Source organism: Gopherus flavomarginatus, chromosome 8, assembly GCF_025201925.1.
Source record: "Gopherus flavomarginatus isolate rGopFla2 chromosome 8, rGopFla2.mat.asm, whole genome shotgun sequence".
NCBI classification, from domain to species: Eukaryota; Metazoa; Chordata; order Testudines; family Testudinidae; genus Gopherus; species Gopherus flavomarginatus.
The window spans coordinates 78,317,534-78,605,891 of NC_066624.1; the positions used below are offsets into that span (position 1 = coordinate 78,317,534).

The 288,358-nt window shown below is 41.0% G+C and overlaps 1 protein-coding gene across 2 annotated transcripts; it reads left to right on the forward strand.

The window, feature by feature from the left end:
* Positions 1 to 2,289: 2,289 nt before the first annotated feature.
* On the forward strand, positions 2,290 to 192,469 carry NYAP2 (neuronal tyrosine-phosphorylated phosphoinositide-3-kinase adaptor 2). 2 transcript variants are annotated; one of them, XM_050964030.1, is made up of 7 exons: positions 2,290 to 2,527; positions 91,001 to 91,299; positions 118,088 to 119,185; positions 139,383 to 139,595; positions 148,431 to 148,534; positions 163,839 to 163,965; positions 188,385 to 188,413. In XM_050964030.1, the coding sequence occupies exons 1-6, from the start codon at positions 2,322 to 2,324 to the stop codon at positions 163,950 to 163,952; spliced, it is 2,034 nt and encodes a 677-aa protein (XP_050819987.1). In that variant the 5' UTR covers positions 2,290 to 2,321; the 3' UTR covers positions 163,953 to 163,965; positions 188,385 to 188,413. The 2 variants fall into 2 exon arrangements, with proteins under 2 accessions (XP_050819987.1, XP_050819986.1); XM_050964029.1 differs by lacking the exon at positions 163,839 to 163,965 and having other exon boundaries at positions 188,385 to 192,469.
* The last annotated feature ends 95,889 nt before the right edge of the window (positions 192,470 to 288,358 follow it).

Sequence of the window (288,358 nt, forward strand, 5' to 3'; positions counted from 1 at the left end):
TACCTTACCTTAAAGGAACTCTGTCACTACCACACGTGTTACCGTTTTATGTACACTGAAAGGATACATGTATGCAGCATTTTGGACCAAATGGGAGAAAGCCTTCCAGCCCAGGTCAACAGACTCAGCCTAGGGGAGCTTGTGTTAGAGCTCTAAGAATAGCTGTGTAGCCAGCGCTTCGAAGTTGCAGTCTGGGCTGGAGTTTGGGCTCTGAAGTCCATCCCCTGTCCTACGCTTCAGAACTTGAATTGCAGCTTCAAAGCACTCTCTATACAGCTATAGTTAGAGCGCTGGCATGAGCCCAGCTACCTCAAGTCTGTTGACCCAGGCTGGGAGGCTTTCTCCCACTTGTTCCAAAATGCTGTGTAGACATACTCAGAAAGTGTTTAAGTCTCTATGTAAATGACCTTTAAATAAGGGAAGGGACTAGATTCTAAATCTCTAGTTAAAAGAAAACAAACTCTGGAGACAGAATGATTCTGAATCTAGTCCGGTATTCCATAATCAGGCAGAATTTAAACTGAAGGCAAAAGGAGGTTTGTCCAAGTAAGGGCTGCCATCTCAGGCCCTATAGTTCCATAACTAACAATATTAGAGAGGTAGCCACCTTGATCCAAATTCACTTCTGTTGAAATGCCAGTGAAATTACACAAAGAACAAGGTTGCCAGCTTGACTCTGCTCTTAGATCCTTAAGATAGGTGCAGAGCCTGCATATTGTTCTATGCAGAGAGACTCCTGTGCCCATACAGAGCCCCAGTGGATTTAAAAGGGGGACTTCTGCATGGGTGCAGAGGGCTTGCCTGGAGGTAATAAGGTTGGATGATTGGGGCCTTAGTCCTTTCTGACTTTTAAGATTTTAACTGCCCAACTTTAATGTTACTCTAAAGTCATTTTTGTAAAAAAAGAAAAGTAAAGGCAATGAAATTGTCTGTATTTAATGGAACACCAAAAATATTTCCATCTGAAATCTGACTTACTTTTGCTACCAGTAACAGCTAAAATTACTAAACAGAAAAGAAGATTTTTTTTGGTCATTGGGGAGGGGAGGACCTCTGCCTTTCCCAGTTTGGTTTCCTTTCTGCATTTAAAAGCACTGTGGTCCCATGGTGTGGGCTGTGCTCACAGGTGCACAGTGATTATTGGAATCTATTAGAGATTTTCATTTTGCGTTTTAAACTAATAACTGTCCACATCAGAATTTTACTTATCCAGCATCACGAAAGAATGCTGAAATGGGCCTGGAAACATAACACTATATAACAAAGAGAGGAAATATTTTGATGCTAGTTAAACAGTGGCTCCTATGCTACAGTCTACATGCAGACAGAACTCCCATTGCCTGCTCAGTAAAATCAGTTAAGGTATTCTCACTGTCCTGGCATTGTTCTTATGCTGTATTATGGTTACATAGACTCAGTACTTGTCTGAGAAATGATACCATCCTTTCTTCCTCATTCTACCCAGACCCTGCATGACTTCGGACAAGTTACTGTAGTCTCTCTGTGGCTCAAATCTCTCTCTGTGAAATGGGGATAACAGTACTTCTTTCATAGGGGCATTATGAAGACAGCTACATTAAAAGAGTGTGAGGTGATGGACACCATATAAGAACTTAAGACAGAAAAAATGTTCACACTTCATATGAAGATTCTATTTATAAAGGATTGACAAATGGTTAATATATATTAATAAATAACCAGTTGTTATAGAGTCCAATAAATTGCTTGAAACTATGACTTACAACTATGCATAACCCCTATGTTTATAGCAATATATAATGCATACAACTTATGATTAATATGTTACAATCATTTATTAACTCTTTATAAATGGCACTTCAAGGTGTGATTTAAAAATATTAGTAAATAATATGAACCTAGGACCTGAGTTAGGATACTGACTCCACTGTGCTGAACACTGTACAAACACAAAGGGATCCAGGGTCCTTGCCTTGAAGAGTTTACAATCAACTCAAGGGCAAGATGCAATTTAGTGAATGTAATAAACAATTGGAAGGGGAGGAGGGAAAGGGGAACAGAGAAACAGTATTTAGATCACATGATAACACAAGCTTACAATGTCCATAACCTGATGGTTCTGGGCAACTTAAATGAAAAGGGGGTTGTTTTGTTTTGCCTTGTTTGCTATAAATTTAAGTAGGAGTCTGGCCTCAAAAATATTTCCTGCCAAGCACTGCAAATTGCTACTGACAACATATGATCTGTAATAAACTGCAAGCTATTTGCTCACTGATTAAGGTATCATGTGTCTTTCAACCTGCAGGAAGTGTTGCTTTCCTTCATCCATTATCTCCTGCAAAATGATGAATTCTAATCAGGAGGAGGTCACGTTGGGCACTTTTCTCCAGTATATTGAAGATATGGGGATGAAGGCCTATGATGGCTTGGTTATACAGAATGCATCAGACATTGCTCGAGAGAATGATCGCATGAGGAATGAAACAAACCTGGCTTACTTGAAAGAAAAGAATGAAAAACGCCGTAAACAAGAAGAAGCAATAAAACGGTAAATATATCAATAAAAAGAACATTGTTTGCCAGGAAGTGACCATGAGAAAACAATCCTATTGACTATTGGCTTCAGATGTATGGTCTGTAAAACTGATTGATTGAAAAGTAAAGGGCCAGACCTTCAGCTGGTACAAATCAGCATAGTCTCTTAACATCTTTGTAGCTAATACTGATTTACACCAGCTGAGGATCTGGTCCCACACTGAGCTGTTCATGTCATATGTTTTTCACTAAGCATGAATGACAGAGTGAGTCTGTCCTCAGAAATGTGAGAAAGACGATACTCGTAACTAACAGAATATATCTCTAACCAAATGTATGAGTTTGGGGCCCTCACCAGTGTGATTTCTAAATAAAAGTTAGGTTGATGTGAATTAAATTGCATTTCTTGGGAGAGTTAGGAAATGATCCTGCAAACACTTTAAAATGTGTAACTTGTACATCTGAGTAATCCCTCCAATGGAACATCTCATGTGTAAAGTTAAATACATTCCTATGTGTTTGTAGGATTGGGACATTAGGGAATATTCCTTGTGGATCAAAATAGATGATTCTTGATTTGATGCTTTTATATAAAAATACTTTAATAATATCAGAGAATTCACAGAACTTAGTTGCAATTTATGGGATCTCTTCATCATCCTGCTCTCTCTGAAGCCATCGGAAACTTTATCATTCATTTCAATGGAAATGGAATAGATCCCATATATGCACAAAAGGTTAGATTCTGTAAATGTTCTATGTACAGAACTCCCATAGATTTTAATGAGCAGCTTAAGAATAGAGTGCTTACTGGATCTAGCCTCAAATTCCCAGGGATGTCAATGAGAACTATGCACTTTCATGGACAGGAAAAAAAGGATGAGCAAAAGACATATTTACATATTCAAATCTTACATTGCTTTGAGGGAAAGGACAAATTTTATAATACAAACCGGGTAACCACCCATCTAAGTACCAAACTTGCATATACAAATGAAAGATTTGAACACACAGAGATAGGAGGCTCTTTGAATATTTCCCCCAGTGTGAATCTTCAGCATAGTAATATAAGTGATTAAATGTTGCAAAATGTACCTTGTACTGTGCAGGTAAAACAGACCTGTTGTGCTGCTGAATATTCCAGGGACATCTTAATAGCCCATTAATTCTGATGGAATGTTAATAGAGCACTAGAAGTAGATCTGACGCTCTGGGTGGAAAAGCAACAAAAGCTGAAATTGTGACTGCCATGTTTGCTGATGTCTTTGGATTTTCTGTTTGAATGCTACTTTTGTGTTTGGGGAAGGGGGAAAAGACAGTATGACATAGTAGGGGAACAGCGATAAGTAATCAAATGTGCATTTTGGAATCTTCTGAGGGTAGGATACCCTGACAGGGATTTGTGGGACATACTATATTTACAGTGCTTCAGAATGTTTGGGAGTGGAGAATGTAGGGTTTTTTTGGTGGTTCAGTTGTAATACATATGAAGTGATAAGGTTATATTAACTGATCATAAGGAAAACAGGTTAGTTTTCTGTTTTGGTTTATGCTGGTTGTGCTTTTGTTTAATCTGTGCCATCTTTGTTTCCTTTCTGTTTTCTCTATGTAAGTGAATTAGCTATATAATGTATATGTTTGTTCTTCCCCTCTCTTGTACACACATACACAAACACACACAACTTACCTACTGTTGGGTTTTAACAGGTGAATGTCTGTACAACACACTGACACAGAGAGTTCCACAGACCTCACACTTGGGAAGGAAGAAAAGACACAGAAGCCCCATCTGCCCTAGAGGAATATTGCTGAAAATGGCCTGTTGCTGCTAATGCTGGCTCTGGTGTAGATGAGTTATTAGTTACTAGCATCACTATTCACTGTCACCTACATGCCATTGCAGGAGTCAGCCTGTCTAGAGTAAGATGCCCCAGGTGGAGCTGAACTGATTCTAGCAATAGGAGAAATTTGTTGATAAACTTCCTTAGTGTAGACAAGGAAACCAGAAAGGTGTTAATGTGTTTGGTTTTGTTTTTAGTTGGTGGATGGCAAATAGAACATTTGGCAACTTGTTTCAGCTGGGGAAAAAAGATTTTTTTTTTTTATGTCAAAGTCATTCAAACCATTTGGACACTTTGTTTCGGTGATAAAAACAAACTAAAAAAAATCAGTGGGTCAAAATAAACCAACTGTTGGGGTTGTTTTAATTATTATTATTTTTCAATTCAGCCACCAAGGGCTGAGGAAACAGGCCAACCACCCACAGCCAGGCCATGCTTCCCAGATTTGTGTGGCAGGCAGGGGTCGGTGGGGTAATAATCTCTCCTTTCTCAGGAAGAAAGGAGTCAGGGGTGTGCGGGATGGAAGTAGATCTGGGGATGGATTTGCATCATGCCACCCAGTGGCCTTTCAGGAAGGATAATAAAACCTGAGGCCATATTACCATTCTGATAAAGCCCCCCTTAACAGCAGGGATCCTCCTGGGGGCTGTTGCTGGCTGCAGAAGCGCTTGCAATGGGGAGTCACAGCCAGGGAGTTGGTATGTCTGAAGGGCACCACGGCTGCATGGAGGCACAAAAACTCTTCGAAAATGGCCCTGGCCTCTTGCTGAATGTTCCATGGACTGGGAAACAAGTTTCCTTTCCCTTTAGCTCTCTCCCACAGGCTTCCCTGCACACAGTCTGGGGTGGGAAAGGGGGAGGGGCTTTTCTCCCCTTTTATTAGGAGAACTGAAAACTGTGATAACCTAGAAGAAATCTGACTTGTCTAAAAGAGCAATGACATCAAAAGCCATTTAAGTTGATTGCAAGCAAGTCTGCTCTCTGTGGAGACCTCAAGGGATTTATCCAATGCCATGTTCCCTGTTGACAAGTGGCAGGCATAAAATATGGCATGGGATTATTACTTCCCCTCTTTGTTTCATTCAACTATCCTTAAGTATGTGCACTATTAACTTTGGTCTTTTAGGTTACTTTTGGTTCCTGCACATGTGATCTAGAGAGAGACAGTAGTTGCTAGGGAACACACGCAGGCATAAAATCATGAAAACACCAGAGACCACCTGATGAAGTGTGCTGAGGTAAAAAAACTCAAAACAAATATTGTTGTCTGAGTTAGAAGTGTTCCTGACTGAGGATATAATTTTCAAAATATTCCCTGGCATTAATAATACCATTTTTGGGAGCCATTCATTTTGAGTATAAAATGATTCTTTTTAGAAGAATGTTGATCACGGTTGTTAACAAAATAGCATGGAGTACTTTATTTATTTTCTCAGTTACATGGGTAGAAACTTTTAAGGAAGATAAAATAGTTCAGGTAAATGTATTAGATAGTGCCAGTGTTCTGTAAATACAATGTGAAAAAGGACCTACAAAAATTAAAATGCCCTTGTATTAGGGTTGGGAGTGCTACATCAGATTGTATTTGTGCACTAACAGTGGCATTGATGTACCTTTTGGTATGATTGTTAATTCAACACATGTTGATAGGTTAATTATGGAAGAAATATTGTATGGATCATTTATAAGTTACAAGAAATAAAACATGCCTCATATTGGACTCAACAAAAATTTAGTCTCTCTCTCTCTCATCTTGCTGGACTGAGTCAGCTGATCTGATCTGAATTTTGACCTAATTTTAGCCCAGTATTTAGTGATTATGTAAAGAAAACAAGGATAATGTGCTGAGAAAGGGCTGAGATTAAATAGTAAATATGTTTTCATACATAGTTAGCACTTAATTTCTGGACATATTGATTTTTTTGTATCTTATTTTTCTTACTATTTTATCGCAGAGGCAACGTGAGAGAGGTAATATCATTTGTTGGACCAAATTCTGTTGGTGAGAGAGACAAGCTTTTGAGCTTACACTGAGCTATTCTGTAAGGCCATGGCTACACTTACAGTTCTGCAGCACTGGTAGTTACAGCTGTGTTCATACAGCTGCGTAGGGCCAGCGCTGCAGTGTGGCCACACTGACAGCTACCAGCGCTGCAGTGTGGCCACATTTGCAGCATTTGCAGCGCTGTTGGGAGTGGTGCATTGTGGGCAGCTATCCCAGCATTCAAGTGGCTGCAACGTGCTTTTCAAAAGAGGGGGGTGGGTGGAATGTGACAGGGAGCGTGGAGGAGACAGAGAGAATGGATTTTTGGAGTTGACACTGTTCTCAGCTCCCTGCCTTGCAAGTTCTAAGGACTGCAAGACACTGAACAGTGCCTACCTTCAATCATTTTAAAAGTTCTGACCCCCTTCTCCCACCCCTCTCTCATTCACTAAATGCAAATTATGCACTCCTAAATAGCCACCAGATAAGCATCTGCTCAACACGGACTTCCCCCTCCCCTCTGCCGTGTGAGCGTGCTGTTTCTCTCTTCAAGCAAACAGCTGTGAACATTCCAAAGTAATTCCCCTGCCTGCCTCCGCTCGCTCAGCAAACAGGAGCTGTGTTTGTTTTTTAAATAAGCAGTTTGGCTGAACTCCGAGCTCTCCCTTTCTTCCAGTTTGTTGTGGACAGGAATTCTGGGATACCTCCTTATACCCCGGAGGTCAATAAAAGCGCTGGTGGGGTCCAGCACTTGCTGACCAGCGCTGGATCACCAGCGCTGGAATCGCTACACCCGAGGCTCGACCGGGTGTACAGCCAGCGCTGCAACCAGGGAGTTGCAGCGCTGGCCGTGCTTTGCAAGTGTGGCCACATCCTAAGTTGCAGCGCTGTAACCCCCTCACCAGCGCTGCAACTCTCTAGTGTAGCCATGGCCTAAGTTTGAAGGCTGGTCTCTCCAGCATGACAGGACACTATTATCGGAACATTGCCATATTGCCTACAGAGTTTATGGGTATGGCTACATTTGGAATTTCAAAGCGCTGCCCCGGCAGCGCTGCAGGAGCGCTGCCGCAGCAGCGCTTTGAAGTGTGAGTGTAGTCGGAGCGGCAGCGCTGGGAGAGAGCTCTCCCAGCACTGCATGTAAACCACATCCCTTACGGGTGTAGCGTGCAGCGCTGGGAGCCGCGCTCCCAGCGCTGCCGCCCTGATTACACTGATGCTTTACAGCGCTGTATCTTGCAGCGCTCAGGGGGGTGTTTTTTCACACCCCTGAGCGCGAAAGTTGCAGCGCTGTAAAGTGTGAGTGTAGCCATGGCCTATGTGTTATAAATACAAAGCTAAGAAGCATTATAGCTTTCATTAGGAATCTAGTTGCAATGCTGGAAGATGCATCTTAGGCCATGGCTACACTCACACTTTACAGCGCTGCAACTTTCGCGCTCAGGGATGTGAAAAAACACCCCCCTGAGCGCTGCAAGATACAGCGCTGTAAAGCGTCAGTGTAATCAGGGCGGCAGCGCTGGGAGCGCGGCTCCGAGCGCTGCACGCTACACCCATAAAGGATGTGGTTTACATGCAGCGCTGGGAGAGCTCTCTCCCAGCGCTGCCGCTCCGACTACACTCACACTTCAAAGCGCTGCCCCGGCAGCGCTCCCGCAGCGCTGCCGGGGCAGCGCTTTGAAATTCCAAATGTAGCCATACCCTTAGCCACTTTTGATAGAAAACAGTGCACCACCTTCTGGAGGCAGCATTTCTAGGAATAAAATGCCTGGTTGCCTCATCAGTTCAGGATGCCCAGGGGAAGGTTGAGTATTTTGGGTTTATCCTCAGGAACCCATGATAATAGGCGTTTGCCTGCTAGCTCAACCATAGTTGAACCATAAATTCAAAAGGCTTTAAGCCTATTAAACTTCCTTACACTTTTCTATGCTATCTTGCCCTATATAAAACTCAACTGGAAAACATTTTTTTTGAATGCATGAATTTAAATTCTCATGGGAGAACTGAAATAACAGTCACATCAACCATATGAAGTCACTGGGGTTGCATGGCATATACATTAGTGTAAAAATGGTGCCTGTACATTCAACAGTTTTGTCCTACAGTCTTCCACTCCTCAGCTGCCAATTCTATAGAGAATATTTTTATCTTGATGCACATGTAAAAATGTAACTCCCCTCATACTAAATTGATGGCGTGAGTGACTACGAATCTCCGCCCACCGAGATTTGGACATAGCTGTAAGAGTATTTCTTCCTGTTTCAAGCGGTTAACCTTGCTCACAGCCCATTTTTAGGACTGTGAAATGGCATTGTGGAAAGCTTTGTTTTTGCTTGTTATTGAGAGTAAATAGACAGATGCCAGCATGGAGGAGGAGCTTTTAGTAGTGCTGTTCTGTGGTAGAGCTAGCAGATATGGGCCAGCCAGCCAAAAGCAGAATTAAGCTCTTCTAATAAAGAAGGACTTGTAATGAACAGCTGTCATCCTAACCTCTCCTCCCCATGGCAGATCACATATTGAAGACTAACCCATCGGCAAAATGTAAGATAATATTTTTTCTTTCTATCTCTGAATATGTATTTTTTAGGGTTTGGAGGCAATTGAGTGGAGGCACTGTCTGTAGTTTTCAATGGTTATATCCTTAGGTTCCTTTCTAAATAGGACATAGGACATCCTTCAGCTAAAAGCTAGGCATTTATAAATGTATGCAACAGCAAACAAGGATTACATTTTTTTTTTTGGTCCTTGGCTTTATTTAAAAGCTAAAAGCTCTATTTAGCAGAGAAAGTGTGTAATCTTAGAGTAACAAAATAGTGTGCATGGACATGTTAAAGTGCTTCTACCAAAATGTTTATATTAGAATAAAAATAGCCTAAGGAATGTCTTTTCATTACCAACTTGTAGTGCACAATGAACTTAATTTCAATAATATGTTGATATCAAGAAAATACTTCAGGCAACAGAATGCATACATTTGTTTTTTTTTAAATAGTAAAAATATTTGCCAGTGGTTGAAAGTGTGCTCAGTCAACTACACATTTCAAAATATATGGTAGAATATTCATGCTCAGCAAATAATGTTTTCAGCCAGACCTCAAGGAAAAACACAAAAGTGGAATAAATGCAGCCATTGTGGGTGATAGGCTCAGTGAAAACACCTGCAAGTGCAGATATGGGGTTTTGTTGAGAGATTGTTAATTATGAACTCATCAGTTTATTGCTTTACAATACAAGGTTTACCATTCAGTGACAAAGAGATTTTCTGACATCACCTGATGTTTTAATCAAGAGGCATGTGCTGTTGAGGAACTTAATGATGGCACCAATACACATTCTGATTTTTTCATGATTCTCCATTACATGATATATAGTAACTCTTTGGAATGTATACTGAGATACAAGTCATATTATGGTGGAGCTGGTCACAACACTGTAGTTAAGGTTCTGTTAAAGATTTCAGCTTAACACAGGAGTTTCAAATCTTTATTTTTGTGAAACTCTCAAAACATCTTATGATCACATATAGTTCAGTTAGTGTAGCAACATATTTTCTATCCATAGCAAGTAAAATAGTTGTCCTGTTGACCTCCGCATGTATTTTCTTACCTTTATAAGTAAACAGATGAGATGATACAGCTGACAAATCCTCCTTCCCAAATGCTCAGACCCATATAGCTACCCATATTAGTGCAATACAAAATGAACAAATCCCAAAGCAAATGTATTACTATTGTCATTTCTGGAAATGTTACTTTAAGGAAGTCTTGCAAAACAAGTCAATATTTACCAGCCGAGGCAAACAACTACTTGTCATCCAATACTGTGACAGTACTGCCAAGTGATCAAAATCAGAGAAAAATAATCATGAGATTGGTGTAAAAATCATGAGGGTCATTTCAAGTAAATCTTATTCAGTTTTGAGTGTCTCTTTTCAGGGATATTTAACTTGTAATGTGAAAAGGTGAGCTCCTCCAATGCTCATCACCCCACATAAAGATTAGCTAAGTCATTTTGACTTGGCTTCCATTAGCCAGATTTAAACGGACAGTAGAGCTGAGGAATGGACATAGATGGCTCAGAGGACTGGTAATGGGATACCGAGCCCTTCCCCTTGAAGTCACCAGTTAAAATACATCCCAAGTCAATAGTGGTTGAAAGTTATTGCTACCTGTTTGCTGTGTACTAACTGGTGTGAAATGGACTGCTGGCCTCATTCCAGTTTCTAGTGGCTAGATGTTCACATTATAACTTACAGCCTGGCTAGCATTCTTGGCAGACTGAATTATCATGGAGACTGCCTGGCTCCATCACTCTTTGTGGTACCCTACACATCATAACTGAGGCATATTGGTGAGTGTCTCAAGAATTTTTCACTGCCACTTTTAATCCCTTGTTCTTCTGCTCCTCTCTTTCTTTCTACATTTCCTTGCTATCTCTTGCTTACATTTTAAAAAAATAGCCAGGGTATTTCTAATCTAATGTAGAAGATGGGGAATTTTTTTAAACAAGTGGAGAGGGCTATAGAACTTAATAGAAATGAAACCACTACAGAACAATATAAATGTTATAGGGTTGTATAAAAATTATTCTGAACAGATGCAGAATTTATTGGAAAATTAATGAATTTTTAACCATCGTACAGAATTTTACAGGAAGGGAGATTATAAAGTGAAGAAATTAGTGGGTCAAAAATAAGGTAGAAATATTGTCATTATCTACTAAATTCCATAGGACTTTTCCAAAAGGGGATTTAATGTTATCAAATAGAGACTGGGCAGGAAAAGAAGGAAGGACAGTGTATTTTCAAGGCTACTCACTTATAGCCTTTTTAGTGAATTCAGAATGGATCTCATTAATAAAGAAATACCTTCAGTAAAACAGCAGAATCACATATATTAGCAATTAGTCCAATTCAGCTGAAAAAATTGCTTTAAGTGTTGATCTGCTCCCTTTCAAAAAAAAATCACAATTTCAGTAATATATTCTATGGTCAAGTTCCACTGACTCCTGATAAACAGAGTCATTCCATGTGGTTTGAACTATTATGGTTACGGGAAAGGATGACTCTGCCCAAGGAAGTAATAGTTATGGAAGAGAGGCCAAAAAGAACTCTCTGAATTCATAAGCAGTAAAATGCAGTCAGTAGTGAAACACACAAACACACACTTCTGAGCTGCTGACAAACCGGTCGCTCGTACATACAACTGGGAAAGTGCCGCTCAACACAGGGTGGGGGAAGAAACAGAACCAAAGATGTATGATAATAAGGATAATATGAGTGGATTGTTTTTATGCCTTATGAAAATCCATCATTTATAAATACCTAGATATAAGCCTGAACAAAAGTGAAGCAGGCAAATTATTTTTGAAAGACATTTCAGGTCATTCCCTTTTCCAGGCTATAAATTCCGGCTGTACTTTACACTCATTAATAATAGAGGGGATTATGTCACATTCCACCCTACTGGCTGATAACTGTGCTTGCCCCTCTCTCTAGACATTAGAACCCCTCAGCTATTTCAGGTTACAAATATTTTCATTACAATTTATTTTTGTGAGAAATTGACTTGAGCACACACTATGGTGCCTTGATAATCTAATCAGTGAGTTCATTTACATATGACAAGGAGAAGGGGACCCTGTTTGGATATGCATCAGAAAAGAAATTATTGTAGCACATGCCTGCTCTGCAACAAAAGCCAAAATATGTTGATGGGCATTACTTGTATACTGTGTACTAGGTGGATGACTGAAATTATATGAAAACATTAAGGTAGAGGACGGTTTATTTTTTGTTGTGCAGATTAGATTTGTATGTGATTGGATTAAAATGTGAGAAATGAGAGATTAAAGCAGAAGCAGATTTTGGGGTGGACGGGAGTGCATGGCTTAGTAGCTAACCTTTTCTTCCTCTAAGGTTTTCCATTCCAATTTGGCTTGAAGTCCTAAATAAACTCAGTTTAAAGGTGTCAACAGAATTCCCTGTTGAAAATTTTCCTTGGCACAAAACCTTCATTCATAATTTAGTGCCAATGACAGTCTCCTCTCCAGAGAGCCACAACTCAGTTAACATGAAAACAGGATGACCTCTCACCTCCGCAGAGTCAGAGAGTTCAGTACAGGGTTGAAAGTGCTGGTGGACTGTTGTAGGAGAGCTAAAACTGCAACTCCCTACCAAGGGTGCTGCATAGAATGTGAAATGAATAAATAAAAGGACTTCAGCTTCCATAGCAGAAGTCCAGTCAAAAGTAGAGTGTTGCTATTTATTTCTGTTGCAGCAGTGCCTAAAGACCCCAAATAGGAATTAGGGGCCCATTATACTAGGCACTGTATAAACTTATAATGCAAAGACAGTCCTGGCCAGAGACTGCTCACAATTTAACATTTAGACAATACACAACAGGTAAAAAAACCCTTATGATTTAGGGGTTAAACGAGTGCTCATTTCCAGTTGTATTGTAGTACAGGACTGGATAAGTTAAAACAGTTCCCTAGCTGATGGGATATACTGAGAAGTTCCATCTAACAGCTATTGTTTGAATAGCTTGAAATCTTAATAAAAAGAGTTAACAGGCATGTCTAGAATGTGTCCATAGTTAAAGAGCTAATACCAATACCACAATTCTTGGCTGGAAATGAGTTAAATTAGGCAATGATAATTTTAAAAGATTGAAAATATGAACAATTGTATGGCTTGCTACTAATTAATAAAATTTACCTACATTTAATCCATTCCCTCTTCTGGTGGATTATGCAGGACATATCTCACCAGTAGATTCTCTGCTAACTGAGGGCACTTCAGTTATTAAGTTTAGATCACGTGTGCTATTAAGTGAATTGCTTGGTACAGCCTTTCCCTGCTAGAGCAAATGCAGTATTTCATACTTTGGCTAATTTTATATTATAATTTAATTTCTGAAACATGCTTTTAATTGAATTTTTAAAGACAAAAGGAAATGAAGGTGCAGTCTCTCTTACTATTGGAGTAGGGTCGTTTTAAAATGCAGTTCATCAAGAGGACAATCTTCTATACTAAACGTAAAGATTATTGTGCTTCTCTGCATGCTGTTGAGGGATAGAAAATTCTTCAAAAAGCTCACGGCTGAAACTGAGGTGTTGGTATACATCAGAAGTTATTTTTCTCACACTCAGCATTATAACACCAGCAGGGACAATATCGCAGCAATCCCAGATTATGTACATCAGAAAAATCAGTAAACAAAAAGACTAATTTAAATTCATCTGCTGATACCAAAATCATATTAGTGCAAACTAACTAGCGATTTAATTTTCCCAACTTTTGGAAGTGAAATAAACTAAGCTAAAAGTTACTGTTTTGCAGAGGAAAATTTGCTATTTGCTTCCAGAAACTTTTCTCTGTACTTTAGAGATGAAGATGAATATCAAGGCCTAAATACTATATGGTTTGAAGTTTATCTTTGTTTCAGCTGAAATCCACACAATCAGTTCTTAGTTTCATGATCACAGAGTCATCTAGATGAGAAAAGTGACGGTGGTGTCAGTTGGGTGGACATCAGATTTTTAAAAAACAAACAAAGCAAAAACCAGAAGACACTAAAATTCACTGTGAATAAAATGCTATATTGTGCATCTATAGTGTGCTGTATTTTAGTGTTGTGATCCTTTTAAATCAGGACACTGAATGTAATGATTATTTTCCCTTTTACTGCTATTGGAGAGAAAGTAGCACGCATTGGAAAGGAAACAGAAAATATGAAAGGTAGGAAGAGCATAATTTATCCTTTTTTAACACTAATTGAGAAAAAGGAAGGAGGCTAGAAGTACCCAAACTCTTAAAGTATCTCTAATAAAAGGGGAAAAAACAGTAGCAGCCTCTCATTTCCTTCCTGTGTTGGGGAGGCCTCTGCTCTTTCTTTTGCCTCATTGAGTCAGTAATGTGCTCACCTCAGCTCAATGCAGTGAGTTCTTGTGCAGCTGGCCAGAAGAAAATGGTTGTTGCCTCTTCAAGGGCTCCCCTTACAACAAGTGTTAGAGGAGGACAAGTGGGAACAGTTTACAGAGACAGAGTGAAGAAGGGCAGGAAGTAGCTGGCCAGATAGGATGGGGATTGTGCCTTTCCTGCTGACCAGCAGTAGGGGTATTTCTATCCCCATGGAGGCCTGGAGAAGCCCTTCTTCACCTGGATTGGACTGGCGGCATCCACCCATACACACATGAAATTTGCAAAAGGACCAGGTTTCCTCAGGACCTGCTGTGACATTATGCTAATCACCCTTACACACGTCTGCTCAGGAACAAACATTTTACCACTTTTGAAGGGGCCTGAACCCCGCCCCCATGACCAGAGGGGCTCACTCTCCTCCTGCAACCGAAGGAGCTGTCATCTCCCATCCTGGCCCCAAGGCCGGATGAGTTCTATGCCCCTGCTTGCCCCCTCTTGTGCACTCTCCTGCACCATTTTTTCCTTGGGGGGGGTGGGTAGGAAGGAATTTTTCCCTCATTACCAGAATGGCTGAAGCAGGGTGATGGCTTTATTTTTTGTTTTGCATTCCTTGACAGCAGGTCTAGGACCCAGTAGGGTGGGACAGGGGGTTAAGTTATAATTAAGCAACTTAGTACATAAACCTCATGGTAGATGTTCAGTTCAGGTACCTCATGATCACTGAATAAAATAAATTAGAAAAGGATTTGAAGGAAAGCATCCCTTTAATGGATCTGAGAAAGAGTGTTGTGGGCTCCTATATCTGATACAGTGAGGAGACCCCACTCCTGTTGCTGAAATACTGTGTCCAGTTGTAGTATCCACCATTCAAGAAGGATATGGATAAATTGGAGGGTTCAGAGAAGAGCCCTGAGAATGAATTAGGATTAGAAAATATGCCTTGAACTCCTTGAGTCTAACAAAGAAAAGGTTAAGGGGTGACTTGAGCACAGTCAATAAGTACCTTCATGGGGAACATATTTGATAATGAGCTCTTTAATCTGTCAGAGAAAGATATATAATATGATCGAATGGCTTGAAATAGAAGCTAGACAAATTTAGACTGGAAATAAGGCATATGTTTGGTTTTTTTTAAAAGTGAGGTTTATTAACCATTGGAAAAATTTACTGGAGTCACCGTCTATTCTCCATCACTGAGAATTTTTAAATCAAGATTGGATGTTTTTCTAAAAGATCTGCTCTAGGAATTATTTGGGGGAAGTTCTATGGTCCGTGTTTCACAGGAGGTCAGATTAGAAAATCACAATGGTCCCTTTTAGCCTTGGGATCTATGAATCTCTCCCTTTGGAGCTGGACTAAGACCGTCAACTCATTTTACACAGATAGCTGGACATAAATTAGATGGTAAAGCTTTTGGGGCCAGATTTACAGAGGTATATAGGTGCATATAGATATAAATGGGCACCTAACTCCTATTGAAAGTTCAGTTCAATATGAGTTAAGCATGTAACTCAGGATTTTCAGAAATGATAAAGTTTCCATTTGCATCTTTAGATGCCTAAGTACCTTTGTAATCTGGCCCTCTGTTATTAATGATTTAGGCCATGTTCAGCCAGTTAGCTAGAAGTGAAAGGCTATGTAGTCCATTATCAACCAAGTTAGCCAGTCTCCTAACTTTAGCATCAGATATTAATGAAATTCCATGATGTCTCTTAGCTACATTTCACACAAGTTTCTCAAAGCTGACAAGCAATCTGTGGATTACAATGGTTAAAAAAGCTCCTATTGAACTCTAATTTTTAGATACATTTTGGTCTTGTTATAGTAGTGAAAAAAATGCATTTTCTCCCAGTACTGATTAGAACCATATTTTGGTAACTAGAATATTATATTTTAGTGTTCACTTGAAATGGGAAAACACATTGATATTCATGTATTGCAATGTGTATGTGTCAAAATTACATTATTTTTGATCATACTGGTAACCTGTAATTTAAATGGCTTCTTTTGGAGATTAAAAACTGGCTTTATCTGTATTACACTGATTACTACTGAACAGATATTTTACTTAAAATTCTGTCAGATTCATATCCAAACTTAAGCCCAGCCTAGAAATGCTTTTTCGTACAATAATATCCTTGCAATGTTAATTTGAATTCTGAGGCATCTGTGATGGAGCAGATCAGAAAATTGCATATGTATTTACCATGGCAACCCTTGCATCACATGATACACATGCTAGTTCAGAGCCAAAGAACAGAGTAGCTTCTTAAACAAATACACAGTTGCCTTTTTGTCATGTGATCTTTGCTACACTTGGCAGATTTTTTAAAGGGGAAAAATGTCAGTAAACTGACAGACCACCAAGATTTTTCTTTAATTTCATGCTTTTTTACCTGGAAATCTCAGTAAAGCAATATTTTGTCCAGTTCACTCCCCATCCCCCGCACACTCCACTTTATTTCTTAAATTAAAATCAGGAGGACAGAGATGGAGACCAGGAGCAGCGCCAAGGTTTTTGGTGCCCTAGGTGGAGGTCCTTCCGTGCTCCCGGTCGGCAGCAATTCTGCGGCGGGAGGGTCCTTCTGCGGCTCCCGGTCTTCAGGGCACTTTGGCTTCCGGTCCCGGAGTGAGTGAAGGACCCGCCGCAGAATTGCCGCTGAAGACCCGGAGCACGGAAGGACCCCCTGCTGCCGAATTGCCGCAGAGGGTGGCAAAATGCCGCCCCCCAAAATCCTAGCGCCCTAGGCGACCGCCTAGCACCTAAATGGAAGTGCCGGCCCTGATGGAGACCCCTCTTTTGGCGTTTTCTTCATTTCTATTTCACTAATACAGTGCTATTTCAGCAACATTTATTCAATAGGATAAAACACTGACCATACAAAGGTTTATAGAGTTCATAAAATAGGCAATATTGTGCCATTGCTTTTTAAGTAGAAAGGCCCTTTGATTTCAATGAGGCATTAATGGCACTGGAAAGGGCTTCACTCACCACAGAAGCACCCCATATGCCCAGGCATGGTATAGCAGCTGTCTTTCAGTGTGGCGCCCCCTGCTGATTGTCACTCTGGTGGTCTCTCTTCCCATAACTCAGCCTTCTGGCCAGGTCATGATCCAATGTAATAGAAATCCCAACATAAAATAGTCTAATATCCTCACAAAAGAGGGTTTTTGAACTCAACTCCAGGTCCTTGGTCCTCATACCCTTGTCCCTTCCTCCAAAGTCAAGCCACCTTGCCAATGGCAGTTGGGGAATCCAAGCCATCCCACTATAATAGGTTCCAGCCCAGGGACCCTATAACCAGCAGCAGGAGCGGCACCAGAGTTTCCGACGCCTTAGGCAGAATTTTGGGGGTGACATTTTGTGCTCTCCGCACGGGGTACGCGGGAACTTCGAGTTCCACTCCCATCATGCCACCAAAGAAGGACCCGCTGCTGCAATGCCGCAGTCGACAGTGGCAGTCATTGAGCTGCTCAATTGCCTGCCGCTGTTTTCCACTGCATGTCGGCAGAAGGTCCTTCTTCAGCAGCGCGACGGGAGTGGAACCAGAAGCTCCCGTGCGCCTCGTGGGGAGCACACAAAATGCCGCCCCCTACATCCTGGCACCCTAGGCAACCCAGCCTGACCAGCAGTCGAAGTCTGTGCCGTCCCACTCCTTGCTGCTGTTTCACTGGAGTCCTTCCTATAAAGCCTTTCTCAGGCCTTTTTCCCTCCAACTTTTCTAGGCTGACCCTTCTTTCAGGGCCCTCCCCTCAAATCCCATAACAAAATCCCATTATAAAAGTATACATATATATAAACAACTTCAGCCCTCCTCAGGCTTGCCCTTTCAAAATTCTTAAGTTCCCCTTACTCTGTTCCTCCACAGAACTCCTCCTAAGGTTCTCTCTGTCTTGCAGTTCAAATCCTGCCCTTCTTTCAAGGTGTGCCACTAGAGCCTACTCCATCCCAGTAGCTGCTTTATGCCTCCCCAACTGCTTGCCAGCCTTCTCTACTCCAGCTAGAATCTATGGGCTTATTCTTTCCCTGTGGGTTTCTTCTTCTCCACCTCTGTATTCGCAGAGAGTGACTGCAGACTCTCTTCCCTGAGAGTCCCTTCTGCTCCCAACTATTTACCACCAGTCTCTCCCCATCTGGGCTTCATCATCAATGAAGCCTGGCTTTCTCTCTTTGGAAGGTGCTCTCAAGTATGTTAATTGGCCTCTCGGGCCCACATTAACTGAATCAGGGTCTGTGTCGGGTACACCCCATCACAAGCACTTATATTGCACAACAATTTTCAGGCCAATTTTATGCCTTCAGTTTCACATGTTAAACCCTATAGATTTCAAGAGTGTAAATGAGGTCAGAACTTCGGCCTTTATTTAAGAGCACTTTAGGAATATTAAGCAGTCATTATCACTGCCAGGTCATGTGCTAACCTGCCAAGACAAACTGCAGAACTCCCCACAGGCTTATGCTCAGAGTATCTGCATATTTCCCTTAAAATATCTGGGAGGACAGCAGAGAGTGACCTCGCAAGTCCCAAGCCATCCTTATGGAGCATTTGAACCTCCATGGTGCTCCTGTCCTTGCCCTTCTTTAGAAGTTCTGCTGCTGTTGTTGTTTACCTCCACTTCCCCATCTGCAGCTATGCTTACCCATCAGAAAGAGCAGGCTGGCAGATTCAGAGGGGGAGTTACTGCTGGTCTGATCCCTGGTAACTTATGAAGGGATCAAGCTGCGAAGACAGTCTGCTCTTCAGCACTGTCTCTGCTCCCCTAACGGCCCTGAGCATGTATACACGAGGGCCTTTGTGATGTGTAAAAGGCCAGCAGGTGATATGCTGTTGAGCTGCTAGTCTCCTGCCTCCGCAGGGACTGAGTTTTTACTGCTGCATTTGTCATTCTACACGTTGCATAGTGGAAAGGTGCACATGGCCTATAATTGGTATTTATGGCCACTTAAAACCTGCCCCCAGTTTGACACAGATTTTTTCTGTACTGCCTATACAATCTACATGGGGAAAAAGTCAGTGAAGAGAATGAGATCTGACTGAAATAGTGTGCATTTTTTATTCACGGTTTAATGAGGACCTTAATTTGCTTGGCCAACACTTTGTTAGAATAAAAATATACCTTGAAGTGTGTACACTTGACTAAAATGGAGAAGTGGGACTTAGATCAGACATGCATATGCACATGAAGCAGTTTATTATTAAACAGTAGAATACGAGTAAAAGCAAAGCAGTTGCCTGCCTTTGGTTTTATCAGTTGAGTGCATTATAAACAAAACAATAGAGTTTCTGATTATCCTTTTTGATTAAAGTTACAGTCACTACACATGACCCCATAGTTACAGTGGAGGAGTTATGTGGAGCAATGTGCTGCATCAACAAAATGAGGGAGGAAATTTGGCAGAGTGACAAGAAGGTATAAAGAGTATGTTAGTTTAATTAATAAAAAAATCAATAATTTGGCCTTTTGTTTCAGCTATGCAGCTATCATTTAGCTCCAGTTATATAAAGGCAACCCATTTTACAAAGAGGACACCTTTCAAGTCCCTATATGCTGGAATTAATGATTCCGATGATTTGTAGTGTAGCTTTTGAACTTGAGGAAAGCCTGTGCTCGATTTTCAATTCAAGTCAATCACACTTTCATCTTTACGTCCCAAGCAGTCACATTTATGTGGAAATGTTTTTAGTTAACACTAGTGCATAAAAAGCTGCCTAAACCCTGGTTTCCGTTTTTGTTTTTCGGTAATCATTTTGAAAGTGATCCACAATGCAATAGCATTAGCTTAGTCTGGGAATTAATTTGCAAGCGGACTTGTACGTTAGCATGGTCACTTAAAGGGTAAGCAAATGTTGTATTCATTATCATGGAAAACTTGAATATTCTGACCCTGACACACATTTTTGCAAGGGCTCAGAAGCAAAACCAACATTTCACTAAGGAAACATTTTTAAGATACACCAGAATAAGAAGTGTCTTGTTATTGAGTAGGGTGATATACTTTCGAATGCTGCTTTCAAAATACCATGTGGTGATTATGTCTCTATTTTTTGTTTCCTTCAGGTGTTTCTCTGTTAATATCAACGTTGTAGGGACAGTTTGCAGGATCATTTCTTGATTTGAAGCATTATATAAAGCCAAGGGCCATTCACTGCCCAGATTGTCATTAGCAGAAAATCAGCAAAGATTTTGGGCAAGCCAATTCTATCAGTAAAGACACCACTAAAGTTGAATAGTTGTATTATTAGCTGAATTAGCACAGTGAAGAGATATTGACTCCCCCCCCAACTTTGTTTATCTTGATTCTGCTATCTACATATTTCTTTTAGCTGTTGTGATGGGATAAGTTTATTGGTAGTATGCCTAGTGGTGAGGTACCTGAGTTACAACACTCACCCAGTCTCTAGTTCACACAACCAGTGGTCATGCCAGTGTGGCAGTCTCCTTCCTAGTAAATAGTACTCAGCCCTCCAGCCAGGTTACCAGTTGAGTCCATCCCCTTTCTCCATAACAGAATCCAACCAAATATTTAAGTCCAACATCCCTTACGAAGGAAGAGAATTTTCAACCCATGCCTATATTCCCCTATGGGCTGTGACCCCTTGCCTCATGTTTTACAATGCCTCTATCACCCACTCACCCACCCACCCACATCTCCAGGTGGGAAAGGTTTTATGCCCCCTTCTTAAGAAGCCCAGGTCCTCTCTCTCCATTAGGCTCTGGCCCAGGGCCCTGCAAGAGGTAGTGGTATCAAACAGACACAAGTGCTTAATTCCTACCACTGACCCACATGGTCAGAAAGCCTCAGGAGTCACAAATAATTCACCAGATGATGGAGTGAAGTGTTCCCTATGACTAGGGGAGAGTTAGTCCCTGGGGTAGTTGCTAATGCTGCTATACAGATTTCTCCCCTGCAGCCAGGTGTGTCCTTATTCAAGAGCTCCCAACGTAGCTCTCTCCTCTTATCATATCTGCCCCTTTCTGACCAGTCTGGCTCTCTTTTACGCTCTTCCATCAACTGCACCCAGAACTGCTCCCTAACCCCTTCTATCGCACTATGGGGTTTATATACCCCATCACAGATGTACTCTGGTAAATATAATTTAATGCCATTCATGGATTGTGGAATGCTTTGGTAAAGTACTTATAGTTGCTCTTTCCTCAGAATAACGTATTCTTAGTTTGAGTAATAGTGTGTAATATTCTTGTGTTATGAAAATATTACTGATGTCTGTAGAGTTCCATTTAAGCCTGATCACCATGAGTCATTGCTGTGTGTGTATATATAACATCTGTTTCTTTCTCCAAAGGATGTGGTGTTGAGTTCATACTTTGAAACTACCACTGATATTTATTCTGAGTCAGAATTAAGATTGTATTGTAATGAAATATACATTGCTCAGTAAAAAAAAATGTGCTTGTGGTTATTATTTAGGTAGTGTAAGATTTATGCTATCCTAAACTATTCATTTTCTTGGATTTAGGTGCATACATTTTGTAAAAGAGGTAACTTTTTGTTTCTTTTTGAAACCTCTTTTAACATTTTTCATTCTTTTTTCTTTTGTGGAGATAAAATAAGATGCATCTTTAAAACACATCAAATGCACAGGATTGAGGCGTTCACCAGATTATTAAAGGAAAAAGTGGCTCTGGACAACTTAATGATGTCTTGAAATCGGGTAACCATATGTCCCATTTTGGCTGGAACAATCCCTTTTTTAAGCCCTGTCCTAGTTGGCAAGAGCAAATGGGACAAATGCCCTCTTTTGCCAAAAAATTAGAGGGCAACCCTGAGCAGGGCACAGAGAAACGTGTGGGGGGGAGCGTAGGGGGAGAGGGATGAGCAGCAACATCAACCGTGCATGGGAGGGAGGGCTTGGGAGAGTGGCTGGGGCCTGGCCAGCCCTGTGTTGGCAGGTGGCATGGGGTTTTGGGCCAGCCCCGTGTGCAGGAATTAGAGTGGGGTCTCAGGCCAGCCCCATGCATGCAGGTTGGGGGAGTGGGGGCTCAGGTGGCTGGGGCCCTGGAGCTAGCCCCATGCAAGGAGGGGAACGGTACTCAGGCCAGCCCACATGCAAGGGAGAGAGGGGAGACCTTGGGCCGGCCCCGCATGGAGTGGAGGGAGATGACGGGGAGGGGAGAAGGGGGGCTTGGGCCAGCCCTGGGCAGTGTTCCATTTTCAACTTTGTGAAAATATGGTCACCCTATCTTGAAACTAATATTCATATTCCCTTAGCAGTTTTGGAATTGTTGTGGCAAGCATCTGTCAGTGACCATGCAGTACATCATTCCAGAATCTTTGTAAGGGTCTTAGAAAGCACTCAGTGAGGACAGAGTACTGTGTAACAGTAGCATATTGCCCAGTATCTTTGATTTTGCCATAGAAAGAATCTACTTAGAACAGAATATATTCTCTGTTAGCCTTTACTTTCCACTTGTTGGTCCAATGTATTGTCTAGAGCAGGCCAGAAAATGGAAAACATTTTCATGAAAACCTTGTCTTTGGTTTTCATTGAAAACTTTCAAATTTAGATATTTTTCAGCCAGCTCCTCTATTTCCAAGCCACTTAGGACAGATCCTTTGTGAAAGCAATCTGCTCTGCTTTTAGGAGGATCCAATGTGTATCCAAGTAACATCTGCCCTCCCTGCTCCCTTGGAGGAGTCATCCTCATCTCCTTTCAATATCAAACTTGTTTTCTGATTCTTTTGCTGCAGGAGGCAGCTAGGTTAAATTCTAATTAAATCCATCTTTTGAAATCTGCATCACAAATGAGAAAGCTGCAGCCACAATGGTCCATTTCACATGTAATCATTTTTTAACTTACACTGATAGCAGCCCCAAGGCAGCGCTCAGCATAAATAGCCAAAGGATTAAGTCCCAGTAGTCGTATAAGGAATGATATCCACCAAGCGTCATGTGGCAAACTGTCTGCTAGATCACAGGAGCTCAAAGGGGACTTCCTGGTGGCTGGTTACATTCTCCTTTGGGACTGTTTTCACTTGCTCCTGTGTGTGAGCCAGCCCACAGACAAAACTGCCTGCTTCAGTAAAGGAAGGAGAATGTCAGCTAATGAAGGCTAAGGAAAAGGGTGGCAAGTTTGATTGCTTTGAAAAACACACATGTTGTGTTTGAACACAAAAAAAGGTGAAACTAGGGAGACTGAACTTTATAGTTATTTTCTTCATGGTTTTTTTTATATTGTAGTTTACCTGTGCTGTAAACTATTACGTTCCTTCTCGCTACACTGTCAGGGAAAACTCACAGCTTCGGGGAAATCATGTCCCCTTCCCTGCTTTGAACTAGATGTGCAGTTATTCAAAAGAAATAGGAACCTGCTTGGAACTTAACTCTAAATTTGAACAGCCATGAGCCTATCCTGCTTCTACTGACTTGTTTGATACAATCGTTTTCATTTTGTGAGTGCCTCTACAGATCTAGCAATCCATTCAGCTCGCATTTGGCTCTTGAAGAGTATTTGCAATGCAAAATGCTTATTTCACAGAATTTCCATGGGAAATAGCCATTTTCAATTATGGGGTGGGAGCAGGGGAGAAAGGAAGGAGTTGTTGAAAAGTCAGAAACTTGAAAATCAGTTGTTTCTCAAGATTTGCTCATTGCTGGAAACTGATAAAAAAGCATTTGGGGGTTTTCTATTTTTTAATGAAAAAATGTTGTTGAACAAGAATTTTTGTTTTTCATTATCATCAGCTGTTCATGTGGGGTGGTGGAAAAAAGCACTTCTCAGATAGCTCTTTTCTCAAGTGCATCAAGAGCACACCTATCATTTTAGACAGTAAACATACAAACTCCTTTGTTAAAGAAAAATGTACACACTGAATATCGATTTTGTAGATGCTATATATAAGCAAATGTTGTATATATGTAAAATTACAGTTCTTTGAGCATGCAGTACTTCCAAGACAATTCTTACTGTATAACCACCAGCTGCTTTCCCACAGCATATAACATAAAAAGAACACAAACAAAATCCAGATGATGACGTAACAATGAGTGATTCAAAGGTTGTCTTTCTTTTTGCACATATTCTCTGTTTTGAGATATTTGGGATATTTCTGTCTCCCATTGTTTATTATGAGGTCCAGCCGTTTTACATGGTGTTTATCTGCAACAGAGAACCGATAAACTTTGATGGGATCTGTGGCTCCAGGAGGCTGTTTATGTTTTTATTGAATTCAGAGAGGCTAAATCACCATTCCATACACACACAGGGAATTAGCAGTGTGCTGAGCATACAGGTTTGCTGCAATAGGCTATTTGATTAGATCTTGCACAACTTGAATAGCATTTTCTTATGATATGTCCCCTAATGTTATCTACACTCTGTTTTTCTTCTCTGTCCACACTGTAAGCCTCTGACTGCATGATGGATTCCACATTTAAACACCATAGAATAAACCCTTTTATGGTTTGAAATAACAATTCATACACTTAGTTTTCTACACCTTTTTTAAACCACTTTCATCCTTTTACACATGTGGTTAGATCATGGTCCATTGCACTTAGATGGAAAAAGAGGCTTTTACTTCAATTGCCAGGTGAAATCGATTACTAGGAATCAATACTACTGTACCTGATGCTTTTAAACATATAGTTAATTTTTTGTTGTTGTTTTTGGTACTTTTGTCATTTCTGCTGCGCTGAATGGAACTGCATTAACTTAGGTTACACATTTCTTAGTATTATGTTCATATTCCACGTGACAAGTAGACAAGCTTTCCAGAGTTTGAGCCCTTATTTTTACTATGTTTTTCTTAGATCCTTTTGTAAATTAAGTATTGCAGCCCTAAATTCCGTGGTGCTGCATAACAGCGGCTAACTCTCTGTAGGAAAACTTGGGGTTGAAATCACCCCGGTACTGTGGCTATTTTATGCCAACCTAGATGGCTAGCTCTGTGAGCTCCCTTAGGATGCATGTAATAAGTAAAAGGAGGCATGGCCAGGCCAAATTTACACTTCAGTTTTTCCCCAGCTGCTGCAAACCCCATAGGGATATGGCAGCCAATGCAGGATAGGGCTGCCCTAATCACTGCTGCTGCCGCCAGGCTAGCCCCTGGCAGCTCAAGGACCAGGGATGTGCAAGTTGCCTGCACTCCATTCTTTTGCCAGGCATCAATGCAGGAATGATTTCAGACATAATCTTTTTATCTTGTGTTTCTTTCAGAGGGGAGAAAAGAAAGGAAGGCATTTCCTTTGATTCCTTTCAAAAGATTCTTCCTTTGGAGGCAAACCAGAAATAACTCCATACTTGCCCTCTAGAGACAGACTGATAATGGTAGAAACAACTCTCTGCTTCCCTTCTAGAGGCATGGCGCTAATGACAGTACATCCAGCAGCAGTAGTATAACAGAGAAACCCCAGTAGCAATAAAACATCATTTTGTCCCTGTAAGTCAGTGGAGGCATTTTTGGGAGCAGTAAAGAACCTGCATGCCTTTAGCCAAAAGAGAATTGTATTTCATTTATTTGCACAAAAATGCAATGTATCATATATCATATACAATACACTTGCAACTACACATAGCGTCATTACAAAAAGCTAATATCTAATAATGTAGGGCTTGTAACACGGTAGCCTGCCCATTAAATGAAACTGGGCTCAGCACTCTTGTTCTAGTCCACGTGCTTCCAGCTGGGCCAATTAAGAGGGCGGGCAGCATCTGGGGGCTATAAGAGGCCTGGTGAGAAAACAAGTGGGGGAGTTTGAGTGGACTGATTCAGTGAGAAAGGGCAGGAGATGAGGGCTGTAGAGAAAGTGGTCCCTGGGAAATGTTACAGGCAGGAGAGCAGCAAGAGGGGTTTGCTGGCTGGCATCTTCAAGCCAAAGAGCCAGGAGCGGAAGGTAGGAGAAGCAGCAGAGGGAGATGCCTGCTGGCTCTGACCTGGAGCCAAAGGCAAGAGAGGATGAACAGTCGATGGGTTTACCTGCTGATGTCTGCTTGCCGGAGAATTGGACCCTAGGGAATGGTGAAAGGGCCAGAGAGAGTGAGGGATGCTCCCAGCAAAGGCTGTGGGAGTTCTTGATTGGAAGAGTGGGATTCACTGCAGAAGACAGGCTGGAGTGGCTGTCCTGCCAGAGAGACAGAGGACGACTGAAAAAGAGTCTGGGTGTGGGAGAAGACACCACAATATGGTATGTCTTATGTCAGTGGCCAACAGGTTCTATGATTTTAAAGACTACTTGCGCTGGAGCGCTCGGGTGATTATGCTTTGGGACTTTTACACTATATTTTATTAATAAACTATGTATGAATAGAAGATAAGCATCATTGGAGTTTCTGGGGACTCAAAAGGGAAACTGAAGTGAGGGACCACTTGCAAGGCTGTCACAAAGTTGTGTTTGGGAGGAGGCCACTTGTTTACAGGGTTGTAGGCTCTACAGCAGTGGAATCTATTCTAAATGACTATATTATTTTGAATGTGAACTCTTGGAGATGGGGCTTATCTCCTGTGTGTATTTAAATCACCTACTACAACGGGATCCTGATATCAGTTGGATCCTCAAGGGTCTTCAAACAAACAGTATCTTTGGCTCTTGAAGAGTATTTGCAATGCAAAATGCTTATTTCACAGAATTTCCATGGGAAATAGCCATTTTCAATTATGGGGTGGGAGCAGGGGAGAAAGGAAGGAGTTGTTGAAAAGTCAGAAACTTGAAAATCAGTTGTTTCTCAAGATTTGCTCATTGCTCATTGCTCAAACAAACAGTATCTGTTACAAGAATTGACTTTTTTGGTATGGAATAATACATAGCTCTTCAGCAGTTTAGAATGGTGTTGTCATTAACAGATAGCTAAGGGTTAATGTCTCTTGCACTTATAAAGGGTTAACAAACAGTGACCTGCAAACACCTGACCAGAGGACCAATCAGGAGACAAGATATTTTCAAATCTCGTGGAGGTAAGCCTTTGTTTGTGGGTTTTGGGTTTGGCTTTGTTTTCTCTGGGTCCTGGATGGGACTAGAGGTGCAACCAGGTTTCTGCCAATCTCCCTGCTACAGTCTTTTATCTATTCAGAATTGTGAGTAAGAAAAAAGGCGGTTATAGTCTTTTAATCTGTTTTCTTATTTGCATATGTGTACTTGCTGGAAGTAGCTTAAATTGTGTTTCTGCTGGAGAAAGTTTCTTTCTATTGTTTATAAGTTGAAAGACCTTGTAACTGTTTACCATCTAAAGTGTAGAGATAAACCTTTTACTTTCTTTCTTTCTTTTTTATTAAAAGTTTTGCTTTTAAGACCTGTTGATTTTTCTCTCCTAATTAAGGCTCAAAGAAATTGAGTCTGTATATACCAGGGAATTGGTGGGAAGCAAGGAGGGAAAGGTAAATTTGTATTGCCTGTGGGTGAGGGGGAGAGAGAAACTTGATCTCTCTGTGTTGTGTTTCAAGGAATTGATTCACGGTATCTCCTAGTGTACCCAGGCAGGAAAGATCTGGGAGGAGGTAAAGAGGTGGGAGGGAATGGTTTATTTCCGTTTGTTGTGAGACTCAAGGAATCTGGGTCTTGGGGTCCGCTGGGAAGGTTTTGGGGGGACCAGAGGGTAACAGACCCTAAAAATTCCTGATTGGTGGCAGCGCTACAGAATCTACGCTGGTAATTAAGCTTAGAGGACTTTATGTTAGTACCCATATCCTGGACGGTAAGGTCCAGAGTTGGGAATTATACTTGACAGGTGTCTAATAAACGTGCATGTTGCTTACCATAGTTTTTGCATTACATCAGTGACTTCTTGTGTCATAGCAGAAATATTGTAGTATATTAGACAGCCCATTAAAACATCGGAGAAACCAGCTCTTGTGTGAAAAGAAGAAAAATCCAGACACGGCTGCTGCATAAGAACTTGCCAAAATACTACCTCAAGCAAAAGGTTGCAACTTATTAAAATTCTACTCATTTTATGCTTGAAGGAACAACAGAAAGCTGAATGCAAGAATGTGAGGGAGGGTAAATATCTCTAATCTCCACCTACTGGAACGCTGCAGCCAGTGGCCCCTTATCAATACCCGTGCTGCTTGCTTGAATAAGACTGACTAGAACTTGAAGTCAAAAGAGATATTGCTGCAGACTTTTGAAAAATAGACTAATCTTTTGGGTTTGAAATTTTGGTTTCTCCAAATACACTGGGGTAACTGGAGACCTGGAGGAAATGGATTGTCTTTCTGTTTCGCTACTTGGAGTCATATTTCCCCCCACTTCTCTCTGAAACTATTATTTCTGGAAACAATCCTTCTGGCATTGACTTTACGGTATCTGATTTGCTTAATTGACTTTACAATATCTGGATAGTTTTATGTCAAGGTGTGATGTCACTCTTGATTGTAATGCCATTTAAAAACTGACACTTTCCAGAAGTAACACATTAAGCAAGGTAGTAAAGTATCTGATCTACTTGAGTAGTAGCAGAGCATACCCCTCCAGGCTCCCTCTGAAACAAGTCACAGTTTCTTGCCATGACTCCAATCCCACAATCCTTTTCAGCTGCAACAGACTTGGGGATCAGAGCAGAGCAAGAAAATGTGGGTGATTTCAGAGGTGAATAGAGAATATTTGCACTCCTGGTCTAGCACGCATGCATACGCAAGCTACACACACACATTATGTGTCATAAAATATACAAATATTTTTATATTCATTAGGAAAGTAGCATATTCTACATTGCATATGCGAAACAGATTGTTTACACATAAGCAGGGGCAAGAATTAAACAGGCACTTTATAAGCCATGTATGAGGCTGCCATTAATCCATACATGGATCGCCTATCATCATGGATGGAATTATACATATGATTGAGAAAAGGAATTATTACTTATGTATATCCCTTTGACTGACACCTTCTTTATCATTAAGAGTTCACTATTGTGAAGGTTGGCCAAGTTATCACCTGGTAGTATAAGATACCAGAGTTTTTTAAAAAAAGAAAAATATATGCCAAAAACATGGTTGATGAATATTAACTTTTTAATGGTTGTAAACAGAATGACATTTTCTCTTTTTACTTTCAAAACAATAGAATTCTACAGCCCACATTGCAGAAAACGGTATATACTGCAAGGAACACCTACAAATGCTAATGTTACCATTTCCTCTAATAGTTAGGACGAGGGAGGAAAAAGATCCTACAACTAAGACATCCATTTAATTTGTCACTCTCATTTCCTTGTTTTGTCTGAAAAATATCTATAGTGAAATCTGGCCATGTCAGCATTTTTGCTATTTGTTTATCAGGCATAAAAGTGGACTTCACTATTTGTTTATCAGGCATAAAAATGGCCCAGGGGCGATTTTTGCCAGTTCTGTGAAAAGCATCAGGCAGAGGCTTGTTTCTTCGCAACTAGCAAAGAACTGCTTTCACTGCTTTTCACTACCTCAAGCAATCTAATTCTAATCTGAGTGATGGTGGGGCTAACAGACAGGAGATTGGAATACAGTTCATTGCATGACTTGGGTTTAGCTTGAAAGCTACAAATATGATCATCAGACTTTTCTGTTCACAATGGTGAGGCATAACAGGGTGGCTTGCCCCTTAAGGGCTGGAGCTAATGAACCCTGATTACGGAATGAGCCACACCTGAGAGATATCAGGGTGATTGACCTACAAAGAGCATCAGGAGGCTATGACAAATGGGGAATAACATTCCATTCTAACGTGAAGATATGGAGTATTTCAATCAAAACAATCAGAATTGATATGTTCCCACAAAGTTTTGTAAAATTTTCGGATGGAACACTTTTCTTCTACCAGCTCTAGTATTAATATTAGGACAGTAATTAAGGAAGCATTGTGGAAGTAATCATGATATTTATGCAGCTTTGTTACAATCCACCATTCTGTCCTTTTGATTTCTTCTCCCTGGATGAGGAGCTTTATATTTATTAGCCCCCAACTGCTGTAATCACTCCAGGATGCTTTGATGTTTTCATCTGCCTTGTGTGTTTTGTTATGCTTCCTGAGTTGTTGACAACAAGAAAATTTTGATCATGGCTGAATTTTGACCAAAGACACGAAGCAGCAATGAATAAAGGCATTTGGTTTGTTTAGGCCATGTCTACATCTAAAATTTTGCAGCGCTGGTTGTTACAGCTGTATTAGTACAGCTGTATAGGGCCAGCGCTGCAGAGTGGCCACACTTACAGCAACCAGCGCTGCAAGTGGTGTTAGATGTGGCCACACTGCAGCGCTGTTGGGCGGCTTCAAGGGGGTTCGGGGAACGCGAGAGCAAACCGGGAAAGGAGACCAGCTTCGCCGCGGTTTGCTCTCGCGTTCCCCGAACCCCCCTGCAAACCGCAGGGAAGGAGACCTGCTTGCTCGGGGTTCGGGGAACGCGAGAACAAGCCGGGGAAGGAGACCAGCTTGATTACCAGAGGCTTCCTCAGGTATGCTGGGATACCTGCTTATTCCACGGAGGTCAAGAAAAGCGCTGGTAAGTGTCTATACTTGATTACCAGCGCAGGATCACCAGCGCTGGATCCTCTACACCCGAGACAAAACGGGAGTACGGCCAGCGCTGCAAACAGGGAGTTGCAGCGCTGGTGGTGCCCTGCAGATGTGTACACCTCCTAAGTTGCAGCGCTGTAACTCCCTCACCAGCGCTGCAACTTTCTGATGTAGACAAGCCCTCAGATTAGCTGGTCCTAAAAATCTCTAAGGGCTTGGCTACATTGGAGAGTTGCAGCGCTGGTGATGTGGTTACAGCGCTGCAACTCACTCTGTGTCCACACTTGCAAAGCACGGCCAGCGCTGCAACTCCCTGGCTGCAGCGCTGGCTGTACAACTGGTCTGCTTGGGGTGTAGCAATTCCAGCTCTGGAGATGCAGCGCTGGTCATCAAGTGTGGCCACCAAAAGAGCTTTTATTGGCCTCCAGGGTATTAGGAGGTATCCCAGCATACCTTTTCAGCCACTCTGCTCATCGTTTCACACTCCACTGCCCTGGGCTCAGGTGACCCACCCTTTAAGTGCCCCGGGAATTTTAAAAATCCCCTTCCTGTTTGCTCAGCCAGGTGTGGAGTGCAATCAATCAATCTATCAGTGACCGTACCTCCACACCCCAAACGAGCCCCAGCATGGAACACTTCCGAGCTGCAGGACCTCATCAGTGTTTGGGGTGAGGAAGCTGTGCAATCACAGCTGCGCTCCAGCCGGAGAAATTATGATACCTATGGGCAGATATCAAAGTCCTTGCTGCTAAGGGGCCATGAACGGGACGCATTGCAGTGCAGGGTTAAAGTAAAGGAGCTGTGGAGTGCCTATTGCAAAGCCCGTGAGGGAAACCGCCACTCAGGAGCTACCCCCACGACCTGCCGTTTTTACAAGGAGCTGGAAACCATACTTGGGTGTGACCCCACTGCCAATCCGAGGAGCACGATGGAGAGTTCAGAGCAGGGAGAAGTGGGGGAGGGTGTAGATGAAGCAGAGAGTGAGGCTACTGAGGTGGAGGGAGACACCCCGGAGTCCCAGGAGGCATGCAGCCAGGAACTCTTCTCAAGCCAGGAGAAAGCTAGCCAGTCGCAGCAGCTGGAACTTGTTGGTGAAGAGGAAGCAGAGGAGCGGGTTCCCGGTAAGATTTTATTTTTAGGATGGAACTGTTTTGGGAGAGGAGGGTGGGGGTTATGGCTGCCTGCCTGCATGCCTGGATGTGGAAAAGCCCATTGATTTGGTCTATCACATCTCTGTAATTGGCCTCCGTAATCTCTTCAAAAGTTTCAGCCAGAGCGTGGGCAATGTGCTTGCGCAAGTTTATAGGGAGAGCCACCGTGGTCCTTGTCCCAGTCAGGCTAACTCGTCCGCGCCACTGTGCTGCAAGGGTTGGGGGGACCAATGCTGCACACAGGCAAGCTGCATAGGGACCAGGGCAGAATCCACATTGCTGTAGAAGACCCTCCCTCTCTTCCCAGGTAACACGCAGCAGTGATATATCTGGCAGTAGAAAATCCTGTTGAAAATGTAGGGATAGTGTTCAGTGCAGGTCCCTCCCAGCTGCTCTCTGCTTTCCCCAATGCACAGAAACCCCAGTGAGCCCTGACTCAAGCAGTTCCCCTTCACAGAGGAGTAACTGCTGTGGCAATTGTGGGGGTGGTGTTCGGTGCTGGTCCCCCCCAGCTGCTCTCTGCTTTCCCCAATGCACAGAAACCCCAGTGAGCCCTGACTCAAGCAGTTCCCCTTCCCAGAGGAGTAACTGCTGTGGCAATTGTGGGGGTGGTGTTCAGTGCAGTTCCCCCCCAGCTGCTCTCTGCTTTCCCCGGTGCACAGAAACCCCAGTGAGCCCTGACTCAAGCAGTTCCCCTTCCCAGGTGAGTCGCGGCAGAAACACTCACCCCAGTACTCGCCATGTCTTCGCTGCTGTGGCCTCAGTGCTATGTTTGCTATGTGTAAATGATGCTACAAATAGTCTACACCTTCACTGTGATAATAAACAACGTAGCCTCTGTATTAAATGTTTCTATTTCTGTTTTTTTCAGTGTCCTTGAATCCTCCAGCCCTATCACAGCCTGCTCAAAGACTACAGAACTTGAGGAAGAAGCCAAGGAAAAACAAGGAAGATTTGGTCAAAGCAGTTATGAATCAGTATGCCAGAGAGAGTAAGAGGCTGCAGGACTGGAGAGAGAAAATGCATGAGTGGAGGGAAACACAGAGCAGGAGAAAGGAATTGGCTACCAAGAAAAGCACAAAGCAGCTGATAAGCCTCCTGTCGCGCCAAACGGACTGTATGCAGTCTCTCGTAGCCATGCCGGCAGATCAGTACCGTGCTAACCCCCCTCGCCAAAGCTCTCTCCCTTGTTCCCCAGTGTTAGCTCAAAACACCTTTCTCCAGCAGCCTGGTTCTTACCACCACCAGCTGCCCCCAACACCTGTACATTCACCTACCAGCCCTGAGAACTACAACTCTTACCCTATGCACTCAACCTCCATCACCATGCAGCATATTAATTCTGAAGTGCAGCAGGCATTGAACAGCAATCCAAGCAGGACATATTCAAACCTCTGAATGTACAGTCCACCACCCTACCCCCCTGCCCTTTTATGTACTGTATTTTGAATAAATGATTTCTTAGCTTTTAAAACATTTTTTATTATTGCAGAAAGTGAGAAATACTGTACCCCAAGGGAAAAACAGGCACAGCAAATCATTGTAACCACTGCACTTCACACCCGTGCAAGGCACCAAACATTACTGTTGGCTTTCAGCCTCAAATTGCTCCCTTAAGGCATCCCTAATCCTTGAAGCCCTCTGCTGGGCCTCTCTAGTAGCCCTGCTCTCTGGCTGTGCAAATTCAGCCTCTAGGCGTCGAACCTCGGAGGTCCATTCCTCACTGAATCTTTCACCCTTCCCTTCACAAATATTATGGAGGGTACAGCACGCGGATATAACAGCAGGGATGCTGCTTTCCCCCAAATCTAGCTTCCCATAAAGACACCTCCAGGGTCCCTTTAAACGGCCGAAAGCACACTCCACAGTCATTCTGCAGCCTGTAGTTGAACCGGTCCTTGCTCCTGTCAAGCTTCCCTGTATATGGTTTCATGAGCCATGGCATTAAGGGGTAAGCGGGGTCTCCAAGGATCACAGTGGGCATTTCGACGTCCCCTACTGTGATCTTGCGGTCTGGGAAAAAAGTCCCGGCCTGCAGCTTCCTGAAGAGGGCACTGTTCCGAAAGATGCGTGCATCACGCACCTTTCCAGGCCATCCTGAGTAAATGTCAGTGAAACGCCCACGGTGATCCACAAGCGCTTGGAGAACCACAGAGAAATACCCCTTGCGATTAATGTACTCTGATGCCAGGTGGGATGGTGCCAGAATAGGAACATGCGTCCCATCTATCGCCCCTCCACAGTTAGGGAAACTCATTTGTGCAAAGCCATCCAGAATGTCCTGCACGTTCCCCATAGTCACAGTTCTTCTTAGCAGGGTGCGATTAATGGCTGTGCAAACTTGCATCAACACTATTCCAACGGTCGACTTTCCCACTCCAAACTGGTTCGCGACCGATCGGTAGCCGTCTGGAGTTGCCAGCTTCCAGATTGCAATAGCCACCCGCTTCTCCACTGGCAGGGCAGCTCTCAATCTAGTGTCCTTGCACCGCAGGGTAGGGGCGAGCTCAGCACACAGTGACATGAAAGTGGCTTTTCTCATCCGAAAGTTCTGCAGCCACTGCTCGTCATCCCAGGCTTGCAGGACGATGTGATCCCACCACTCAGTGCTTGTTTCCCGAGCCCAAAGGCGGCATTCCACGGTGCTGAGCACGTCCGTTACTGCCAAAAGCAAGTTAGTGTCTTGCGCGTCAGGTGAATCAATATCATCGTCTGACTCCTCACTGTTACTTTGGAGCTGAAGGAATAGCTCAACTGCCAAACGTGATGTGCTGGCAACATTCATCAGCAAGGTCCTCAGCAGCTCGGGCTCCATTTGTAACAGAAATCACGCTGCAGACTCACAATGGCGCCAAACTGCTTGGAATGTGTAGCGATGTACCACGGGGCGTTGGGACAGGAAGCGGAATGACCCGCACCCTTCCCACAAGCCACAGCGCCAAAATGGGACAAGGTGCTCTGTGGGATAGCTGCCCACAATGCACCACTCCCAACAGCGCTGCAAATGCTGCAAATGTGGCCACACTGCAGCGCTGGTAGCTGTCAGTGTGGCCACACTGCAGCGCTGTCCCTACACAGCTGTACGAACACAGCTGTAACTCCCAGCGCTGCACAAATGTAAGTGTAGCCATACCCTAAGAATTCTAAAAGAGGCCTGAATTGTCCTACAACTAGCAGTAAGAACAATTGTTTGCAGACTGCCGGAAATAGCTCCATAGGCCACCTTGACATACTATGTGGACCATTCATGGTCAATATATACCTAGGTTTAAAACTGGAGCTCTCTTTTCACCAGTCTCTATGGGACACAGATTTTTTTTTTTTACCCTTGATGAACGTTTTTATTTGAAGCCATTATATGAGACTGAACAAGTATTTAATAACTTCACTGATGATAAAGAATTTATCACAAAAACATGGAGCTATTAATACATTCACTGCACTCTCCAAAAAGTATTAAACTTTTGAAGTCTATGAAACCTCAGCTCTACGCAGTTTTAAAACCACAACAAAATTCTGGCTTGCTGAATTCAGACATACTAGCAAGAGTTTGCACATCCTGTTTTATAATTCAGTGTTAGGTTCTCCTGGAGAACTAAACTTACTCTGAACAGATTGAATGAAATGGGAAACTTGCTATCAGACTAGGACTGCAGAGGTTGTAATATAATGAGCAGCTTTTCTGACATGTGGCAAGAATGCCCCAAAGTTAAATTTTTGAGGGGATTAAGTAGCCAAATACTGAATAGAAATACCATAGCTTGAGAGCAATTTGTATTATCTCCTCCATATGACCTGCTGGGATTTGAAGAAAGCTCTGCTGGACTTAAATCATGATTGTAATACAATAACTAGAGCTGGCTGCCTGAATTGTTGTTATGGCAGAGTGGTGTTAACCCTAATACACAGCCACTAGCTAGATGGATTTCAAAAGTCTGGTTCGTGTGTGGTGATGCGGATGGGGTTCAGAGTGGAAGAGTTGATTAACTATACTATTGACTTGAATGTAGTTCCTTGCTGTACTCTGTAACCTATCTCACTTGGCACTGTGAGGCCTCAGCTGGAGTATTGTGGCTAGTTTGGGGCACCATGCTTTAAGAAAGAGGTGGACAAAATGGAGAGAGTCCAGAGGAGAGCAACAACGTTAAAAGTTTAGAAAACCTGACCTATGAGAAAAGGTTAGAAAGTCTGGGTATGTTTAGTCTGGAGAAAAGAAGCCTGAGGTCTTACTGGACGAGCCTTCAAATATGTTAAGGGGCTGTTGCAAACAAGACAATGATGAATTGCTCTCCTTGTCCACTGACAAAAGGTAACTGGCTTAATCTGCAGCAAGGGAACTTCAAATTAGATATTAGCAAAAAATTTCTATTTAACCCTGGAACAAGTTACCAAGGGAGATTATGGAATCTCTATCATTGGTGGCTTTTCAGAACAGGTTAGACCAGGGGCAGGCAAACTTTTTGGCCTGAGGACCACATCTGGGTGAGGAAATTCTATGCAGGGCCATGAATGTAGGGCTGGGGCAGGGGATTGGGGTGTGAGAGGGAGGGAGTGTAGAGTGTGGGCGGGGTGCAGTGCGCAGGAAGGGGCTCAGGGCATGGGTTGGGTGCAGGAGGGTGTGGAGTGCAGGTGGAGGCTCAGGGCAGGGGGTTGGGTGCAGGACGGGTGTGGCATGCGGGAGGGGGCTCAGGGCAGGGGGTTGGGATGTTTGAGGGGGTGTGGAGTGCGGGAGAAGGCTCAGGACAGGGGGTTGGGGTGTGGGTGCAGGAGGGGTTGGGTTGCAGGCTCCAGCCTGCTGCCACTTATCTGGCTCCAGGGTGGCAGTGGTGTACAATGGGGCTAAGGCAAGCTCCATGCCTGCCTTGGCCCCGCGCCGCTTCCAGAAGTGGCCAGCATGTCCAGCAGTAGCTCCTGGGGGTGGGGTGGGGCAGGTGGCTACATTGTGCGCTGCCCGGGCCTGTGGGTACAACCCCCAAAGCTCCCATTGGCCACGGTTCCCCATTCCCAGCCAATGGGAGCTGTGGGGGGTTGTCCCTGCAGACAATGGCAGTGCACGGAGCCCTCTGCCCCCCCACCCCCCACCCCTAGTGACCACAGGAATGTTGTGCCAGCCACTTCCGGGAGGGGCATAGGGCCAGAGGAGGCAGGGAGACAGCCTTAGCCACTCTGTGCCACTTAGCTGGCAATCCTATGGGCCAGATTGAAAGCTCTGACAGGCTGGATCCAGCCCACAGGCCATAGTTTGCCCTTGCCTGGGTTAGACAGGCATCTGTGGGGAATGGTTTGGGTGAACTTAATATATTGGTGCATATGTTCTGACTGCTGCTTTTTCATTTTCTGCTTTGCTGCTGCTGTTTCTCTTTTGGAGCCCGGGGGGGTACAGTGCACGTACATTTCCCACCAAAGCAGTGCATCAGAGGGGGGTTCTCAATAAGAACATAAGACAGGAAAGGTAATTGACTAATATGCAAAGTGTTGTCAAATGTGCAAAGTAAACCAATCATAATATTTTCTCTGATCTTCCAGTCACAGTGACCTTAAGTGTTACTACAGTAGGAACAAAATCTTTGGAGAAAAATGTGATTCTCAGGTGTCCCTTTTCTAAGCACTAACCCTCAGCTAAAGTTGAGGTAGTCTTAAGATTTTTGCAGTGACATAAATACAATCCGACAAAGTGGGTATTCACCCACGAAAGCCCATGCACCAATACGTCTGTTAGTCTATAAGGTGCCACAGGACTCTTTGCTGCTTTTATAAATACAATGTTAAGCAATTCATATAACAAGCTGCAGTTAGAGAAACACATCTTTTTCAACAGAGTAGGGCATATATATGCTACGGAGCAGTTTTGGATCTACTTTGACTTTATTGCTGTTGCACAGATGACAAGCACAGATAAATTGATCCCACAACTTTACAAGAAATGTTACTACAAAATCACAATTTATCCTGAAATATTTAGGGCTGTCATCAGCCCTGGTGCAACTTTATTTACTTAATGGGATTACACCAGGGATAAATTTGGTCCTGCGTGTTATCTGTAAGAAAACAAACAACTATTTTTCATTTCCTGGTCTGATTTGTTTACAAATTGCCCACTCTACTAGGATGCTGTTGTAATAAAAGTACCAAAGATCCCTATTCAGTCCTTACTCATGCAAACTTCCATTAATCTGAGCTCTATTTGAATAGTATTTGACTAGCTAATGGCTAACCAAGAACCTACATGCTATCACACTGCTGCCAATAGCAGGACTTACAACAAGTGAGACAAAAATGTCACAGACAGCACATATCTCATAACAATACTTTAGCTTTCCTTAGGACTTTATAAACAAGTAACAAATATACCATGCAAACCAAAGTCCCTTTCTCAGGACCTATATTTTGCATTGCAAAATTATTAATGGTTTTTCATTGTACAGAGTCGTTCAACCACAGGGAAGGTGAAATTCCATCTGGAGAAAACCTCCTGCTTGATCTGATGCAAGTACCAGCTGTCATGCATCTCTTCTCCCTCAAGGTGTGGAGTGACTGAAGTGACTGCTCACATTGCGTGCAATGGCAGGCATGTTTTATGCATGCTTATGTTCAGTCAGGAAATCATGAATGTCAAATTAAGGCGGTGTGCAACACATGCCATTGGACAGTAATCCTGTGCTCAATCAGCTGCCACTTGTACATGAATATACCATAGAGGGACCTCTCACATGAGCAAAGCATTTTTTTGAACAGCAGGTTTCGTGCTCCACACAGGCTGGATTGTGTCAGAGCCCAGTGGGGATGCTCAGGGAATGAGGGCAACACAGAAGATTTCTCTACACATAAAGCGCGGCAGCTGCACTGAAGCAGCTGCGCCACTGTAGTGCTTAGTGAAGACACTATGTATGCCTATGGGCAGGGCCGTCCTTAGGCATAGGCAACATAGGCAGCTGCGTAGGGCACCTGAAAATTTGGGGCACCACTGGGTCTTAGTGTCCACCCTCTTCTTTTCCTATCCCTGTTCTGACCCTTCCTGCAGGCTCCCACAGATGGCTGCTCTAGCCTGGTGAGTCTTCCTTGGGAGGGAATCTAGTAGTTAAAAGTGAAAAAACCTCCAGCCTGCCAGACCTATTAGCACAACATTGAAACTGTTAAAGAGACATTCAAGGGGTAATAAAGCCACTTAACAGGCATTTGCCAACCCCAAGGTATATACTGACAGGTTTCAGAGTGGTAGTCCTGTTAGTCTATATCAGCAAAAACAAGGACGAGTCCTTGTGTCACCTCGAAGACTAACAAATTATTTGGGCATAAGCTTTTGTGGACTAGAACCCATTTCATCAGATGTCCACGAAAGCTTATGCCCAAATAAATTTTTATACTGTCAGTTTCTGACTTTACTGACAAAAACAGTTGTGCATTAATGTAATATTTACACAGAACATGTCGGTCTACAGGACCTTAGTTTAAAATTTGCTTTAAAAATATTTCATTAGTGAGCTGGTGAAGATTATAAAATCACATTTCTAAAAAATGCTTGCATAGAGTTTTAGATGCACAATCATCTTTAGCCTTAAATGCGTGGATCTTCAGACATAGTTTTTTAAATAAATCCTTCAAAAGACCTCCCTTATCTAAAATACACATTTTAATTACCATAGTTAAAAAAAAATTGCTTCCAAGTCTTCCTGTCCTTTCTGTCCATCCCTTCACCACCTCTCCCCCCACTCCCCACTGAAGAGAGCCCTTAAAGGGACAACAGTCCTTCCCTTCCAGATAGCTGGACAAAGAGTTCCCTTTCTTTACTTCTGACTATCCAACAAATTAGTTTTAAAAGAACCCTCCAGCAAAATCAGTACCTTAGTAAGACAAAATCCTTGTTATACCTAAAATCTTTGGAAACATATTTTTTTTAAAGTTGGTGAAATTTCATAACCATGTCTCTTGTTATGGAGATCACACAAAGTAAATTACTGTTCCCTTTTTCTAAAAGCAATGAACATTGTTATGAACACACTAAACCTCTCTGATTAATTTAAAAGAATGTCTTTGTTTCAGTGAGTTAAATATGTAGTAATCTGGAATGCTGGCTTAAGATTTGAGTACATTTAAAATATAAATTCAACTTAGAAATACTGATGAAGAAAATGTAAAACAGAGAAGAGCTGTATCATGTATTCCATTATATGTAATGTTGTATTCAGCAGGACAGCTGACTCACCCTTACTATGAAGTTTTTGCAAATAAATCTCTGACAAACTTCAGGGCATATCAAAAAACCTGTGATTGACATTTTTTATTCCCAAATTTTAGTGCTTTTAATTAGGTACTTTCTTCATGTCCATTCTGCATGAGGGAGAGGGCATGGAAGTCTCTGTGGGGAACTGTGACTCTCCGCCACCATGAGGCAGGCTGGGCATCTCATTATCCTTTACTGTCAAGTCCCTCCTCCCCCTCCCCCACCAGGCTGTGAGCTTGGACTGCCATCCGGCATAGGGGCACCAGTTTAATAATACTGCGTAGGGCCCCATAAATCCTAAGGACGGCCCTGCCTATGGGAGAGCTTCTCCCATCAGTGTAGGGACTCCACCTCCCTGTTGACATAATGCTATCTAAATGAGGAGTTTGGTCAGTATAACTGCGTCTATACCCCTAAGCGATGTCTTACTGACATAAGTCTGTAGTGCAGACCAAGCCAAAGAGTCCTTTCTCCCATCGTGATCATCATGAAAGGGGTAGACAATAGTACCTGCAGTTTGGAGGAATACAGGAACTCCATCTATCCTGAAAAGATTGGGATTGTTTACCTTAGAAAGAAAAGTAATAAGAGGAGACATGATAAAAGTATATAAAATAATGAGAGACGGTAGAGGAAGAATGTATGTTCTCCCTGTCTCATAACACAAAAACAAGGGGCCATTCCATGAAACTAAAAGGTGGGAAATTCAAAACTGAGAAAAAGACCTACTTTTTCACACAAAGTGTAATTAAACTGTGGGACTCACTGTCACTGGAAGTTGTTGATGCCAAGAACTTAACAAGATTCAAAAAGAGATTGGATGTGTATATGGATATCAAGAATATCCATGGTTATAATTAATATAATTTGCACAAGGGACATTAGGTCTCGTGCTTCCGGGATTGAGCCTATTTCTAAACAATGTGGGGGGCAGTTTATTCCATATCTGCCTACAATGGGGTTCTTACACATTCCCCTGAAGCATTTGGCACTGGTCACTGTCAGAAACAGAATATCAGAGTGGATAGGTCTCAGGTCTGATCCATTACAGCAATTCCTATGTTTCTGTATCCTACACGGTCTGCCAAGCCTACCAGAAAAAACAGCATATGGCTGGATACATCCCTTCTATTGACTGATTGATTAATTATATTCAGACTACTTGGCTAAACTGGCCACAGAATGAAATCCTCTAAAAATGCAGCTACAGTATAAGTGCATAACTGAATTATTAATCCATAGATAGAATCCACTTAATAAGCATTTTCTAGTGACTTTCTGTTGTAACTTAAAGAAGAGCTTTAAAGTTACTGGCAGTGCTCACTCATAGTCTCTCTGTCTTTCCTGGCCAACTCACTTTTAAATCATTTCCTTTAATCTCTGTCAGGGCTATTTCCAGTCTATGAAGGATTCTCTTGACAGATCAGCTTTATCCATATTCACTCTTCAGGGTCAGAGTTGGTAGAGTGAATTCCAAACTGTCAAGTTATAGCCTTTGGTAATTTAGCCTACTGTGTGGTATTAGAATTGGTTCTGGAAGGAGTTAATAAATTGCTTTTCTGTGCACAGCTTTGACAGACAATCCCATAGAAGGACTTAGGGCTTGGCTACACTACAGAGTGGCAGCGCTGGTGTGGGGGTTACAGCGCTGCAATTTAGGATGTGGCCACACTTGCAAAGCACGGCCAGTGCTGCAACTCCCTGGTTGCAGCGCTGGCTGTACACCTGGTTGAGCCTCGGGTGTAGGGATTCCAGCACTGGTGATCCAGCGCTGGTCAGCAAGTGTGGACACCCACCAGCGCTTTTATTGACCGCCGTGGTATAAGGAGGTATCCTAGCATACCTTAGAGGCCTCTCTGGTAATCATGCACACTCCACTGCCCTGGGCTCAGCTGACTCCTCCTTTTAATGCCCCGGGAACTTTAAAAATCCCCTTCCTGTTTGCTCAGCCAGGTGTGGAGTGCAATCAATCATTCAATCAATCAGCGACCATGCCTCCACGCCCCAAACGAGCCCCAGCATGGAACAATTCCGAGCTGCAGGACCTCATCAGTGTTTGGGGTGAGGAGGCTGTGCAATCACAGCTGCGCTCCAGAAGGAGAAATTATGATACCTATGGGCAGATATCGCAGTCCTTGCTGAGAAGGGGCCATGAATGGGACGCGTTGCAGTGCAGGGTCAAAATAAAAGAGCTGAGGAGTGCTTACTGCAAAGCCCGTGAGGGAAATCGCCGCTCAGGAGCTGCCCCCACAACCTGCCGTTTTTACAAGGAGCTGGATGCCATACTTGGGTGTGACCCCACTGCCAATCCGAGGAGCATGATGGAGAGTTCAGAGCAGGGAGAAGTGGGGGAGGGTGTAGAGGAAGCTGACAGTGAGGCTACTGGCATGGAGGGAGACACCCCGGAGTCCCAGGAGGCATGCAGCCAGGAGCTCTTCTCAAGCCAGGAGGAGGCTAGCCAGTCGCAGCAGCTGGAAGTTGCTGGTGAGGAAGAAACTGAGGAGCGTGCTCGGGGTAAGCAGATTTTTATGTTTTGGGAGAGGAGGGTTTGGGTTATGGCTGCCTGCATGCATGCCTAAACGTGGAATAGCCCATTGATTTGCTCTGTCACGTCTCTGTAATCTGCCTCGGTAATCTCTTGAAAAGTTGCAGCCAGAGCGTGCGCAATGTGCTTTCTCAAGTTTATCGGGAGAGCCACCATGGTCCTTGTCCCGGTCAGGCTAATTCGTCCGATCCACTGTGCAGCGAGGGGTGGGGGGACCATGGCTGCACACAGGCAAGCTGCATAGGGGCCAGGGCGGAATCCACATTGCTGTAGAAGACCCTCCCTCTCTTCCCAGGTAACACGCAGCAGTGATATATCTGGCAGTAGGAAACCCTGTTGAGAATTTAGGGATACTTGAGTGCAGGGCGCCAGGTTCGCGGTCCCCCCCCAGCCCCGCGGTGCGTTCCGGTCTCCCCACTCCCCTTCCAGCAGGCATCCAGCCCCGTGGTGCGCTCCGGTCTCCCCTCCCCCTTCCCAGCAGGCATCCAGCCCCGCGGTGCACTCCGGTCTTCCCCGCCCCCTTCCCAGCACGTAGCTAGCTCCGTGGTGCGCTCCGGTCTCCCCTCCCCCTTCTCAGCAGGCATCCAGCCCCGCGGTGCGCTCTGGTCTTCCCCCCCACTCCCAGCACGTAGCTAGCCCCGCGGTGAGCTCCGGTCTTCCCCCACCGCCCTCCCAGCAGGCCTCCAGCCCCGCGGTGCGCTCCGGTCTTCCCCCACCCTTCCCAGCAGGCAGCCAGCACAGCTGTGCGTTTCCCCCCCTCACCAGCAGGCCGGCAGTTACGTGGACCCCCCCCACCCCCCGCCAGCAGCTCGCCACCTTCCTGTTCACTACTGTCCCCTGTGCAGGACACCAGCTACCTCCTGTACCCAGTGCAGATAAACCCCAGTGACCCATCGGTCAATTCCCCCTCCCAGGTGCACTTGGGGCAGAAACACTCACCCCATGGCTCGCCATTACTTAGCTTCCCTGGCCTCTCTGTGTTATGTGAGGTATGTGGGAAGGATGCTACAAAAAGTCTAAAAACTCCTTCACTGTGTGATAATAAACAATGTAGCCTCTGTGTATTACATGGTTCTATCTTTGTTTTTTCTAGTGACCTTGACTAATGCAGCCGGATCACCGGCCTCACGTCGCTTGCAGAACTTGAGAAGAAATCCCAGAAAATCAAAAGAAGAATTGATCAAAGCAGTTATGAATCACTACAACAGAGAAAGTAGGAAGACGCAGGAATGGAGAGAGAAAATGTATGAATGGAGAGAGAAAATGTATGACTGGAAGCAAACAGAAAGCAGGAGAAAGGAATTGGCTATCAAAAAAACCTCAAAGCAGATAATAAGCCTCCTGGCTCGCCAAACTGAGTCTTTCGAGTCTCTCGTAGCCATGCAGGCAGATATGTACCGTGGTAACCCACACCCCTCCCAAAGCTCTCTTTCTTGTTCCCCAGTATTTGCACAAAACACCTTTCTTCAACAGCCAGTTTCTTATTACCCCCAGATGCCCCCAACACCTGTACGATCACCTACCAGCCCTGATAACTATAATTCTTACCCTGTGCACTCCACCTCCATTACCCTGCAGCACAGTAATCCTGAAGTGCAGCAGACATTGAACAGTAATCAAAACAGGACATATTCAAACCTCTGAATGTACAGTCCACCACCCTAACCCCCCTGGCCTTTTATGTACTGTACTTTGAATAAAGGATTTTTATGGCTTTTACAATACGTTTTATTATTGCAGGAAGTGGTAAATATTGTACCCCAAGGTAGAACAAAGCACAGCAAAGGCACCAAACATTACTGTTGGCTCTCAGCATCAAATTGCTCCCTTAAAGCATCCCTAATCCTTGAAGCCCTTTCCTGGGCCTCCCTAGTAGCCCTGCTCTCTGGCTGTGCAAATTCATCCTCTAGGCGTCGAACCTCGGAGGTCCATTCCTCACTGAATCTTTCACCCTTCCCTTCACAAATATTATGGAGGGTACAGCACGCGGATATAACAGCGGAGATGCTGCTTTCCCCCAAATCTAGCTTCCCATAAAGACACCTCCGGTGGGCTTTCAAATGGCCAAAAGCACACTCCACAGTCATTCTGCAGCGGCTCAGCCTGTAGTTGAACCGGTCCTTGCTCCTGTCAAGCTTCCCTGTATATGGTTTCATGAGCCATGGCATTAAGGGGTAAGCGGGGTCTCCAAGGATCACAGTGGGCATTTCGACGTCCCCTACTGTGATCTTGCGGTCTGGGAAAAAAGTCCCAGCCCTCAGCCTCCTGAACAGGGAACTGTTCCGAAAGATGCGTGCATCATGCACCTTTCCAGGCCATCCTGAGTAAATGTCAGTGAAACGCCCACAGTGATCCACAAGTGCTTGCAGAACCACAGAGATATACCCCTTGCGATTAACGTACTCTGATGCCAGGTGGGATGGTGACAGAATAGGAATATGCGTCCCATCTATTGCCCCTCCACAGTTAGGGAAACCCATTTCTGCAAAGCCATCCAGAATGTCCTGCACGTTCCCCAGAGTCACAGTTCTTCTTAACAGGGTGCAATTAATGGCTGTGCAAACTTGCATCAGCACCATTCCAACGGTGGACTTTCTCACTCCAAACTGGTTCGCCACCGATCGGTAGCTGTCTGGAGTTGCCAGCTTCCAGATTGCAATAGCCACCCGCTTCTCCACTGGCAGGGCAGCTCTCAATCTCATGTACCTGCGCCTCAGGGTAGGGGCGAGCTCAGCACACAGTGACATGAAAGTGGCTTTTCTCATCCGAAAGTTCTGCAGCCACTGCTCGTCATCCCAGGCTTGCAGGACGATGTGATCCCACCACTAAGTGCCGGTTTCACGAGCCCAAAGGCGCCGTTCCACGGTGCTGAGCACGTCTGTTACTGCCACAAGCAATTGAGTGTCTTCAGCGTCAGGCTTTTCAATATCATCGTCTGACTCCTCACTGTCACTTTGCAGCTGAAGGAATAGCTCAACTGCCAAACGTGATGTGCTGGCAACATTCATCAGCAAGGTCCTCAGCAGCTCAGGCTCCATTTGTAACAGAAATCTCAGAAATCGCGCTGCAGACTCACAATGCCGCCAAACTGCTCGGAATGTGTAGCAAAGCACCACGGGGCATTGGAACAGGAAGCGGAAAGACCCGCACACTTCCTTCCCCTTCCCACAAGCCACAGCGCCAAAATGGGACGAGGTGCTCTGTGGGATAGCTGCCCACAATGCACCACTCCCAACAGCGATGCAAGTGCTGTAAATGTGGCCACATTGCAGCGCCAGTAGCTGTCAGTGTGGCCACACTGCAGCGCTGGCCCTACACAGCTGTACGAACACAGCTGTAACTACCAGCACTGCAAAACTGTAAGTGTAGCCATACCCTTACTCTAGTATTTGGGGAAAAAATAGCTCATCTCATGTCACAGAAAGAAGAGATCATATTTTGCATGTGTGGCTATATGAAAGCCCGTTTGTTTCATTTAAGGTAGAGATAGTTGAAATTATTTGTGGAGAATAAGGTATTTGACAAATTCAGTCTATTTTTCTGTTCATTGATCCTGATGTCTACAAATGTATTTGTTTATTCATACGGATTCACAGAGTAGCTTATACAAGTAAATTTCAGTCTGTAGGGTACCAGTGAGTTGTTTGTTTTCTCTTTGCTATTCCTAGTATGTGACCAGTCACCTAAGTCACATGTATTGGTGCTGCTCCTGATTGGATGACTGAAACTTTTAAATAGATTAACAGATAACATTGAATAAATGTGAAAGAATAGTGAATATTCTTGCTCATATAAAGCTAAGAAGATTCATACGGCCATTAGCCAATCATTAGTGCATTAAAAGTTTATTCATGAACAGCGACAAAAAAGGGAAATGAATATGGCGGAACCAAATAGCTGTTCAGAATTTTGAGCAAAAATCCATGAACTCTTGCAATATATGACCATCTGTGTTTGAGTCACAGACTACTAACTGTTCGGTCTTATCAACCTGGGCTTTAATTTCACACCCCATAATCCTGCTAAGGCATCTGTTTTCATGACATGTCCCTGCCTTTTTCCATCCAGATTGACACAAGTGCAATTTTTGGCATGCTCAGTCAGAGGCAGCTTTTTGAAAATATGATCCATCTCTTATTCAAAGAGGGAAAGCAGTAAAATACAGAAATAAAAAATAACTCATACATGAAAGGCTTTTGAAAATAATGTATATTTTGCATGAGTCTTTGACACAAATACTGAATAGGTGTCACTGTAACTATGTAGGTAGTACAATACATGAGGTTATGTCTGTAGTCACTATTGGATTTCAACTGCCAGAACTAGAATTTTGGGGAACTTTCCTTTAATCTGATCTCCTAAAGTGGTGAACGGGGTATTGAAGTTGGAATCGGGAGACCTGCATTCTGTTCCTGACTCTGTGACCTCAGGAAAGGGACTTTGCCTTTGTTTCCCCTCCCACCTTTGCCTGCATTGTCTACTTAGACTGTAAGCTCACTGCGGGAGGGACTGTATCTTACAATGATTGTACAGTGCCTAGCATAATGGTTGAGGTGTGTAGTAGGCGATGAGTCAGAGGTAGCCACACCTAGCAAGTCTTAAATCAGCTTCACCTTGCTATATCCTGGGCTTCCTCCCAGCCATCCCTTTTGGGGTGAGTTTCGTTCACCTCTCCTTTCACAATCTGAAGATACAGTCCAAACAGCCTAGTTTCATTCTCCCTGCTCCATCATATGCATCTGATGGAGTTGTATAGTCTCATATGTATGTGTGTGCATCTTTGAAGATGATAGAGTCCTTGTCGAGGCTAGCAGCCAGACCTGTGCCAAACAGCAACACTCCCTCTATGAAGGAAGAGGCAGGTTCTATGCTAATTTCCTTCCTGGAACCTGCCTTCATTCTCTGAGAGAGAGGGGAACCGTGCCCAGTGCCATATGAAGTCTCCTAGTCCAAGTCTTGAACAACCCAATAGCTTGGAGTCTTTCTGGACATTGACTGCTACCCCAGGACTACCTCCTTTCTCTCAACAGCTGCCTCTGTTCCCTGGGTCTCTGTGTGGAGCAGAACTCCTGCAGTGGGGTAACCTGGTCTCCAAGTTTCCCCCCGCTCTTCCCAGCCTTAAAGGGCTAATATACCTCATTACAGGCTGCTAGGGACTACTATAATACTACAATAAGAAGTAATAATGGGATTCTTCCTTTGAACACCTGAAGTTCTGTCCCAGTGTAATTCCAGCTGTCTGCAATAAAAGATTGAAAACAATTTCTTAGGTTTTCTCTTCATTATGGAGTTGTCAAAAAGAGCAGATAAAGTCTTCCTTCACAACTGTTGTTGAGGTGTAAATTTTAAGGTTAGACCACTTTCTAGCTGATCTGTGTCACTGAAAAATTCCGTATCAAAGTGCATTTTGTGGAAAAAATAGATAATTATTCAGGGTAAGCTGCAGTTTGCCAGAATAAACCTCACTGTGAATTGAGATTTCAGAATTTTAGATTGCAGAATTCTGACATCTAATGAAAATTTTAAGAACAGTGAATTTAGAAGTGTAATGAGAAATCTTTCCAAATAGTATTCCCACCAAATATCGATCAATGCATCCATATGTTTTCAGTGACGAATGAGAGGAATGACTGGATGGCTCAGAGGAATTGTGATGAGAGTTAGAGCTTTTCTCTCTAATACACTGGCTCAGCTTGGTAGGGACCAATAGCCTGTCCCATTTTTTTAATATCGTCAGATGACAGATTTGAGGTCAATGTGAAATTAATTGACTTAATTGGTACAGTTCCTCATGGAAAAAAGTCCACTGTCATTACTCAGTATTAGTGAGAGCCCTGAACTAGATCTTCATCCCCTAAAATGGTGGATTGGAAACTGAACTTTTGGTTTTGGCCTGAACCAAAACTCTTCCAAATTCATACAGCCCTGAACTCGGGGAAAACTCAGCTGAGGAACTAACTTTGGATTTAAATTTTGTAACCTTCTTGACACCCTCATTGGCAGTGCCAGTTACTGAGCCACATAAACAAAGTTATGCTCGTCAAATGAAATCTGACCAATAGTTCTGGAAGAGCAGGATTGAACAGCTGTGGAGAATACTTTCTCACACCTACAAATCATTTCTTCTGCAGGGTGTTTAATTAGGAAAAACTTCTGCTTGTTCTGTCCATGTTGTATGTGTGGTGTGGGTAGAAGGTGTCATTCTCAGGGTATGTCTAGGCTGAAATCATGGGATATGATTGCTGACATACCAAGCTAGCTTTAATCTAGCAGCAAAGCTGCAGCAGCCCACGAGTTATTACCCATTGTTCCTGGTAGGCTTGAATAGCAGTACTTAAGTATGCTCTGCTGCAGCTTTACTGTTGGTTCCAGTGGATTAAAACAACTCAAGTATGTCTACACTCCCTGATTACAGTGTAGGCATGTCAGTGTTGCCAATCTGCCACCTTTCATGAGTACTAGATTCAGGTAAAACAAAATATAAAACCAAAAAAAAAAAAAAAGTCTAAACTAACAGGCCATAGCAGTTTTACAGGCCCTCAGTTCACCTTCAGTATAGTATATTTAATATGTACCATAATAATGATTACAATTGAACAGATGACTCCATTATGCCACATGCCTTTTTACTGGTCTCCAGGGAGTGTTTGTAAGTACCCAGAGATAAATGTGATTTATTGCTCTCATGATCAAGCCATGTGTGTCATATGGCAAGTATAAATAATACACTTAAAAAAAAAACCCTTTTCCTTCATTAAGCAACATCAAAACAGCTCATAGGCCTTTTTGTTGTTCTAAATTATATATATGTAAATATAAATATGTGCAGCAAAGGATCAACATTCCATAAATGATAGTTTGTTTATTTTATCAAATGTGGAAATCCCAGAAGAAGTATCAGTGTTTGTCCTTTGACATACTGTGCTTAAATGATAATCTTTCCCTTCTTCTCCTGCTTTAGTGGGGACTAATCATCTGTGTAATTGAATTGGCAACGCTTTCATTGCTAAAGCTATCACTCAATATCTTTTAGTAAATGTTGCCATCATGATGTCTGAAAAATATATGGGCTGGGGGTTGGGGAACCTCACAGCTGGGGATTCTAAGATGAGAGATCTCCATTATTCAATAAAAATCTGAGACAACAGATCTTAGTTCATCTCATGTTGATATTCTTGCTTCAGGTTTTCTTTTCTGGTATTAAGCACATTGTAGAGTTTGTAGGTTGCATGCTTGAAATGCATGTATAAAGGTATTTAAGTGGCAGAAAAATATTTCAATACATTTTGCAAGTGGAAAAATATTTTTTTTGTTATTTTACAATCAGGCAAATAAAGACACCATAGTGGTGGGCATAGATAAACCCTAAGACTAGCTGTTCCCAACTTCTAAAATTGGTGCTAAGAAAATCATACTATGAATTTCATAAAAGGGACACATGTCCAATGTTTAAAACCCTTGTTTATGTGAGGAATTCCGAAGAAGCACTGAGTTCTTCCAGAGCTTGATCCTGCACCGTTCACGTCAATGGGACTTTTCTCGTTGACTTAAATGGGAGATGGATGAAGCTACCAATGAGGACAGAGAAATCATCACATGGTGGAAGCTAAACATTTTTATGCATAAACTGAATGAAGCCAATGAAGAAGAAAGTGACCCTGAAACAAAGAATGAATAATTACTGTAAAGTCTGTCCAGGGCCTTGTTACTGTTGCAATTGAAGTTGATGGCAAAACTCCCTTGGGCTCAAATGGGGCCAGCATCAGGCCCCAAATATGTTTTCAGCATTTTAAAATTAAATGTAAATACCTTAGCCATTACTGACAACCCATCTTTTAGGAAACTGACCCACTATTTACATTTTATTAATCAATCGGAAAATATATCTGACTTCCTTTCTATACACAGATCTAAGCTGATTGTATTCAAAGTGATGTGTACCTTCCTTTGCCTATGTAATTTCACTTGAGAAAGTAGCAGAGAAGTTAAAACACTTCAAAGAGACTGAGTATAATTAAACAAAAATGTATTTATGTAGGTTCTCCTAGATGTTTAAATATGAAAACAAAACAAAAAAGGCACATTCTATATTCATCTCATCTAAAAGAGGAGCATTACCTTTTTGCTGAAAATTGGATCAGTTTGGTATGAAAAGAGAGCCACAGCTACGACAGGAAAATTCACGTGCAGCTACAGGAGGGCACTAATATAATCTGCATTCCAATTGATTAAATTGTGTGGATGTTTGATTAACAGTTACTTGGCCAGATGTGACCTTTAAATATAGAACAGAAGACGTGTGCAATGACTGGCAAGATGTAGTGTGGTGTTTTAAGTTGCAGACAAGGAGACACCTTGCTTGTTCCTCTTGCTCAGCATGTTTCAAATAGGTTTTAGCTGTAGCAAATTAGGTATAGCTGCGTGAAATGAAAACCACCACCACCTGAGTTTGCCAGCTTAAACAAACAGATTCAGCATGTTATTTTTAGATATCATATGAATTTAAATATTCCAGCTTCATGGTGGGAGAAATGAAGTTAATCTTCCTTTAAAGAGACTTGTAAAGTTTCCACATGGAGTCTATTCTAGAAGGATATGGCGTTTCTCTTTTCCTTATGATAGAATTTGTTTGTTTGTTTGTTTGTTTGTTTTTTAAAAAGCAAATTGATATTTAGGGCCAGATTTTGCTACAGTGAGTAGATCCTTGCTCCAGAAGGAGCCAGATCCCCAGCTGTTTTAAATTGGCATAGTCCCACAGACTTCATTTGAGCTATGATGATTTATACCACCTGAGGATCTGGCTTTTTGACTGCAGTGGGACCGCCCAATATGAGAGTGGAGGGGCATGATCACCTGGTAAGATACCATCAGCATAAAGGCTAGGATGTAGAGAAGAATAGATTGTGTATGAAATAGCATATGTTATGTAAGCTACAATAGACTGACTCTTATATAGGGCCATAGAAAGTCAAATCAAACCCTAAAAGAGATTTTTGTATATAGCATTTTGTTTAGTTTTGAACTTACAAGATAGCATGTTAGAGACGTAATTCACTGTATAGAATATCTTACTACACTGTTAGTGTTGCTGAGTTATAGGTAAAGCATTGAATTGGAATGAAAAGCATTTCATAGAGTCTGGATATTATTATTATTAGGTGTAGAGCAACAATATATTTTAGTGTGGTCCAGCCCAACTCCTACAAATTATCTCCATGGGTTGGTTAAATGTCAGAATGACATGTATATGGATATCAGTGCCATTTTCTGAGTTAAATCCTGCCCTGTGCTCTTGATCCCTGTGCCCTCCATATAGGTTGCAGGCATCCCATAATGTAAAAATCTCTTTTCACACAAAGAACCTGTCCAAGGAAACTAATGATCTTAGATGGGTTTTCTCTAAGGAAAATGTCATTAAATCTTTTCAGCTTTAATTAGGCAAAATTCCTGCATTTCTGTCTGCAGAACCATAATTATTAGCATATTCGTGGGGAAACAGATGAGGGTGCTGGCATGGCAGCCTTGGAAAACTGCAAGCAAGCACAATCTGGAATTCAGGCCAATTTGATTTTAATGACTGGCTGACTTAGTGACTTTTATGAAAACTCACTTAATATTTTGTGCAAGGAGAATGCTTCAGATATGCCCATTTCAGAACTGGAAATAACCTCTCATTCTTGCCATTATGAATTAGATTGTACCATGAAGGCACATGGAAGGATTGTGCTTCAGGAAGGGATTACACCTTTCAGGTAGTGTGGCCTCCTTCTCCCTCCAACCCCACCGATATGTCCAGCTTGTATGGATGGATATGATTCCATCTCCACCTCCACCTCACTCCTCCTGAGGCAATGAATGCTCCAGGCACCTTCTATATACCAGATAGAGTGAAGGTCTTCTTATACCATGGTTCCAAATCTGATTCCTAGCAGAATGGCAAAAGCTCTTTCTTTCTTCTGTTTGATCACTTCTTCTAGGTGAAGAGACTTACATGATTATTTCTATGGAGGAATGTGTATGTGTGAGGCATGTACATGTATATCTTCAAAAAATAACTACCTAGCTTTCTAGGTGCTAAAGCAGTTTTTAGAGTGGGGGTGCTGGGCTGTGCCCCTTCCCCCCGCTTACTCCTGTCTACTCCCTTCACTGCCCCCTAGAGCTGGGGCCAGGAGCAGGGCCATGGCTTCAGGAGGCGGGGACGTGGATGGAGTAAGGGGGCTGAGGCTGGGGCCACAGCTGGCGATGGTTGTGGAACACCAGGCCAGGTACGGGAGTGGAGCCCCGGCCATAGAGCTGGCAGCCTGGACCCTGGGTGTGGGGCTGGCAGCTTGGACCCCAGGCCAGCAGCCAGGACCAGGTCAGCAGTGTAGCCTCAGGCATGGGGCCGGCAGCTGGGATCCCGGCTGGCAGCTGGGACCCCATGCAAAACCTGGGAGTTCTGCAGCACCCCCTGCACTCCTAGTTCCTACGCCTATGCTCTCAGCCCAGCAGCGGCTCCAGACACCGCTGCCCCAAGCACGTGCCTGGGACAGCAAGCCACAGGGGGCACCCTGCCAGTCCCTATGAGGGCGGCAGTCGGGCAGCCTTCAGCGGCTTGCCTGCAGGAGGTACGCCGGTCCTGCGGATCAGGCGGTAATTCAGCGGCGGGTACGACGAAGCTGTGGGACTGGCGGACTTCCTGCAGGCATGCTGCCTAAGGCAGTGGAGTGCGTGTTTAGAGCTGCCCCTGTCTCAGCCTGATTCTCATCTCACTTACACGAGGTTGTAAACCAAGGTATACCGTCACTGACTTAAATGGAGTTATGCTATTTGTCATTGCTGTGTAAAACTGATGTGAAATCAGACTGTGTTGGCACCAGGGAGTGAACAATTAGGTGAAGACTTTCATTCAACATCAGGATTCACTGTACGTTACTCTGACATGTGCCATGGCTGACACTTCCGGAAGGACCCTTGTTGCTCATAGACAGCAGGCCTACTAGATGAGATAAAAGAAAGATCCCACTGCTAGTACATCACACTAGCTTTTTACTTACTATTTACCATGGAATTTATTATTACAGTTTGTTACCGTAGCTCATTATTAAGAAATTAATTAATAGAGTTTAATTTTTACTTTTAGTTTACAATTCATTATCCTCCATAATAAAAATAAAGGATTTAATCAATTGATTGATTCTACTTTTCTGACAGTCCTGTTTCATCCCAGGCTCATACCCAGAAGGGTAAAATAAAAATGAGCCATAATAACAGGAAACAGAATGACTAAACACAGGGTCATTAAAGTTATGATGATAAACATATGATGTTTCAACAAATGGAAAATACAATTATTTGACTCCAAACCATCCTGATCCATTTACTGATTTATTTATTTTTAAAGTGTTTTTCCTGTTATTTATTCGAGGAAGGGGAAATAGTCATGATTTTATTTCATAACTTTTACTGCTCCTTCTAAATAACAGATAAACTGCTAAAGCTTTTCATTTCTCATAAAATTGTAATTTGCCTTTGAAAGTAGTTATTTTCCTCCTTTGTACCCGCCCCCCCCAACACACACACACATTACAAGAGATACAGGCCAGATCCTCAGCTGGTGTAAACTGGCATAGTTCTTTTGACTTCAGTGGAGCGAGGGTGATTTTCACCAGATGAGAAGGGATAAGATGGGGGAAGAGAGGTATCTCTAACAACATACTCAGTACTGCCCGACAGATACTAATGGGATGCCCATGCTCTCATTGAAGTCCATGGGATCTTTGCTGTTTACTTCTATGGCAGCTGGATACAACTCTAAAAATATTATATTCATTTGGACATTGATATACAAATTGATAGAGGTTTATCAATTTGATTAAAAGGATTTTTGTTGTTGCTGTTGCTAATTTTCTGTACCCTGCATTAAACTGGTTTTATTAACCTATTAAATGAATGACATTTTCAATGTACTGTATCTCTGTAATTTGCTATGACAACCCCCGGGACACCTGTTCCAACGTTTCCTAATTTTTTACCATTTCTGATAGTACTTGCACTTAAGGCTTTTAAATCACTTTGTGGGTAACTTTATTGCCTATAAAAGAGAAGGAACAGGGGTTCTGAAAGCTTCTCCGTATACCTCTGCCAATGCATCTCAGTTTGTACCTGTAAAATACCCTCTGAATTTCTTCCAAGTGGCTAAAATACTTTCCAAATAAATCTTCTCCGGAGGGCTACATTCTATCAAATGTGTGGCTTGGATCCCGCACTATGACCTGGCAGAGTTAAGTACCTGTGTGGATCAGAAGCAGGATCAGGGCCTAAGCAATTGCACATATAGACATTACATGATGTACATGAGAAAGCCCATATATACATGTCGTTATCCAACTTCATGATCTAAAGTCGATTTTTGTGGATGCAGATTTGGTTACACACACATGCGGCATTTCTAGCATATAATTTTGTGCTGACCATTTGCCCTGTAGAAGAGGTTGACAAAAGCCCCAGGCCTATTAGTCCTGGAGCCCAACTGCCACTCTTAGACCCACAGATGCTATAGTGATGTTGAGCATGTTAAATAGACTCCACAGCATGTGTTGGGGAAGGATTCTTTCCTTCTCCCCACCTTGGGCCCCATGCAATTCCCCAGCACAGTGCCTGGGTTGTTCCACGTGAGCTCTGGGAAAGAGATTTCACCCTTAGATACCATTTAGTGGCATTATTTTAGCTATCAGTATGATTCCCCACTTTGTATACAGAGAACCATAGTTGCCATTCTACAGAGGGAACTGTGTCTTTACATCTGAGGGCAGAAATTAGTCCCTAAGTCTTAGTTGCTAAGAAAACTGCCCAAATGGCTGATCATTTTGGTACTCTAGGATAGTTCCTCTGATTGGCTGTGAAGAGCACTTACTCTAGGCCCAAACTGTAAGAATGTCTGATGATTAATCTTTTTATTATTATTATTATTTATTTTAAATGTTAGGTTTTGGCAGCACTGTAAATAAGAAAAAGCATCTCTCATTTGTGTATCTTTTTTGTTGAATAATTTATTTGAGTCAAGATATGAATCATTCTTTGTTGTGGAATCCAAAAGCAATCATAACCTTGTAATAGAATATCGACACTAATTAGCTGAAAATAAAAATTTCAAAGACACTTGATTCTAATTAGGAATGTATTAGTGTTGATATGATGTTAACCTGACTCTCCTTTCAGTTACATTGTAAATCTGGAGTAACTCCAATGAAGTCACAGGAATTGAAGCAGTGTAAATGAGAAGTGAATCATGCCTTGTATCTCTGGCTGCAGTTTGGAGCTAGCTCCATAGATTAAATTTAAACTGCTTTATTTTTCTGCTAACATCTTCAGTTCATTTATTTCACAGTGGGTATCTAAAGCATGTAAATTTTAGCAACTATCTAATTCAAGTAGTGGATCTGGATTTGCTAAGAAACATTCACATCTGTTTTGGGACTTATATACAAAAAACAATGTGTATATAGACAATATGAAAAGTGGTCATAAAATATGTAATATTCATAAATTTGTAAGTCCAATAAAATTTTTGTTGATGTACTTGGCAAATGCCTTCCAGATTCCAGATCTTCACAATGTCCAGTTTGAAGTTATCCAAACTCTTTGAGTCTCTTTTCCTTCCATGTTTTCTTTCTCCATTTCTTCTCATTCCTGCCTTCAAAATCAATCAATCATCTGTTCCTGTGTCTTTCATTCCAAACCCTAAAACCTTCTCTTCCTGATCCTGAACATGTCCTCAGTGTCCTTCAACTCCTCCTCTAGCCCCAACTCTCTCCACTTCTAGACAGGCCACCTAGCTCCCAACTAATGCTCCCAATTCTGTAGTCAATGGCAGGATTAGGGACTCATTATTTTAACACGTGTGGGGGACCACTGGAATGCAACAATGTTACCTTTTATTTTTCTGCAGTAAACTAGAATTAGAAAAATAACAACTGATTTTATTAAGAGCTAAATTCAACTGCAAGAACAAAACTGGAAATTTTTGGTTTATTCCAAATCTACCTTCCTCCGCACCCCCATAATATTGAGTTGAGAAAATAATTCATAGCAAATCATAACTGACAGATTTTGCTTTTTCTCCTTGCTGTGAATTGCCTGACAGCAACTTACAAATGTATTCATTATACTTTTATTCATTATATAAATTATGTTTTGGTTAAATTCTACAAATAATGCTTGGTCTGTTAAGAGTTTATGAGCAATTTGTTCTGAATATTTTATATTCAAGATTTCAGCCTTTGTGGACTGTGAGCTCTTGGAGACTGGAACTGTAGATAATATTTATTTGACAGAGCCTAGTACAATGAGTCCCTGATCCCTGTTTGGGGTCTGTAAGTGTTTTACAATAGAAATTATTTAATAATAATTGTGACTGGAATCAGGTTACATGGTTGATCTATTTTCTCCTTGCCTGGATGAGCATGACTCTTGGTGCTAGGTTTCCAGTGTAAATATTCCTATTTAGGAGTTCAACATTTGCTGTCCATGAACATTCACCAATATTCCACCCTAAAGCTGCTTGAACCAGAACCAACCCCAGAATCAAGGTAAGTGTGCATGCAAAGAGCACCCTTTGGTGATTGCCCTCCCCCCAATACACTGAGTACCAATGAGCCGCAGTTTGAGATTTGGCCTTATGACTTGCCCAAAGTCACCCAGGAAGACTCTGGTAGAGCAGTAGTGTAACACGAAACTCCTTACTCTTGACCAGGAGCTTTAACAAGATGACCATCCTGGACAAATATGTGCTTTCCTTTCCATCTGGGTCTAGAGTGAACGTCTAAACACTGTTCACCTATCGTAGTCTCTTTTACCATCTTGATTCTTCTGGTTTGGGGAAATATAAGTCTGGTCACATTACTCAGGCCCGACTTCAGGTTTTCTGCCACCCCAAGCAGAAAAAAAAAAGCGCGATAGCACAATCGCGCAGCTCTACTCCTCGTCAGCGGGTCCTTCACTCCCACTCTTCCTCTTTGGTGGCATAGGAAGAGAGGGAGGGACCGAGGGACTCGCCGCCGAAGACCTGGACGTGCTGCCCCAATAGCATTGGCCGCCCCAAGCACCTGCTTCTTTAGCTGGTACCTGGAGCCAGCCATGACATTACCCTTCAGTATTGCCTACTCATTAGCACAATTTGAAGAGGCTTATTCAAGAAGCACACAAATTCATAGTGGCATGCCCTCTGTTTGTTCATTTATTTTATTGTTGTTGCTAAAAGCATCCTATATAAGCAAAGAGTACATTCAGCACTTTTCTGAAGAAATCAAGTGCAAAAACCCATCCAGTAAAGGGGGAGAACTATTAAAACCTTCAGCATGTTTTGGGTTTTGTCTTGTTTCTGATCTGGAAATTCTAAATCTAGTCACTTTGTCATGGTGACTCTCTCCCCTCTCCCTCCCCCCCCCACCCCCGCTTGCCTGTTTGCTGGTATATTCTCTATCATTGTGCTATTTCAGCATGCTTACTCTTTCTGTGTTCTCTGTAGGCTTTTAGCAGTAATCTTACATGAAAATCTGCTGTCAGAATGTCATTAACATGCATGTTTGTGACTTCTGAATCAAAATTTAAATTTTAAAATTGGTTTAAAAAACCTTAAGGTCTGTAGTGCAGTATGCAGGGATTGAATCACATATCTTATTTGAGTGGGGATCAAGCAGCTGAATCTCCACCTCTTAAGCTGAAAAAATTTCAAATGTTCTGTGCATGTTATTTTACCCTTAGGATAAAGGCTAATCTGTAAGTATTTAAAACCTGTGAGTCTAGTCAATTAATTGAGGCTACTGCTAGGCCACTAGTTATAATAGGAACTACTATGTTACAGAGAAGGGAAGTTTTCTGGTTGCTGGAATGTGGGGCAAGTCAGTACCTTTGGGAAGGAGCAGTCTTGGCTTTTCCACTTTCTCATGGAAAAGTCCATTTCCCCTGGACTGCTTTTCTGCTGTGACCACTTTTCCCTACTGCCAGGACTTCACAACTTCTCCCTCAGAGAGAGAGTGGGCTATATCTGGACCTTTAGGTTCCCCCCTCCCCACCACCCAAAAATGATTACTGCATAGGTGGGACTTGATGAGTCTGTTGGAGGGATAGTAGAGGGGAGGCAGAGTATTGGGATGCTACAGGGTCTACTTGCACTCGTGTGTGTTGTGCTCCCTCATAAAAAAAATGAGAATATACACTTACATTTCAAACTACATTTATTTTAGCTTAAGAAAAATACTGCAACAGTATTGCTACCCCCCATGCATCAAAAATCATGAGTTAGGCCCCCCAAAATGATTGTCTTAAAATGATATTTTTAAAAGCAATACAAATCTTTGGGCTCACTCTTTGCCTCCTGTTTTTCAGAACTTTTAGGGTGCACTTAGGACACACTTTCAAACTTTCTTCCATCAGCATGAGAAATAGAAATTTCCTTCTCTAAAAAATGAAAGCTGAGATTCTCAGGAAATAATGTGAATGTAGAAGCTGGGGCTTTAAGAAAAACACTGAATATCATGAGACATGATAAAATCATTAGCTTTGGAAACAGCGTAGCAAGACAGAATAAAAGTAAAGTCACAAAGAGAGAGCACAGTGTGTCTCCCCTCTTGTACAGGTTGTAGTCACACTAAACAAAATGGCTACTGTCTTGGCATATGGGCAGAATTCTTAGATATTTAAGAAATATTCAGAAAATAATGGCAGAAAAGTGTAAAGCTACAGAAACCTCACCAACGGTAGCCAACAAAGAATAATCTCAGCTTTTCTGTCTGAGTGCCAACTTGACCTTCTCTCTTATCTTGCCTACATATCTATAATATGAATGCTCTGAAGTTCTTTGGATAATGCCTTTGCTTAACAAGACTAAACAGTGTTACCATATCAATTCTCATACCCAATTTCTTTTCCACTGGTGAGGAAGACCATGTTGTTGGCAAGAGTTTGGCCTAAATTGACAGACATAAAGGAAGCCCTGACTGGAAACCAACATTATCCTTTAATTCAAGGAGTGACATCCCGGCCTCACTGAAGTCAAAGGCAAAGCTCCCATTGACTTCAGTGGTGCCAGGATTTCAGTCAGGGAGAGTTTACCTCAGGGAGGAAAAGGAAAGTGAGCTTCATAGTACAAGTTTTGGAAAGGAGCCTTAGCCTGAATTTACAGGTTTGCAAGGTTGGCATTGTTTAGTAATAAATATGTAACAAATTACTGAATATTTTTTTTTTTTACTTTCCAGGGAAGATTTTTAAGTTATAAAATGTGCAAAATATGTGTTACTTAAGAGACTGGAATGGATTCTTTCCAGTTTGATCTATAGAGTAAAGACGTACACCTTTATCTCGATATAACGCCACCTGATATAACACGAATTCGGATATAACATGGTAAAGCAGCGCTCCAAGGGGGTGGGGCTGCACACTCTAGTGGATCAAATCAAGTTCAATATAATGTGGTTTCACCTATAATGCGTAAGATTTTTTGGCTCCCGAGGACAGCATTATATCAAGGTAGACATGTATTTAGTAAGTATTTTAAATCATTTATTGAACTACCCAAAAGAGCTATTTTTTTCTAGACATTACATCAATATTTAGGTAGTTTTAAAACCATTTATTATTCATTCGAGATGTCAAAATGGCTTATTGTGCCTAAATTTATTTCTGTAAGCAGATATTTAGAAAGTGCTATGCAGTTCATTGGAAGAATAGTTAAGACAATTTGTTGACAGCCATGTATGGGGAAACTAAAATGACAAGGACTATTTAGTTTAGAAAGAAGAGTAAAAGGAAATATAATAGGGGAACAATCATATTCCCTGTGACTCTTCTCCTTTCCAAGCAAATATGATTAATGGGATACAGGAAGCTTTCTGGGTTGTCCTGTTTGCCCTTCTCTATAATATAAACCAGCACATTTAAAACAGATATATTAAAAATAGTATCTAGTTGTAGCATAGTTAATCTGTGGAATTCACTGCCATGTGATATTGTTATGGTAAACAGCCAAGGGCATTGTTAAACCTATAAGATACATGGTCCTCTGAGAGCATAAGCAGCTAAGTAACATTTTACATGCACATTAAGGAAGTAACTTTGCCCTCAGTACAGGCAGCAGCAATAGCTCATATTAGTAACGTTTTGTTAAGAAAATAGTAGTGTTTAAATATGGCTCTTTTATGTTCTCAGACTTTCCCCCTCAAAATGCTAAATGTATATTCAAACCCAATGACTTGTCAGATTGACTTCTCTAAATATCTTATTCACTTTGAGATGTATGAGCACGCACATGCATGGTAAGGGCCCAATTCTGAAAACACTTTGCTCAAGTGCATAAGCACTTGCAGGATCAGCCCTTTCATCATTAGCTTCTTTTACAAAGATTTAAAACTGATGAAAGCAAAGTTTTGGGAAAATTTTCTTTTATAATTAAATACACTTATATGGAGAACATAAGACAAAAGTAAATGTCAACTTCATCCAGGATTTTCTATGACATTGTTTATATGAATGAACTCACATTGGGGAATATACTAGAGATATTGATACCCCTATCAATTTATATTTGTCCTTAGCAATTCTATTAACATAACTTGCCCCCCACACATTCTGAGGAAAAAACACAGCCTTCCGACTTAATGATCAGACATTTACTCCTGCCATAGATGGTAATGATTTATCTGACTTGGACCACCTTGTAAACATTACAGTGCACAGGAATCAGAGAAATACATAAAACACATCTTTATTGATTTATATGTACAATGACATTTACAGTATGTGGTTGCCCACAATAACCACCTGCAATTTGATCTGAGCAGGGATACAAGTTCTCAGGCTTTGTCTCAAAAATAAATAAGAACTGCAAATTGGAATCTGGGGAAATAACAATAATTGAAATATTCTAAAGCAGGCATTGTTCTAGTTTACATGTGTTGGACTCAACTCACCAGATCAGCTCAGTACTTTAAAATAGTGGAGGGGGAGGTTTCTGCTTTTCAAAGCCATCTACTGTACATAAGAGTAATATGGAGGACTGAAGTATGCCACTTAAAAGTCAACTGTTACCACATCAAGGTATCTGTCATACTAGCATTATTTCCCTGTTCTAAACAAAGGGATATTATATATGATATCTCAGATATCATGACATCCTATCAGTTGATAAGAGCCAACTCTTTTGAATCACAGCCATTTTGGCAGATCTTGTTCTAAATCTAACTCCACTTTAGTTCGTGGGAGTTTTTATGTATTTATCAGATCATTAATAGAGATAGACTTGTGTCACCAAAACACAGGATACATGCATATGTGAACTCTAGGACATCTTTGATCCAGATGTGGATCAAACTGCATGCTGGCCATTATCTCTGTAATGTGCCTAACCAAAATCCTAGATTCAAATGTATCCTAACCAGAACTTTGTGGCTGTTTCCTACATCTAGTCACTATAGCAATCCTGTCCTACGAAATGTATAATCATGTCAGTATTCCAGGTACACATACGGAGAAGCAAGCATAGGTAGTTTGGTATTTATATACATATCAAAGCTGGAGAAAGTTCTGGTCTGTTTAAACACTGAGATTGCCATCAAGTCCACAGGGAGGACAAACATTTTCCTGCCTACACTGTTGCTAATTTGTAGCCTGATGAAAAGAGTCCCATTGACTCCAGTGGGGTTTGGATCCAAGCCTTAGAAAATACCGTTTCTCTTGCCATGCTGTAACAACATTCCCAGAAGCATGGGCTTAACTGTAGAACTGCATAATAGCATAGTGGGGGGTACAAGCAGAGAAAAGCAGATGGCATTGGAAAATAGCTTTTTATTCCCAGGTGTTTAACATAGTTGCATACTCATAGCAAAGTATTCATGGTCTCAAAACACCCATTTGCACTGAACACCCATTTCCTTTAGCAACTCTGTCATCAGATTGCATCCCATTTCCTCCACAATTCACTTGAGCTGCTTTTTTAGAACACAGTTTTAAAAACAAGCTTTATGGTGGTGATTTTTGTAACATTTTTACTCTGCCTGGTTGCATGAGTTTAATTCCAAGGCCAGTGTGCTTCAGGGGCTTACAGCTCTTTCTTGCAGTATTTTAATAGGTAACATTCTTATTTATGTCAATGTGCGCTTTGCCTTTGAAAGGACCATAAGATTGGACCCTTAGGATCCTGTTCTCTGCTGCAGCCAAGCTGTATTGGGGAGATGGGGGACATGAGAGAGCTGCTTCCAGCTCCCTGATCTTGACAGAAGGTCTGCATCAGCCCATGTCCCAGTCTCACTGCAGTGTAAACCCAGTGTTCAAACTCAGGCTCAAGCCTAATCCCCCTTCCATCTATCCACAAATAATGCTAATCCAGAGTTCAGACCAAGGGTCCAAGGACCCCCTGGGAGTGGGTCCAAGCTGGGACCCAGGATTCAAGCTGTATTGCTTTGCAGTGGAGATGTAGCCCCACTGGACTCGTGCTCTTGGAGTTTGCCAATAGTATCCCACAATCCCATGGAATAACTTTCTTTGTCCCCTGGATGGTCAAGATTGGTGGACAGTCAAGTTTTCCAACATTGCCCCATGAATGAAGGGCTACAACAGTCACATTTTGGGAGGCCACTAGGAAGGCTGGGATATGAATGGTTGGACTCACGTCCACATAATATAGTGTAGACACCAGAACTCAAGTTTGGGACCCAGGGTTCAACAATTCCTAATGTAACCCTTCTGCCCCTCTGAGTTGGCAGCAACAAGGGCCGGGTTCAGTATCCAGGGGTTCTGTTTTAATAACACCATGCATAACCGGCTTGAACCTCCACCCCGTGACCTGGGACACTTACATACCACACCCTCCTGGGCACCTCTAGGAGGCAATACTTCCCCTCTCACAAGCACGGAGTCTGAATATAGCAAAATCATTTTAATAAAGGAAGGAAACAATGCAGCATCCCATTGGAGAAACACCACAAACAGGATTATAACACAAACCATAAACAAAACCCACCTCCAAGTACATTTGGCAATGTCCTTTTCCCCTTAGGGTCTTAAGTCCAATTACCCTAAAGTCCAACAACCCAAAAGTCTCTGGTCAGTGCCACCCCAGAATTCAAGAGTTTATCTGCAGAGTTTTACCCCCTCCCCCAGCCTGGGTGGAAATGGGGGGGAGCATCCACACAGGATGTTAAGGGGCACCATACGTGGGCCAGGGCCAACTGCTCCGCCTCTCCGTGGAGTTCTGCTGCAGCCTTCACCACAACCCGCTCCACCACACCAGCTGTGCCACTACTCCAGCTGTCCCTGCAAACCACTTCACTCCGCTCACTGTTCCATAGGCTGCTCCAACACGCTGCAAACTGCTCCACTCTGCCAGCTGCTTAACAATAGGTCTTCAGGCTCCCCCACTGGTTAACACAGCACTCAGTGATTTCAGCTCTTAGTAGGGGAGCCCTGGTGCTGGTGCACCATTGGCCCAACATGAATTCAGCTCAGCAGTCTCTAGATGGACTCCTAATGGAATCAAAATTAGCTCTACTCTTTAACATTGGAGAGAGAAGGATGTGCAATTGGTGTTCCAGGCCCTCAAAAGGGACCCATCCCATCAGCTACACACACCAGTCCCCAACCTCTCTCAATTGATGGGGTTTTGGAACCCATGTCCCATGTTTAGCAAATACCACCCAACTGAGGTTGAGTCATCTCTGTCACAAAGCAGTCCCACAGCTCCCCATTCACACAATCAGGGTGACAAACTTTTTTTTTCTTCCCGGCCCAATAACAAAGAAATTGGGGATCCCAGAGCTGTTAAAATAACCATCCCAGTCTGCTGTGGGCTTATGCTAAGTGGGGGGGGTGGATGCCAATGCAAATATTCGAAATCTCTTTCCACACTCTTTGAAATTCTCCACCAGATGTCAGGGTAGCACTCATCCTGACTCTGCTTACACTAACCTAAGATTACAAATGAGTGTAGATGCTCAAGCCAGGACCCAGGGTCTGGCTAACTTGAGTTCTACAAACCCAGGGCATTGCACTGTAGACATACACTAATGGACTGTATGCCAGTAGAGGATAGGCACATGCTTCTTCAGCTAGAGGTGGGCAGCTGGGACAGGTACTGCCTCTGTCAGCACAGAATTCCCCCATACTAAGGGAATTTCTTGCTGGCTGCTTATGGACAGATTTAGGCCCATTTGTGATGTAAAGGGGCCAGGTCCCAGTAAAGAATCTGGCCCCCATAGTCCTCAGTGTGGAATGAAACCTTTTAACATGTTTAATGTTTGAAAATCAGCTTCCACGGGCACACAATAAGAGTCTTTAGTCAAGTTTTTTATTCAGTTATACCCAAACTAGGCTGAAAAAATCTCACAATACAGTAACAGTTTTTCTTTATTGTGGGTAGGACATGTCTAAGATTAAACTAGAAGCATAAAGAATAATTAGTCAGAAATGCATTATTGTAAATATAGCTTTTTTTAGAAGTATCTAACACTCATTTCCACTTCCAGACTTTGTTAGAACCAGTAAGTGCAGAAATGAGTACAAATGAAAAGTGATGGGGCAGAGGAAAGGATGATCAGCAGTTAAGGTGCCAACCTGAGACCCTTTTTCCATTCCCTGGTTTGAGGATAAATATTTCAAGATTTTGAGGCACTCAGATACGATAGTAAAGGAGGCCATAAAAGTACTTAAGATAAATAGGGAATTATCCTAAATTTCTCAAACTTCAGAAAGGGCTTAGCTGGAGTTTTCAGAGATTGATACTTTATGAAAAATCAGTTCATTCATCTCCACTTTCTAATTCCTCCATGAATGATGGTGATACTAATGTTAGACTGATATTAGGCCCAAAGTTTCATACCAAGAGCTTAGCCTTCTCTCCCTGTAAATTTACAGGTGAACTCTTCTCTACTGAAATGTAATGGGCTCATTGAAATAATAGTCACTGTAATTTCAATGAAAGAGTCTTATCACAAGATAGTCAGAGCACCAAAATCTGGACTGTTATGCATTGCTGTAATACAGAACATCAGACTGTCTGCATTAAAATGTACTGTCGATACTATCATTAACTGTGCATTGACAAACTAGATTGTGTCAGTGATCCAGTTTTAATAGGGTCACATTTTCAGCCAACACAATACTCCATAATTGCTTTTTTGGACCAGTTTCAAGCTGGATGTAAATATTTAGTAGTAGTAGTGTGTGCAGGTTCCTCTGTTTCAGTTCATCTGCAGTGCAGCAAGTATGGTTTTATCCAGGCAGCACCTTAGCATGCTTACCATATTCCCCATCCCTGACTCTGCAAAACCAAGTAAGCCTCAGCCTCCTGCTTTGGTTCCCCCCACCCCCACCCCCACCCCTTAACAGCCCCTCTCCCAATTTGGGCACATATTTGTGTAATTACGATGAAAAGTGTACCAGTTCAGTCACAATGTCCTTGTCCATCCTTTACCATACGTTTCTCTCATCATGACAAAAGTACCAAACACTCCAACATTGTCATTACATACTAGATTTTACTGTGCTTGGGTTATGTCACTTTGAGGAGTGTGTACATGTGTATGTTTATCATTAGAGTATATGTCTCACTGCCCTCTTTCTGCCTGATTTGGCATGTGCTGGAGAACCTAGAAAGATGAAAAGGGATGGGATGACTAGATAGCTGCAGATAAGCCAAAAGCACATTCTGCCCTTGCACTTCAATGTGAGACCTCATTGCAGGCCCCCTTTATGCTCTTAGGCTTGGCCTTTCCTGAGAGATTGCCATTGTCAATCATGTCAAATGGTAGTGAATTCTATTTTGGCTTTGTAATGTCAACAGCATTCTGCTAAATTAAACGGGCTTATCATGGCTTGAGAGGCAAGTGTTCAGATACATAGCTGAATTATAAGGGTGAAATCCTGGCCTAGCTGAATTTAACAGGAACTTTGCCAGAGAGGAAGACTGACCCTATGGGCAGGGTGATACCCAAGTTGTTGGGAAACCTGAGTCCAACCCCTGCTCTGCTGTAGACTTCCTGTGTGACTTAGGTCACTTAAAAGCAGCAAAGAATCCTGTGGCACCTTATAGACTAACAGACGTTTTGGAGCATGAGCTTTCGTGGGTGAATACCCACTTCCTCAGATGCACTCAGAGGTCACTTGGCGTCTCAGTGCCTCAGGTCCCATTCTGTAAAATGGGGATAATAGCACTTCCCTTATTCACAGGGTTGTTGGGAAGATAAATATATTAGTGTGGGAAGTGTTCTGATACTATGGTCATGTGGGCTGTAGAAATACCTTAGATCAGTGGCTTCCAACCAGAGGTACATGTACCCCTGGGGTACACAAAGATCTTCCAGGGGTACATCAACTCATCTGGATCAATGTTTCTCAAGGTCACAGGATGGATTTAGGGGGGTCACAAGTGCAGAGCTGGCATTATGAGGGGGCAAGCAGGGCAGTTGCCCGGGGCCCCATGCCACAAGGGGCCCCGAGAAACGAAGTCACATGCTTCAGCCCCAAGTGAACGTTTCGGGCTTTCACTCTGAGTGATGGGGCTCAGGCTTGTGGGGCCTGGGTAGTGGGCTCAGCTTCATACTCCTGAAAGGGGTACAGTAGTTGGGAAAAGTGAAGAACCGTTGCTTTAGATAGACCTCAGTGGGGCCAGGATTCACCATGAATTTTTTCTGTTCCATCCTCTTTTCTCCATTCCTTCCTTTCCCCAAACTGATCCATCCTCTAATTCCTTGGACCCAACTCCAGTACATTCAACCAAGTACAAACAGTGCCCTAGCTGCATCTCCCTCTAGGCCCAGCGATTCCCTCTACTTCCCCTGAGGCGCCTCTTTCCCATCCCTTCTTCCTAAAGTGATAAACTCAGGTGAACAAATGTGAAACACTATTTGAAAAGAACAGAGGGGAGTCAAAAAAAAGGACAACAGAAGAGATGAGAATAAAATCAAAGCTAGAAACAAGAAAGAGCAGTGGACTATTCTCTCTGGGACGTCCCTGTGATATTTAAGCCTCCTGCTGCATGCAAACATTTCATTAATATACTGAACAGATGATGACTTGATATTTTCCTAAGCCAAACAAATTGCTGCAGTACGTTCTTGAAAATTGGCTAGGCATGTAGTTAAAAAATACAGTAAATGCCAGTTGAATTTCCCCTTCACTGTAATCGGAGATTTTTTACTGAAACACCTAGTTTTAGTGTTCTTGGAGTGTGAGGTAGGCTGGTTTTCTGGCTAAAGCCCAGGACTGCGAAGGGAAATTGCATGCAGGGCCATGAATGTAGGGCTGGGGCAGGAGGTTGGGGTTCAGGAGCAGCGTGGGGTGCAGCAGGGGGTTGGGGTGCAGCAGGTGGACAGGGGGTTGGGATGCGGGGTGCAGGAGGGTTGCGGGGTGCAGCAGAGGGCTCAGGGCAGAGGGTTGGGGTGCAGGGAAGGGTGCAGAGTGTGGGAGGGGGTTCAGGGCGAGGGGCTAGGGGCTAGGGTCCAGGGTGCAGGAGAGGTTTGGGGTGTAGGCTCCAGCTCGGCTCCACTTACCTGGAGCAGCTCCAGGTTGGCAGCAGTGCGCACTGGGGCCAGGCACCTTGCCCTGACCCCACACTGAGCAGCTCCCAGAAGCAGCCAGCACCATGTCCCTGTGGCCCCTGAGGAAGAGAGGCAGAGGGCTCCGCACACTGCCCTTGCCTGCAGGTACCTCCCCTGAAGCTCCCATTGGCCGCGGTTCCCCATGCCTGGCCAATGGGAGCTGCAGGTGACGTTGCTTGCAGGCGAGGGTAGCGCACGGAGCCCTCTTCTTGCAGCCACAGGGATGTGATTCCAGCCACTTCTGAGAGCCGCCTGCTTTGCCACAGGGGTGGCAATCCCATGGGCCGGATCTAAAGCCCTGATAGGCTGGATCCGGCCCACGGGCTGTAGTTTGCTCACCCCTGCTCTAAGCACTTGCAATCTAAGTAGACAAGGCAGACAAAGAGTGGGTGGAGGAAAAGCTAAAGTGGTTAGCTCGTGCCTCATGGTCAGTGACAGAGTCCAGTTCTTCCAATTCCCAATCCACTGCCTTTTCCTATTGTTCTCAAGTTTGGCCCGCAAAATGAGTGGACACTTTTGAGAATGTAGTGTAGCTTCTCCATGCTGCTTCTGTATCTTGAAAATGTGATTAATAGTTACTAACCTACTTCATAAGATTAGTCATAAGGCATAAGTCATTAAAATTTATAAATAGGTTTGGCAGAATTTGATTTTTATTTTTTATATGTATGACAGATAATATCAATGTTTATTTGAAAACACTTTTTTGAAGTTTTATCAACTTAAATTTTTACAGTTGCAGGAAATTATGGGGGAGGGTCATACAATTGTTTAACTTTAAATCTCAGCATATACGGTCTTTAAAGTTTTAGAAGCCATTAAAACACAAATTGTCACCATCACATGTCAAAACTTACAAAGTAAATATCCTTTCACTAGTTCCTTTGTAACCAGCCTAATTCATTAGTCTCAACCACTGGACTTCTACTCTAAATTCTTAAAGTGCATTTTTCTTTCTTTGCCAATCTGTAAATTTTGAGTATTGATGACAACATTTTTTCATAGATTTGTGTGTGTACAGTGAAATCAACATTTACCAATTTAAATCGTTCAAGCCTATTTACCAAGCTCTTGGAGATCTTTGCACTTCTATAATGGCCTCCTGCCAAAGTTTTCTATTACAGGCTGAGTGCTTATTTTCTGATGTCTTTCCCACAGTAACTCTTTCTATTTTAAAACCTAAAACTCACTTGCTATAAATTGATGGGTTGAAACGACAGGCGAGACAATGCTTTATATCTAACCTGTTTCTTCTGTGACTGAGTTCAGCAGTCTTTCCCCTTTGCTGTGTGCTTTTGCAGGACTCACTCTTCATTACTGATTGCATTAGCAATAAACGGATAAAATGTGCATGATGTAAATTCATTAGCCATGATTTATTTTAGCTCCCAGAGTATTTGTATAAAGATTAAATGATACAAAAAAATTTTTTAAATGTTTTATTAATATGAGTAAATTATGCAAAGACAAGAAACAAGGTCAGACTTGAATAGTTTTAGGGCATAACTGATTGATGATAAAAGTCCTGTCTCATACCTGCTTGTGCCTTGCTTATACTTATTTATTTTTAATAGACCCAGCTACACTGAAACAGGAACTTCAGAATTATGTAGTAAGGGCCTGGTCCTGGAAAAATCCAAGGTAGAATTGGCTAGGAATGGTGAAACACGGCCATTAGAAACTGCGGGTGGCCATGCCTGCAGACAGTCAACATAAACAAAATGCCTCGCGGCCTGCCAGTGGATACCTTGATGGGCCATGTGCTCAAGGTTGCCAACCCCTGAGCTAGCCTAAAAGTAGAAAATGTAGCAAATGCAGGAAGATAAACAGTCTTAATACAGAAGAACCTCAGAGTTACAAACATCAAAATTATGAACTGACTGGTCAACCACACACCTCATTTGGAAACAGAATTACGCAATAAGGCAGCAGAGGGGAAAAAAAACAAGCAAACACTGTACCGTACAGTACTGCATTATATGTAAACTACTAAAAGAGAGAAAGTTTAAAAAAAATTCACAGTGTAAGAAAACTATTTCTGTGATTTTTTCATTTCAATTAGGATGGTTAAAACAGCATTTTTCTTCTGCACAGTAAAGTTTCAAAGCTGTATTAAGTCAATGTTCAGTTGTAAACTTTTGAACGAACAACCATAACATTTTATTCAGAGTTATGAACAAACTCCATTCCCAATGTGTTCATACTCTGAGGTTCTTCTGTATCTTGAAAAGGTGGGTGGAGCAGGCTGAAACAGATTCCTTTTGTAAAATGGTGTTTCATTGAAACGGAAGTGTTCTGTGAGAACTTGTTCATTTCAACAAAATTTCATACAGGGAGAAGTTTGCAAAGTAAAAGCATCTATTTAAGCTGGAAGTGTTGTGTTCTAAAAATGTCATAACAGAACAGATCGGTTTTTCATATCAAAACTTTTTGAAACATACTTTACATTTTTTAAAAAAGTCAATTCAAATTAAATGTTTTATTGAAAATGTGTTGATTTGATCTGAAATGACATTGTTTTTAAAAATTCATATAATGAAAAATCATTCTTTTTTTCCCATTCTGATCCAGAAATGGAAATTCTGGTTCCCACACAACTCTAATTATGTGACCCTGGATGGAAAGAAACACAGCTATTAGAACTGAACTAGGGTGTTTCTGGGAAGTAGGAGTTCCAAGCTTTGTTGGTACGGGGATCAAATAGAGATGTCTATAGACGGTGCATTCAGTGGGGACTGAGAGCATCACAAAAAGGACAAAGGTGAATGTGGTGATGAATTATACAAGTCCATTAAGCTGGACTTGACCTCTGGTTCCAAAAGCAAAATGCTAATGACTTTATCCACTTTGACATATGGGAAACAAATGTCTGTCTCTTCCATAGCCTCTGATATTATGTTCTAACACTACCTATCTGAATTCTCTCTGTTAAAGATGTAATGACTGACTTAAACCTTATATGAAAGTCATGTATGGATTTTTAAAAAGTATCTTTAACTGCTGTCATAACTATGTCCCATCATTAATAAACAGGGACTTTGGTCTTCTCTCCAGTATTTTCTACTTTGAATAAAAGTAAAAAGTATTCATAGACTATTTTTTTTCTTTTTTTGACTTCTGCGTCAGTTCATCATTTTTGAGGCCCAAAACAATTTTATTGTACCTCTGTCATATGCCATGTATTTCTTACACACAAGTATATTTCTAGCTGTCACTTTGTACTATTTGCAATATATAAGTGGGAAATTCTAATAACGGGCTCTAGTATCTGTCTGCTTCCCTTTTTTTCTGTTGTGCACCGCATGATTCCATGAAGACATTGCCATGTTTTTCTCCTGGAGTTAATCATTAAAGCCAGTGCTATTCACTTTTACTACATTTTAAGGTAGTATATCTGCTCTTAGCATAGATTTCAGGTGGTCTGATATTCCTGCTGTATTTGCTGAATGAAGAAAACACCCAGTTCAGGTCTGAAAAAGAAACAACTCCAATACAGCTATCACAAATCTTTTTGTTGATGTGGGTCTTCTCTGACACATATTGATTGCCTGTCACATTCTGTATATCAGAATTACGTGTGTGTGTGTGTTCCATAATAGTGCTGCTAAAAAAGAATCGAATTGTTTTTCCACTCAGCTTGAAGGGGAATAAACACACACTAATGAGCATAAGCCTAAAGGACTCATAAGTACTATAAAAATATAATTCATATTTATTTTTATCAGCAACTCGGGAATTATAGTTGTAGACATGGAAAAGTGTCATTAGACCACCCAGTTTCTCACCCTAGCAATGCAGAATGCTATTTCCTTGGTGATATTTTCCAGCATATTATGTTTTCATGAAATAGGGATCCAATTGCTTCAGTTAATTTTAGGTTTAAATCAAAAGTGTTTTGAAGAAATTGACAGGTACAGTGATAGTAAACTACCTGTCCACACTGGTAGCTGTGTGTACCTACAGCTGTAATACGAGTCCAAAATGTTGTGGGTTTGGTTTCAACAAGATTTGCAAGCAAACCTTTTCTTTGAGTTTCCTCTTCTTCCCTGAGGTAACACTTGGGTTCTGAATTCAGGGCAAGTTCAGATTTTGCCTTCAGCATTACTGTCCCTGCATTATGGCTTCCTATGGCTTGCTGGTAGGTCCCTTTGGTTTACCTCACAGCATAGGATGGACCTGACTGAATAATGGCCTAGGTGGCAGGGAAGGAAGCTCACAAACTGGAAGGCTAAAAGCACTTACAATTTAGTATTTTTAAAAAAATATGATTTTAAGCCAATCTCATGATTTGTTGTGTTGCTCCATTTTATTTTTTGAGACATAACACAGGATTATTTAATGTTTGGGACTGGCAATACTTTAGTGGTCCCTCTTCCCTGTACCTCTGATCTTCCTGCTCCTGCCAAACAAAGCATTCATTATGCATTGAGCCATAAAGTATCCATTTGCTTTTATTTAACAAAATGGCTAGCCTTTATTTAGTATACGATAGAAAGGAAAATCCTGTCTACAGAACAATGCACTAGTCTAGCCACATACAGAAACTTACTGTAACAGGTTTCTATGTATAACCTTGCTATCTTCAGACCTCTTCAGTTCAGGAGATAACACACACTATTCTACAGATGCATACAGGTCCAGCACTAGTGTGTAGACTAGGACATTACTTATATTTTGACTCTCCAGTATTCCCAGGAGTACAGCTGTTCACATGGACTCCAGCTTAGCCCATGTATTGTCCAGAACTCATTAATCTTTTATTTACTATATTTGATTATTATGCAAAGTTCATGTGTAAAACTGGACTAAAATATATTTGCTTGGAAGCTGTTTTTAGCCTCCATGTACACAGAATATGAACAGAGCAACCATGGAAGGAACAGGACATGTATATGCATAGGCCTCTCTAGCCTAAGAAATTTCTATCTAACTCTTAAAATGCTTTGCTTTTGGGTCATCCTACCAAAAAGTAAACGTTCTGCTGCCTGTGCAAGAAAGAGCACAGTAATAGGTGTGCAATATTACAGTAATTATTGTCTATCTGTTCACTGAGGAGGGGGTGGGAAGAAGTGTTTAGTGGTCTTCCTCTAAACAGAGAAGCTATATGACTCCGCTATAAAGAATGCAAAGCTGAGGCCATGTCTACATCTAAAATTTTGCAGCGCTGGTTGTTACAGCTGTATAGAGCCAGCGCTGCAGAGTGGCCACACTTACAGCAACCAGCGCTGCAAGTGGTGTTAGATGTGGCCACACTGCAGCGCTGTTGGGCGGCTTCAAGGGGTTTTCGGGGAACGCGAGAGCAAACCGGGGAAGGAGACCAGCTTCGCCGCGGTTTGCTCTCGCGTTCCGCGAACCACCCTGCAAACCGCAGGGAAGGAGACCTGCTTGCTCGGGTTCGGGGAACGCGAGAGCAAACCGGGAAAGGAGACCAGCTTCGCCGCGGTTTGCTCTCGCGTTCCGCGAACCACCGTGCAAACCGCAGGGAAGGAGACCTGCTTGTTCGGGGAACGCGAGAGCAAACCACGGCGAAGCTGGTCTCCTTCCCCGGTTTGCTCTCTCGCGTTCCCCGAACCGCCGAGCAAGCAGGTCTCCTTCCCTGCGGTTTGCAGGGTGGTTCGCGGAACGCGAGAGCAAACCGCGGCGAAGCTGGTCTCCTTCCCCGGTTTGCTCTCGCGTTCCCGGAACCACCCTGCAAACCGCAGGGAAGGAGACCTGCTTGCTCGGGGTTCGGGGAACGCGAGAGCAAGCCGGGGAAGGAGACCAGCTTGATTACCAGAGGCTTCCTCAGGTATGCTGGGATACCTGCTTATTCCACGGAGGTCAAGAAAAGCGCTGGTAAGTGTCTATACTTGATTACCAGCGCTGGATCACCAGCGCTGGATCCTCTACACCCGAGACAAAACGGGAGTACGGCCAGCGCTGCAAACAGGGAGTTGCAGCGCTGGTGGTGCCCTGCAGATCTGTACACCTCCTAAGTTGCAGCCCTGTAACTCCCTCACCAGCGCTGCAACTTTCTGATGTAGACAAGCCCTGATGAGTCTGTGTTGAAGCTACTGGATGTGCAGCTGTCCTTTAATACTTCCTAGTTCCCAGACTGACTGACCTGGCCTGTTATACCTAGTGTATTCACACAGGGCCTCCTTAAATTCTGGCCTGGATTAAGACATCATTGAATAGAATATATTGCTGTAGGGTAAAATTTTCAAAAAGGCCTAAATCCCTGAAAGTTTTGCCAGCAATCTTGCAAAATTAGTAATAAAAATAATTCTTAACTCAACAAAAAGAACAAACCAATGTTGTGCTCTTTGACACCGTTTTTGTAAAATGCAGCTCAGACTTCATTTAACTACAGCATCCCACTCTGTTTTGGATGCAATGTCACACCATCACAACACACAGCAAACATTATTTTGGAAAATTCAAATGTGGAGCATACATAGGTATAATTCAACTAATGCCATGGCTTACCTCCCCTTACAGTGGGTTTTTTTTTTCTGGAATACTTGAAAAAACCAGAGCCTCATACAGACTTTCACAGCATGGAAGACAACACTTTTTGCTGAATTGGGCATGGATTTCATTTCACTGCAGCTTTGCAAGCTGTACTGAAAATCCTTCAGGTTATATAAGAAGGATGCCAGTCAGCTACAGTAGCTCCACTTTCTTTCCATTTGCAGGGGCAATTTCTGAGCGACAGAAATTCAACACATACTGATTTTTTTCAAGGTAATCTGTTTACCTGCAATTATTATAGCTGTAGCTGGTATTTCATTTCTGACCATGAAACTCTGTGTTTAAGGCCCTATAGGATTTACTTCAGTGGACTTTGGTTCATGCTTCTGATACTTAAGAGAATAAGCATCCCTTTTTCTTAGTCTTTGCGAATACATAGGGGAAGAAAATTTAAAATCAAATGTTGCCTTGTGCACATGCACAACTCTCATTGATTTCAGTGGGAGATGCATGCACATGTCAGCAGGCAGAATTTGCTTCTTAATATGAATTTTATGCTGGAGCATTATGGTAAGTACATGTAAATGACATACAGTCCTTTGCTGGCTAGTTTCTTTCAGTGAGCTAATTTAAATCAATGAGTCTTAACCATATTCTCACACTGTGCCATGCAATTTTAAATCAACTTTGTTTATAAAAATACAATTTCCGTTTTCCCCCATTTTCTCTCAGTATAGGTGGTTAGTTTATTATAACCGTCCATCTGACAAAACTGGCTTAGTAACTGGCATCCATCAAGGCAGGGAAAGATTTCTTTTTATTTTCAAATGTAGGCATAAAGTATGTAATATTATCTTGTGGTGATAACTATCATTTTGTTATGAATAGATGTGCCATGAAGAGAGCCACAGAGAGCTGTTCATTGGGAAATTTGAATGTTACTGAACAAGCCCCTGCCGCCCTTTAGGCTTGGATGCAAAGCGACTCTGAAAGCTGCCAATATTGATGTACAGTATTTGATTCGGTTGTTTTATCAGCTTGAGACCAGTCAGGGGGTGGGGAGGGGAGAGTGAGAAAACAGACTCTATTTTCAAAACCATATGAGATGCATTGCACATTGTGCATTGCATTCTGTATAATGTCCATTTACAGTCACACCTCTGAAAAATGTGCTTAATTTTCAGAGGTTGCAGTAATTTTGCAAGGTACAAGAAGCAGGCAGAGCTGAGATACGATACATTTATTTCATGTGGTGGCTATCAACGAATGAGTGGGTATTTTGCTTCCAAAATATAATGGGCTAGATTGTGGATGGTGCCGCCATTTTGCACCATGCTGCTAACATATTCTGGCTATAAAGCCAAGATAATGGGCTCCGGGAGGAATGTTCCAGTGGAAAGGGGATTCTCTAGTAATGTAGAGACACTACATTTTCCTCCTAAGGGTGGATGGGATGTGGCCAGGGTGCAGCCAGGAGGTGTCTATGCTGGGGACAGTTAGCAGCTGTAGTAAATCAGAGCAGCTATGATGCTGTTCTGACTGCCTGCAGATCAGCCCTATATGCAGGGGTCCCATGACCCGGGAAGTACCAAGGTGGGCTTTATGCTACCTTTGCAGCTCCTTCAGACTCATACTGTGCCTTCCTCAGTTATAGATGAAAATCTGGCCCCAAATTTTGAATCACATAAATTACTACTAAAACACAGCACATCAGCAACTTTTCATTTTAAAGTTGAATGGGATACCTATGTATTAAGGGTCAGTTTTCAATGCAGCATCTAAAAATGCACCTGAAGTATTTGAGAACACATCTGTTTGTGTAGGTAAAACCCTGTATTCTTCTGTTTACACAGGCATTTGCACACAATGACCTGATTTTCATGCAACAAACCTGGGGGGGGGGGGGGGCTTGCTTGTAAGGGTGAGGGACTGCCTAAAGGGTACAGCTGGCAGAGTAGCTGCAGAAAGCAATTCAAGCATTTACAGCTGCCCTGGAAGGAGGTAGTGACATCAAAACCAGCAGGGCTCTCCTTCCTTCTCCTCATCCCCTTCACCCAGAACTGCAGGTAAGAAACCCTCTGGGGGCACTAGGACCCAGGTAGCATTCCACTCACATGGCTTCAGAGAGAAGCCAGCAATTCAAGCAGGGAGTGGAGCGTATGGATACTGATGTGTCAGGCTATTCTCTGCAGTTTTCACTCTGAACATTCTGCCACTGGCTATTTGCTCCAACCTACTACCTTAGCAAGACAAAACGAAAGAAACCTCAGAATTAATATGCTCTTTGCAGTTAGCATGCAGATCCCTCTGTTTTTATGTTCTAGCCCTTTCCCTACCCTTTCTCTGTCATGTCTGGGTAGCTTGAATCTCTTCACGGCACAGTTTCTTTTTCTTTAGCTGTACAGCACAGGTGGGGCCCAATTTTCAGTTGACCTCCTAGGCATTACCATGATAAGCATCGTTATTATTTTAAGTAGTAGAAGTAGCAGTAGTAGTGTACAAATATTATAAGTCTGATTATGTTTTCATATGGGTTTCACACTGATTCAATTGACTTCAGTGGTGTTTCCCCTGCTTTACAGACCAGGATTAGGCTGCACGGGCCCACTTTGTTGGCCTTCTGGAAATCTCAACCTACACCTTCTGCTGTGGGAACTGACATGCTATTTAAAACCCTTAATGTTTCCATTTGTGCTTGCTATTTGAGCTGTATATTTAAAAGCAGAGTAGACTGATATTGATTAGATGGCATTAGAAAAGTGTCTGTAAATCATTGCTGGAAATAAGCCTGCTGCTGGAAAGACTAGAGACCAGGTAATACTTTGGCATGCAAAGCAAAGCTCCTCTGTGCTTGACTTCCAAATCCCACTTCCGAGAGCTCCAACATGTTTCATTTGTTTGTGCCAAGTCTAAACTTTTTCCAGTATCTGAGTCAAAAGGAAGTCTTTATTCCTTTCTATAAATTTCCTCTCATGAGAAATTGTCTTATCTATCTAAGAATCCTCTGTCTACTGATTCAAGCCATAGAAACATTGTAGCAGCTAAAATTCACAACTAGAGGCTTTCATATGTTAATTAATTTACATATTTCGTTTCAATAATTACTTAGTCAGTCATCCACATGCACCCAGGCATCATGGATGCTGCCCCCCACATGATTTTCCATTGAAAACGACAAGTGTACAACTTTGTCATAGCTCCACCCATTTCTGATAAGGTGCATTCAAGTGAACACAAATTTGCACTCAGTTTAAATATTGCATAGGGCAGGTTTCTAATCTGAAGTCACTCACAGACTCTGAGGAAGTATATGAGCTTTCATTTCTTGGCTTTTAGCTGCACATCTCCCTTGCAAAAATTTTAAAACGTAGCCAATCAGAATCCACTTCACTGATGTTCATTAACCTTCCCCTATGTTCAAAAACTAGGAACATTTTTAGGCAGTTTTTTAACTGTCTCTAGATTGTGACACTGAAGCATCATCATCCAGCCCTGAGGGCAGAGCACTGGAGATACTCCAGCTCAGCGAGATTTCACACAATGCTACATTCCTGTAAGGGGAGCAAGATAGTAGTCACTTGTGTTGCCAGCAAGCCATGGCAATCCATGGCTCTACCTACTCAGTCTCTTTCCGTCCCTTTAGGGGCATATTGCATTTCCTGAGGAGTAGTCGGTGAGCAATTCTGCCCAGTCCCTAGGATAGCTGCATATCTTTATACGATCTCTTTATATGATTTGCTGTAAACATAATATACCATAGTTCTATTTTAAGACTCTTTTTAAAGTACCTTCTCTAAATTCCAATTATTGGTAGGTTTCCAGTGCTTTTATTATGAAAAATAGATATCAGTAGGGGCATGGTAAGCCTTTCTTTTGAGAGAAAATATTAGACCCTTTATTCAACCCTGCTGTGAACTGTCTCGATTAGTAGCTTAAAAATTTCTGCTTTTGTAACCTATCGTCCAGTGTGTGTGTTACGTATCTCCCTTCATGCCCAGTGAATCTATTTCAACATGCAATTGCAGGGCATGGTCCTTTAGGTCAAGCTGTATAGGATAACACTGCTAGTGCCAAAGTTCTCAATTCAATCCCAGTGGTGGCCAGGATGGTGAATGTCTGGTGCGGGAGTGGGAGGCCCTGAGAGGGCACTGAGAGCTAGTCGGGGGAGCTGGCAGGAACACAAGGGTACCGGGGAGCTAGGGGTAGCCCTGGGGAGCAGGGAGTGATTCTCCACAGAGTCTGTGCCTGGCTCCTGCTTCCAACGGGGAGGGAGGGGGGAATCAGCTAACTGGGTGGCCCTGCTGCCTGACTCTACCCCAGGTTCTCAGCTGTTTCAGATCTCATGTGCCCTGCCAGGTCACAGCTGCAGCGATCCCAGCTCCCTCCATGCTGACCCACCGCCAAACATGTGTGGCACTGGTACCTGCCAGCTTGTAGGATGCTCTGCAGCTAGGGAGGGAAATGAGCTGCCTGGCCCAGGGCTGGCAGAAGAACCGGGACTCCTTGACTTCCCCACCATCCCCAAAAAATCTGCTGGAATGCCGTGGCTGTCACACTTTCACAAGAGCAACGTGTATAATTCTGCTAGGATTCTTGTGGCAATGCAATCACAGCTAGCAGTGCTGGCATGTGATATCTAAGAAATCAGCATTGATGTTGTAAGTAGAGATGGACCCAGCTACAATCTGGGATCACCCCCAAACTTTGTGCCTGTGGGGAGGGAAGATGCTCGTACACATGTTAAACCTCATGCTTTGGGCTTAAATTCTTATGGAGTATTTCCTGGAGCCCTCTATTCTCCATGGTGTGTGGGTGTGGCGGGGGGGGTTCCAGGGATCAGGACTTCTGCCCCAATGGGGGATGAGTGTGCACCAGAGGTCAGGTCTTTAGCTGCCGGGGGGGGGGGCTTGGGGCTTTAGCCCCATGGGGCTAAAATATTTACCCGAGCTCCACTCTGGACAGCTCTGGCTGAATTTAAGCCCTGCTTATGCTACAGGGCTTTAGTTTATCTCTAACTATTACAGGTCAGGGTGAGACCTAATGTGGAAACCAGATTATCCCACATCTGCCTACTGAGAGGTTCTGACAATGAGGGATCCTATCTGGTATGGATATTGCTATGTCCTATGACTTGAAGCTAAACTCCTCTGAATTGGGTGGCTGCCCCATCTCTGTAAAGGGAAGAGCCATAACCCCTGATTCAAAATCAATTTCTGGCTCTGGATCCAAATATTCTGAGCTCAGACCCATCTCTTAATTTTAAGATGTTTTCTATGTTAATGGAGAAACAACTAGTAGAATTACATGCTAGTCTGTTGGGAAATGATTTTGCTGGATGTATAGTATAGTATCAGAAAGAGCTTCAGGCTACATGAATCTTCTCTTGCAAATGGTATAGATAATAGCACAAACCAAAGGAAACTCCTGTGAATCAGCTCAGTGATTTCAGCAGGACTACACATGTGGGTAAGGGAGATAACTTGCATATGTAATGTTTACAAGATCAAACCCTATGTTTATAGACTTGACTTCAGTAAAAAAGGAGCCAAGCCTAGCAGTTCACAGCAGTACTTAGTGCTGCATCATAAGAGAGCTGACTTCTTGAGCAGCATCTGATCTCTTGTCACTAAAGAGGAGGCATATGGCAGAAGTAAAATATTTCATCTGCATGGAAGTATATGTTGCTTGCTCACTGCATCAGCTGCTCCTGGTGGCCAGTACAGCAAGTGACATTGGAGTTGATCTTTGTGGCTCTTTACTTACACTTTAGGCCTATGTTTCAATGTTACAGGTTTTATTATCTTCTGGATCCTGATAAGATACTGATGTGGGATCACCATGAGCCATTAGGACCTTTGGTTTGATCGGGCTGTAGCATGATGCAGAAATTCTATGCTTGGGAGAGGATGGGAAAAAATACAAGCAGAATCCTTTTAATTTTGAAAGCTCCTGTTGTTCATGTGTGCAGTTCCCAGAATCCATAGTTGTGATCCTACCTTTCCTGCCCCCTTGCATCTATCACTATTATATCTCATGAACTCATGAAATCAGGTTTGAGGATAAAAATTGTGGATGCCAAAAAACTGAAGATACTAGTTCCAATTTACAAATATAATTTTATGCTAATCTTGAAAGGGCTTTTCTGATACAAAGTTAAATGTGTCATCCTAATATATACATACGTAATTTATTCTAAAGGGGAATAGACATTTCAAAGCCACTTTAATCCTTTATCTTCAGAATGCTTGAAATGAACAGAGAATGTGCATATTAATTGGCATAAGAGTAAACAAGGGGTTAAAACATCCTAAAATAAGTTACTGTTTGCTTAACTGTGACAATACTAATTGCTTTGAGTAATAAATTGCTATTTATTCAGCCAAGAGACTACCTGTAGCCAGAACGCACACAGTTCTTGAGTCAGATATTAGCACTGTATATACAATAGGTCATTTTGTTGTCTTTCAGCATAGTTCATTTCTGTAATATCTTCTTTTTTCCCCTGCCTCTGAATTAACGTATCCCATTGGACTAGACTGACCTACTATGGAAGTTATATCAGCTGGGTCTATAGGCTTCCTATGCCAGCAGGTTTTGCAATGATTTGTGGTATATTACTCCACAGATACACGCTCCTGTGCATTTTACCATTGCTGGGGGCCCACAGCCTGGATTTTGCTAGCTAACCCAAGAGATGAATCAGGCCAGCAACTGCAAGTGTCTCTCCTTGCTCAGAATAAGGAGCAGTCACTACTATAACTTCCTTTGGGTTCCCATAGCCAGAACAAGAAGCCTCTTTGTATAGAGGCAAAGCACAGCTCTGGATGGCTTGTGAATGACAAAGGTACATGCAAAGGTTCTGTGCGAATAATATAATACCTTGCAATTCCATGACATCTTCTAGCTACGAACCTCAAAAATAATGTTACAATATCATACACAGGAGCACCGAAGGAGAAAAATAGATATCTTGCAGTGGATATGAAGTACCTAAAATGAATGCTTATGCCTGAGGCATGAAACCAGTAGATTATAGGTCTGAACTGGTAAGAAGGGCTCAGGGACGATGTGACTCTACAGTATTTGAACATCATGGGATTTAAGCAACCACAATAATTCTGAATCCCTCAAGCTTTACTCAGAACTGTGATATTATAAGGTATTTGCAGTTTCTAAAATTAATATATAAATGATATAATTGTGTTAGTTTGCTGTACAGCATTTTACTTACATTTCTGCAAGTAACTAGTGAAGTAACTTCCATAGAGCAAAGTAACAGAATAACTTTCAACCCATTATTTGTAACACACAGGGAAAAAAAAGTGAGGTAGAAAGACTCCACTGTCTGACAAGCAATCTCCAAATATTAAGCAAATGCCACCATTTCTGTTTGGCCACGATTTCTTAATTAATGTAAATTCTCTCCCTTCAGTATACAACTTCAGAGTTAAGAAGCTTTTTATTATGACTGAGTAGTAAAGCAAAATGGAATTTAAAAAATAACCAGTACTCTGTAGGTTTTTATTATTTGTTCAGGATGTTGACCCCTTTATGTAATCTTTTCTTTATTGTTGTTTGTAATAAAATAAGTCATGATAACCATATCAAAGCCCTTCAGTTGCCCCTTTCATCTGTCCAAGCACCTAAATATTAACTACATTAGACTCAGAGAGAGAGAAAGATCATTTCACCCACCAAGGAAATGCAGCTTCTTCTAGGGTAGAATGTGGCACCTTTTCAACAACTCTATATCACAGTTTGAGTTAGAAAGTGAAGACTGACATATTCAGTTGACAGTATAACACTGGCACTCAATCTTTCTAAACTATTGTACCCTTTCAGGAGTCTGATTTGTCTTGCATACCTCCAAGTTTCACCCCACTTAAAAACTACTTGCTTACAAAATCAGACATAAAATACAAATGTCACAGCACACTATTACTAAAAAATTGCTTACTTTCTCATTTTTACCAAATAATTATAAAATAAATCAATTGGAATATAAATATTATGCTTACATTTCAGTGTATAGTATATCGAGCAGTATAAACAAGTCATTGTATGAAACTTTAGTTTGTACTGACTTCATTAGTGTTTTTTTATGTAGCCTGTTGTAAAACTAGGCAAATAACTAGATGAGTTGATGTACCCCCTGGAGGACCTCTGCGTACCCCCAGTGGTATGTGTACCCTTGGTTGAGAACCACTGCACTGTAATACATGGGTAGAACTTAAATAGGCTGAATATGATTAGCTGAATAGTTATTTGGACAGGACTATCAACCTAGAGATGGGCAAACTATTGTTATTAATAGCATTTGCTACAAATTTAGTCTGTCTTTTAGGTTAGTGAATTCTAACCCTGCCTTGTCCAATTCTGACCTCAAAAAGGACTCACTTGAGATGGCAACCCTGAATCTGAGGCCACAACTTGGCCCACCAGGTTCTGAGTTCAGTTGTGTTCAGAGTTCTTGTGAACTGGGGTTCCCTCCTTTCCCTGTTGTCAGATCAGCTTTGTTCATCATCTTTTGTTCCTCAATCCAGGTGAAATCCTGGCCACATCAAAGTCAATTGTAAAGCTCCGATATCATAGCATTTAAGGCCAGAAGGAATCATCAGATCAACTAATTTGACCTGTGGATCGCATCACCCAACCAATACTGCATCAAGCCCAACAACTAGTATTAGACCAAAGTGTTTTTGCCATCTGAAGACTAAACTATTATGTGCCACAAACAGACAACAGGAAGCACTGAGGTGCACCAACACCTAAGGCCCCTGAAATGGTAGGGAATTTATTTAGTGAGATATACCCAGCTGATCCTAGCATTGACTTCAGTGGGGAAAGGATTATAGCCTATGTATTTAAAAAAGACAAAAACCTAGCTTGAAGAATAATGACTTTGCATGTTTTGGATACTGCAGTTTTCCTCTTAATTTAAGGTAAATCCTGTCTTATATGAGTGTTGGAATTGGACCCTATGTGTCAAATTGTAGTTGTTTTTAGGGGAGTAAGAGGAAGCAGGAAGCTCTGTTGACCCCTAATTCATCAAAGAAGGTAGCTAGTGTTCTGGCAATGTTCAGTGGGCCAAAAGAGGCATGATTGAGTGAGCTGTATGAAGCACACATTACATACTTAGCCAGTATATGTCATATCAGTGTCCCACAGGGCATCTCCAGCTCCAAGAACCATCACTTTACTCTGTCTATAACATGAGTGCTTTACATGATTAAATGTTATCACTGTGAAATTCACCCCTTATCTTAGTTATTGCTGACAAATGTCCAGTTTTATTTTTGTTTTGTTTTTTAACGTTACTTGGGCACATTTTTTTCTCTGTCATAGAAGCCGTAGAACCTAACCAGTTCAAACTGAAATTTTCCAAGGGAATAATCCAAATCTGCATTTCCATATATATTAATAAACGGTAACATTTTCAGCAACTCATATAATACACATTTGAAATGAGAGAGAACCTGTTACCAGTACAAAGGAGAGCACAGGCTCTTTCCTATCAAAAGTAATGGAGTGAGATCATCTACACAATTATTTCTAGTAGCTGGTCTCAATAGTCCTCTATGCAGCAAAGTATATATAAATCTTTCTCAGTTTGCTTTACTGTAGCAGGACATTCTAGCTCCAGCTAGCTCCTACTTACAAGTTGGAGGAGTACAGAAATAAATCCTTTAATTCTCTCAGTAGCTCAAGGCATTGTAATGTTGAAGACTCCAGTCCAAAATGACTTCAGCAAGTTTGTTTGTTTGGGGGGAAGACAAAGGAAAATGACAGATCCAGGTCATTTTGATTTCATTTATACTGGTATAACTCTGGAGTGACTCTGTTCACTTGGACTGAATTACTCTGGATTTTAGCTTGTGTATCTGAGATCAGGATTTGGCTCACTGGCTCTAGTGAATGGGAGAAAAGTGCCAGACATGCTTCTAAAGAGCTTCCACTGCTGTGCAACTAACAATTGCATCAATAGCATGAGACGGGTATTAACCTTTTGTAACCACGTCATGTAACAGGGACCAGGAACAGCAGGCTAATCTTTTACTAGCATTCGTGTCACATCTTTGATACAGGTGGTAGCTTTAGAAGAAGCTGTTCCTTATTTTGTCCTTTGGGGAACTCCAGAGATGAATTTGGCTTGTGTGTCTGCCCTATTAATAAAGGCCATTATGGTGGTTACTAGTGTACATGTGTAAGAATTAGACACAAAATGAAAAAAATGTCCTTTGGATACTTGCTTGGGACACATCAGGTTTGTTCTGGCTATTTGTGTTCATACTTCTGTCTTGTTATAGGTGCAGACACTGCACACCTCTTGGAGGGGCAGGTCTCAGGAAATCTTCAGTAGTTAGTATCATGAAGCAGCAAAGAATCCTGTGGCACCTTATGGACTAACAGACGTTTTGGAGCATGAGCTTTCGTGGGTGAATACCCACTTCGTCAGATGCATGCAGTGGAAAGTTCCAGGGGCAGGTATATATATGCAGGCAAGCTAGAGATAATGAGGCAGTTCAATCAGGGAGGATGAGGCCCTGTTCTAGCAGTAGAGGTGTGAAAACCAAGGGAGGAGAAACTGGTTTTGTAATTGGCAAGCCATTCACAGTCTTTGTTTAGTCCTGAGCTGATGGTGTCAAATTTGCAGATGAACTGAAGCTCAGCAGTTTCTCTTTGAAGTCTGGTCCTGAAGTTTTTTTGCTGCAGTATGGCCACCTTAAGGTCTGCTATAGTGTGGCCAGGGAGGTTGAAGTGTTCTCCTACAGGTTTTTGTATATTGCCATTCCTAATATCTGATTTGTGTCCGTTTATCCTTTTCCGTAGTGACTGTCCAGTTTGGCCGATGTACATAGCAGAGGGGCATTGCTGGCATATGATGGCGTATATTACATTGGTGGATGTGCAGGTGAATGAACCTGTGATGGTGTGGCTGATCTGGTTAGGTCCTGTGATGGTGTCGCCGGTGTAGATATGTGGGCAGAGCTGGCATCGAGGTTTGTTGCATGGATTGGTTCCTGAGCTAAAGTTACTATGGTGCAGTGTGCGGTTACCGGTGAGAATATGTTTCAGGTTGGCAGGTTGCCTGTGAGCGAAGACTGGCCTGCCACCCAAGGCCTGTGAAAGTGTGGGATCATTGTCCAGGATGGGTTGTAGATCCCTGATGATGCGTTGGAGAGGTTTTAGCTGGGGACTGTATGTGATGGTCAATGGAGTCCTGTTGGTTTCTTTCTTGGGTTTGTCTTGCAGTAGGAGGCTTCTGGGTACACGTCTGGCTCTGTGATCTGTTTCCTTATTTCCTCATGCGGGTATTGTAGTTTTGAGAATGCTTGGTGGAGATTTTGTAGGTGTTGGTCTCTGTCTGAGGGGTTAGAGCAGATGCGGTTGTACCTCAGTGCTTGGCTGTAGACAATGGATCGTGTGATGTGCCCGGGATGGAAGCTGGAGGCATGAAGGTAGGCATAGCGGTCAATCGGTATAGGGTGGTGGTAATGTGACCATCACTTATTTGCACCATGGTGTCTAGGAAGTGGACCTCCCATGTAGATTGGTCCAGGCTGAGGTTGATGGTGGGGTGGAAGCTGTTGAAATCATGGTGGAATTTTTCCAGAGACTCCTTCCCATGGGTCCAGATGATGAAGATGTCATCAATGTAGAGTAGGTAGAGAAGGGGCGTGAGTGGACAAGAGCTGAGGAAGCGTTGTTCCAGGTCGGCCATAAAAATATTGGCATATTGTGGGGCCATGCGGGTGCCCATAGTGGTGCCACTGATCTGGAGATATATATTGTCATCAAATTTGAAATAGTTGTGTGTGAGGATAAAAGCATAGAGCTCAGCAGCCAGTTGTGCTGTAGCATCATCAGGGATACTGTTCCTGACAGCTTGTATCCCATCTGTGTGTGGGATGTTTGTGTAGAGAGCGTCTACATCCATGGTGGCTAGGATGGTGTTTTCTGGAAGGTCACCAATGCATTGTAGTTTCCTCTACAACCAACCACTGAGGTACAACCACATCTGCTCTAACCCCTCAGACAGAGACCAACAGATGCCACAGGATTCTTAGCTGCTTTTACAGATCCAGACTAACACGGCTACCCCTCTGATACTAGTATCATGAAAACTGTTGGAGGGCAAATGTAGTAGACGTGTAAAGTTTACTATTTAACTGGCATGCAATTTATTGTATTGGTGCACTTTGAGCCAACTGAAAGCACCACCATTCCCTGGCAGGTGTGTGGGTAGTTTAATATGTCAATGTAATTTATGGCACTGGCATACTCTTAGCCGTGGGGGTGTGTGCGGGAGTAGTAGTAAGCATCTCTTTCAAGAGCAGGCACTGATTGCTAGACATTTCAAAGTGACCTCCAAATGCCCACTTCTCTGCCAAATAGGAGACTTTCCATGATTTACTATACAATAGGAGTACCACAACTTTTAAAGATGGGAAAAAGCCCAAGACAAATCAAAATCTTTTGGAATGTCAGCCTATGATGACTTGTGGATAATTTAGAAATAAATTTGGCATATAACATAAAGATTTGCAATTCTAGAGGAAACAGAATTTTTATTGGGGAGTGTAAGACCATTTAAAGGGATGATAAAATTCCCCTTCCTTTTTTCTGGTCCTACATTTTCTTAGACAAAGGGGAAAACCACCACCACAATGAAAGTTGTGTACATGAATTTCTAAGGACAGAATTTGGCCTATGGTATACAATCTAAACATCTCTATATGGAAGTGAAATCATTACTTTTGATTAGTGTATTCTATTCACATCATTGTATACATACAAATGTGCCTATATATATATATATGTAAATACAGTAGAATTGGAGGGGAGGGATAGCTCAGTGGTTTGAGCATTGGCCTGCTAAACCCAGGGTTGTGAGTTTAATCCTTGAGGGGGCCACTTAGGGAGCTGGGGCAAAAATCAGTATTTGATCCTGCTAGTGAAGGCAGAGGGCTGGACTCAATGACCTTTCAAGGTCCCTTCCAGTTCTAGGAGATTGGTATATCTCCAGTTGTTGTTATTATTATTTAAAGGATTAAAGTGGATCTCTTACCTGCTTCCTTCAATATGTTTAAATGGTAATACTCTTTAAATGATGTGATAGGCATTTTTTGTTGTGGAGAATCAGCAGATTATAATATCAGAACAATTTATGGAAAGATTAGCAGAGACATAGTTGATCATTTAAATCAGCCACTGGTTGGTTGATTGGTTGGTAGTTTTTAATTATTAATCTTCAAATTGTGGAGGAAAACAAGTTCTACCTTTGATTTTTTTTTTTGCTTGAAAATCCCTCTGGTATTGATGCCTATTATGATTCAATCATAAGTTGGTTGTAAACATGTACTAGTTTATATATAATTGCACCACTGCCTCTAATGGATAAAATGTGTCAGACACGTTCAATATCTAGTCTTTTGTAGTAGACTTGCTTTCTACTGTCTGGAAGTTAGAAAAGAGAACATACATGGAAATAGGATTGTGAACCAATAAAGAGTCTCCCTGGGGTCATGTGATGGAGAACTGCTTTTGGAGCATATAATCATGAATGTGCTATTATCTCATCTGGTACACAGTGAGTATTTGATATAAGCTGTAGCTTATCATCTCAAAAAGTATGTAATTAAACCAAAAAAGATGGGTTCTTATGATTCCCCAGAGATCAAAGGAAGGGAGGGCAGCATAATGTGATCCACAGGGCTTGCTCTTGCTCAAGTGAGCTGTAGAAAAATGGCCTTAGCTTTTGGAAACAGAGGTGTATTTATTGCCAGATCCCTTACTCAGTATTACCCTAGTGAAGGGTCACTTCAAACAGGGTATTAAAATGGGAGCAAGTTAAACATTTTACCCATTGACAATAAGTATTGAGTGGAAGTTGTATGTATTGTGACAAAAACCATGAGGTTCTGGTGTCCATAACTGAGTATGTATGTAACTAGCTGTCTGAAAGGTTTGGATAGCTGTCACAGATATAATCCCCATTCATTTTACTGTGTTGAGGAAGGTTTTTTAACTGAAACACACTCTGTTTGCATTCCAGAAATATAAGCATCAGTAAGCACAGCATTCCAGAACTGATAAGTACCGCAGGAACAATACTGTGTGCAGAACTGTCATCCCCAGTACATTTTGGTACCTGTCTCTGTACATTCAGATCCAAGTCAGCTGAGATTCCCTTCATGATTTACTTAAATTGTTCCAGGCTATTTTGTCTCTTGAGAATCTGAACTGCATTCCCATTATCCACTCATGTTCCACACTTGCACCTCACTACCTTGTTGCTGCTCACATTGCAGATTCATGTGGATTTGCATTTCTTTTTATTCCAAAGGGTTGATTAGACCCCATGATTTTTATTTCCTGAGATGTATGTATGTCTACAGTCATCGATGAGTACCTGGAAGTACAGATCAATCCATAGTGCTACATTTCTAAACTAATACTCTTTTTCGCAAGACCAATTTTCTCTCTTCTTCCAAAAGATTCAGTTTGAACTTTTGATGTTTGGGATTTGTCCTGTGGGCAGGTACTTGTCACACTGCTATAAAATCTGAGCTGAGTCTAAGTACTACTTTTAAAGTTTCAAGCATACAATATATCAAAGACTAGATATAGACAGACTGATAAAATGCACTAATTATATCTAGCCAGATGTTGTTCTCACTACATACAAAATTTAGAAGTAAACTGCTTGTTACCCTAAAATAACATGGGATGAGCATTTTTTAATGTTTTATTATTTTATTGTTGTTTATTATTTGTACTATGGTAGCACCTGGGAAGCCCTGGACACAGGTCAGGACCCCACTGTGCTTGGAGGTGTACAAACCCAGAACAAAAAGATGATCCCTGGTTCAAAGAGCTTACCATTTTGTAGAGTCTTCAGCTTTTCACGTGGGATCAGTAATAGAAAGTGCTTGGGATATGGCAGTAAATATAGATTTTATATTGTAACTGGATTTTTTACTTGAAAATGATTTCGGTGAACATCCCTATGAAATTTTATAAACCAGAGATAAGAAAAAAGCCATGCAGGAAACCATTTAAAAAGAAAAGTCAGAGTGGGAAACAGAAAAATATATTTAAAATAAAAAAGTCAAATTAACAACTTAAAGTAGTGTTATCTTAGGGGGTTTCAGCTGTTTAATAAAAATATAAAAGCAGTGTTTGTAGAACTGCAGTAGCTATTTCATAGTTAAAACTGAAGCTGATTTCCGATTATTTCTGATTTTTAAACCTCGCCCTCTAACTACTTCAGAGAGAGAAAGAGAGATTCTTCCTGAACATTTGCCTACTGCATCTCATCCCGGAGGTGGCTATTACCTGAAAAGTTTGGTAAAAATCAGAAGAGAAGTTTTAATGCTGTGATGATTTGAAAATTTTACCCCACATTCACTTCTGAAGACTTTTCTGTGTTAGCTTATAATAGCTACAGAATGGTTTTGCCTGGTTTGATTTTTAGCCTTGCTGAAGAAAAAAAATTTACATATTGCTGAAGAGCTAGACAGGAAATTAAAAAGTTTTAAACAGCTTGTGATACTCCACACTGCTGTAGGATATACGGGTTCATTAAAGCAGGAATAAAGTAAAGCCAGTGAGTAAGTAGGTCCCTGAGGAAAAAGAAGATCTGGCCCAAATCAGCCATGACACACCAACAAGTCTGGAACACAAGAAGGAATTGTGACAGTGAAGGACCGGTATACTATCTAAAAGAGGTTTTGCAAGTTAAGAACATGGGCTTTCTCCATCTTGTCACTGACAGTTTAGGCCCATTTCTCTTAGAACTGGTCAGTATTTTTGGAATGTCAGAAAAAAATCATGTTTCAAAATGTTGAAAAATAAATAAGAAAAAGCATTGACATTTTTGGCAACAGTTCCTTCTCATGCACCCAATGGACTCTTTACAGAGCTGGTTAAAATGTGTCAAATTAAAAAAGGAGGAAAAAATTAAAATTCTTAATGTTTATCCCTTTTCGTTGACCATCTCAAATCTCTACCCTTTAATTCCTAAGGCCAGATCCATATCTCAGTTATATTATTTTAGATTTGGACAAACTGTGGATTTACACCATTATAACTGACCTCACAATCGGTTTTTATTTTCATTGTCGCTGATTAAGTTAGCTAAGTGCACAGATTTAAAAAAAAAAAGACTAAAAAATATCCACACATCCCCATACCATTGAAATTTATATCACGGAAACTTTTTTTATATAAAAGCTTTTATGATGATGTTGATTATTAAATATTAATGTCCAGAGGCCCCATTTTTAGGTGCTGTTCAAACGCAGGTAGATCCCTTACCTGTATCTGTATGTCTTTTCTCTTATAGCATAGGTGGAGAAGTCACGAGAGGAAATGAAGGAAGCTATGTGGGCAAACATTTCCGCATGGGATTTATGACAATGCCTGCTCCTCAGGACAGACTGCCGCATCCTTGCTCTAGTGGCTTTACCGTGAGATCTCAGTCTCTTCATTCGGTTGGGGGTACCGATGATGAAAGCAGTAGTTGCTCTCGTAAACAGCCTCCACCAAAACCTAAACGAGATCCCAACACCAAACTGAGCACCTCATCTGAAACGGTCAACTCTGGAACAAGTAAGAGTGGGAAACTACCGGACAAGACTGAAGGTAAGCAATACAATTATTTGAAACATGGTGTTAGAGAGACCCAATGTTAAGGTCAACCTATTTATAATGTTTTCCTGAAACACTGCAAACATGTTACCTGTAGTTTATGTAACCATGCCAGTACTGTTTTCCTAGACGAAGTTACATTACAAGGGTACTTACAAAAGTAAAGTCTCTCTCTCAGAGCTATAGCAGTAAAATATTGCCAAAGGTAAAAATAGTTGCAGAGGTGGTATATATTGCCCAGAGGCAATATTGGCTTTTGTAAGAAATGCTACAACAACCATTATTAGATGAATCAACCTAGGAGAATTCTTGCCTTTCTCCTGATCTTCCCAGTTTAGGGCAAAGCGTGTACCCTCTCTTTCGACCCCAACCCCTCAGCAGTAACAGTGAAAAGGAGGCAGGGTACGAGGTCCTTCCTTCTCCACCACAAACTGTTTAGGAGGCGACAACTTATTAGGATCTTTCCTTCCTCCCCTCCATGCTAGAATTCTTTACTGGAGCAGGAGGACTAGCTGTGCTCCCTACTGGGAGACATCAAGCTAGTTCTGCTTCCTAGTCTGATATGTAAATAGGAGTCCTTAGGGTCAGAATGACTCAGATTATTTTTGATCAGTGCTGGCCTACTCTCATTCCCCACATTAAATATCAGTTATGACACTTGATGTGGTGTATTGCTCACCAGGTGTGTGTCCATGGGTGCTGGGTTGTGGTCAGAAATACTTGTTAGCTTTGTTCATGCTATAACCCTTCTTTAACCAATCAGATTTTAAAAAGGCAATAAAAAAATCTCAAAACTTCTATCTCAACTGGCTATTTATAGACAGAGATTAAATTAGATCATAGTTTTATATCTCACATATGTTGGTAGGTAAAACAATCTAAAAATGGAATTTATCATGCTTATTTCATTGTGTCACTCTGCCCACAGATTCAGATCCAACTTCTAACGCTCCAAACCCAAGCTTTAAACTGCTGCCATTTAAAAAACTAAGCTGTTTGTCATAATTTTCCTTCATTTCCTCCAGAATTTATCCCCACAATATTTCACTGGCTCAAGGCCCAAAAGAGACAATAGTAAGCCTTGTATCACTGACAGGTCTGATATCAAGTGACCTTTTGGCTGTCTGCTTTGGATTGGGGAGATTCAACTATGGAAAATTACGAAACAATGCTGTTTTCTGTAAACAAATACAGGATGTTTTGCAAAGATGTTTGCACAAAAATGGTGCGGGTATACTTTAATGGCAACTCGTGATAATTCCAACTCTGGTGTCTATAATCTGGCCCACTGGCTAATTTGGAAGAAAATTAATTTAACTTCCCAGGCAAGAGAGATTTGTCAACATCATCTTTAATATAATGCATGTTTTCTTTTTCTTCTATTCTATAATGATCCATTTTGGAAAAAAATGTTAGGGCTTCTGTCTTGTGACCCACTTTCTCTTCCTCTTCCTGATGCTGGTAAAGTCAAAATATTGAATCTGTCACATCACAATAATTCCATAGCAATAGATGTTTTAAATATGACTCTGACAGTAGATAGGAGAAACTTGACTGGGAGTTAGCAAGTCCTTCCTTGTTTAAAACATAAGAATACCATAAGAAACAGAAAGGTAGTGGCTCCTTAAATTGTTTTTGGTGTAAGAATTCTTGTTTCCAAATTTGCTATAGTGTGAAAATCTTTTTAACTTGTGCTGACACACATTAGCCCAACTTCATTATGCAGCAATGTGATAATGCTCCAGTGTGTGTTTTATCACAGCATATTCAGGTTGCCTGTGATTTAAGGAGCAATTTCTAAGACAGGGAAATGCCCTGTGACCTCTCTTTAATTTGATCAATATGTTTCTATATCTCTGTGTACACTATCAGGCTATATTATTCTTTCTTCTCTCTGCCCCTCTCCTTCCCCTTACTAATTAAAGGGCCTTCATCAGGTGACATTTGTTCCATATTTTTGGATTTATAATACTGAGCCTTTACAGAATCTAAGGCTGTCTTTCCATGGAGATTTAAACTTCCAATAGAAACAGTTGTTTTGCAACCCATATCATGTCTTTGCCCTAGTGCTTGGCAACCTGAAAGAGATATTTTAGAAAGTAAGCTCCTTCTGGGTGGGGACATTATCATGCTCTTTGTCTTGTATAGCGCATAACAAATATAAAGAGGAGTGAAACTGACTGACATATTTTCACCGCCCAGACTTAAAGAAATACAGAAGGGAACAGAACAAAATAAGGAGTGACTGTGTAAGCTCTTAGGGACAGGAACCCTCTCTTTTTTCTGTGTTTGTCCATGGCTGTGGGTCCTTGGCACTGCTGCAATATAAATAATTAAATAATAAAAACCAGTAAAAAGAAAATTAGATTTTAAAAGTTGATTTTGTTTTAATCCTTTAAAGTGTGTTTAGTAAAAAGGGTGAGGAATGCACAGGAGACATTTTTTTTTCCTCAGAAGCTGTGATTTTCAAAAATGCTGAGCTTTGGTCTAACTCTGTCCCTGCTGAAGTCAAGGGTTGTTTTACCATTGACCTTAATGGATGCAGAGTCAAGTCACTCTTGAAAATCCTCACTTATAGTGTGTGTGTGTGTGTGAGAGAGAGAGAGAGTGTGTTACCTGAATGTGAGGCATTTACCCCACTGCTCTGTAATTCTGTCTGATAAAAGCATTTCTTCTGCTCAGTAACCTCTACAAGTAGTCAACTTGTGGAGGATATTTAGCTTTGGAGAAAGGCAATTACTAATACTATGATTGGAGTTGTTCAAAAGGCAGTGCCTCTCATAAATTCCCAGTTACCTACCCACCCAAGCTGCTAACCACCTGCAGTGAGCTTGAACTGTTGCCACATGAGCTAAACAGAAGTTGGACTGAAATGGATTTAGAGCTTTCAGTAGCTTTATGCAGTTCTCAATTCCTTTTGTTTCTTACATTGTCTAATAATTTGTTTAAAGAATGATGTTTCCTGGCTTATAACCAGCTTTTTCCATCCTAGCTGTGTGCCTGTTAATGGAAGAAATATGTCAGAAGATCCTCATTATGCAATACATTTTTTCCCATTCGCTGGCTGTTGCTTCATATTTCAAGAGCAGTGTTTTTCCTTGACAACTCCTTGTGTGACCCTATAGAGTCTTGTTGTATGGATATGAATCAGGGCAGCATTTGGCCCTCAATAAGTATTTACCCCAAATACATAAGTAGCTTTTTCTGATATTATTTTGCCAGGATCCTCACCCTGCTACTAAGCTGAACTACCCTTAAACTACTTATAGCTAAATTACAGCTCTTCCCAAGCAACAGCTGTGCTGTGGGGTTGCGAAGGTGTAGTACCTAAGTAGGGCCTGGTCTACACTACGCGTTTAAACCGATTTTAGCAGTGTTAAATCGATTTAACGCTGTACCCGTCCACACTACGAGGCCCTTTATATCGATATAAAGCGCTCTTTAGATCGGTTTCTGTACTCCTCCCCGACGAGAGGAGTAGCGCTAAAATCGGTATTACCATATTGGATTAGGGTTAGTGTGGCCGCAAATCAACGGTAGTGGCCTCTGGGCGGTATCCCACAGTGCACCACTGTGACCGTTCTGGACAGCAATCTGAACTCGGATGCAGTGGCTCGGTAAACAGGAAAAGCCCCGCGAAATTTTGAATTTCATTTCCTATTTGCCCAGCGTGGAGCTCTGATCAACCCGGGTGGCAATGCAGTCCCAAATCCAAAAAGAGCTCCAGCATGGGCCGTACAGGAGATACTGGATCTAATCGCTGTATGGGGAAACAAATCTGTTCTATCAAAGCTCCGTTACAGAAAACGAAGTGCCAAAGCGTTTGAAAAAAAAATCTACAGGCTACACAGTGCTGCGTGACAAGCGTAATGAGAAGCCAGAGACTCAAATGGACGCTCATGGAGGGAGGGAGGAGGTACTGAAGACTCCAGCTATCCGACAGTCCCCAGCAGTCTCCAAAAAGTATTTGCATTCTTGGCTGAGCTCCCAATGCCTGTAGGTTCAAACACATTGTCTGGCGTGGTTCAGGGAATAGCTCGTCAATTTACTCGCCCGCCCCCATGTGAAAGAAAAGGGAAAGAAATCGTTTCTTGACTTCTTTCAATGTCACCCTATGTCTACCGAATGCTGGTGGTAGACGCGATGCTGCAGCAGTGAAGAGCAGTATCCACTCCTCTTCCCTGCCCAGTGGCAGAGGGTGCAGTAGGACTGGTAGCCATCCTTGTTATCAACCCGTGAGTGCTCCTGGCTGGCTTTAGGTGAGGCTGGTTGGGAGCGGCTGGGTGAAAATAAGAATGATTCTTGGTCATTCCCAGTAGATGGTACAGAATGGCTGGTAACTGTTCTCATCATAGCAACTGGGGGCTGAGCTCCATCAGCCCCCTCCCTTTCCTGTGTAAAGAAAAGATTCTGTCCTGTCTGGACTGTCATAGCAGCGGCATGCTGGGCTTCTCTCCCGCGCACCGCTTAATGTCCTGCCTGGACTGTCATAGCACTGGGAGGCTGCCTCCCCTCATTTTATCTCACTAACAAGTCACTGTTTCTTATTCCTGCATTCTTTATAACTTCATGACACAAATGGGGGGGACACTGCCACGGTAGCCCAGGAAGATTGGGGGAGGAGGAAAGCAATGGGTGGGGTTGTTGCAGGGGCACCCCGCGTGAATGGCATGTAGCTCATCATTTCTGCGGGATCTGACACGGAGCAGCTGTGCTCTCTGATACACTGATTGTCTAGTACACTTGCCCCATATTCTAGGCAGGACTGACTCTATTTTTAGAAACCATAAAGGAGGGATTGACTCGGGGAGTCATTCCCAGTTTTGCCTTTGCATCCCCGGCCACTCTCAGCCATGGGTACCCATGATAGCAGCAGACAGTACAGGACAGATAACTGTCATCTTATTGCCGATTTACACCAGCGGCAGACGGTACAGAGCAACTGATAACCGTCTCTGCTATCATGCAAAAGCAAATGAATGCTGCTGTGTAATGCTGGAGTATCACCTCTGTCCGCGGCATCCAGTACACATATGGTGACTGTAAAAAAATAAAGTTGAATGGGCTCCATGGTTGCCGTGCTATGGCGTCTGCCAGGGCAATCCAGGGAAAAAGAGTGCGAAATGATTGTCCGCCGTTGCTTTCCCAGACGAAGGAATGACTGATGACATTTAACCAGAACCACTCGCGACAATGATTTTTGCCCCATCAGCCACTGGGCTCTCAACCCAGAATTCTAAGGGGCGGGGGAGACTGCGGGAACTATGGGATAGCTACAGAATAGCTACCCACAGTGCAACACTCTGGAAATCAACGTTAGCCTCGGACCATGGACGCACACTGCCGAATTAATGTGCTTAGTGTGGCCGCATGCACTCGACTTTATACAATCTGTTTTATAAAACCAGTTTATGTAAAATCGGAATAATCCCGTAGTGTAGACGTACCCTAGGAGTGACTGCAGACAAAGGAGATTTTCCAGATGGCAGTTAAGTGCCCAACTCCTGCTGAAAATTAATGGGAGTTGATTCCCTAACTAACATCTCTGCCATTGAAAATCTTCCCCAATATGCCTAAATAGGGCAGAGGTAGACACAGTGCCTTCAGTGGTGCTAGAAAAATGCAGTCATCGCTTTAAAAAATAAAAACAAAATGCAGCATGCATTTCCCCCTAGCTCCAGCCTTCAGGCCAGAAAGCCACATTACCCTTTCATTCAGGGATTGCAATCAGCAGGATCAGGTCCTGCCTGATTTTGCTGGTGGGGACAAGGAACATCTCCCTGTAACTATGGGTGTACTTGCCCATGCAGAAGATAGCCCCAGTTTGGCCCTTGAGCTGCAACAGTTGCTTGTTCCCAGTTGCCTGGATTCTAACAGAAACTAACAGCAAAGAGCTCAGTCTAGCCACTCTGTTAGCGCTAAGATATGCTGTTACTAATGGTTGTCTCCTTTGCTTATTTTTAGCTGAGGTTCACACTGCAGGTTTGGATCTGCAGTTTCAATAACCATGTTTCTGCTGCAACCCCCCTCTCCTCTGGCAGACTCCCACAGCTGAATTATTTTTCTCAGCATTCCACGCCACCTTCTGTCTGCTTTGGTATATGTTTTGGTTCCTCCGATCAGAAAAAAGTGGAACAAAAGCAGAGGTTCCAATGAAGCTGTAATAGCTTTCTGCCAAGAACAATGAGCACAATGTGATTTTTCTGAGGAATTTGTAAACAAGTTTTGAATCCACACAGGAGTATCTTCTACCACTCGAGGCACATATGCATACTCATTGATGTTAATGGAAGTTACAAGCACTGAACAGAGAATAGATCATGCAGCATTAAAAGACAGGACCATCTAGTTACCAGGTTGAGAATTATTCCATGCTGGAGAACTGATTGTTCGTACTGTAAGCTATGACATATGAGCCTGCACTAGGATTTGTGTGCTTAATGGCTTTTTTAAATTTGATGAAGTCACTTGGTACATAATACATTTCACATTTCTATTTTGTGTGTGGACATTGATCGTTCACTTGGGGTGACATTCCACATGGAAAAAGAGCACAAGATGAGAAATACAGCCTGCCTGCAGTATCTATAAATGTATTTATTACACTTAAGTTACATTATGTTTAACCTAGTGTATAGGTACACACAGCTGATACCTTTTCATTGTGTTGTTTGCACAGGGAGACATAATAATGGGCCTTCTCATGGTATTTCTACTAGCCATGAGCTGAAGTTCTGTGAGAAGACCAGATCATGGATGAGTTTAGTCTACTGGATGTCTCCCTAAAGCATTAAAAGTCACTGGAAAAACAAAGTTTGGGTTTCCATTGCCTCATTGCTAGAGCTGACCTGAAAATGTTGAATGCAAAGGCACTACTTGAGTAAGGGTTTGTGGGATCAGATCCAAATATTAAATCCCACACACATCCTTAGCGCTTATCCATTGTAATACCTATGTCCTGTAAAACTCATGTGGAGCTACAGGAAAGAGAACAGAACACACTTGAACTCATTATTCCATAGAAAACAAATTAGATTTCTATCCTCGTACCTTTTCCCTTACCTTCTTGTTCATTTAGGCTCTAATTTTACTCCCATTAAAGCTAATGGCGAAACTCTCATTGAATTGAATGGAGCAGGAACTTTAAAAGCATTTCCTTCCTGAGGAGTTGTTCAGGCAAATTGCTGAGCACCTCAACTCACACTGACTTCAGTGGAAGTTGAGGAAGCTCAGCCAAAATGAGCTCTAAGAGATTTTTTGCCTGGTTCCTAGTAAACCTATTGACCATTCTCCAGTTTGTCACTACTTTGTATCCAATCACTGTTTGAATATAATCCTCTTGGTTGGTACACAAAGTTGCCTCTTTCATATCATTCACATAGATTAATGCTGGGTGACATCAAGTAACATATGCCTGACATGCTGCAACTGTGTTTGTCACTTCATGCTTTTCAGTTTATAAGCATGCTGTAAATACAGCAAACAGTGCTATGTTAGGATAACATGCACACTATGGTCAGCTAAACAGAACACATCCTCCTCTCCACGAGGTCACAATGGGCCAGAATGGGTATTTAAAAAATGCAGGGGCAAAACCAAAAATAATTGGTGTTTGGTTTACTGATTCTTCTCCTTATGTCCTCAAACTGCTTCCAACCATGTCTGTGCACATGTGATTGCCTGATCATTGCACTCTGACAGATCACTGGAAGAGCATTCATGCTCAAGCAACAGTTATTGCAGGAGATGCTTCGAGTTTCTGCTGCAGTCACAGATCCTGGGGCCAGTGATGTAGCCACACTTGATCAGTGCATCTCTAGATGAGCTAGCTCCACTATGGCATTGATTAGGGGCATGTAATCCAGGGCTGATCTGCACCAGGTAGGTGCTCGACTGCTGGGAGCTGGAGCAAAGGGGCTCACAAGGTCATTCTCCACTTTTGTTTGCCATAACTGAACACTTGTCTGTTTGGGTGACAATGTTAGGGTTTTAACAATCGCAAGACAGCTTTGTTGTGACTTCAGTTGACTTGGAGCCAGGGTCATATAGTGGATATCTTAGATGTGCACATTAGCTTTGTGTGCTCAACTCTACTGTAACTTCCTGGAGTACCTCCGGAGGAGCAATACCTCTGAGGATGTAGAGGCTGTTGATGTGAATAGGCTTACGGCTTCCTGTAATATAGCAGCAGGCAGTATTATATGCAGGGTCTAGCTTCTTTGCATGAGGCGATTGTGCCCATGCTGCATTAGTGTGTTCACCAAAGGAGTAGCAATGTGCCAGTTGATCACACAGTGGACAGGTCTGCACCTCACTTTGGTGCGCTTGCTGAGAATATTGTTTTGTATGCTAATTTTGGCTTTCGTTTTCTCGATATGGGTTCTAAAGGACAGTGTGTGTTCGAGAGTAACACCAAGGTATATAGGATTTATGGAATGAGTAAGTTTCGTTCCAAGCCATCTGATGTTGAGTTCACATTTGGCCTCTTGGTTTTTGAGATGGAATGCACTGATGGGTTGCTGCAGGGTACTTATATAAGGTGTTAAGTACATTCACCTACTCGCTACTATGCCACATTCCTTGTGTAGATAAATAAACCATCTTGTGCCAGAGCAGCTTGGCTGGTCATTTATGTAGAAGTTGAATAATGCAGGTGTTGCGACATTACTTTGTGGGAGGCCATTCTTCTGTTGTCACCAGTGGCTCCATTTGCCACAAAAGTTCACAAAGAATCTCCATCATTGTCTGTATTAGCTTCATGCGGTGGTGGTTCTTCATTATCGTTCTTACCATGGCAATTGTAATGGTCACTGCTTTGAACTACAGGCATCTCAGCTGGAATACACAAGTTCAGAGTCACGTTCTGTGGAGTTACACTGGTTTCAGTGGGCTTGCACAGGATTGTAAGAGTGGCCAAAATGTGGATGACAGTACATTTGACCTCTTTGTTGTCAACAAAAGAACTAAAGACCCTAATTTTGTGTCCACTCCTTGATGCAATGTTATAATTCTTGACACAGCTTTATTTTTAACACCTTTCGGAGATGATCAAGAATAACATTTTTTCAGTAAATATTACTGAACTGGTTAGCATGTAAATTACACTTGTGTAATTCCAGCTTTTCAGAGGGATAATAGAAAAATAAAAACAAACCTGCATGCACCTAACACTAGGCTTAAGTGTGCCACTAATGTATGGCTCTGTGTTTAGGGAGTGTGTGGGAGGGAGAGGGGGGAGACTTGGTGGAGCTCAGAGAGGAATTCTGTTATGTAGAATGCCTCCAGCTCTCCAAAGGGTACAGGTGGAACACCAGGTTCAGCTGACACTCCACACCAGTACCAAGCCAGTGCCACACCAGTACCAAGCCAGTGCCACTTTGTGTGCTAGTGCAGAGTGGGGAGCAATACCATTCCCCAGACTTATTCCCTCTCCCCCCCCAACACCAACACACACACACACACACACACACACACACACACACACACACACACACACACACACCAAGGGAGTAGAGAGGGAACAGTTCCTGTGCTTCTTTGGTTATGGCTATACTAGGCATGATATCCCTGCTCATGTGCACATACTTGCACTTGCATACTCATTGAGCCAGCATGAGCATAAATAGCCACAGTAGCACAGGTAGCAGGAGCATAAGCGCTGAATACAAACTTGCCAGAAACATCTCGGTCTGTACTCTGCTTGGCTCAGCAGTGCCTCTGCTGCTACTACCTGTGCTACTCCAACTACAGTGCTAGCTATACTTGTGCTAGTGTGGGTATGCGTACACGAGCTGGGGAATCCCACCCCAGCTCACAGTGTACATGTAGCCTTTGAATGCAGTTGAACCTGGCCCCTTATCATTTATTTATTTATGTTACTATTTGTTTTCCAATAGCATCTAGAGGCCCAAGCTGAGACCAGGGCTCCATTATGCTAAGTACTGTATAGCAAAAGACACAGTCCCTGCCTTGGAGAGATTATCACCTAAATAGACAGGGCAGACTAAGCAGAAGAGAAGGAAATAGCCATCACTGCTTTACAGGATTAACTATCTCCTCCATAGGGACAGTTTTGACTGAATTAAATTTGTGTTTTATAACAATGGACGTTTTTAAATGTTTGTGTTTTATTACTTAGGGTGAATAAATACTACAACAGCAGCAACAAAACACCTCTCAGTCAGGTAATCACGGGCCCTAAGAAAACTCTGAAACAACAATGAAGTTTACTTTAAAGCTGCCAGTAATGACAATACCCCAAGCCTGAGCACCCTTATGGAACCAGTTTATATTCTTACATGTGAGCTTTTAAAAACAAAAACACAGAAGGCCCAAATATTGGTCCATTGCTCTGAATTATTTATTAGTTTGTCTTCAAAGCTGAGATGAGTGATCTTGACAGAAATTATAGAATGCTATTTACATTCAAACCTTTACTCCATGCAAATAGTTAGTCCTGTTGTAGTTAATGGCCTAGTGGTTAAAGCACTAGAGTAGGACTTAGGAGACCTGGGTTCAATTTCTGGCTCTGCCACTGTCCCACTGGTTGCTCTTGGTCAAATAATGTCATCATTCTATGCCCCATTTTCCCTATCTGTAAAATGAGGATAACGATACTGCATTCCTTTGTAAAGCAGTTTAACATCTACTAATGAGAAGTGCTACATAAGGAGATAAATGTTATTGTTATATATTACTCAAGTAAATTAGGAGTAATCACCAGATCAAAGCTGTGCAGGATCAGGTGCTAGCTGACGCACTGGTGACAGGTGGTATAGTGACCTCTGGAACTGCAGCAGTAAATAAATGAAGAAAGACATTCTGAAAAGAAAAAAGGCACAGAAAACCTCCTGGATTTCCCCAATATTTGGAGTCTCTCACTGCTGGCAATAATGTACTATAAGGAAGACTTTGAGGGTTTTTTTGCTTTGATTTGTTTTTTAAAAACTCTCTCAATTACTATGGAAACAGAAGTCTATAGTAACATAACAAAAGAGGGAGATTTGTTTCAAAAATCTCCTTACCAGTATTCTTGTTGATGTCAGTGATGCTACCCAATGCAAATAAGGTGGCAAAGTCTGGCCTGCAATCAGTCTGATCCTGCAAGATACTTAGCATCTCAAGCAAGGTGTTGAGCTCCATTAATTCACAGTGAAATCAATCACAGGAGGTGTTAGGAGACCTGAGTTTCCCTCAGCAGTGGGGCTGCTCTGTACCATCCTTCACTATTGACTATGCCTAAATGGCATAGTGGAGTTCTTATTAAGTAAGAGCTTCATTTTTCAGCAGCAGCAGAACGAGCCAGCTTATAAATACTGTGCAATAGTTAGTTTCCGCTTTCCTCTCACAGCCTTAGGACTCAAATGCGTGAAGCAGTTCCTGAAGTGAGCTGATTGAATTCAGTGGAAGCTGAGGGCACTTGGTGCTTCGCAGTAAGTGCTCAGCACCTTACAGGGCAAAGCTTCTTAATCTGTGGAATCTTGCTTGTCAGAAGAGAAGCTGGATCATTGCTGTAGCTGTCATTGCAAAGCCTTCATATTTGGTATCTGCTAATGCACCATAAGTGGCATCCCTTTAATGGGGGCAAGGCATTATTATGACTTGAAGCACAAGAAGATGCATCTTCAGATAATGTAAATTGTCATCGCTCCATTGTCTTCGGTGGATCTGTCCCAGATGTCATATGCAGGGTTGTTCCTATACAAGGCCATGCCAATGGCTTCAGTGTGAGCAGTTACGTGAAACACACCAACTCTATCTATTTGCCACTTTTTCTCCACATTATTTCCTTCATGTCTGTTCTAAGTGAATAACGTTAGCGTCTGAGGGTTCAATTTTTAGTGGGTTTTACGTAGGTATGGAGAAAAAAATCTAGTTCCTTTCTAAATGAATTTGTGCTATGCAACCAATTTCAAGAAGGATGTGCCAACAGCAATGATAGGTGAAAGATAAAGGGAAAAATAACAAAGAACTTTGTTTCTGTAATAAGCACTTGGGGTCAAATTCTCCTTTCATGTATATCCAGGCTACCCCACTGACTTCAATCAAATAAACTGAAATCAGTGGGGTTGCCTGGCAGTAATTCAGAGAAGTCCGTTTACAGTGTTTTGCTTTCTCCTTTGACTGTGATCATCTCAGATTCATATGAAGGAGGCTCAGACTTTAATAAAAAGCCCTGCTTTCACCATTTTGGTGCAAAGAACAGCTTTAAAAGACAATACTATGGTCCTGAGTAGGATTACTAGATAGCAACTATGAAAAATCAGAACAGGGGGTAGGGGGTAATAGGCGCCTATATAAGAAAAAGTCCCAAAAATTGAGACTGTCCCTTTAAAAATGGGATATCTGGTCACCCTAGTTCTGAGTCTCATGTACACTAGAGCCCCTGTGCACCTTTCAGCAATACACAGGGGCCTTAGAATGAATGTGAATGTAATTTATGTCCCCTTTATGGTGTCACTATAGTGTCAGAGCAGAGATTGGGGAATATATTTCACTTCAGAAACACCAAAATATTCTTGATGTTGGAAAGTTTTGGTGTTTCTGAAATGAAATATTGAGGAATTTCAGTTCTGTGGAAACTTTTGAGTTTTTGGCTTTTAGACACAGTTCAGGACAAAAACTTATGAATGGTCAATTTTTTTTGTGGAACTGAAATTCCATTTCCCAGCCACCTCTCCTCAGCAGGCTTTTAAGCCAGGCATTTTGTCTTGCTATGAATTCAAACTGAAAGGGAAAAACTACATGATATGCAGTTATGCATTCCTGTCAGGGAGAACATAGGGAGACCTTTCACTTCTACTTCTAGAGCCTCTGTTTCCTTTATCTGGGGGCTGCATTTTACTGTAAGATTGGGATGCAGTAACCACTGGGGAGCAGCCACAGGGAAGGGAAAGGAGGAGGAACCTTGTACCCAAATGAAAGTCACTTTCAACACATTCTTTTCAACTGCAGGCTACTTTCTTCTCCCTTCCTCCACCTGCTGTGGAGATAAAGATAGGGAACTTTCCCTCAGTGGGGCTCTGTCCCTCTTCCAGTTGAGCACTGTCTTAAAGTGTACCACAGGGATTTTCAAACTAGGCGTCGGGACCCCTCAGGGGGTTGCGAGGTTATTATATGGGGGGTCGTGAGCTGTCAGCCACTACCCCAAATCCTGCTTTGCCTCCAGCATTTATAATGGTGTTAAATATATAAAAACGTGTTTTAATTTATGAGAGGGGATCACACTCAGAGCTTGCTATGTGAAAGGGGTCACCAGTACAAAAGTTTGAGAACCACTGGTGTATCACCAGCTAAAGAGCCCTGATTTACACCAATGTATCATCAGTGAGGTCCAAATCCATAGTAGTTGGGTTGAACCTTAGTAGTAACTGAACCTTAAAGTGAAGGAAAGCAATTACTTACAGAATGGTGAGTGCAAGCTTCAGAGATAATTAAGCTTATCTGAGGAAAAACTCACACTTGGCCACTCTTAATTCATGGCGATGATTTAATCTGTCATGGGAAGGAGGAGGAAGGCGGAGCCACCACTGTGGAGATGGAACTGAAATATGGAATTGCTTTGAGGCTCTTTTCTTAAATCTGATTGCTCTGAGCATTTAAGAGCTGCTCAGCCTCTGACCGCAGAGATATTGTATCTGCAGGCTGGATATCCCTGTGAAGTGCAGCTGAACTGTTCTAACAATGCTTTGTTCACTCCAGCTACCATTATAATCACCCCAGAAAATGTTCAGTGACAACCTGCAGAATCTGTTGCTGTGGGGTTATCCTATGTCCTTTTGACAGAGACGGGATAGCTCCTTTAAATGAACTCCTGGTCAGTAGGTATAATTCTCCTTCCTGATGCTTCTGGTGTTGCAACTCAGCTGGCCCTTTTGATTGGCATTGTGCTCCTCTCATTGTGATCCTGCCTTTCTGAAGTGTAAGTGTCAACACAGAAGCCTGCCAGAGGTGTCATTCATCCTCAGCAAAGGGCTCAAGAGAAAGGATTGTACAAAGGGCACAGAACTTCTGTCTGGGGTTCCTGGAAGCTGCTTGTTCTTTGACACCAGCTGAAAGCATTTAGGAAGTGAAGAAACATTTCTAAGGACTGCCATACCCATGCAATAGCCAGAAGTGATTTATTGCCATCTACAATCCATAATCTGCCAATCTGGCAGCCTCCTTTAATGGGCTGAAATTATTTTGGAAGCTTGGCAAGCACATCATGAACAGTATAAACAAATGGTAGATTTGACATCAGCCATGGCATCAGCAGATGGAAGATGAGTGGATATAAACAACTGGTAGAGTTCCCCATCTGGTGGATGAATTCTCCACGCCTGTGTCCCCTTCCACATAATCATCACTGAGTCCCTGGCCAACTGCCAGGTGAGCTGAAAGGGAGCATTTTCCTGGCCAAGTCAAATAAGTGAATTAAATTTACTGTCCTTCAGATGGAATTTACTCTTTGTATATCCTGTATTTTTCTCTCACTCCAGTAGCTGCACACAAGGGTGGCCTGTCATCTTCGCCCACTGCTGAGGCTATTCACTGGTTGTTCTGTGTGAGAGTACAGTGAGACCCAGTGTTGCAGTTCTTCTACATTGCAAAATCCTCTTTGCAATGGCTAGACTCAGTAGGCCGCGTGGAATCCTTGTGTAAATGGGCAGTCAGAAGAGTTGCAAAGGCTGAATTTGCCCGTGTGCATTACTGTGTCCGAGACCAAGGTTCAAAAACAGTCTGCCATTTTTAAAAGTGTCTAAGTGACCTAGTTCACTCAGTCTCAGAGTGACTTAGGGATCAAGGTGCCTAAGTCACTTAGATGCTTTTGAAAATGCTCAGCTGAGTGAAAAGGGATCTTTTCTCTTGTTGAGTCAGTAGACGTTCTGCTAAGCTTGCCTTAGCAAACTGCATAGCCTATAGAAAGCTGCAAACAATATAGTAAACGGAAGTGCTATGGCACAGAACACATATTTTGTAAGGCATTCAGCAAATATGATGATGAGCATGAGATAGATAGATAGCTTAGGGAGGACATTTGTCCTAGAGCTGGGCTATCATGACAATAGCACAGCTCAGTCGCTGTGGGGAAAAAAGGCTGTTTTTAGTTAGCCTCTTGCAAATTCTTAATTCTCAATAAGAATTGCAGTCAATTTGCTGGTAACGATGAGAATATAGTGATATCAGTTAATTTATAGTAGAATAGCAAATGTCCTTAGTTTCATCTCCCTGATGACAGTGAAAATACATGCTGATTTCAAATGTAACTGCTTTACTCTTTTGTTACTCTGTAGATGCTTTTCCATACTCTCACAGCGGATGTGATGAGAGGGCATTTTTTCATTCAGCGCTCCAACCAGTTAAGCTACTGTACATGAGCCTTAGGCAGACAGTGCTAAAATACAATATCAGACTAGTTAGTAAAACCAACAACAAACAAGCACATATGTTTTATAAATTCATTTCTTTCTGAGCATGGTTCAGTAGTTTCATTTGTACATGCTTCATGTAATTCATCTAGTGATACTTGTTGTATATGAAATGATCAGGTGATATATTCAGGTCCTCCAGATTATAGTACAGTTTCAGTATTTTCATATCTTATCACTTTAGTCCTAGTCAGTTTAATGCATATTCTGTAGAATGATCTAGTTTATGGATGTACCATCTTCTGAAGACACTGGATTGGACACTGCTCTTGATTACACTGGCATAAATCAGGAATAATTTAAATTATTACACTGGAATTGTTCAAGCAATATTCAAAGAGAGTTTTTTCCTAAATCATTATCCAGCAATGTCTGCCCGTAGAGGGACTCTTAAACATCCACTTCTTTATTTGCCAGCAGTTGAGCCTGGTCCATCATTTCCTTTCTTTAAAAGGAGGCCACTTCAAACTGACAATTGTTTTTAAGGAGGTTTTTTTCCCACCTTTGATGGCATTACGTTGCCTGAAAACAAGAGCTCCTCACACCATGAAATAGTACAGAAAGGCTTAATGGCATAAATGTTCCATTTGTTCACCAAATATTGACTTTTTATTTGTCATTTGCTTGCTCACTGTCATGTCAGTTTTCTGGACATTTAAGGTTGATCAATTACTCAGTCTTGAAGGGATCTAGGATATGCAACTCAAATTCAGAGATTCAAGGTCTGTAGTTGAGAGGGGAATCAGTTATTTTACAATATTCTGGGAGTCTTTTGTAGATTCTTCATTGTGAGAGAGATTAATTAATGCAGCTCAGTATGCCAGAGAAATGCACAGAGAAGCAGAGGTCTAGTATGGTTGAAAGGAGAAGACAGCCTGAAAGTTTGATGCTCCTAGGCCTTGAGTATAGGAGGAGTGTTCCCTCCAGCACAGAAAGCTCTGAGGCCCAACCTGGCAGTAGCATATCTTCAGGCCATGGTGTTTATCCATTCTTCAATATGTTGATGCAACATTGAAGGAATTGTTGGATTAAATGCAGATGCAAATTTACTATCAAGGGCCAAATTCTGCTCTCTTTTATATTGCTGTTTATTCTGGATTATCATCTCCTTTTGAGTCAATTGGTTTACACTAGTGTAAATGAATGTATTGGGCTTTAAAGAGGTGAAAGGAATTATGACCAAAATCTGGGGTGTAAATATTCTTGAAGAAGCTTCCTTAAATGTAGCCTGAAAGCACCTGAGGCCACTGAGGGTGTCTCTCCACAGCCAGGGGCAGCCTGTGGCAGCAAGCCTCCCAGCCCAGATCAACAGACTTGGGTTTAAGGGGCTCACGTTACCATGCTAAGAACAGCTGTGCAGACAATGCTTTGAAGTTGCAGCTCGGGTTGGGGCTTGGGCTCTGAAACCCATCACCATGCTTCAGCACTCTAGCTCCTGCCCAAGCCACAACATCTACACAGCTATTTTAAGTGCTATAGCACAAACCTGAATCTCTTGATCCAGGTTTGGGAGCTTGCTGCCACAAGCTGCATAAACGTACCTTAACTGACATCAGAGTGGTATCTCATGAAGCAGTCTTTCAGTCCCCTCACTTGACTGTCTGAGTCATATTTTAACCACCCACACATGGTCTAGTAAGGGAGGGACATAAATTATTTGCGGAGAGCGGGGGAATATATATGTAGCAACATTAAATTTCTGTCAAAACCAACTACTGCTAGAAGGACCTTTACACTGAGTTCTCTTTAATCTGTTGTCCCTTCCTCTCTGTACTTTTTCTTATTAGCTTGTTATTAGAAAACTGAAAGCTGGTCTGTGTGTAAAAAAAACAAAAAAAAAAAACCTCATGGACAATAATACTCTGAGAGCCAGCTTTGGTTGGTGACAAAAATATGCTCCCTAGTGTTAAACCAGAGATGATGTTTAGATGGTCAGGTTATCTGCCGAGGGACAGCTTTATATGTTTTATTAATGTTATCAGATCAAGAACATTTGCTATAACAAGTTCCTCAGAGAGGAAAAAATGGATGTTCGACATAACGAGAGTTCAATACATGTTGTCCGAGCCTCTTTATTTTTTACTATTTGTATTACAGTAATAAATTTTGAGCCTGTTGTGCTAGGCATGGTATAAACACAAAATAAGGAACAGTCCCTCGTCCAAAGAGCTTGCAGTCTAAATAGACAAAGGGCAGTAAGGGAAACAGAGGCATGGAGAAATTAAATGACTTGCCCAACGTCACACAACAGGTCAGTAACAGAGCTGGAAATTTAAACCAGGTCTCCTGAGTGCTAGTTCAGTGCACTGTCCATTGGAGTATGTTGCTTTCTCAATTCTACTTGCCAAATTCATCTACAGTACAAATGCAATTAGAGATGCGTAGATCCCGATCCAGCAAGGCACTTAAAGTCACATGTAACTTTAACCAGGAGTCATCCCACTGAAGTCAATAGGGCTACTCAAATGCTTAAACTTACATATGTGTATAATTGATCTGCTGCTTTGAGGCCACATTTCCTTTGATTAAATGGTGTTAATAGCAGAAGAAAATAATCTGTGATCTACAGTTGATATCCAGTAATTTCTGGGTTTTAATGAAAGGAATACTATAGCCTTTTGTTCTGTGGGTTCTTTCTAAGGGAGACACAAACATAGACTGAGCAATTCCTATTGCTAAGCAAATATAGTCTTTTAAGAAGAAAATTTTAAAATTTGTAGTTTAAGCAGCTGGAAATCTTTTGCTTAGAAAGAAATTCAGCTTTAAAATTACATTTGATGTGGCACCTTTTAAACATTGAAAGGTAGGAGTTTAATTGTTTCATGTACTCAATTTTCTTCATGCAGTGGGCTGAACTGCACAGTACATTGACTGCGTGTGGGTCTCAAAATCTGGGAAACAGTGAAGGCACAATAGAAAATGACAAACTCATTCGATTTAAAAAATTGTCCTTTTTTCCATACACTGAGCAAATAATGAAAAGAAATGCCACAACATGATTTCATAGTTCAGTCTCTGCTTAAAGAAGAAAAGGCTTCCAAAGGATAGGATGACAAGAAGCAGGCTGAATTTCCAAAATTAACTGTGAAAGGCAGATTATTTAGGCATGTCTGAAAGCTATGCGTAACCTTTGTGCTACAAATATCTCATTTCAAAAATGTCAGACTCTCTTGCTTATTCAGGAGGGCTGCCCAGCAGGCTATTTTAAGCTCCTTGTTTCTAAAGCACAACTGCCTCTATATCTTCCTTTATTAGCCATATTTCTTCATTCAGTCATTACAGGTATTAATAATGGTGGTAGAATTCTATTCAATCTGGAGATTTGATATCAAAGTAGTTTTAAATTCACTGAAGTTCTAGCTTATTTAATAATGGAGATATACCCATCTCCTAGAACTGGAAGGGACCTTGAAAGGTCATTGAGTCCAGCCCCCTATGTTCATTAGCAGGACCAAGTACTGATTTTGCCCCAGCTCCCGAAGTAGCCCCTTCAAGGAGTGAACTCACAACCCTAGGTTTAGCAGGTCAATGCTCAAACCACTGAGCTCTCCCTCCCCCAATCACAGTACACACTCCAGACACTTAATACTCAATCTTCCATCTCAAAATTGTTCCTTGTAATCCTGTTATGACCAGGAACAGTAGCTTCAGATAGTCTAAAATTGTTCTATTTTTTCTGTTTCTCAAGTATTTTTAACTGTAAGCAATAGTTGGTCAGAAAAACATTCCTAGGATCATTTTCTGATGGCAAATGCAATTACATCAAAATCAAAATGCTTCATAAAATCATGTCAATGTTGCCAAAATTTTATTTCAGAGAACAAAAGGGGTAAAAATTCCAACAGTGTTGAAATGCTCCATTTTAACATTTTTTCAGAAGTTAAAAACTGTTTTTTTCCTTTCAAGATGACTTCATCTTGATTTTTTAAAAATTTTGTAGTAATATAAAAAAGTCAAAATCAAAATAAAATGTTTTGATTTTTGTCAAAACAAAATATTTTTCTTGGTTTGAAAGAATTTTTCCCCTGAATGTTCTTTCACCAAAGCTTGGCGGCTTGTTTCTAATTGGAATGAAAACAAATTTTGAAATCTCAAAATCCTTCATGACACAGAATTTCTGTTCTCCACAAAGTCCTAGTACATTTTTTTCTAAACCTTAATATATCAAAATTGAATTTTAATACATCCAATACAAATCATCCATCCAGGAACAAGGCATGCAGGCCATGCTTACAAGTTAGTGTGACAGTATCCTGGAAAGCAGGGACTCTGAAAAGGATCTAGGAGTCATAGTGGACAAGCAACTCAACATGAGCTCCTAGTGTGATGCTATGGTAAAAAGGACTCATGCAATCCTTGGGAGTTTAAACAGGGAAGTAGTGAGTGGGAGTAGGGAAGTGATTTTTACTCTATGACAGTGGTGATACCAGCACTAGAATACTGCATCTATTTCTGGTGTCCACATTTTAAAAAATGATGATGGAAAAATTGGAGTGGGTGCAGAAAAGAGCCACAAAAATAATTCAAGGGCTAGAGAGGGCAAAACATAGAGATCACAATCTGTTTAGCTTACCAAAAATAGATTGAGAGGTGACTTATCTTCATGGGGAGAATCCTGGGTACTAAAGGGCTTTGTAATTTACTGGAAGCTAGTATAGACAGGCATAACAAGAACCAATGGCTGAAAGCTGAAGCCAGACAAATTTAAATTGGAAATAAGGCACAGATTTTTAACACTGAGGATGATTAGCCATTATAACAAACTGTTGCCAAGAGAAGATGTGGTTTCTCCATCTTTTGATGTCTTCAGATCAAGACTGGATGTTTTTCTGAAAGATATATTTTAGTCAAAACCAAGTTATTGGGCTCAATCCAGTGGTAACTAGGCAAAATGTAAGGGCTTGTGGTATATAGGAGGTCATACTAGAAGGTCTTTACATGCTAGGTATCTATGAAAAAAATCAGAGGAACACAGGATGAGACTGTCCTGGAGTCACAGAGTCTGGTCTATGCCCCAGCCTGTCACCAGTCTCCTGGGAGCAACCCCTCTAGTGTGCCAGGCGCCAAGGACCCACACAGTTCCACAGGGCAATCCTGTGGCCTCCAAGACTGGGCAGTCGGCACCAGCAATCCCTCTCTTAAGCCATATAGTCCATCAAACAGTGCCCTGATAGGCCAGTCAAGCTGTGAGGGACTCCATCTCTGGCTAACTCTCCTTGTCTTCTCCAGTCTGGGCTCCTGAGTCCCTCCAAAAAGCCTACTTCTTCCACTCACCTGACACCTTGTTTTTCAGCTCAGTTCCCAAGTCCTGACCAGTGGCACAGTAATCCATGTTGAAAAGCATTTAATTATTCCATGCTTATCGCAGACAACACTGCAGTGTGCGTGTATCACCAAAGTGTCAGCCATGGTTGCTTTTCATAGGAGATTGTGTTCCTAGTAGGCACACTGAATGCTTTCCTGGCTCGATAAATGTCAAGTACTATGACAATGCTGCCTGTTCCGCTCACAGAGATTGTCAAATAATCTGCTTTCATTAACCATGGGACCTTGGCAGAGCTCCTCGTGTACAGCTATCTCTGCCAAATGTTGGTTATACATAAATTTGCAGACACATTGTCTGTGCCTTTCATTACAGTTGCACAGTTTTCTTAATTGCAGCATTCTTGTGTTTCATCTAAAATTCTTTGAGTGGTGGTCTATAAATAAGTATTTCATTATTCTGCAGCCACGGGTTTTGCCACAAAGTTCATCTCTTGCTAAAGAAATGTGCTCCAGAATCTAAGCCTTTACAAAATAATACTAACAATAATTAATAATAATGATAAGCCTGAATCATTGTGGTGTTAATTCAGTTTGACACCTGTCTGACTTCATTGCAATTGAATGAAAGTACACTGCACCCTATGTAGGTGTGTAGCTTCTCCGCTCCCTTTCTTACCCAGAGGCCTCTGCTGTTCTCCTCGCCCCCCCCCCCCCACCAGTTTATTTGGCTAGTTTCTCTTGTGTCTTATTGTACCATATATTCCTGGTAAAAGTAATATATAGCAAGTTCCTAAATTAAAAAATAAATATAAATTATTTAAAGTCCTACGTATTGCTGGGAGGTGGGGGAAAGCATCTAAATTATGTGTTGCTGTTCTACTACTAAAAGAACCTCTGCTTAACTCATTTAAACTATGATAGAGGAAAAAAATAACCTTGGGGGGGGGAAATCACCCCTTAGGTATTTATATTCCACCTATACAGCAGGGTTGGGTCAGTTGACCTTTCTGTTGATAAGGACATCATGTGTCAGTTGCAAAAAGACTGTGTGTGTATGTGTGTGTGTGTGTGTGTGTGTCTGAGAGAAGCAAGGCCTTCCCCACAACTCAATGGAATTCCTGTTTTTCTGTCTTAGAGCTGGTTGGAACATTAAACAAAACATTGTTTGGTCATAATTTACAGGTTTGTCAAATAGAAAAGTTTTGTGGAAATGGTTAGATTTTGATAAACTGTCTACTGAACACAGGGAGGGTTCCATCAGAATCCTGCCTGGTTTCAAGACTCCTTGCCTGCCCACCTTCTTGGCAGCCCACCTGGTGAGTGCTGGGGGCTTTCAGGGTCCATTTCTAGATAGCTCAGTCTATTTGTCTGTAATGTGAAAACTTTTGTATGCCACATCGGATCAGTTCCAAAGTTGCAGGGAAAGGTCTATGCATCAATGACAGAAAGAACCCAATGATTTTGGTGAAAATTGGAAAAATGATAGGAGGGAAATGGGGGACACACAGAGTCTCTTGTAACTAGTTAGCAGATCCAGGAGCTTCAAGTACCTTTGCAATTGTCTAGAATGGGTTGCAATAACAACTTTCGGCATTCCATCTCAGCTCTGCCCATCCTCCCATCTGTGAGGGACCACACAGCAGGGCCGCCCATAGGATTCAGGAGGCCTTGGGCAAAGCAATTTCGGGGGCCCCTTCCATAAAAGAAAGTTGCAATACTATAGAATACTATATGCTCATGGGGGCCCCTGCGTGGCCCGGGGCCTGGGGCATATTGCCGCACTTGCTCCCCTATCTGGGCAGCCCTGCCACACAGCATCTCTGGCAGAGAGAATAGGGGACACAGGTATGGGGGGAAGAACAATATGGGGCACAAATAGCCCCAGGCATGTGACAGAAGAGGGAATGTGGGGGTAAACAAAGCTCCTACCATGGTGAGGAATAGGGAAATGAGGGAAAGAAGGGATGGGGAGACTGGGGACAGTGGTATGAGGGAGAAGAATATGTGTGTGGGTCGGGGGTGTAGACAGACAGTGGCATGGGGGATAATAGGAGAGAGAGGGAACACAAGTGAATTAACTTAAATCTAACTGAGGCCACTTTACTGCTGAATGAGAGCATTAGCACATGAGTATAATGTACTCTAAATCAGTGGTTCTCAAAGCCGGTCCGCCACTTGTTCAGGGAAAGCCTCTGGCGGGCCAGGCCGGTTTGTTTACCGGCCACAACCACAGGTTCGGCCGATTGTGGCTCCCACTGGCCTCAGTTCACTGCTCCAGGCCAATGGCGCTGTGGGAAGGGCAGCCAGCACATCCCTTGGCCAGCACAGCTTCCCACGGCCCCTATTGGCCTGAAGCAGTGAACCGCGGCCAGTGGGAGCCACGATCGGCTGCACCTGCAGATGCAGCAGGTAAGTAAACCAGCCCGGCCTGCTAGGGGCTTTCCCTGAACAAGCAGTGGACAAGCTTTGAGAATCACTGCTCTAGATAATGTACTTTAAATTCACACCTTGAGTCAATTTAGGGTAACTTTCCTGAGTGTCCCTGTATAGACATGCCTTTAGGAGTCTTAAGCCTGGTCTACACTGGGGGGTGGGGATCAATCTAAGTTATACAACATCAGCTACATGAGCTGAAGTCGACGTACTTAGACCTACTCACTGTGGTGTCTTCACTGTGGTGACTCAACTTCTGCCACTCCCCTGTCAACTCTGCCTGCGCCTCCCATGGCGGTGAAGCACATGAGTTGATGGGAGAATGCTCAGGGGTCAATTTATCGCATCTAGTCTAGACAAAATAAATCGACCCCCACTGGATCGATTGCTGCCCGCCAATCCAGCAGGTAGTGTAGACAAACCCTTACAGAGTCAGGCTCCAAGTTGCTAAGGCTTTGACTGCACCACTGTAGTGCTTCAGTGTAGACACTCACTATAGTGGCAGGAGGGCTTCTTCCATCACTATAGTTAAATCTACCTCCCCAAGAGCTGGTAGCTAGGTCAATAGAAGAATTCTTCCATCAACCTAGTGCTGTTTATATCAGGGATTAGGTCAGCTTCACTATATTGCTCGGGGTGTGGATTTTTCACACCCCTGAGCAACATAGCTAAGTTGATCTAACTTTTCAGTGCAGATCTGGCCTCTGGCTACTACACTATGGAGCTTATGTCAGCATAGCTGTCAGCCAGCCCCCTGGTGTAGATGCGGCATACACCACCTCTCTGAATGACAGTAACTACGCTGACTGAAGCATTCCACCAGGGGTGGGGTTTTTCACACCCTGATTAATATAGGTGTGCCTGAATAATTTTGAAGTGTAGACCAAACCTAAGTCACCTGAAAATGTTGTCCAGTGTCTGTATTCTCCTCTATGCTAACTAGAGGGTCATACATCTTGCTGCTTGTCAAGTATCAGGGGGTAACTGCATTAGTCTGTATCCACAAAAACAACAAGGAGCCCAAATAAACTCCTTGTTGTTCTTGCTGCTTGTGTGGGCCAAGAGCACTGCGTCCACCAGGGGTTCTTTTCATTCCTCCGTTCTCTCCACTCACACTTACCATTTGCCACCTTCCCATTTCCCTCTATTCAGGCGCTCCCTACACATCTCCATGCCCTTCTTCATGCCAGGGGCTCTGTGTGCCCCCCAGCTTACCCTCTTCTAGAGAGTAAACTAAACTGAACTAATGCCACTTTACCTCTAAATGAGAGCATCCACAAGGGCCAATGCACTTTAACTGATGTATTATAAATTCACACCTTTAGTGAATTCTCAAGTGTCCCTGTGGAGACCTGCCCTAAGAGACTTTTGGAGATGGGAGTTAGCCTCCTAAGTGTATGCCTACACTATGGGAACTATCCTGGCATAGCGATGGCCCTGTAGCTATGCTAGTATAAACCCACAGCGTAGACACAGCCTATAGAAACAGAAAGGGATACTGCCTCCCTGTATCATGGTAGCTAGGTCAATGAAGCATTCTTTCATTGATCTAGCTGTGTTGACACTGGGGTTTAGGTTGGTATAGCAACATTGGTCAGCAATGTGGATTTTTCACACCCCTGACCAATGTAGCTATGTTGACCGAAATTTTAAGTGTAGAACAGGCATTACTCATATTGGCCCTTCTGTAAATTTACTCCTGACACATTTGAATATATCGTAATACAACTTTTATGGTTTTAAAAATCTGGTTAAGTTCCTATTTCCTCCCTCCCTCTCAGAAGAAATCCTTTTTACCCATTATACTTATGCAGATAGTATTGGCATGAATGTGGTCTCAACACTCAATATAAATCGAAGAGTACTTATTCTTAAACAGAACTTGCAGTCTATTTAACCTCAACCTTTATTATCGCAGTTTCTGTATAGCTGATGGGGCACTGTCTTAGCAGTGAGCAGTAATGATATCTTATGTATCAAAGCACAAGTATGACAAAATGGCGATAATAGTATGCTAGAATCCTTCTCCCCTAAACAAAACCATTCAAACACAAGTCATACTGCTAACCTCTCCTACCCCAGAGCTGGGATCATAAGCAGACTGTCAAAATATGGTCTTCCAGCTGGCAGAACAATATACTATTGCTGACTTTAGTGGTGCATTTGAGGCTGAGCTTCTTGAAGGGATCCTTTAAGTCCACAAGTGCTGCCTGGTTGGCTTAACATTAGAAACTCACTAGATGTTTTCTGATGGGTCAGCAGAAGGTACTTGGAAAATTCTCTAAGTGTAGGGTTGGCATCACAGAGAAATACAGTATAAGTAACATTCTGGAAAATTGGCATGTTAAATTGAGCTATGATTTAGGGCATTTAGAGCTGTGGGATACATCAATAAGGTATCAGGGTTTTCAACATAGGGGAGATATTTTTTCTACAAGAATAGAGGTAAGGGCTAGGATCCTTACTGATTTTTCTTGCAAGTGAGTTGGCTAAGTCCATTTAAGAGGATAAACTGACTTAACCCCAACCTTTAATGAGATATTTATATAGAGACATACATGTAATTTTCTGTGTGTTTCTTGTTGCATCTGTAGAAGATAGTTTCTATGAAATCCTTGACCTCTCATATCAAATGAATTTCATCGTAATGTTTCAACTGGTAATTTCAAAAACAGATTTATAAATTGTTTCCAGATTTAAAATATTCAAAAGGTTCAAATCATTTGAGGTGCTGAGTCCATTCAGCTTCCATTCAGGTCTTGGCATCTCACAACATGAAATCAAAATGATTCATTAGAATTATTTTGAAGATAAGTATTACAGTATTTACATTGCAGTAAGTACAAATATACTTCATCAGTAGGAGTAAACATGCAATTGTTACACCCTCTATAGAATGGCCTTATAAATATAGGAGTCTTGATTCATCACTGTGTTACTCTAGTGTTATACCTCTGTCACTCCAGCCTGATTGTCTGGGGTCTTAAAGGTTCTTTTATGTTCATAAGAAGTTCATTCCTAGGTACAACTGTTGTCTCTCTAGGGTTTTTGTAAACCATAGTGATATTCCAGTAGAGTAATATTTAAATATGAAAAGTTCCCTGTCCCTGCCCTGTCCCTGAGAGATGGCAGCCCTTGTGAGAGAAAGAAGTAACACTAAGAATATAATTGTGGTGCACCCTAGCAGAGTTGGGAAAGGGAAGGGCGTGTTTTGAATGGGTCATTATTTTCAATTGGGTTGCACTAGAGCAGGACTCGGCAGCCTTTCAGAAGTGATGTGCCAAGTCTTCATTTATTCATTCTAATTTAAGGTTTCACGTGCCAATAATACATTTTAACATTTTAGAAGGTCTCTTTCTCTAAGTCTATAATATATAACTAAACTATTGTTTTATGTAAATTAAATAAGGTTTTTAAAATGTTTAAGAAGCTTCATTTAAAATTAAATTAAAATGCATAACCCCCAGGGCAGTGTGAGTGCCACTGAAAATCAGCTCGCATGCCGCCTTCGGCACACATGCCATAGGTTGCCTACCCCTGCACTAGAGTAACTGGAGTATTTCTAAGTGAATCAGGCTCCAGAAATCCATTCTAGAATTATAACATTGTAAGAAATTCTGTGTCCAAAGAAGTTTAAATATTTTTGATGAATTTATATTACATTCTGTTTTCAGCATCGGCCAAACCAAGACCTCACAGTGATGAATATACCAAGAAGATCCCTCCTCCTAAGCCTAAACGAAATCCAAACACTCAGCTAAGCACATCTTTTGATGAAACATACATCAAAAAGCATGGCCCCATGAAGACAACACTCACTAGGGATGCCTCTTTATCGCAAGTCAGCAGTCCCGCCCCAGACACAGAAGAAGAAGAGCCTGTTTATATTGAAATGGTTGGGAATATACTAAGAGACTTCAAGAAAGATGAGGATGACCAAAGTGAAGCAGTCTATGAGGAGATGAAATACCCTATATTTGATGATGTAGGCCAAGATTCAAAGTGTTCATGTGAATATGACCATCATAGTTGTTCTTCTCAGTGTGCTACTCCCACAGTGCCTGACCTAGAATTCACCAAGTCCTCAGTGCCATCTACTCCCAAGGGCTTGCTTTGTGATATCCCCCCACCATTTCCAAATCTACTTTCTCATAGACCTCCACTACTGGTGTTCCCGCCAGCACCAGTGCAGTGTTCCCCAAATTCTGATGAGTCTCCTCTAACTCCACTGGAAGTCACAAAGCTTCCTGTATTAGAAAATGTGTCTTACATCAAACAACAAGCTGGAGCTTCCCCATCTTCACTGCCACCTCAAACACCGGGCCATCAAAAACTGGAGAAAGACCAGACAGTATCTCATGGAACTACTACTCCTGGGCACTCCTCCTCACCTCCTCATCCTTCTACCTTATACAGAACACAGTCTCCGCATGGCTACCCTAAAAGTCACTCTGCCTCGCCCTCTCCTGTCAGTATGGGTAGGTCTCTTACCCCCTTAAGCCTCAAAAGACCTCCACCTTATGACTCTGTACATTCAGGAAGTCTCTCAAGAAGTTCTCCATCAGTGCCTCATTCTACAGCCAGAAACACGTTGCAAGAAGGGGGAAAGATGGTAAATGCCTCGGTCAATACCTACGGGTCATCATCACAGAGTGGTTCACGTTCTAGAACACCGACCAGTCCTTTAGAGGAACTAACCAGCCTCTTTACCTCAGGACGAAGTTTACTGAGGAAGTCGTCCAGTGGCAGAAGATCTAAAGAGCCTGCAGAGAGTAAGTTTTCAATACACTGTTTAACTATCTCATCTACATCATTATAACTCTTGTCATATTTTATTAAATCAGAACTGTGCAAATAACCATATAACTCAGCAACATGAATTATATATGTGTATTCCTTTCCAGAGGAAAGTTGATTACTGATGAAAACTGCTTCTATATTTCATGTTTTTATTTTATATATCAAGGTTTCAAAGCTATTTGTACTGTATTATGAAGCCTTGCAAAAGAGAACTGTAAGAGATTTAAGGCCCAATCCCTGCAAGGTCTTAAAGGTCTCTGTAGTGGTGCTGAGTTCTGTGCAGTGCCATGGAAGCGCCCTGAACTCTCGTGGAATTCATACCTCAGGGACTCAGGCCCATAAATACTTAAATAATGTTAGAAAACAAAAAATATCCTAGTTGTTTTCAACAAAATAATCCCACACCTTTGTTTCCTGGTGAACAGTCTCACACATAGCTCCCTTTAGCTTTGAGGATACTCAGCATCTTGCAGCATTCTGACCTTGAAACTACACAAGGTGTAACTCTAACTGAAGTTAGCAAGAGATGAACATCCGTAAGGGTAAACTTGGCACAGATATTAGTATGTTCCCAAATTCTTCAAAGTCAGTGAAACCAAAGACAGTGTTTGGCCCTAAGCTTTTATAAATGAGCAAAGTCAGTGAGCTTGATATAATTTCTCAGTTTATGACTTTGATATCTTGAAGCCAGAATAGCTCAGATGCTTTTATTTGAGAATAACTGATTTTGTAGTGCTCTATTGTATGTTTGTACTAATCATATATTATACCTTTTTGGCAGAGATATAACAAAAAAAGTGCCAAATTCTGTGCTGGCTTTCATCCTGATAAGTGATGGTAGTTAGGATGTCTTCAGGCTACCAAAGTTTTATAGAGAGATTGGGCATTTTCTGAACTGATTTATAATCTCTGTATCCCCCTGAAGTCAGCACTTGATTCTCCTGTCGCTTACAGCAGTTTTACACCTCCCCTTGGGACCAATTCTCTTCTCATGTATATTAGTGTATATCAGGATTAACTCCTTTGAAGCCTATGGATTTTAAACCGTGGCAGTGAGAAGGGAATTAGGCTCAGTAGGATATACAGAGTATGTCAGTGCAAAAATTAGCCTGATCCACCTATGATAGTTTGCCAGCCTGCAGACATAAATGCATTCTATGAAAGCTTAGTTCCATGATTCAGTAGTTTTGCCACAAATAATTACAGTAATAAAAATACAATAACACCAGATTTGTGTGTGGGATGGAAACAAATTTGAGTCTAGAATGAGAAGGTTCTTGTAATAAGGGACAAATGTGAAGCATGTTACAACATTTAGGAATAATTAAAGTGAAGTGGTAGAGAAACAGTGGAGGAGTAAAACTGGCAATAAACATTATTGCTTGTTAATAAGCAAACAAAAATCCAGCACCATCCAGAGAATGAATAAATTCTAAGGTTCTTTCTTTGTCAGTGTGCATAAGAGAGCTGACCTTAGAACCCTGAGAAAGTCTCACAGTGAATGTGTCAGTTCCAGATGCTGAAAGTTCAGGATCTCTTTATGCTGCCATTTCACTGATGAACCCATAGGTGCTGGAACTAGGAGTGTAGGAAGAGGGGAGCAGAGGTGCTGCAGCACCCCTTAGTTTGAAGTGGTTTCCATTACATACAGGGTTTACAGTTTGGTTCGATGTCTCTCAGCACTCCCACTATACAAATTGTTCCAGCACCCCTGGCTGACCCCCAAAAGAAGTTCTCTATATTCCACTTGACTGAAATTGACTGTAGACTGTCAAGGGGCATTTCAGATATGAATTTAAAGCAGATCTTGCCCTCAGAATCTCCACAAGAAGCAGCTTTCTTATTGGCTGCCCTAGGAGCATTTTGTTTTTCCTTCCAAAGGAAGAGAAAGTGCTTGTTATTGGCCATTAGCAGTGAAAGAGAAGAGGAATTAGAGAAGCCAAATTTGGTTCCTTTAAGGACAAACCATCCATGTTATGTAGTGAAGCTAACAGCAAAAGACTCTGGAGTGCTGCTGTGTAGAGGAAGTAAACAGACTGTCAGTCTAATCCTGCTTTACTTCAACTGGTATTTACAGTATGGTTTAATCTCCTGGGATTACCACAATAAGCAAGAATAGGGTTTGTGTTCAAATATTATAGCAATAGAAATCACTATAGGATGACTTGTAACCAAGTATGAGATGAGCATTATCTCTCATGTAATTCTACAAAAAAAATAAATCACAACAACATATTTAGAGTAAATTGTGGAGTTTGAACATATAATCTGACCAAGTTTGTCACATTTTGTGTTGTATAATAACACACAGTGGAAGACAATGTGGACTAAACTTGTCTTCAGATGTACTTAAGAAATTTTACTCATACAAATCATGCAGAAAGCCTGAGGCTGTCACACTATTTTGAATTAGGATATAATACTCTACTTTTATTTGAACAAGAGAAAAGCAAATGCAATATATGGCAAACCAGCATGGGCCCTTTTTCTTTTTGCCAGTTTAATGTAATTTAGTCTGAACAAATTTCTGGAAACCTGATGGAAGTAGAAAAAAAAAGAGAAAGTTGTGTCCATCTTATGAAATAAGAGCTCAGAAACTAATGATTGTGTAGTTTGAAAAAAAATATATATTTATTCTGGGCACATCTCAGGCAAGATTCTCACTGAAGCCTATGCAATTTGGCCCTATCTCACTTATTTGAAGTACTCATTGCTAAATGTAAGTTTTAACATTTGCGTAATACAGGATTTTGGATTCAAATTGAGCGTAGTAGGAATGTACTATAGCAATTATGGAGCAAAGTCAACTCAGCTACATGGTTGCCACTCCAGCTGACTTCTGTGGGAATTGTGCACACATAGCCAAAGGCAGAGTCTATTCAGTGGGCTTTTATCCATGTATTTTTGTAGTTCAGAGTATCTCTGGAGTAACTCTCTGTACTAACTCTATAGAGAGTTAGCGCACAGAAAGATGGGGTGTAAATCCAGAACGCTGTCATGTGCTGCACATTAACTAGCTATGTGGATGCTGCTACGGTGCATGAAAAGGACCATAATGCACCAGCAGGAGGTTAAAGTGTACCTCAGAGCTTTTCATATCTGGTAGCAGGGGCAACACAAGCAGTTAGTGTTCAGCATGCTAGAGCAGTGTAGATTTACACACTACTTTGCTGTGCACTACTAGCTCTCAGCATTATTCTCTCATTAGTTACAATTTGACCATGCAATCTTTTCACAAATAGAACTCCCATGAAAGCCAATTTCAGGAAAGTTGCTGGCTCAGGGAAGAATGTGCATTTGCACCCATTTAGATCCCTTTGCGATAGGTTTATCTCAAGTTTCATTTTATAGCCATTAAAAATAATTATTTTTCTGGGTAAGATAAGAAATAGGTACAGATGATCAAAAATTGGAATTTCTGTCCAGTGGGAATTTCTGATATTTTGACATTTCTTTTCATCTCAAATTGGATGAATAGAAATTTCAATTTGGAAATGTCAAAACGCTTCATTTCATTTCAAGTAGGCTCAACATTAAGCTGCATCTGCCTGAAGTGCTGCAGGGCTGTAGTTTACATGCTTCAAGTCCCTTTTGCTCTACACTCTGGACTCCGCAGCTGAACTGCATCTCCATGATCCATTGCAGCAGTTCAGCCAAAGGAGAGGCTGCTGTGCATCGTGGTAGTGTTGCCTCTACAGAGGAAATGTGCAGAGGCAATCTTGATGCACTGTTGGGTTTTATTTTAGCTTTAGAGGAGGAAGAAACCTCCTTGGTAGGCATAAAAGTGCTCACAGAAAGTTGGCTGCAGTGGTCACTGCAGTGCTGATGAGCTCCTACTCTCATTAGCCTCCCAGGTCTCTTAGGGTATGTCCAAACTGCAGTGTAAGCCCAGAGCTAGTAGAACTAGAGTTAGCAGCCCCTAGGTTTGTTAATTTAGGTTTTGGGCATCTACACTCATTTGTAACCCCGGGCCAGGAATTGTTGAACACTGGGTCCAAACCTGGGGCTCCAGCATCTACACTGCATTATGCAGGTCCAAGTTCAAACATCCATATCCTGGACATTCTAGTGCCCTTCCAAAATGTGGCCACTCTAGCCCTTTGTTCATGGTGCAATGTGGGAAAACTTGACTGTCCACCAAAGCTGCCTGTACAGAGGACAAAGAAAGTCAGCCCAAGGTATTGTACGGTACTTCTAACAGACTCGTGGAGCATGCGTCGAGTGGGGCTGCAGCTACACTGCAAAACAATAGGGCTTGAATCCTGGGTCCCAGCTAGACTCAGGCTTGAACCATCCACCCTCATGGAGTCCTGGGACCCTGCATCTGAGCCCTGGGTTGGCGCAATTTGTATACTCGGGGGGTGGGGGGGGGGTAGTGGTTTGGCTTGAGCCTGAGTTTGAACCCTGATCTTACAGTGTAATGGGTACATGCCCTAAGAGTGTAGCTTAGCATTTCTCAAAGTTCTCAATGAAAGGTGTTCATCCTTTTATTACCATACACATCCACCCCATCCCTGAAGAAACCCAAACGTCAAAAGTAGCACGTGTGTGTATGTGCACATATGTAGCTGTGTGCATATATATAAAAACATTTAAAAATCATTCAAATCTTGGCAGGAATAAGAAAAATATATTTAGCAATATGATTCAAAATGGTTTCAAAATAGTGTCAAAACTAGTATGAGAAATAGAGAAGTCTGCTTAAATGGTGGATTTTACTACGGAAAATCTATAGTACATGTATTATATAAATCTTTTCTAAAACTGTAGTACTTTTATTTTTTTTTAAAGATATTTGAAATCTTTGAATTGCTCCTTTGGCCACCTTTAAATCTAACTGCTAAAGCCTTCACATTTTATTCAGGTCTTCAGTTTAAATTACTGTAAAATCTCTGATTTGGGATTATAATTTTTATTCCTTATTTTATGACAAATATATTTGTATATAATCTAATATTTATATATTTACAATTAAACTGTATACACCCAACAGGTATTTATAGCAATTTAAGATACCTTCAATTTACTTAAAAGTTTAGAAACAAGTTACTTAAGGGATAAATTTAGTTAGCTAAAGGGTAACTTTTTAAATTATGGGTGGGATTTTCAAAATTTCTAAAGAGATTTGGATTCTCAGTTTTGATTAATTTTAAGAGCAAAACATAACCCAGTGGAGTTGTCTGCTTATAGCAGGAATGGATTTGGCCATTCATTGGGATTTTTATGTTAGTAGCTACATTGTGGCCAAAATTTTCAAACTTGGGTACCTAAAGGGAAGGTTCTAAAGCTATAATTAGGAACCTCATTAGGTGTGATGAATTTGAAAACTGCTGAGCACCCAAATATTCCACTGAAATGAACTTGAGTTCCAGTTGTTCAGCCCCTTTTAAAATCATTTTAGAGTTTTTATTTATATACCTCAACAGGAAGTCTAAGTGTAGGCACCTAGGTTTGAACATTTTGGCCATATTTATCTTCTATTTGCTTGGACTGAATTCTGCAGTCATCCTGCATGTATAACACTCCATTCAATCCATGTATCTGGAAGGGCTGCAGAATCAGGTTGGTATCTACTCATATAAGAAAACTGTAAGAATTATGTTAACCTAAGGTCAAAAATAATTTATGTTCTCAAATCTCTGTGCCTGAAACAGACCTCAATTATACATCTGAAGAAGTAGGATAGCAATAGAAAGTCTGCAAAAACTCCCCTTTCAGGCTAAAATTCCAAATTCAGAAGGCCTGTGAAATGGAACTTAACCATGTTTTGGGAAAGTGAGCAATCTGGACAAGTGCAGATTTGAATGGAGTACAAACCCACATTCATTAGGGCAAAATTCTCACCTTGAATCCACCAGACATACAAACTCTGATATCCTGCCCTTTCTACCTATGGAGACTCTAATGAGTGCGGTAGGAGTTTACCACACTTAGCTCAGACTGCCATACGGATCTAACAAAAGAATTTTGCATTTAGCTTGGTCTGATTAATTTCTGTAAACTTTCTTTTCCCATATTCTCTTCTGTCCGACAGGGATCCAAATCCATATGCTAGCTCCTTGGAAAGCGCTACCATGAAAATTTCAGCTTTCTCTCTATCACTTTGTGAACTAATTCCTTGGCCTATAGAAGATTTGAAATCCGTGGGTGGATGACTGCAGCTTGGAATCTGAATAAATTCATTTTTAAGGTGGTTAGCCATCCTCCACCCCCCTCCATATATGTGATTTGAAAGATTATAATGAAATTATAATCCACAATTCAGTAGACAGCAAGAAGGATCCAAATTTTTGTATAATTATCTAAATCTTCAGATGCTTAACTAAACCTCCATACCTTCTGAAAATAGTATATCACACATTTCCTCCCTGTCTGTCACAACTGTACAGTGAAGTGCTCCATAGGGCAGAAGCCACAGACTCTGCAAGACCTTGTGCAGAGGGGTGGCCTTACAACTATTGTTCATTGCATACAAGAATCTTCCAATATGCGCAGAAATTCACAAACACACGAGTCTTTTTAGCAATCACTACTATAAACTACAACAAAGATCCCATTAGCTTGAAAACGTGCATATAAACAGGAAGCTCTTATAAATTTATAGTAGGAAAGAAGGCCATTAATAAATGGAAATAAATAATATGCAAACAGAAATTGCTGGCCCTCATTGTGGCATTCAGTAGCATTTCACCCAGCTAAATCAAATGGACTGAAATGAATGAGTTGGAAAAGAGCATTATAGATACAGCTGTATTGTAGTTTTAACTAGAGTCGTGTGTGTGCGTCTCACTTTGGTTCTATGTTATCATCATGGTGGGCTACATATCTACATGATGACAGAAAAGACAGAGGTACACAGAAAACAGCAGGAGAAAATCTGAAGGCTGTTCATTTCTCTAATTCAGGCTGCATTAAGGATGTGGATAAGACAGTTACTGCATATGCTCTGGGCAAACTGAGTGACTCAGTCAACATAACTGGATACAGTGGTCGTGCTTAAATTCTTGCCAATTGCATTAGATAACTGAGTAACCCAGGATAACCAAATAATGTTGCTGCTCTTTGCAGCACTTCCCTCTAATTCCTGGTGGTAACAATATACTATATATTATAGGGATGCTGCCAATTTTTAGGTAACATTAGCAAGTTATCAGAACTGGCAAGGTTAATTACTAAACTTTGAGTATGAGCACTTAATTCTCCCTACCTCACTTTCCTTAATGCTTATGTTTATTTTCATTTGCTCTTTTCTCCTCACCCTTGTATTCAATTCCTTAGACATGCCTTTGCCTTCTTGTCTGTTGGTAAGAATAGGAAACACTTTCGAAAGAGCACAGCACCTGCCATCAGACCCAGATTTTCATACGTCTTCAGCTACCAGTTAGGCACCAGAATCACGTAGCCAGCTTTTCAGAACAGCTTCAGTATGTTTGGTACTGAACTTTTCCCCAAATCTGGCCATCAGTGTCACAGTGGAAGTTGCTGGGTGCTGAGCACTTTTGAAACTCTGGCTGGGGCCTAGATGGAAGCTGGACTCTTTTGAAAATTTGGCCCTGAGGGTGATAAACTTCTTAGTACTACCACTGAATTACCTCCGTTTTGCACTAATCTAACTCCATTCACTTCCATGAAAGGAATTAAATGGAAGGAAAAAGAACAAAGCGACAGAACAGGAAAGAAAAAAAAGAGGAAAGCTTGTATTTCAGCTGCTTATATATTTATAAATAAAATATGGGGAGAACAGGCAGGGGAATGGGCCAAGAAGGGAGGCCTTCAGTGGAGTTTGAGAGGAGCAGAAAAATTACTGGTTTATTATTTAAATGAAAGAATGTCTTTATTACACACAGACTTAAAATAGAAAACACATATTTTGAAATGACACAATAGTTTCATTAATTGAGACCATGACATTTTCTCCTCTTCTAATTCAGCAATTTAGGCTCATGAAAAAATCAGATTCTCTTGGGACTGCTACAATATATAGAATCATTGAAGAAGATGTAATTTCATAAATAATTACTCAGATTTTTTTTTAAACAGCTGCTGCTTCTGACTGATGTGTATGAACTTATTTATTCCATTTGTTTGTTCCTCAGCTGCTTGATCTCTAAGTACAATTTCTGGTTATCAACTCAATCAACATTTCTTTTTAGGAATAAAACCCCCAACTCTTAAAAATCTATAGTTAAAAAAGAAATTGAATAAAGTCTGTCTTCAATTTTTTGGCCGAGGTTTCACAAAGTTGAAATAGGCTTTATTTTTTGTTTATTACATGTACAAGGAGGATATTGGTTTTCTTGGCCATGTTAAACATGTTTAAAGAAATAAGTCTTTTAAAAATAAATTAAATTATGGGCACCTATTCTGCCCTATATTTAATAGATGCCACTGATAAGCAAATCAACACTTGATTCATTTGAAGACCTGGAGTTTAATTATTTGCTCCACATTTTGAGTGCCACTCATTTATCTGCACAGAACTTTCTAAGCCACAAAACATTACGTCTGTGAAAATTAGACCTCTAGGGCCAAATCCTTAGTTGTAATCTAGCATATCTCAGTTGAAATCAATGGAGCAGTGTCAACTTACACCAGCTGTGCATCTGGCTATTAGACACAAACCTGACATTTGTAATTACAAAAGCCCATATTCAAAATTGTACAGTCATCTAGCAAAACTGGCAATACATTATAAATTGAGAGTTTATTACTGCTTTTTCTAAATATATCAACTGCAGAATGCACAACAGATTGGTGTGCGCCTAGAAATAATAAAAATAGAAATAAAAACATTTAACCTTGTGCTGTTTTCCAGAAATCCAAACATGCATTACTTTCAATCAAATTGCATAAATACAATCTGTTGAAATTTATCTGTGAGTCCTTTAGAGAGGCGATATAAATATATGGTACCCATATATTCGTCAGTGAAAATAATAATGAAGTAATAACTAGCATTTTTAACCCAAACTAGCCAAAATTGATCACTTTGGCAAAGCAGATCTGTCTGCAGAAGACTTAGGCAGAGTAGGTGTGTCTATGCAAATAGGGTCTGCTCCTAAAGTCTTTTACCCCAGTACATGATTAGATGGCAAGGGAGAGCTCATTCAGACCATGCTTACATACACATGTGCATGCTAGCTCTCATCAAGCTAGTACGAGTATAAGTAGTAGTGTAGCCATGATAGCAGGGTTGTGGCGGCAGAGGCACAGATGAGCCATGCTGAGTCCATATCCACCATTTTGAGGCGGGTTTGTATTTGTCATAGCTCAGCGGTGCCTCTTCTGTCACTCCCTGTCCTACCACGGCTATGCTACTATTTATACTCATGTTAGTTCTCAGCGTGAGTATGGGAACTAGAGCAGGAGAATCATGCCCCTAGCTCATAGTGTAGATGCAGCCTGTCTCTTTCAGAGTCTGACCTTCCTTTGTACCTTCCTCTGGGTATATGACAGTACAGGCAGTTCCTCTGGCAGCCATCAGCTAATCAGGGAATCTTCCCCTCTGAGAGTGTTAATATGTTTCTTTTAGGACTTCACAACTGTGCCTGTACACAAAACTGTGGTTACTTTGAGTTTCATACTTGTAAACTGGGATAGAACTCAAGTGCTTCTGTGGTTTCAAGACCCCAAAAATTCAAAGTACAGATCCTCCATATTTTCTATATAATAGAAAATGTTCTTTAGGACCAGCATCTGATACAATCCATTGTAGGGACTAGTATATATGTGTGTCTGTATTCCGCATACACACAAATTAGCTTGTGTAAATCAAACTGTAGTGAAGAGAGGTCCAAAAAAATTAGCAATTGTACAATATAGAAAATAGAATGATCATTTTTGCATTTCCAAAGGCAACTGAGCTGAAACAATTTCCCCAATTTTGCCATAAGCAAAAATTAATTTTGCTAGCAAAACTCTGCTTTCCATTTTCAAAATTAGAATGTGTACATCAGAGCTGCAGAAGGTCATCGTTAAAAGAAATCCTTTCCAAGCCTTGCTCATGATCTGAATGCTACTCCCAGGATCTCCTGAGCCACTGTCACTGCTTCTTGACAAGAGACAGAGGTTAATTAAATGCATTATCTGGACTTTTTACAGTAAAACAAGTTAGCTGTAGAATCTGTGTTATTGTAAGAGAGAAGGTGGTGGGAGCTGTGTATGGCAGTGAAAAGAACAAAGAAAAGAAATAAGTTCCTTCCTTAACTTCTGAAATTCTTGCAACACTTGTAGCTACTATTGCCCTTCTTAATGTTTCTTAAAATGTCTTTTCCATACTGATTTACATAATAAAAGAATAACAATTTCTTGGGTTGACTAAGAAGCTTATACATCAGCTTTGAAGTATCTTGACTTTCTAGAATTTCTGGTTTGAGTCCCAGCAGGGTGAGCTCAGTCCTTAAGTGCAATCATTAAAGGATTGCTCCAAAGGCCAGTGAAGTCAGAGGAAAGACTCCCACTTTAGTGGGTTTTGGATTAGGCCTAAATTTTGGCAATGGGGTAAAAGGGCTTTACTTCTTGTGTGAAAAATTTGTTCCATATAAAAAGCCTCCCTGACTCAGCATACTTATATACTCAGACTATAGATACTAATATGGGGGATGGAGAGAATTAGTCAATGTGACTAACTGGAACATTCCACATAACTTTTGGCCCATTGTGTCCTCTTACCTCCCCAAATCTCTACATAAAAAGCCTACCAGGAACATCTTATCTCAACACAACCAATGACATGTCATGGATGGGCAAACCTCAATTGTTCAGAGATATTTTATTTGGTTTATCCAGCTCACCTTGATCTGGATATTGAGCTGGAAAACTTGCGGGATTTCCAGCACTTCCTGGGTTCAGCTGAGGCTGGAAATAGAAATACAGGAGCACGCAGAAATAATTATAATTGTTATTACTATAATAAGAAAGGGTTGAGTTCAACTGGGCTTTAATTTTGTAGAAAGAGACAAGTTGCTTTTAGTAATGAGTGGATTCATCCATCTGTAATAATTATTCGGTACAAAAATTAATATTCAATTTGCATTAAGTGGGAATAAGAGAGTTATTGATCATCTAACCTCAGCTGAAAGAAAAAAACTTCATTGTTTGAACTAGACAGACATGGGCAAACCTTATTCTGATGTGTGATTTACATCCATAATTTTAAAAAAACAACTTGTTTTGGAAATGTGAATTTACTGTAGCACTGAAATGTATTAACCCAAGATAAAGGGACATAAGAAAGGCAGCATGGTGTATGCATCAGTTTGTGACTGGGAGTCAGTAAATCTGGGTGTTATTCTTTGGTCTGCAATTGACTTGGACATGACCCCACAAACATTTACACATTGCCTAAAATTAAGCACATATATTAGGACTGGAAGGAGCAGGACACAAATTGGTAGCACAGTCAAGAATAAATCCCAGATTTCCTTACTCCTTAATCATGTGCTTCAACCACTGCACTGTGGTATAAGGAACAAAATACAAACAGAACATTTCTGTTAGTAATGAAAAGGAGGCACTCTCATTGGCTGAAAAATTAAACCATCAAACAAAAATTATCATTAATAAACATGTTATACTCAGAGCTGTTAGAAAAATGGCAATTATTTTCCAGGAAAGACTTTGAATAAAATCAAACAGTGTTAGTTTCAGTTGAAAATTTTCATAAAACTTTTTCAGTGATCATCTAAATGAAATTTTTAAAAAGTGTTCAGATTTTATCTGATTGAAATCAAAATTTAAAATTTCTTTTTTTCATATATTTTATATTTATTCACTTTTTCTCTTTCCACTGGTAAAGTGGGGGAGGATGGGGAAAACAAAGAGGAAAAAGGAAAAATATATTAAAAAATGAAAAAAAATGCAATTAGATCAGAAACATGAGTTTGTTTCAATTTCAGCATAAACAAAATGTTTGTTTAATAACTACATGAAAATAAAAATGTTGTTTTGACAAAAAAGGAAAATTTCAACAGTAAAATATTCATGTAAAATGTTGATATAGTTCAAAAAGTTCTATTTTGTTGAAAAACTATTAAACTAAAAATGTTCAACAGCTCCATTAGTTTCCATTGAAAGAGACTACATTTGCAAGTGAGGCTATAAACGTGTACCCATGAAGTCTGTGCACTCATCTTTTTGTTAAAGTGACCCTACAATTCAGCTCAGGGCCGGCTTTAGGAAGTGCGGGGCCCAATTCGAACAGTTTCGACGGGGCCCCGGCAGGGATGACTTTAAAAAAAACAAAACAACAACAACAACAAAAAACATGTGGGGCTTATACTCACCAGGTGGTGCTCCGAGTCTTCAGCAGTGGGTCCTTCATTTACTCCAGGTCTTTAGTGGCACTGAAAGACCCGCTGCCGAAGTGCTGCTGAAGACCCGGAGCGAGCGAAGTACCCCACCGTCGAAGTGCTGCCAAAGACCCAGAGCGCCTCTGGGTGAGTAAAACTTAAAAAGGCACCTCTAGCCAGGGAAGGGATTCTCACTGGGTGCGGGGCCCATTTCAGGGGAATTGGTGGAATAGGCCTAAAGCCAGCCCTGATTCAGCTTTACCAAGCCAGCACCACTTTCTCTTGTGCTGTCCCAGTGTCCCAGCATATTTGAAATGTCCTGCTTTTTCACTCCACCAGTCAAAACATCTTCAGCTGTTTTTGAGGGGAGATTTTTTAAAATTAAAGTAGAAAATGTTTGTTCAAGACTTATTATTTCATTGATTGGAACGGACCCTGTGCTTACCAGGAATCAGTCCAACAGTGATGAACAGTGTTTGGAGCAAAAGGAATAGTTGAATGAGTGTAGACACTAACCAAGTTCTTTTATTCAAAGTGAATATTAATACTAATTGTTCATTCAAACAGCAAGTTGATGGAAAAAATCTTCCACTCCGAGGATGTAGGAACACAGTTATTACTAGACTGGATTGTACCTGTGGTGCAGTATCCTCTCTATCACTGTGGCCATTACGAGATGCTTCAGAGGAAGAAAACCTTGCAGTAGGCAGTGGTGGAATCATCTGTCCTCCACATTAGGTCTCAAATAGTTAGAAGCTGGCTTAAGTCCTGAAGCATGTGGTTTTATATTCCTAAGTGGCAAAACATTCTCTGAGCCCCAGAATAATAATGTATCTATGATAACATCTCACAACCAATCATTCGTTTTCAGAACAGTATAAACCGCAGTATATTCACATTAATTTCCAGCAGTTCTTTCTCACAGTAGAATATGCATTATGTTCAGCCCCAAAAGCACCACCCATTGTTGAGTTCGCAACTCTTATTATTTATATTGTTACAATGTCAAGAGACCAGTCCATACTTTCTTATGCTAGGTTACTATAAGAGTCATACAGTTTAAGGCCAGAAGAGATGACCAGATCATCTATAGACAGAAGAAGACACTGTACCTGCCCCAAAATGTTTACATGCTAACATCCCAGTCCTGAAAAGACATATGTGCTCAACTTGATTTCAGTAGGACTACTCATGCTAGCAAAGTTTAACACATGCAGGATGGGGTCCAAAAAAAATAAGCCAGAGAAATGATGATAAAAATAGACAGACAATAAACAAGAAAAATGTTTAATGAGATTTGCTGCATGTCTTACTTGTTAGGTCTTTACATTTGCTAGTTTTAGTTCATGTTAAATTTTAAAGCTTGTCTCTGCTATTATTTATTGTAACCCATGTTTTTTAAAATTTCTGTGGGCAAGATCTGATACACTTTGGTGGAAATAAGTGTATCTTACTCCACAAATAGTCCCACTAAAGTCACTGGCAATACTTTGCAGCTATTGTAGTTATGAAATAAGGTGCTTACCCAATAGGATCCAAGCTGTCAGAATCTGGCCCTATTTTTCTATTTTGAAAGCTATTACCTGTTTTTTAAACGTTATCTGTTTTCTGACTATTTTCTATTATTGTCCTTCTCTGTTTTCTATTTTTATGTTTCAGCTTTAATTTTTCCCTAATTTCTAATTTTGAATTACCCTAATGCCTCCAGTTCTAAGCTTCCAAGGTCTCTCTGCCCCTTCCCTATTCCATCTGCTAGTAGGCAGAGTACATATCCACTGTATTTAGATGTGAGTAAAAACTCACATTCCAGAAGCGGAGCCAGAGTTTGAACAGTGGCAGAGTCAGGGGTGTGCATGGGTCACAGGTGGTACCGCCTCGAGTTATATCTATTGGCTTAAAAAAGCACCAGACATACACCTAAAGGCTGCTGGGGTGGCAGTGGGGTGTGCCTCCCTATTAGCTCTGCTACGCTCCCTCCATGGACGCGTATGTTGAATTAATATTTAGATGCATTTCAGTCTTGCCTCCTTGTTTCTGAGACTCTTTTTCAGGCAGTCTATTGATATTTCATGGAACTAGGTCAGAACTACTTTGAATTGAGCTGCTCCAATTCTCACTTAACTGTAAGAAATGAGTATTAAAAATTGATATGAAAAGCAAACTTCTGCTTAATTAGCAGCCAGATAAAGACAGACTAGACAAGCCACAAGCTTAATAAAGATCAGAAAAAGGCTTTCATTGGCAGTGTAATATATTCATAATTGTTTGTTATAAATATAATTTCTTAAAGCATTGAATCTTTCCTTTTGCAGTATTTATACCCTGTTTATTTTCATTGTGGTGTTTTTGAATACATATTTGTACATGATGGTCTGCGCAGATCAGACAAATAATTGTGCATCAATAAGTAAATATAATGCTTTGACATTATGAAGAAGATTCATTCCAAGATTTTAAAGTACCTTATAAAGATGAGTACAATTTTATCCCCAATTTACAGATAAATAAATTGAGGCACAAAGGTTAGAGGTAGGATTTTCAAAAGGGCTTGACGTTGGCCTAACTCTACTTGCTCTGGAGTCAATACTAAAGCTCCCCTTAACTTCAAAGGGAGGAAAGTAAAGACTATGTTAAGTGCTTTTAAAATCCATCTCTAAGTGATTTACCAGGTTTCCATATCAACATCCCAATCTTGCAAAGACTTATGCACATATGTTTCTTTAGGTACTGTGAGTAGAAAAAATTATTCCCCAAATTAACAGAATTCTATGCTTTAAATGATTTTTTTAAATTTTAGATTTATAAAAGACAGAAAAAGGAAAGAATGAATAAAACATGGAGTATTACTTTATACATTACAGATTACAGAGAGACGGTTAGCAGAGAAGCCCTCATTTTCAGTTTCTTCACACTATTGCTTGTTTGCCTCCTTAAAAATGATTCTGCTGTTTGTCAGTTAGCATAACAATAAGAAGCCATCATGACCTAGAATTAATATGTGCCTACGCATCTTGTGGCAGGCTGGCCACATAGAGTATATTTGTTGCAATGATAGCATTTTAGGTAAAACGTTTTCCCTAGCTCCGATTGTTAAATTAGTTTGGTCTAAACTATGGCTGCTTAGCTGGGTTTTTCAGGTTGTTTAGAGCTTACAAGTTCTTCAGAACCACAAATCACATCAAAACCATGCACCCGTTAAGAGATCTCTTATAATGTTCAAACCATACATGTCAATTATTTAGAAAGTGTTCACTGCCTAAGAGAATTTAGCTGCCATCTTTCTCATCAAATGAGAAGGCCTGGGATTTAGGTGAAATAAATGTGGAAAGTGCACATCTCTTAATATTGAAATACAGTGATATGTGAAAGTGCTTCAAGCATTTGAACTCCTTTATGAGACTCTTACTGAAGAGGTATCCATAAATATTTAAAGCAACAAATGGTTTCTTGACATTTACATTTTATGTGCTATTTTGGGTTAAGAATTATAGACCAATAAAGACACTTTCCATAATGATGTTCAGTTTTCACAATTCAACGTTTGACTGTGAAAAGATTTACCTTCAGATGTGTTTCAAAGAACTCATTAACACAGAGCTGTTATGGCTCTTGCTAACTCCAGCCATCTGAATGAGATAATAACAGCATAGTATATCTTAAATCCAATTTGCATTATTGTGTCTTTTAAATAATAGGTGATGAGCCCTCTGTAGAGTGTATGTTACCTACTATCAATATGGGTGCACTGAGCACTGAAGTCCTTCCACAGCTTTTGTGCAGGATTGCACAACTATTCCTTTAAGTCTTGGCTTGTCCCAACTACAATCATCAAACACCCATAAAAACGTGTTTCGCCTTAGATAAAATATTAAGGTGATCTCAATATGGGTGCACCATGACACCACATGTGTGCAGCTTTCTGCTCACACAGTATACATTGCAGAATCAGTGCATTTAGATAAAACAATGATCAAGTTTTTAACTAGAGGAAGGGCTACTGAGCTGTGTCCATGGAGTTCCATCTGCAGTAGCATAGAGTAGTGTAGAATGGTAGATGGCATGAGACAGCTCAGATAACTGTAGAACTTGTCATAGTGACCACAGAAGGGTTCCAGTTATGTTCTATGGCCTGGGAGGGGAGCATTCTGCCCCTCTCAAGTCTTCACTGGGCCAGCGAAGATAAGTTATTCTTCAGATGCAACAGGAAGTATTACGGTGAATTTACAAAAACATGGGATTTGAGGGAATAATATATATATACATTATAATCCTGTATGTTTATAAATCAAAATATGACATAAGAATGCCTTTGGTCTTAAATTAGAAGTATGTATGTGTGTGTGTATATATATATATATTAGTAAAATTTTGAAGCTGAAATTATCTCCTCTTGTCATTTAAGTAAAGTAGGACCATCTTCAAGATGATGTGACTGGTGACTGAAAATTAATTTTGCCATATACTTTATTGTTCTTGACATATTACAAAACCAAGTGAAATCAAATATTCCAGAAGGCCATGGAAAATATCAGCATGTTGTTTTTCTGACAGTGCATCAGTGTTACTGATAAGCATCATCCAATAACAATGTTTTGGTCCCCATAATGGGCTGCATGAGATTCTAGTCTGATCCACTCTGCTTTTCATTTTTAGGATGTATTAGTTTTTAGATAACCTCAGAGCTGAAGCTCCCCAGGAAAGGATAGGGGAGTGGAAATATATGAAATCTGGGCTGACAAGTGAAAACTGATTTTCTACAAAATCTTAAGAAATAAACTGAGACCAGATCTTCAGCTGGGGTAAATTGACGTAGCTCCACCAATTCCACAGCAGCTACAGTGATTAATACTGACTGAGGATATGGTTCTATTTTCCTACTTGCAGTATTCCAAATATATAAAACACTTTTCCTTAGTGCTGACCAACAAAGACTAACTAATGCAGATCAACTTTAGGGCTGCTCAGCCCTAAGACATTCCAGGCCAGATTTTAGCTGGTGTAAACTTCTATAGCTTCTGCTGAAGTGAATGACAGTTTACACTCTCTCTCCAAATTAAAGGAAGAGCCTGACTCCGAAAATACTACTATCTATAATATTTATGACCAGAGGTGGTGCCATTGAAGCAAGTGATTTCACTAAGGCTGTTCATGGTAATTAGTATTGTGCACAGTAGCAAGTTTGCAGGATCAGAGCATTGCATTGCACTTCTTTTCTCTCTTTTGTCAGATTACCTTATAACATCATGCAAAATTGATTGCCTCTTGGGTCTCATTGCTTAATCAATCTGTTTTAAATTGTTTTTGAGTATTTCCACAGCTCAGTTTGTTTGCAGAAAATTGCTGCCATTTGATTCAGCTGATAATAGAAGTAAGAGGTGACATTCAGAAGAATCATTTGCATCAAGTAATAAGTATAAATGCTGCTCTGTAAAGTGAACTGAAGTGTTTTTGATCCCCTATGTTCCACATGTAACTGGAGTGCTTCTTCTGTAACTAAGGGATGACTTTGTCAGTGTGTGAAATTTCAAGTGGTTGTATTCAATCATCAATAAGAAGTCACAAATATAAAAGGCTCTCACTAAAATAATCAAAGCATCTACAGTAGCAACTGAAAGATATGGTGAATTAGTTCTTTTGAATGCTGCAATAAGATGATGGAGTTTTGATAAAGTTACATACGTTCTTTCCATAAGTTCAATGTGCACATTTCCGATTAGTTAGGCTCTGAATCTATGAGATTGCATGTTCCCCTCTCAATTTCTGTTGGTTTTATTGGAAAATCAGAACTTTGAAGAAAGCGATTAGCTCCTCCCAGAACTGGACCCTTATTCAGTGTCTTTGGTTTATATTTCCATCGAATTTCTGATATTTGTTCTCCTCTTCCACTTTCCCAGTAACATGGCATTTCCAGGAAGCACATGTTAGCAGTTTATAGATATATTTCGGCTATAATTATGTGTAAATGTTAAGTTAATAAAGCCCTGTGTCATTATATTTCTCTATATAGCTCCTTGCATTACCCTGTCTCTCTAAGAATGCATAAACAAGGCTTGGTGGCAGACATTCCATGCTGAAAGTCCCTGAAAAGCCTGTGTCATGTAATATGGATACAAACTGTTCTTCAGTGCTCTCCCTATGTAGTGTTTTGGGTTATGAAGCAGGGGCCTTCCCCCTTATGATATTTATCTATTAAAGTAGGCATTCTAAAAGTTCAAGGAAGGGCAGTAAATAGTTGTTAGATTTTGAGATTATGGTTCTTTTGAGATTACTCTAAATATTCTTTATGTGAATCGTCAGATTGGAATTGTTTTATGATATTCTATTGCTTTTTTTTTTTACTGTGACCTAAGAAAATCTTAAAGCTTGGGGATGAAAAAATGTCTCTGTCAGAAACGTTGTTAAATCCTTATACTCCTTTCTGTTTTCAGTAGCAATCTTGTAAACTGACAGTAATTCATACTGTATCTTAATGATTCCATAAGGTACAGCATATTGGTCATTAGAAATGATAAATTTGTGTTCTCATTAATGTTTTCTTGAGGGATTTTACAAAGAAAATGTTATTTTTCTCATAAACAAGTTCATCAACAGACTAAAATATTAAGGGACACAAAATCTAACGGGGTATCTTTGTTCAAGGTACAATAAACAATTTTGCGTACCATTGTGTGCAGGCATAGTATAAATCTCTCTCTCTCTTCTCCTCCAAATTATATATCTAGTTAAACCTGTATTTACCTTATAGTGCTCCACACAGCGATGCTGAAGTTCAGAAGGGCCAGCATTTCTATTATAATCCCGAATGTTTATAAATCAGGAATATGAGATAAGAATACCTTTGGGCATAAATCTAAAGGGTAAAATTCCAGAGGGAATTTTTATCAAATAAGAAAAAAATGGATCAGCAGGTTTTGAATAAGTGGACAGAACAATAATAAACTGTTGTGATTTTAAGTCTCTTTTAAATGCTTCCCCTGTGCATGTTTTTGATACAATTCATTCATAGACCATAAAAATGGAAACAATCTGTTAATTCCATTGGAGGTGAGTTAGTTTTGAAATACGATGCCCCACGCTGTTGATGGGCCTGTCATAGAAGAGATAGAGGAAGAGCAAGAAGGGGCTCTGGACAGAATAGATAGTCACCAAGAATGGTAAAAGCTGCTAAAACCCTGGCATCAACAGGGAAACCTGCTTTCTCATTTGTCTACCTTCTCCACTCTGTGCCAACTCTTCTGGTTGCAAATAGAGCAGCCACTCATTTGACGTCAGAGGGATTATTCAATGAGTTGTATAAGCAGAATTTAACCCATAGATTATACTACTGGGCATACTAGATATAGTTAAATTAGTCGGGCACGGTAGATTGTGTGTAGCTTCCATTAATGCTCCTGGGAATTACAAGCCTATCTACTGAACAATATAAACCTTAAGAAACAACTTGCATAGAAAGAGAGAGAGAGTTCTAGAAGGATCAGTTAGCAAGGACAAGACAGCCGTAAAGAATTCAGGTCATTTCCTAAATGTTAATTTTTAAAACATAGTTTAAAGAGCTTTGATTGGGACATACGTTTTTGCGCAATACGTATTTTCATAAAATATTGTAGTTCAACAAAAACAAGTGCATTAAAAACTGCCAGTTTTACCCATCTCTCTTATTGTGGTGGTCATCACTCAACCAGAGGGACAATTAAGGATGATCGCTTTTTATACTAGTCTGTTAAGTCTAAAATCCTGCTATATGTTACTCTGTTGTTTATATATATTTACAGTATTGGATGATTTGTGAAAATGGAATACTGTTTGGGAGAGAATATCATGGTATGAATTTAATTAAACTGCACTAGATAATGGAATGTGGACTTTGTATATTTTGTAGAACCATTAGACGAGTTGAAGATCAGAAGCCACAGTACTGAACCACTACCAAAGTTGGAAAACAAAGAAAGAGGAGGTCACCATGGGACAGCTTCCTCCAGGGAGCCAATAAAAGCTCAGGAATGGGATGGAACACCAGGACCACCAGTTTTGTCCAGTAGATTGGGAAGATCCTCTGTTAGTCCAACGATGTTGGCAGGAAACAACAGCTCAGGTATGTGGTAGTTTGTTTTACAAGCAAAAGCAAAGAAAGAAATATAATGATACCATTACTAATATAGGGCCCAATCCTGCAAGGAGCTGAGTTAAAGAAATTGGAAGTTGAGGGCACTTAGCATCAGCTTTTTAAAGGTATTTAGTTGCCAAAAGATGCATATAGGTGCCTACCTTCCACTGAAATCAGCATTTCATCTATTGTGCCGAACTGTTATTGAAATCAATGGGAGTTAGGTACCTAGATGCTTTGGAAAATCCCATTAGGCACTTATCTGCATCTTTAGGCACCGAAAAATCTTTAAAAATATGTCCATTTTCACCCTGCAGGTTCAGGCTTCATATTCCGTATAGCTGTTTTCTCTATTTAGGCAGAATTAGGTCCTTAGTAGCTAATGATCAAGAATAAAATTGTACCATTCAAATATTTGAACAAAAATTGTAAATTACACCTAATTTTGAGGGTCATTATGGCTAATAATCCCCCAGATTTCACTTCATAGAGGGACTGTAATAAAGTAAAATGTCACATAAGATAATGAGTACAACATTCGGCAGCATAAACAAAACAGTCATATTGATGTACACAACAGATTAAAACAGTGGACCTCTTGTTTCCTGCTTACATGTAAATTAGTCCAAAACTCACTAAAGATTTGAGAAGTCAATATTAATATTCATCAATGTTATTAATCACATTAACTATTTTATGTGTATATATATATATAAGAGTGAAAGTAAAAAACAGCCTATATTTTGTAAAATGTCTATCTGAGCTGAATATAGCTGGCACATGTATAACATTATGAATAATCAATGCAGTGTTACTTTTTAAAAATTTGACAGATCACTAAAAAAGAAGTTTCATGGCCTGTTTGTTTGCCAAAAATATCCACTTTCATAACAATTGACATCAATAGTTCAGTAATCTCAATAACAATCTTCTACGAAAGTAAAGAGTGTGGATGGTGTCTTATATCGAAACTGATAAACAATAAGCCATTTCTGCAAAAGAAATGTTTTTGAGTGAATGGTAGCAGACATTGGTGTCTACATACTGTCATAACAATAGAAGTATGATATCTTTTCTCACTTAAAACACTACTTCAACGTGTGATAAGAGAAGTCTTGCTTCCCAGAGAGGAGAAGTCTTGTTTGTTCCTCTGACAACAAGAACTCAGTGTAGAACTGTAACAAACTTTGCCAAAATGACAAAAGGTTTGCAGCAATCTTTTACCCACTTTTTCCATTATAGATTTCTGTAGTTACTCTGCATTACATTCTGCAGAACATTTCTTCTGGTGGGGAAAAAAATGTCCTCTTTATAGATCCAATCCTGCATACCCCTCATCAGTGTAAAATCAGGGGTAGGCAACTTATGGCACGTGTGCCGAAGGTGACACATGAGCTGATTTTCAATGGCACTCACACTGCCTGGGTCCTGGCCTGGGTCTGGGAGGCTCTGCATTTTAATTTAATTTTAAATGAAGCTTCTTAAACATTTTAAAAAACCTTATTTACTTTATATGCAATAGTTTAGTTATATATTATAGACTTAGAGAAAGAGACGGTCTAAAATATTTAAATGTATTACCAGCATGCGAAACCTTAAATTACAGTGAATAAATGAAGACTCAGCACACCACTTCTGAAAGGTTGCCTTGTGTAAATACTTCGCAAAGTAATTAGCTATTTTTTAAAATTTATTGGGATTTTTTTAAATGTACCTATCCAGTACTCTGGTGAGTAAGGGTTTGCAGGATTAGACCTTAGGAGTAGGTAAGAGAAAGGTTTACCTGTATAGGTCTAGAACCTGTGAATGTTTTAGATAAACTCAAGGGACTTTGTCCTGCACATTATGGTATCATTTACACCAGTGCAAAATGCTACCAGATCAGAATGCCAGGACAGCACAGATTCAAACCCAAGGTACATACCAAACTAGTCATGCTAGGCAATAATATTGATCAGAACAAAGAAAAGGGAAAATTAAACAGAGGGTCCCAGTCTCTGTCCATCCCTCAATGTGAATAAAGCATAAACAAAATATTTCACTTCCATCCAGCCCTTATGCAGAGGCTGCTGTGTAGGGACTTCATTCATCTCACAGTTAAATCATGCAAAACACTCACTGGCCCCAGTACTAAATCAGCATAGCTCTCTAGACTTCAATGGGTGTCAGATCAGGCATTAGAGTAGCTACTTGTGGTTGTATCTTGGCTTTTACTACAAAGACCATCAAAGACTCAGATGGCAAGTGCAATTGTTAGTATTATACAAATATTTTATTGGCTGAGTTAAGCCTCTTTCTTCCCTCCAACAGAGTATCTTTGTGGGTTTTTCAAATGTATTATTTACTACAGTTCCTTTGAGTTGCACACCCTGGTCAGCCATGTACATTTTTCCCTGGATGGGATCCATAGCTCTTGCACCAATTAATAATTGACTTTTCCTCATTGTGGCATTTTATTCCCAGTGCTGTGTACTGTTCTTGTGGATTCCAATTGTTGCAAACAAACTAGAATTACACTGCAATGAAAAACAAAAATTATGGTTTAGATGTATCTAGATAGGTACAGGTACGTTTCTCAAGTCAATGTGATTTATTGTATGTCCTGTTAGAACTGTGCTGGCAATCTGGGACCTAGATTAACTAGGTTCTGGGGCCTGAGTCCAATCTTGTTTATAACAGTTTTACACTGTAATGCCACTATTTCGGTGGGTTACTTCTGATCTACACTGGTGCCTGTAAGGTTGGAATCAAAGCTCAGGCCTCTCCAGAAAAGAACATGGGTCCTTTTGGTGGGCACACAAAGTTTAAAAGACCTTAGGTCACTAATTCCACCTTGGTAACAATTTTCACAGCACTGGATCATTCTCTCATCTAGCAGATAATTTTGCAGGGACATTTGCACCCTATCTGCATGATACTGTTTCTATCAGAGAGCTCTATTTGGAAAGAACTGCCAATGATCTTTCACGCACACCAGCATTCAAAACATGTCCTTGCGATTTCAGGGAAGAGCCACAGGAGGTTTACAAAATGGGAGGCACATATAATTTAACTCCAGGAGCTTTAAAGAGCATTTTCTGGAATGTTGCTCTCTTATTGCTACTATGTAGCACTTTGCATTGCCATCTGCTGCCAGAGAGAAGCACTGCGTTGCATTTTAAATAGTTTATAGAACTGGTTGTTGGGCAGAGGGGCATTGTTTTATAATCACCATCTATTAGACGCTCAGCCAACACATTTAGCATTCAGGTTGAATACTCTGCGGATGATGGGGAAAGGAATGAGTATACTGTACTTAATCAGAGTTTGTCATTAGGATTTCAAAGTATAATCAACTGTTAACCTCAAGCACTATGGGAGAAACATTGACCCAAAAAAAAAAAGGCCTCTTGGGAGGCCTAAGAGATATAGGGCCGATTCACCCCCGCTATCATGGCGCGGGAGGCAAAGTGCCCCAACCTATGCCTGATTCATCCAAGGAAGATTCACCCCCAAGGGAAGGGCAGGCAGTAGCATTGCACTGCCAGCTATCCTTGGGATCCTCCAAGCAAGGGTAGTTTTAAACTGGCGATCTGCGCTCCATTAGAGTCCTGCTGAAAGATCACCCAGCGGTGCGGAGATGCATATGCAGTTGAAAATAAAAGTTTGCTTGTGCAAACAAATATGTGTTCACAATACACAGTTCTATCACTCCTTCCTACGTGACAGTGTATACGCGCCTGCCTACCCCTATAGAAGACAATATATTTTTGGATAGAATACAAAGGAGACAGTGCACCCAGTAAGCTGTGAAGACAATATGTGCATATGAAAAAATCTTCAGATTGTGACCTTTTACACATAAACACTTCACCGTTTTATGGCATATGTGCATATTCAGAACATAGGAATTGCCAGATCATATCAGACTAATCATCCATCTAGTCCAGTATCTGACTTTGGCCAGTGCCAGCTGCTTCACAGGAAGCTGCAAGAAACCTGTAGTGGACTATTATGGAATAACCTGCCAATATGAGATGTTTCTTCCTAGTCCCCAGCAGTTAGTGGTTAGTATATGCCCTGAAATGTGAGGGTTTATACCCTCATCTACTTAAAAAAAAAATCTATGTAACTGTGAGTGTTCTTTTTAGCTCTGTATAAATGTCTAATCCTGTTTCTGCATTCTACTAAGATATTGCCCTCAGTGCTGTCTAGTAACACTGAGTTCCAGAGGTTTATCATGTATGGAATACAAACATTTCTTTTTAAATGCTCTACTCTTAGTTTCAACACTGAATGCGTCCTGACAGCAGTCTCATGTCAAATATTTTTAAGAAAGAAAAATATCAAATGAATTCTTCATCTACAGTACACCTCTACCCCGATATAACACAACCCGATATAACACGAATTTGGATATAACGTGATAAAGCAGCACTCGGGGAGAGGGGGGCAGGCTGCACACTCTGGCGGATCAAAGCAAGTTCAATATAGCGTGGTAAGATTTTTGGCTCCCGAGAACAGCATTATATCAGGGTTGAGGTGTTTCATTTCCAGTTATATTACAGATTATTTATATTCATTAGGAAACCAGTGAGGTTACGTCAGTATAACAATAATAGATGCAATTTGTTTTAAAATGTGCATGTTCAATTTTTGTGCATAGTATATACATCCTGTCATGTCTTATTGTTTAATTCAAGATGTGCTTCTTGGCAGCAATAACGCATAAGCAACTTCTATTTTCATGTGCAAAGGAGAAACTGCGGCAGGATAGGAAGCATCTCTAGTGTAAGTGACAGCCAAATAATTTTTTTAAAATTAAGATTAGGATAGGCAGAATGATGACTCCTTGGGATAAATAAAAGAGATCTCTTCTGATCAAACCCAGAAATAAACATCCTGCAGAACAGTTATGTAACGGTTGAAGGCAGGAAATCACCTCTTGTTGTTATAAAACAAATCTAAATTATTTCAGAAAATTCTGGCCTTAGCACAGAGATGTCTGCTATGTTGCGAAAAATACACCCTTACTTGCGGACAATGGGAGGTGCAGGTGCTCAGCATCTTTGATGATCAGGTCACTTATACATGAGCATAAATGTAGATTTAGGTGCCTAATTTTAGGTGCTTTTTTTAAAACGTATGCCCTATATTTTTATGGGAAATCAGTATTTGCTTCTCTAGACACTGATCCTACAACACGATCCCTTATGTCCGTGTGGAATTCCCCTGGGACCCTGCACAAGCTCAAGTGTCTGTGTGTATGGATCCCATTGCTCAGGGCCTGATTAACACCATTGAAATATGAGTCTTTCTGCTGACTTCACAGAGAATGAGTCTGGCCCTTCATGTGTGCTTCATTTCACATGACACAATGTGAAGGAACTGACTTTTGAATCTTAGAAAACTATCACAACAAACATTTCATCAGTAAATATAGTGACTAAATCTTTTTTAAATATTTGTCTTTGATATAAACAAAATCTTGAAAACAACCCACTAAGTTTTCAGCATGACCTGCTGAGTTGAAGTCACGTGATGCCCATTGATTACAACAGGCATCTCATTTGACTCCAATCCAGCAAAGCACTTACCCGTATGCTTGGGACTTCCCTAGCATAGCAGGAGATCCTCAGGATCCTCAGGATCAACTGTCAGCAGTTGAGTGGCTAGCAGCCAAGTCCCAAGGCCACTGTCTCTGAGCTCTGAAAGGAATTTTGCATTTGGAATGGGGTGCATTCTTTGGGACAGAATTGTTAGAACCAGAGAGTCCTCCAAGTTCTTACCACCCCCATGAGCTATGTCAAAGCACCCATTCCTCCAGTAATGGCCAAAACTGACTTCTGTTTTGTTGCCTAATGCATTAGGGACACACCTGGGGCTCAGCAAGGTTATGTTAGCACTTGACATTGGTCTATATCCACTTCAGGTTTGCCAACATGCTTTCCCTGGAAGCCAGCCCTCTGCTTTGCTGGTAAACAGTTTGGGACCCCCTTGGGGACAGCAGCAGGGAGTTTTCAAACTATTTCTGCCTGTTTGCTCCCAGAATCAGAATCTGCATGAGGCCACAGAGCACTATAGGCAAGTTCAAATTTGTCATTTGAAACACACAGCTCAGAAACTGAATTCACTGAAGGGGAAAGGTTTCTGGACATCATTATATACAGAGTCCTCCTGCGGCTGTTAGGGGACCCTATTCAGAACTTCTTATTCAAGAAAAATGCTCATTGTACTCAAAGTCTAGCTAGCTGAGTACAGGGAATAAGGAGTGCACAAGGGACAAACAAGACATAGCACTGGATATGGTGTTGTCAGCTGTACAGACCATATCTGACAAATCATTTAGGGAAAAAAATTGCATTCCATGCCACAGCATGAAGAGGTTAGTCATAGCAAAATTTTCTGTGGAATGTTCCCAATTCATTCAGTGTAAAAATAATCCCAGGGATATCAATGGAACTGTCCCTTAAGAAAGAAATTCACCTAAACTTCTGAATGTGAAAAAGCTAGATAGGCATTGATTGGAAACTTCCCTTAGTAAGAACCACACTGGAATTTGCAAGTTTCTGACACTTGAATATATTGCCAGGGAGATAAAAGAAGAAACTAATATTTCATCTCAGTTGGATGGATTTTATTTCTTTGATGCTAGATGAAAGGATTGTCTTTGGCAAGGAAACAATGGGCTCTCATTGCAGCACGTATATCCAAATTAGAAATTGTGACATTTTTCTCTGCTTTCTCAAAGTAAAGAAAACAATTCAGAAGCAATGGCAGACAATGCCTTGGAGTTTTTGACATCAACAGTGCTAACCAAGATAATGCTGGTTGGGAATCTGATTTTGCTTAGCATAGAGACAGTGTAGCATCTGTCCTTAACAGATAAACAAAACAAAAATAAGCCCCAATTTTTCTCCCATGAAAATCAATAGGAAAACTCCAGTTGCTAGTGTATAGTCTATCGAAGGAAAAATTGGGTGCCTTGCACACAGACAGTGTGAAGAAATAAATGATTTCAGATGTGTAGCAACAAATAATTTCAGAACAGCTCTAATCAACTAAACAGTGTATTGTCCTCATCCAGAGAGGCAAAACATCAGATTATGTACTGGTGCAGGTTGCCAGCTCTCCTGGAGACTCCAGAAGGAATTGTGTCGGTAAAAGTGGGTGGTGGCAATGGAAGGAGGGTGGCCCGATGACCTGCTCAAAAAATGAAATGGAGGAAGCAACCCAACCAGCAACCACTGCAGATCCCTAAAGGCCAATGCTATGGAGTGGTGTGCTCTTGTCATCCAGGCATACACAGAATGGCATTGGGGGAAGATGTTCTTACCCAGACATGAGAAGACACATTTCTCTTAGACAGACATAGGCAGATAAGATATATGAGAAGATATACATCAAAGCTAGACATAATAGGCCATCATCATGAGGAGCTGTGTGCCTTCAGCTAAACTTGGGCAGATATAAGGAGACACATTATTATTGTTTGTATTACAGCAGAGCATAGGGATCCCAAATAAAATCATAGCACCGTTGTGCTGTGCACTGTACAAGCACAGAGTAAGAGACAGTCACTGCCTGTTTACAATTTAAATAGACAAGACAGATAAAGGGTTCTTGAAAGGGATATAACATACAAGCAGAATAAACACATTCCTCTGAGCTAGACGAAGGCAGACCAATGCCTGGAGAAGACATAGGCACTGCAGTTCTTTCAGGGAGCAACATTTCTCTCCACCACAGATGGGCAGACCTGATTCCCAGGGAAATATGTTCTCCTAAACCAACTGTGGACTGACTAGTGCCATTAGGTAGTACATTTCTCCTAGCTTGGTCATTTATCCTGGGATCATTACAGTAAATTGCATTGCAACTCAGTGGGAAATCTTCCAGGAAATGTCTCTGGGTAGGGAAATCAAATACTTCTGCATCAAAAGTATTTTCAGGTGCCTGAGATCTCTAGCCTGTTTCATGGTATCCTTCACTTCTGTTAATCACTCCTGCTTGGGGAACACACAAACTGGAGACAACACAACCCAACCAACTTCACAGACTCTATTGCTGAGGCCTGTGTCATGCTATTAAAACTTGAAGTTTCTCCCCTCGACTCTGTGTTCTGCGGCTAACCTTGACTCAGCTACTTTCAGATTTCTGTGGGGCCTTCATGACATCACAAATCGTGATGTCTTGATTCTGGAAAATCTCTAACTTCCTGTTTTCCCCGATTACTCTCTCCCACCTTTGTCCACTTCCCCAAGAACTATGTATTCTTTGTGATTTCCCTCAGCTTCTCTCGGCCACACCAGCTTTTTGTCCTCTTCCACTATCTATCTCACTCAGCCGCTGAAAGAGGGTATTGGGCCACAAGTTACCGCTCTCAGTCGTCCCTCACCAATCACTGCCACATTATGCAGGTGAGAGAGTTGGGCACTGAGACTGCCACAGTGTGTGGGTGGAGGGCAGAAGGAAAATTGGACCTGCTTCCTATCTCTGCAGCTCATTGTGCCACTCTTCAGCCTCAGAAATGCTACTGGAAATTATAGAGGTTGAGATAGCAAGGTGCAGGGAGAAGTCAGTTCCAGGCCTCTTTCTTGCCATGCTGGTGGCTAGTGCCTAGAAGACAGCTTTTATTTATGACTCAGCCAACTGCCCAAAACATTGTCCAGGAATGTGTGCCTGGATTCCATGCCATGGGAAAGTCCTGGGGAGGTTGGCAGGCAGGTCAAATGGCAATTACAGGACCTACAGTTTTCTCCATCACCTCAAGTTTCAATTTACTGCACCAGCATCCACAATCCCATTAACTGGGCACATGTCTTCTTTTCTTTCCCTTCCTAGAGCCTAAAGCAAGCTGTAGATTAGGTCGATCTGCATCCACATCAGGTGTGCCTCCTCCATCAGTTACTCCTCTCAGGCAAGCCAGCGATCTCCAACCCAGCCAGGTACCATCGTTAGCCAATCGTGAATGACTTCATGTGATGCAACATGCCAAATGTTTCTCACCTCTGTGTCTGTCATTTGTTACAGTAAATGATTTTTGTGTTTGTTTTTACTTTTGTGCGTTTGCGTATGCGTGTGTCTCTCTTACTGGCAATGAAATTCTACCCTTCAAGGCTGGTAGAAATTTCTTTGCTGTGAATTCTTAAATCTTTTTTGTCTCTGATTTCCTTCATTCTGTAATATAGATATAGTAAAACTATATATGTATTGGTTGGGTTTTTAATTTTTTTTCATGTTTTGTGTACTTTTTTCCTGTCTAAATTTATCAAAATTTGATAAATTTAATTTATGTTGGTTTAGTATGTGTCTTTTAAATGTCTCATCTAAAGCACTCGCACCAATGTTTGTCAAAAGACTTGTACATACCTTTTAACTTCTGCCCTGTTGTACTGTAATATTTGTGCCAGTCTTACATTTGTTTTGAGCTTGGTGCATGATTGTATTACACTGTGAATTATCATTGTGCTTAAAATTGCTCACACAACGAGTTATTTTGTTTAAATATGGCAGCTAGCCTCCCTTCAACCTAAGGCCATATAGTGCTAATGGGACTATTAAATAGTCTGCTGTAGTTATGTTTATTGTAAATTGTAAAAAAAAAAATGCAAACAAATCAAAACCAAACTAAGAAAAAATCTTACTTGCTTTAAATGGAGCTACTTTTCTCAACAATACCAAAAATACCCAAAGGACACTTGACAAAGAAATCTAAGTGTCTGAACATGGCAAATGAGACCTATATTAGCACCTGGAGAAAAGAGATGAGAAATAAAGACATGGCCAAATTCACATACAACTTTGTTTTGTCTGCTAATGTGGAGATCCTGTTCACTTCGGTGCACACAAGTGATGTGGTGTTTTACAAATTTTCAGAACTAACTACAAATATTAGTAATAAGGGCAATGACTACATATAAATATTGTATTCATGTCTTCCATCAAACATGAAGCATTTTGATATTGAATGGTTTTCTTTTATACTTCTATATTTTATTTCTGTTTACTTAGTTGTGATTTTTCAAATGATCCGGAAGAAATAAGGCCCCTAAATCTCATTGAATTTCAATGAGACTTAGGGGCCTAACTCCCTTTAGGGCCCCTTTGCTATTCCTGTACTTAATTGCATTGCAGCTTCATGAGTTTCTGCAAGCTCTGCTCTAACGCCTGTAACACTGGTATAAATTGGCACAGCTAATGGAGCAATGCCTATTTACTCAACCTATTTTCCAGTAACATTCTAGTTGGACAACTGAGTCCATATTGTTTGAACTTCTCTAACTTTGCTTAACTGAAGTAAGAGCTGTTCTATTACAGTAGAACCTCAGAGTTACAAACCCCAGAGTTATGGACTGACCGGTCAACCATACCCATCATTTGGAACCGGAAGTCTGCAATCAGGCAGCAGCAGAGACAACAAAAAAAAACAAAAAACAAGGCGATTACAGTACAGTACTGTGTTAAATGTCAACTATTAAAATATAAAGGAATATTTAAAAAAAAAGATTTGACAAAGTAAGGAAACTTTCTGTGCTTGTATCATTTAAATTCAGATAGTTAAAAGCAGCATTTTTTCTTCTGCATAGTAAAATTTCAAAGCTGTATTACATCAATGTTTAGTTGTAAACTTTTGAAAGAACAATCATAATGTTTTGTTACAAACATTTCAAAGTTACAAACAACCTCCATTCCCAACATGTTTGTAACTCTGAGGTTCTACTATACTTTTGTGTCCTGTTGGACATGATGCCCAAAAAAAATCGTACACATTACCGAAAGGTATTTTAGATAAGCAAATTAAACCCGTAGCGTTGACTCACAATGACAAGCTAATTAAATGGTATGTTAAGAGTTCTTTCTTCTACAGAAAAAAATCAGAGCAATTGCACTTCTGAATATTTTTGCATGGCCCAATGTACATGTAATACATGATTTATGATTGATCAGGGTGCAAAGCCAATGAGACATGTTGCTGGTTACTCAGTCACAAAGGCACCTTGAATGTTATAAAGGATTTTTAGTATCTCAGTTCAGATTAAAAAAACCGATAAGCCCTGAAAGCAGAACTTGGTGTGATGATAGAGATAAGGAGGCTTCCAGAAGCTGCAGCCAGGGTTGATTAGAACTGTGGAAAAAGGATTCACTTCATTCTAGAGAGAAGAAAGGAATAAAGATGACAGGGGAAAATTTCAAGTAACTAAAAGAAGTTTTTGCTAACAGTGTAATATATAGTGTGTGTTATGGCTCTCCCTGAAAAAAAAAACAGCCCTGCAACCCTAGTAATAGCCTTCAGTCCATGTTAATCTTCCCTTTAAACTGACCAGTTGGGGAGGAAAAACACTGGTGTGCCACAATACTCTATTATGATGGTATAATTATAAGTGAGAGCGATGGGTCCTGCTCTCATTGAATGGCAAAACTCCCATGGACTTCAAGGGGAACAGGATCAGGCCCAGAGTTCCTAAGAGCAGTTAACTACATATTGCATCACATCCTGCAAATGGGGAAATGAACTTCGTAACTTTTTCACAGATATTGTCAGCTGATATTACCAAGCATTCCTTCACTTATGAAAAGGAAACAGTTAGATGGTTCCATTGCTTCCTGTGGCTCTGATACAAAGCTTGTTAAAGTATTATTCCATTCAGTTCTGTTGGTTCTTGGATCAGGCCTTATAGAGTTACAGTCCATCTCTTTTCGGTCTTCTGGTGTGTTCCATATGAAACTCTTTATATGTTAGAAACTACATTCAACTGTTTTTTAAAAATGACATAGTAAAAATATCTTGTAATTACAGGGAGATTTTAGAGACTATAAGCCAAATTCAGAGGAGACAAACAGTGGGAGGAAGGAGCGTAAGCAGGAATCAGCTGCTGTTAACTAGTATACCTTGTACATTGATGGAGTAGGAAGGCAGGATTGCATCAGGAAGTGCAATTGCCAGGAGGGTGTACAAAGACGTAGGATAAAGCAGGGGGCAGTAGAAAATCATGCTGAAAACTGCTAGTTTGCAATGCTGTATGGGAAGATGGTCAGGTATGGGTGTGTTTGTTTGGGTACCTGTGAGAACAGCGAACATGGCAGCCCTAGAGGGTGAGTAACCTTATTGGCATGGTACCTTAAAAAGCTGTGTTTGACAAATACCCAAAGAGAACTCCAGAATCACTGGTTAGTGTTGTCTCATCAGCGTTGAAATACCTTGCCACTACCTGAATTAAATAAAAAGCCAAGCAAAAAGAAAGCAGTGGAGATATGAGGAGCCTTAGCCTAGCTGAGTTCCCAAGGAAGCCAATAGCCAAACTCTCACTGACATGAATGGTGTAGAATCAAGCCCTAAGTGGGGGTGATGGGAAAATCCCACTGAGCGTCTCCAGTGAGAAGCAGGAGGAGAGGATGAAGGATAGTAGTTATATGATGTAGACAGACATCACTGGGATTTTTTTGTGTAAACTCTGGCACAACTCAATCCATACTCTAGAGTTATATTCCCATATTAGCGTGGTATGTGACACTCTAAGTCAGGTGAAATGTATGTCAAGAAGGCTAGAGGCTGTCAGCCCACTGGGAGTCAGATCAGTTGTGGACTAGAGGGTATTATAGTCCTATGCTATCATTGTCTTAGAGTGCTGAGACTGATTTTCCTTAACTGTACCATAGCATTGGCAGCAACAGGCTTTCCCAAAGATCATTCAGGATTAAGAGGCAAGGAGCTTTGCATGACATCCACCCCTAAATGTGTGAGGAGGGGATAACCACCACCCAGTGCTCTTTGCAGACAAGGTCCCAAGAAAGAAGAACACAGAGGAAAAGGGACAGACTACTGCATTAGCCCAATTATCCCATATGTTCACGGACTTGGGTGATGCTCTTGAGTAGGAAAAGATCCTAAACCCATTAACTGATTTCAGGTAGGTTCACATTTGCACTTGAACATTTCACAAAACCCTACCTATATTATTATGTGGTCTTTTTTACACAAGGTGAGAAGAACAGGTCTAGTGGCTAGAGCATAGGATGGAAAACTAGGAACTCTTAAATTCTAATCCAGCTCAGACATTGATTATTCATGTAATCTTGAGCACCTAAACCCTCTGCTTCACTTTCCTCATCTGTATACTGAGGGTAATAATGGTTGTTAATATATTTCAGAGAGGTGTTGTGATGACTAACTAGTCAGTGTGTGTCAAGCACTTTGAAGATTGAAAGTGCTGTATAAAGTGCTAAGCACTATTGTGATCTCACTGTATGAATAAAACAACAGGCAGAGAACATATATGAATTATCTAGTGCAGCAGGGAACAGCAGTTAAAGAAGCAGGGTTTGGAATTGGGGATGGAAGGCCAGTGACCAGAATTCTCAAAGAGAAAGATCCAAAGCAAGAGCCATGTAAAGGAAAGCCCTAGCACTCAGCGAGGTAAACCAGATGTGCCCTTGATCATTTTATAATTATTAATGCAATAAAGAAAGATAGATGCTTGTGAGTAGCTGGGTAGTTCAAGGGATTCTGAATCTTTCACCACTAAGTTGCCATTTGAAATCCAGTCCAGATTGGAAGTAGTCAAAGCAACATGTGGTGTGTGGCCTACTGTTGACTATTAGTGGCTTCAGTTCCATGTCTACATCACAAAATGCATCACCATCATGCTGGTACCAGCTGGCAGTCTTACCAGAGAAGTCAAGCTTCCAATAGACAGAGGGTGCGGTTTTCAAAAGTGCCATGGAGCACAAATCCTTAGTGGCAGGTCAGTGGTATTGCTGGGAATAGAACTCATGTGTCCTGACCCCCTATCAAGTGCACTACCTCTTCCACCTCACTGCCTCTCAAAATTTTTCTCAAGTTCTTGGCCAAATTCTGCTAGTGTCAGTAGACTCACTGTAAATGAATGGGGCTCCTAGTATGTGTATAGCCAGCAGGATTCAGATTTAAAGGGAAAAAATAGATGAGGGGGGTTTCAGTGTAATGATGCTCCCCAGCCTCATCTCACTCGTCCTCATTTTATGGGAATATAAAAACCCATGTCTCACATTTGTCTCAGGATAGTGAAGGATGAATGGCTTCACAATACCCATCTTATGTGTCATTTTTTTTCAAATCATATTTTAAATTCAGATAAAACATCACCTCTAGATCATTACTGGGATTCTTATAGACACAGTTCAGTCAAAAAATTAATGTGTGCAGTCTTGTTTGTGAACTAGGAAAGAATTTCGGATATCAGTTTAAAAAATAACAAATGCATCTATTGCCAATTTGTTGCTCCAAATGGATTTTGCAAACTGATTTTTTTTCATCTTGTTCTTGTGGTGTTAGATTAGGACTGTAACAACAAAATTCCTTGTACTGAGTTCCATGATTATGGCAGTTCTGTTAGCACATATTAAGGAACAGAAACCATTGAGGAAAAAATCCTTTTGTAGTTCTGATGCCTGCATTTCATCCCTTTTGCAATGCAGAGCCTTGTTTCAGGCCTATTTTGTGAACCTTGTACTTTGTCTGCAAACATGTAGCATCCTTCATGCTGCCAGTTAGCTGTTTGTTTTGGTTTGGTTTTTTTCTTCAGTTGGAAGACAGCAGTGTAGCTCCCATACTATTGTCTCCAATTTCTGGTTGGTGCATAGACCTTCTAAATTCTTGTCCATCCATGAATGGAGTTGGTGACAGGTACATTCAATGTAAGTGGCGTAAGAAGGTTTAAACTTTCCAGTAATGATCATAGTAGAATTCAAAAGCAGTGCCAGGATTAGGAATAATAACTCAACCACAAGAAGCAATAAAGGTCATAGGACAGTTTTGTCTACAGGAGCCTCAACTTTCATTTAAAACTAGAATGGAAAAAGCACTAGAAAGTTACACAGTGCTGCAGGAAACAGTCTTGCCTGGAACTTTTAATGGCTCTTCTCTCAGATCAGCCCAGTTAGCATGGTAAATAGCTAAGCAGATATAGTGGCTGTGGTGCAAATAAGCAGTCTTCCTGCCATGAAGATGATGTCTACAACAGGTTACTAGTTGCTACAACAGGTTGAGTGACCTTCAGATAATCGCTTGTTTTCTTCTGCTTAAAGCTCCTATCATGAGTCATAGAATCATAGACTTTAAGGTCAGAAGGGACCATTATGATCTTCTAGTCTGACCACTTGGTGTTTATTCCTCTGATATATTTATAGAGAGCAATCATATCTTCCCTCAGCCTTCTTTTGGTTAGGCTAAATAAGCCAAGCTCTTTGAGTCTCCTTTCATAAGACAGGTTTTCCATTCCTCAGATCATCCTAGTAGCCCTTCTCTGTACCTGTTCCAGTTTGAATTCATCCTTCTTAAACATGGGAGACCAGAACTGTAAAGATATACACTTCATACTCCCCCAAAAGAAAAATCAGATTCCTATGGACAAGAATTTTAAAATCAGTGCCTAAAGTTTTGAAACTGGTGCCTAAATCAGTATTTAGATATCTTGGGATCTGTCTATACTGCAATCAGAGGTGTGACATGCAGCATATGTAGACATACCAGAGCTAGCTTTGATCTAGGTAACTCGAATAACAATGAAGCCAGAGTGGCAAAGGTGTCAGCACAAACTGTGCAGCCCTGAATGGGACCCTGGTGATGTACTTGAGCAGCTATCTTGTGCTGCCACAGCTTCACTACTTTGTTACTCAAGCTCGAGTATGTCTAAATGTGCTGCAGTCATGCTCTGATTGCACCATAGAGAGGGGCTGTGGAGCACCATTTGAAGTGGTGGGGAGGGGTACTCCATACAGCACACTCACTGTGGCAGGGCTGACCATGCTGTGGATCCAGCGTGCTCATCCTGCTGCTGCTCTGGGCACTGCTCACCTCCAATCTCTACTTCCACCATAAAAGCAGGGCATGCTCTAGCTATAGTAGGCAGCTGCTTAGGGCAGCAGATTTCTGGGCAGCTGCCTCACAAGGCAGATTTGGCCCAGCTGCCCCATTGCAATGGACCCATGAGGCAGGTCACAATGCCTCTCACTCCCATATGGCCTGGCTGCCCCTCATCACAGTTGGCATATGAGGAGGTTTTGCCTACGGTGTCAGATTGTCTTGAGTGGCTTCTGAATAAAAAGTGGTCAGGCCATGGGCCCCCAGTTATGTGGCCTATGAGTCTACACATCTTCTGCTTAAAGCTCCCATCATGTGGCCCTTATGGCTTTTCCCAAGAGTGCACAATGGATAATTCATATATCTTAAAAGCAGCAAAGAATCCTGTGGCACCTTATAGACTAACAGACGTTTTGGAGCATGAGCTTTCGTGGGTGAATACCCACTTCCTCAGATGCATGTCATATATCTTAGAGTCCTGGGTGAGAGAATAATCCCAACCTCCCAATATCCCATGCAGGGGAAGAGTTTCCCTAAATAAATGATCTGGTTTCCAGAACTGCTGAGCATGCTACACTATATGTAGAAAAGATAGGCTCTGGGGTTTACAGCTAAAGATAACAGACCTTCATGTTCTTATTCTTTGGTTGCATAATTTTTTTACCTACTCAGATCCATTCTACCCAGACTGAATGGATAGGGCTAATGAGCTGGAAGAACATTAGACTATCTGAACATTGTAGGGGCCCTTCCCAATCCAAAGATATTTGGGGAAAGATGTTTCCATGGAGTCTGTTCTCTTCCTAGGGTGTCTGGTAAGAAAAGACAATGTACACTTCATCTGTAGTGTGGCTTTTCCTAGGGCTCATGGCCAAATTTTTCAAAACCAGTGTTAGGCTCCTGAGTGACCTCATTTTCAAAAGTGGCAGGCATCCTGTAGCTCCTCTTGAAATAAATTGGAACTCTTTGGAAAATCCGGTTACTTATTTAGGTGCCTAAATATTTACTTAGGAGTCTACCCTTTTGGTTCCTGTTCGTGAAAATCTTGCTCCATGTACTCTGCAATCCCATAGTGAATGAATTGGCTGCATAATCAACCTTTGACTTCAGAATGTCACAAATCAGGTTTTTACTGCATAATCTAGTCCAAGTTAGTGGTGTTAATTTATTTACATAACTTTATTTGCATTGTAATATATGGAAGCTTTATGATGAATTATACATCATAGGGCCAGATTTTAAATCCTCTCCTCCATTCTAGTCCCAGGATTATTTGCCCTTGCAAAGTTACAGCTGCAGAAATGGAGGTCTGGTTAAAGTTGAGCTGAAAATATTTTCTCCAAAATGTATCTTTGAACTGTATTTGAAAACCAAAAGCCAAAAATTCCTCCCCATAACTGTCAACTTCAAATCTTACTATACCACCCCTATTAATGGTACTAAGCAAAGGAGCAGAAATCCCTGATACATGATAAAAAAAAACACCTGAAGAAGAGCTCTGTGTAGCTCCAAAGCTTGCCTTTTACCAACAGAAGTTGGTCCAATAAAATGTATTACCTCAGCCATCTTATCTCTCTACATCAGTGGCTCTCAAACAGGGGTAAGTTTAACCCCTGGGAGTACACCGAGTTCTTCTGGGGGTACATCAACTCATCTAGATATTTGCCTAGTTTTACAACAGGCTGCATAAAAACCACTAGCGAAATCAACGCAAACTAAAATTTCATGCAGACAAATTATTTGTTTATACTGTTCTGTATACTATACACTGAAATGTAAGTACACTATCATACTACTTTAACTTGCTGGCAAGAATACTGTGGGAGACTATATCAAAAGCTTTGCCAAAGTCAAGGAATAACATGTCCATTGCTTTCCCCTCATCCACAGAGCCAGTTATCTCATCATAGAAGGCAGTTAGGTTAGTCAGGCATGACTTGCCCTTGGTGAATCCATGCTGACTGTTCCTGATCACTTTCCTCTCCTCTAAGTGCTTCAGAATTGATTCCTTGAGGACCTGCTTCATGATTTTTCTAGGGACTGAGGTGAGGCTGACAGGCTTGTAGTTCCTCAGATCCTCCTTCTTCCCTTTTTTAAAGACAGGCATTACATTAGCCTTTTTCCAGTCATCCAGGACCTCCGCCAATCGCCATGGGTTTTCAAAGATAATGGTCAATGGCTCTGCAATCACATCCACTAACTCCTTTAGCATCCTCGGATGCAGCATATCCGGCACCATGGACTTGTGCCTGCCCAGCTTTTCTAAATAGTTCTGAACCACTTCTTTCTCCACAGAGGGCTGGTCACCTTCTCCCATGCTGTGCTGCCCAGTGCAGCAGTCTGGGAGCTCACCTTGTTCATAAAGACAGAGGCAAAAAAAGCACTGAGTACTTTAGCTTTTTCCCCACATCCTCTGTCACTAGGTTGCCTCCCCCTTTCAGTAAGGGTCCCACACTTTCCTTGACTACCTTCTTGTTGCTAAAATACCTGAAGAAACCCTTCTTGTTACTCTTAAAATCTCTTGCTATCTGCAACTACAAGTGTGATTTGGCCTTCCTGATTTCACTCCTGCATGCCTGAGCAATATTTCTGTATGCCTCCCTGGTCATTTGTCCAATCTTCCACTTCTTGCAAGCTTCTATTTTGTGTTTAAGATCAGCAAGGATTTCACTGTTAAGCCAAGCTGGTCGCCTGCCATATTTACTATTCTTTCTACACATCAGGATAGTTTGTTCCTGCAACCTCAATAAGGATTCTTTAAAATACAGCCGGCTCTCCTGGACTCCTTTCTCCCTCATGTTATTCTCCCAGGGGATCCTGCCCATCAGTTCCTTGAAAGAGTCAAAGTCTGCTTTTCTGAAGTCCACAGTCCATATTCTGCTGCTCTCCTTTCTTCCTTGTGTCAGCATCCTGAACTCGACCATCTCATGGTCACTGCCTCCCAGGTTCCACTTTTGCTTCCCCTACTAATTCTTCCGTGTTTGTGAGCAGCAAGTCAAGAAGAGCTCTCCTCTACTTGGTTCCTCTAGCAGTTGAACCAGGAAATTGTCTCCTACACTTTCCAAAAACTTCCTGGATTGTCTGTATTGCTGTCCCAGCAGATATCAGGGTGATTGAAATCTCCCATGAGAACCAGGGCCTGTTATCTAGTAACTTCTGTTAGTTGCTGGAAGAAAGCCTCGTCTACCTTATCCCCCTGGTCTGGTGGTCTATAGCAGACTCCCACCACGACATGCCCCTTGTTGCTCATACTTCTAAACTTAATCCAGAGACTCTCAGGTTTTTTTGCAGTTTCATACGAGATCTCTGAGCAGTCGTACTGCTTTCTTACATATAGTGCAACTCCCTCACCTTTTCTGCCCTGCCTGTCCTTCCTGAACAGTTTATATCCATCCATGACAGTACTCCAGTCATGTGAGTTATCCCACCAAGTCTCTGTTATTCCAATCACAGCATAATTCCTTGACTGTGCCAGGACTTCCAGATCTCCCTGCTTGTTTCCCAGGCTTCTTGCATTTGTGTATAGGCACTTAAGATAACTCGCTGATCATCCTTCTTTCTCAGTATGAGGCAGGAGCCCTCCCCTCTTGCGCTCTCCTGCTCGTGCTTCCTCCTGGTATCCCACTTCCCGCAGGGCTTTGGTCTCTTTCCCCTGGTGAACGTAGTTTAAAGCCCTCCTCACTAGGTCAGCCAGCCTGCTTGTGAAGATGCTCTTCCCTCTCTTTGTTAGGTGGAGCCCATCTCTGCCTAGCGTTCCTTCTCTCTATATTCCAATTGTTTTATTTTATAATTCTATGGTAACAATGAGAAAGTAAGCACTTGTTCAGTAATAGTGTGCTGTGACACTTTTGTATTTTTATATCTGATTTTGTAAGTTTTAAAGTGAGGTGGAACTTGTGGGTACACAAGACAAATCAGACTCTTGAAAGGGGTACCCTAGTATGGAAAGGTTGAGAGTGACTGCTCTGTATAACAGTGAAGAAATTTAGGTACCTTTAAAATTGCAGGTGGACTGATGGCTCCATCTAGTGGCAGCTGTAGAAGTTGCTGTGTCTTCTAGCTGTCTATTTTTGGGTGTGTATTTGGTATGCTGTATACCAGTGTTTCTTAAACTGGGGTTGCTGCTTGTGTAGGGAAAGCCCCTGGAAGGCCGGGCCAGTTTGTTTGCTTGCCCCGTCCGCAGATCTGGCCGATCATGGCTCCCACTGGCTGCAGTTCGCTGCTCCAGGCCAATGGGAGCTGCTGGAAGCGGCGGCTAGTAAATCCCTTGGCCCGTGCCGCTTCTAGCAGCCCTCATTGGCCTGGAGCAGCGAACCGCAGCCAGTGGGAGCCACGATTGGCTGGATCTGCAGACAGAACAGGTAAACAAACTGGCCCGGCCTGCCAGGGGCTTTCTCTACACAAGCGGCGACCCCAGTTTGAGAAACACTGCTGTATATAGTAAAAGCTGCGTTATCTGGCCCTGTACGAACTGGAAAGCTCTACAAACCAGCATTTCTAATCTTCATAGAAAGTCCGGTTTATAGTCCAGTTGGCATGGGGCCAGTAGGCTTCCTACCTGGCTCCGTGTGGCTCCCTGGAAGCAGTGACATGTCCCTGCTGTTCTAGGTGGAGGAATGGCCACAATGAGTTCAGAGTGCAGGAGCGGATGCCGGGCAGGGGGTTGGGGCATGGGAGGAGTGCAGGGCATGAGCTCTGTGTGCATGAGGGGGCTTGGGGCAGGGAGTTGGTACCTGGAAGGGCTTTTGGGGTGCCAGATCCAGGCAGCGCTCACCTCGGGTGGCTTCCTGCAAGTGGCAAACTGTCCCTGCTGCTCCTAGACAGAGATGTGGCTCAGCATCTCTGCATGCTGCCTCCGCCCACAGGTGTCACCCCTGCAGTTCCCATTGGCCATGGTTCCCAGCAAATGGGAGCTGTGGAGCCAGTGCTCGGGGTGGGGTGGGGGCATCGTGCAGAGCCACCTGAGCACTCTGCCCCTAGTGCAACAAGATATTTAAACATGTGCCTAACTTTAAGCACATGAGTACTCTCATATTGCCTCAGCCACAAGTCTAGACCCTGTACCTCAGTTTAACCATGTGTAAAATGGGTACAGTAATACTTACATGCTTCAGAAGGTTGTACTTATACTCTAATTAATGAATTTCTTCAGTGTGGTTTGATTTCCTTTAGAAGAGCAAATTATTGTTGTTGTTGTTATAATTCTTTTTTAAAGCAGCTAAACAAATATTTCTCTAATGAATTAAAATGTCTATGCTTTATTTGGGATCTGTGCTTTCAGAATTAGTATATCCCCTATGCCCCCTGGAACATAAACAGTGCAGCAGTGCTTTTTTGTTTACATTTCTGTCAGGCCAAAGCTTCTATATTCCCACAGCAATACTGTACAAAAGTACCAGAGGAGTCAGTAAATAACCCACAGTTGTCAGACTTCTTAAGAGGGACTGATTTCCTGACTTTCACACTTAATGAATTCTGTTGTTGAAAAATGAACAGAAATCAGTCAAGAACCACAAGGATCCATAACAGATCACACCAGCCCTATTAAACTTCCATGATATAAAAGAAATAGAGTAGTTAGAGGTAGATGGAGAACCTTCTGAACTGAGGTATTCTGTCATCCTGCTTGAATACGAGGGAAATGGTAACTGTAAAAACTGATGCTCCTAACGGAATTGATGTAGACTTCATAGTAAAAGCCATTTTGATACTTCAGTATCATAAATCCAAGCTGGAGATGGTTCCTGAAGGATATCCGGAAGAAACTGACATCAGCATGTTGCTATCATGGTGCTACCAGGGTGAAGGGACTACAATAAAAGGGCCAGGTTCCTCCATCCTTACTCACCTTGAGTAGTATCTAACTCCTCAGCTAGCTACTTTGGACTGTGACCTCTCCCTTTTCTCAGGTTTTTGATCAATTACACACAAGTTGCACCAGTGAAGTCAAGCTTGTCCATAAACTTCAGAGGACTGGGGTATTTATTATTGTTACCCCTTTGGGTCAAGCGGTTAGGCAATGTTTGGGGCCTTCCGGGCTTGTTTCTGTTAGGAGAAATGGATGATACAAGTCCAGGGTATTCTTTGGTACAATCCTGTACACAAAGTTCTGTTGCTATGAACACAATAGGAACAAACAGCAGCAGGAAGTTTCCTTGCTCACTAGTTTCAAGTCTGTTCTACCAATCAGTCCTGTGCCGCAAAGAGTGCCCAGTCTCTTCATGGGTGGCAAGTTTGTAGAAATTTTGGTGGTGCCCAGAACCCTCCCCCCAACTCCGCCCCCCCAAACTCCACCCCCATCTGCCTAAGGCTCTGCAGGGGACTTGGGGGGGAGGTCTGGAGCGCAGATCCTGGGCTGGGGATTAGGGTGCAGGAGAGGTGGAGGCTTTGGGATGGAGTTTGAGTGCTGGGTGCAGGCTCCGGGCTGGGGCAGGGGGTGGGTGTGCAGGAGGGGGTGAGGGATGCAGGCTTTGGGATGGAGTTTGGGTGCAGGTTCTGGGCTGGGGGTGGGGGCATAGGAAGGGGTGAGAGGTGCAGGCTCTGGGAGGGAGTTTGGGGTTGGGAAGGGGTGTGTGGGAAGGGGGAAGGGTGCACCCTCTGGGAGGGAGGGAGTTTGGGGATAGGAGGGAGTGCGGGGGTGAGGGCTGTGGGGCTGAGGATGAGGGATTCATGATGCAGGAGAGGGCTCAGGGCTGGGGATGAGGATTAGGGTGCGAGGGGATGAGGGATCTGTCTGGTGCTGAGGGGTTCATGATGTAGGAGGGGGCTCAGGGCAGAGAGTTTGGGTGTGGGGTGAGGGCTGTGGAGCTGAGTATGAGAGGTTCATGATGTGGGGGCGGCTCAGGGCTGGGGCAGAGGAATAGAGTGCGAGGGGATGAGGGTTCTGGCTGGGGCAGGGGATGGGGGGTTCATGATGCAGGAGGGGGCTCAGGGCTAGGGCAGAGGGTTGGGGTGTGGGTGAGGGCTGTGGGGCTGAGGATGAGGGGTTCATGCTGAGGGGGGTCTCAGGGCTGGGGCAGAGGATCAGGGTGCGAGGGGATGAGGGTTCTGGCTGGGGCTGGGGATGAGGTTCATGATGCAGGAGGGGGCTCAGGGCTAGGGCACAGGGTTGGAGTGTGGGGTGACGGGTGTGGGGCTGAGGATGAGGGGTTCATGCTGAGGGGGGTCTCAGGGCTGGGGCAGAGGATCAGGGTGCAGAGGGATGAGGGTTGGGGCTGAGGATGAGGGGTTCATGCTGCGGGGGGGGACTCAGGGCTAGACCTGAGGATTAGGGTGCAGGGAGATGAGGGCTCTGACTGGGGATGAGGGTTTGGGGCGTTGGAGAGGCTCAGGGCTAGAGCAGGGTAAGGGCAGACTGCCTTGCCATTAGTGGAGGGCAGGCACTAGGACCCTGGGGTAGTAGACAGCAGTTCTGCCGGGAGCACGAGCAGGCAGGGGAGAGGCGCACGCTGCTTTTTGTCAGGCAGGGACACGGCGCGGCGGGGGGGCACGCAGGGGGAGGGGTGGCAGGCGGGGACTGGGACCTGCTCCAGGCAGGGATGCGGCTGGGGGGGAGACCTGCGGGGGCTGGGGCTCGATCCAGGCAGGGCCAGGGGAGAGAGCCAGCTCCAAATATTGCTGGAGCCCGAGCACCGGAAATGTATATAACCTGCCGCCTATGTCTCTGATCCATTGCAGGGCCATGCTTGCAACTGCTTCTGTTCAGGACCGGCGCTAGTGTTTTTAGTGCCCTAGGCAGACGGCCATTTCACCACCCTGCACGCTGGTCCCGCTGCTCCAGTGGACCTGCCGCAGTAGTGCCTGCGGAGAGGGTCCGCTGGTCCGCGGCTCTGGTGGAGCTGCCGCAGCCATGCCTGTGGGAGGTCCACCGGAGCTACGGGAGCAGCGGACTGTTCGCAGGAATGCCTCCAGCAGCTCCCTTGGAGCCGCGGGACCAGGGGACCCTCCGCAGGCATGACTGCGGCAGGTCCGCCAGAGCCGCCTTCCGCCCCCCCGGCAAAATGCTGCCACCCAATAATCCTGGCGCCCTAGGTGATTGCCTAGGCCGCCTAAATGGAAGTGCCGGCCTTGCTTTTGTTGAGTCTGCTTGTTTTCTTTGACATACGGACAGCTACCAGACAAACCCAAAGTCCCTGTATCTGCAAACAGGGAACTGCTCAACCCTCACAGCTTAGCTTCTGATCAGGCTTTGCCATGCACCTATTGCCTTTAGCAGTGGCTTCTGTTGTTTCCAGCTATCTCACTCCATAAAGAGTCTTAATTTGCTCCTTGCATTTAGCCTAAATTTAAAGAAGCATGATTAGCGCAGCCATCAGCTTTAATCAGATCTGTGGCTGTCTAGATCAAAGACCACTTAATGCAACCATTAACACCTTCCAACATAACGTTATTATTTATTTGTATTACCTTAGTGCCTGGGATCCTCGCTCGTGGGCCAAGACCCCATTCTGCTAGGAGCTGTACAAACACAGGCCCAAAGACCTCACAATCTAAGTACAAGACAAGAGACAGGAGGTGGATACTGAGGGAATTTGATGGGTAAGGATTGCAAGATGTGGTCCACAGGCCCTGCGAAAGCTTTGATGCATTATACATCCTGCCCTAAAACAATACATGCAAAAAAATTCAGAGGGCAGGCTAACCCACCATCTTGTCCACTTTTTTCAATTTTATTTTATACTCTGCTAATGCAATCACATGCAAATATTTTATAGTTTTGTTAGCTCTAAATATCTGAACATGCAAACCCACATGTACTGTGCTCTAAGCATGTTGTTATGTATTTTGGGTCATTCCTTAACTGTCGTTGTTGTGCTCTGTGTTCAGAGACCTCTTCAATATTTATGGAGAAGAGAACCAACAATATAGATTAATTGTGAGTTTCTTTGGGTTGGCAGGAGATTCTTTTTGTACGTAATTGAGACTAATACAGCTGACTGTACAATCACTGGGGACTACTACAGTAAGAAATTTTTCAGGATGTATATTGAGGCGTAGTCTGTGGCTTTTGCCTCAAGCTCTGTGTCTGGGGTGGTTTAGGGAATGCATTGAGAGGCTAGCTCCCTTTCCTGCTTCCCCTTTGTTCCAGGGATGTTAATAATTTGCTGCTGGTCAATACCCCCATGTGGCTGTGCTGGCTGATGCACTGGGAAGTCTTGGCTATGCCCATTTTCCTCTGCTGACCCCTCCTTGACCCACCTGCTCCACAGTCAGAACTGTGGGGATTAGAAGGAGGAAGATGGTCCAGTGATGAGGGCAGTAGTGTAGTACTTAAGACCTGGGTCCAAGTCCTGGCGCTGCCACAGATTTTTCTGTGTGACCTTGGGCCTCTCTGTGCCTCAGTTCCCCATATTTACAATGGGAATAATAGCACTGTCCCATCTCACAGGGGTTTTATGAGGTTCTCAGGAACTGCTGGGGGAGGGGGGCGGGGGCATACAAGTGCCTAGGATAGATAGATAGATAAATGACACACAGCACCCATATACTCCTGTGTACTTGGATGCAAGGATCACCAAAAGCATTTCTTAGCCCCTCTCATACTCCTAAGCAGCTCAGTTAAAAATGTAACTCAAAATAACCCAGAGACAAGGGGAGATTTTGATGGCTCTCTTTCAGAGGTGCCTGCAGCAACTGTGAATTTAAGTCAGTGTCAAAACTTCTATCGAGTATTGTTTGGTCCTTAGCAACCAGGGATTTCTCAATTAATTTGTCTAGCCTCAGAATTCATGTGAAGTATTCAGTGTGGGTGGGTTAAGTAGCAGACGGCTGCATCTTCAGACAGTTTGCTCAATGCAGTGTCATGAGAACATTCCACTCTGCAGTGCTGCTTCCAACAGGCAATGCCATGGTATTTTAACTTCTTGTACTTTAACTGCCAGCTCAACTGAAATTGAGACAAAAAAGGGATAAAAGCCATTTTAACTCAATCTTGGGAGGGGGAACCGATTATCATTAGTTTGTTTGCTGTAGCACTTAGGAGCTCCAGTCATAGACCAAGACCCTATTGTGCCAGAAGCTGTAGAAACACACTCCTTGCCCCAAAAGGCTAGAGCCCCATTTGCAAGCCATGTTGTTCTGACTGAGTCCTTGCCAGGTTCTCCTGGAAGGGACACAGAGCAAAGGGGTGCATGTGATGCAAACGGCCTTGCCATTTGAGCTGCATTTGCAAGCCAGCAGTGGTTCTTTCGAGCTGTTTTTGCCTGGCGATGCTTTTGGGAGGCTGCCACTTGTGCTGTATTCAGGGTAGTGAGCCTAAGCCTCTTCTCACTGACACTGGAACAAGTCGCAAATAACTCCATTGAAGCCAGTGGAGTGAGCCTGGTATGGAATCCTGTCAGTGAAAGAAGAGTCCAGCTCAGTGATCCACTGAATCAGCCAGTTCAGAGGGAATCCAAGCCAATGTGTGCAGGATTTCCAGCCTAAACTTCACCTGCAAGATCTAACTGCTGGAAAACTGGGTTTGTTCAGTGCTGGACTCTTAATGGACAGGACTGTAGTCCTGTGCAAACCAGTTTTGACCTAAAAACTTGGTGAATTTGTTAATGAAGCTTGTAGCGATTACGTTCTCTACAATGAAGCACGGTTGCCACCAGAGGTAGCTAGAACAGCTGCAAATTTTAAATGGCAGTTTTTCTCTGATCGCCTTTAATAGGCAATTGGAGGGAGGGGAGGGGAGGACAGGGCAGGATATCTGAGAAAAGACCATAGTACAACTGTGCCTCACATTGAATGGCTGTATGCAAGAGCTAGTGCAATACTACAAGAGGAATGGCTTGGGAAGGTTGTAACTCAACCTTTTGAACAGTAGGCGAGTTCGTATCTAATTAGTGATGGAGTTGGTGGAAGCCCTGCAGGTCTTAGAACATTCATAGTCACGTCTGAGCTGCTGGGAAAGGCGGGAACTCCAGGAGCAGGCTGGTTAGGTTGCGATTCTATCCTGCAAGCACAAGTCATATCAAAAGAACTCTGCTTCCAAACATGCTCTCTTCTCCTCCTGGGTGTTTGAGACGCCGTCTGAACACTTGCTCTATCCCTCCTCCCCTTCACCGCATGCTTTCACTTGTGCATCTCTCTCCCTACTCAGAAACTGAGAAACAACCTGAACTCCTTCTCTCCCCTCCCACCCAGACCCCACCCACTGAAGTGGAGACTTCTGTACTTAGGTTCTGAGGAGACATATTCATGTTGGGTTTGCTGGGAGGCTGCTGCTGGTTTCTGGGCTGATGATCTGCAGGGGGTGGGCCTTCCTGAGCTGCCTGATAGAGCTCCCGGAGATCTATGAGACAAAGGGCCAGAAGAGAGTCACAGGTCTGGTTTGGGGGAAGAGGGTGCCTGGGAGTGCTACATAGGACAGGGATAGGGACATAGGGAGAGCTGCTAGTGGTACATTGGAGAACTACGGCAGCATTGGGGGAGGTGCTGGTGGTGCATGGGAGAAGGATGGGGGCATAGTGAGAGCTGCTGGTGGTACATGGGAGAAGGATGGGGCACAGGGGGATATGCTGGCAGTATACAGGAGAAGGAGATGGGCCTGTGTATGCTCAAAAGTAGAGATCAACCAGGGCCACAGGATTCAGATTTTAAGGCATTCTCAAAATTTTGGGAGTGTGTGGATTTGGGATTCCAGTCTGACCGAATGTAGACAGACCCTAATAACAGGATTCAGACCCAAGTACGCACATCAGCGGTCTCCGCTCAAAATGTGAGCAATGGCTTGGACCCATTCCTAATCAAAGGTTCACAAATCTGGGATGAGCTCTGAGTTTCTAATGAAACCTTGGGATCCATAGCCTGAGTTGTGCAGAGCTCTAGAGTTGTGCAATGTTCTCTGTATCTAGGTTGTCTTTCTTTGTTCCCATCACAAGAGGGAGCAATTGGACTATTTTATTTTATTTTTTTTTTCCCAAAGACAACTGTTTTGCACACACTAAGGAAAAATTCTACTGTGGGCAATCCAACTAAATATGCTGCGCACAATAAGAAAAAATGTACTGCCTTAGGAAAGGCACCACATTGCATTATGCTGAGTTTCAGCTTGAAATATGGCCTTATGTATCAGAGAATTAGTCCAAAATGATCCAAATCGTTACAAAACACAACACCCCTCCAATGTAAACATAATGGATTTATTAAAATATTGAAATAGATGCAATCACTGAATCTCTCCAGAGTCCAGCATCCTTCCTCTCATGGGCTGAAGTCATTGTCAAAAGTGTAGAAGTCATCTCCTGCTGGCACACAGCCCTGCTGTTGCTGTCCCAGTATTTTTCCTTCAGTGTTCTATGGTTATAGGCAGAAGCAGGTGGCTGCATCACTGTGTTTTGCATTATTAGGACTCTGGTTAAAAGCTTGAGATCACGTGTTCTGTGAGGCCCTTATTGTTATTGATGTGAATGTGAGTCTTGCCACTGTTTTCAATAGATGCAAAATCAGACCACGGGCCTATGGAAGCTCTGGGTGTACCATACGGACTAAATAGGTTCCAGGGCCACTAATGCAAAGTGTATAGATTATGGGTCTATTTATGCCATTTCAGGCATAAACCTGGTGTAACAGAATGGAGAGGCAGGCCTATATCAGACGATAATCTTTGAATTATGAGTGAGCGGTTTACTGTCTATAGAGACAAAGGGACATGTTTTCAAAGCTGGCCTTACCCTTGCTTGCACAAATAGAGTGTTTTCACATTCAACTACCTGATTTCCCTGTGCATATTTTATTATTTGTGTGTGGAAATGACTGAATCACATTGAGATGCCTTTGAAAATATGGCCCAAAGTCTCTGGGACAGGTTTGGGAACAGGTGATGCCTGTAGAAGGGGAGAACTGACCATCCAAGCAGGCTTTAGGAAGGTTTTTCTCTAGAATCAGTTAAGGGAACAGAAAGATAAAATCTTGAGCTCCTCAGTCCTTTTGCCTAGCATCCCTCAGTGACCATGTGAGGCACCTCTCCTTTCGCTCCACCCCCCTCAAGGCTCAACATGGCGACTGGCCAGTCAAGAAAAATGGATATTTGGGAATTAATATGTGGGGGGAGGGGATTGCTCTATTCTGTTAAGATTCTCACTTGTGTTTCTCAGCTGAGATTTGAAAACTTAAAAGCAAGCACTGCCATGCTACCTTCAGGATGAATGTTCCCTAGGAATAGAGCTGCTTAAAACTTTTCAAATGTAACAGTGTTTTGACAAAGAAAGGGACACATTTTCACAGTGTTTTTTTAATGAAAAATGTCCCTGCTTTCGACCAGCTCTACTAGTTGTGTGATGAAGCCTGGGGATAAGCCATTGTATTTTCACAAGGGAAGGGGCAGGTCTTTCAGTGATCTCCTGGAGGTGGTTGCTGTAGCATTACCCAATTGTGGGATTTCATTGATTGTCACAGACTATGAGGGTTAAGGCAGCTTGTATTTCTCTTTGATAGGGACGGGGTTCTGTTTTGCAATACATGGGAGATCTATACCAAGGGCTTTCCAGCTCTCAGGCTGTGTTTATTATGTAGGGTTTTTGTGCATGCTACATACCAGTGGCTGGATTTTCAGTTGATTGTCGGAAAATCACAGTGTATAAAGGATCACATTGTAGCTTGAGTAGGAGGAGGCCCCAGTGCAGAGGGCCAGCATAAAACCTCTGTATCACAGAATTCCCCTTTAATCACCAAAGCAAACTGGAAGGCTGGTCCAGTGGTCAGGGTGCTAACCTAGGACCAGGGAGGCCTGGGTTTAAGTCCTGCCTTTACCACAGATTCCATGTGTGGCCTTGGGCAAGTCACTTAGCCTCTCAGTTCCCAATCTATAGATAATAGCACTGCCCTACCTCATTGGCTGTTGTGGGGATAACTACCTGAAAGATTGTGAGGTGCTCAGAGACTGAGGTGCTTATGGCCCAGGTTACTGCAGAGAGATAGCTATAAGTCTGATTAGGGTCCTTTGCAAAGGGGGGAATTGAAGCTCTGGAAGAGATTATGCTTCATTGAGGCACGATTTATCTCTGAACAGTCCAGGGAGCCTTTTAAAATAATGCAGCCTGCTCCCCTTGTATGGTCAGCTTGCTCTTTGAGCTCTTCCGCATAGTGTGGTCCCAGTCTGTTGGTGCATTGGGACTGTTTTATGGTGCTCCAGCTGTGCAAAACAGCCTCAGAACTGCTGGATGCACTTGAGGGAAGATCTTCCTACACAGGGAATCCTTCAGATAGTGTAATATGTCCCTAGCACCTGATGTGCCACCCAGTCATGGGTAAGTAAGTAGTGTGACCAGAAGAAAGAGGGTAAGGCGAAGGTATTCTTTCCAGATTGCCATAAAGACCCTTGGGGCCAATAAAAGCCAACACAAATCAGAATAGCTTGAGGGACCAGTCGAGTACAAGGCATTTCCGGGATTAGGGAAGCCCAGAGGTGATTTAAAGCCACCTTTGCACACCCCACAACTTCTGCTCCACCTCTGAGTGCTTCTCAGCTCAGGAACTGGCCTTGTGCTTTCAGATGCACAATGTATCTTGGATGATATAAAGATCTGTGATTCACTTTTATTCATTCACATAACTGTGTTTATGATTATTTAGTCATCTTGTTAATTTAATGGACATAAAAGCAAACGTGAGAATAAAGAACCTCACCAATAGAAGACATCCAGATTGCTGAGATTGGGGTAAGCAGCCTCAAATTTTTATTGTTTCATTAGGTGATATTGTTAGGCTAAACCTCTTGAGGTTTGTGAAATGTATTTATGAGATCACTTTCCTGTCCTGCCATACAGAGAAATTAAAATTTAACTAGAGGTATTTCATCAACTATTTAACTGTTCTTGGAGCTTTGTATGCGGTTCTGTTAAAAATGGAAGTAACTTACATTCAAAATTTCATTTCATTATGCAGTAATTTATGCTAATGAGAGAGTAAAATAATATGTTATGCCTAAACATCAGTAAATTAGCTATAATTGAATTTTATCTTGCAAAACTCCTTGCTCCTTTAGGGAATATCTCTTTAAGGCAACCTCTTATAATTTACTTACTCTCTTAAAAACCCCGTAAATTAATTTCAAAACTTGTTCTGAGACTTTTGAATGCAACCAATTAGTTTTTTAATCATGTTAACAAAAGAAGTAGTGCCAGGACAATAACCATTGTGGTGTTTATTTTAAATGGCGTTACGATCACTATTGAAGACATTGTGCCTTGGTTTTAAATAAAAAACAAAACAAAAAGCATGCAATTTCCTTTTTTCCTTTCTGTATTTATGTTCAACTCAGGGCAAGAATTTTATAGTAGTCGTAAAGAAAACAAATAGAAATTACAAACAACGGCATGAAAAGAGAATTCATGAAAGCATGGATTTATATATATCAGCACCCTCTGTAAAGGACATGAAGATCCTGTATTCTAGACAAAACCACCTTATTTGTCTGATCATGCACATTTCAGCTATCCCCATGCACTCTGTTGTCTTGCCTTTTTGTATATGAACTGAATATTCTGTACCATGTTTTTCTGTTCTAATTGTGTGATGCATAAAATGCCACAGGACAGGAATTTACAGTAATATACAGCAATATACAGTACAGTATATTGCACTTACTGTAGTTGTATAATCTCTTGTCTGTATACTGTATGCACATAAATATGTATATTCACCCATGTATGTATGTATAGTATGTTTATATATCTATGTATATGTATGTGTGTTTGTTCATAGTCTTTCATTAGAAATATATGGCTATTCATATACATTAAGTGTATGCTGATTGCAAAGAAGTATGAATGCCAGCACCCACTTTTGATAACTTACTTTTACCCTCATTTTGTCTTGTCGAACTATGAAAATAAAAATGTCATGTATTTTAAATGAGAACTTTAAAAATGATTATTTTTCTATTGCTTTACATGTTACTGTTCTTTAAAAGGTATTTTATTGAACCTAAGTTTGTAATGCTGATCCCTTTCTGCTAGACTCATCTTTCAGTGGTCATTTGTGATTGAAAGGCGTTTGAAAACATTCAGCATTTTGTCCATTTGTTTTTTTTCATCTTGTGTTCATCAAGTATTTCCAGTTCCAACTAATGCTCTTAGACAATTGGGTGCCGATCCTGCAAATGCTAGCTTGTCTCATGTGCGGAGTTCCATCGAACTCAAAGAACAACTTATGTGCATAAAGTCACCCACATGCATAAATGTATATAGGATCAAGGGCCTTGGTCAGTTAATTACACTGCTTTTCTAAGTGACAAGGTATTGCTTTCATTAATATTTTGTATTCTTCATTTGAAAGAAACACCTTTCCAGTACAATGGAGTTTTAGGATCAGGTGAAAATGTCAGTCACACCTTACAGTAAGAATACATGGATAAATAGTTTACAAAGGGTTAATAAATGCTGATGAGAGGTTAAAAGCATGTTGCAGACTAAAGTTATTATAGATGGTTATAAGCCAGTGGTTCCCAAACTTTTTACAAAGGTGACCCAAACAACTGTTGGTTTTTTTTGTGATGCACTATTACATAAATGCACCCTCTGCCCCAGCACTGCGACTCTAGTCCTAGCCCAGTGCAGAGGGGAGGGCCTGGTGAGGGGGTGGAGAATGAGCCCACCCCATAGTGGTGGCTCCTGACCTGTGGAGCTGGGGTTGGCTCCCCCTTCCAGGTGTTATGATCTGGCGCATGAGGTCACAGCGTCACTCAAACCGTTGTGACCTGGCTCCAAACCATCTGCCAGATCACAACACGCAGAACAGGGAGAGGAATCCAGGAACCATTGCTGTGGGGAGAGGATGGGATGAGCTCACTCTCCAACCCCGCCCACCCACCACCAACACCAGGTCCTCCCTGCCACACCAAGCCATGAGAAGTATATGTTCACCTAGGGCCTGCGCCCCATCTAGAAGCTTCCCACAACCCACTGGTGGATCAGGACCCACCATTTGCGAAACACTGTACTAACATACTTAAAGTGGAGCATGTGTTTAAGTTCTTTACGAGATAAAGTCTTCTATGAAGAATTATATATGCTTACATAAACCATTTTTATTTTTAAGTGTAGCAACTTTGTTTCCATGTAATGCTAGTTTTATTATTTCTCTTCAGGGATTTTGTCCAGCTGGATTGGCCTCAGTGACTAATAAGTTATTGCAGCATAGTGTCAGCAGCTACTTAGAAAGCTGTTAGAAAGAAGACAAATCTTTAGAGAGGAAATACTGAGGAATTTTTAGAATGGTTTACTGGCAGTGACATAGGCACCATTGTGAAAGGCCTTCATTCCAAATGAAGTAACATGCAAGAAAATCTTTCATTTTTGAAGTCAGAGGGTGAAATCCTGACCCCCTTGAAGTCAACAGCAAAAGTCCTATTTCACCCATAGGCTATAATTGAGGGGTCTCAGGAGACTATCAAGGAATGTTTTTTTTCTCAACAACAAAGAATCCAATCATTTAAAAAGGACACATTCCATAACTGTACTTGGTGTTTATGGATTGAGATAAATCACCCATGCATTATATTTAGCTACTACATTGTTTAACAGTTCCTGACATAAATGGTTATATAACATTGTCCTGAGCCATAATCCACGCTAACGATGGCGGTGAACTGGCTCCTGTACACTGTAGTTAGAAATGTTCTTTGGGATCCTTCAGAATGAAAACTACTATAGCAATGTTGGATAGTAACATCTTCCATTCAGCACTTTTAGGATTAAAGTATATCTTAGTAACTAATAACACATGGGATACCTTTGCCTTTTAAACACAATTCTATGCATGTAGAAAGAAGGATGATATTCCCACATGCTGAAACTTTGCCATCTCTGAATAGCTCAATGTTATCTTTCACTCGCATGTAATGATTCACTTAAATGCCTTACTATCCTACGGTCATTTTTTCCCAGGGTATAATGTTACCACCCTTGACAAACAATGTTTACTTTAAAAAATGACTATTGACTTGATTTGGCCATAAGAAAAGAAGAAATGTAATGGAACACAGTGCTATATTGCACGTATGTAAGACAACTTTAGAATGTGAGACCCCAGGCCTGCAAATACTTGTACAGGTGCATGGTCCCATTGAGTCTGTGAATTTATCACACTGCATGAACAGACTGCCAGGGAGTTCTGACTACCAGGACTTTATCTGTGGAGACATGTTCTCCATGGGCTAGATATGCTAACTTTTTCACTTTCATCTTCAATCTTTACATGATTTTTTTAGACAAGGAGGAAGTCTTTTGGGTCCATTTTGTTGAGGACACTTTATACAAACATAAACATTTAAAGAAGAAAAAGAGGCTTTTACTCTCAATTTGGAGCAATAATCAAGTTTATCCAAACCCACATGTATGTTTGAAGGAATAAATCACAAATAGGTTATTATGCATCATTTTAAGAAAGGCTGGTGATAAAGAAAATCATTATTATGAATTCATTCCCATGCTTGATAGTGACATACTACAGTTCGAATTCCAGTACTTGAGAAAGAAAATTGTTGCTCCTGGGACTGAACCTTCTCTCACAGAAGTCAATGTAAATTTTGCCACTGATATCAATAGGAGCAGGAGTGGGGGATCTTAAAGGTTTTCAGGGGTTAAGATTAAACTGGGCCTAGACCCACAAAACTTGGCCCCTGCTTAAAAATCTGGAGCTTCTCTGGACAGTTTACAGCACCTGTATCAGAGTTCCGAAACGTTCAGCTACTGCCAGCTTCTCTCTCTTCTCTTGGGTCATGTAGTAATGTGACATGAAGGATCGAGGGGTACCACAATCCATTTCTTCCTCCAAATGGTTTGGTCTTGTTCCTTTGTAAGTCAGTGACAAAACTCCCATTGACTTTAATGCTGCAGATTGGGATCTGGGCGGCCTCTCACTAAGTGAATGTGTCAGGCTGTGTCATAAACAGATAAGAAAAGTTAATAGCACAGAAGTACTTTATATCTCTTTGACTGTAAAGGGTTAATAAGTTCAGTAAGCCTGGCTGTCACCTGACCAGAGGACCAATCAGAGGACAGGATACTTTCAAATCTTGAGGGAGGGAAGTTTTTGTGCTGTGCTGTTAGTTTTTGGTTGTTGTTCACTCTGGGGCTCAGAGGGATCAGATGTGCAACCAGGTTTCTCTCTAATCTCCCTGATACCGGTTCTTATTGATTCAAAATAGTGAGTACTAGGTAGATTAAGCGAGTAGGCTTATGTTTGTTTTCTTTATTTGCAAATGTGTATTTGGTTGGAAGGAGTTCAAATGTGTATTTGGCTGAAAGGAGTTCAGATTGGTTTTTTGCTGAAAAGATTCTAATTTGTACTTGTATACTTAGGCTGGGAGGGTATTCCCAGTGTCTATAGCTGAAAAACCCTGTACCTAATTCATCTTAAATTTACAAAGATAATTTTTACTGTTTTTCTCTTTTTAATTAAAAGTTTCTTGTTTAAGAACCTGATTGTTTTTTATTCTGGTGAGACCCCAGGGGACGGGGTCTGGATCCACCAGGGAATTGGTGGGGAGAAAGGAGGGAAGGGGGAGAAAGAGGCTAATTTCTCTCTGTGTTAGAATTACTGTCTCTCTCAGGGAAAATCTGGGAGGGGAAGAGAGAAGGAGGGGGGAAGGTGCATTTTCCTCTCTGTTTTATATTCAAGGAGTTTGAATCACAGTGATCTTCCAGGGTAACCCAGGGAGGGGAAGGCTGGGATAGGCAACGGTGAAGGAAAGGGTTTACTTTCCTTGTGTTAAGATCCAGAGGGACTGTGTCTTGGGGGTCCCCGGGCAAGGTTTTGGGGGGACCAGAGTGTACCAGGCACTGGAATTCCTGGTTGGTGGCAGCGCTACAGGTTCTAAGCTGGTAATTAAGCTTAGAGGAATTCATGCTGGTGCCCCATCTTTTGGACGCTAAAGTTCAGAGTGGGGAATTGTACCATGACAGGCTGTCTTTTGCTGAGTGACTCATTGCAATGTCAGATCCGTCCCTAAACACAGGGGGGTGGGTCCTAAGAATATAAGGGTCCTGCCTTAGGCAACCCTTACTGACACGTCATCTACTAATTCAAACGGGACTAGATGCATGAGTATGGATTGCCCATGTGAGTAGAAGCTAAAGGCTCAGGCACTTCTTATTCTTAATTGCCAGGAAAGAGATTAATTAGATTCAGAAATGTTAAAAATGTGTTTTCTTTATACTATCCTGCTTCTCTTCCAAGGTCTGAAATGTTGAGATAGTTTTGTTTCTAGGCACTGCAATGTAAAATGCTGTGTGATCATAAAAAAGTCTCTATCTCATTCAAATTCAATGAAGTCTGGGTAGCCTGCCCCTTATCTCCCCTTCGGTGGTCCTAACACAGTATTTCATTTCCCTTTTAATTTTCAGGTTTAACAAGAAGATGCATCACACAGTTTGCTTGAGTCCTGTGTTTATTTCTTAGTTCTATGTAAAAGGCATAGACTAAGGTTTGGTTTTCATGAGTGGCCTCAATGGGACTGCGCTGTATGTTTCTTTGCCACATAAATTAGAAGTTGTGAGACTACTTTATACATAACATTTGCAGCTCTATAATTCTTACTTTGCACATATGTAATATTTGCAGTCCATGATATGTTAAATAACAGTATGTCAGGGTAGCTCAGTGGTTTGAGCATTGGCCTACTAAACCCAGGGTTGTGAGCTGAATCCTTGAGGGGGCCATATAGGGATCTGGGGCAAAAAAAAAACCAAGAAAAACGGTCAGGGACAGTATTTGGTCTTGCTAGTGAAGACAGGGGACTGGACTTGATGACCTTTCAAGGTCCCTTCCAGTTCTGTGAGATAAGTATATCTCCATATATATTATTGATTTATTTTTTTAAATACATTTCAAGCCATTTGTTTAGTAGCAAGATTAGCTTTAATAAGGAAAAGTCATGCTTCTAAATAAGTTAATACCAGGTCAAGAAGATCTGTGGCACAAGAGTGCATTTAATGTATTTATTAGCAAGAGAATCAAATGAAGGAATGTTAATTTATCATTCAAAAAGTTTGTTTTGTTGAAAAATACAGTAACAGTCTGAGGGTAACTAGTTAATTTGACATTAAAGACCAAAGGAGAGCTAGTTGAGGATTACGTTCTATGTTTGCTCAGTATGCAGTAACTGTGATGGTTAGTAATTAGAAATCTGAATCATGAAACTGGAAGGGTGAGATCAGAAATGCTAAATGGTTTAACCATTGGTTAATTAAATTTGAGAATAAAGATTATTTGTATCTGACAAATCCACTGGAATTCCTGAAGTTCCAAGGACTTTTGTCTGCTCTTGTTGTTAACCCAGCATTTAAAGACAAGACTATGTAACTTACTCCCTCTCTATTTTTGGTAAGACCCATATTTTTGGTAAAACACAGTACCTCAAAAGGTTTCTTTTTATGTTATAAAAAGCATGTTTATCAACGTATAAATCAGGATTTGCAGCAAATGCTACAGCAGTTGTTATAGGGATATTGCATATCTTTTCTGGTAATACCATTTATATTAAAAACCAGTTTGCAGAGTTTTAGGACCACAGGATTTACCATAACAGACAAGACTGTTGGTCTGTTTACTACCTGCCAGTATCAATGACCACAACCTGATACTTCAGAGGAAGGTGAACAACAAAACATATGGCCAGTTGTACTTTGGCTTAAATTCCTTTAATCAAATGGCCCTGATTTAAGATATTTAAGCTTTATTTAATATTTAATATTTATTTCATAACTTTAATCACATAATTATTCCCACTGAAGTTGATAACATTACTTATGTGCTTAATGTTACACATGTGCTTAAGTATTTTGCTGGATTAGGGCCCACATCGTGATCTGAACAAGCCCTGAAGAATGATTCATGTAATTTTACTCCAAAATATCCCTGTAGCATAAACGTTGACATACATACACCCTTTTTGTAGTGTTTGTGTGGGGAGGGGGAGGGAGAGTGGAATAAAACTTCACAATATTTTTTCCATCATGATGTTAAAATTATGGCTGGTGGCCTGTGGGGAATCACCTCCAGATTGTACCAGAATGTACAAATCTGCTTAAAAATATATACCCTCTATCACCCAGGTACTAGAAATAAATAGACATCATTGTCATTGGTTTGTGCTTCATTGCCATAGCAGAAGGAGCTCAGGGTAACTAGCAAATTTTTATTTGCAGATCTGCACTAGCAACATTAAAGATTTTGGTTCATAAACAAAAACGCCAGATAGAGTCATGCTGGCTTGTATCCCATGGGAAACACAGACAGCAAAGGATAAAAGCATTAAGAAAAGGAGAATAAATATTTTTTAAACTTCCAATGTGTAATTATTCACATATGTTAATCAGACATATGCTGCTTTCAAAATCTATATAACAATTGCTTAATATAGCCTATTCATAGAGCTTCATTTGGTTCTTTTTAGCAGGAATCATCTCTTTTTCAGCTATTATGGACCCACATCCATCCATGTTTGGACTACACAAGTCAAACATCAATGAAGAGGTTATTCATTGTGCTTATTAGAAAGGAGCATTTGTGAATACTGGAGCCATAGACTTTTCTCTGGTTATGCATAATAAATCCTTTGTATCTGTGACTGCTACATAAGCATGTGAATGCATAGGTAACACTGTAGCATGCACATGGATATAACCAAGGGCTCGCTCATATTGCTTTCTAGAAAAGATCAAATAGAGGTGCCTTCAGCTCCTGGGGGAAATTTATCACATGGACTAGTCATTGTGTAGAGTGCTCCTGCTTTCCCTGTTCACTTGGTGTGCTTTGTGCATCCCTGCATATATTGTCACTATTGAATAACATTGTACTAATAACCAATGAATGTTTGAATCTAACAACTGTGGAATAACTGATTAGCCAATGCAGAGCTAAGTAGATGACTGCATATGCTGGCCCAAATTCTGCTCTCATTTATGTCAGTGTAAATCCAGAGTAACTTCATCAGTGGCAATGGTACTACTCTGGATTTATATCTGCAGAAGTGTGAGTAGAATCTGATTCTCCCTGTCCTGGCTTACAACCAGTGGAAGAAACTTGATACAGGTGCACTGCAGTGATTCTAGTAGACTAGCCAAATGAAACCTTTACAACATAATATAAATGTTCAAAAATGTCTTCAAGAGACTTTGCTGAAACATTTGCTTTTATTAGTATTTGTTTTAGCAAACCATGGGTGACACCCTGACCCAGTTGAAGTCAATGGCCAAACTCTCATTGACTTTGGAAGGATCAGATGTCACCTTATGTCTTTCTGAACAGGATGGTTGCTGAGTTATTGCAGTGAATGAATCCTGCCTGTGAATATAATGTGAGGGAATCTGTGTTATGTCAAGCCAAGTGTGTCAGCTCAGAGAATGTGAAATTACTGCTCCATAGCATAGCCATATCCCACATGCGCCAGTGGGACCCAGACAACATCAGAAGTCATGTGATTCCACACCCTTCCAAGTGGAAATACTTCAGTTGACAAGATGGCTGGAAAATGAGAGAAAGTGCCACCTAGCTTCTCAGTGGGAAAGAGAGTGTGGAGACTGCCATGTCAGAACAGGCAAGTGGGGAGGGAGCAGTGCTGAGCCCATTCTCACTTCCTCATAGAGGATGGTAAGTGGCTTTCAGTAGGCCTTTCTTCTTCTATCGTTAGCCTGATGGAAACAAGTAGCATGCTTTGCTGTATTGAAATCATATGTTGCACTGTTCACAGACCATATTACATAGCTTTGTTGTTTTGTTTTCAGATGCTGAAGCCATGTCTAATCGCCTCAAAACAATGTTGTGGTTGATTTTTAATTTCATTCATTCTAAGATCGCTTTGTATGTCCTTACATTAAATGCTGGACTGTCATTTTTAGTATGGTGTATGATAATCATGAAGAAAAAGGGCATATCTGTGCATGACATTCATGATCACATAAGCATTATTTGGTTTTCCCCATACTTCCGTAAATGAAGAGTCAGCCCCACTGCCCATCCAATAGGAGAGGGAAGAAAACCTCAAGGACCAGAAGAGAACAGCCTCTTCCTCAGCCTAATAACCTGTACAGTTACAGCAAAGTAAGTGTGATTATACAGTACTGGGGAAAAAATTATGGAAACACCCGTTGAAGTATGAGCATGCCTTATTGGCTAGAGCTTCAAATACCACCTAATAATCCAACCATATTAACAAACAAACAGGCAAGCCTCCCACCAGTAAAGACATCACTGCTGAGAAAGTAAGAAAATGGAACCTAATCTATTCTTCACAATGTCTTGATATGAGCATTAGTAAGAGATGCTCTATTTGGCTCATGGAAAAAGTTCACACAGGATAAAAAAGGGTCCAAAGTATGAAATATACCAATGTTTGCAATTTTTCATCAACATTTTAAATAATGAAAATAATGTCAACATTTTTGGCCTGGTTTGTGACCCGCTATAGAGCTGGTTGTAAAATTTCAGTAATTTTTCCATGAATGTTCAACAACAAAATTTAAACCAGATTTTCATGAACTTTTTTGTGCAAATGATATCCCATTTTTCAACCAGCTCTGAAAATATGATACGTAGGATGAAGCTAGCCCCTGTGCAGAGAACCAGCATGAGCCTACCTTATGCATCATTTAATCCACCAAAACAGAACTCAAGTAGCACTTAGGAGGCTCATAGCCCTTCCCTATAGGGGTGAAATTCACCAACAGATATTACATGAGCAGACAAAGTTACTACGCCTAATAGAGAAACAGGTTTACAGACCTAATACCAAGAGTTTTTCATTTTATATGTTCAGTCCCACCTTCCTTTCTCCCTCTCTCTCTCCCTCTCTTTCCTTCATGCTTTTGCTTTTACTTTTGTTGGATTTGGTTTGGTGTGTACGTAACTTGGAGGTGTTTCCATATTTTTTCAGTTATGTGTATATATTTACTAACTACTAAAGAAGTGTTTGTTTAGTGTGTTAACACAGTCTATGTCTTGTGTTAGATGTTGAGTGTCCAGACTCTTGAAAGTCAGTACAGAAGCATCTCAGATTAAAATACAAGACTTTGTATCATTTACTGACAAAAGATATGGGGAAATAACTGTTCCTAATGGCTATAGCTAATGGGTGATGAGAGCTGTACCTAGCAGTAACTGCTTAATATTACTAGCTGGAATGTCAAAAATCTTTTCTTCTGACCTTATTCCATGCATAATTATTACTCCCTCTAACAAAACAAAATTAGCATGCTTAGTTTAACAAAGGAAAATAATTGTTGCATTCATTGTACTTATTTTTCTTGCTTTAAAAATCTTTTTGTTGTTGTAATTAATGTCATACACCCCTTACCTGCCTTTCTTTTCCATCTATCTTATTTGTCTATCTATCACTCTGGAATATAAGACCCTGATCCTTAGCTGATGTGGGTGTAAGCAGCCCCTTAGGACTCAATGGAGCTATGCCCATTTATGGTGGCTGAAATTCTGCTCCAAGTACTTAAATTCAGTCATCTTCCTGTCAAGAAATTCATGATTTCTAAGTGCGTCTGTAGTGCCGGGTAATATTCTCATAATTCTTTCCTGACCTTGTAGTTTTGCATTCTGACTCATGACTCTAAGTATTCAAAGTTTATGTCTGCTGCAGTAGAAGCTTCTAGGAGAACATTTCTCATGTTTTCCTTTAAAATTTTATTCAGCTTAGATTCTTATACCATGCTCATCACTTAGCTATCTGAGCACTTCCTTGAGTTAAGAAGAAACAGTTAGCATTTTGCTTCCCTTCCTTCCTTTTTCTTTCAATAGACTATATTTAAAAAAAAACATATGTGTGATATGTAGCTTAGCAAGAAGCAAGGTCAAACTATGCGTTCTGCATCTGTAATGGAAAGTGTTGATGTTTGTGTCATCCTTAGATCCTGTGGGAGTGAATTCTACAGTTTTAAACCCACCTTCTAGAAAGGCCTGTCTCCTGCTCTTTAGAGTTTGTCCTAATGGAAACAGCTTTGTTATGAGGAATGGATTGCCAAGAGTTGTCAAAGTCCAGGACAGTGAGTCAAGCTTTTAGGCATCTCAAGCCCCTGACCATTTAGAACCTTTAAAATAAGAAGTGAGACTCTCTGATGTGATGTTCTATCTAAAGGGAGGCAGTGGAGTGCAGAGGAAATGTGCTCTCAATATGCCATGATTCTGAGGACGTGTATTCTGCACCAGTTAGAGTTTTTTCAGGGCTGATGCTTTCATGTCTAAAAACTTGCATTGCAATAATCCAAACAGGTAACAGAAGCATGCATGATCAAAGCTAGGTATCAACGATAAGGTTGAGATGCAGTCTCCTAACCACTTTAAGGGGGTACTATGCATTTCTCGCAGAAGTAGACATCTCCAATATTAGCTTTGCTGTGAGAAGTTGAAAAAAAACCACCCAAATTTTGGTCTGTGTTGATGCCTTGTGGGCACACATCTTTGACTGGCTGATGCAGCACTGTGTTAGCAAGCTGGTTAAAGTGTTTCTTCTCCTTGTCAGCATTACTGTCATCTCACTAGGATTTAATTTCTGCCAGCTCTTCCTCTTCCATGTGCTACTCTAGGTAAACACTGAGATGGCTGAGTGACAATGGTGTTATCATGGGGTGTGAACAGCAGAGTTATGTCATTGCCATATTGTTGACATGTAGCTGCAAAGGAAGCTACATAATTTCTCCTAATAGCTCCATGTGAGTACTCAATAAAGCAGGAGTTCTACAGAATAGAATGGTGCTCCACAGGTGAAGGGGGTTTGGTGGCAGAGGTACAGTTGCCCATCACTGACCTTTGAATACAGCATTGAGGAAAGATTCAAACCATTTCCCAATTCTCCCCTAGAACACTGCTAACTTTCACAGGTAGGATAGCAGTATTCTCTGCAAAGAGGTCCAAGAGTATAAATATCTGTCCTATATGCATTAATAGCAAGATATCCATCAGTCCTACCACTGCTATTTCTAGTCAATAACCCAACCTGAAATCTAGGTGGGCAGGATCTATGATAGTAGGTGCAGAGGCCAGGAATTCCCATATACCAGAGGAAGATGTAAAGGAGCTATGTTTGCTATTCCTTTCCATAAGCTGGTGTAGCAGCTGCTGAGTACTGTACAGGCTCCATTTAAGTCAATGGTAAAACTCCCATTGGCTTCAATGAAGCCAGGATTTCTCCCTCCGTCAGTAGGCAGGTCTTCATTATGAATCTGAATGCATTTGTTAAGGGTATTGGGCCTGTGGCCTCTCCCATGCTTGAGAGGTGGAGCCAATCTTCCTCACACCCCATCCAGCATGGCCACATAGAGCCTAATTATTTAGGGGTCTCCTGAATTACAACTGTCTGATGTGTTTGAGGAGTAAAAATCCCTTCTGTACCGCTGTTTTGGGAAGCCACATTTCTCCCTCTCTTACTTCCTTCCCCGGTTCAATCTCTTTGATGTAATCACCTCCTTAGCTCGCTACTAAGTTACAGACATCAAATAAAACAACAATAAAATTTCTAAATTAATAAAAGTTGCCTCCTGTATCAGCATAGAGTTTGGCTTTCCTGCATGTGATTTCTGCATTAACATGGATTTTAAAATCTCATTCTTTATCATGGGCCTGATCTAAAGTCCACTAGACTCAGCAGAAAGCCGCCCATTGACTTCAAAAACATTGGGTCAGGCCCAATATCCTTAACAAATGCATTCAGATTCATAAGGATGCATTCAGATTCATAAGGATTCATAAGGCTAGTGACAAGGGGAGAAATCCTGGCTTCATTGAAGTTAATGAGAGTTTTGCCATTGACTCAAATGGAGCCTGGATGTCACCCAAAGCTTTGCAGGGCTTATTAACCAAACTTTATGACAGTTTGCTGCAGTTCTTTATGAAGATTAATGAATTATTGTCTCCTCTGCATTCCATATCAGTGAGACAGAATTTTGCCACATTGCTAGTTTTTGTCAGGAAAAGAAAGATGGGAAGACGTTTGTAAGACAGGGATAAATCCTCTCTTCATCAAACTTCTCTGATGAATAATATTTTTTTAATGTAACTCAGTAGTTTTATAATTTAATTCCACAAAAGAATGTAATTAGAGTTTAAAATTAAGAAGTAGATTTTCTCTGAGCTGAAAAAAATAATATTATTATTTCCCCTTTATAGCATTTTGCAAACATTAATGAAATTAGTCTCAACAGCTTTGGGAGGTAAATACCAATACATTTATTACAGATGGGGAAACTGAGGCACTAAGGTTACTTGATTTTCCAAGATCATCCAGAAATCTGATAATAAAACTAAAATAGAACCCACATCTCTTGGCTTTCAGGCCTTTTCTTTTAACCACTAGATTGATTTATTTTTCAAAACTTTTGTGATAGTTTGCCCCCTTCAGAAAAAGTATTTGGAGTTGAAGGGCCCAAGCTGTGTGATCCTCATTCTCTCATTTTCAAAAAGCTTCATATGTGTTTTTTTTAATTCACTATTTTGGGGCATTCTAAAAGGCATATGGTCATATTAAGGAGCTGAACATACTCCTGTATAAATTAATGGCAAAATTCCCATTGACTTCCATGTGTGCAGGATCAGGTCTTCAAAAATGGATTGACCTTTTAAAATGTAATGTTTACATCTAAGGCTATATTTTCCAATTTTGCTCTGACAATGTTGTTCAGACAATCATTTGTGCACATGATTTCTCCCATACATTTTACTAGTCACATACTCAGGCATCATTTCCATATCATTTGCATGCTTAAATATTGTGTGCATTCAAATTACCATGAATGGAGGCCCTTGTAGAAATGATTATGTGCACAAAATTAGAGGCCTCATTTTGACAATTTGGCCTTAAATCAAGCTAAACTGGAATGCCATACCTCTCAGTTTTTCTTCTTTCCCTCCCAGTTGTTTCAGATCTGTGTGACTTATTTTTAATATAAATAATATTTTTATATAAACTATATATAAAACACAATATTATTATGATTATTTTATTGCTGGTAATGTATTTTTGGTTGTGTAATGCAAGTTGTACAATGCATTTCTTTACAAAAGCTGTGAATGCAAATATGTGTTATTTAAGGGATGATACAACTTGTGGTAAATGATCTTGCTTAAATAAAGGATACCGGTATGATTTAGATTTGTTTTAGAGAAGCTTATATTGCAGGCAGGTTTCTTTTGTCAAATAATGATGTATGGCTGATTACAAAGGACTCCAATGTTTCTTTCCTGGCATCCACACATATATTTATCCTGGAGAAGAAACCTTCACAATCTAAACATCAGAGAAGCTGAACATCTCCTCTCAGGGAATTAGGGGCACTCAGATATTTCACAGATTGGACCTGAAGTAAATTGCTCTTTATGAACTATTCATCTAGCTCTAACCAATACAAAAGAATGTTGCATTCTCTATACTTGAGTTTATTTTAGCTCCAGTGATACAGGGAATTCCAGAGCTGTTTTGTAGCTGCTAATATGCAAACAAATTCTGAAATACCGCTTCCATCTTTAGGGATTTGCAATTGGTGTTTTACTTCTTAGGATGTAAAGATTCAGCTTCAGTTCCTTCGAAGCATGTGAAAGTCTTTATCCATTTGAAGATATAGAACCAGGCAAACTCTAATACAGCACAATGGGGAGAGTGCGTGGATGAAAACATGAATGCAATTTATTCTTGATAGCAACAGTATGTGCTGATGATGGCTTTCCAGTGCATTACAGCTGATGAGTGCAATATAAGGCATACATTTCATATTCAAACTTGCACTGTTCCCTTACTGGGTGGGTAAAAAAAGGGTATTTCCGCATGCTTGTAAGTGAAATCCACTCTCAAGTGTCTGTTTGGTCAAACTCTGCCCAGATGCTGGTATGCGGTCATGTATTTTGGATATTCTGTTTGATGAATTATGTGCAGACTATGCGTCTGGCCTGCCAGATAGAGGGATCCAACAAAAAGAAGACACAGATGTGTAAGTAATAAAATATTGCCCTTGGACATAATGGCAAGGAAATCTCTTAGTCACACAGGTTCTGATCCAAAGTCCATTGAAGCCAATGGGACTCTCTCCACTGACTTCAACCAGCTTTAGATCAGGCCCAAAGCACTCATAACAAGTCTAAAAACTTTGTTGACTCACCATGGCATCTGCCATACAGAGTCTGCCGTAAATGATGCAACACACCTAAAGTGAGAGCCAAACACTCAAATAGAAATTGCAAAGCAGATCAGGCTCCTAGTTGACTTTTAAATTCAGTCAGTTCAGGAAAGGTATGCTGCGCATATGTTACCTGCATTATTCTAGGTTAGCAAAAATGTTCAATACCGCATCTCATCTCTAATCTTGTTTAGGATTACATTATCGTCAGCTCTTCCAATAACAATACTGCACAAAATCCTATCCTAGACAAAAGTCAAGGTGAAGAATGTGTTGTGTCAGTTTAAAGGAACATGATTTTGTCTGAAAACCAGCATTGCAAGTAACATTACTCTTATGGAAAGTCATTTGTAAGCAAAATATATGGGTTTCTGTTTTTTCAATTTGTGTATTTTGTGCGACTAAAATCACTGTATGCCTAATTAATATTTCTGCTACGTATGCCATACTCATTTTCCTCCGTTTTGTGAACTCAGGGGCAGGAGCAGTACTTGAATTTTTTTATTCTTTCTCTCTCCTCTCTTTTTTACTGAGTAGATTTCAAATTGACAATTGCCCATTGATATGAATGGAAGGCTCTGCATTGACTTCAACGATGACCAGGCTCTTTGTGCTTTTCTAAACCGTTGTTTGCCATACCTGGAGGTGAAAGAATGCCTATAGATTATGTTATCTGTATAAAGTTAATTGTAAACAAACATTTTTTGTGAAATTTAATATGTATTCTCCGTATTAGTGTACAGTATATACATTTTCACTACAACTTAAGAGCCATGAAAATTGTGCCTCCAAATTTAGCCTCTCAGCTACACAAGGTTTACAGTGTGGTTAAAGGCACAGGCAAAATACATGTTTTGACACACAAACCAGCACTTTTACATAAACATCAAGTTTGCTAGGACCAGAGTTACCTGATCTGTGCACACAGGCAGATGTACAGCAAGGACATGCTCAAAATCCATTGATCCATTTACCGACACATTTGAAAGTTAGCTGTTTAGGCCCCAATCCAGTGATGCACTTCACGTAATATTTAAGTTTAACCATATTCATTCATAGATTCATAGACTCTAGGACTGGAAGGGACCTCGAGAGGTCATCGAGTCCAGTTCCTTGCCCTCATGGAGGACCAAATACTGTCTAGACCATCTCTGATCGACATTTATCTAATCTACTCTTAAATATCTCCAGAGATGGAGATTCCACAACCTCCCTAGGCAATTTATTCCAGTGTTTAACTACCCTGACAGTTAGGAACTTTTTCCTGATGTCCAACCTAAATCTCCCTTGCTGCAGTTTAAGCCCATTGCTTCTTGTTCTATCATTAGAGGCTAAGGTGAACAAGTTTTCTCCCTCCTCCTGATGACACCCTTTTAGATACCTGAAAACTGCTATCATGTCCCCTCTCAGTCTTCTCTTTTCCAAACTAAATAAACCCAGTTCTTTCAGCCTTCCTTCATAGGTCATGTTCTCAAGACCTTTAATCATTCTTATTGCTCTTCTCTGGACCGTCTCCAATGTCTCCACATCTTTCTTGAAATGCAGTGCCCAGAACTGGACACAATACTCCAGTTGAGGCCTAACCAGCGCAGAGTAGAGCGGAAGAATGACTTCTCGTGTCTTGTTTACAACACACCTGTTAATGAATCCCAGAATCACATTTGCTTTTTTTGCAACAGTATCCCACTGTTGATTCATATTTAGCTTGTGGTCCACTATGACCCCTAGATCTCTTTCTGCCATACTCCTTCCTAGACAGCCTCTTCCCATTCTGTATGTGTGAAACTGATTGTTCCTTCCTAAGTGGAGCACTTTGCATTTGTCTTTATTGAACTTCACCCGGTTTACCTCAGACCATTTCTCCAATTTGTCCAGATCATTTTGAATTTTGACCCTGTCCTCCAAAGCAGTTGCAATCCCTCCCAGTTTGGTATCATCTGCAAACTTAATAAGCGTACTTTCTATGCCAACATCTAAGTCGTTGATGAAGATATTGAACAGAGCTGGTCCCAAAACAGACCCCTGCGGAACCCCACTTGTTATACCTTTCCAGCAGGATTGGGAGCCATTAATAACTACTCTCTGAGTACTGTTATCCAGCCAGTTATGCACCCACCTTATAGTAGCCCCATCTAAATTGTATTTGCCTAGTTTATCGATAAGGATATCATACGATATGAGTCGTCCCGCTGAACTGAAAAGAAGCTATTTCCCCTGACTTCAGCGGGATGACCCGTATTCTTTTAATTAAGAAAATGCTTAACTGCTTTGCTGACTCGGGACCATAGTTTGTAATAGAGTAAATGAATGAAGATGTTCAGTTTTAAAACAACTTTCTCCTTTTGTGTTAATGAAACACTTCAAAGAACAGGATAGGTTAAAACATCTGACTGGAATAGGATTCATTAAATCATACAAAAATGTATTTAGCCTTATATTTGGAAGTGTTAACACCACAGTTCTAATGTGACAAATTGAATTTGGCAGGCATTATAAAACATGGTTTTGAGTGAATAGAATTTTTACCTTCAACATTGCAGGATATTGGTAAGATCTATGTGCCTTTTAGAGATCAACTATATTATTTAAAATCCAGATATAAATAGCCATTGTTTGGCAAAAACATTTACCTTATTAGCCTGCATTAGGCTTGCAATGTTAACAAGGATTATTTTTCTTTTATGTCTTTGGCTAGTATATATAAGTGGATTTTTGTGTTTATTCCTTTTAGTGCATAAGGATTTTGTATTCATAAAACCATTGATAATCTTCACAAACATCATGGTAACCACAAGGAGCCAACACTCTAAATATAATCTATGGCTAAGCAGTTATTTGTATGCGTTATTTTTTTGATAGGTGACATGTATGCAGTGGTTGCATGGGGACCATACAATGCTGGAAATGATTGAGAAAAAGCGTTGTTTGTGCAAAGAAATAAAGGCTCGACAGAAATCAGAGAAAGGACTTTGTAAACAGGACAGCATGCCCATTTTGCCGAGTTGGAAGAAGAACACTGGGAACAAGAAATACAGCCCCCCTCCTTATTCCAAACAACAAACTGTTTTCTGGGACACAGCGATATGACCAGACTGTTGCTGATGCCATCACCATGATGTTGCAAGATGCACAAGTAGCCTCCTTTCTTAATAAGGCAATGCCTGTGACATAAAACTTAATCTGCAGGTGACGAACTACCTAGTGAAAAACATACCAATTTGGTACTCACCTGTCAATCTAAAAAAAAATCTAAATTTCCAGCTGATTAAGGCATGTATATTATTAAGGATTTTTTTGGATCCAGAAGATATTGAAATGTAAATATTTTGCCAATCTATTGAAAACACCTGAACTAATACACTGTTTAAAATATATAATTCAAAAATTTATGAAGAATTTTACTATATAATATAATAACTGTTATATTGTTTTATTAACTATTTTATATGTGGTATCCTAATGCTCTTTTTTTTGTTGTCGTCATTTTTAATGACCTTACCTGCCTAAATTTGGCCTCTGTACAAAAGCATGTGATTGTACTTTTGTTTAACAAGTACAATGTACAAATCAACCTGGTGCTAGGGCTGTAGAAGTTCACTAGAGTCATATTCATTAGAGACATCTGTTGCTTTTGTTCTTCTGGGAAAGGTTTTGGCAGGAAGTAGTAAAAACTGTAAACAATGCAAATAAAAATGCTTAATTTGGATGTCCAAATTGCATTAAAAAAGAGTTGTTCTGCATCAGATATTTGGTAAATTTACTATTATAAATTGCCCTTCTTTTTACGTCAATCAGTTATTAAAGTCTCCAGTGATAGTTCCTAGGCTACATTTGGCTAACCAAGTAAGCAAAATTTACTGCAGAAAGGTCTAAAATAGATGCTCTTCCTTCTTTTATTCAGCTGACTAGAGGAGACCATGGTTCACTGTGATTAAGAATTGTATATCACATGATAATGAATTAACCCATTGTTTATCTGATTAAAACAGTGGCAATGCACCCATGATTCCTGTCCACATTCGTCTTTGGTCCAGAAAGTAAAGGTAACAAAATTTGTTTACACTATTTTTATGTACCCCATACATCCATAGTGGGGCTGTATCAAATTGGAAAGCATTATTAAAAGAGACCTGACCCAAACTCCATTGGCATCAATGGAAAGACTCCCATTGGCTTCACTTGGCTTTGGATCAGACCCACAGAGCATCTTTCTCTCAAGTAACCCATTTCCTGTTCCTGGCTGATCAGATAATTGGGTCATAGTCCTCTGTGACATCACACCCATCCTAAGAGAATGCTATGTCATGACCAAAGAATTATGACCTCTTGGTTTTAACAGGAGAAAGAGATGGCTTATACTACATAGGAGGATGAGAGCTGTGCATTAAAATATCTTCCAAAAGAAACGCTTTAGGGTGAACAATATCTGTATTGCCATGGAGTGATAAAATGATGCTATCACATATATTTTGTATATTTAAAGTTCTATCTATGCTTCTGAAATTTGGCAGCATGAAAATTCCTCTTTAATAGTCCTTTAAAAATTATTTTCTCTAAGAAGAAAAAATGTGTTGTTTGAACTTATTGTCGTATTGGCTTTTCTTTGAAATTATATTGCAGCAATGCCCTGGGCATCACTGCTGATCAAAAAAACCAAAAATAACCAATTTTAGTAGGGTTTTTTTGTAATCTATATTACTAAAGTTTAAGTAGTGCTTTATCAGTAGTAGTTTCTTTCCAGCCTCTGAAATAATAATACAGTTTTTAAATATTTTATAACTAATGTATATTTTGATGTCCAAATTGAGGATTTCTGTATAAGGTAAACAAAGAAGTGTGTGTTTATATGTTTGTATGTATATTAGCATTATGCTGTATGCGTGTGTATATGTATAGGTGCATATATGCACACAGACACACTCATTTATATATATGCTATATATATGAAATGTGTGTATGTTGTTGGATATAAAGTGGCTGAAATGGGTACAAAATTTAGATGAAAAAATTAAAGAAGCCCCCACAACCCAAATGATAGAAAACATAAAAACCACAAATTGTGAAGGAATCTTTAAATAAATTTTGTACCCAAAAGGCACCAATTGTATATTCTGCCTACTCATTTTTTTTCAAAAAAGAAAGAAAATGGCAGAAGAAAAACTCAAGAGATCTTGCAATGTTCCAGAATCTGCTGGAAAGAGAATGACTTGCTGGTCATGCAGAATATGTTGACGTAACAGGTTCATTACTCAGAAAATGTTTAGAATGGTGATATGCATTATCTTCCTTGTTATAGGTAATTATATGCCAAGAAAAGACTTTCATATCATCAATGTGAGAATTTCTTTTTACTTGGTCCCTTTCACAAACTGCACCGAATCTCTCTATTAACAATACATATGTATGTGTTCGGTGATGATACTTGTATAAACTGTACTCTTCCATAAGCAATTAGTCATTTTAAAAACATTAATATTCCCTTTGGAAACGTTCCCCAAGAGCAGTTGTTCATCACTGACATTCATGCCTCCAATGGGAATATCTTGAATAATCTACAAAAGAGGCAAAATTACAAAACCTTTGGGGGAGTATAAACACTTCTTGAACGATTGTATATACGTTTGTACAATATCCTTTTCATATTGACATATAGGAATAATTATGATGGTACCGAAGCATTCTGGCTGTAATCAGATTTGCGTGACCGTTTATACTCCCACAAAAACCAGTTACTGTTTTGCTGATATAATTCAGCCCAATAGTCATCATCCCTCAATTAGCCCAAATGCTTGCAGACCACCATTGTATGCCATGTAGACAATAGCTTATATTTATTATTGTTTGATGCCACATGAAAAATTAAAATATAACTCAGCACTTATCTTCAAAGCACTTTAGAAACATGAATTAAACTGCACACCTATGGGAGGAAGGATACATTTGATTTTATAGAAGGTGAGACTGAGGCAGAGATGTTGAGTGACTTGTCAAAGCCAGTCAAAGCCAGAACTAGGAGTAGATGCCTGTCTTATGCTCTGACCATTTGGCAACACTATCATTTGGCAGAATGCACAGCCTGAGAGTAAAAGGTGCATCTTCACTGCAGAGAACTTACCATCAAAATGCTGTCTAAACATTTTCTACATTCCCTATTGTCTCAGCAGTTTCTATATCACAGGGTGAATGATCGTATTTGGCAACATGCGCTCATTAAAGCTGCAGTTATATAAATATGCAATCTGTATATATATACAGGCCACATATATACACACACTTATAAAGACTGTATATATGAAATTGTTTGGTATGCACTTACTTTGCTTTAAATTCCTAAAGTTAAACATGATAGTGTAGCAATTGTGTAAAGTGCACTGTGATTTCAAGAAAGCACAGTAAAGTCACAGGTCTTGTTATTCTTGCACTAAAAATGTGTTTATGTATATTAGCAAATGTATGCTTACTTTTATTGCTCTTTTTAACAAATTAAAGCAAATGGTATAAAATGGTATTTTTTATTTTAGTGGACTATGGCATTATGTTTTTAAATTACAGGGTTTTTAAATAAGGAGAAACCATTCTGTGTTCATTCCAATGTAATATGTTTACCAATATCTTAAAACTGAATGTCATATTGCTTTTCTTTTCATATTTTGTTAGAAATGTCAGGTATGTGCCTGAAATTGTGTAGGAGTAAGGAGTAGCTAGAGGATAAGTGTAATCATATATTATTAACCATTTCTATATACACAGTATAAATACATAATTTTCTTTTCATTTTTGTACTTGATTTTTTTAAGTAAGATGTAATTAACTGTACTTTGATACTTCTGAAGTAATAAGATGTTGTTTGGAGATTCTCCTTTCTTTAGTGCATTGACAATATTTTACAATAATTTAGTGCTTATTTATTTGTGCTCCAGTGGAATTATAATAAAAGCAATAGTTTAAAATGTCCTGCCTTTTATTTCTGTCTGTTGGTATCTACTTTAAAACTGCTTGTTTATTAGGGATTTGCATTAAACACTCTCTTGAGGAAAAGTGAAATCATGGGCTTTTATATTTATTTCAATGCAATTTTTTATTGCGTGTTTTATTAGGGAGCAATAACTTGATCATTTTATTACCCTCTGGTTAGGCCTGGTTGCAGGAATGCCATTAGTTTCATTCTCAACTTGAGGGATCACTATATTCTTCCGAGCCAAGGGCCAGAATTTACCCTATGAATCTGCAAGTGGAAAGATTCCTCATGTCCCAATCTTCCCCTTTCTGGGTGGAAGGAGGAGTGTCACCTTGATGGCACTACCACGGTCTGCAGAATCCACAAGTGGGGCAGGGCAGTATGCACTATGCTCCGATCAACAGTGTAAGGAATCTGCTTACAAGTCAAGGCAGTCCCAAGTGATCCCAGCCTTTTGTCAACGTCAGGCTCTATTGAATGTGGAACAGAGCCTCTGCAGGGGAATTCCACAGTGACTGTAGTGGGCAGGTTAGCCATGCCATGAAGATTTGGGGGATGGCAGGCCCTGTGTTCTCCAAAGCTGGTACAGAACTACATGGCCTCTGTGTGAATGACCCTGGTCTTCCAGTATTGCCAATTCTTGCAATATTTTGTTAAAGCTCCAGATCCTGCACTTCAGTGATTGACAGTATCTCCCATTGCATAATAAACTAAAATAAAATATAATAAAATAGTTCTAGACATCATGGTTGCAAAGAAAAGCTTGAATACATGAACCTAAAGGCTCCCAAAACAGTAAACAAATAAAAATAATTCAACTTTTATTATTTTGAAAACTCTTTTAATTTTTAAGCCAATCTCATGTAGGGTGACCAGATAGCAAGTGCAGAAAATTGGGACAGGGTAGGGGGTAATAGGACCTTATATAAGAAAAAGTCCCCAAAATCGGGACTGTCCCTATAAAGTTGGGACATCTGGTCACACTAATCTCTTGATACCTGGTGAGCCTGACTCATGATTTCTGAATGTTTGGGTTTGGCAATAGTGAGATCTCAGGGGTTCTGCTCATTCCATGCGGGGGGGACCCTATCCTTTCTGCTCCCATCCCCAACCAAAGACCTGGTGACATTACTATAAGGGTATGGCTAGATATTAATATATTTGCTGTCAAAGACATAGTCTTCCTATTACAAGGAACAAGAGTTAGCACTTCTTTGTTGGTCCATCGCTCCCTCCAGATATTAAACTGGCAAAAGGAGGTAACAATGTCCTTGGTAAAGTAGTGGTTCATTTTAAACAAAAAATCACTGTCATCAAGATTCTAGAAGTTTATGGTAATAATGAGCAATACATTTAGTATTCCCGAGGAGAGTATCCATGTTTGTCATTTCAGCATTGCTTTACACAAAGGGCCTGATCCAATGAAAGTTTTCCATTGATTTCTACAGGAACTGGAGCACTCCCAGGAGGCAGAAGATCTAAAGAAGAATTTTTGCTTTGAGAGCCATATGCTGGACGCCAGCATAAGCCATTCCTCTGTTTCCAGGTTGCAGACGGGCAGCAGAGCTACAAAGTGGCCATAACTGCTGTACTGAAGTTTCGTTAGCTCCCTCTACCCCAGCTCTTGGGGGTGACTCAATGACCTGAGCCCATATAGTGGAGCATATCCGCTCTCTCCCACTTCAAAGTAAACCCTGTGCCCTCTGTACAGTGATGTTCAGTGAGCCCCTCTGGACCTAAGCTCCACAGCACCCAGCAAAGGGTGCACAGTACTTGCAAAAGCCCTAGCTGAAAAGCCGTACAGAATGGAACATAGATTAAACCAATAGGTTTCAACAGAGATTACTCTAAAAATGTATAGAATTTAAAAGATAATCTATATGTTTTAGAATCATGCTACAGAAAAGAAATCATTCTCTGTTCTTTTTAGGACGGTTCATAATATCTATCTACTATTCAGTTCTATAGGACTTTGCCATAAAGGGAGTGGGAATTCTACTAGCCTGCCCCAACCTTTTCATCATAATTGCACCTGTTCAACTTAATTTAGAGACCTTGGCACCTGTGTCAGGGACAGAGCTGTTAAGAGCACTATTTAACCCCAAATGCAACAGCAAACATTATTTTTTCTCAACTGAGTAATTTTATCTTTCTTTTTTTCACTCAGTAGGATATTCTTACATGTGTCCCCTTTCCTAGCTCAGAGAAGCACTCTTTTTTGTATGCAAGCTTTTTCACCTGATGAGATTGAAAATAAATTAACTAGAAACTAGACCAGTAAAAGCAGTGGCTGGACTTCTACGTTGACTTCTAAGTTTGTTTAAATGCTACAAGATGTTCTCTTTGGTGCTGCCTGTGTGGCTACATAGCTTTTGCATTTTAAAAATGATCTCTATAACCTTGGGTAGAGAACTGGCCACCTCTCTGTTGCAAATCAGTCTGGGTTAGTTTAGCCTGTCACCAAAGTGGCCACATTAGACATACATGGTCTGTCTTGCTTAATAATAAGTAACCTGCCCGCAGCAAGGCAAAAAATTGACTAGCCAAGAAAGCAATGATGGGCCAACATTACTCAGTACTACAGTGATAGCTGACAGAGTGTCAGCAATGAAACTGCATGAAGCTAAATAAAATTTACAAAAACTAAAGTGAACTGAAAAGAAACACTGCTCAAAGGCACTGATGAAAACATTTGGCAATTACGTTTTAAACCTAAAAACATCTCTTTTATGGGCTATCTTTCCCTTTAAAACAAATTTACACACCTGTCACCTTTAAATTGAGATTTTTCTCTCTCTGACAGCTGGTTGTTTTATTTTTCTCTTCATTTGTGGAGCTTTTTTTTTTTAATTTCCCTGTCCCTTTCTCTCTTTACTTTTCTGTTCTATTCCTTTTCTTTGGGATCAGATTTGCACTGTATATTTCATATATTACAATTGTTATTCCCCCCTCACTTTCTCGCTGCCTTACCCCCTTCCTCTCCCATTTATTTTTTATTTTTTCCCTTCACCACTTCCTCTCCTGATCCTAGGCTATCTTTCCACATGAAGATGTGCACATAAATCAGGAACAGTGGTGGACTGTCAACAGATTTGTTTTTCTATTATAATATTTAGTGACACTATACTTAGCATTTATAAAGTATGTTTCTTGCACAGACTCTGAAGTACTTTATAATGTAAGTTAACTATAATTATATCCATTTATAGATGGGAAAATTCAGGTACAATTTAATTGACTTGCCTCAGGCCACAGTACATCAATGGCAGAGCTGGGAGCAGTGCCCAGATTTCTTGACTCCCAGTCCAATTATCTTCTCAGAATCTCAAAACTGGTCTGCAAATTGCAGCAGGATAGTATGTTTCTCTTGAGACTTCCATGAATTCATTCTCACTCCTGGGATGCAGATATTTCTCTTTCCAGTCCTAGCCTGAACCAGATAATGCAGAGACATATAATAATATTAAAAGGGTTTCAAAAGGTCTGATTTTTTTAAATAAAATTTCGGAGAAGTTTTGTTTGGATGAAGATCCTATTTTTTCTAAAACATTCCCCTATCTCCAGTTAAGAGTCAGGGCTCTGCATTTCCATGCTCTGTACACTCCCTGCTGCTATCCTTGCATGCTGCCATCTGAAAGTATATGGAGAAGACAAAGGAACAGTGAACTCAGCTCTACACTGATTTCACAATACATCTTTATGGGAGATGGGAGGGGGCAGCCTATGTGCAGCCAAATCAAGGTAAGAAAACTGTTCCCATACCTCTCTGACCCTGGATTTAGAATCAACAACATGGGGATTCATATTTGGGTCAGAGTTTGGATTAGCTTGGTTGACCCTTTGATAGAATGACCGAAATCCTGCAATGTATTTGACTAAGTTTTACACCAATAAGTACAATACAAAAATGAATAATGATTATAATATGTCTCCTAAAAAAGACAGAGTGTAGCCATGGAAACACAAAAGGAGGGAGGGACTAGCCACATCTATGTACCTAGAATCTTGGATGGTTACATACAAAGAGCAGCTAGCCCTTCCCACTGCTGGGACCACCATGGCTACAATGTATTTTTAGTGCAAGAGCTCTTTCAGAGATAACTTGGCTATCTCCCTGAGCTGCAAAAATTACACTTCCAGACAGAAGAATTGATATACCCTAAGTTTGAAGACAATGACACTTCTGACATTCTTATAGTTAACCATGTGAGTTAGTCTTTGCAGGACTAGGACCTCCCTTTCTTTGCATCTCAGTTCCCAGCTATAAAATTGGACAATAATATCTCATTTCTTCTACTCCTTATGTGTATTGTCTGTTTAGATTGCAACCTCTTTTCATACCTCATCCTATGTGTCTGTAAGTGCCTAGCGCCAGGAAGCCCTGGTCTTGGATGGAATTTGAAGGCTTTATAATACAAATAATTGATAAAAACAATGAAAGGATTGGGTAATGAGAATCTTCCCTATTTTCCTTTGCGTTGGAGCTGGCTCAGCCTTGTTAGTTAAGTTTTTATTTTGTTTTATTTTATTTTAATTCTCCTTTAATCAATATGAATCAATACATTCAAAGGGAAGGAATAAATTAATCATGTATCCATGGGGTTAAATCTTTGTGAACTAGACTCTTCCTGGGAGAGCCTCACAGATGGGCCAGCTGTTTTATGGCAGAAAACTACTCCTGTGTCAAGAAGGGGGAGAAAGAGGAGCAAGGTCCACACCTTGTGATAGAAACATGACACATAGGAGCCCTGGCAAAGAGACTGAACCCTGTTTCCTGAGCCTAGCTTACTGACCTGCATCAGGTTAAAATAACTCCTGTCATGACACAGCTCAGTATCCATTCACTCCACTGGTTACTGCTGCATGCTGGGCCTTTTCTTTATTTTAAAGACATTAATGGAATATGTGAAGTGCCCTTTTTTGTGGGAGGATTATTGGTGAAGGACTGAAAATAAGAAGTGATTTTTTGTTAAGTTTCATCTAATGAATCAGGTGACCTAGAAGGTAAGTGGTAAATTTTAAGGACTAATAAAAGGAAGCCACTGAAGAAATATTTCTTAAGCAAAGATGCAGTAAATGCTTGTAGTTAGTTGTTTTTAAACCAACTTTAAAATCCTAAGGGGTGTCGCCTAGCAGCATGCTGTTGTAGTCTGGAACTATTAGGCATTGGTTTAGCTTTCTCAATATATTGCCTGTGTCTCACTGGGACTTTTGATTCACTCTGATCTCACAGCTCTAATTTAGTTGTAAAGTTCTTTTATTTACCAAGTCTCCAAATAACAGCTTATTTCCCAAATTTGGCCAGTAAGGAGACACAAAGGTAGGTTTGCCTGACTGCTTTTGGCTTGGAGGAACAGCTCATTTACTCCTAATTTATAACACTGTGGTCTTGGCCTTGTAGCCAGGTCTTTGTGGGGGGGGGTGGGAATGTCACCAAAACTTAAAAAACTGTTGAAGATTAAATTGTTCAGAAATAGTTCTAAATTAGAGTTTGTGCTGAACACAAACTTTACTATGACTCATTGAAGCAGCCTCTATAAAGGTGCATGTGGGAGCATAGACAATGATGCAAACTTTCAATTAATGCAAGGTTGGATATCTAGGCCTTGAATTTGGTGGATCACACAGGTTACCATGATATCACTTCTAAAGCATGACACAACTGAATTATGAGTCAGTAGACAGCAGCAAAGCCTCCATCAAGGCTTAGCTGTAAAGTATGTGTGCCATCAAAGAGTTAATCTACTCTGGAAAAATTGCTAGGTATCAGTGACCTGACCTTAGGAACCCTGACCACCCATTAACATAAATAACTGACAAATAGTCTGCCTGGTGTTTCATTGGTATACTTTTTTATCAATCAATATCCTACTAACAGAGTTGTGTATCTGGAGTTTTTCACTAACGGTTCTTAACTGGGTTTCTCTGGTCCAGATTCTCTATTGCCTTATATCTTATAGAGCTATTACTATAGCCACAAAGTGGGTGTTAAATGCTGCCATTATGATTTGGTAGCATTTTTACATCCATTTGAAAGAGTGTAAATGATCATACTGGGTAAAGGGCTGTGAAGAATCAAACCTGCTGTCTTTTTCTCCTACTTGTTTCTGTAGTTTCAATTAAGCTCAGTGGAATTTAATTCTTCCCAAAAAGCATTTGTTTTTCTAACTCATCCACGGTTTTAGTGCCATTATTTCAAACACAACTCTTTCCACCTATGGTATGTATTTAAAGAATCCAAGTCTCCATGAGCTAACCAATGTTCTAGCCTCCCTCACAATTTGCTGAATTTTGTCACCCAATTTCTGTGAAAAACATGTCACTTCCTGCCAGTGTGAGCTGCAATTAATTATCTAAGGAAGTTAATGTTTTCTCCCTGTCTCTCTTTTCCAACTCATCAGAAGCTTAATGATGCTCTGACACCCTGTGCATATAGGACAAGAGGTTTATTGGATGAATTATTCTCTGCTGAATCTATGCGACTGACTAAACACTACCCACTTGTTCAATGATACAGCATTGAGCACCATCAAGGACAGCAGTACTCATTTACCACTGTGTTCATCCAGACATAGATCTAGCAACCTGGAACAAATGGAAGCATGCAGCCACTAACAAAGATGATGTATTTGTGAAAGGGTGTCATTATCACACGTCCATTCAGACCCTTGTCCCAGCTGATTAATGAATGGGCTGCAATGTCGTTTCTGCACAAGACTGTGCCTCCCTCCGATAAATGTTGAATTACTAGAGGAAAATTATAGAAATGCAGCTGCTATTCTAAATTGGCATAAAGGTCAAGGGGTTTCAGAACAGCATAAATATATAAGGGCTCTTGCCTAAACATACTCGAGTAATAACAGTATATTGTTTACTGAGAGGGGAAAAGGCTTCAGCAGAGCAGAGGAATATTATGGATATATTTATATAGTTAATGTACATTTCTAAAGCACCCTCCCATCCTATAGACACTGTACAAAAACTGAAAACCAACTCAAAAGGTTAAGAGTGCCACAAGTAGGTTACTCTTGCAACTTGTTATAACCATATAAAATGTCATGGTGCTTAACCCTCCCTGACCTCTGCCCAACTCTTCCTAACTCAACCTGTCAAACAATCCTCCCCTCCCATCCTAGTCCATTCCCCCAATCTTCTCGCCTCTTATCCTGGAAAAGCCTGGGAATAAAGGTACATCTGGCAACATGTCCTGAATGCCCTCAAATCTAGGCTCTGGTGGAAAAGTGGGAGAAGCCTGGGCCCTATCTCTGAGAACATTCTGCCTGCAGCCCAATTTCTATTATACTCAGATGGGGCCACCAGCTTATGCACCTGAGATGATCTGAACTGCCATGAAGAGAGAGGCAGTCTTTCAGATAGCTGCTATCCAAATCAGCTAAGATATTAAAAATCAAAATCAACACTTTAAGCTTTACCCAGAACTTTCCAGTGCAGATCCTAGATCCCAGGTGGTACCGCATGCTCTCTGCAAGACTGCCTGTCTTCAGCTGCATTCTGCATTAGCTAACATTTCTGACTGATTTGAGAGGGTAGCTCTGTGCTAAGTGCATTGCAGTAATCCAGAGAGAAAACACATAGCGGTACACATTTTAATTGAAGGTCCAGATCCACTGAAGCTGACACATGAAGGAGTAAATTATACTTCTCTGGTCTCCTGCATCTCATGGAGAAGTCAGCTAGGAAAAGCAGCCAGTGGGATTGCCAATGCCCTACCTCTCGATTTTCAGTGTGGTGAAGGGGAATGTTACGTTACGGTTTGCATCCTGCTAGAGGAGGCCATTTTGGCCAGCAAAACCCACTTTTGGGACTGCGTTGTCTCACTTTTGGGGCTATGTTGATGAGACAACCATTACATTGTGATAAGTACTGTGGACTGTAGATTGACCATAATTACTGAAGTGAGTAATAAACTGGACCTTCAGTACAGGCTGGATCATGAACCTATTGAGACAAGTTATTATTTATATGTATGTGGCAATTTAGTTCTCCTGAGAAGCTCATATTTGATGCAATATTTGTGGAGATGACAGTGGAGGCAGAGAGGTGCATAGAGGTCAAGTAACATACCTGAATTCATTCTGTGGTTGTCTAAAATTTGAGAATGACTCCAATGACTTGTACCATATATGGCTATGTGATGGTATCAAGGTATTTCCTCTGAAGCATTTGATTTCTGATATCTCAAACCGCAATCCTATTTTGAGCATGATCTCATCTTCAGGAACGTGAAAAACTAGCTCCAGGCTTTGGCTGTGATAATGTCATTTGTTGCTAGTGAGTTCTTTCATAGTGCCTTTTCAAAAAGACTAGTAATTGGCTATGTAAACTGTGTTCAGCATTTAGCTATCTACCTATCTAGGAGGGAGGGAAAGAAAGAAGGAACATGTATACATTTTATACTAACTTTCTTTACTATAAGCATATATTATTGTCCTTTAAAGAGAGGTTAATTATTTTATGGTGTCATGGACTATCTTATTAGAGCTAATGTATATATTCTCTTTGTTCAAGGTGTGTCTTAGAAAAGTTTCATAGCATTTCCATGATACGCTAAAAATAAATCAGATAGACTGCTGACTTTGAATTTTTGCTTTTAACAAAGTGTTCTCTGTCCATCAAATATCTCAAGCTAAGATCACTAGATAATACAACAGGAAAGAATAATTAATGGTGCATTTACTGCTATGCTACCTTTGAAGAACACCCTTTTGGATTTACTCTAGACAGAGAATATTTTATACAGATTTGATTTATCTCTGGATGAGCCTGCATTGGCTGACTCAAATTGTCAGACGTAAATCAAGGCTTTAATGAGGGTTCAGTAGCATTCTGTGTCCCATATTTTACAGAAAAATGAAATGTGAAATGTCATAGGTCTCAGCCTCCAATATTTCCTTACCTCAACTTTCCACTTGCTGGACCCTTTAACTACATTGTGGATAATTCTTATTCAGCTACTTTGTTCAATATTTTTGAAAGCTGTTCATGTGAAATGGGGCTTCAGCTTGTGACTTTGCTGCACACCTACAAAATGAAGAAAGAAGCAGCAGCCTTAAGAGAGAGGACGCGACACATACATATTTATTTAATTAGGGAGGTTGTGTACCTTTGTGGTTATAGCCTGCTGGACCAAGATAGGGAAACACAGGTAAAATGAATCTGGTAAAACACAGGTAAAATGAATCTCTGCCACAGTGAGCCCAAATCTATTCTTTATTTGGCTTTTAAGCTCTTGAGGAGAAGGAACAGTAAGGACCTGCCTGACATGCAACTCTTACTCACGCGAGTAGCACTATTGACTATTCATACAGATAAGCGCTCTCCAACATAAAGCTTGCACAGTTGGGCCCTCATATAGAAAAATAAGGAGTTTCTACACAGAGGCCCAGGACTGAGCAGGTATGGAGGGTCCTAGGGCCAGATGTGTAAAGGTGCTAATATGCCTAAATATGTAGGTTGACGCTTTTGAAAATCCCACTAGGTGCCTAACTGTAATTGATTTCAGTTAGAGTTAGCAAAACACTGTGAAGCAGTATGCTAGCCCTTTAAGCCTAGAGGGGACAGAAAACCCTGTTCCAGGAACAAACAAAGACTCAGGAAATGGTGGAAGCCAGAAGAGAGAATGTGGACCTTAGGAATTAGTAATTGAATGGGGATGGGATTCAGGACACTGTTCCTGTAAGGACCTGAGACCAGGAGCCCTGTAGTAAAGGATCAGATGGGGCTCCCTTCTCTCCCAGCCAGTCAGGAGGAGTGTGGGAAAGGAGGGCAGTATATATACACTTCCTTCTCTGCCAGAACAGGGAAGATGCTGGCAGAAGGAAGCCAGAGTCAGAAGGCTGAGCTCCTGCTTGGATGGGCTAGGAGTAGTGGCTTGCTGAAGAGCAGACTAGAACAGAAGAAGAGTTCTATGTGTAGTAGAAGAGATAGAGCTGAGTATGAACTTCTGGGCTCTGGTGATGGGCTTTATTTTGAGGCATGTTTTAAAGTGTTTTTGTTATTTAACCAACCCCAGACGTGATAGCCAGGAGAGAGATGGTGGGGGGCTTTAAGGGACCCAGAAGAGGGTCCAGAGCCTTGCTAGCCACAAGGGGGCAATGAGGACTGGGCTGCCCTGGTATAGGCAGTTCTAGGTTCCTAAATACCTTTTAAAATCTGGCCCTTATAGGTATCTGAAGTGATTGATGAGGCAGCAAGAGGTGAAGTTTGCATTACAGGCTTTACAGAGTTTGTTCAAAGTTTGAGAAAAACACTGTCATGGGCTTGTGATACACTAATGAACTAATAGTAAATGCAAGACCATAAAGATGGAAGTACAGTATGGGCATGGCAGAGTGAAAGTAACACCCTTCTAATCAGAAGCTGTCCAAGACAATGGAAGTTGTGGGTACCCAAAGCTGTCTGATGGACAGCGGGTACTGAAATGCCAACTCTCCAGAGGGGTGGGTGATTTCACATTGAGGGAGGTAAAGGCATAATATACTAAACAGCTGTCTCATTATTATCGTATTATCATATTATGCTACACCAGTTAGAGGTCCTGATCTTACCTGTGTAAAGTTCCTTATGTCTCTGTGGACCCAAGCCTGCAAACACATATGCACATGAATGACTGTACCTTACTGTCATTGGGCCTGCTCAGAAGAGTAAGGTCACCAAGTGTGGGCAGAGTCTGACAGACAGTAATTTCAAAAAATGTAATTTTATTAATGTAAAAGAAATTAGTTTGTTGTGACATTTATCACCTGCTGCCTCCAGTGGATTGAGGCAATTCTGCAGTGAACTATGGAACTTTAACGTACACGAGTCTTTAGAAAACCTCTTTTGGGTGGCCTTAAGCACTAGTGTGTACAATTAATGCTTTAAATATGCTTTCCTATCAATTTATCTACTTGCTGCCTTGTTATCAACAATGAAATGCTTATTGACACGGACTGTTTCTGATCTTTTCAAGCTTGGCTTTTTTTTTTATGGCTGAACATTTAAAATAACGTGATTGATTTTTCTCCAGACCCCACATTGAACCAGGGTGAGGAGTAGAGCAATACTCGGCTAGGGAGACTCCTACTTCTGAACAGGTACGGAGCAGGCTCCTGGTGGAGGAATAATTTAAGAGGATAATGGTAGCCCAGGAAAGGAATGAGAGAGAAGAGGTTCAGGCTGCACCAGGAAGCAAGACTGATACTAGGAGCTGTGGTAGGAATGTTTACAGTAAAACTGCTGCAGCAGTGGGAATCTAGATTACCCCTCACTGCCCTCCTTTGGAGCACTGAAAGCCCTAAAAGAAATGCTTTGAACAGGACATTAACAGACCAAGTGGAGTATTCTAAACCAGAGGAGCTCCTGTCTGGTAGGAAAGTGAAAACTTAAAACTTGAAGTGGATCAATAACTGGCCTGGGCATTTTGACAAATCCCTTAGGGCAGTGGTTCCCAAACTTATTCTGCCGCTTGTGCAGGAAAAGCCCCTGGCGGGCCAGGCCAGTTTCTTTACCTGCCACATCTGCAGGTTTGGCTGATTGCAGCTCCCAGGGGATGCAGTTCGCTGCTCCAGGCCAATGAGAGCTGCTGGAAGCGGCACAGGTTGAGGGACGTACTGGCCACTGATTCCTGCAGCTCCCATTGGCCTGGAGCAGCAAACCGTGGTCACTGGGAGCCACGATCGGCCAAACCTGCAGACACGGCAGATAAACAAACCAGCCCGGCTCACCAGGGGCTTTCCCTGCACAAGCGGTGGGACAAGTTTGTTGCTGTGGTAGCAAAGGCAGCGGTGGCCTGGCTTAGCAGTGCTGAGTACAAACCTGCCTGAACCCTGTGCGTATTGTGACAGGGTTAGGCCAGATGGCTACAGGAGAGTGATCCTACTGATATCCAGTAAGTGGGTGGGCTACAGGAGAGTGATCCTATTGGTATCCAGGAAGTGGGCGGGCTACAGGAGAGTGATAGAAGGTAGATACATTAGCCTCAAATTAAGCAGGTCCCTTTTCCCTAAGTAAGATAATGGGCTGTTCCAGAATAATCAGGAAGTTGCTGGAACCAATTATGGAAGGCAGACTAATTAGGACACCTGAAGCCAATTAAGAAGCTACTAGAATCAATTTGGACACACAGGCTAATCAGGGCACCTGGTTTAAAAAGGTCCTCACTTCAGTGAGTGAGGTGTGCAAGGTGCTGAGAGTGAGAAGGTATACTGCTGGAGGTCTGAGAAGCACAAGTGTCATCAGGAGGAAGATATTGGGAAGGAGGAGGCCATTGGGAAGTAGCCCAGGGAGTTGTAGCTGTAATGCAGCTGTTACAGGAAATGCTGTAGACAGCTGTGATCCACAGGCCCTGGGCTGGAACCCGGAGTAGAGGGCGAGCCCGGGTTCTGAGCATTCTACCCCCAGCTCCCTATTAGATACAAAAGGAGTTGACCTGGACTGTGGGTCCCACCAGAGGGGAAGGTCCCTGGCCTGTCCCCTGACTCACTAAGTGGGTCAGCAGAGACTGCAGGGATTGTTCTCCCACCTTTCCCCATGCTGGCCAGTGATGAGATTAGCTGAATAAACAGCAGGTTTGAACCACTAGCAAAAGTGGCCAAACTGAGGGCTGCTGTGAGTCTCTGAGGTGAGCAAATCTGCCAATAAGCACAGGACCCACCAAGGCAGAGGAGGAACTTTGTCACAGTACATACTTAGATGGGTCAACTGCCACTGCTGCTGAGGCTGCCTGTGCTATTTATACTTTGTGATAGCAAAATACATCTACATTGCTATTTATACTTGTGATAGCTCTCATTGATTATGTATACATGGGCAGGAAGTTGGCCAATGAGAAAGTAGACACCCAATCAAAGGATGAAGCCACAAGCTGGAGAAGCCTGTCATAATTTGCACTTGTGAACTCCATACACAAAGGAGCAACATCTGATGTTTAGAGGAACTGAGCTCTATGATATAGAGGTGCTTTGCCAATCCAAAACAGCAAAAATCCTGAGTCGGGTCCCCCAGTCCCCCCAAATAAATCACGATTGGCTTTAGAATCTTGAGATTAAAGAAACTGAGAGTTCTTGTATTTGGCTTCAGGTTTCTGAGCCTTTAGGGCTTTACGTGCTGGAACTAGAGGTGCTAAGGGTACAGCAGCACCCCTTGTCTTGAAGTGGTTTCCATCACATACAGGGTTTACAGTTTGCTTCAATGGCTCTCAGCACCCCCACTACAAATTGTTCCAGCACCACTGTTAGGCTAAACTCATGTCAGGTTGTGTTTTCAAGATTCTCTGCAACCATGAAGGCTAGAAACTTTTTGTAATGAAAGCTGAGATTCTCATGATTCTAGGAGCTAAGACCACAATAATACCAAACACCATGAGACTTTGGATAAAACTGAGAGGGGTCAGCAGTACTGCCATATACACAACACAGAAGCAGGCCATTCCTTAGGGGCATCCTTTATTGGAGATCTCCTGGGCCAGCTAGCCCCGTCCCCTGTTAGAAGCTATACACTAAAAGTAGCTATCTTGTATGATCTTTTTCATAGCATGCCTTTCTGGGCCTGGCAAAGGCAAGCAGGTGCATCAGTAGAGAGACCTGTGGAATCTTTCTCTGTCCGCGTGGTAACTACTCTCCTATATGCCTTCTCTTATTTCTGAAGAGATGGCACATTCTCACAAGCACCCTCAACTCCAGTTGACTCCGTGGAGAGTGTAGGGTGTTCAGCATCTCACAGGCTCAGGTGGTTAATGCAAAAAGTAGCCAGGTGGTTAAAGAAAAAACAACAAGCCTTGGTGTGGTTTAGCCAGCAAAAAAATAAGCAGAGTCATGTGCATGAGCACTGCAGGTTATTCCCATTAAGGACAGGTTGCCAGCTTTCTGAACTGAAAGAAAAGCAGTATTGCAGATCTGAATGGTAAGAACAAGTGTCTTAGTGGAACTTTTTTCATCTGTGCTGTATATTAAAGTCCATCAGAACTATCTTCTGAGCTACATGAACCTTATTCAGAGATTGTCTAAATAGAGCTACAGTCACATAGTTTTGAAATGTGTTTACATTTCACAACTTATCCTGGCAACTGTCCTTCAAGCAGCTGCAACATAATACAAAAATAGAGACAGAGTATAGTTTAAAGGTTAAGGTAAAAATTCAGAACTGCTTGTTAGTTAAATACTAATTCTAATCACTGACATACAACAGAAATTTTTCTTGTTTCTCTTAAGAATAGTTTATAGAGGGCCCACATGTTCATAGAGAGCTGTTACGCTGCCTTTTAGAATGCTTAAATATTACTGTGCCAGCAGCTTGCAAACTAAATTCATGATGTGCTAACTTGTTAAAACATTTGAACAAGAATCAAATAATCTGGATTCTAGGTACTGTATACACTTGATCATAAGCCGGTTTGTTTATAAGGGGATCCCCTTCCCTCTCCGCCCTCAGATAGATAAGTAAACATGGAAAAATTTTATAACCCATTCATAAGCTGACCCTATAATTCAGGGCTCAGCAAACTTTGGGTCCCCGGTCATCAGGATAAGCCACTGGTGGGCTGAGATGGTTTGTTTACCTCAAGTGTCCTCAGGCAGGGAGGTAAACCTAAGTAAACAAAGTGTCCTAGTGCACCAGTTGCTTACCCTGATGGGCTGGGACAGCAACTGCGGGTGGGGGGAATTTGTGGGGGGGAGAAACTGGCAGTCAGGCAAGTAACCCCTGTGACCACCCCTCACATGACCCCACCCCTAGTCCAGGACCCCCACACTCTCCCCATCCCATCCCTTCCCACCTTATCTGGGGAGGTCTAGGGGAGGATGACTCTGACCTGGCTGGAGCTGCTCCAGCAGGCTGGGCAGCACTGCTGCAGCCTGCTCTGGCGGGCCAGAACGGGCAGCGTGGCTGCAGCCGCAGCATGTTCCAGGAGGCTGGGCCAGGCGGCACAGCTGCAGCATGCTCCGGTGGGCTGGGTGGCGCGGCCACAGTCTGCTCTGGGGGGCACGGCCGACTAGCACGGCTGCAGCCTGCCAGCCCCAGAGCTGCAGCTGCTTCGGAGGCTTGGGGGAGAGCAGTGTGGTCAGAAGCAGAGAGACTCTGGCCCTGTCTCTTCCCTTCTGGCTGTGCTGCCTCTTCTTGCTCCCTCTGTTAAGGGGAGGGGCTGTGTCCCACCTCTCCCTCTCTATACCTGTTCATAAGCCAACCCCCTTCTCTGGTGCTTCCCTTTTTTACTAAAAAAATTTGGCTTATGAACGAGTATATACAGTGATTAGGAAACAACAGACTAAGAAAGTTACTAGCTGATTCTGGGTTTTACTGACACTAAATTTACATTAATGCTTCAGCCACAATCTGTATCAGTCTGAGGTTAATAACAGGTATATTAAAAGTGTAATTAAAACTGAACATAGATGGCATTCTCTAGAAAATTAAATCCATGAAAAATAACTTAATTAAAACAAGTAAAACTTTAAAAACTCTCTAACTATAGAACAAAGCTAAATATTTTAACCCATAATTACATATAACAGTGATTTTTTTTTCTTAAGCATTCAAAGGTTGGAAAACTGGGTTCAAACAAAAGATTGGATCCTGGTGATTAGAACACTGACATAGGTGGTGAGTTATATGGGTCTGTGGCGCCTGTGCGCCACCAGTGTTTAGGAACATGGGCCCAGCTTCGCCAATGTTTGGGCTTACCGCACTTTGGGGGGCCCCATGATTCAGGGCAGCCTGGGGGGTTAGTGGGGAGCCTGACACCGGCAGCAACGAGCAACCCGGCCCCAGCTTGCTCCACCCTGCCCTGCCGGCTCCCGGCGTTGCTCGGAGGAGGGGGGCAGAAGCCAGAAAAGGGCCAGGAGAGGTGGGGGTTTGGGGGAATAGGAGGGGGCGGGCTGGGGCTGTGTCACTTGCTGCTGCTGGCTCCAGGCCCCCTGATAACTTCCCAGGCTGCCCTGGATCCCATGTCCCCCTGAAGCATGGGGCACCCAAAGTGCAGGGCCTGGGGTGGTTGCCCCGGTCTGTCCTATGGACGGGACGGCTCTGTTTGGACCCGTTCTGGGCACCACTAAAAATTATACAAATCTGGTGCCCATGAACACTGAATACTCTCCACAAGAGCCATCCACCCAGTGATCAGTATGTAAATCTGCAAGGAAACAGCCTGATTTGATGTGTTGTACAATGTGGGGTTCTGTAAAGATCATCAGCTTCCTATTATTCTTGTTGTTTTCCACCCTTGCATGGGCTACCCCAAATCTGTTCCAGTACTACATTGCATCTGCAGCTCTCTGTGCCTATACAGCTTCACAGGGACAGGATTTGTGGCTTCTCACTTAAGTAAATGATCATTGGGAACCCAATTTTTCCTTCATGGGATTATTATGGATCAGTTCTGAATACTTTGGTATACTACAAAAATGCCTTTGACAGCAAAACATTAAAATGGTACTATCAGCCATACCATCCTCTACGCTTTAGAATGAAGCTTCACTTGTAAGGCACACATTAGTCTTCAACAAATGTGTCATGCAAAAGTTGCTCAGAGTTCCCAGGTACTAATTAATTGCAACATCTCTGACTCAAGCACTGGTTGGAATGAGCCTGATATTTAAAAGCATTACTAGTGAAGCACCTTAAATACCCTGAGAATGCTTACAAGTTGTTCAATTTTCAGGTTGCCAGCACCCATTTTAATAGGTCTTCAGAACACCAGCTCAACAAAAGTCTCTGTCAATGTTTGTTACAAAACAGGACAGTCTGTTTTGTTTGTTATTTGTAATTTTTTTTTCAATTATACATGCTAGCTGTTCTGATCTGCTCTTATGCTGCCCTCTGGTGGGTCTTTAAGCCAATAATGACGTGTGATACTGACGAGACGATAAATCTGCAAAATATCTTCCTAATCTTCCCCACATTCAGCAAGCGCGCACACAAGCTAGGTTACATAGCAAAATACAAAGACATGCTAATTCAGCAGATATAATATTCATATGGAATCTATAGAGTAAGGGCCGAAAGGGGAAATTATGAATTCATAAAATATAATTGGTACCATTGAAAAAAATTATTATCCTCATCCTAAGAGACTTTATTCTCATTCAGCTCTCTGCCTCGCCCATCACATTCTCCTAAAGGTGTCTGTGCAGCTTGCTAAAGGCAGCTTGCTAAGTAATTCTAAAATCTCTTGGATCATAAAGGGATAGTGAGTGCGACACTCAAAATGGTCCTGGGAAGTGTTGTCATTCTGAATGAATCCCACAGATTGGCTGAGCCAGAGCCCTGCTATCTGAACTCATGATAGCATACTTCACTTGCCTAGTGCTTGGAGATCCTGGTGTACATTCAAACTCCATCTGGAGTTCACTTCAGGTTCAGTAGGGTTGTGCAAATTTTGTCCAGTCTAGTTTGAGTAGATACTAGAGATGTAGGAATCCAGGTGCTCAGTCCCAAATACATGGGAATGATAGAGTGTCAACTGGAAAATATGTAGAAAATGTTTCAGGGGGAGGGAACCCAGCTGTTCATTTTCCAGCGATAGCAATAACCAAATGTAAGGAGCCAGATTTTTGACCACACCAGTGAAAGCATACCTCAGTCCAAGGGGTGCAAAGCTTCCCTTTGCATTCACCTGAACATGCGCTATATGCAGGAATAGCTCCTTAGTGTAAACAGCCACCTGTAGTCTACTCTAGTTAAGGGTCTGAAGTGACAGCAAGCAATGGGTGCAATATACACACTAGCTAGCCATGCTCCCTTGCTTCTACATAGATGGCAGGAGGAAAGTCACTTAGAAGTCTGCACATTTTTTGAGGTGCTTCAGTGTACTAAGTTGAGCGTCGTGGGGCTGGTTATGACAGATTGATGGCCAGAATCTGCCAGCATTTCAGTGCAAAAGTGGTCTGGGGGATTTGGTGCAAGGTGTCTTTCCATCTATTCTAAAAAAGCATCAAGGACCAGATTCTGGCTGTTCTTGTGCAGGTGCTCAAGGAGGTGGATACATTGTGTAGAGAGCCTTTCTTACTCCTTCAATGGAAATAGCTGGAGTCCTGGCTCTTATGCTTCCAGAGCAAAAGGTTCAGGGAGAAGTAGCGTCCCAGAACTCAGAAGATCTGGGTTCAATTCCCTGATCTGCCACTTAGTCTCTTCTGTGCCTCAGTTCCCAATGTGTGAATTGGGAATTATAGTATTGCCTTCTTCACAGTTGTTTTATGTGGGGTTCATATACTAGGGTAATAAAGGCCATATAAATATCTTGAGCAGTTGTAGTGCTATCTATGCTAGACATCCCAAAGGAGAGAGGGCTGGAGAAAGTGAAGGGTTATCCATTGCCCTGCTCTGCTGGCACTCCAGAGCTGAGTCTGGAGAAGTGTGTGCAGCACAGGAGCAGCTCCAGGCACCAGCACAGCAAGCACGTGCCTGGGGAGGCCTGCTGGTCGCTGTGAGGATGGCAGTCAGGCTGCCTTCAGTGGCTTGCCTGTGGGAGGTCCACCTGTCCAGCGGTTTCGGTGGCAATTTGGCGGTGGGTACATGGAAGCCATGGGACTGGCAACAGCAGATCAACCGCACAAACGCCGCCGAATCCACGTGGTTAGGGTGGCAAAAAACATAGAACCGCCCCGGTGCAGCATCCTTTTTAAGTGTAGTGTAGTGGCTGGTATACACTTTCCCAGTCTCCCTGGAAGGTTTAACTACCTTTGTCCTCTGCAGGACTAACCCTGGTACAGTGCTCATCTTCCTTCCCATCTTTGCATAGGTGGCAAACAAAGCCACAAAAGAGTCCTAATGTGATTTAAAAAAAAGATCTTATTCCCCTTTTTCTCATCAGTGGTATGATCTGTTACACCATAATAAGTAGCTTAGATGCCCTCCTAGGGCAACAGCAAGCTTACCACCATGGGAGACCAGGTTCTAGTATTTCCATTCATCCTAGGACTTCTACCAACCTATGCTGGTTTTATTGTGCTCATTTTTATTTTGTAATTTCTCACTTCTTAACTATGTAGCTCAAAGTCCTATTTTTCTTTGGTGAGACTGAAGACCTCAATTAGAGACCAATCTTTGCCTATTAGTGATGGTGCCCAGACAACAAACGCCATTATTTCAGCTGGAGATTATGATGACGTGTGCCTCACCTTTCCAGGGCTCTACAGGAAGCCCTGCAGTCCTACCACACCCTCCCCCTGGAAACAGCAGCAAAGTGACAAAATGAGCAGGGAAGGTGGATCCTCCAGACCTGCCTAGAGAGGCTTCATGGAAATAGCCAATCAGAGTCCAGCATGCTCATCTAAAAGGAGCTGCAGGGCATTAACAGGTCAGTTCCTAGCTGGGACCAGAGGGGAAAGGAAGGCTGTGCTGTTCTGGCAAAAGGAGCTTGAATGAGAACTGGCTGGACTTGCTGAAGCTGGATTTGTCTGCAGAGAGAGGACCTGAGCTTAAGGTGAAGGTAAAAGGGGCCAGGTAAGAAGAAGCCTTATTTGGGAACCTGAACAAAAGGCTGAATTTAAATGGTCCAGTGCTGGGGCTGAAGTCCCTAGTGAGGAGAAATAAACTTTAGTTATTGGACTCTTTATTATCCAAGAAGGGGTTCATTTGGACTTTGACTTGGCTGGAGGGCTGAGCTCTGAAGACCCAGTGTTCTTCCTAAGGTGGCTGGCAGCCTGGAGGGGACTCTGGTGTGAAAAAAAGGACAGCAGTACCACACCCAGCCTGCAGAAGGCATTCAAGAGCAGAGTGCACCCATTACAGCAGGGGTCAGCAACCTTTGGCACGCAGCTCGTCAGGATAAGCCCCATGGTGGGCCAGGCTTGTTTGTTTACCTGCCACATCCGTAGGTTTGGCCAATTGTGGCTCCCACTGGCTGTGATTCTCCGCTCCAGGCCAATAGGGGCTGCGGGAAGCGGTGTGGGCCGAGGGATGTGCTGGCTGCCATTTCCCACGGCCTCCATTGGCCTGGAGTGGTGAATCGCGCCCAGTGGGAGCTGCAATCGGCCGGACCTGCAGATGCAGCAGGTAAACAAACCGGCCCGGCCCACCAGGGGGCTTAGCCTGGTGAGGCATGTGCCAAAGGTTGCCAATCCCTGCGTTACAGAGATCTTCTGAGTCTCCTACTATTCCTTATTTGCATCCCACCAATTTCTGCTTCTAGAAAACACAAGAACAAAACCCGCTTGCTTAGCAGAGTTTGTAACACTATGCATTAAGAGTAAACCCTGCTCGCTTGTCTTCAACCACCAACAGGTCTGCCTACAGCAGAACTGATCAGTCCTGCTGCAAAATAAGTCATAATTATGGGGGAGGATGGTTACGGCAGGGGCAGGTTTACAATGCGTCCAGTGAATTCCTGACTGTATGGCACAGTGGACAGCAGACATGGAAGTGGAGTAGCTGTACTCTCTCTCCATGTACTAGGAAGCAGGCCCCCCTCCACATGGCCTGCTCACTTGGGTTCTATGCTAGGAATAAGATGTTTTCTGATGTGGCTTGCATGTGTGTTTAGGACCTGGCTATAACAATACTGTAACTATTACCATCTTTATTTGCTACAGCAGCCCTCTCCTGCAGTGATCTCCAAGCCTTGTGAGGAAGGTGTCTCAATCATTTCACAGCTCATTAAGCCGTTCTTGATTTGGGGACATGAGCTATTTCCCCAAAACCTTTTGCATCTGTTAGTCTCATGCACAAATACTCATCTTTTGATCCTGTTTTTATGTAGATGTAAAACATTTCAAAGTTGATTCTTATCAGACAAAACTGGTAACTTTATAACTTCATTTTGTATCTGCTTAGATATTAGACCAAGATATTAACCACGTGATCAGGATTGCTTAATAACATTTAGGAATTTACCTCTTCTTCGTGTCTCTGAGTGTTTGCTACGATGTATAGCTTGTAAGTGACTTAATGGAGTGTATAATCTTTACTTGATTGAAATAAACAATCCCTGGCATTGGTAATACCTTATGCTAATGTTCTCCAAGAGCATTAAAGTTCCATCTTCTAAATGTAAAGAATATATCTGTTACATAAAATGCCATCTAAGCCTCACAATTTCATCTCTCCTCTGTTTGGACCAGTTATAACTTGATTAATTTAAATCTGTCTCTTATTCTGTCTTTGCTACAAAGAGAGTCTGCAAATTTGTTTTCAATATGTACATTTTTTAGTATGTTCCTTGGCAGTATTTTGGAATATTAATTGAGTTGTGTACTTTAGAATTCTAACAATTCATATATTTAATGGCTCCCATTCTTTGTAACTTTCCTGGTTTTGTTTTGTTTTTTTTTGGTACAGACATTGGCATTTGTCTGTTTTTTAATGCTTTATTTTCCTTTTCCTGATTCCTAAATATCACATTTTTTCCAACTCAGGAAAATTGCCATTCTTTAAATAGTGTGGTTGTGTGGTATATGGAAAACAGTAGATACTCTGGCCATTGGACCATATATCCTGATATTTTGCCAAATTCTAATAGTGAGTATATTAACTGTGTGTCTAAGACAGTATGTAGGTGCCTAACTTTAGGCAACCAAATTTTTAAAGTGGAGTATAAAAAATGGTAGTTATATGGAAACTTGAATATGTAACACACCTTATTTGGGAATTACTTAACTATGTAAAAGCAAAATGAAATAGCATGAACTAGATTGTGCCTGCAATAGTTAGCTGTGGGAATGCTAATTGTCTTAAAGATCAATACTGCCAACTTCCTACAGGTTTTATGCTATTGCTAAAGTGTGAGTCACCAGATGGCTCTATTGCCCATACGATCTGGCTACACTTTAAGCTGTGGATGTGACTCCTAGCTCAAAAAGACATAATCATGCTAAAAGCCACAAAGAGTCCTGTGGCACCTTATAGACTAACAGAAGTATTGGAGCATAAGCTTTCGTGGGTGAATACCCACTTCGTCAGATGCAAGATCTGTAATCATGCTAGGACGCTAAACATAAAATTTAGCTGTGGTCACACGAGCTGGAGGACAGTCTAACCACCCTAAATCTGTATTGGAGCGACGAGCTGGTGCCATTGCTGTGGCTATACTATTTCTACCATGTTAGCTCTCCAGCTGGAAATCATGCCTACAGCTCCAAGCGTAGATGTAACCCTTAGGCTAGGCCTATACTTGGAGCTAGGGGTGTGATTCCCAGCCTGTGTGGATGTATGTACTCATGCTACCTCTTGTCTAAGCTAGCATGGTAAAACAGCTTGTTAGCCACAGTAGCACAGGCAGCGCCAGCACGGGCTAGCTGCACCAAGTACATAGCCATGGGATTCAGGTGGGCTTGTACTCGGGGCAGCTAACCTGTGCAGATACAGATACACTACTAGTTTTAGCATGCTTATTCAGGTGAGCACAAGCATGACTATGTTTATATGAGCTGGGAATCACACCTCTTGCTCCAAGTGTAGATATAGCCCTAGTCTACAAGACTTTATTTTTAGCATGTGAGCAGTGTACAGGCTGAAGAAATGCTGCATTGTTACTCTTGTGTTGTAGTTTCTTTGTAGTGGTACTGTGGCAAGCAGCAAGTAAGATTGCCTTCTGTCTTCTCTCTAACTAGAGTGAATTCCTGAGGTAGAGATGATCCTTAGAACCAGACATATATATCTGGGCATGAAGACATCAGTCCTTAAATTCCAGCTAGTCTCCTCAGTAACATTTGCTACTGCAAACACATCATACTTGTCATCTTCTTGGCTTTTGATAAAATATCAAGTTCTAGGTCTCAGTCCTTATCTTCATGGTGTTCCATGACCTAGGCCCAACATATCTGAAAGGAGCCTAAAGCCCCTGAAAGAAAACTGTGGTAAACCATTCTGAGGCACAATGGTAATTTTTATCACAAAGGTAAAGTTCATCTGTGCAAGAGACAGCTTTCTTTGGTCTGAAATGATGGAACAGCCTCATCTTCCCTAGGAATTAAGGAACATCACAAACTTCATCACTTTCCATTGTAAGTGCAGGGTGCACTTCTTTGAACTTGGATTCTTTAACATAAGTATGCACTTTGCTCTGGGTTTAATCCCCTACCAAAACAAAGCACTCCACTGTACACATGTTTCTCCCACTGGGGAGAGGATGGAGGAGTGAACAAACCACAGCTAGTCACATCACTTAATGCAGATATGAGGATTATATACTAGGCATTGGTGTGTTGGCTGAGATTCCTGAAAGAAAGAATTGCCTCATACCTCTGTTTAAGGACTGGTATGTGTGTATATAGTGTAACCCAAGATTTTGTTATTGATTGCAAGGCCCTGAAATCTGCTAATTTTCAGGAGATGGGTGATAATAAAAATATACTCATCACCAATACCTGAACAATTTGCAGATCTGAGATGCATCCAGGAATACTGATATTTTCTGTGTAGACACAACAGTATGAGCTTATGAGAGCTACGAGAGGAAACCCATGTTGTAAATGCCTGGATTTCAATATTCAACAAAAGCTCAAAAATAAACAATAATACAGTGTTAAACTCAATCAACTGGCAGGATTGTTTTTCCCAATGGATTCTTCAGGACATATTTAATTTCTCGTGAAAGAGGCTAAGAGGAAGTGGCAGGCAGATGGAATGTAATGGATGACAAGTAAAAACTCACCGTTGTGGAAACAGAACATACTGTATGGCTATTCTAAAAGTGAGCAAACTCATATGATATTTTTTATTTAAGACAGTGTTTATTGGGATGGGGGGGAGGGGGTTGGATGGCTCAGGTGCTTGGAGAATTATTCCAGAATAGTGCTACATGCACTTTCTGATGAATGTTGAGTAACATCTTTGGAATGATTTGATGGTCTCATTGCATTTCCTAATAGATAGTAGTCCCATTTGATTAGTCTCATGCCAAGATCATCTGTTCCTAAAGCGCAGCTAGTAGGAAATCTTGAATGTAGTAGTCTGATAAAGTTATTTTCCTTTGTTAATAATAACAGGGTTGATTCTTAATCCCTTTCCACTCATACGAAATAAGGACTTACATTGTACCACATGTGGAAACTATGCAAGGCTATAATGGAGACTTAGTCTCTGCTTAAATATAATAGACTATTTTAACTATCACAAGTGATGTACAGGGAGGGACATTGATGCAAGGAATACAATAGGCACCTTTCCTTTGATCAGGAAGGGAAGAATCAGATGAAAATTAAAACAGTAGAAATCTTTTCAGGAAGACAAATAGCACCTGGCAGGAGGGATGCACTGAGAAAGAAATGTCTGTAAAAACTATTTTCTCTCTATCCTAATATGCAACAAGGACTATTTTAAATATCTCATTTGGATAATCCGCAGTAGATTCAGCACCCAGCTGTCTGGATTGCTAGCACAGGGTTAAATGGAGAGGGCAGCATAACGTAATAGGCGTGGCTAAGTTCTGTTGACATAGGGTTGCCACCTGTTTAGGTTTTCCCATTCATCTTTTGAGGTAGCTGGCCCAGGAAATCTGTAAGGGTGCTCAGTACACACTGCCAGCTCTCCAGTGTTGTGCGCTCAGGCTCATACCGGATGTCTTGGGGTTTTTTGCACCTTAGAGATGGCAACCTTATTGTTGACCCACCCCGTTAGCAGGTGTTGGAACCCTGCAATGAGATGCCAGTTGTAACCTGCTGACTCACTGTGACAAGTGCACTTCAGTAACCCATCCTGGATATAAGGAGAGACGGAGTGGGCCCTCTGCTCACAGGATTCTAGGGTGGAGGCTGAGTAGCCTTAAAGGAAGAAACCAAGCCTGGAGCTAACCCAGTCAGCTTCTGAGGAATGGTCTTGGGTGACAACTGATGTTGGTTATTTTCTGATAACTTGTTAATAAAGCTAATCTCCAAGAATAAATTAGTTTTGAATTTACACAGCATGTGCTGACTGTTCTGGAGTAGGGTCAGAGGGGAACTTACTCACTAGGCCTACTAGATCTATTACAGAATACAGGAGAACAGAGTGGTTTTGCATGAACAGTTCATCTCCTGCTGAAGTCAATTAAAGAGACTTTGCAACAGCTACAGCATCAGCTTACATTTCACCACCACTTGTCTGATGGCTATTAGCTAGTATCGCAGACTAGTGCAAGGTGCTGCTTCTTAATCTCTGCTATTTTTAAGACCTACAAATGTTAAATGTTCAAGTTTAGGTCGGGAATCCACTTGATTGCTTCAGGTGACACAGAGTGGATAGCAGAAATACAGCTGGGACATGATTGTTTGTGACACTGACATGGTGTTCCATAGTTTGAAGTCTGTTTCCGCAGTCACAAAAAGGATTGTGTCTCAGTCGTCATTTATGGAGAAGGTAGGCACATCTGCCACATGATGCATAGATGCAATTCAAAGTAGACCATATTTTCATGGGAGTGAAAGATGAACGAGTTCTTTGGTTAAATCCTTGATGAGGTATTTATTTGGGGTGGTGGCATCCATCCACATTACACTGCTAATCTTTGGAGTCAGAGGGACCCTGAATCTTGGATCTCTTATCCAGAAAACCTTTTGTGGCTTGCAGCATTTGAGTCAGAATCTCACTATATTAGTTAGGTCTTCATGTATTGTAAGATTCTTGTTCCATCGAATATGATGGCACTCCCGAAGAACTATATCTTAAGGTATGTAAAGTACATGATACAAGAATAACAACAGTTAAATGTTGTTCTGAAAATAATCAGATAATTAAAATCAAGGTATAAAACAGAATAAAGTAATAACACCAGCATAATAAGTTTGTTTCAAGCACTAACCTAAAATGATTAAGGTTGGACTATTCATGAGTGAGCTGAGTAAATTATATTAACTACAGTGGGAATCACAACAAAGAATGTAAGCGGTCCCTGAGAGTCCAGACAGGCTTTACAAATAGATACACTGTTTGAGAAGAGAGAATTCAGTTTGGCATATGGAGATTAAAAGATCAATTTGATAATATGGAATAAAAACAGAGTTTTTAAAGTTAAAAGAACCTTGAACTCAATTCTACAGTGATGTGGAGGAAGCACACGGGGTATGTGGTTATGATACTTGGACCATGTGAATATCTGATGTGTAGAGGTTTCATTTAATCTTTAAATATTTCATCCTTCTCAGTTCTTACAGTGTACCTGTGAGACTGGAGATTTTTAGGAGTCAGAGTGCTTGATAGCTATAATCACCCACTTGATAAATCAACTCTTTCCCAGGAATTTTAGTCACCTGTAGATTTCATATTAGGATGCTCAAAACATTTCACCATCTGAAGTCGAGTTCTCAGGCATTCTTCAATCAAAGAGAACAATAAGGCCATAGAATCCTGAGTACAACAGTGTAATGAAACTGAATCAGAGACCGGAGAATTAAAGTTGTTTTGAAAAGTTATACTAAGAATTTTTTTTAATTTTACAGCATATCCATTATGGAAGGGAAAAGTGGGAAAACTTAACTTTTAAAAAACAAATGTTATGAAGCCTTGAAATGGGGTTGTGGAAAGGGGGAGAGAGAGATTCTCCTGCTCCCAATCATTAAAAAGACAATTGTGTTGTGTCTCCTGTTGTACTTGACATAACCACCTAATGCATGAGGCAATGTTTGAAGATCAGTGATGATAGTGAGAGAGACATTTTGGCATTGATGCAGGTGCAGTCTCATTATTCACGTGGATGGTTCCATTGAGGCTAAGACTCTTCAGCATGACTGAGGGTTGCAAAAACATGCCTATGGTGAGCAAGGGAACTACGAAATATACTGTTGTTGAGTTTTAAGAGCTCTATAGTAAAGTCCTCTTTTATTTTAGCTAACTTCAACTATTTCCATCTGCTCCATACCACCTCATTGATCAAAATTTAGGCATTTCTCTCCCCAAATCGTCTTCCTTTTTTGGAAGGGCTAAACAAAGTTGCATGATTGAAACATCACTTTTAAGCTTATTTCCTCTCCCTCACATACATTTTAACCCCCTTTATAGATAAAGGTAATTGGCAAGATATGCTGCAAGAAAAGTGTGAGACAATGACACCAGTAGTCCCCCAGCACAATAAAAAATTAAATGAAATGCCATTGAGACTAATGCCAATGCCAGAGAGGATTAGAAAAACAGGTATTATTAAGAGAGTGCATACTATAATCCATCCATTCTCTATTTGGTAAGGCAGGAGGTTCTTAAACTGTAGGTGGGGACCCCAAAGTGGGACGTGACCCTGTTTTAGTGGGGTTGCCAAGGCTGGTGTTAGACTTGCTAGGCCCAGGGCTGAAGCCAAAGCCCAAGTCCCACTGCCCAGGGCCAAAGCTGAAGCTCGAGGGTTTCAGCCCTGAACAGCGGAACTCAGGTTTCAGTTTCAGTCCTGGGGAGTAGGGCTCAGGTTACAGCCCTCCTCCACTCCCCCATCCCCTCCCAGGGCTGAAGTCCTTGGGCTTTGGCCTCCCTGCTCAGGGCAGCGGGGCTTGGGCGGGCTCAAGCTGCGGTTCCCCATCCTGGGGTTGTGTAGTAATTTTTATTGTCAGATGGGGGTCGCAGTGCAATTAAGTTTGAGAACTGCTGTGGTAAGGTAGTTAAGCAGCTATGTGACATTGACTTGTCATCTTTGTCCGCCTTGTCTATATTTAAGGCCCAACTCTGTCCCTCCTTACTCATGTTGAATAGCACCCTATTCTGTGCGTAGTGACATAGATTACTGACTAGATTTATGTTGAGGGGATCTGAGATGCATTGTGCCTCAGAAAGGATTATGGCTGAATGAGCAGGTGCTTCCTACTTTAAGGCTGCAGTCATATGCAGCTCAAACACTAAGAACAGAGCCTCACCTGGTGTAAATCAGTATAAGCTCTATAGACTTCATTTGAGAATTCAGCCAAGTCTCTAGCCCTTTACAGATATGAAGAAAACTTCAAATTGTGAACCAAGCTCTAAATTATTCAGTGTTGTCTGCCTGAATTTGCACAGATCCTGAAATAATAGCTCTGAGAAGTATGAATTGTCCCTCTTCATCTTAATAGGGTATTAATTCACCGCTATCAAACCATGTCAGGAAGAAGAAGGATGTTTCTAATGGTCTTGCTCAACAACCCAATAGACATCAATGTAAAATTTCCCATTTGATTTTTCCCAGATTTTGGAACAGGCCAAGTGTGAAGATTATCACAAGGTTTTGTAAATGGCATCTCATTTTGACTCCAGTAAGAGGTAGCACTTGAAAGGCAGCACCACCTGATTTTTTTTTCGTGCTCACCACTTCAAAAAAGCTTGACCTGTGTAGTTAACATGCAGGCTGTGGCTTCTTCAAAGATTAAATCTCAATTTTTTTCATAACATGAAATATTTCAAAAATACTATAGGAGTCAGATGATTGAATAAGGTCAAAATGTTTCATTTAACTTTAATATTTTGATGTATAATATAGTCAAATGTTGAGTATATTATAACAAGTCTAAACATTTCAATTTCCCATAAAAAAAACAAGTCTGCATTCTTGCATGAAACATTTTGCTTTAATTAAAACTGCATTTTTCAACAGGAAATCCTATCTTCCAACAAGAAAACTATTCCATCAGAAAACTTTCAACATGCTATACTCTAATCAATCTGTATACAATGAACTCATTTTAGCAGTAATATGATGTATTACTGCGTTGTTGATGAATTATCTTTTTTTCTACCTTTAGATGCCTCAACTGCCATATTTCAGTTTATTTTCTCTACCCCATGATGTGCTGAAAAGGATCTGGAGTTCTTCAAAAAAATATTAAATCCAGTTTCAACTTCTGTATCCCAGAGAAGTCTGGGGTTTGTATTTGCTGTATTCTTACTTAGTCGATTTGAAACTTGCATCTACTGGATAGGATTAAAAGGCAAATACTTGAATTGATAAACAAAAGTAACGTGCTCACTTTTTAGGGAAAACTATATTAAATGCTAGTTTACCTAACAATCTTTGTCCCAAAAGACTGGCTTGAATTGAACCCCCATTTTCACAATATAAAGTACCACAGAAAAGCAAAGTTGACATGGAGAGGCATTAATAGATATGATACCAGCAATCAACACTAGCATCATTTAAGGACACTGTACATATGGAAAGCAATACTCAGGCTATTAATGCTAATAATTGGAGCCATGGGAATGCTAAAATGTTTCTTTTAGATTAAAAGTACATTGTGTTGGTTTTGGGTACTAAGCCAATAAGTACTTGTGGCTATGATGACATTGTTTTACCAGTCTCTGGTAGTGCAGAGCAGTAACAGCCAGATTTTCAAAAGAGCTTAGCACCCATTTGAGCACTATAATAAGTGATCTAATTTTCAAGAGCTCAGCACTTTGGGTATATGCTTTATGGGAAATCTACTCCTTAAACACATGATTAATTTTAATTATGCTCATAATCCTATTGATTTCAGTGGGATTACTCAGGTGTTTAAAGTGTGTTGCTGGGTGGAGGCCTACTTAGCCAAAGCTACAGCTAGAAAATTTGGATCCAGATATTGAATGCCTCAAATTTAAAGGTTTCAGAGTGGTAGCCGTGTTAGCCTGTATCAGCAAAAACAACAAGCAGTCCTTCTGTCACCTTAGAGACTAACAAATTTATTTGGGCATAAGCTTTCATGGGCTATAACCCACTTCATCAGATGGGCTATAGCCTACAAAAAATTATGCCCAAATAAATTTTTTAGTCTCTAAGGTGACACAAGGACTCCTCAAGCTTAAAGGGCTTTTAAATGCAGAATTGTGGTTTTGGCCCATTATATAGAAAGAGGACATTTGCTTAATTTGGAATGGAATCCTAGTTCAGATTTTGAATGCACCTCTACCCTGTTATAATGCCACCTGATATATCACAAATTTGGATATAACGCAGTAAAGCAGCGCTCCGGGGGCTGGGGAGGGGGCTGCTTGCTCCGGCAGATCAAATCAAGTTCGATATAACATGGTTTCACCTATAACGTGGTAAGATTTTTTGGCTCCCAAGGACAGTGTTATATTGAGGTAGAGATGTATATCCAAAAATTGTTAATAGGGCATTTAAATTTGGGTTCCCTTAGTTCATCTCTATTGTATGAAATAAAAAACAGTGCTGTTTCCTTCATACTTGCTGTCAAAACATAATATAATATTTAGCAGTACATGCTGTACTATTCCATTAGTCACAAAGATAAGATAACACTATCTTTCATTCAGGCTCCACAAAGATATTTTTTAACAATTCTGAAAATGTATTTAATGCAGGCATACACCAAACTCACCTTGGGCTATCATCATACAGATCATCACCTCAAATATATGTGGGTAGAGGACACTCCAAAGTATCTGCCACTGAATTGTCTGTGGATGTGTACTACCACCAGCAAAACTGGGGGAAAAAACAGGTTTTGCACAATATATGTGGTCCCCATCCTGCTCTCATTGATTTAACAGAGACCATGATCTGGCAAGATCTATTCTTCTTCTTCTCTGCATTTTCTTAGACCATAGGCCAGAAAGCAGACTTTAATCACCCTGGTGATTGGTAGTCACATGAATAGTTCCACTGGAGTAAGGAACTATTAATCATGAGTAAGAATATTGGAACCTAGCCCTTATTCATTTATTTGGTAAATACATAGGGGTTTACAGTCTTTTTTTAATTATTATTTGTGGGTTGTTGGATTTTTTTTATTTTGTTGCCAAGAACTATTTTCACAATGAAACTGGTGACATTTCTTTATGAAGATAGTAAGTTCTGCCAAGAGTATGTTTAGATAAATTATATTTATTGGGAGAGATTTTCATTATGTACTTATTTGTATTACAGTAAAGCCTAGAGGTCCCAGCCCTACTGTACTAGATACATACACACAATAATAACAACAAAATGAGTCTCTGCCCCAAAGAGCTTACACCATATACAAAATCCATGTTGTCTGGCAGAAATAGGAAAATTTAATCTTAAACTAAATGTGTCCTTTCAGGATGTATTTATTGAAAACAATATTTCTGGGGAAAACTACGACACTTGGTCACCTGCACAGTGATACAGCAAACAGAAATACCTGGATGACCCAACTGGTGTGCCTATATTTCAAAGTGCTTAGCTCTCCCTGGGGTTAACCAGTACATTTTGAAATTCAATTTGTCTCCATTTCACAAAGCCTTGTGGCATCTCATGTTTTTTTTTTTTGTACCCTTTTTTTTTTTCTTTGACCTCAAACCTACCATAAAACCACAACTGCAAGGAGCTTAGTCTTATTTACTTTAGCAAAGCAGCCATATGGCATTTAGAGGTTCATTCTAAAGCACAGAAGTTAGTCTTTGGGGGATTTAGGTTTCAGTTTGTCTAAAGGTTCTAAAAGTCAGGAGAGTTTAGTTGTGATCTAGGCCTCACCTCTGTAGATCTCACCACAGTGAATAGCCTGATGCAGACACTCAAACTCCTTTATTTTCCCAAGAAATTCAAGACCATGATTATAGTTCTGTGTTTTCCTTACACTAGAAAGCTACAGATAAGGACATACTTATTATAGTAGTTATTATCTCTCCAGGGCACTGACCCTTATGACTGCTTGTAAATGTAGGAGCTTTTTCTAAGGGATATACTTAGACTACCAGCTGACATGAACTGCCCCAGTTTCCCTCCAGTCATTTATCAAAAAAACATGAAATGGCAGAGATACTATTCCTCAGGGATATAATGGTCTTGGCAAGGGTTATAAATGTATAGCAGCCCTAGTTATGAAATCTGAAGTGAATTGCTAAATTGGCATCTGAAAATTATAATGATAAAGGGTTTATATCTTTTCTCAATCTTATGTTTATTGCCATAAGAATGGATAAATTACATGCAGCACTTCAGTTCTAATTAGAGATGGGTCAAAGCTTAAGCTCCTGATCCAAACAATCCCAAATGTTGGGAAAGTTCAAGATCAAACCTTACAACTGATTTGTTTTCATTTTAGCTTTGCTCATTAGAATGGCTGAATTCATGTTAGTCTCCAAAATCCAGCATCAGTAATAGTGTAATGTTCTGTTTTTACATTTCAATATTCTAAATGTTGACTGGCTAGCTAAATACAGGCTTCCTTATATTACAGCTTGACTAGTTTTCCTAGCTTAGTCACTGGCTAATCAAAACACAGCATATTGGACAAGAATGAGTGATACGAAAAAACATGATGTCCCATCGAGTATAGTTGGGGGGTCACAGTCAATTCCTGGTCTAAACTCCAAAGAACTTCTATAGTATCTCAGATATCAGGGTGGTAACCACTGGTAATTGTTTGTGTTAATTGTGACCGCTGTATATTATGCATTAGAATTTATGTTGACTTTATAAGAATTTTATGTAACATAGTATGAGTTTTTAGAAAGGAGAGGATATGAAAATGGTCTAAACCTCTTGTTTTGAAACACAATATTCTCTGGTGCCAGAAATGCAATTCCTTGCAGGCTATCCCTCAACCTGTCACCCATTACAATGAAGCAAATCAGCTAAGCACCATACCGTTTACTGTGTGTGTCTTTCATATTATCCTTTAAACAACAAAGTTCTGTTTCCTCTGCATGAAGACTGAAGATCCCACAGAACTTTACATAAGATTAGATATTTGTCCCCCATCTTTTTTGGGGAAAACCTTCCATTCTTCCCAAATCTTTGTTATTCAGTGAGTGCCTAATCATCTCTCTAATCAATCTAAGATTTATAACATACCTAACACCTTGGTATGTAAGTGCTAATTGGTGACCGGTACCTCATGTGGCAGACAATGTATATAGGACCAAACCCTCACTTTACTTTACTCCTGTTGACTTCTTTGGCAGTTTGCCCAAGTACAGACTAATAAAGCACTTGTACACATCCTGCAAAGAGCTACAAAGCCTGAGCTTTGTACCCACCCAGAGCCCTTTTACCGCATGGGGACTCCAGGTGGTCTCAGAGGTCTGCCCCGTCTGTAATTTCAGGTTCTTTGTTTGTAAAGTCCTTTAGACTCCACATGCATCTTCCACTGAGATCAACAGAAGTTCAGCACATGTATAGACTGCTGAAAATCGCACCACTCTAACACTCCCTGCTTTGGCACCTTGCCTAGAAATGTCCTTTCAACACAACCTTAAATAAAAAATATATAACCAGATCATGAAGTTCATGCTCAGGCTAAGCTCTCAGTGGGCCTGCTCCTGACAGTCTTACTTTTTACCCAGACCAAACGCTCACTAACTTCATTCCCAATTTGGGGGTTTGATGGAGGGGGAAAATGCCCACTTGCTCCCCACCCTCCACCCAAAGGGTGACTGTGGAGGAATGACTGAATCCACACTGTCAGAATATTCTGGCCTCTATGGAGTAATAAACTGGGCAAGGAATAGAGCTGGTCCAAACATTTCCAATGGAACAGTTTTGCATCAGAAAATGCTGTTTCATTGCAATTGGAAGGTTTTGTGGGAACATGTTGTTTTTGAGGAAACACTTTGAAACAATTCTAAATTAAAATAAAGTATTTTGTTTATTTAGATTTTCTTGGTCCGTTACATTCCTACGTTATTGTTTTGAATTGACAATTATGTCAAATTTCTTAACTTTTAATTATACATTGTTTTGATATTATTTAAACAAAATGCTTCTATTAGGTCATTGAGAGGTTTCAGAAACAAAATATTTTGGAGAAATAGTTTGAGATTTTGACTTTTTATTCTGACTCAGGATGAAATAAATATTGAAATGTTGGAATTTCCTATGAGATGGAAATTCCATTTCCTAACAAGGTCTACTAAGGAACAATATGCCCTTAAATATTCAAGCATTTACTGTTCATGTCCTGTGACTTTCTGTGGAGCTGGTCAGCTTGGAACAGCTTTTGTCCTGACACTATTCTGCCCTCAGCAGTAGAAGTAGTTTTGAATATTTGTTGACAGATTTATTTTCTCTCACCCCTTCTCTGCTCCTATTTGTTGTAATTTTTCCTCTTTGGCTATACCTCCCTCACATTCATCTCTCTTTCAGTCCTCAGTCACAGTGGCCCTGTGCCCATTTCTCTGCAATGAGGAACGACCATGTCCACAAAGAGAAACTTTCCCTTTTTTGCTCACTGAGCTTAGCACATGGGAATATTTTTTTTCTATCCTAATCTTGGACTCATTAATTCTCATCCTGCCTCTCCCCCATACATGACTCTACTTGTAAATGGAGGATAGAACGTCTAATATTTAAGAGGTTCCTAGCATGTGCTCTGGTACCAGAGTGCTAAAATCTGACAAACAGCTTGTTTCAGCTCTGGTTATAAGGAGCAAGGATTGACTTGGAGCTGTTGTAAACATAGGGAGTTCCTCCCCACCCCGCCACCCCCACCCATGTGATGTAAGTTTATTCAAGCTTACCCAGTCTACACTAATGTAAAATCCAGACATCATACTGAACCTACAGTAAAATCACATTCACTGAATGACTAGAACTGAATTCTTAAGATGCTAAATTCACATACTGCAAATCAAGTTACAACCACTTTCAAACCAAGGTGTGGCTCATCTTGGCCATGTAATATTTTCTCCCACTTTGTTAGGGCTTCTAGTTATTTCAGAATAACTAGAATGTGGAAACCTCATTAACCAGTGCATAATAGGTCTTTCAGTGTCTTCTAGTGGATTTTCATGATGTAATACAGAATAAGCAATACTGTATTCCATTACTATGACCAAGTTCAAGAAACAATCAAAATAAATGTGCTTCCTCTGCAAACTTTAATCAATACAAATATATTTCATGGGTTCTTACACAATGGAACAAAATGCCAAACTGTCTATGAACTTAAGCTAAAGCAGTCTGGCTGTACAGAAATATGTATATAATCTGATAGAGGAAAAAATGTTAAATTCCCTGTGCTTAAAAAATGTATTGAAGTTAAATGTAATATATGGATTCCTTTTCTCCTTAAAGTTATTGAATTATGTGGAACTAGCCCAGGGTTGTAAATCAGAACAATATTTTTATACTAAATGTGTTTTACATCAGCACTAAAAATGGTTACAGATTGAAAGATTAAAATTATTATTAAATTGTGAATCATAAAAAGACAAACTGGGCAGTAGCCATGTAATAAAGGATAATAGTGGTAGCCAATATTGCTAACTACTCAAAATGGAAATGTCTACCTCTCCAATTAGTTTATATCTATTAGAGGAACATTCTGCTAAATTGGGGGACGGAGGGAATCAAATACAGTCAAGCCTGCTTGTGGTAAACTTAGATGTGATGAAACTCCAATTTTATTAAAGTAGAATGAAAGCCCAAATCACTTGACTGCACTCCAGTGCAAATTGAAATTGAACAATATTAGTTGTACAATTTATTCCACCCTTTTTACAATATTTTAATACATATTGAACCCTATTATCGTTATTTGCTGACATGCATTTACTCTAATAATTTGCAATCTGTATATATATGAGTTTCATGGCATTTTTTTTTCAATCAATTATTACAGAGAAATAGTTTTCTTTCTTTGCTTAGCCATAAAGAAGAATTTTCACTTGAGAAGTGATTCTATGACCCTTATTGACATTAAATAGCAATTACTTATGTGAGCAGTCCCATAAAAGACAATGGGACTACATACCTAAGTAAATGCTACTTTGAGTGTAGGTTGCACAATCTGACCCCCTGAAACAAAATCTTCACATTTTTTTTCTCCCTTTTATGGAAAAATATTTGAACTCAATGCAAACATCTCTGTTCTGTAGAACACTCTAATAACACCAGCAAACTTCCGTGGGAGGAACTGACTGAGATTGCAGTGAGGGATTTACCCTCAGATGAATAAGGACTATGTTGGCGGTTTGGGTTCTACAGAACATGCAGTTCCAAGCACACCTGCAGGGTAATGTGACTTAAGTCCACTGATTTATTGTCAATCCACTTGTCAATTTTAATTGGTTTCCAACAAGTCTTGGCAACTTTGCTAACATTGTTAAACATACCTTTCTTTGAACAAGAAATGAGGAATTATGTTTGCATGCACACCTAGAATGTGCCCCCAAATGCTCTGCTCAGTTCATGGGAACAGTCCATTACCCATTGTTTATGTGCTTATTGCTCAGACACATGTTCTTGGTGATATTGATTGTGTACTCAGTGGCCAGATATGTTTGGCGTTTCCACGTCCACAATTACACAAATTGCTGACTGCCTTTTGAGATACTTATGCAAGGTATGGTTTACCTCAGCAATGAGCTAGTCAGTACCAATGAGCCCCAGCTTGTCTCTAGGGCTTTTCCACAACTTTTTTCTGAAATACCATTGGCCCCCAACAATCCAGCCAAAAACAGGCTTATGGAAAGGTTTGTGAAACTTTAAATGGCATGGAAGACTTGAGATGAGAACCAGGGACATTATGGAAGAAACGAGCTACATTCCTTTTTTACTTACAATGAGGAAACTCTGAGTGTGTTGCTACTGAAATGTAAGGTGCACTCTTTGCTGCATCTATAGAAACCCAACATCCAAGAGGATATGGCTAATAGGCCAATGACTCATGCTGAATGAGCTGTTCATGCATTAAGAATTGGGCAACCAGTGGCTGTGCAAAACTGTCACTGAAATAGACACAGAGAGTAGTATGCGCACAAAGTCAGTCTCAGATATACTTTTTAGGTGCAAGTGCAGCCAGGGACAATGTAGCTCAAAGTTATGTACCAAAATATGGCATCTAGGGACTGATTAAGTGGGGACAACTGACATCCCTGGGATTATTAGTCAAAAATCTGTGTGCTTATGGTAGTTTCCAGTTTAGCAAGCAGCTGATTTAGGGATGAGGATGTTAGATCTATTGTCCAAGCATAAGCAACAACAAGCCATGCTCAGGTGTAGACTGATATTAATCAACCTAACGTAAGTAGGTTGGGAGAATAGATCCATCAATGGCTATTAGCCAATGTGGTCAAGGATGCAACTCCATGCCCTAAACCTCGGAATGCGAGAAGCTGACTGGACAACAGTGGATGGATCACTTGCTAAATTATTGTTTTCTATTCATTCCCTCTAAAACATCTGGCACTGCCACTGTTGGAAGACAGGATACTGAGCTAAATGGACCATTGGTCCAACTTAGTATGGTCGTTCTTATGTTCTAAGTAATTGCTGCACATCTTGGATGCATCACGGAGCTTCCAGAAACACAGTGGCCACTCAGAAGTAGTTTATGGCCTAACAGCCCCATTAAACTCATTCTTTTTTATTACAAAAATAATGTAATGTACCCTTAAGAGCCATTATCCAGTAAGTTGCTGAACTTCTGCAGGTTTGAGATTGATCAAATTGCTGTTTTGTTGGACAGCTATCATCTTCTGAAAGATTCTGGTCACATGTTCTTCCCAAGACAATGATCAGCCAGTGAGGTCTTGTTCTGATGACATTATGCTTCTGTCTTGTATTTCATTGGTTAAATGTGTTGTCACTTTATATCTAGAAGGGAAACTTTTGTAAGTGATATTCTGGAATAAGACAGAGTGTTCATCTTGCTCATATAGCTGAATTATAAAGCTTTTATTGAAAGCCACTGTTATTTTTCTAAATCATCTCTGGTTAATGTGATATTAGACTTCCACTATATACCAAAAATATGCATTCAGAATGCTTTCTCCATTACTAGTTCAAAAAATGTGCTGTAAGAAGTGGCTCTTTACAAGTTTGTCTTACATTTGTACAACCAAAGTTCACAAAACAGGATCCAGTTACCCTTAAATAAACTCTCAGTAATTAATGTATTAACGGTTCCATCTTCTGGAATGAAGAAACATAGTGGAAACATTATAAATAAATGGTCTTAACCTTCAGCAAACACATTATAAATTAAATAAACTAGGTGAAAAAGATTTAGCTTAGCTTAGTGATGCTTCTTTCTCTATTCCAATAATATAAAGATTCCATCTTTCAACTCCATATATCTTTGAGATCCATCCTAATATTTGGCAGTGTTGCCTTCAATTTGCAATGAAGTAACTTTTTCTGAGCTACTGTATAATACTGTGACCTTTTTCTAAAAAAAACTGTGGTGATGGTTTACTTCTACGTATTAAAGAGACACTTAAATAATACTGTAATTGGGAACCATACTGTTACCTAAAGTAGCTAGACTTTAAAGTTAAAAATCATAAGCTCAATTTTGGTCTCACTCAGAGTATGATCCTGTAAAGGTGCTGAGCACATCCTCAGAGATGCTGAGCTTCCTCAAAGACCATTGATTTCAGACACTTCATTTGTTAACAATACTGACCCACATCCCCAGCTCCAACACAGCACCTGTGCTGTGAAAAGCAACCATAAAACTGTTCTAACAGGGAAGCTGAGGATTCCCCAGAATGGGAGACTTTCTTGGTGGTGTAGTGCCAATATAGCTACCCCTGCACTGCCTTAGGTGTTCCCACTTCCAATATAGAAGTAGGTGAGAGTATAGCCAGTGCACTATTGCATTCTGACAATCTCTAGCTACCGGAATGCCCCCTAAGAAGTTATTACCAGACAGCATAAGTTATAACAACCCTGGGGCTGCTCTAACTTGCCTCAGAGACTCAATCAACCCCTGGCTGACCCAAGCATTTGGAGGAGTAAAGATGGCGTAAAGCCACCCTTTTTTCCCACTGTCTCTGAAGGATCTTGTGTCAAACATAGCTCAGCCTGATCTGAAGACTAGTTCCACTGTTTCCATTTCTCTTTTTAAATAAAATATGGTTGGATTATTTCTATTGACCTAAGTGTTTGAATAAGCTCATTTATATAAAGACAAAATATTGGGCCAGATATGAACTAATGGTCAAGTTCAAAATAACATATGTAAAGTCCTCTAATGCCCTCCAGAGGTCTAGTGCACTTTAGTCAAAGCCCCACGTGTATGGCCAATTGATGTATGGCCTGCGTTCTTTCCAGATAATGTTTATTGCCTTAGAACTGATTGATCCTGGAGTATACACATATTTCAGCATTTGCGGGGTTAGTTACCTATCAGTATTATACTAGTATCATGTCAGGAAAAGATTCTATAATTCTTTCCTCTCAAGTAATCTTTTTTTGGGTCTAAAATAATACATCTATAATAACATTAGCTTCTTCTGCTTTGTAGTTATCTGAAAATCAGATTTTTTTATACACTTGTATGCCACATGGCTAACGTGACGTGAAGCTCAAATGTAAACCACTGAAGAGAAACCATGGCTAGCTTTGGAAGGTAAATGTTTACTTCCCTCAAGACTAGATGAACACACCTTTCTTCTGGTGGACTTTTCTTTTACTAAGTGAGTTTTGCTACTTTAACCTACCTCTCCAATGTGTACTCCTCCTACTGTAGAACCTTCATTTCCTAAAATAAATGTGTGTGGGGGGTTGTTTTTATACTTTAATACAGATTTTAGGAAGTATTTTGACTTTAGATTTGGGAAAAATCTTACATAAGCAAAATACTCAGGAGTATTTGTCAAAGAACTTTAACTGGTACAAGTACTACTTATGAAAAATTGTGATTACTCTTCAAAGTTTAGAGACCTCTCATCTTATTTTTTAAAATAATCATTACACTAGGCGAATGTACATCTGCATGATTATGCACTCAAAAGTCAGGAAATGACAGTCAAGATTCCATGCTCAGCTGTAAATGTGCCCCCTTTGAATTTTCATTACCATATAATCTTTAAATTATATAACTCTATACTAACTTTAATACCGTTGTTACACTCTGTTCTCCTCTCAGATAGCATATGTCTATAGTCCAAAATACATATGTAAATTCTGATTATGCAAACATCTTGGGCAACAACCAACATGTTTGGTTAATCTGAATGAAATTTGTTTCTGTAGGAATTCTGGTTACGGAAAGCATATCCAAATTTCAGTTATATGAAATTTTAACAATTTGTGATTCATTTTAATTGGGGTTATCATTTATGTGTCTGCTTTGCCAACAAATCATTTTGGTTTGATGAATATATTTTAATTAGGGACCATGGGAAATATATCACGAAAGCGCTTCAAAACTTGCTGGTACAATATATGGTACCTGCCAAGGTTAGCCACGAAGCAGTATTTAACATTACCACAGTTTCCCCCTGTACTTAGAAAGGGAGCTACCTGTGGTAAATGGTTGGTAACAGTTGACAGATGTTGACTTTGTAATAGATTGCTACTGTATAGTCCAGTCACCATTTTATCAATATGTTCCTTAGTGGCGTCTACTGATCAAGATGTGTTTGTGTATTCAGAGATGAGTTTTAAAGCTTTGTCAACATTATGGGCCAGATCCTTGAGTCAGTGCTTTCTGTCCCTCACACAGCCTAGTTGGAGGCATGCAAACAAGACGTTTGTATGTCATTTTTGCACCATTCTGATGATGGAGATGATGGTCCAGAGCTAATTTGCTCTTAATTTTGCTGTGGTGGCCTCTAATCCTCAGGAATCATTCCACCAGCATGGGATCACAGGGGCTTACGGCAGCACAGGCCCTTACCCCTTTCCCTTGACCACGTTCATTACAACACCTGGGGATTCCTTTTTAAAGGGGGTGTCCCCCCAGGGCTAGACCTACTTGCCTTAGAGCAGCTTTGCAGCAGGGGATCATGACAAAGATCCCCTAATACAACGTAGGCTCCGGCCCTACAATTATAGTAAACTGGTAATTAGAACAGGTTGGCTCTCTTTCTTTTTACATGCATTGGGTCTGATTGACCTCGAACTCTAGTGTAAATTGGGGGTCACTAAACTTAAATCAGTGGAAAGAAAACTGGCTTGAGAAAAGAATCAAGCCCCATAGTTATATAGAATGCACAGTGCAAAATGCATCCTTTAAATATGTCCTCCTGGGGGGCCTTATTAAGTATGCTACAAGTGATATTATATCTTTCAGAACAGTAGTAAAGCACTGTCTGTTGGATTTTTGTGTTGATTGTTCTGTTATGCTCTTTTAATCTGTCATTTCAGAAGTGGGCTACTCCTACTATGTATATATGAGAATCAAGGAAAAAGTTTGATCATAGGATTATTTTAATAAACATTTATTCTTGACATAGCGGTTTCATTTTCTCAAACAATGCATCACTAACTAGTCAGCATCTGCTGAAACAACTCATGGTAAATGAACAGATGCTGAACAGTTAGTGAGACAGATGCTGCATAGAGAGGGAAAAGACAAAGTTTAACACATTACATGACTTTTAAAAGCTTTTAGGGGGCTGGACTGGGCATAATTCTGCATCAGAGAAGACAAACTGCAGATCAAGGCCTTAATAAGCATGTAGCAGTATGTAGTGAAAGCTGACAAATGCTCAGAGATGTATTTGCAGTATCCCTGGTGTTTAGAATTTATTCATCTATAAGAACTGATGTGATGACGGGAGCATGGTTTTTTCAGAGAATCCAGGTTCTGCAATTTTGCATGAGGGGAAGGGGAAAGCACAATTGTTAACAGAGGCAGAAAGAGAGGGAAAGGAGATCTTGATTTCAGTGAGATTTCTTGGAGGAATCCCATTTTTCTCCTCTCCTTTGCACATCTTTCCTTTCTCTACCCTGTCCTTTTGTTACCTTTCTCTCTCCTGCTTTCTTTATCTTCGTTTTCTGCTATATTCTGCACTTGCAGGCAATTAGTTGGCCAATCTAGTAAGTCAGAACTCCAAGATTGAGACCTTCCTTAACGAATAGATGGGGTGCATGCCCGAAGACCTTTTTCTGTCAGACATGGGATGACAGCATGGAAAAGGTAGTGAACCACTTTTCCCCCACTCTTCTTGTGTTTAGGAAAGAGTGTCTCCAGAATCCATTTCTTCCTCTAGTTCCTAATATTTAAAAGACTTCTTCCATGATTTCAAGCTGCTGACATCCAAATTCTCCTTTCATGGGCTCGCCAATCAAAGACCAAGCAGCTCCAATCCATCTTTAAATGCTGCTGTGTTAGACGGCTTTCTAAAGCGATGGTCAGCTGTGGCAGGGCAGAGTAATTCGACCACAGTCTTAACCACTGAGGATCATGTAGCAACATTTTTCAAACAAGACAAACACTACAGAGTGAGATGAGTTTCTAAAGCCACAGAGCAGGATGAAAATGGTGCTTATAATACGTACAGTTTTATCACCCTAGCAATTTTCCAGTGGCCCTAGCTATAATTTTCATAAACCCAGTTGTAGTATTTAGTAACAAAAGAGGCTTTTGTCGGTCCCCCCTTTAATTAACTGTTTCTAAATATTATGAAAGGTCAAAGATGAAGGAGATGCTGATAAAGGGTTGATTTATTTCACTTTATATTCTACCTACCTCTTTCAGAGTTATATTTTGTTCCTTCTTTGGCACATTCTTGGCCAACTTGAGCTGTGACAATCTGTCTGTTGTGGTCTAAGTCAGCTATGGAGAGAGGCCGGCTTGGCCTATTTGAACTAGAGACATAAAAAAGGAGCAAGAGTGTTTTTCTGTAATCCCATAGTGTACTTTTTACAAGTGCTCTCTTTCATTGTGGCTAGCATGATAGTCACCCTCATTTCAAAATGTTCTCATATGGAGCACATCTTTTTATTTCTGTCAGGAAAATGAGAGGGGTGAGCTGGTGGAGAATGGTGTTGTTATAACTCACTATTCACTGCTGGAGGTGGATCATCAGATACTTACAAGATGATCTGACCAATGTGTATGAGACTTCAGCAGGTTTCAGAAAATAACTAATCTCTTACCCTTCTGTGGATCACCCTTCTGCAACAAGTCAAAGGCCACTAATGCCTTTCATTTAAACTAAGGGTATGTCTACACTACAAGATTATTCTGATTTTACATAAACCGGTTTTGTGAAACAGATTGTATAAAATTGAGTGCACGCGGCCACACTAAGCACATTAATTCAGTGGTGCGTCCATGTACTGAGGCTAGCGTCGATTTCTGGAGCATTGCACTGTGGGTAGCTATCCCGTAGCTATCCCATAGTTCCCGCACTCTCCCCCGCCCATTGGAATTCTGAGTTGAGATCCCAATGCATGATGGTGCAAAAATAGTGTTGTGGGTGATTCTGGGTAAATGTCGTCACTCATTCTTTCCTTCGTGAGAGCAACGGCAGACAATCATTTTGTGCCCTTTTTCCCTGGATTGGTCTGGCAGACACCATAGCATGGCAACCATGGAGCCTGTTTTGCCTTTTGTCACTGTCACTGTATGTGTACTGGATGCCACTGACAGAGGCGGTACTGCAGCGCTACACAGCAGCATTCATTTACCTTTGCAAGATAACAGAGACAGTTATCAGTTGTTCCGTACCGTCTGCCATGCCATTGTAAATTGACGATGAGATGACGGTTATCAGTCGTTCTGTACCGTCTGCTGCTGTCATGGGTGCTCCTGGCTGAGATCGGCCAGGGGTGCAAATACAAAAATGGGAATGACCTCTGGGGTCATTCCCTCCTTTATGATGTATCTAAAAATAGAGTCAGTCCTGCCTAGAATATGGGGCAAGTGTGCTAGAAAGCCAGTGTACTAGAAAGCACAGCCTCTCCCTGTCAGATCCCGCAGAAATGATGAGCTGCATGCCATTCTAGGGGGTGCCCCTGCAACAACCCCACCCGTTGATTCCCTGCTCCAACCCTCCTGGGCTACCGTTGCAGTGTTCCCCCCATTTGTGTGAAGAAGTAATAAAGAATGCAGGAATAATAAACACTGACTTGTTAGTGAGATAAAACGAGGGGGAGGCAGCCTCCCGGTGCTATGATAGTCCAGGCAGTACAGAATCTTTTCTTTAGACATGAAAGGAGGGGACTGATGGAGCTCAGCCCCCAGTTGCTATGATGAAGACAGTTACCAGTCGTTCTGTACCATCTACTGGGAATGACTGGGAGTCATTCCTATTTTTACCCAGACGCCCCCGGCTGACCTCACCTGAGGCCATCCAGGAGCACTCATGGGCTGATGATGATGATAGATAGCAGTCATATTGTACTGTCTGCCACCGGGGAGGGGAGGGGAGAGGGTGCTGCTGTTCAGTGCCGCAGCATCGCGTCTACCAGCAGCATGCAGTAGACATAGGGTGACATATAAAAAAGTCAAGAAATGATTTTTTTTCCCTTTTCTTTCACTGGGGGGAAGGGGGGGGTAAATTGACGAGCTATACCCTGAACCATGCCAGACAATGTGTTTGACCTTACAGGCATTTGGAGCTCAGCCAATAATGCAAATGATTTTCGGAGACTGTGGGAACTGTGGGATAGCTGGAGTCCTCAGTACCCCCTCCCTCCCTCCATGAGCATCCATTTGATTCTTTGGCTTTCCGTTATGCTTGTCACGCAGCACTGTGCTGAGTCCCTGCTGTGGCCTCCGTCTGGAGCTTTTTTTCAAATGCTTTGGTATTCTGTCTTCTGGAACGGAGCTCTGATAGAACAGATTTGCCTCTCCATACGCGATCAGATCCAGTATCTCCCTTACGGTCCATGCTGGAGCTCTTTTTGGATTTGGGACTGCATCGCCACTCGTGCTGATCAGAGCTCCACGCTGGGCAAACAGGAAATGAAATTCAAAAGTTTTCGGGGCTTTTCCTGTCTACCTGGCCAGTGCATCCGAGTTCAGATTGCTGTCCAGAGCGGTCACAATGGTGCACTGTGGGATACTGCCCGGAGGCCAATACCATCAATTTGCGGCCACACTAACCCTAATCCGATATGGTAATACCGATTTTAGCGCTACTTCTCTAGTTGGGGAGGAGTACAGAAACTGGTTTAAAGAGCCCTTTATATCAATATAAAGGGCCTCGTTGTGTGGACAGGTGCAGCGTTAAATCGGTTTAACGCTGCTAAAATCAGTATAAACGCGTAGTGTAGACCAGGCCTAAGAGTTATTCGGTCTGGAAATCTACATGGCCAATACCTGTTGTTTGAGATGATGTAAGAACAGGAGCTGAATTCCTGGCCCTATTGTAGTGCAGCTATTGACTTCAGTAGAACCAGGCTTTCACCCAGGGTGTTTTATACATAAGGGTAGATCAGAGATTTGTATTTAAATTGTACAAATGCTCACTAAATTGCCCCTGCAAGGATGGCACATTTGGAATGAAATAGCTGTTGAACTAGGTAAAAGGCATGAAAATATCACAGGGCTGCTAAGCTCCTAAGACATACCCTGGTTGTATGCATGCTTTTTACACATAGGCCAGTTTTCCTGTACAAACTCGGACAAGTATAGTATATAACCCATAATTATGCCCATGCATGGGTCTATATTTATTCAAGTATATTTTTTACACCTGGTGCTCTGAAACAGCTAAATAAGATGAAGTTTATTTTAAATTATATTACTAACATCTCTAATTTGACTTCAGTTAATTATCAAATCATAGAATCATAGAATATCAGGGCTGGAGGAGACCTCAGGAGGTCATTTAGTCCAACCCCCTGCTCAAAGCAGGACCAACACTCACTAAATCATCCCGGCCAGGGCTTTGTCAAGCCTGACCTTAAAACCTTCTAAGAAGGAAGGAGATTCCACCACCTCCCTAGGTAACCCATTCCAGTGCTTCACCACCCTCCTAGTGAAAAAGTTTTTCCTAATATCCAACCTAAACCTCCCTCATTGCAACTTGAGACCATTACTCCTTGTTCTGTCATCTACCACCACTGAGAACAGTCTAGTTCCATCCTCTTTGGAACCCCCTTTCAGGTAGTTAAAAGCAGCTGTCAAATCCCTCCTCATTCTTCTCTTCTGCAGACTAAACAAGCCCAGTTCCCTCAGCCTCTCCTCATAAGTCATGTGCTCCAGTCCCCTAATTGTTTTTGTTGCCCTCTCATAGACTCATAGGTCAGAAGGGACCAATATGATCATCTAGTCTGACCTCCTGCACAAGGCAGGCCACAGAACCCCACCCATCCAATTTTATAACAACCCCTAACCCAGGACTGAGTTATTGAAATCTTCAAAATTGGTTTGAAGACCTCAAACTGCAGAGAATCCACCAGCAAGCGACCCGTGCCCCACGCTGCAGGGGAAGGCGAAAAACCTCCAGGGCCCCTGCCAATCCACCCTGGAGGAAAATTCCTTCCAGACCCCAAATATGGCGATCAGCTAAACCCCGAGCATGTGGGCAAGACTCACCAGCCAGCACCCAAGAAGGAATTCTCTGCAGTAACTCAGTTCCCATCCCATCCAACATCTCCCCGCAGACCATTGAGCAGACCTATCTGGTGGTAATCCAAGATCAATTGCCAAAATTAACGTTCCTATCATAACATCCTCTCCATATACTTATCAAGCTTTGTCTTAAAGCCAGAAAAGTCTTTTGCCCCTACTACTTCCCTCGGAAGGCTGTTCCAGAACTTCACTCCCCTAATGGTTAGAAACCTTCGTCTAATTTCAAGTCTAAACTTCCTAATATCCAGTTTATACCCATTCGTCCTCGTGCCTACATTAGTACTAAACTTAAATAATTCCTCTCCCTCCCTAACGTTAACCCCCCTGATATATTTATATAGAGCAAGCATATCCCCCCGCAGCCTTCTTTTGGCCAGGCTAAACAAGCCAAGCTCTTTGAGTCTCCTTTCATAAGACAGTTTTTTCATTCCTCGGATCATCCTAGTAGCCAGTCTCTGAACCTGTTCCAGTTTGAATTCATCCTTCTTGAACATGGGACACCAGAACTGCACACAGTATTCCAGATGGGGTCTCACCAACGCCTTATGTAACGGTACTAACACCTCCTTTTCCTTGCTGGAAATACCTCGCCTGATGCATCCCAAAATCGCATTTGCTTTTTTAACAGCCGTATCACATTGGCGACTCATAGTCATCCTGCTATCAACCAATACCCCAAGGTCCTTCTCCTCCTCTGTCGCTTCCAACTGATGCGTCCCCAACGTATATCTAAAATTCTTATTATTCATTCCTAAGTGCATGAACTTGCACTTTTCACTATTGTATTTCATCCTATTTCTATTACTCCAGTTTACAAGGTGGTCCAGATCTTCCTGAATAGTATCCCTGTCCTTCTCTGTGTTAGCAATACCCCCCAGCTTTGTGTCATCCGCAAACTTTATTAGCACATTCCCGCTCTTTGTGCCAAGGTCAGTAATAAAATGGTTAAATAAGATCGGTCCCAAAACCAATCCTTGAGGGACTCCACTAGTTACCTCCTTCCAGCCTGACAGTTCACCTTTCAATACGACCCGCTGGAGTCTCCCCTTTAACCAGTTCCTTATCCACCTTACAACTTTCATATTCATTCCCATCTTTTCCAATTTAACTAACAGTTCCCCATGCGGAACCGTGTCAAACGCCTTACTGAAATCTAGGTAAATTATATCTACCGCATTTCCTTTATCTAAGTAATCCATCACCTTCTGCTGGACTCTTTCCAATTTTTCCATATCCTTCTTGTAGTGTGGGGCCCAAAACTGGACACAGTACTACAGCCGAGACCTCACGAATGCCAAATAGAGGGGAACGATCACGTTCCTCGATGTGCTGGCAATGCCCCTACTTATACAGCCCAAAATGCTGTTAGCCTTCTTGGGAACAAGGGCACGCTGTTGACTCATATCCAGCTTCTCATCCTCTGTAACCCCTAGGTCCTTTTCTGCAGAACTGCTTCCTAGCCATTTGGTGCCTAGTCTGTAACAATGAATGGGATTCTTCGCTTGATACCAGTTGCCAGCTAGACATGTACCTGTTAAGTCTGATGATCTAGCCAGCTTTCTATCCACCTTATAGTCCCATTCATCCAGCCCCTACTTCTTTAACTTGCTGGCAAGAACATTGTGGGAGACCACATCAAAAGCCCTGCAAAAGTCAAGGAATGAACAATACCGTCCTATTTCATTAAATTATATCCACCCTTGAGAAGTTTCATTGATTAAATATATTCTGTTAGGTCTAATGGAATTCATCATTTAAAAGACAAGGAACATTTGAGAACCTGTAGAATCATTTGTATCCAATGCAACGTTTGAAGAGCTGCCAAGTTTGTCACTTTTTAAAAAAAAAACAAAGCCAGAAGTTTGAAAGTGATTAGTGATATTGGGTATTGGTGTCCAGCTTGCAACTTGAGACACCTTCTAGATGCCCAAATTTCTAACTGTAAATGCCAGAGGACAGCAGGATTATATGTTTCCCTTTCCCTCAGTGTGAGGGATACCCAGTGAGAGTGGGAAGTGCATAGGCAACCTGTGAAGTGAGTCCTATGGAAGGGATCCTGGAAAAGGGCCAAAGAGATGTTTAGAGAAACTCCTGTAGAGGTCCAACTTCAGAATCCTGGAAAAGGACAGTCAAGGGCTGGTTAAGGTCTCCAGGGATTAGGGACTGGCCTGTGAGCTACCCTGAGGAGAGAGACAAGGAAATGCAACCTACAAGGGGTTCAGATTTCATCCTAAAGAACTTATGGGAAAGAAAAACTGAACAAGCCTAGGAGGCAGCCAAACCAATTAGGGAAGAAAATATCCATGAGGGAAGAGTGGTCCATCAGCTGTTCTCATATGTCCACTAAGTAGGTTTAGGCCTGGACTTACCAATAAGCTCTGATTGCTTTGTGCCACTCTAGAGATGCAAACCAGTTGTAGATTTGATTTATCTGGTCAGCTAAACCAGTTTCTGGCCAATTTGTATCAGAATGGCACCAAGCAATTGGAGCATATGGATGAATTTGGCTCTTCAGCCATATAGCATGTAATAGATGTCAGGGTTTCTAAATGATGTCTTGATATTACTACATTTTCTCACTGTGTATCAGTAAACAACATAATAGGAGGCACACACATGAAGCCAAACTAAAAACCTGCAATAGAGAAGCAAAATGAAACAAACAGGATGATAGTGTAAATCTTATGTACAATAGCTACAATTCTCCTAATAAACCCAAGTTGCTATTGTTACAAACATGGAAATTAAGTGGATTATGCTTATGCATCTTTATCAGGAATAACCGGGTCTAGAACAGGAGAAGAGAATGTGATCAAAATCAAAGACCAGTGATGTGAGATCTCACGTGATATTGCTGCATACAGATTTTGACACAGATTTCAGTGGGAACTGGTTGCCTGAGTACTTTTTAGATTCTGAGTGTTAGCCACACATGAGCAGCCAGAAACACATAGTACTGAACCTCTGTCTCAGTCCTACCTAGACACCTGCTGTGGGAGCAGACCTTTGTTCCATATATTTCACAATCCTGTGTTTGCAGTGCCTGATCTTCAGCAGAAGGCCCAAATCCTCCATGACACATTCAATTATGAAATGCAGGGCATGTGTGGAAAAAATTCCTTGCCAAAGCTCTGTGGCCTGAGGCATGGGTTTTATTAAACATATAATCTTCGCAGTGTGCATAGCTCTAATTGTTAATGCTGGTAATTAATTCATCCAGACTTTTAATGAGAGTCTTGCTGTGTGAACCTAGCTGCCCAACATCTTGATCTCATATTGTCTCAGCCTTGAAAGATCAGACACAAAAACTGCTTGGGTAGCCATAAATCTTGATTATGAGACTGTGTTAAATCTGTACAAAAGGCAATGAGAGGACATGCCTAAATGAGTGTTAGGAGTTAAGATAGCTGGAGCATGCAGCAAATGTACGTAACAGCTTTGTTAGTCTTGACACATCCTCAGTGGATCTCAGTAAGCCTGTCAGCTTTTTTTTAAAAAATAATGAAGGTTGTTTGAGGTCCTAAACGGCTGGTTCCATACAACTTATGTTGTCAGACACCCCTAACTGCCTCCCCTCCACAAAAAAAGAAAAACATAAACAATTGAGAGTTCAGTGTCATTCCAGCAATGGCTGTTTATTGAACCACTATGGTATGTTAATTATTATGAGCCCAGCTACAGCTCCCTCCTCAATAGACACAGAGCTCCCTGGTTGTGTGCAACCAATAAGCGCCTACTGTGTGCTAGAGCACCTGGAGAGCTCACACAGGAATGTGCATTCTCTGTCAACCGATGAGTTCCACAGGAGCAACTGGTGATCTCTTGTGCAATAAGTCCAAGAAGAAGGCGAAGCAGAAAGTGGAGCTGATGCGGTTAGGAATCATCAGCTTTCTTCTCACAGACCCAAAGTCTCTGGGTATGCCCTCATCCCCCAGAAAAGGGGAGGATTTGGCTCAATTAAACTAAAATTGTGTTACAGCTGCTGTGTGCAAGGCTTGTCCCCAGGGACACATTTCATTGGCTTTAAGGTTAGTTTAGCTTATGCCAGTTGTTAACAGCTCTAAGTATGACAGAAGATTTTCCATCCAAGTAGTTAGATGGAAAATGGCTTTTTTTCTTTTTGCCAAACCAGACTTTTTTTGGTGTAAAATATCTAATTGTCAAATTTGCACATTTTCCTCAACAATGACATTTTTGGGGGTTGCTTCTTTTTTCTTTTTTGACAATCTGAAAATGTAATTTTTAAGAAAACCTGAAACTTTGAAGAATTTCAACCAAAACAAAATTTCTCGATTTTGTTGCCAGGATTTTTGTTGTTGTTTTTTGTTTTGTAGAGTGAAAACATTTTCCCGACCTCTTAATCATAAGGAGTCAAAACTGCAGTTGGGTGCCAGCACAGCATAGCAATCTTTGGCCATGACCTCTACACCAGCAGTAGGGAAGAGAGCTGGCATAGGAACCTTATCCCATTGCTCTAGGACTAGAGTATCCTTCATCCACTCAAGCCCAGGTTCATCACTATAGGGACAGATTCACCAGCAATATGGCACAAAGTAGTCTCCTTGCACTGGACATCTTTGGGCCATATTGCTGGTGAATCTGGACTGGCTAGTAGACTTGCAGTCTAACTTAAACCTATATTCTATGCTCATCACAGAAATAGATGCACAAGAAATCAACAAATCCATGCTTATGAAAGAAGGCTTTCTTGGTTAAAAAATAATCTTGGTGAAGAGTGAAGGTGAAGGCAGGAATAAAAATAAAACACACATACACGTATATATAGCATAGAAAAATGAGGATGTTGATAGTAGTGAGTACAAAACATCAGTTAGGATATGCAGGACAGTTAATAAGGGAAACTAAAGGTATCAATGAAATATCTACAACCAGTAAGGTTAAGAATAAGGAATTCGTAACTGCAGAAGTATTCATATTTTACAGAGATAACGAAATGTTTTCTATTTGATCATATCTAAAGAGGTTGTTAAATGGCATATCTTGAACCCAACATTATGAAAAGAATTGGCTGAGTTGAAATCAGTTGGCATTAATTAAGAACCTTTTTTAATTTTTAAATTTTCAAAAACATCTATCTGCATCTTTTAGGCACGTAAATGCTGTGCCTTTTAAAATCTGAAGAATACAGGTCATAGTTATGAGATGGTAGAAAGCAGTGATTCTGAAAAGGACTTAGGAGTCATGTTGTTGAACATGAGCTCCTAATCTGGCACTGTAGCTAAGAAGGCAAATGCAATACTTGGATGTACAACTATTTGCAAGATCAGCCCCTTAATATTCTTATCACAATATAATCTCCCTTCACTGTAAAATGATGGTGATTACAAGTCTTGCGATCCCACATTTTGAGGGTGGCACTGTAAATGTGTTAATGCTGGTGAATATGGAGCTCTACAATTTCTAACAAGTGTATTTTAGACTTACCAGGACAGCATAAATATAAAAATACATATTATTGCCTCTCTTAATCCCATAATGTAACAGATTATACTAGTTAAAACTGCAGAAAAATTTTTCTAGGCTAACACTTTTGATTAGACTGTGATTTTTAGAATCTCTAAGGACAACAAGTTCTTTATAGGGTCAAACTGACATGAACAAAACAGAGTGAATGAGTTATAGGAAATTCTATTGTGCTTTCTGTACAGATTCCTTAGTGCAGGATGCCAGATTTGACATTATGGAACTCAAAAGAAAAATCTGATTCGTATTAGCTGTAATTAAAATATTTTATTTGTCAGTTAGGAACATAACGTCCCTAAGAGATGTTATCTCAGAAATAGTGGAGGTTGAACTGTCTCTGCAATAAAGCTTAGAGCATATTTTTAAATTCATTAGAGCCCATTGCGACCCTGCTAAATGCTATTAAAAATCCTCTGAAACTCCACTTGAGTTTATGCAGTTTATCTAGCAGGAGCAGTATGCTATATCCTAATTTAAGTTAAAAGTTCTACATTCCATAGGTAAATGTAGAGTGATTACAAAGTTTACCTCTGCTCAGTAGGCTAAGTATAGTTGGCAAAGACATGATGCCTTGTGTAAACCGTTATGGTTGTGATTCTCCCTCCTGAGCAGTCTATCTCCATTGATATCAATGGCATGCGTGAGATGAGAATCAAGCACTATGCTCCCACAGGTATTGGGTAGGAATAGGTGGGGCAGTGTAAGAAAAAGTGTGTTGAAAACAGGTATAACCTGTATTCCTTCTAGTCCTGCCTTGCTAGTGGTACCAGGAGATATGGGCGTAGGCTGCAGGGCCCTAGCCACACATGGCATTAAGAACAGATGGGCATGCTAGAGGCCTATCTCTTGAGTTTCAGTGCACTTGCAGATACAGTGTAGTCACCTACGGCTAATGAAGAGGGAAGAGCTCCCTTTTCCAGTCCCCATCCATTCAGAGGGAGCTACAATTTACCCTTAACACTTCAGTTTTCTATTAAAACTAAAGAAGGGGTCAGATTTTAAGCTAGCATAATCTGTTGTAACTATCAAAGTCAATGAGGCCATATTAATTTACACCAGATAAGGATCTGGTCCAAAGTGTATTCCTATTAATTTATTACATTTTTCTTTCATTCCCATCAAAGACTATCATCACATCTGCCATAACTAATTTTAAAATAACAAAATTGCCAGATTTGTATTGCTTTGGTTCAAATGGTCTTGAAAGCTTTAAGAACAATGGACAAATCTTACAGTAATGTTAGAACTTTAGCCAAAAGCCTCTTATTCAAAAGCACAGTATATTCTTGGATTGTGTGTGACAGTGTGATCATTTATTTTGTTACTGTTTGCTGGTGGTATGCAACACTTAATCATAGAGACCACCATGGCGAAAAAAGAAGCTTCTTAACTTTCATCCAAATATGAAACCTTACGTTAGATTGTGGTTGGCTATTTCTACATTACTTTCAATCTGTAGAAACACTCTAAAATGTAGTTTATCAGTGCCAAAGTTGCTTTACTAGCAGTTTATGGAAATAGTCAGAAAATAATTTCTAGTACAGACAAGCACTTTTGCTGTAGAACATTGTTGAGCAATAGTCTCAAGTCAGCCAAGGAGGAATATGTGAATCTATAATGTAAAGTACCCTGATGACATACAAGAATCTCACCAAAAATCTTTCCTGAGAAATGCAAGTGCAGCATCTCCTTTTGGGGTTTTTTTTTTTTGAAGTCTTAGCCCTATAATTCTTTTGATGTTATAAGAGAAAACGTTGAAATAGGATTTGAAAATCTGTGGCAAATTTGAATTGGGTATGTGTTCAAATAACTCAGATGAACTTTTATGGGTTGGGTGGCAGTTGTCCAAAACTCCAAATGAGAACATTTAAAGATGCAACCAAACAAAGCTTTGTGGCCAAATTCTTGCTGGATATAACTCTACTGAAGTAAACGGAATTACATTTGACATGAACTTGGCCATTTATGTGGAAATGGATTAGGCTTCTGTGTATTTTTCATTTTGAAAAGCATATTTCTCACTGTCTTAGATGGAAAAATCTTTGCATATTATATCGTATTGAGTATTTCAGTGTAAGCAGTCATTAAAACATCTTGTCTCTCAGTGCTCCACATACCACACATCAATACCTTCTACCACACCTAGACTCTGCCAATCTTTCCTTGCTCTTGTCCCAGGACATCCACCCGAGTCCTTTCAGCTGCCCCTTCCCCCAGGTCCTCTCGCAGTTTCTTTAGGTCCAGTTCTCCAGAACTGGAGATGTCAGCCAGGGCCGGCTCCAAGCCCCAGCGCGCCAAGCGCATGCTTGGAGTGGCATGCCGCGGGGGGCACTCTGCCGCTCTCCGCCTGCGGGAGGTCCACCGGAGCCGCGGGACCAGCGGACCCTCCGCAGGGATGCCTGAGGGAGGTCCACCGGAGCCGCAGGACCAGCGAGCGGCAGAGCGCCCCCCGCAGCGTGCCACCGTGCTTGGGGCAGCGAAATGGCTAGAGCCGGCCCTGATGTCAGCAAGTATCCTCCTTCATTGCTCCCCTGCCTTCAGACCCCAGCTGCAGCTTGGAGCCAGCAGGCAACTCCCTCTACTGCCTAACTGCCTTCAGCCCTGGGTCTCTGGCATGGGCACCAGCCAGAAAACCCCTTTTTCTGCTCTTCTAACTTCAGCCTTCTGCTAGGAATCATCTTCTGCTTCCTTCAGGACACCTCTGCTCCCCTGATCTCTAGCACCTACCCTTCTTTACTGAACTAGTCTGCTCTAACGCACTAGCACTCCCTCTCCCTGGGTCTCTCCCTGATACTATACAACCCCCAGGTGCTTTCCCTCTTAATTGGCCAAATGGGAGCACCTGGGCTGGCACAGGGGCACTGGACCTATATCACTTATAGGGCCCAGCCATGCAGTGACAATGCCTTCACAGAGAGAGAGAGGAGTTATTTGCTTTTCATTATCTATTATGAGCCATGGGTTGACAATGAGCATAGGAGGAGCTCCAGACAAATGCGAGGGTCTGACTGTGCAGAGCTCCTGGCAGGACTGGGTGCAAACTGACCAAGTTTAAAACAATGAATCAAATGTATCAGCTGTTTAAAATGTCTTGAGTTCTATAACCACTGACAAAGTAAGTATTAAAACAAGATTCAAAGTGATCTGGTTTAAGAAATAAAATTCTGGAGGTACGTTGCCCCCACTAAAACCAACAGAAGTTCTGCAAATGATTTCAATAGGAATAGGTCAATAGTCTTTACATTCAGGTTAATTGCAAGTTCCTGTGGTTCCATAGAGACTCAGTGAAAATCTGATAAGATTTAGCTCCAAATTTAAACAGCACAGATATCCAAAAGATGTCCTGTTACTCTTGGTTATTTACCGCTTTTAAAAGAAAAAAAGTCTCCAACTCTGTTTGCTTGATGACTGAGAGGAAAAAATGTTTCCAGTTAATATCTATTCTCCTGTGTACAATTTATCTTTGGGTTCATATTTAGATTCATAAATCTACTCATATAAAATCTTCAGGGCAGATTAAGCTAAAAGTGAAAAATCTTTCGAGAGTTTCATACTTAACAAATGTTTTAATACTTTGTCACATACTGTTGTATTATTGGCATTAGGGAAAAAACATTCAGATGCATTTATTTATCTGTTTTTATTTCATATAAAACCCTGTTGCCAAATTTCACAGAATTTGCGTAATGCCAGAGTAACTAGGCTGCATCTGTGTAATCCTAGGGTTGCATAGTTGTAACTGGGACAGAATGTGGCTCCTTATATGCATGAATCCTGCAGTGATAGATGGGATTCCATAAACCACCCTCACAAACTCTAGGGCTAGCACCTTTAGGCTGGAAAAGTAACCCAACCATGAGGGCTAGACATTTACTACTTATTTTCTTTAAACAACAGCATAGATTTAGATTTTGATATAATCACATTAGCAGGCAGGCTGCCAAGCTCTTGTTGATTTCACACCTAACTTGTTCTGAGCACTTCTGTAAATATTACTAGGCTGCTATCTGCACCTTTAGGTAGCTGAACAACTCTGTAAATCTGGTCCTTAGATAAAAGTGACTGAGGTAAAGTCAGTGAGACTTAGAAGCAGTACAAAAATCACTTCTGAAAATTTTACCCTATGTCTTAATGTGGCCCTGAGGGGGATGGAAGGGATTTTGTCACTAGGTCCAGTGTCTAAAATGAGGTAAATGCACAAGCCCAGAAGAACTCAAATATTTATTTTTTTACTTTTTAACAAGCCTTCATTTGTGTATGTTTTCTCATAAGGTAAACTTAAATATAAGATAACTTTATTCCTGAGTGTTATTAATTAGATGCCTTTTTAATTTAATATTGGCCACTTTGTCCTATTCTTCTTTGATATTGTGTCCCTTAGCCATGAGCTGTTATGGAATAACACAGCTTGAATTTTAGCAATAAACAGCTACAAGTAATCTTCATAACTGGAAAAGACACATTAAACTTACCAGTCACTTGTAAAGAAATTCTCAGAATGGCTATCTCCTTATAGGGGTACTTCCTCATCCAGAGCCCCTTCCTGACTGATCTTAGAATTGCTGCTTGATTAGAAGAAGCTTCTAGGCACATATGGTCTTCTCATTGGAATAGAAATGGGATGTGACTTAAGCAGGACTCTCAGGGTATGTCTACACTATGAAATTAGGTCAATTTAATAGAAGTCGATTTTTTAGAAATCGATATGATACAGTCGATTGTGTGTGTCCCCACTAAATGCATTAAGTCAGCGGTGTGTGTCCACAGTACCGAGACGAGGGTCGACTTTCAGAGCATTCCACTGTGGTAGCTATCCCACAGTCTCTGCCACCCATTAGAATTCTGGGTTGAGCTCCCAATGCCTGATGGGGCAAAAACATTGTTGTGGGTGGTTCTGAGTACATGTTGTCAGAACCCCCTCCCTCCCTCTCTCCCTCCATGCAAGCAATGGCAAAAAAACATTTCTTGCCTTTTTTCCTGGGTTACCCGTGCAGACGACATACCACAACAAGCATGGAGCCCACTCAGCTCACTATTACCATATGTCTCCTGGGTGCTGCTGGCAGACGCGGTACTGCAGTGCTACACAGCAGCATCCCCTTGCCTTGCTTTGCGGACAGCAGACTGTGCAATACGACTGCTAGCTGTCGTTGTCGCATGGGTGCTCCTGGCTGGCCTTGGTGAGGTTGGTCGGAGTCACCTGGACAAAAATGGGAATGACCCCAGTTCATTCTATTCTTTAAGTTTCATCTAATGGAGATTCAGTCCTGCCTGGAATATCATGCCAGCTGGAGGCTTCTGCCTCAGGCTGCTCTCCCAGTTAGTAGCACCAAGCGGTCGCACGTACCCCAGCCTACCTCTTGCTCCCATGGCTCATGAAGCCTGGACAGTAGTAAGGAGCAGTTCATCTATAGGTTGAGCAAGTGCATAATGGTGGTACAATGTGCCTTTGGACGTTTAAAAGCTCACAGTCACAGTTTACTGACTCGCTTAGACCTCAGCGAAACCAATATTCCCATTGTTATTACTGCTTGCTGTGTGCTCCACAATATCTGTGAGAGTAAGGGGGAGACGTTTATGGTGGGGTGGGAGGTTGACGCAAATTGCCTGGCCGCTGATTACATGCAGCCAGACACCAGGGCGGTTAGAAGAGCACAGCTGGGCATGCTGTGCATCAGAGAAGCTTTGAAAACCAGTTTCATGACTGGCCAGGCTACGGTGTGAAAGTTCTGTTTGTTTCTCCTTGATGAAAACTCGCCCCCTTGGTTCACTCTATTTTTCTGTAAGCCAGCCGTCCTCCTCTCCCCTCTTTGATCTCCGCTTGCCGAAAAAATAAAGTCATTGTTGTTTCAATTCATGCATTCTTTATTAATTCATCACACAAATGGGGGAATAACTGACAAGGTATCCCGGAGGGGTGGGAGGAGGAGGGAAGTACAGGGGTGGGATAGTTGTAGGGGCACCCCCTAGAATGGCATGCAGCTCATCATGGAAGCGGCATGTCTGGGGCTCTGATCCGGAATGGCCATTTGCCTCTTTGGTAGGCATCACGCGGCACTGCTGCGTGTCCCTGTTTTAACCTCTGTCCTTCATGCCCTTAGAGATTTTTTCAAATATTCCAGCATTTGGTCTTTTGGATCAGAGTTCAGACAGCATGTATTTATCTCCCCATACAGCGATCAGGTGCAGTATCTCCCGTTCGGTCCATGCTGGAGCTCTTTTGCGATTCTGGGACTCCATGGTCACCTGTACTGATGAGCTCTGCGTGATCACCTGTGCTGATCAGCTCGATACGCTGGCCAAACAGGAAATGACATTCAAAAGTTCACAGGGCTTTTCCTGTCTACCTGGCCAATGCATCTGAGTTGAGAGTGCTGTCCAGAGTGCTCACAATGGAGCACTCTGGGATAGCTTGCAGAGGCCAATATCGTTGAATTGCATCCACGCTACCCCAAATTCAACCCAGCAGGGTCGATTTCAGCACTAATCCCCTCATACAGAAATCGATTTTAAGAGCCCTTTGAGTCAACAAAAATCATAGTGTGGACGGGTGCAGGGTTAAATCGATCTAACGCTGCTAAATTTGACCTAAATTCGTAGTGTAGACCAGGTGTCAGTTTAACATGTCTCCCCAACTGATCTGTGTATGTTGCTAGTAGACTTTTTCTTATGTGAAACCTCATGTGGCCTTCTCACTATCTGAGACACTATAATAAAATTACAATGAGCACCCTATAAAATATCTTGAATAATTCCACTGGGTCTCATTGAATCCCATGTTTTAAAAATAGCAAATATCTCTGCAACAGGCAGAATCTTTCAAACCAGTAGAACTTTAAGCTCACCTGTTATAAGGGGTTATACGCCAGTGTCATGTGTCATATGCAGGATGTACAGTTTGGATCTGAATGTCTAAGAGCAATCCTTCCCAATTTCACAAACCCTTCCTTAATCCAGGACTGGGACAATTCCTAATAATCTAAACTAGAGTTTGGAGGGGGGGGTAAATTTTCCTCTGAGGAAAATTTTGAGGGAAATTATAATAATAATTAATAATTTGTGTCAAAAGTTTTCCTGGGAAAAAAATCTGGTTTTGATTTTTTTTTCTTTTTGATGAAAACCAAAAATGTCTATTCTGAAATGCCACCTTGTGGAAGTGATAGTTTGGATGCCTCATGTCTCCATTCTCCTGTATCAGAATCCCCCTTTGCTTCATCACCACAGCGTAGCGTGGGAGATGTAGTCTGGCTAAGAAAATCAGCCCATAGAGGAGAATACAAGCAAGAGGCACCTGTACTACATGGCATCACGGTGGCATTTCTGAATCAATTATTTTTTCTGGTTTTTCAACCACAAATGTTTTGGGGACTAGGTGTTTTTTTATTTTTTTTTTTGACAAAGACAAAATTTGCTGTCGAAAACAGACTTTTTTGTAAAAAAAAAAATAGTTTAATTTAAACCTCATTTTCCATCAAAAACAATTTTGATGGAAGATTTTTGACTGACTCTAATTTAGACTTTTTATAAATCTTAAAAGGAATGTTACACCTTTTATGTACCATGTGTAATATGTCCTCATTTATTTTTCATTGTGCACTTAATTATTAACAAGCTAATTTTGTAGCTATTTGTCCTGGTCAATAGAATGGGTTACTACTGTAACATTGGCTTTATAAAATCTCATGACAGAACTCTTCATAAAAGATAATGCACACTGTACAGTTTCCTTTGGGTCTGCACTACTTCCTCTTGATCTCAAGAGTCAAGCTAGTGTGCTTTTGAATGTTCTTTTGAAGTAGTTCACAAGGTGATGGTTGAAACTTTCTGAATAATTAGAAAAAACAGAGAAGTAAGACCCAATAGGGAAAAATATATCTTCTTTTGGGGTTTGCCACTGTGTTTGTAATCCTGGGGATCAATACCTTGTAGCTAGATGTGCTGATGTTTCCAGGCCAATAAAGAACTATTGTATTGTGCTTTCTTTAAGATGAAGTAGAAGGCATGGGGAATTAGAGTTCATAGTGTGTAGGAATACAAATCCCCAGAGTTTTTGTGAACATGCCACTTAAGAACTACTGCAATACTTTCAGAATAGCAGCAGAAATAAAGGGCAACTAATTATAAAATGCATGCCTTTCATACCAGATGGGTGCGTCCTACCTTTATTAAAACACTCAGTGATATAATTGAGTACAATCGTAATGTGTTAGCATTATGAAGTGTTTGGAAGCTTTATGGCTAACAATGTGAAGATGGGTTTTGAAAAGGTAAGCGGATCAGGTGCTAGCCAATGCCAGAAGCAGTGGACCTAACTTGATGGAATAATTTTAGGAACTATGGCAAATCCTATGACTATATCTACTTGACTGATTTCAGGTTTTTAATTTGATTAGTCACATATAGATCAGAACTCAAATCCTAATTTTTTCTTTTGGCTCTCAATCTAGTAAAAATTGTTCAGTATGGTGAAATACAAATTAGCGGACCTTCCATCTTTTTTCTGAATCAGTTACTGCCTGTCTGTAACATGAAGGGTAATAAATACAATAAGCTGATGGTGTTGAAAACTGATTTTAAACAAACTTCTTAGCTTGTTCCCTTTGCCATAGTAAACAGACATGTTATCTAAAATATTTTAATATAGTACTTTTCCAAATAATGGCTGACAAACCTTACTAAAGTTATAGGCAAATAATTTTATGCAAGTTATACTGGACTAAAATCCCTCTATGCCAGTTTTGTGAGGTAAGGTAGTGGGAAAACCAAGAAAGCTAGAAAGAGGAGAGATATAGTGATGTCTAAAGTGAATTTCTGTGGTGCAAATGTTGAAAGTCCTTATAACTGATGTTATTCTTGAAGACTATCGGACTGTTTCTCTTCTCATTAACAACAATTATTCATGTCACTAAAGTTACCCTCAGTTACACTCCTGTGAGAGAAGAATCAGGCCCTTGAATAATTTCAACCCAGTTGTTGACCAACCCCGCCCCCACCCAAATGTATGGGGCGGAAGGGAAGGGGAATCTAGCAGTGATTTGTTTTCCTCAAAGCTGAACTTTAGAACTCCATAAATGGTTACATTTCAGTTGGATAAAGACCGTATTAGTTGTATATGCATTAAATGGTAACTTAGCAAAAGGAGTCAAGATAAATGTTTGAGCTGTCAGATAAATTACGTAAGAAAAATAGAGGTGATGTATTCCAAACAGAGCAGGGATCAGACAGGCTGTGGATGAATATTAAGAGCCAATTTCAGTCCTTGGATACATCTGTGACTTCCCACTGCACACATCTGAGGGAGAAATTTGGTCCCAATAGTAAGTATTTTCAAACTATAGAGGGATATAAATGAGAATGGCAAGGAAACAGCTGGCAAACACATTCTTTAAATCAGAAATTAAGAACTAAGCTAAAGGTATCATACTGAACATAAAGTAAATGGAAACAGAGTTCTGGCTCTTCTGTACAAAATAAAATTGGCACATAGGCAATGGGGTAGTGTAATCTAAAGGAAACATATTAAAAAGGAAAATGATGTAATTAATATTACTGAAACTTGGCTGTATCGGGACAACTGATCTGGATATCACGTTTCCATAATTTAAAGACCACCAGAAGAATAGGCTCCACAGGATAAGATGGACTATGACAGACAAAAGTGATGAAAGAAATAAATATATTCTGAAATCTAAATGGCTCACACAGATTGACTGACTATTTGAACTGAGATTAAATTGTTAGCAATCTTCAGGGCAGGATGAAAAGAAAGATCAGACTGATAAGGGAGACTTGTAAAAAGGTTTGAACAATGATCTTGGGAGACGTCAGTTAGCCTGACACTGACTGGAAAAAGAATTACAGAATGACAAAAGAAAGATGTGTTATTGGAGATGCCATGGAACTATGTTCTTTCGCAGCTACTGTTGAGTAATATAAAGCATTACAGATTATTAAGGGAATGAACCAGGTCTGAATAAAATGATATAGGTCAATAATCTGGTGTTGGCAATCCTGATATAACTGGCTTTTAATATTTACGAGGGTAAAAAGATAGTAATGAAAAACAATAGCTGCATAAAAACAGGTCAAGAGAAGATACACAATGAAACTCATAGAGACAGATTTGGAAATCATAATATTTATGATAGTTTACATGCTGTAAGCAGATGTGGAATTGGAGATATTACGGTGGTTGAGATCAGAATGTGGAGTATAGATATTTGTCTACTAGACACTGAAAGCAACTTGGCCATCTGGCATCCAGTTGAGGTCATTTTTATCAAGGTAGTGAGGAGTAACACAAGTGAAGACAGGAGATACACCAGTACAAAACCAATGTGAGAGGAGAATTTGGCCAGTTGTTTCATGTTCTTGAGATACTTTCACCTGTTCGTAAAAAATATTGAAATTTAAAATAGATCAGCATTACTAGAGTACAACCTGATTTTGGTTTCCAAAAGGCTCTCACAATTAGTTGTCAGCTGTCACTTAGAAAATGTCAGGGTTTTAATAGTATCTTTTGACCTCCTTAGCCATTAAGGTCAAAACAGACACAAGAAGTATGGAGAGATTAGTTATCCTTGATATAGTACACTGAGGCAGCTTTATATCTAGTAAACAATCTGCAAAGTAATTTAATGTTTTGTAGTCTATTAGTGTTTGGTACATTAATATGCAATAGAATCTGACATAATACAATAAATCTGGCCTAAAGGTCAATGAAAAAGTCTTCATAAGTAAAAGGAAATTCTGATTACCTAATTTTTAGTCAAGTTGGGAAGAAAAGAAAACTGTACAATTACAGATGACCGAAGTTTTAATGTACATTGGGTAACTGGTTGTGCAGGCAGTTAATTGTGTTAATTTATCTGTCATCATATTTACCTTAGTTGAACCAAACTAACACCATTCTCTTCTGTAGCTTTTAGATGTAATTTAACTAATTAAATGAAATTTTGATGGAAAAAATGGGAGAGAGGAAAGAACTGCAATCATCTTGCAATTTCCCCTCCCCCACCTTTTCTGGGTAGCTTAGTTAGATAGTTTCCATATCTTAAGAACATAAGAATGGCCATACTGGGTCAGACCAAAGGTCCATCCAGCCCACTATCCTGTCTGCCGACAGTGGCCAATGCCAGGTCCCTCAGAGGGAGTGAACCAAATGGGTAATGATCAAGAGATCTCTCTCCTGCCATCCATCTCCACTCTCTGACAAACAGAGGCTAGGGACACCATTCCTTATCCATCCTGGCTAATAGCCATTATGGGACTTGATGGAGTCCATTAATGAAGTTGATGGGAGAGCGCCAGCAATTGACTTACCGCAATGAAGACACCGCAGCTGATGCTCTCCTGTCAACTCTGCTTGCGCTCCTCGTTCTGGTGGAGTACTGGAGTCAACGGGAGACTGGTCAGCAGTCAATTTGTCACATTTATACTAGACACGATAAATTACCCCCGCTGGATCGATCGCTGCCCACTGATCCAGCAGGTAGTGTAGACAAGCCCTAAGTGCAAGAACACCTACAACAGCAAGCCTAAGAAGCTTTCTTGGAATTTTGACTTTTATTCCCACCAAAAGACCAGTGATGATTTAATAAAATAAAAGGATAACATTTTGGTAGAAGATGGAGAGCCAAATTGTGAGCAGATCCCGTTCCACTGAAGTCAATAGTTACATTTTCTCATACAAGGAATTTGAATTGCCATACCTTTGGGTTGTTCATGCATTGGCCAAGGTGATATTTTGCTAAACACTTGAAATGTTTCTCTGGCTACCACATTGAGTTAGATATGAATTATTCCTAAATGTACATTGTAAACAATAAATAAATACATACACAAGGTTATAAAATAGAACTTAAGGACAAATTCACTACATAACAAATATGTGTTAAAATTACTTGTGCGGTAGGATTCCACCATAAATATTTGAAGTGGTCAGGTCCATAAGCATCTGTTCACTTTATGTTTATTTTCCCCCAAGGGAGATAGCTAGTTTGCCTATGCCTAAGGCTTGTCCTGAACATAGTCTACAATGAATATCTTATGAGTGAGTAAGCTGATGGCAAATGGCAAGTGTTCACTCATGATTACCTTGAGAGTAGACCTGTGTGTATTACTGTAAAGCAGAACTTGAATTCATTTGAATTTGGCCACAAAACTGAATGTAAAATTTTTCATCGTTTGTCATTCACTACACAATAGTTGTCAATTGTTTGTTATTCGATATTCTCCTGTTTTAAAAATGAAGGATGCAAAATAGGGAACAGAAACAATGCTGAACTTTGTAACTTACACACAGTATATAGCTAATAGGCTGGATATTGTTCACAAACCGAATAGTTGTGAATAATAAATGCATATGCAGAAATCAGGCTACATTTATGAATGAAACATGAAGAGATAGCGCTGATATGTAAGATCCAGTGAGAGACCTGTCTTTTTAACTTTCTCAACTTCTTAGAAGGAACAAAATGATGTTCAGTATAATGTAGTGGTAATGCAAAATAATATAGGGTTGGGAGAAGGGACATGGGAGTCCTTGCTTCCCCCAACCAAGCCCCACAGGGATTGATGTAATCTGACTTCAGGTACAGATGAGTGCAGGGAAAGAGGAGCCATTGGTATTGCTCTCTGATCCCCCTTCTCTAGCTATTTCAGCAAAGATGTGGCAAGTCCCATTGTCCATGTTTTTATACAGGAATATTGTCTTCAGCCATGTCTGCTCTGGTCATGTGCTTCCTTCCCCTCCCCTGCATGTCTGTGGCTTCGAGGAGCCATCCTTGATCTCATATCTAATTATAATAAGGTAAAACAATGGTTATAAGACATAATGTTCTGTGTAATGTATTTGGAAACTCACACCAGTGTGTAATGTATCCGGCAACCAAACTCTAGCTTTAGACTTCTTCTTCCCCTGTAATGCAAATGGGTTGGGGAAATGGCAAGCCTGAAAATCTGATCCATAGAGTTCATGCAGACTGTGAGGGAGCAGAGAAACTGCTGTCCAGTACAGTGAGGGTTAAAGAAAATCTTTGGGTTCAGCTAGCCCTACCCCATTATACCTGCAGCCAATGCCAGTCCTGGAGGAGGGAGAAAAGAAGGGAGCCTGACTCAGTTGGGGACTAACCAGTGAGGAAGCAGGAGTTTTCTGTTTGCTTGCCCAAAGAGAAAAATCTGCAACTTGTCAGCAAACACGGCCACTGAGGCAAGTAAGGTAGTGGCAAAGAAGCCCTTGCACTTGGAACAACTGGACTAGTGGTGTCCCACCCCAAACTGAAGAGACTTGTAACAAGTGGCCCCAGGAAATTGATTTTGACTTCTCAGTTGGGAGGGAGACCCCATCTCCCCTGCTTAGGGGTTGCTCTATACAGGGACCTGAGCAGGGACCCAGTAGAGAGAGGGCTCAGGTCCTCCTACCAACCCCTCTGAGCTTATAGACCAAGAGACCAGTGATCTAGCCACTAGGCTGCCCAGACACTGACAACTCTATGACAGACATTTAGGAAAATTCTAGGAAAATCAGCATGTTTGGAGTGAACAGACTGTCGAAGACCTCCACTTTACACAATCAGTGCCTTTTTCAATTAGGTCATTTTTACAAAAAAAACTATAATGCACAATACAGCAGAATGAAACAAGCTAGCTAACCACCAGCAATATTCATAAACACTGTGACAGCTCCATTTTCTTTTTGGCCCCATTACCCTTGTTTGACCATCTAACCATCTCTATTTAAAATGTAGTCTAGATTTTGTCGTGACTTACCCATGCATACCTTTGACATTAGATGAGTTACCACTGAGTGTGGAGCCAAAGCACCCTTATATGAATTCTCACGGGTCTTTGCAGAATTGGACTCAAAGACTATAAACTGTTTGGGCCAGGGACTATGCCTCTGTTTGTTACCTACCGCATTGTGGGTGCAATTGTAATGTAAATAATGAGACTCTGTTCAAAGCACGTGCTCCTTTGTGTGCTTGGTCACCAAGCATTGCAGTCCTAGGTGTGTTCCCTGATTGTGTGACCTCACAGGCCAGTGCCTGGAAAAATCATTAGAGGATTGAGATGCTATGGGAGAGTGTGATGAGACATAAGGGATAAGCAGGCCTACGACATCTAAACAAAATTGTATTCCATAGAGGAGAAGTATTATATTTGGTTATGTACATGGTCCCCAGATGGTGGGAGAAATACATAAACCAGATTTAGTCTACATTTGGTTTCCTCCTTCAGTTTCCTATTTTCATGTACCATATATATATGCTGCTCAGGTAAGCAATTCCTCATGCTCATTCACATTCCAATATCTTTGTCACTTACAAACATCTGTATTTGTATGATTAAAAGTACCTTCCCAAACCTTCATGGGAACCAAGACTTTGTCACAAAAATAATCTCCAAAAAGTCCAATTTGACTGAGCCAACACGTTCACAGATTCATGATCTACTATTTATTCTACTTTTCTCTGCCATAGAAGCTATATTCTAAAAAAAAGGCATTTTTCAAGGGTTTAAACCAGCATGTCCCAGCTCCCACTATGAAACTAGCAAGTCCCAAATTAGAACATGGAAATGACAAAGAACACAGGACTTGTGCTGGTTTAAACAGAAGTTGTGAGAGAAGAATGAGGCATTCCCATTCCCAAAACTCCCATTAACTTGAATGATACAGAAGTGAGTGCAAAGAGAGAGAGAGCTCTGCAAGAACCATGTAAAATAGTTACAAAATATAGCAATTATGTCAAGGGTGGGGGGATAATCAAAAAGTTCACAGAAGAGAACAAACATAAAAGATCTGAGAATATTGATCATACCTGTGACTCTGTCTGCATTTAACTGCAATGCCAAAATACCCATGGAGCATATCACATGGGAAAATAAAATGTGGGGGGAATTAGGAGAATGCTGCATTCATAAAAAATGCAATCACATGTGCATCAAACATAGTTTTAGTGCCCAATTTTCCTTTCAGCTACATGTGTACAACTTCAATTGACTTCAGCACCAATTACATACCCATCTCCTCCTGAGAACACAATTTTGAACCATAGCAGAATTTTTTAAATTACAAATTGAGCCACTGTAGGCAAAATCCTATCTAATTGTCTGTGGTGTAGAGCAGTGGGTCTCAAACAGGGGCACGCGTACCCCTGGGGGTACGCAAAGGTTTTCCAGGGGGTACATCAACTCATCTAGATATTTGCCTAGTTTTACAACAGGCTACATAAAAAGCACTAGCAAAATCAGTACAAACTAATTTATATTCCAATTGTTTTATTTTATAATTATATGGTAACAAGGAGAAAGTAAACACTTGTTCAGTAATAGTGTGTTGTGAGATTTTTATATTTGATTTTGTAAGTTTTTAAATGAGGTGAACCTTGGGGGGTACACTGGACAGATCAAATTCTTGAAAGGGGTAGAGTAGTCTGGAAAGGTTGAGAACTGCTTGGTAGAGAGCCTCAGTGCAATGGAAACAAGGGGAAATATCCACTGAGGATTGCAGCACAACAGGACTGTGGGCTACAGCAGGAGCTGGGCAGAACCAAAGATTCACTCTTACTTGGATCCAGAGGCTATTGTCACTGGGAGAGTGGAGAAGAGGGGGTTACTATAGCTTCGAACTCTACCGCCACTTCTCCTCAACAGGATTCTTCCCCACAGAATACCCCTTTACCAAGCATGGGTATTTGGTCTTGACATGAAAAGACAGGAAATATATCGTGGCCAGTGAACACCCCATATCTAAACAGATCTCAGGCCATCTCCTGTTTAACTAATACACAAGTATTTCTATTTACTTCAGTGAGTAAGGCAAACAGACCACTGTGTCAAAGCACCTCAAAGATACAAATCCTATTTTTAAATGTCCTTACCTGGGTTACTAGTAACACTTTACGGCTGCGGTTCAGAACAGCACTTATAAGCCTGTGGTTAAGTCTGGGAACTGATTATGGTTTTCCTCATGTTGGAAGAAGTTCCATGGGTGTTTTTGTTTGTTTTGTTTTTAAGGCCAGAAGGGAACACTATGTTCATCTAGGCCAACCTCTTGCATAGCACAAACCATAGAATTTCACACAGAGATTCCTGCACAGAGCCCTGTAACTTGTGGTTGAACTAGAATGTTTCTTTTAGAATTATGTTCAGGGTGAAATTTTGGCCTCATTGAAGTCAATGGGAATATGATTTCACTCCACCCCATCCCAGCCCAGTCATGATTTAAGCTGAGATTTTCAAGGGAAATTAAGGCAGTTTGGCACCCAGCTCAACTGGAACTGGGCACCTCACTCCACTAAGTTCCTCTGAGCCCTACAGGTGCCAGGGGATGGTACTGCTGACCACATCCTTTGGTAGGATGATCCCATTTTGAATTTGCCTTTGAAAATTTGTGTTTTATTCCCAATTAGAAAATTCAAAGCTCATCTTGGATGTTGTTAAGACTGTTTCTGCTGAATTAAAGACCCCTTGAGAATCAGATGCCTTCACCTTCTCTAGTTACCTACAGGCAATAACCAAGTCACTTTTTTGCCTTCTCTTTGATAAGATAGATTTAGCTCATTAAGTGTCATCACAGTGTGTTTTCCAGAGCTAAAATCATTCTTGTAGCTCTTCTCTGAACCCCTTCATTATTTCAGCATAATTTTTACTATATTGTACATGCTCGGCTTTTACTCACTATCAGAACAGAAGCTTTGATAACAAAAGAAGGGGTAAAAGCAGTAATTCTTGGGGCATCAGCAATGCCAGTATCAGGGCAAACATGCTCAGTGTGGCAGCAATTTCTTCATACTCTGCTAAGAAATCAGCCTCTTTATATCCACTACATGCTGTGCCATGTAAAGAAAGGGATTAACTCTGCCCATATTTCAAATAACCAGCCCAATCATGTTAAGATGCCAGTATGGTGGCAAGTATTTTTTGATCCTTTACTGATTGAATGCTCTAAGGCAGTGACAGTGCTGGTAGAAAGATCTCATAAACGATAAAAAAAATCCACTTGTATAAATGAAATACTGATCAACTCAGCTCTTAAAGCTCAACACAGGAGGACAGTGTTTTGAAGTGAGTCACGTACAGTATATAAGTGGAGGTATGTGAATTAACCTCTCTCTACCAGGCAGTTTTAACCACAGTCAGCATTAGTAAATGATAAATCTTGTAGTAGTACTTGCATACCACATAAAATGAGTTAGAATGAAGAATCTGAGTTTCAACCTTCAAGCTCCAAAGCAGGAAAGAAGGTAAATGCAGCAAGGAACTTGGTTGCCTCGAGTAATTTAAGGTCCTTGGATTCACTTAAACTAAAATAAAGTGGCTATAGTGTACCCATGGGTGCCCATTAGTGTTTCATGACAGATTTAAGGACTGTGAATATCTTCACTCTGTACCCATGAGTACTTCATGTCTCTTTGATCAATTAGTGTACTTCCATTAAAATATTTTTATTTCACTGTTGGGGAATTTTGATCACAATGCATCCTGCTACAGCTGTCAAATAATTGAAGTCTTTCACATTTCAAGGTGATCATTCCTTTCAGTTAATATGTCAGATGCTTAAGGGTGAGTACTTGCAGCTGGTATGAATCCTTCTGCAGGATCCAGGAACTACTTTGCTCCAGGGTTAGCATTAGTAATATTCTGGTTAACATCAAACAATCTGGTTGACTATACAATGGCATTAGCAACTGCTCACTTGAAGCAGGCAACAGCATGATTAAAAATAATAAAATGCAATTCTCCTCCTTGATAATGCTTGATGCATGACAATCCCTCTCTAAAGGGTTGTCATAGATTGTCCATTCAGTGTCCAAGAGAGAGCATTTGCACATCTGTCAGGAAATGGCCCATTCACCTTACAAAGCAAAAATGCTTTAAGAAAACCATTGTTTCATGAAACCATCCAGCCTTTTCTGAATGAAGAGGGCGTCTTTGCAGCCATTACACACATGTAACGCTCATTAAACTCACCTAGTGTCTTATGTATGTCAGGCTGCAGGTATGGGTCCTAAAAGATATTAAAACAAATGAATGCTTTTTGCGCTAAAGTCTTGTATAGCCCCTCCTCTCCTGAGTCATGACTTGCTGGTGCTTCCTAATAGGAGGAAGGAGAAGCCACTCCACACATGGATTGGGTCCTGAGTTCTTTGTTGTGCTGACTCCATCCAAGGTGACGACTCCCTGTACCATGGGAAGCCAAAGGAAATCAGCACTGATAATGCCTCTAAAGGAGTAAGTCTCTTATTGATGAGTATTGAAAACATGACTGTAAAATTATTTAATGGTACTAAAGATTTTCAAACTTTAAATTACACTAAGCTATCAGTCAGTATTTTTCATAATTAGTGGATTATGTACAGTAAGGAAGGACTGTTCTGAGAATGCAGTTCTTCTAGATCTATAGTGTATCCTTTTTTTTAAAAAGGCCAGTAATTTAGACACAAAAGGAAATTACACTGAAAGCAGCATTATCAGGGGCACAATTCACAATAAATTATTCATTTGCTGCACAATCTCATCTGCGTTATTCAGAAAAAATACATGGAGTGTAATTTTCCAGTGTAAAATATGCTTTGTAGTGACCCATTATTATCTCTGAATTTAAATGGACACCTTATAATTTATGTTTCTGTAAACAATTCCAAAAGGAGGCAGTCTGTCTAAAAATAGGCTTTTCAGATGTGAAATATGCACAGTCAAAAAAAATTTGACAGCCACTCTTGCTGCAGGGTAGCAGTAATTCATGTGCCAAATTATGTAGCTCTCATACACATGTTGTTTTCCTCTGGTTAAAAACCCATGGACTGAATCCTGAAAACCTTGTTGTCATAAACACATTGAATTAAGTATTTACACCCAGAATGAATTTAGCCCAATGCATACTGTACTTACTAAGACAAGGGAAAGGAACACTTAACCAAATAAACACCAATAAATTCCCAGTACAAAAGCTACTTCAAATTTACAGAGTACTTTCAATTACCCAGAGAACAAAATTGGTCTTGTGAACATGTTCATCTTTTTAGTGGGATTGCAGCTAAAATTTTACCCATAGAAATAGATATTTAGGAACCTAATTGTCATCTTGATTACACCACAGCAACTCTAAAGTCTAAATGAGATGAGATTTTGTGGCAGTATATGTATGATCTCCCAAGAATCAGAGATTGACAAATATGAGGATAGTTTTAAATTTTGCAAAATGTTATTTGTCAAGGTTTGCTCTTTTAAAAACCAATACTAGGGATAGTATGGTTCTGGGTCAGATTTTGCCAGAAGGGTTCAAATTAATAGTTGAGTTTAAGAATTGTTTCTACTATAGGTAAGATCAGCCTCTATAATGGCAAAACAGGAGTTTGCATAGGTCCGTGTCAGAGTTTCACAGGTAACTCTGCTCTCATCCAATTGTGATTATGTTATCATGCTCTGTGCCTTTCCTTTTCTTTTATTAACCTGCACAAACTATTTTAATCTCAACTGTCACATGTAGAAGGTTGGCAAAAATATGTATGTCTTTATAACCATGACTATAAACCAAATTCTGGTCCCAGTGAAGTCCAAGATGGGTTTTGCCATTGGCCTGAATGGAATCGAGATTTGGCTGCATGTTTTTACACTGATTTGGGATAGTTACGTGTTTTTAGTATTAACAATACCTATGTAAGATATTTATTATCATTACATTAGCTCAATGGTTAGTTAATTTCTTACCTGAAATCAATTTTCAGTCTTTTGCTTTTCCATTGTTCTGTTAGAATAATAATGACATTAGTGGAATTAGACAGTTATGCTCTTAAGAGTTCATTGGTGCCTGTCAACAGGAATATAGCTGGGAGCAACTGTACAAAAATAACAGTATTGTGTTTATCCTTTGCATTGACATTCAGCTTGGCAGGCCTAGTCAGGGAAAGTCTTTCAACCATCAAGAGCCAAGTGTTCCTGAATTTGGACTTAAAATAAGAATCAAAATAAAATATTGCATAGAAAATAAGAGTAACAGAAGCAATATCTCCTAATCAGTAATACCCCAGGATACATGCAATGTGGGCTTCTCTTAGAGCTGAAGACATCTGTGTGGATCCATTCATATTCCCCTTCTCCCTTCACACTCGGCCAATCCAAGAGGGAAGGAAAAGGCAGGAAAAATAAGAGAGGAATAAAAAGGGAATAATGGAAACATTTTCTTTCCATCTGCTCCAGAATTACTGTAATGAATAGAAAAAAATAGTAAATCTGATCTGCTATCTTATGTTAGATTGAGTCTAGTGGCTAGAAACATAGGATAGAACTGAGACCTGAGATCTCTGGATTTCAGACAGACCAGAGTCCAAGGTCTGGACTTGGTTCGGGGCCATGACTAGTTCATGTAAAGTCCAACCCAGCTCCAGGCCATTTCATTGCAGTAACTTGAACTTTAGAACATTTCTCTGCCATGTTGATACAAATACTGGCACTGATCCTGCATTAATTAAAGTAAATGGGCTAAATCCCAATGTCTTTATTCAGGCAAACTCCCATTGACTTCAAATAGTAATACTAAACTCCTGGCACTTTTTGGGGTATTACATATATAATAACCCCAAAACGTGGCCTAGTAGAAATTATCTATTGATTTTAATGCAAGCAGAATCACCCACTGTGGATGTAGCTTCCATAAAAAGCAGTTGTCTATCACAGCAGTCTTGTATAAGATAAGTAAAATCTAGGACAGTGTTTCACAACCCCCAGTGAGCCCTTTGATTTGCAGCTATGGTGCTCCTCCCCTTGGCCCGTGGTTATTTTTAAAAGGTTAAATGTCAGATTTCCTAACAGATTAGCTAGTAACAGACTGCACACTTTTTGGAGCATGTCTTATAGATGGCTTCAGAAACACAGAAGAGCTTTCCCAAAACACTTTCTCCAGAATTGAATACAGTCAACTGCCTGCACTTCTTGGGCTCTTTATCCCTGATGGAGAGTGAGAGAGAGTGATTTGTTACCGAAATAATTAAATATGGTTAGTACATATGGGTTGCATGGAGCGGGAGGAACCTCTCAAAATTGCTATTTGCATGCGTCTTATAACGTGTAGGTGCTTCTGCAGTACTGCAATGGTCAAAATAAAATTCCCATTATGTTCCCTCCCAACTGAGTAAACTCCAGAAGAAAGGATGTAATCTTTCAAACCCTCGCTCCTAGGAATAGCTCCATTCATGTCACTAAGAAACTATGTATGAGCTACGGTTTTCAAGATTAGGCCCTAAATTAGAATATAACGCCTTAGATATTTCTGAATCAGAAAACAAGATTGACGTAGTAGAGATGTTTATCATATATATTAAGCTGTGGTTGGATGAAGCTTCCTTTTTTATTTTCTGGCACCTGCCATTGAAAGAACTGTGAATCTATTGAAAAAATCAGATTGTGTATGTATCTTAATTTCAGCAGAATTTCCACCATAGCTGCTGTTTTTGAAGGACCTGGCATTTAAGGCTTTGGGATAAATCTCAGCTCTTCCTATTCTCATGCATTCTGCTTCTTGAGGTGCATAGCTGAAACCACAGAGACGTGACAAAACCATTAACAGGTCCCAGCAGCAAGAAACAAACTATATACAAGGAATGAGTTAGTTGCAAACTGGAGTTCTCTCTTGCTACCATATATAATCAAGGAAAAGATTAAGACCTCTTCTGTGGGTTGCTCTGTAAAATGTTACCTTAATACTAGCAACATAATGACAAGGGAATAAGGAAACAAACCCTCAAATCATTAAAATATGCTTCCTAATTTGTATTTTGCCACTGTTGGTCAAATTCCAAGTAGCTTCGCTAAAGCAAAGTAATAACAACCCATTCTTTTTCAGGCCATCTGTGGCTGTGTTGGCAGGTAATGTCATTGCTGGGGGTAGAAAAATGACCCTAGTTACCATCAGAAAGGGGAGGGTTGGGAGTCAATTAACAATTTTGTTTGCCTTTTTATTGCAAAATCAGCAACTGGAGTACAGTTTATTCAGCCCAGTGATAGAGAAGCACGACAAATGACCTGAGTTATAAGGGCACTGAGCCCTTGCGGCTGCAGAATTTTTATTAGCAGCACGAGAGAACTGTGTTTGTGTTCCCATTTCAAGTGGGTCATGTAGACCTATAAATTGGAGCCCCTGTGTTTTCCAGCCATATATTTTTGTTTTCAGCATATTAAGACAATATCTATTTGTATTTAGAGGAAATAATTCAGTGTATTTCCAAAAGTGAAGATTTACAGAGTCTTTTAGAGATAGGTAGGTGGTATTTTAATAATGTATTTGGTCTTACGTTATCTATTTCATGAAGCCTTCTGAAGTGCTGTTTTGTTTTTAAACTGCTTGTGCTGTTCCCTTATTGGCCCAGGGTAGGGGTGCCTTATCATTACAGTGCAGTAATGAAATGATTGCTGTTATTACTGTATAATGTAAGGGGCAAAGCTAAATCCAAGTCTGTGGGTACAGAGAACTTGGGTTGCGGAAGAGTTAGTGTGATTCTACTAAGCCAGTGGTTTTTCAGCATGTGGTCCCGGACCTCTAGGGATCTGCAGACTGTGTCTAAGATTTTGAAAGTGCTCCACACAAAAGTTTTTAATGAATAAGGTAGAAAACCAGTGTACTAAGCAGTCAAAGACACGAATTCTGGAGGCTGTCAAAGGTCTCCATACTTCATATGGGCCATGGTGCAGAGTTCCATGGGCGTTCCCTACACCCCAGTGTACATGAGTGACCGGGGAGCCCTGAGGTGAGGCGTGTGGATCCATGATTGCATTGGCTCCCATTCATTTTCTCCACCCCTACCTCCAAATGGTGAGGGAGATGTGGGAAGTTTTAGGGTGCAATAACAGCCGTGGAATTGTTCCATGGCAATGGAGTGAGTAGATTTCCTCCTCCCACAGAGAATCCCTGTGACAAACTCATCTATTTGGGCACAGCAAGGGTACAGGATTTAGCCCTGGGAGGATAATCCATGTGGAATGCAGGCAGCAAGCATTTTTGCATTATTCCAGGTATTAGACATTTAACATTGTGAGGCCACCATCAAGTGTCCCTTTTCTTTTGTTTTACTCTATTTGACACTTTGGGAAGAGAAAAACAAGACACTACAACTGCTGTATGTTCAGACATGCAGCATGAGTATTCCCATCTTTCCTGTTATCATGCTGTATGTTTTGATCTGGCTCTGAGGCTTATTTATATTTAAGCATCTTCTTTGCAAGCCTGCTTATGTCCATTCAGGCTCATCAAGAGTGCAAACCTCCCACACAGACAGGCAATAAAAGTTCTCAAGTGTTTCTTGAAGGGCTGTTCACCTTCGCATACTGACGCTATCTGTGCTTCAAATGCTTGATGCTTGGAACTCCCTGTAAGGAATTCTCACCAGCCAGTGAACATCTCTGGATGTTTCAGTGAGCCTGAAACATCCAGAGCTCACTGATTTCATCACACCCTTGAAATGCCACCTAGGTTCACCAATCTTTCAATGAAGCAGAGCCAATTTGGGGTAAAACTTGGTGCTTTAGGCCGTTGTGCTTTGAGTGTTTAGATTTAAACCCTGATAAGCAAAGTGAAACTTTTTTAGGGAGCTATGGTGGACAACCCCGGCACAACAACCCCAAGAGATGAAAATGTGAGCATGCGACACTGACAGTTGAATCATGCTAGTGGCCCAGGTGGTCCATCACCCTAGTTAGAAAATATCATTTTGACTAAACCCAAAGAAAATGTGCTTCTATTTTTCCACTTAATTTTATATGAAAAAATGTAAAACTGACTTTTTTTCCCAGCAGCTGTAAGAAGTAGCTAAAAGAGGTATCCAGCTGATGATGGTTGCCTATTACATCACTTTCATTGATCCATCACTAGAAGACCATGTGTATTCACAGAAGCTCATCTGCTATTAACATTTCTAACCTGACGTGTTTCATATTAAATGGTTTCCATAACAAAGTGCTCATTGAAGTGATTTCTTAAGCATCTAGGGGAAAACACTGATAATTACAGTATTTGTGATTAATTACTTGGAGCTTTTTTCCCTTCAAAATTTATACATTCTGCACTACTCAAGTAAATGAATCCGTGGTAGAGTGTGTGCACATGCAGTAAAGCTAAACTATTTGTTTCTGATTTTATACTTGCAATGATTTCTCAGAATTTTATTTAAGAGTCTGTTAGTCCATGAGCTAGTGAAGAATTACAATGGTTGAAACAAATCACCATGCAACATAGATGAAAACAGCACACAAGCCTGTCAGCTGCAGAGAGGTAGTGAAGAGGCAGGAAAGCTGCCTTTTAATTCCTTATATGAGGTATTGCATAGAACTTTATATGGCAGTACATGCCGCTGGGTTTAATACAGAGCCGTCCATAGTTGGAGAGGAAGAATTTCTTTCTCACAATGACCTGTCCCTGGGATTTGGGATGACAATGGATTTAGTTGGCATGGGCCTCCAGAAATAAGATGGGGAGTAACACCATTAAGAATCCTGAACTGGGATCAACCAGGTAGCAGCTGAAAGGCAAGAGAACCATTGCCTCCACCAAGACATCAGCAGTAATTACAAGTGTCCTGGAACTTGCTGTCTGGAAGGAGCAGGCCAGGCAGGGAGTGTGGTCAGCTGGAGAAAAGGAAGCTCCCTCAGAGTACAGAGCCTTTCACCATGGTGAGTACTTCCCACTGCATAATTACAAATATAGCTAATCTTAAACGGGGTGTGAGGTTCCCTATGAAATCTTTATGCAGCAGCACTGATAACTGCATTCTGCCTACCTAAATCTCATCTCCTCAGCCCAGCAATTTCAATCAGCTATGGTATCCTTCACCTGCTGGTCTGGCCTGTCAGGGAATGTTAATGTGTGCTTTAAACAGATGCTACGCAAGTACTTGAGAGGACACTTCATTTCATTGGTGATGAGAAAATTCCTGTACCTAACAGTGTGTATTCCTTGTCATCTGTAAGGCATTTTGGCATCCATCAGGATGAAAAGTGCCATGTAAATTTAAAAGATCATGTTATAATCATCAGGGAGCTTTCTTGGCATGAAAGTGCAGTAGTGGAAGTTGGGAGGTTGGATTTCTATTCCTAACTCTGCAAGTATATGTGTATACTGCAATTAAACACTCGCCGCTGGCCCATGTCAGCTGACTCAGGCTTGCAGAGCTCGTAGGGTGTTGAGGCTGTAAAATTGTGGTGTAGATGTTCAGGCTCAGGCTGGAGTCTGCCCTCTGGGACTCTCCCCCATTGTGGGTTCCCTGAGCTCAGGCTCCAGCCCAAGCCCAAACATCTACATCACAATTTTACAGCTTCTGAGCCTGAGCCCCTATCAGCTGCCCCGGGCCAGCTGTGGGCATTTAATTGCAGTCTAAGCATACCCTCTGGGGCCTTGGGCAAATCTCTTCTTCTTTGCCTCCATTTTGTTGACATATCTGTGCTGCAGTTTGCTCTTCAATAAAATGGGTATAGTCTTGTCTACCTCACAGGGGTGCTTGTCAGGTTAATTTGCTCAAAAGCTTGTAAAGTGCTTTGAGATCCACAAGTAGAAGTGAAAAATTTATTAATGATTAATATAAATAGACAACTACTAAATATCCTGGTAGGCTTAGTAGTCTGTTACATCAATTGACACCTCACACTCTGATGCTGCAGTGACTTACAAACATAATTAACTTTAGATCCCGTGAGCAGTCCTATTGGCTTCAATGAGATTATTCAGTACGTATTATTAAGTATGTGTGTAAGCCTTTCCAGGATCCTGGCTTTGGCTCTTTACTAAACCATAGCTATAGCGTAGCTCATGCTGCAAGCCTCTAATACCACTGGTGTTTACTGATAAGTTAAATGGGCCGGATCAACAGCAGATGTAAATACTGGTTCCTTTGAAGTCTGCTGAGGATCTGATCCCAGCGTGGCTCAGTTACCCTTTGTCTTTGTTCCCTTTAGAAATTTCACACTGATGCCATTTAGTCTTGCGATTTATTGCTGTGGAATTAGACACGTATTTTTGTGCCAGCAAGCAGGCGTATTCAATGTTAAAGCAATAAGGTAAGTGTAACATCCCACCTGATAAGCTCATTTATGTAGATCTCTTACACTGCATCCGTGATATTTTTTCATAATTGTAAATTAATTTTGATAAGAAATAGCAATCTTGTGTGTCAGAAAATCTCAGCTTTTGTAACATGCCTCAGTAAATTCAGCATTCCTGCACACTTCAACACGATGCCAGCAATCTAGTGTAGTGCTTCACCAATCCTCCACCAGGAGGAAACAGTGCACTTTTTTTTGCATTGTTGAGCCCTGTCCAGTTCCTCAAATGTTTCATTATTACCACACAGCATAACACTGAACTGAATCAGTTGCAAAAACACTGACATCCCCATGTTCGTAAGGGTTTCCCTAGCTGCAAGGCATTTTGTACTGTGCCTGGCTGATTGAAATATAAACAACACTAGACCACTAGAGCAGATGTGCAGATTTTACAACTTGATGTATTGGCATGCCTTGCAGATAGTGAAGGATTATAACAAGAAAGGTTATGACTTATAATCAATGAGATCCTGTGGGTCCATTCTTAAGTCTAGCAGTTGATCAAACATTAAGTGTGGGTATATTCAGACATGTGACTGTGGAAAATTGGCGTGTTCTTTCTTGAGAGACTTGGTCCCTGTATATATGCCAAGGCATATCTCCTGACTTCAGCAACAAATGGCTTTATTATTTTTTAATCAAGTTATCACTGCTGAGTCAACTAATGGCAGTGGAAGCCGCTTTTTTAATTTTTTTCTGCATAGGTCCATTGCCCAAAGGAGTTTCAGAGACAGAATCTCTTCCTTAAAAATGCACAGAATTGTACATCTCTGCTGCGCCTTAACCATAAGTATAATATAGTTAACTTTAGCCAGGGTTACTGTTGGTGACGTCTTTCAGAGCATATACGTTTGAAGGATGGGCAGTTAAGGGGGGAAATATCTTTTTTCCAGTAAACAGAGCAATTTGATATGAAGGGCAAACACACAAACATGAAACCCCAGGTCTTCATATTTAGAGCCATTTTCAGAATAAGAGCACACTCTGCAACTCAGGAACTGTAATTATGGGTGACCTAATTGTGATCCCATTTACAACAACGTAAAGTTGGAGTTACTCCACTGAAATCAATAGAATGGAAGTTAAACCACTGCAAAAGAAATCTCTGCATACCACTGGACAGACCACATGGGCCCAGTTTTGCACTGACTTTCACTCCTATATAACCTTATTATCTTTAATAGGTGTAGTTCAAAGTTTGGCTGTACAATTCCAGAAGTTTTGTCTGCCGATTCTAGTTTTTTGGTGGGTAGGAAGATATTGTAATTCCTCTTCTATAAGCTGCATGTAATTCATCTGTCAAACAGAAAGTCTCTCTATTCTCCACGGGTATTTAAGATCTTATGGCCTTTTCCATAACAATAGGGCTTCTTCGGTATCTTTCTCTAAAATTCCCTTCCCTACACTTATACATGCTTATGCACAGTTTGCACTATTTTTCAACGTTGGCTGGCTATTGGGTTAAGCTGGTTAATGAATGTGAGCAAGAACCTGGTCATTTCTGTATATTATTACAATGTATTACTGTTGGTACGCTTCACTGTATTTGCTATGTGTACGGTCAACATTGAATGTCTTGGCCCACATAAAAATAAAAATGCATGCATCCGCCATTAAAACAAGTTTACCAAACATCTTGATTCTCCAGAAGGTCTGATTAAAGTTTACTTGGAATTTGATGGCTAGATCGCTCAATTCGCATGTTCAATCCAGCAGTACAATTTATACAAAAAAGTACAATGTGGTTAAATATTCATTTATTGGGCTTGTGTCATCAGAATAACACATGCAAAGTGATTCTTTAGGCATAAAAAAGATGCTAAGTGCATAAAGCAGAAACGCTGTTCCCTAGCTCTGTACAATAAAAACATGTTTATTTTTTTTTCCCCCAACCAGCATGAAATAAATTGGGAAGCAATTACCACAATGTCACAAATAAACATCACTTACCAGGTGATTATTTACAAATTACTTTTTGCATAGAGTAAATGAGAGTAACATTCAGTGTAATCTATTTATTTTATTTTCTCTCATTTTCCTAGTTAAATGCAAATAGGTCCTTAGAGCAAGTATTACAGGCTTTTGCACTGTGTGAGGCCAAATAACCTTATCTTTACCTATCAGCATAGTAGGGTAGAGTTTCACAACTGTTGTCTGTCTGTTTTTTGTAGGTGCACCTGAGCATATGTGCCTGTATTTTGCTACCCAACAGTTACTGTAAATAATAGTAGTTAGACATCAAAATTTCTGGCCAGGTCATCACTCCCACTCAAGATGTGCACAGGAAGGGGGTATTATGCAGAAGGGTCCTGTGAGGAAGGTGAACTCTGGTGCTTGGTCCTTGGACTTTGCAGAGGGCTTTCCAAGTGATCAGATGCACCTATGATGGGAGATGGAGTTGAGACAGGTCAAATCAGGGAAGGGGATGGCCAGGACATTGGCCAGAGGGGAATGTACATACCCCACAATCCATCCCCATAGAAAATCCACCAAAGTGTGAATGCAGCCTGTGGCTGTTTTCTGAGGGGAGGGAGAATGGACTGGTCAATGAGATGGCATCTCTGCAAGGAAATCCTTTAGGAGATTTCCCAGTATAAAGTCCCCTCCTGCAGGTTTTACCGTGGGACAAGACTAGCTGGTCCCTAATCTGCAATACCTGGTTTGTGGGTGCTTGCAAATATGACTCTGCACCCACAAAAAAGGACATTGAGGTTTGACTGACAGTATAGCTATGTATTTACATCTATTCATAAGATGAGTATTATCCCATCTGGTATATAAATACACATGGTGAATAACTGGTTGTTTGTTTTGCTGGTAGTTCTGAAAAATAAAAATGATTCAGGTTGAACCAAATGCAACCTTTTTCAGAATTTTCAACAAATTGAAAACGTCCCTTTTGGGTCAAAAAAAAAACCACTTTGTGCCAGGCATTAACCTAAAATGTAGGAGACCAAGGTTTGAATCTCTCTTCTGAGCAGGGATTTGAAACTAAGTCTTCCCTTCCAAGGTGAATTTCCTAGCCACCAGCTATAGGCTATTCTGGGGTGGGTCTGTCCTATTCACAGCCATTCCACTTTGTGTATATACATTAAATAATCACGGGAGCAGCTGCTTGAACTCAGGTCTATCACTACCCAGGTGACTGCTCTAACCTCCAAGCTATGTAGTCATTTTCACACTCTTTTTTTCTGGCCCAATGACTAGCCAAGTATTTTATACACAGTAGCACAGCTTCAATAGGAGAAACTGAGAGAGAGCACTCCTCCCCACTCCAAAATACCATATAGTTGGTGGAAGGCCCTTCATGTGGGAGGGAGGGAGGCCTAGGTTCAAATGCCTGTTTGAGAGCAAGAATTTGAACCTGCATCTGACATGTTCTAGGTGAGTGTGATCCTTACTGGGCTGAAGATTATAAGGAGGGGGGCACTACCTCCTCTGGCTGTTTTATGAGTGCATTTCAGTCCCATTGAGAATTTAGCCCAAAAATGTTTTTTTTAATTAGTAAATAATTTCAGGCCAACCAACCCTCCATTTTTTGACAAACTATTTATCCAAAAAATTTCACCCAGCTCTACTTTATAGGATAGACAGTAAGGCATTGAACTGGGATTCAGGAGATCTGACTTCAATTCCCAGTTATGCTACAGGTTTCCTGATCACCTTGGGCCAAATTTTTATTCATTTTGAATGAGGTGGTCAGGTTTGGGGCACTGGTGGGAGAGGGGTCCGTCGCTCTCTACCTCAGTTCCCCTTTTATAAAATGCCAATAATAACATTTTCCTACCTCCCTCAGATGTTGTGAGAATAAATCCATTAATGTTTGTGAGATGCTCAGATAGTGAATAGTGATGGAGCCATAAAAGTATGTAATGCAACTATTATATATTTTGTTTGTGTGAGTGCATGCGTAAATATAAACACACATAGAATACATGATGGCGGAGTGTCACTGATGTACAGTCAGGAGAACCCACAATACACAGGTGGAAAAGCCGTAAACCAAGTCTCAGGTTATTCAACATAGGTGCCATTTTACTACTCCTTATCACTGTTAAGTATTTTGTATATGGCACACTATTATAAAAACTATTTCAGGAGTGATTTATAGAGCTTTATTTGTCATAAATCTCCCTCCTCCAAAACAAGATGGCTCAGTACCATGAGTCAAAGACTTCAGCGAGAGAGAAATTATAGCCAATGAAAATTTATAAAGCCCTAATCATTACCTAAAATAGCATTCGTGGGATTAATAATGTTACAGTTTTATCTGTTATCTCCATAGAGCTAAAGGGCTTTTAGCTATTGATGAAAAGGGATTCTGGTCTTTCTAAGGTAAAAAGCACCATTTGTAGCCTGAAGATACAGGACTTTGCACTTGGCACTGATTGACTATTGCCTGCCCTACGCATCAGCCCGGTTTAATTTTGGTAAAAGAAATTCCCCATTTGAAAACAAAGAAGGAAACACTTATCTGACAGGCAGTCTTTGGCGGCTGCTGTTTGAAACTTTGCAGAGGTCTGTAACACTAGCAGCAATCCAGGGTTAGTGGTCTGAGTGCAAGTGAAGTTGCTAACGGTGTGTGATAAATGTAGATTATCACATGATTTTCACCATTATGTTTTGTGTATATGAGAGCTGCTGCAGAGTTTATTGTTGCACAGTTCATTATTGCAACATTTTTGTTATTGTATTTACAGTTAAAAAAAATCAAAACTTTTGAGGCAAGTTGAGCAAATGCTGCAGTTTGTTATTTAGTTTCTTTTCACTGTGTACTATCTGTTTCTGTGGTACTGGTTTAGTTACCTAGGAAACAGCTGTAGAACAGAATTTAGTTATTCTGTCTGAATAAGTGTCTGTGATAGATTCATAATGCTTATCGCACTTGGGTTTTTAGGGAATTATCATATGTGCTCTTTGGTACTATTTGTATGACCCTTCGCACCACAAACTACATGCAAACAATTGTTGGCACTGCCCAGTTAACTAAACTATTTTGTAATTCTTGAAAGACAATTTTCAAATATACTATGAGGCACATATGATGTCTGAGAGAGAAGCCACAGGAGACCACAGCTGTCCAAAGTAAATGGGAACCAGAGTTGGATTGGTCACTTCAACGGAAGATAAAGGAGTGCAGCTGGAACAGATTGTGAGCTATAGGGAACATTGCCAGCAGCTCCCCAAAGCTGTAGAGATAGGGAGAAGAACAGATGAGAGGGTCAGATCACCTAACCCAAGAAGCACTCCCATTAGCCAGTAGAGTGAGGAGAGGGCTGCTTTATCCTCCCGTAGGAGCCCTAATTAAAAGCCAGATCACCAGTAGTTGAGGGAAGAGGGAGAGAATCAGGCACAAGGCTGGGTACCACTGACATCTTGAATTGGTTAACCATCATTGTACAGCATAGAGCAATATCTCATTCATGGACTAAAGTAAGGGGAGTGTGAAAAAAACCTCTGTTTGCTCAGCCTTCAAGCTCCACTGCTGTGCTAGTGCTCCCACGCCTCACTTTCCTCACACAGTAGCCACTCCACCGCGTGATGTGAGCAGCCCACATTACCAGGCCGAAAGGGAAGGAGAAGCAGCCCTGTGGTCCATTCCAGCTCCTAATGGGAATCCTTACATTGATGGCTCCATTCTCCATGCACTTTTTGGGGCAGGAACAGAGTGCGAATTTGGGGAACAGAAAGAAGATGGCCAAGCTGTTTCCCCTTCCACCACCCTTCCTCACAGTCCTACCTACCATAGGCTTGATGTGAAAAACTGGGCTCTTCTTGTTAACACTCCCTAACATATGTGAACTAATCAGTTCTCTACACTCAGGAGTTAGTGCTGATGCAGCTACACTGATTGCAAGCTAGCAATTGCTATATTGCTATTCCTAACTATTAAAAGGCCTTGGGCCCTTAAATATCTAATTAAGGAACCTAAGTGACCATTTAAGGCACTGATCCTAGAATTCATGATTTTTAGGCAGACTGCATCCTTGATTAACCCCATTGTAGTCAATGGGGCTCTGACCAAATGCTATCAATTGCAGGATCAGAACCTGAATTGAGGGACCTACCTTTAAGTGCATTATTTTGGAAAGTTTCTTGGGAATAAAATTTTTTATTAGCTGCTTTTATTCTTGTGGAATAGAAAAACAGTTATGATTTCTGTGAGTAGAAATGTTTTTAAAAGTGACTTTGCCAGAAGTGTTGATATATTTATATTAACAATGGTGAAAATAGTGCCTTTTACCAATATTTCCTATAATTCTTCAACATTCTACAGCAGTTGCCCAATATACTGCAGCATCTCTCCTTTAAGCTGTTACTAACATTTTGAAGTGGTACCCTCATGCTCTTTTATAAGGCATGTACTGATATTGTTTCCACTGACTGCATTCATGGCTCATCCTTCTATCCTGATTTATATACCTCAATGCATCCTTAATGTTGGTAGGGTTGTGCAGGATGGAACTCAAGGCAGAATTTGGCCTCTGTGTGTGTGTGTATGTGTGTATAATACTTTGACCTTAGCTCATTTCCTCCAAAGATTTCAAGGCGTTGTACAAATGTAAGTAGATATTAGGACACCCATTTTGCAGATAGGGAAACTGACTCAGACGTTGAGACATGTCGAAGGTTACACAATGAGTCAGTGGTGGACTTGAGAACAGAATCCAGGCCTTTTGACTCCCAATTACCTGCTTTAACTGGTATAGTATTTATTATAAGTAATATAGGTTCGCTTTGACACTGCATCAGCAAAAAACAATCCAAACCACTGATGCAAATCATGTGAAAAAAGCAGAGGAAACGGTTAAATGCAAAGCCTTGGTGTACAGGAAATTAAAGCATTTAAGAGGTTTCTGAATTTAACAGATGGGAATCTCTCAGCTATTGGTACATATAATGTTAAGAGTTGTAAAAGTTATTTATTTGAGATTAATTTATTACACTACAGATTATATTTAAGAAGATCCCACTATTGCCTCTAGATGGCTCACCTGGAATTCCCATTGCAAAGATCTTGTCCAAAAATACACTCCTTCAGTACATTTTAATGCCATAATGGCTGACATTTCCAGCAGCAGTAGAGTGTCAATCATGTAAATATATTATATCTGTATAAAAACATCCTGGCAAATTGTATTGCCCTTTGTAGCAACAGGAATAACAGATGGATTAGGGTCAAGGTAGATTTGAGTAAAGTAACATTCTATTAGTCATTACATGAGTCACAGCCCAAGAATATCTTAAGAAGACACTATCTTTCTGCCTGTAATAAACACTTTCCAGGTGCAGTCCTTGGTGTGGGGTAGGTGATATGTTTGACACTAATCATCATGTCATCTTTCTATAGTTTATCCATTTTGTAAATAATAAATGATGCCCTCCCCAGAGGAGCAGGACATGAACTACTGTATCGTTTCTAAGATGCTGCTTTAAAAAAAATTCTGGGGTTAGCCTAATATCAATTAAAATCAGCAAAAGAGCTAACAAATTTTGTTTCTTCCTTTACTAAACAAGATAGTTCCTATGGATTTGGCACAGGACAGATGACGGAATATTTATTACTTCTTTCAGAAAAGCTCACTAAAAACTGCAAAAAAGTTGTAAGGGGACTAGAATACAGTAAAATGTATTTAACGTCAATAATATAGAAGTCAGTCAAAGCATGATCTGAGAACCTGACATGTCTGGTTTGGTATTTTCTGCCCCATAATGTGAAAGATGGTCAGATAGGCCAGTCCATTACAGAATATAAATATTGCAAATTGCATATGGAATGCTCATAGAATATAATATTGTAAAGTGATGTAGAAATTCTATGTCTTGTACCTGGGTTTAAAATAATTACCTTATTGGCCCCTGCAATGTTTTCCCCTATATTTTTAGCTGATATGACATTCTTTAGAATTTGGATTTGGTTTTTTTTTTAATAGTGAGATAATAATCAACAGGGAAAATATTTTTAGCTTGCTTCTTTTTCTATCTGTAAACAAGAGTGTAACATTCCTTTTATTTTTATCGGACCAATACAAGGAAATTCTTTGTCTCCAATCCCCAGTGCTGTTCTCTATTGCCACATTTGTTCTGCAGAACATCCCTTTGACATCAATATGTATTCTACACACTGACCGAATGCAGAATAGGCTATACAGAATCTTATGCACTGCAGCTTGGGGCAGAGAATATTTTTCTAGCCTGTTACCCTGCCTACTAAAGTGCAAGTAAAGTAAAATATCTTCATTTCCTGAGGTCTGCAAAGATGCTGTGAAGATTTTGCAAATCTGATCCTCCTTTTCATAGTGTAGTATTCATCATCATAGCACCTGCAAACTATGCAAACGCTAATCAATATATCCTCATAATGCCCCAGTGACAAAGGGAAGGACTTGTAGCCCAATGTTCATAGAGGAGGAACCCAGGCTCCAGGGCTGCGCGGGTGGGGACAAGTGGGGCAATTTGCCCCAGGCCCCGGGCCCTACAGGGGCCCCGCAAGCCCTGGCCCAGCCGCAGTCTGGGTCTTCAGCAGCATTTTGGCAGCGGGGGGCCCTTCAGTGCCGCCGAAGACCCAGACCACCACCGGGTGAGTAGAAGTGCTGCAGCTCCCCCACTTTGCCTCAGACCCCCTGAATCCTCTGGGCGGCCCTGCCAGGCACTCAGAAATCATGTCACTTGCCCAGGCTCATGGGAGTCTGTGGCACAGCTGGAATAGAATCCACATTCACCACACGACCATCCCTTCCTCTCTTGGTGCGCTTATGCATAAAGGAACTTTTTCCCACTGCAAAGAAGCCAGAAGAAATATTCTGTACAGAATGAGGCCCCAACTTGGCAGATGACTTGCCTATTTATTGAAAGCTGCTGCATAAAGAAATTATTGAAACCCCAGGGAATCCAAGGGGGCCTAACATGATTCTCACAGAGCCACTCTGTTTCTTAATTGGCCCCACATCATTCTGCCCCACCTCCCTAACACTGTGGCTTCATTGGAGCTCTGTACCAGTGATTCTTCACTGCCACAGCTATGTGCAGAGGCCTCAGGGGCAGAGAGTGCCACAAAAGAAATAATAGAGCCTCAGGCTTCATGATCTTTTACAGGCAATCTGTGCAACTAGAAGAGGAACGGTATGCCTGCCATGCCTGCATCTCAGCCCATATTTCCACCCTCTACCTTGCTGAACCCTGGACCCACAGAATGCTTCACCTGGGGTCCTAGGATGAGAGTGCCAAAGAGATGGAGACTGAATCTCACTTTCCTTTGTGCATGGCATGAGATAGATCCAAGCATAGAGGATCCTTTAGACAAACAGGTCCAGGGGAGACAATACCCCAGTATAATAAAAATGCTCCCAGTACAAAAGTGTTATGCAGATTCAGGTCTAGTTCCGAACAACCACCCTGAAGTTAGATACATGTTTTAAGACTTTGTTCCTAGAAATATACATGCTGTGTAGACTAGACACTTACAGGAAGTCTGTTTTGTATGCTCACCCCTGCACCTTCATTGTACCTCCTGCTTCCAACCCCAGTTTCTTCCCTTACAGGTGCTGAACTCACATCTGTGCCTGGCCTCCACCTCACAGGCAAGATGCACTCTCCAGTACCCAACCACCTTCTTTCCCAGACACAACTACCTTCATAACCGCTACTACATGGGGACACCTCTTAGTTTTCCCCCCTTCCAATCTGAAATCCACCCTCAGTCAGAATAACAGTAGGGCTCTGTGCCTCCATAGCTGTATGGGAAGACCCAGAAGTAGCTCTGCTGCCATTTTGAGGAAACTCCACTGACAGGCTAACTGGTGAGCCCGTGCAATCATTGAGACATGTAAGTGTGAGACTAAGAGTTGGAGGGATTCCAGAGGAAGGAGTGGAATGTGGGGGCGGGCATTAGTGGGAAAGAATCCAAACCTTCCCACTCCCCCCCCCACACACACACACTGAAAACTGAAATCAACCAACTTCCAATGTTCCTAGAAGAATTTGACACAACTAGCAAACTTAGGTCAAGAAATGCCCAGAGACCCATTTTAGCCCAGAAAATGAATATGTGCAGTAGAGCTATAGGTGAGAAGAGAGGGTCTGTTTTGAGCAAAGTCAAGGGCAATAGCTGAGCCATAATGTGGCTGCCTGCATGGTAACTACTATGCCTTTCATATATACAGAAAACTTTGGTTTCCAGGGGTTTGCAGGCACAAACATCTCCTGCCACCCCAAACAAAATAATCAGAAATAAATAACTCATGATACTGTTGATAATAAAACCAGAGAATAACCATTCATAGAAATATGCATTACATCATTTTTCCTGGATACATAGTGATTCATCACCATTTCCGTGCCTTTCTTGCTCTTTTATTCTTTTGATTATCTCTGCTCATGGAGCTCACAAATACTTTCCACCTAATTTTAGAAATGTTTTTGTTTGAAATGTTAGATCTTGGAAAAAGCCCTTTTCAATGGGAGTGTTTTCTATAAGTAGGTCACTGCAGTAAAGAGGTTAGACATGCAGGCTTTGCTGACAAGATATTTTGCTATCTAAAGCACTTAATGCTGCTTTTTTTTTTAAGACACCCATTTGTTGACCTTTGTTTGGTGCTGGCTAAAGTGTCTTTCTGACCAGCTCATGAGAGTGGCATTAAACCAATGATGTATAGGACTAAATTTATACTTGCAATAAATAGACTAAAAATACCTCAACAAACAGGGTAAGCTGTAATTTTAAATTGTAACACTTCTAAAGAGCTTTCACTGATATCAGATGCTCCCAGGCTTGAAGCAGCAAGGCACTGCATTTAATCAAATAACTGTGAAACCATTGCCACAAAATTGCAACCAAAATGTTTGTGCAATGTTATGTAGCTAAGGAAACAAACTTGGGCTTCTAGAATTACCTTATTAACTCATTCATCGCAATGGGCTTTTCAAAGGATTTTAGAAGAGTTACATGTTACGCGGCACAATACTTTTTTTTTTCAAGGAGTAAACTAACATCTGAATTCAAGGATGGGAGCAATAAAAATGGTTCTTTCCTTTATATACATTTTAGATTGATTGATGACAGAACAAATATTTCATTTAATCATTAGCAAAATGTGCTGTTCTAAAATGCATTTAATTGCTGTACTGTATTTATACCCATACTTCTAAAGTATTTCATTATGAGAGCCGCCCATAATTTCAAACCCAACTTTACATCTGTCCTACAACCCATTTGGCTACAAGCTTGCTTTTGTTACTGTACATTATTTACCTCAGAAATGATCAATCATAACAATGAAGTTAGAGAAAATGTAATTGACATTAAAGAAATGAATTCCATCTATTTTTTAAAGTTTTTCTGCTGTATTCCATTTTTTTTGGTCTTCTATTTGGACATTACAAAAATGAACAATATTATATTATTATTTATTACTTGTCTTATACTGGCACCTAGAATTCCCAGTCATGGACCAGGACCCCATTATGCTATATGCGGTACAACTTCAGAAGCCCAAAAGATCTATCTGGAAAAGTTTTTCTAAAATCGGTCAGTTTGGAACTGAGTATGAAGTTCCTCTGTGAAACAAAGCAAATGATAAATGAAGTATTAAGGGGTGAAGTTCTGTGTTCAAACCTGGAAAAGCCTAAAACCCATATTTGTTTGTTTGTCAGAAGACATCAAAGGAGAAAAACTGCATTTCAGTTCTAATCCAAGAGAAAGGAATTCTCGTCACAATATAGGGCTTGATCCAAAGAAAATAGTCAATAAACAGACTCCCATAAACTTCAACGCCTTTTGGATCAGGCCCTAAATCTAGATAGGTACCTCTCTAGCTCAACAAGATGAAATCCAGGAAGGCGTAGAATCGTGTCTTAGAAATGATGCAAAAGAAGGGAAGAGTAAATGGATTGGACCTGTATTTGTGGTCCCTACTGGCCATTTATTGACAAGTATTAAATCTAAAACTATTACAAATAAGCATGACTGCCAAGCAGTTTCACATGGACAATATCAAGACTTTAAGTGACGTTAATATGAAGAATTCTGGCAAAGTTAGACTTAAGCAGTATTGCCAGCCCCAATCTTTCAAACCTCATGAATCAGGTCCCCCAAAATCATGAGATTGACTTCAAAGTTATTAGATGTCAAAAATAATACATGTTGGGTTGTTTTTACTTGCTTTCTGATGTTTGATGTTCATAGTTTCAGCCATGCAATTTGGTCAGGGTGTGTGTGTGTGTGTGTGCATTTTTCATGAAAAACAAGTCCCTATTTTTGACCAGCTCAACTTTCAAAAGTAATGAGTGACAAGTCAGCACGACCTGTTCTGATCCTACCTCATTAGCTGTCCAGGTCTTGGTTTCACTCAAACCTGTGTTTCCTCATAGGCTTCCCATGTACTCCTGGGGAAGCTGGAATCACTGATCCAGTACCTGGAATTGTAACTTCAGACCGCTGGGCCATAGTTCCATCATGTTCAGAGTCCCAGTCCTGGTTTAATAATTGTTGGCACCATTGTCCCTTTCTCACCATGGACTCTCTCCCCTCATATCAGCAAGTATCATGAAAATAGGGGAGCTGACCTGCCAGGATGCACTATGAAGTTCCTAATTTATTTCTATAAGGGACATTTTTATGAGCTATATGACTAACACAAAACTGTTACTAATGTCAATGTTATGATTCTGATGATGCAAAATATGTTTTTCCTTCAGGACTCATAGGATGTTACTCCAGGTAAGAGAAAGGGAGGTAGATATGATTCACAAAATTTCTCCTTAATTAAAACAAAACAAAGCATAAAAAGCTGATGGAATCAAAAGCAGTTTGTTGGTTGCTTTTAGCAGCAGGGGGTTCCTTACTCTGATCATCACTTCAGTTTTTTTCTAACAAGTATCCATGCAGTGAGTGGAAATGCTACATGAAATTTCAGGTATGTAAAGATAATTAGGCTGTGCAGAAAATGTTCATATTGGACCAAATTAATCCCTGGTGTCAGTCCTCTGAAGTCAGTGGATTTACACCAGGGACAAATTCAGCACAAAAAAAAGTTGGGAAAATCATTCAAACAGTAATTGCTTGAATTATGAGCTGATCATCAGAGCAAGGAAAATGAGTGAACCATAATAAAAAGGAATTTGATCCGAGTGAAAATCCAGTGGATAAGTACCTTGTCTGCTTATTTTATTTTTAACCTTCCTTACTGACTAGAGGAAATGAACAATGACATGTATCTGTGAGAGCATGGTTGTTTCAGGTTAAACAATTGTATTTAAGAGCTGTACATCAAAGTGATTCTGATGACTTGGTAAGATCGGCTGCACCTACAATGAGATTATTTGTGGGAAATTATCCACTGTTTGTCTAGCACCAGCTCCATTAGTAATCTAGTGTGGACCTGTCACAGGTGTCTCTTCCACAATAGTAAGGCCTTCTTAAATCTGGTGAGCTCTTCAGAGGCAGTGATCTGGTCTACACTCACACACCCACCTTTATCATCATGGGTGGAAGTTAGTTTCATTATTCCTTGTTCTAGCATTCTAAGGAAATGAGAAGCCATGCTCCAAGAAGGCGTCCTTTATAGTACCCAGAATGCATTGCTCCTTTATTGAGTTTATAACATTAGGTACACTATAACCCTCTGCCGTGTACCTGCTGCTGTGCACCTTCTGGATTTCCTTATTTAAAGGAGGTGTACAGACAGGATCGCCCAATGTATATTAGATTTAAGTGCCTGAAGTCTAAGCTTTGGAAAACATCTTTGTTTCTGAGACCTATTAGTTTTTAAATGTTTTCTTCATATCAAATCAAAAGCAAAAAAGGGCTCAACAATGGCACCTACAAATGCCTGGGGTTTGCAGTGCTGAGAAAGCCATATGGCTATGCCTCAGATTGGGTTTCCAACCTCTGCTTACCTCCCTGCCAGTTCATTGGAATTATCTACCAATTGTCACCAGGATCCCTTTGAGGGGTATCCCTACTTCTGAATGGCAGACCCCTTGTGGTCTCTTTTCCATTGCTGGGTTTACTTTTCAGGTGCTGGGAGATATTGTTGGCCTATGATATACAGGAGGTCAAACTAAATGATCTAATGATCCCATCTAGTCTTAAACTCTATGACCCCCAACTGTGGAGCTTCTTGCCAGAGAAGATCAGATGGAGCTAGGTCTGACATGTTCAGGCCTAAGTGCCAGACGCACTCTTATGTGAGAACATGTAATTAATCATAGAATGAGTCATTTTCATACAACACTGAATAATGGAAAACAATGTTATCCCTAAAGCCTCATGGCAAAGCTTCTCCTAAAACTTTTTTTCTTCCCCCCATACCCGCTCTGTCTGGCTTCCTACTACAGATTTAAAGATAGAATGCACAGATCTCCACATGCTCTTCTTTGATGAGGCTTTCTTCCAGTAATACAGCAGCTTCCCAGCGCCAACCAATGAGTGGTGAGATGTAAGGGGAAATGTTAGTAGAAAGCAAGGAGAAAAGAAATGAAGGCAAATGAGATAAAGGGAGAAGGGGGAAAGAGGCATACAAGGGAATTCATGGGAATATTAAAATTTAAGGCATACTCTGCTATTGTGAACCACTGATCAGTGTATATGCCTGTCTGTCTATGCCTGATCCACAGATAATATATATCTGCTACACTTGTCAACTGGAAGCCTAGTCCCAGATGTTCAAAAGTATTTAGACACCTACCTCCCACGAGGCCTTTGATGATCTGCACCTTAGTCCTTTTATCTCAAGCTGTAGACATTCATACTCTTAGCTCTGGAGGTTCCAGATTAAATGTCCTGTGATGGGTAAGGTCATGGTGGTTACATGATTATTAACTGTATGGCATTTAGATAGCAATGGCAGGAAACCTAAAATAGATAGATCTCCCATTTTGCAAGACCCATTCGTCATAGTTTCTCACTAACAAGAATGAAATTCATTGCTGAATAGCACAAGTTGAAGGATGTTTATTGAAATATTTTCCCTCTAACCCATAATGAAAAGTTCAGTCTTGGAGGAGGGAACCTTCTTAATCTATTGTAGACCAATTGAAAAAAGTGTAAAGTATTATACATCAAAACGGATTTCTGTAAGTCCTCACAAAGTTCCTGGTTTATTACAAATTGCCAAAGAAAATGCCTGCAGGGCTGTTTATCTGCCATAAATTATTTCAAGCACTCTGACTAGTGGTATAGTTTTAATGTTCCATGTAACTTTTTATATAACTACTATATTTATTGCTGGTAGCTTGAATAGAAACAATACATTCAGAAACCCTGGAACTCTTACAAAAATATCTTTTTAGTTCAGGAATATAGTTTTTTAATTGATTCATTTTAAATGTTTACTATAGATTCATTTAAATATAAGTTTAGGCATCTGCAAATTCATTACAAAGAGGCAAAATATATTACTGAAATTAATCTTCCAAAATGCAATTCTCAGTAACAATTTTTTCAAATACTTACCCCTCATTAGAGCTCTGTGGAAAAACCCACAAAGCTAGTTGGGGGGAAAACATACTTTTCGTGGTTTCACAAAAAATACAAAACATTTTGTAGGTTCAACTCATGACTTTAGAAAAACAAAATCCATTTTTGAGGTCCCACAATTATTTTATAGCAACAAAGAATATTTTTCTAAAGAAGCAAGAATTTAGATTTAAGTTAAATATTCCCTTTTTTCCAGTTCTGACCTTCCATCTTAGGCTCAGATCCTACAAACACTTAACGCATGTGCTTAACTTCAAGCACATGTGTAGTCATGAGTAGTCTCAGATGGGATTCTAATATGCTAAAAGTTAGGTATGCATAAGCATGTGCAGGATTAGGGCTGTTAATATTACCATAATAAAGAGCAGTCCCATGACTTAAACACAAGGCCAGGCTTCCTCTCTAGTTCGTGACGGCAGTTAATGAAAGACTATTACTTTGGGAAAGTAACTATAGAAATACTTTAACATGATTCTAATGGTGGGTTTGGTTTGGTCACCCTCTCATTCTGAAACTTTTTATCTTTTCATCATAAGATAACAGCACTTCAAATGATTGTCAATATGAAATGGCTTTCCCACATGAATTAGCACTATTTGCCTATAACTTCGTGCTGCAGATAAAAAATACCCACTTCATTAATGCAGAAAGATTGGTAATTTCTTCACAGTATAAAGCAATTCTAAATTATATTTGACAGTATATGCCAATGTGGTGCAACGCACACAGTGATCCTCTGCCTAAAAGTTGGGTGCCTGGGTAATCAGGCCAGAAGCATGGTATCAGAGAGCAAATGCCACTAAAGACCCTGTGGTTTGACTGTTTTGGAGCAGCTGTCTAGCACATACAAAAATTGTGAATTAAAGAGAGAATTTTTACCTAGTATTAATGTTCTCCAGAATAGGAGGTTAAGTTCTCTGAGACTGACATAATTTTCATTATCCATAATGAATGAACTTACTTTATACATTTTGTGTACAATTCCTGAATTTCAGCATCATTTGCATCATTTCCAGCATAACGCCTTATTTTGAAAACAAGAAACAAAAAATTAGACACCCTAACGCAGTCAAGTTAAAAAGTGATCATTGTTTTCTTTGATGGGAGAAGAAGAACCTACAGTAGTGGTTACTGGCTTAATCCTGTTATTCATATGAGTGGTGAAAAATGTGCATAAGATTCAAGTAAAGTGTATGTATTTCTAGAGTGAACGTTACAGTGCAGCTGGCCGTTATTTCAAGAGGAGAATGGTGGTATGACCTATCAGTTTTCTTTGACAGTCAGAACTTGCTTCAAGAACTTGTCCAGTCTCATAGAATGGAAGACTGCACTAGTCACACAGCATCATTTAATTGCCTCCACTTTTTATCCCCTTGTTCAATCTAGAATGGAGTTTTTGAATTCTGAAATCTTAAGAAAGTTTGAAACCAGATGCTCTATACCTGGCCCATCTCTATACAAGTGGTGAAACTACACTCCAGATGCAAATGCCAATGTTTCAAAGCTGGAGTCCGTTGTACTTGAACTAGTAATCTTTTTCTTTGCCTTTCTGTTATGTTTCCACTGTGGCCACATTTAAATGTTCATTCCAGTAGGAAAGATTCTGCCAGTTTGAGAGATTTTCTTTTTATTTTTAAAATGGGGAATGTTGCTGAAACTGGCAATCTTGCTAAAAATGGAAGAAACCTCTTTAATGTGGCCACTGCATATTTAAAACAGATACTTTTTGCATACCACTGTTTCCTGTGCTTAAAATGCACCACCTCTGTTTTACAGGTAAACTGAGGTACACATATTAAATGACTTGTTCAAAAACCACAGGATAGCTGGGAATAGAAATGAAGATCCCTATCTCCCAGTCCTCTGTCCTGACAAACAATATCTCTCCTGAGTACTTAAGCATAATAGTTTGATTGTTCCCTCTGATCACTTACAGCTGTTTCTCAGTTAAATTGCGGTCTACTGCTGATGACTTTCCTCTCTGAAAATAAATACGTTCAAAATGCAACTAAGGCTGCATGAACGTTGCCCTGCAGTCCAGACTAGAAAGGTGTGAGTAGCAATGCATACCAAATAACTGCATTGTAACTTCCTGTATAAAATCTGCAAGTGCAAACTAAATGGTTCCTAGTTCACATTAATGTAGTCCTATTTGAAGAGGATTATATTTAATGCCAACTAGGAACCATTTAGTTCGCACCTGCAGCATCCACACAGCAGAGTTACAGTGCAGCACTTTGGGACACACTGCTATTCCCACTCCATTAATCCAAAATGTGGGGCAGTGTAGACAAGCCCATAGTCAATATTTTTATATTGAATGTGATTTGGACAAAAATGACTAATTTTGGATTTGGGTTAGTATTTCTCAAATAGTGCTCAAACTCAGTGACAATTTAGGCTCAAAGGAGTGTATTAGTTTGTAAAATAATATATCAGATTTAAATAAGACTGCTCAGCACATGTGCTGGAGAATGTAAGATCAAGTGCTCAAGAATAGGATCAAGTTTCCAAGTAGAAAATATATCAGATCTTCAAATGATACTTCTCAGCCAGTAAGTAGAGAGTGGATGGATGAACATCAGAAAAGGACATGGGCCATACTTTTCAAAAGTAACTAGTAATTCTGAGTGCCTTAATGTTTGCACTTCACTCTGAGTGCCGATCCCAATACCTTAAAGAGGCTTGATCTTCAGAGGACGAGTACTTCCAGAAAATCAGAGCCATTGAAGGTGTTCTAAGCCAACCGTCCAATAGCTGAGACACACAAAATCGTTACTCTCCTTTGACAATTTTGGCTTCA

Bases quoted from the DNA above. Each gene is read 5' to 3' on its own strand.
- NYAP2 (XM_050964029.1), top strand. From the start codon at position 2,322: ATGATGAATTCTAATCAGGAGGAGGTCACGTTGGGCACTTTTCTCCAG. The intron at 2,528-91,000 runs GTAAATATATCA...TTTCTCTTATAG, and splicing joins CAAGAAGAAGCAATAAAACG to CATAGGTGGAGAAGTCACGA. The intron at 119,186-139,382 runs GTAAGTTTTCAA...TATATTTTGTAG, and splicing joins ATCTAAAGAGCCTGCAGAGA to AACCATTAGACGAGTTGAAG.